This window comes from Dreissena polymorpha, chromosome 1 (assembly GCF_020536995.1).
Source record: "Dreissena polymorpha isolate Duluth1 chromosome 1, UMN_Dpol_1.0, whole genome shotgun sequence".
NCBI lineage: Eukaryota > Metazoa > Mollusca > Bivalvia > Myida > Dreissenidae > Dreissena > Dreissena polymorpha.
In genome coordinates, this window is record NC_068355.1 from 80,938,712 (window position 1) to 81,227,069 (window position 288,358).

The 288,358-nt window shown below is 35.1% G+C and overlaps 7 protein-coding genes and 1 long non-coding RNA gene across 31 annotated transcripts in view; 4 read left to right on the top strand and 4 right to left on the bottom strand.

Annotated features, from left to right (window-relative positions):
* The first annotated feature begins 10,377 nt into the window (after positions 1-10,377).
* LOC127837547 (paramyosin-like) lies at positions 10,378-20,319 on the top strand. Its single transcript, XM_052364738.1, has 10 exons — positions 10,378-10,455; positions 13,670-13,726; positions 14,051-14,221; positions 14,400-14,759; positions 15,678-18,293; positions 18,606-18,791; positions 18,907-19,105; positions 19,218-19,298; positions 19,481-19,579; positions 19,728-20,319. Exons 1-10 carry the CDS (start codon positions 10,388-10,390, stop codon positions 20,013-20,015), a joined length of 4,125 nt encoding a protein of 1,374 aa, XP_052220698.1. The 5' UTR covers positions 10,378-10,387; the 3' UTR covers positions 20,016-20,319.
* A 7,776-nt stretch (positions 20,320-28,095) lies between these two features.
* On the bottom strand, positions 28,096-109,364 carry LOC127837513 (uncharacterized). 8 transcript variants are annotated; one of them, XM_052364724.1, is made up of 33 exons: positions 109,049-109,364; positions 108,190-108,266; positions 98,839-98,896; positions 84,535-84,739; positions 79,344-79,624; positions 76,733-77,422; positions 76,325-76,452; positions 75,816-75,971; positions 75,140-75,348; positions 73,223-73,292; positions 70,250-70,927; positions 69,129-69,268; positions 68,425-68,511; positions 67,825-67,949; positions 67,270-67,363; positions 65,125-65,226; positions 64,605-64,739; positions 62,979-62,993; positions 61,229-61,309; positions 60,812-60,835; positions 59,237-59,386; positions 57,613-57,720; positions 56,966-57,137; positions 56,380-56,576; positions 55,522-55,596; positions 54,640-54,715; positions 53,935-54,018; positions 47,395-48,101; positions 46,831-46,908; positions 46,505-46,638; positions 35,894-36,042; positions 35,125-35,154; positions 30,624-30,771 (listed from the first exon to the last, which is right to left on the bottom strand). In XM_052364724.1, exons 1-32 carry the CDS (start codon positions 109,129-109,131, stop codon positions 35,132-35,134), a joined length of 5,391 nt encoding a protein of 1,796 aa, XP_052220684.1. In that variant the 5' UTR covers positions 109,132-109,364; the 3' UTR covers positions 30,624-30,771; positions 35,125-35,131. The 8 variants fall into 8 exon arrangements, with proteins under 8 accessions (XP_052220675.1, XP_052220627.1, XP_052220641.1 ...); XM_052364715.1 differs by lacking the exon at positions 35,125-35,154 and having other exon boundaries at positions 28,096-30,771; positions 47,395-47,690; XM_052364667.1 differs by lacking the exon at positions 35,125-35,154 and having other exon boundaries at positions 28,096-30,771.
* Positions 109,365-112,483: 3,119 nt separating this feature from the next.
* Positions 112,484-121,170, top strand: LOC127837554 (uncharacterized). Of its 2 annotated transcripts, XM_052364757.1 has the most exons (3): positions 112,484-112,889; positions 113,340-115,349; positions 120,732-121,170. In XM_052364757.1, the coding sequence occupies exons 1-3, from the start codon at positions 112,819-112,821 to the stop codon at positions 120,964-120,966; spliced, it is 2,316 nt and encodes a 771-aa protein (XP_052220717.1). In that variant the 5' UTR covers positions 112,484-112,818; the 3' UTR covers positions 120,967-121,170. The 2 variants fall into 2 exon arrangements, with proteins under 2 accessions (XP_052220717.1, XP_052220709.1); XM_052364749.1 differs by lacking the exon at positions 120,732-121,170 and having other exon boundaries at positions 112,489-112,889; positions 113,340-115,868.
* Positions 121,171-123,493: 2,323 nt separating this feature from the next.
* LOC127837566 (catenin delta-2-like) lies at positions 123,494-193,057 on the top strand. 8 transcript variants are annotated; one of them, XM_052364772.1, is made up of 26 exons: positions 123,494-123,828; positions 127,937-128,139; positions 128,437-128,508; positions 140,621-140,638; positions 143,590-143,720; positions 161,898-161,933; positions 169,637-169,802; positions 171,061-171,383; positions 176,937-177,221; positions 177,520-177,639; positions 177,985-178,075; positions 179,065-179,218; positions 179,569-179,715; positions 180,392-180,648; positions 181,232-181,348; positions 181,778-181,929; positions 182,233-182,474; positions 182,986-183,058; positions 184,606-184,762; positions 185,191-185,341; positions 186,195-186,327; positions 187,281-187,374; positions 188,572-188,666; positions 189,221-189,387; positions 190,177-190,310; positions 191,041-193,057. In XM_052364772.1, the coding sequence occupies exons 2-26, from the start codon at positions 128,029-128,031 to the stop codon at positions 191,173-191,175; spliced, it is 3,561 nt and encodes a 1,186-aa protein (XP_052220732.1). In that variant the 5' UTR covers positions 123,494-123,828; positions 127,937-128,028; the 3' UTR covers positions 191,176-193,057. The 8 variants fall into 8 exon arrangements, with proteins under 8 accessions (XP_052220732.1, XP_052220762.1, XP_052220773.1 ...); XM_052364802.1 differs by having other exon boundaries at positions 191,071-193,057; XM_052364813.1 differs by having other exon boundaries at positions 171,061-171,212.
* LOC127837591 (uncharacterized) lies at positions 134,913-136,256 on the bottom strand. Its single transcript, XR_008029343.1, has 3 exons — positions 135,982-136,256; positions 135,471-135,661; positions 134,913-135,134 (listed from the first exon to the last, which is right to left on the bottom strand). It is a non-coding gene; the product is annotated as an uncharacterized LOC127837591 (long non-coding RNA).
* A 2,032-nt stretch (positions 193,058-195,089) lies between the features above and the next one.
* On the top strand, positions 195,090-250,106 carry LOC127837597 (di-N-acetylchitobiase-like). 2 transcript variants are annotated; one of them, XM_052364858.1, is made up of 11 exons: positions 195,090-195,335; positions 220,356-220,512; positions 222,106-222,173; positions 225,235-225,379; positions 225,841-226,017; positions 228,807-228,907; positions 229,420-229,620; positions 230,935-231,025; positions 232,609-232,755; positions 237,510-237,682; positions 249,597-250,106. In XM_052364858.1, exons 1-10 carry the CDS (start codon positions 195,186-195,188, stop codon positions 237,674-237,676), a joined length of 1,404 nt encoding a protein of 467 aa, XP_052220818.1. In that variant the 5' UTR covers positions 195,090-195,185; the 3' UTR covers positions 237,677-237,682; positions 249,597-250,106. The 2 variants fall into 2 exon arrangements, with proteins under 2 accessions (XP_052220818.1, XP_052220817.1); XM_052364857.1 differs by lacking the exon at positions 249,597-250,106 and having other exon boundaries at positions 237,510-244,730.
* LOC127837617 (hsp70-binding protein 1-like) lies at positions 246,410-264,690 on the bottom strand. Of its 5 annotated transcripts, XM_052364878.1 has the most exons (8): positions 264,157-264,341; positions 262,705-262,867; positions 252,055-252,218; positions 251,605-251,770; positions 251,163-251,384; positions 249,589-249,744; positions 248,097-248,305; positions 246,410-247,378 (listed from the first exon to the last, which is right to left on the bottom strand). In XM_052364878.1, exons 3-8 carry the CDS (start codon positions 252,187-252,189, stop codon positions 247,301-247,303), a joined length of 966 nt encoding a protein of 321 aa, XP_052220838.1. In that variant the 5' UTR covers positions 252,190-252,218; positions 262,705-262,867; positions 264,157-264,341; the 3' UTR covers positions 246,410-247,300. The 5 variants fall into 5 exon arrangements, with proteins under 5 accessions (XP_052220838.1, XP_052220831.1, XP_052220827.1 ...); XM_052364871.1 differs by lacking the exon at positions 262,705-262,867 and having other exon boundaries at positions 264,265-264,567; XM_052364867.1 differs by lacking the exon at positions 262,705-262,867.
* Positions 264,691-265,884: 1,194 nt separating this feature from the next.
* The window catches only part of LOC127837647 (RNA-binding protein 1-like), a 29,917-nt gene continuing 7,443 nt past the window's right edge, over positions 265,885-288,358 (bottom strand). For 2 of the 4 annotated variants that reach the window (XM_052364910.1, XM_052364905.1), the window contains exons 2-6: positions 283,821-284,030; positions 283,143-283,262; positions 269,804-269,923; positions 269,203-269,345; positions 265,885-269,017 (exon numbers count right to left, since the gene is read on the bottom strand). In XM_052364910.1, the coding sequence (XP_052220870.1) occupies positions 269,240-269,345; positions 269,804-269,923; positions 283,143-283,262; positions 283,821-284,029 (555 nt within the window). In that variant the 5' untranslated portion in view covers position 284,030 and the 3' untranslated portion in view covers positions 265,885-269,017; positions 269,203-269,239. Of the gene's footprint in view, positions 269,018-269,202; positions 269,346-269,803; positions 269,924-275,815; positions 276,074-283,142; positions 283,263-283,820; positions 284,031-288,358 lie in introns of those variants that run through there. The other 2 variants (XM_052364914.1, XR_008029427.1) reach the window with 2 other exon arrangements.

Sequence of the window (288,358 nt, forward strand, 5' to 3'; positions counted from 1 at the left end):
AGTGTTCGCTTAACATCTTTAGAAGTACTTACTGAATGTTGAACAGTTTGGATCCTGATCAGACTGCTTTTTTGGAGCCAAAATGGTCGCAATCGCCCTAAGGTCCATTTTCCTGTTACGTGGCTCAATTTTTTCTCATGACTGATACAAATTATCATGATATAAAGCAGGTCTGTTGTATAAAACGTAGTTTTAGTGTGCATATTCTTCCCATGGATGAAAGTTAGAAAGTTTGCTGTTCAAGCTATTAAACAACGTCAAAAGTGTTAAAGTATTTTTTATTTAAGTCAAAGGCATGCTATATTTGCTATAAACATACATATGATATGCACTCAACAAAAGATTAACGATCACTATACTACACTAAACACATTGCTTGTTTCGTCTCTATTAAAGCAATATACTTGCAAAAGGTGCTTTTATCTATAAAAAGGTATATAAAAGTATGTTTACTATTATTATAAAAAGCGTCTACAACAGTGTAATGAGATATATAAAACACGTAAAGGTTAATGCAAGTATATAAAAGGTTAAATTGGCTGGGATTCAAAATTTTCAAAATAAAATCGGTTAAGACAGTTTTATTTTTATTTTTTGGTCGACTGCTCACTGTTCATGTTTTATTTTTATTTTTAATTATTCCCCCCGACTCAATTGTTTCGAAAAATTTCCCGTAAAACAAATAATAAAAAAAGGTTGGCCTTACATGCACCTATTGAAACCCAAGTGAAGTTGCTGGTTGCGAATCACGTTGGGCAATGTGGCGGGAAAAGTTGATGAAACAGGGGGTCGTCTTAAACGTCGTTTTAAATGTCAAAATTGTATTATTACGATATGTTTGTACGGTTTCGATGTTGAATGCTACACATTGTTCCAATTCTTATCAAATTGTCAATACAGGGTTAGAACATACGGCAAATTATTGATTTATTAACTAATAATTAAGTTATCTTGATTTACTGAGCATATTCAGATAAATTATTTTATAAATTCATGCAACTCAATTTATATTGCATCATTTTTATTTTCCGGAAATTGGCTCAATACCAAAATAAATTAACAAAACTGGTACAAATTGTCAAGATATTTCATCATTATTCAACTTTCAATCCATTTACATAATAAAGCAAAACCTATTTTAAACTAAATTACACAAATATACACTTGAAGAATAAAACGATTAAAAATATTGATAATGGAAATTATTATACAATGTAATCTTATATGATTTAATAAAGAATTTCAGTCATCCAAGAGTGGTACTTTCAAAGACAAGGTTGTGACCAGTAGTTTTTCTTCTGAGAAGACAACTCCTGCATCTAAACCTCTGCTGGACAAAACTCTGCGTTTCATTCAAACATTCCCTCTTAAGCAGTTCACGACTAATCGAGAGTACACAAATACACATTTAGACCTAGCTTGTCTCGTGTGGATCGCACCATTAGAATCCTTTCCTTAGGATCTTCATAATCAGGTTACTAATGAAAAAAGAAAACTTATGTTAAGTTATGTGGCAGGTTTACCTGTTGGCCATGTCACAAAGATGTGTAAGTACTTTTTTGTTACATAATGGTTAATGGTGGCAGATTTTTTTTCCGAAATTACTGGATACCCAGTGTCCAATTTTTCGCCATGGACAGCTTAAGATATGGAAGGTGTTGGATTTTTGTCTTGCCATGTGATTGTGTTTTCACAGACATAGAGATATTGATGTGTTCTTAAATAAACTTTAGACACTCTTGATTGATACCATGGAAGGCACATGCATGTTAATTGAGAAGGAACATTAATCGTTTCAATACTCTATTGTTACAGTTTATTTATCTATGCAGAATTAATGTCTATGCTCAACAACAGTGTGTAGCTTTCTTTAAAGTTTATATTTATTTAGTTTTATTGGATAACTAAAATCATATGCTTTTATTAAGTTTTTGTGTATTACACATATTGCTGTACACAGGAAAAAAATTATGGTCCTTATATTTTTTTAAAGATATTATTATATATATAATATATATAATATTTATTATATGTATAAGGACAAAACACTTTTTTTCGAGTACCTGTTATTGCTGTAAAACAACAGATTGTCAAGTGCCGAAAAGGTCTGATCGATGACGAGTAGGTTACGCGAGTTGTGTATAGTGTTATTTCTTAAACTTTGACCCAGTATTGGTAAAAAATATTTCAAGATATGTACATTTCCAGAAAGGAAATTCATTTCTGCATTGAAAAAGACCAAGCTCATGGAAATCGCTGCACAATTGATGAAGTTATTGCTGTTCAAAGTGATGCACACTGTTTTCGGGTCATTTTGAGTTGAATACCTTGTTATATATATATATTTTATAGTGTTGTTTTTTTTCAGAGAAGTTGATTTTTTTTTCAATTTGATGTTTTACTAATAAATATCATAGCCACACGCTAATCACCTGTGGAGAAATCCTCGCCGATGTACACCATGCAGAAACTTTATTTTGGAGACAGATTTTTTAATTCTCATTGTGAATAATATTTGTATTTGCAATAGCATTATTTTGTGAATAAAAATCTATTGATATCTTTTAGACATTGTGCATTGTTTTTTTGTATGTACCGGAAGTGATCCGTTACTGTCGTCCAAACTGTAGTATGGTGTTATGCATTTGCAAACAAGTTGTCACTTTTTCAAGAGAATGTTTGCAAAATCATGTATGTCATCATAAGCTTGTTTTCGGTAATTGAATGCTGCCATATTTTTTATGTAAACATATAACGATACAAAATCAAAGTACTTATTTTACGAAATGTATATTCAGATTGACAAAATTAATTGGAATTATATTTTGCGAATGGTTGCCCGAATATATTTTGTACAACAAAGATCACATTGTTTTATGGTGAATAATAATTGCTCATGTATAGAAAATGAAGAGATAAAAAGTAAAACATATTTTAATCATCAGCGTTCGATATAAACAAATATATTAAAATCGTCATAATAATTTGATTTTTTATGGATTTTACAGGTAACCACGACATGAATTGGTACGTATAAGTTACACTATCTTACCTATGTTGGAGTTTGTTGTTCACTCAATATAACATTTCAATTGATGCTTTTCATCTGAATCTCATATTTAATTTTTGCTACGTGAGTATTTTCATAGTTTGTTTCAATACCGGGAAAAACTAGAATGATATGACTTAAGAGGAAATTATTTTCAGTGATTTGTTGTGTATTTATTTGGCAGTTCACCCGTGCATCTACTTCCTCCGCGACATATATCATCGTATAGTAACACAGCTGTCCCGAGATGTCGAGATGTACATGACGATTGTATTCAACATCACAGAGGTCGTGAACGCATGGACAACCATCAAAACAGACCTGATCCCAGACTCCTTGATGGAAAATACCGACAAGAACTATTTCCACGACACGAAACGTAATAATGCTAAATTGCAATATAACTCCAACTTTCCATCGTCCCATACGCTTTCGCAATCGCGTGTTGTCACTCATGTATGTAGCGCCTAAAACAGTCATCTCTAATACGAAATATCTCTCCAAAATTTTGTGTGAGATTAATTAATGGTCACTATTGAAAAATACTTTAAATATCAGTTTCCAACCGCCGCATGTCTACTAAATTTTAAAATTTTCCTTTTTTTTTGTGGCTGAATAAAAAAAATAAGAATGCTTTAAGTCACGGAGCGAACTACCTTTAATTGCGTAGACTTATGCTGAAAATAAAGCTTCGTGTATGACGGGAAAGTGAGCGGTTTTACAGAAAATAGTACAAGTATTTAACGGTATAAAACGGCAAAAAATGCCTATTTCGGCATGGACGTCGCAATCTTGACTATCACATGATTACCCCCGCCCCCATTGTGATAACGCACGTTATTTTACTCTAAAATGGCTTACCGACAGACAAACGTGTCTTTGCGGACGACTTAGTCGCGTTTTGGGGCATCAGGCGCACACCTATGTAGTATGAGTAATAGTAGCAGTAGCAGAAGAAGTAGAAGTATTTGTTGTTGTTTTGTTTATTTGGTGTATACATATTTATTGCATGTACGTTTTCTTTATTTCAGAATTTACGAGACACATAGAAGTAATGAGGAATCGCAAAAAGAAATTAACCGCTTGCGGAAGAAAAATGAAGAATTGACAAGAGAGTAAGATATTCAAAATATTTTGCACAATATGTCTTTCAACTATCAACACACTTACAATAAAAATTACAATATTTTGTGAACGTATATTTAATATATGTTCGTGTCATATGTTTGAGGATTCATTACAAACATTACGACATGGAAGAAAAACATATTTTTTTTCGGAGAAAAGTTGAAGAAATAACAAAAGCGTAAGAGGAGCATACGATTTTCTACATATTAAAATTGCTCTCTTACATCATTCAATAGAAAGGAATTTCGTTGTATTGGATTCTTTTAAATGAAATGAATATTACATTGCAATATAATTGAATCGCAAGTGGGAACTTCTTCTCGTCCACAACATTATCGTATCGAAACGGAGCACATTGATTCAGGATGAACAAGCAAATTCGTTTAATTGGTATCCCTCAAAATAAAATGAAGTTATGTATAGGCGAAATTCCATTGATAGACGGTACAATTCTTGTAAAAAAGTGTTATTGTTTTATGCATTGCAAATCTACTCATTGATTTCTTTACACCCATAAAGTTTCATGTTGAAATTGTGTAGCGTATCTGAGATATGGCCCTGAAAAGTTCCATCATACAAAACCAACCAAGGGAAATAACAATCATTTAAGAAGGTGTAGGGATATGGTTCTTATATCAACACTATACATGGTGATAAAATGTGAATCTAAATTATCGTATTAAATCGTATTATATCGTATTACATAGTTACAAAGCAAGGTAAATCGTATGTTTTCAACATACTTCCATTTCGCTTTTTTTCGGATCGAATCAAGAAGAGGTTCAAATCTGAAAATATTGTAATGCTGATCGCCATATTTTAAAGGGGCCTTTTCACAGATTTTGACATTTTTTAACTTATTCATTAAGTGCTTTATATCGATAAATGTAAACATTAGATCGTAAAAGCTCCAGTAAAAAATCAAGAATAAAATTAAAAAAAGGAAAAGAACATTGCCCGGACCAGGTTTCGAACCAGTGACCCCTGCAGTCCTGCCAGAGTCCTGAAGTAAAAACGCTTTAGCCTACTGAGCTATTCCGCCGTGTACATATACATGATGTATTTTATACGTTATATAAGCAATCTTCGTAGTTTCACAAAATTTAACGACAAAAACAGAACTCTCCAAATTATTCAATCGTTTCGCGTTGCAACGCTTTATAATTTTAAGGTTTTAAAATCGTCAAAAGATGCATATAATGGCTATATTAGACCATGGTAAATGTTCAGTATTACTGTTTCCTCACAAATATCATAACTATAACGAAAATTTGCGAATCTGAAACAACTTTTTTCAATTTTGTCAATTTACCAAAGCGTGAAAAGATCCCTTTAAATATGTAGTGGCATTTATGTTAAAACTTACATTGGTAATCGAGTTAAAGTCTTGCCAATTTTATGCCTGTTATCCGTTCTCTTATCGAACCTTACCGATTTGGAGAAAAATCTCATCTTAAGCCAAAATTAAGCCGGCCCTTTTGATACTTACAGTAAGATATCATCATATGGTAGAAAAGTGAATTAAGGAAATAAATGAGGTCATATTGTAGTTAACAACCCGTACTATAAATATATAAGTACTTTAATGTGTCGTAGCTTCTATAGTACGACTATTAACTAACCTCAATGATCAGTACGACGTAAAACAAAGTCCGCGGAGGATTGGCGATTTTGTATTAACCCACGGTATAACAAAACTAAATCAAATTCAAGTTATTATTTACTTTCTTTGTTTAATGTAAAATATATAAAAAGCAATGTTTGCAGAATGTACTTCCACTTTCGGTTTTAACCGAGCTTCATCAAGTATAAGAACGCGTGAGGGCATTCGGTTTGAAAAACGCAGTGCAAACGCTTAGGTCGCAGTTGCGTCGAAAAATACATATGTAGAACGTAGTGTGAACTTAGTTAGATTGTTTTAATAGTAAGTTTAATGTGGGTTTTCTCTGAGCAATTCAACCATATATTCTTCTACTTGTTCGTTCAGGTTGCCTCTGACTATTTTGACTTCCCTGACAATAAGGCCAGTCTTTATTTTCGTCTAACACTGCTAGTACTTCCCTGAGCCTTTCTCAAGAGATAACTACGGTATCTTGACTTCTCCGCCCGATATCCTTGGACAAGAGCAAGATGATAAAACATTTCCAAACAATATTCATATTGTATTGTATTTTTTCTAGCATCAATCAGTCTTACGGATATTTTCGTTTACTCGAATGTAAGTAGGAGTACATTAATACTACTTTTGAATTTAACACTTATGAACTATTATAGTACATGACGATACTAACAAAACTTAACAGGACATATACAATTTATAGAAAATTGATCATATAGGCATTTTGCATTATATATGAGTCAGTCGTGCCGGCGAAATGTCAAGGTCACAAATGAAAGTCGAATTTTAGCTCGGCTTATCAGTTCAGCTCCGCATCGACTATAAACGTTAAAATGTTTAAAATGTTGATCCTATTGTGGTGATTTGCAGAAATCAGTCAAGTTGTCATAAGGTAAAGACACTATTTAAAGGTCAAATGCTTGAGCCTGCATTTTTCTTGTCCACTCCATATCCCATTTATTATTTACAACTGTGTATAAAAAAGTTAATCAAATGCGTAGGTAGTTAAGACAATTGGCAGCAGGTATGGGTTAGTCACGCCGTATCAAGGGCATCGTCACAAGTAAAGATCACTAATTTGAGTATCCATTCTCCATTCTCATATATCAGAACACAACAGAACAGAACTTTATTACGACTTGTACATGGTACATCGTCTGTCTTAGCCATGTTATATTATACATTTCAAAAAGGTCACGTGAAAAGAAAGTGAGTATACAATAATAATTAGTGTACATAATACATGACAGTGGTTGGAAACAATCTCATTGCTTAAACATATTATTGTGACAGGTGGCAATCGATTATCATGCTGTTTATATTTATGTAAAATAAACCAAACTGGAGAGTGGATTATCTTACTCATAATAAGTGGATGAATACGATAATAATACTAATAGATTTTAGTTTTTTTGTAAATGTCAACTATGGCAACACATTAAACAATCAGACACGTATATTTCACATCTGTATAAGAGTAGATATTAATTATTTCTTTGGTCGTCTAGAGAAATGTGAAAGATGGATAATTAAGTTGAGACGATATGGATCATTATAATAATTATAACACATATGCATTAAATGCGGAAACACAAGCAGACATTTAAATTTCACCTGATGTTGTTGAAGGTTCTGGTACTGTATTATGAGGATTATATACATAAAACAAACAAGAGACGTGTTTGTCACAAACACAATGCCCCCTTCTGCGCCGCTTTGAAGCCATATATTTGATCTTTGACCTTGAATGATGACCTTGACCTTTCACCACTCAAAATGTGCAGCTCAATGAGATACACATGCATGCCAAATGTCAAGTTGCTATCTTCAATATTGCAAAAGTTATGGGTAATGTTAAAGTTTTCGGACAGTCTGACGGGCGGATTGACGGAAAGTTCAACTGCTATATGCTACCCTAAGGGAGCATAACAAACAATCAGATAAACAAACACACAACCAAACCCGCGGAACATAACATTTCAGATGGTAGTCTAAACAACATTCAATATTGATTTCCTGATTATCAGAGCTTCTTTCACAAAAATAGATAACTTAATGAGAAAATCTTTATTACATGTGCTCATAAGGCTTAACAATTTAAATACTGATGGCCGTTTGAGATAATAAGATTTGATGTATTTTTTCCTAATATCTGTATAACATGGGCAGATTATAATAAAATGATATTCATCTTTAATATCACGTTAGTTACAGCAAATACAATACCTTTCTTCCCTATCTATGCGGTTATTACTAAACCTACCCGTTTGAATTCTTAATAAGTGACATGACATTCATAATCTACAGAAGTAAAATCTGAGTTTTTTGGGTAAGATATCTAAATATTTTTCACATAAAAATGATATTTTAAATTCTTTTTACAAAATTAAAACTGGACTTTCAAGTTTGTGTAATCAATATTTAACCAATATTAGACTGTTTAAAACAGTCTATAACTCTGCATTATGTGTCCAGATCTCCTGACGGGCCTCTTTGTGCTGTTACGTTCTTTTCCCTTACTTCCCAGATTTTTGGCATTATATCTTACATGGCTTACATAGCAACATATTATTCCAACGTTTTAAATGAAAAAATGTAATCGAAGGCGCTCGTTTATCACTAAAACACAATAATTTAATTCAATTTGTAAGAGAGCGCGAAAAAAACGACCATATATCATTTTGTAGGAATTTCAACACACGTTACTCACACGTTATAGTTAAATGAGAGAAAGTTCCGAGGGCATGAAAAGGTATTCCGCATGCTTAAGGTCACATTCACACTTCAGAGTTAAGGTATTCGACCCATCGTTCATTTCCAAATTATTTCGACCAATTGGTAACCGCTTGTATTTGTTCCGTTCGCGTTTGGAATAAGGCCTTAGTATCTATACAGATGTAAACAATATAAATCCATACCGTATGATCAAAAAATCAATTTAAATACATCTAAATAAAAAGATAAAATAAAATGTTAATTATTTCTTTTTTAATTACAACGCAAATATAAATTATGTGCGTAACACTTTCAAATATCGGTCAAAATCAAAACAAGTCATATGAAGCAAATGTTGTTGTTTTTCTAATTTTGGTTTTTGGCATTAAAATACTTTGAAAATTATATTGTCAATAACAATATTAAATACTGTTTATATACGAAAAAAGGACAACGAGCCCATTATTTCTCCAGCCAACTTTTACCACCGACTTTTACATTTTGTAAATTAATTTTGTTGTGAATATGTCTAATTTACTGTTCAAAAATATTTAATTATCGGCACTTTATTAATTACTAAAAAATATTTTGTTGATTAAGATGTCCATCTTTTAATTTTTCATTGTTAAGCTGCAAGGGTGTATTACAATTAACAAGCTATTTCTTGAAAACGGAATCTCCTAAAATATTCCCCCATAAGACCATGATGAGTGACCTTTACTAAAATATAATAATGCGTAAGATTTTCTATATTGAATAAGTTGGGTTGAATACCTTAATTTTTCGAAAATCAATTTGACGTCTCCTTCATGTTTCCACTTAAAACACACGATAACGGACGGCCAGCTGAAAAGTCAAGCTTATTTTTATTTAGCAGATTATAATGTTTCTTCTGTCTTTCTACTATGGCTTCAAACGATGGCGTTATGGTGATGCCATATTGATTTCTAGTAATACAATTCATGATAAATTAATAAAATTGTATGCTTTGTTCTGTTTTTGTTGTGGATTTTTTTTGTTATTGTCATCAGTGTTGTATTTGTTCCTATTGTAATTATTGTTGAATTTGGTGTTGTCTATGTGGTTTTTGTAGTTACAATATTTAATATATATTTTCTCAAACTTAATTGGTTCAGTAAGACTTATATATATTTATAAGTTTTATAAATTCAATACAAAATGACCACGAATCTAAGATTCTTTTGATAACATGACCAACCAATTTTCTTTTTATTTTATGCTCTTTTCCCCGTTTATTCACTTTGTAAAGAGTTTAACTTAAAAAATTCGCTGGAATAATATCGTCATTTCTTCGAAAAATGACGTCACTTCACAGTTATATAACTAGTGTAATAACACCCGTGTTATAAACAAAATTGAGCATTACGTTATTTCACTCCTGAAACGTAGGTCATGTTCTAAATAAATAAATATATATATATATATATATATATATATATATATATATATATATATATATATATATATATATATATATATATATATATATATATATATATTCGCTCTATATCTCTAATATTCTTAGCGGTAGTTGTTATTTTGTGATACCGCTATGAAATTTCGTAGCGAGTACAGTCGAGATATAGAGCGAATATTAATACGAAAAAACAGGAATATCTTTCTAGCAAATATGACGGGAAAGTGAGCGCCGCGTTTTGGGGGCACACGGACAAACGTGTCTTTGATGACGATTTACGCCGCGTTTTGGGGCATCGGGCGCACACCTATGTAGTATTATTAATAGTAGCAGTAGCAGAAGTAGTAAAAGTATTTGTTGTAGCCTTTTTTGTTTATATTTGGTGTATACATATATATTACATGTGCGTTTTCTTTATTTCAGAATTGACGAGCAACATATGACTGTTGAAAAATTGGAAAAAGAAAATGCCTTCTTGTGTAAGAAAAATGAAGAAATTACTAGAAAGTAAGATATTCTAACTATTTTACATGATTTAAATTTGTCTTTAGTATCAATATACTTACAATAGAAAGAACAATATTCTGTTTACGCATTTTTTATAATTGTTAGTGTCCTTTATTTTAGGATTCATGACAAACATGGCGAGATGGAAAAAGAAAATAACTGTTTACAGATGAAATTGGAAGAAATGACAAGAACGTAAGATACGATTTCACACATATTTAAATTTCTTTCTAACATCATTCAGATCTTTTTTATCACATGCTTTTAATGTCGTTGTATTAAATTCTTTTAATTAAAATAAATATTACATTGCAATACAATTTAATCACAAGTGGGAACTTCTTCGAGGTAACAATTGTATCGTATCGGAACGGAGCGAATTGATTCAGGATGAACAAGCAAGTTAGTTTAATTAGTATCCCCCGCAAAATAAATGTACCTACGTATGGGTGACAATCCTTGATAGAAGGTATAATCCTTGACAAAAATAATAAGTGTGGCATTATTGTTTTTTTACATTGCAAATCTACTCATTGATAACTATACACCCATGAAGTTTCATCTTGAAATATTGTAGCTTATATGAGATATACCCCTGAAAAGTTCCATCATACAAAAACAACCAAGGAAAATAACACTCATTTAAGAACGTGAATGGATATGGTTCGTATAAGTCTGAATTGTGTAAATATATATATTATTATTCCATTCGCGTTTGGAATAAGGCCTAAATATCTAAACAGATGTTCACAATATTAATCAATGCCGTATGACCAAAATATTAATTTAAATACATCTAAATAAAATGCAAAATATGTCTATGTTAATTACATCAGAAATATTAATTATGTGCCTAAGTCTTAGAAAAAAGTCCTAGTACGCGACAGACAAACAGCACGTTTCCTAGGCGCAGAGGTAAAGCGTTTGCTTTAATCACAAGTTTTCACAGTTTAAATACCGCGGAAGCAAATGTTGTTGTTTTTCTAATTTTGTTTCTTGGCATTATAATACTTTTAAAATTATATTGTCAATAAACTTTATAAAATACTGTTCATATACGAAAAAGGTCAACGAGCCCATTATTTCTCCAGTCAACTTTTACTACCGTCTTTTACATTTCGTAAATTAATTTGTAATTTGTAAATATGTCTAATTTACTGTTCAAAAATATGTAATTATTGGCATTTTATTAATAAGTATAAAAAAATTAACGAGTTCAGGAATTCGAATTTCCTGGACGAGTTAAAAAAATGGTACATGACAACGAGTGTCAGATCTTTTTTATCACATGCTTTTAAATGAGCAAATTAAATAAATATTTACGCAAACATAATGATAAATCCCGAGTGTTGTTTACATTTCGTGACGTCATATGACGTTGCAACGTCATTTCAGCAAAATAGCTAAATGCGATTGGTCAATAAACGAAAACTAAGCCAATGAAAACGCTTACTAATTGGCGAGCTTACTAACGAATTTCCTGGACGAGTTTAATCAAATAAGGTATGAAAGGACAACGAGTGTCAGATCTTTTTATGCCCTCGAAGGAGGGCATATAGTGATCGGACTGTCCGTCCGTCTGATCGTCCGTCTGTCCGTCACAATTTGCGTTGAGGTTTCGAAAAATGCTCATAACTTCTATGTCGCTTCAGATAGCAATTTCATATTTGGCTTGCATGTGTATATGGACAAGGCCTTTCCATACGCACACAAATTTTGACCCCTGTGACCTTGACCTTGAAATTAGGGTCCGCGTTTAGGTTTCGAAATCTGCGTTTAGGTTTCGAAAAAAGCTCATAACTTCTATCAAGCGTTTATATGGGGCATCAGCATCATATAGTGACAGCTCTTGTTATCACATGCTTTTAAATGAGCAAATTAAATTAATATTTACACAAACATAATGATAAATCCCCAATGCTGTTTACATTTCAACGTCATTTCAGCAAAATAACAAAATGCGATTGGTCAATCGAACGAAAATAAGCCAATGAAAACGCTAAAAAAGTATATTACACATGTGTAAGATAAAAATATGCTTAATGGTTATATTACATGGGAAACAGGGTATGGCATGTGATAAAATGCATTATAATAGCTAGCGAAATCAGGTATTAAACCATACAGTCTACAAATGTATTTAACAACCCTTGTATACTTATAATATTCATTCGTATATTTGAAATGTCAGCGTATATCCAAATCTTCAACAAATCAAGCCTGTTGTAATGTTTAATCCACTGCTTTATCAAAAGCGGAAGGTTATACAATACAAGATTGCACTGATCTTACATTATATGCGTTATAGTTAAAGATGCTTCAAAGAACTACATCATTTCATTGGGACCAAATTGGCAACTTCTTTTTTGAAATCTGAATTCTACACTTGCATATAATATATGTATATAGTCAAAGTCGCTTCTAGCTGTTTATAAAAAATAAAACGCTTAGATTAAATTTGCCGTAGCTTTCGACCTCTCGGTCTTCTTCAGCGGCATTTATTTGTCAAGCATATCATGTTTAGCGGAAGTGTCGTTATATTGTTGAACGTTACATTGCGCGCCAATTTTATAAGTCTTTTGTATTCAGTCCATATGGTTTGAACGTCCTCAGTTTGCGCTTCCAAAGTTGTTCAATGGTCTTCCGGTACTCGTCGGATCCATTAAATTTTTCTAGTCCCATGACCCGAAAGTCCGCGACGCTGCGGCCGTTTGTGTAAAAGTGCTCGGCAACCGGGCCATTGTGTCGAGTCCGTATCCGGGACAAGTTAAGGAGATGTCGTTGGAACAGGGTATCTCCCGTTTCCCATACGAATACAAAGGTATTACAACGTTCATATGGATATGGACTGAACACAAAAGACTAATAAAATTGGCGCGCAATGTAACGTTCAATAATATAACGTATAATGTATTAATTCTGAGATTAAAAACAAATATAATTGGAGACCAGTTGATTTGTGTAATTTTTATGTTTATATGTTAACGTCATCATTGTGAGTAGTATAGCGTAGTTCGCTGAAGCTTTGTCATTTCGCATTACTTCGTCATGACTTCCATACCCACTAAGCATTTATATCTGACTTTTTGTAAGTTGTTTCTATCAAATTTATTTGGTTTTTTTATCAACTCTACTATTATGTTTTAGTGAAGTGCAATTATGTTATAAGAAGCCATGTATAATTTATAAATTGAATATGATAATAAACCTGTAGGACCCCAACACGCTCAAAAATCGATCTTAAAGACGACAGTGACCGGCAATCCTATAGGTATGTAAATATTTTTCTCTCTGTTATTAGAAGACGTAGACTATCGAACACGATTTGTCCCATTTAACCGTGTTTAATAAAATGACGCCTGGCCTTTTATAAATGTATTATATGTATTCGAGAAGAACACACAATGAACAGTAAGTTAAAAAGACATTGATATACGTCGCATGTTCATGAAACGGCCTGAACAAATTCTACCCATTTTGTGTGTATTTAAGTAATTTTGCCATTGGACGATATTCTGAGCATTAAAATAACATGTACAAGTACAATTTTCACAATTTCAATGCATGATGTTTTGACTCTGAAACTTCTTTTTAGTGCGGAAAAGAAAACAAGTGTACAAGGAAAATGTAATTGCAAAATATTCAAACAAGAATATGTAAACGAGGCTCGCGTGGAGAAAAACAAAAGAATAGAAGCAGAAAACAGAGAATCTAAATTAAGAGCTCAATACAATTCTCTTCAAAAAGAACACGCCACATGTCCGAAGTAAGTAATTAAATTCAATTACATATTTATTGATATTTTTATCAGTAGTAGTAGTAGTTATAAAACTTAAACAAGTGGTGGGAGCTTATATATCATACTATTTGTGTATGTTTTTATTTATTTTTATTTATTTGATATTTATTTTTATTAACAAATTACGAAAAGAATACTATTTCAGAAAAACACCTCGAATAAGCAAATCGCCAAATGCGAAAACGAAGGAGTTGTCCTTGGAAAAAGGTAACAGTCCAGAATATCAACTGGAAATTAATAAAGTTAAACAGGAGTTGGCCGGAGAAAGGGCGAATATTTCAAAATATCAAATGGAAATTAAAAAAGTTAAAGATGAGTTGTCCAGAGAAAAGGCGAACAATTCAACAAATCGACTCGAAATTAATAAGGTTAAAGAGAAGTTGTTTAGTGAAACAGTGAACAGTAAAAAATATAAACTTGAGAATGAGAAGCTTTTAGAGTGGAAAGTACAATGCGAGAAACGCGAGACTCGACGTGCGAAGAAATACAACGCTATACTGGAAAAGTATGTATTAATACGTACAAGTTCCTTACTCGTTTCTTTTTTAATTTTCAATTATAGTTGTTCATAATGCAAAACATATATTCTCTTCTTTCTAAATCCTCGAATGGAGTTTGGAAAACAACACTATGATTAGATAACGTTGATAACGACACAACAAGCAGATTGTGGTAAATATAGGCTGCCATGTAAGTTTTACTAACTCGTTGTTTCATCAGTTTAATTCCGAGCAGAGTTGAAAAAGAAACAAATAAGAAGATTCATTAATCATTAATGAATACGAAATTGTTCAAAACGGTCAATCAAGAAACATAACATAATTGACTAAACGTGGATTTCGACGATTACCTCTTGCATACATTTAGTATTCGCATCCTCTTACACTGGTAAACATAGAATTTATGTTAATTTGTATCGTTGTCGATTGAGTTATTATAGCGTAAGGACAAATTCCATATTGCTTCTTTGCAATTCATCTGGTCGCCGTGGTGTAATGGATATGGTGCCCGCCTAACGACATGAATTTGATCCCTACCGTCGGAGCGTTCTTTAGATCTTCCCCAAAGACACCAAGTACTGGTTCTAGGGATCAGGAAATTGGCTCGAGAGCGTTTATATAAGCCTTAGGCTTTCGATGCAATCGAGCTAAAATAAATAGGCTTAAACTTATTCACCTGGCCCTTTAATAAAAGCTGTTTTAGACTCATGACATATGCATGGTAAATACATTCTTTAAGGTATAATGAATCTATATTTTTATTAGAAAAAAAAGTCAATATCAATTTGATATGACTCATGTTTGTATGCAATACTTATTCTTGACTTATGTCCTGAGTATATATGCCAATAAGCAATCCTTGCAGAAATAACGATTCGCCGATGTAATTAGACTTGTGCATCTTTATTTCTTTCTTTTTTCAGTGAAATGCAAAAGGATCTTACATGCTCAATGAAGGCTAAGACAACCGAGAAAGGTGAGACCGCACATTCCGGAAAAACAAGTTATAAGAAAATCATTGATCGATTAGAAATATTAAACACAACTAAAACAGAGGAGCTGCAAAAAAAGTCTCGTGAACTCAAGAAATCAGAAGCAAAAGCACAAATAATGCGTGATAAACTTTCTGAAGCAGAAAGCATGATACGTGAACTAAATGAGATCAACCAAACATTAGAGCATGAAAAATGTGAACTGCAGAAATATAGAGCAGATAACGTAAATAAACTAGAAGATTTGAAATTGAATTTTAACAATGCAAAAAAGAACCAAAAACTCGAGCAAATGGCTGGACTACAGCTGCAACATGAAAAATCTTTGGAATATGAAAAGAAACGTATGCAAGATGCCATCGTTGAATCGGTAGAACGTGAACGACAATTATTAGAAGAAAATAATATATTGCGTGACGAAAAACTAAGCGTGATTACGCGGATTGAACATATCGAATCCCAAAGAAAACAATGTCATGTTGAGCTCATCAATACTAAACACGAATTACAACGTGTGCAAGAAGAAGCGTGTACTCAAGTTGAACGTTTAACACGACAAATAAGTAGACTTGAGGAAACCGTAGCGAATTTACAAAGCGACAAGAAATCTACCTTTAAAGGCCATTTGAATGTTTCGCAAAAGTTACAAGAAGCCGAGGGACAGATAATTCAGCTTCAACAACGTTTAATGATCCTCCAGTCTAAGGACAATGACATAAATGCGAATTATGACACTAAATGTAATGATCTTCAAAACCTGCTAGACAACAAAACTAGTGAATTAAAAATCACAACAGAAAAATTGTCAAATTTGACGTTGCACTCAGACACTCTTAACAAACAAGTTAAGGAATTAACAGAATCGTTGACACTTCATCAACTAAATCAAACACAACTTCACAGAAAGTCTAAGGAAGAACTTGTACACGTGTATACAAATTTAAAACAAAACATGGTCGATGCTGAAGTTAGCATAAAAGAACATCTAGCACATGTGCAACAGAGTATGGAAAGTAAACAAAAGGAACTTTTAGATAAACTTAATCAAGCAGAGGCAAACGTTAATGAAGTGAAAGAGAGGCAACTATATTTGGGCAATGTAGAAAAAAGTTATAGAAAAATGCTTGAAGAGAAGGACACCACTCAACAGACGTATAAATCAAATCTTGAAGAAAAGATGCAACAAAACCATTTGCTCGAAGCGCAGAAAAAAGAATATGAAAACACCCTGAAGGGTGCTCAACAGCAGGTTCTTCGTCTGCAATATGAAGCCACGGAGCGTGAAGAACTGCTCAATAGTTTACAGAAAAATATTTTACACTTACAAGAGGCAAAAGAATCAGCCGATGAAGGAGAAGCGCAATTACAAAGACAACTAAAGGAAACGAATGCGCAGATGCAAAAATTGCAAGAACGTTTACTGAAGTGTCAGTCAAAAGACGCTGCGGAAACCGCAACATTGCAAACACAGGTGGATGATCTGAACGAGGAACTTAAAATTAAATTCGATGAATTAAATAATACTTTAATAGAATTGTCAAAGCAGAAAAATGAATCACAAATGCTCAAAGAACAGTTCAACAGAACAAACGATAAGTTGAAATTTCAAACAGAGGCTAGAAAAGAAGAAATGAAACATAAGAAGGATCTTGAATATTTTCAAAACAAGTTCCAAGAGGACGTAGATGCTGCATTAATGAGAGTAAGACAGAATTGTAGTGAATTACAAACCGATTTTGCCTTTAAAGAAAATGAATTGTTAGCTAAGATTAGCAATGCAGAAAGAAAAATTCAACATTTGGAAAATATAAGTAGTAATTATCATGCAACTCGACAAGAACTTGAAAAAACAAATCGAAAACACCAGGAACATTTAAAATCCTTAAGTGACAACGAGCGGTCAATACAACAATTACAGGCAGAAATATTTAAGATGACGAAAGACACCTCAAGATTACACGAACATATAAAAACATTAACAGTCAGAGTAGATATAACTTCTGAAGAAAATAAAAGCCTGCGACAACAACTAGAAACTGTTATAAACCAAGCTAAAATTAATTTAGTCGAAAAAGAGAGGCAGCTATCCGACGTGTTGATTCAAATTGAAGAACAGCGAAGAAAACACACAGAAGAAGTGAGGCAAATTCAAATCCAACACCAAAATAGCATTAAAATTACATCCGATGCAAACTTACGCGAACAAAAGGCGCTTGAAAACAAAACATTATTAGAGGGGAAAATTGAAATGTTAGAAAAAACGATTTTACAGATAAATGATGACCATAAGCATAAGCAACAAGAATTGAACACCCAGCTACAAAATGCACAGGCTTGTGAGTTAAATTTGACAACACGTTTAAAAAAACAAAGTCGTGAATTAGAACAGTTAAGCGTATTGAGAACAAATCAAGATTCAGAACGTAGAATTTTCGAAGAAACAATAGCTGAAAAAGAGCATCAACTGAAACAAGCCAATGAGCAACTTCAATATTTGATTAAAGAAACACAAAACCTGAAACAGGAGCTTCTTCAAACAAAATCGAAGTATGTAAACTAAGTTCTTTATTAATGTATGTATTTAGATGGGCTATGCCTATGGCAGGTGTATTGTACATACTAAATGATTGTATTATGACGTAAACATGAAATTTTATATTTATTGAGAATTTTGACATGTTTAAACCATTTAAATTGTGTTATAATATAAAATTAAAAATACATGGCGAACAATAAAGGCACTAACCATAGTCATCCGATCGTAATTTACTCTTGTAGTTATTGCCGGTTAACTGATACTAAACAATTTAAAAGAACATAATCACGGCGTGATACATCGAACTATGCGATATGTTGTAGATTGTTGGAGTCAGTTAAAAACAACGATGCTTCAGTCAAGACCCAAATTAAAACCCCGGAAGATGACACATTGTTACGTCAAGTAAATCAATTCAGATCAAAAGAAAAACAATTTGCCGCTGAGATAGACCAGTTACGTTTCAAATTAAAGGAAAGTCACAACGAATTGGAGGAAACTAAAACAAGGTTTGAACGATGTTCCATTTCCTTAGAGAAACGTTCCTTTTATAATATTTTATTGTTGTTGCATTTATGCTTTATCCGTATTTCGATTGTTTGTCAACTATATGAAATTTCTCAGACTGAGTAAACTGATGGGACAAAGGCTTACTGACAACAATCCAAACATCACAGATCTAAGTGATAAGAATCGTCCTACAAAACTTGCGGAACGATACTCCGAGCTGTACGACAACGAATGGACGGATGCTTTTGAAGATCTTAATTCAATATACAATGATGAGCAGAAAACTATTGCAATGCTGACAGTCATATTGACGGTAAGTACGTTTATCAAAATGTATTGTATTTCTTTAAATGTGATAAGGAATGCGTATGCTGAAAATAAGCCATAACAGTACGTCTACATTTCGTCCGTACATGTTTTTGCAGGAGGCAGCATCCTACTGCAGGCATGAAGCAGACGGACAAATGATCAATCTACGGAATGTTCTAACTCTTCAAACTTCTTCGGTGAGAGTGTGTTTTCTTTTTCAAAGTATACTTGGCACATTACTTGCTGAAGTGTTTAAGACACGTATACAATTCAGTATTTTTTTGTGAAAACTTCCCAAAATATTTTTTCATAAAAAACGTATCTTATAAATCACACTGAGCAAAATAACATGATATTGTTTTTTTAATCTTCTTTTCAGTCCTCATCGCGGGTACAAGACGTCCCAGATGTCATAAATAAACAGCTAAAGGATAGTCGAAAAACTATGTCAGAACAAGCTGGAAAGCATCTTGTAGAGGTATCTAGTATTTTATGTATGATTCCATAGTATTTCTAGCCAGGTAGTCGTCAAACCAAGAACAAGCAACATTTTAAACCATTGCATTTCAAAAAGAATATGAGATTTCGCGTCTAATCGTCAAATCAAATTAAAATTGTTTTTACAGACATACATGCAGCGTTTACGACAACAAACGTCCGCCCCAGCACGCGACGCCCTGCGCGTGGAGACGTTCTTGAGAGAGGCATTCACGTTGTGTTGGATGATGAGCATACAGGATCCACCTGTTATATTTGACCACCTTCTACAACATGGTGAGAAATTCAACACGGAATTATATCGGTCTTACACCAAGGCAGGTCCGCTGGTTGATTTTCCAGTGTGGCCAACAATGTTCCTGCACGAGGGCGGACCCGTACTGTACAAAGGGGTGGCCCAGGGTTGTAACAAATAAATGATCGCTGAAATAAGCACGGATAATAACATATATTTTGTGACCGTTTATAAGAGCGTCTTGGTTCTTGAATAAATTTTATTGCATTATTTTTGTAATCATGCGCAGGTTTACAGTGCGCAATTGTAAATGGTGTTTAAAATATATGGTGTATGCATTTTGTATCGCAATTAACGTTTAAATTGTAGTAACCAAAAATGATAAAATTCGTAAAATAATCTTTTTTTAACTGTAAACATTATTCATGTTAAATGTATGTGTTGTTAACTATGAAATAATGTTCAATTAGATATTTATTAGTTAAGATCCATTTCTTCGATTGGTGTACTTTACTAATTTAATGTGTGAACTGTTAAACAAACTATCCTGTACAAAATTTAGTTTTAAATTTGTTTAAAATCTAAGCATATTTCATTACTTATTTTAGTATCATTTTCGATAAAAAAAAGTATTGTAAGTTTGTTTAGGAGAATAGTTAGGTACTATCTTCCCTACAATCAAAAATCTATCAATAGATCTTTTCTATACTGTCGACCTGTTTGAAGCAGATTGTCTGTTGATTTTTTATGTTTTTAATTTCGCGAAGTTTACAATGGTCAGTGATCTGTCGGACATTAAAGGGTTTTAGTTTTTCTACATTGGTGAGGCTGCTTGGACGTTTACCGTTTGTACACGTTAAACTGTCTAATAGTAATGATTCATTGTTTATGTACATTTTTCTCATGTCATTAATTTGAATCGTGCATATGTTATCGTAATTATTCCCCAAACATTGTACCAGGTAGATTTGTACCTTAGCAAGTGGGTGGAGGTTTTGATATTCACGAATATAGACACGTTCTACCACAGGTGGTTAGCGTGTGGCTATGATATTAATTAGTGAAAACATCATTTTGAATGATAAATAAGCATATTATAACGAAAAATTGACTTTTCTGAAAATAAATATTTCACTATCAAATATATATATAACAAGGTATGCAACTCAAAATCATCCCAAAACGGGTTGCATCGCTTTGAACAGCCATATCTTCATCAATTGTGCAGCTATTTTCACGATCTCGGTCTTATTCAACGCAGAAATGAATTTCCTTTCTGGAAATGTATATGTCTTGCAATATTTTTACAAATGGTGGGTCAACTTTTAAGAAATAACACGATACACAACTCGCATGACCCAGTTGACAGTGACAGATATGGCTGTTCAAAGCGATGCACCCCGTTTTGGGCTGATTTTGAGTTGCATACCTTGTTATATATATATTTGATTGTGAAATAATTTTTTTTCAGAAAAGTTAATTTTTCGTTATAATATGATTATTTATCATTCAAAATGATGTTTTCACTAATTAATATCATAGCCACACGCTACCCACCTGTGCGTTCTACAAGCTTTTGTCGGTAACATTTTATTAGATATTTGCCTAGTGTTTACATGATTACCATAGAAACATGTATTTGATAATCTCAACATTTATTCTGTTAACACCTCATAGTTATACATTATAATATTTTTTTCGACAATATTACGTGTATTTAATCCTGAGTAAAACCAACTGAATCTCAATTTATTGGAACCGATGGGTTTATGCAACCAGATTGTAAAGGTTGCTTTATCATTTTTAAAATCAAGTGATTTTAATTATAGAGCAGGACACTCAATCGCACTTATAATGCAATACTTTATATGTTTGATTATTTTTTCTTTAAAAAATCTACATAATTCCTTGATATTTCATTCGCATCAATGGTCATTACGGTAATATCAATTTGAAGTTACACTATTAAACCATTCAAAAATGTTATTCGTGGAATTCTATGCATGTTTATAATCAAAGCGCTGAAGGCACTAAAGATGTTCGCTATTGCATAATTTAACACGCAATTCATTTTTGAAAATCAATCGCAAGTTTGAAATGAACACACGCCATTCAACTTTATAAAGTGTGTGTCATAGCGCACGGGTCGAGTTTTGTGTGCATTTTTTATCATCCTTATTATTTCATAGAAATAACTAAGACAAAATAAAAACAACATGCTTTTTGGAAGTTCTGAAAGCATAGAAAGTATGATGAAAATGGTAATGATAACTTAATATAAAGAAAATTTGCAGTCACCATCATATTAAAGGAATATTTTTTCTAATATCAAATGACTATCTCACCAAGAATATAAATTCATAATGAAAGTTCCGTGTACAAAACTTTTGATTTTTGACACCATATACAAATTCAAAATATACAACAATCTTCGTATCTTGTATATGGAGGAATAAAAGTATATAAACATTGCTGTTTATGCTTTACTTATTACCCGAGCAGTTCACACGGTGTCAACAACGCTAACATAAACATAGGTATAGAGCACTCGTGCGCTTTTAGGCATAGCTGTTTCAGTTTTCATCTTAGTGACTTTTACATAACGCCAACAGACACGCATGAATATTTTCGAATATTTAATAAGCTGATTCGAGATACAACCTCTGAAATTTTGCTACATCACTGCGTATGTGCTCAATTCAAAGGATGTAGCACTGTTCAGTGTAAGGAATTCCGGACTACTCTCTGTATGCTCAAACGACACAAATTGTGGCCCTGTTACAATTACGCGTTACAATCCATCTCGCAGAATTTCACTTTCGCCTCCAAGATGAGAAAACAATCATTAGCGAAATAGTATAGTGTCACGATAAGAGAAAATCGTTTAATTATCATACCACAATGTTTGCCGTACTTGGTCAGCACGTCTGGAAATCATTCCTTAATGTGTGGATAGGCTGTCATTATTAACAAGTTTGCTTTTTTCAATTCAATTTTGTATCAAAAAGCATTGTTCTTAAATGTGGCATTTTCAATTCGCAATGAGATTTGTAATGACCCTCGTCATGTGAAAATGGGTCTTATTCCATATGCGCCAATCATATAAATAGCCCACTCAGCTATCACTCCTTCTGGTAAGGAGAAACATAACATATTGAGTGATTTTAAAGCGAACAGCGTCGCCTATGGCCTGACTGCGCAAAAGCACATGTTGGGTTTAACAAACGCTTGCCGAAACGCATAAGACCCATTTTCGCATGACGGCGCTATTGACGTGTGATTTAAATGTGTCGAAAGAAAACTGCGTTTAAATCAAATATAAACATACAATATATTTCGATAGTGAAGAAAGATACTCATAACAAGGCATATGAGGACACATATGAAGTGCTCTCCCGTAGTATATTTTTTATTTTACTCACACTAATGTGTGGTTTGACAATGCTAACACACATTTCATGCGGTGAATATGCAGCTTACAAGTGAAAAACACAACGCAATAGTTAAACTTTTGTTTAATTGTATTTAATTATTTAGAAAAGTAAATTGCTAACTTTATTTCAAAGTCAGCGTATACGCCGACTACATTTTTAAAAGACATTTATTGTTATAAATATATTTAATATAATATATTAGGTTGTTTTCGGTTTTAGCGATTAAAAAGCATTTTCGAGGTTGCCTATAGTATGCCTGTAGTAATTCATGAACTCATATCCAACTGTCTATGTATTGAGAACTGTGAATATAAACAAGCTTAACCTTCTACTAACCTTCTGCTATTGCATTCGTATTATTATTATAAATTGTTATATTCGGGTTTAGCAATTATGAAACTTTTTTTTGTCTATCGTATCGCTGAAGTTATTGTTGAACTTATGTTCAACGTTTTATAAATTGAGAATATAAACAAAGACCTATAGATAATATGGGTCTTTGATATAAATAAGCGTCAACTTTTTCCCGAATCTCGCATTTTACGACCTGTACTACGTCATTGAGTTGTATGCGAGAGCGTAACCTATTGCGTTGTTATAACCCGTAAACTTTCCTTTGTTTATCGACAGACGCATCTATTAATAGCCTCATATATCATGAATGCCAAAACAACCGGGAAAAAGAACCACGTGACCAAATAGGACGCAAAACGCAAATACCATGCGACTACGACTTTTATTATGTAAGAAAGCTCCGCAATTCCTTTGAAGTCGGAGCCTTGTGATTGCTATTACTTAAATAATTGACCTCTAACTGAAGTAAGCAAAGGAAACGCAGCACCTAATTGACCCATTCCTTCTATGTGCGAAGGCAGATTGAATTTTACTAATGTATGGTTTGCCTATTATAACACACATTATAATGCGGTAAATATGCGACTAACAAGTAAAAAAAACACTATAAACAAGCGTAACCTTATACTACTGCGTTATTCTCACACGGACTCCCCTTTGTTTATCGCCAGCCTCAGATTTATGAATGAGCTGAGCGAAAATACTACGTCACGCACACGCAGCAGAAAGTGGACTATTTTAATCATTCATAAACAATCTCCTCCGCGACACGTACAAAACGATCATTGTTTATTGATTCTTTTCTATAAAACACCGTTCGAAAATATTGAATGTAACACGATATTAATATAATGTTGCCATTTGTGAATACACATAATTGGAGAACTCAAACCTCTTGCATAAATTATACAACTCTTTCTTGCGCGGATACGCAAGCGGGTATTGGGTTAATCATACCTAGTCGTATCGACCTGAATTTCACACTGAGCACTTCAGACGGGCGCTAAAGCGCCCATCTAAAAATCGCTGTAATCTGAGGTTACAAACCAAGCTGAACCATTAAAATCATTTCAAAATCAAATCTATAGATATCAACTATGATTCTCTGAGGGAAACAAGCATTGGTCCATAAAAGAGGTCACCGTTGTTTCTACGTAGATCAAAGTGTCCCAAGAAAAAAATCGATACAATAATGAGACTTCCTTTTACACTGCAACCACACCTATCTCAGACCATAATGGATGAATGTTTAAAAAATATATATAACTAGGAAATACTGTCAAAAAGAGTGTGAACATTTAGGTTTTGGAGCTAAGAAAACTTGACAAATTCTACGTAAGTTTGATCGATGGTAGTTTTTACTATATAAATATGCATCTTCGGCTAAGGAAAATAAAGTTACATATGTTTTTTATATTAAACTTTAGCTTGATAGCACATGTTTCTGATATTGTTTCATCATACACATATATTATTTGCCTCGCGGTTAACCTTAATGAATTAGTAATTTTGTAAACCATTTTTGTTTTTAGATTTTTAATTTAGTTTAAGCTCGTTAAATATGCTAGTCGACAGATACTACATGAAAACGGTTGAGCCTATGATTCTTTTTTTATCAAAATCATAAAATGTTTAATCAACAGATTATTCCATTCAGAAGTCAAATTATATGCCATCTTATAGATCAATTGATAGTTTTGCACGTAATTATATACTATAGTTTTACAGGTTTAACCCATTTCCGACTTGAATTAAAGCACTCTGGATCAGCAGACGATTTATTTCATAAATCAATCGTGATACATCGGCTATCTCGGATTCCTCCGTAAGATATTGATTATGAAATAAATCGTCTGCTGATCCAGAGTGGATCTTACGGAGGAATCCGAGATAGCCGATGTATCACGATTGGAATTAAAGATGTCTGGTATTAAGCATACTGTTATGCAGTTGTTATGTTCATCTTTGCGTGGGAGTGACATCGTGCGAACAGTTGACCTAGCTTAATTTCCACATCTAAAATAGAACAACCCAATTAACTGATAACTGGAGTTAATATAGATTACATATGAATAAAGATATTGAGAGAATTAAACAAACTTTCTGTATGTTTTAACAACTTTGTGTATGTATACAAAGAGTTATCGTATACATTTCTTGTATTATGACAAACAAAGACCTATAAAATACATAGGTCTTTGTGACAATAAATAAAGAAAATAATTATCTTTGTGATTTTGTACAAAAAGTATTTGTAACAGAGTTGTAAAAAATATACTTTTCTAAAATATGTGTATTTTTATTCTTTTGTGAAACTAACTTTCTCATGAATATAGCGTTTTATTATAAATGTTGATTAGCCAACTTCTGAATCATTTAGAATATGATGAAAAAGAATAAATGTAAAGAATGAGTACGTCAGAACAGGGACCTTTACAAATGTGTATAGGTCCCTGATCAGAAACAGACACTCTTAGTGCACTATGGTTGAGCAGACAAATTGAATTATATCTGAGATTATTTGCTTTTTATTCACAAACTGAACTGTATATCGACCTAGATTTTTGTGAGTACATGTAGATCAGAAGTAATTTAGATATCTTTGATGTCTTCATTTAAAGTCACTGAGGCATTTTCTTATTACTCTCCCCAATATCATCCCAATCAGCTGCAAAACACCATCATCATCAACAGCAACAACAAAGGGAACACTTCCTTATTTTATTTAGCATCATCAACAGCAACATTTTAATGCTATAACCACAAGTATTCCATGGTCTTCATTATTATAACCGGTATAACTATTATTGTATGGTCATAATCATCTTCACCGTAATCGTTTAAGTATCATGGTATGACCATTATGAGCATATAAAACACGAAAAACACGTCATCATGGTATGACCATTATGAGCGTTTAACTAATATTTCATTCCAGATATATCCACATCGAAACGAATCAGTATTGACCAATATAAATAAGTGTTCCGCAGTCGAAGACATATGCCCCCCCCCCCTCAAACAGGTCTTTGAACTAGTGATCCGAATTTCAATAGGGGTCATCAACTGTCCCAAGGCCAATGCACATGTGAAGTATCAAGCCAATTGGTCAATTCGTTGACTAGTTATTGAAAGGAGACAATTTTCACACTTATTGTGACAGTGACCTTGACCTTTGATCTAGTGACCCCAATTTCGATAGGGGTCATCTACTGCCCAAGGCCAATACACATATGAAGTATCAAGCCAATCTGTCAATTCATTGACAAGTTATTGATCGGAAACGATTTTCACACTTAGTATGATAGTGACCTTGACCTTTGACCTAGTGACCCCAATGTCAATGGGGTTCATCTACTGTCCAAGGCCAATGCACATGGGAAGTATCGAACCAATCCGTCGATTGGTTGACGAGTTATTGATCAGAAATGATTTTCACACTAGTGACCGTCACCTAGTGATTTTCACACTAGTGACCGTCACCTAGATGACATCAATAGGTGTCATCAAATGCCAAAGGCCAATGCACATGTGAAGTATCAAGCAAATCAGTCAATTTGCTGATTTATCGGAAACGAATTTCACACTTAGTGTGATAGTGACATTGACCTTTGACCTAGTGACCCCAATTTCAATAGGGGTCATCTAATGTCCAAGGCTGATTGCACATATGAAGTATCAAGCCAATTTGTTTATTGGTTGATGAGTTATTGATCAAAAATGATTTTAACACTTAGTGTGATAGTGACCTTGACCTTTGACCTAGTGACCCCAATTTAAATAGGGGCCATCTACTGTCCAAGGCAAATGCACATGTGAAGTATACCACTTCTTCTTCGAAGAGGGGCATAACAATCTGAAAAGGCTCCAATTGGCTTGTGTTATTGTGATGGTGATGACGATGAAGATATGACGATGATGAATTGTATTGTGATAATAAAAATGAAGATGATTATTTTTATAATGATATATAATGAAGTCGAATTATGACAATGACGATGATGACGACGATGCTGGTCATGATTGTTAAATTGTCTCAATGAGGATTTACTGGGCACAACCAAAATATAGGGTGTGTTACGCTGTAAATTTACCACTTAAACACTGTGGTGTTGTCAAAAGGGCAAACTACTTCTGTTGTGTAAACAACAAAATGCGTTGCTACAGTACACTTTGTTAACACAGCACACAACCTTAGGCCGTCAGCGCTTTGGTGTAGACATTTTGTATTTCATTCTTGGATTAAACATTGTATGTAACTGTATTTTGTGCAAAAAAGACATTGTGGTATTGGAAAAAGTACCTGTTGTGATTTGTTAAACACATGTTGCACACAAAGAGATGTAATTACAACTGTTTCAGGAGTGCTAGCAGCATTGTTCAGAAAATGACCATTTACATATCACGTAACAACTCAAGTCAGAAGTAAGTTTATGTCTTGTATTTGATCAAGATACAGATGAATACATGCGTACCAGTCAAATGATGTACATGGCGAAACAACTAATATATCCACATAAAACATTGTACAAAATCAATATTGACATAAATTTTATTAATAAAATCATATGTAAATATACTTTGAATGATACAAACAAGTTACATTACAATCTAAATATTAATGTAATAATATCATAACCTTAAATGTTAATAATCACACAGCTTGCATAGATATATTAAATACTTAAAAGATGTAAAAATGCACAACTTCCAATAATCCACCTACAGGTATGTCTACTACAAAAAGAAATGGCTATATATAGATGATATCTCAAAAAATGATGCTGATGTAAAGATGCTGTTGTTGGTGTAATCAATGATTCCCCTGCTCATGATGATGATCATGATTTTGTTCAACACATCACAGCTGTTTGAAACATAGATACAAAAAACACTAACTAGTCTGTTCACGATGATGAAAAAATGAAGATGTTTTTTTTATGATAGTGGTATAAAATGATGATTTAGAGAATGAAATAATAAAAACTTTTTACAACTTTCATTTAAAATGAAGAAAAAATATTATTTAACAGATCCATCAGTCAGATTCTGTGAGTCTACAGGACCAGCATTAATTCAACCGTGGCAACTACAAACAATGATATGTCATAAACTAATTAGAAAAATAGGCATGTGTATGCATTTGCTTAGCTTCTTATGAATTATACATTGTTTCCCCCGACATGTTTACGTGACATTTTTCTAAATAAGCCCAACATCTTTAAAAAAAACAATAACAATATTTTTTTAAAGATTATAAAAACAAAACAGACAAGTTTATAATTCTTATTAAAATGTAACAATTAAAATTGAAATAGAGTAATGAAGAAACTCTTATAAGCAAATGATTTTTGTTGGTTAGTTAGATATGTGAATGGACAGTAGCAAAACATTTTTACAATCGTTGTCATGTACAAGATATGTTTGTGAACACTGACCAATAAGCTAGATCCCACACATTGTATTGCTAGCCATGTATTGCACTATGTTCAAACCACATCACCCAATAACAAACACAGATGGATTGGGAATACATTATCTGGGTAATTTGACAGTTGAGTGTGAAATACATGTACCTTCAGAGCCTTCCCGTATTACATACAAAGTTTTCTTGTTTAACCCTCGATAATCATACAAATAATAACTATAATGCATTATTATAATATTAAAAGTGAGTTCTTAAAAAATATCTGTACGTTTTGCTTTTGATTTCAATGTAATAAAACAAGTATAGAACAATAACACAGAAATATATATTGAACTTAAATATAATAACAGTTATTTATTAAAAGAAATATCATGTTGATAGCATGTACACTTTACTTTGCATCTAATAAATTATAAAAGACTCACAAAACTATAGCTATTATATTAGTCAGCATTTCCTACTGTTCGTAAACAAATATTAAAAGGGAAATATTGCAAGGTTATAAAATAGAAAATATTTTGAAAATACCGGTATACAACTATGGAATGCATTGACAAAAAGCAAAAAAGTATACACTTAATTCAGCATCATACTGCAATAACAAAATCAAATGTGTCATGACCAAAATAAGCCATGTCATATGTGCCAAGCCTAGCTACAGATCATTCTGCTGAATTGCCCAGTCTGGTGAGGAGCTACGCTGTCAGGTATAGTCATGAACGTGGTCTCATAAGCGTACAGGTTTGCTCCTGACTGGTCTGGGCTGGAGATTCTCTGGTCACACATGTAGTAAGACCCAATTTTGCATGATGCAGGTCAAATTTTGCAAGACACATTTCATTTACAAAAGATTATGTTTCTTTATATGAATACAAATATTAATTACATTTACCCACCATATAAACGAAGGCTACTTTCTAGAATTTTCGAGTCAACTATATTATATGATATTAAAGAACTAAAATTAAAACATCACACAGCTAGCAATGCATTCATGTAAAATTGTGTACAGTTATAATGTCAGTCTAAGCACAACTAATTGTGACTTACTCTTAACTCTTAAATGAATTTTTTTTTTTACATGCCAACCTGACTAAGATATTTTAAAAGGTCATAAAAGTGTATCCAATTTCTTCTTAAAGAAATTTCCTTTTCTGGAAGCACATTTTCATAATAAAATGCATATTTTACAAAAACAGTATAATATTTTATAATCAACAATAAAATCCCAATCAAAACATATGAAATTGCATAATTAAAATAAAAAATTTCCACAAATAGCTGTTAAATTTTGAAGTTTGGCTGTTCAGAATATGAGGTAGAATTGTACATATCTGGATACCCACTGGAATTCCCTCCCATTGTGTATGAGTTATCCTCCTTGAAATAAGCTTTGCCTCTTAAATAAGAGTTGTCTCCTTTAGAATAAGAGTCCTCACTGTACTGGCCACTGTATTGTTCATCATCCACTGAAAAGTCTTCGTCCCCTTGATACCGCCCAGCTTGTGTGTAACCTTTTTCTTGTTGGTAATTCCTAGGGTTGTATCTATCTTGGAGGTCATTGCTGTTCTTTGGGCTTGTATATTTGCCAGTGTCAGAAGACAGGAAAGAGTTGTTGTTGCTATCTCCACCATGTTGTTCATCATCAGTCTCTGCATGATTAGCACTAACGTCCTCTTCTGGTTTGTTATTTGAGCCAGACCATGTCTTCCTTCTCTCAGCTGAAATTAGTCATTCAGAACTTAGAATCACACAGAATTAACAATTATGCATTCTAATCTGTCAATGTATCTGTTTCTGTTTAAATAACTAGCAAAGATTAGTACTGTACTGATGATTATGTTGGATTATAACCATAGTTATGTAACTGTTAGTTACTTTGAACTATCAAAGTTTGTAACTATTGTCTTAGAATCTTGAATAAATCTTCAAACATTGTAAATCATTATGTATCATTCTGAATAAACTAAAAACCTAGCTGGCTTTAAGCTCAATAGCACATTATCAATTGAGAAATATTATACTGTTGCTGTACTGAATTAATTTACTTCCAAAGAGGATTAAAGTTTGTATGTTTTTTTTTATAAACAATTGATAATACAGAATATCTTTAAAATACAACATGCAACAAGAGGGCCATGATGGCCCTGAATCGCTCACCTGACTCATTAAGATCAGATGAAAACTATGACCTCTATTGTCTACACAATGTTTTTCTATGATTTGACCTAGTGACCTAGTTCCTGACTCTAGATGACCCAAATACAATCCCAATCCAGATTTCATCAAGATAAACATTCTGACCATTGGATGAAAACTGTGACCTCTATTGTCAACACAAGGTTTTTCTATTTATTTGACCTAGATTTTTACCCCAGATGACCCAAATACAATCCCACCCAGATTTCATCAAGAATTCTGACCAAATTTCATAAAGGTTGGATGAAAACTGTGATCTCTAATGTCTACACAAGGTTTTTCTATTATTTGACCTAGTGACCTAGTTTTTGACCCCAGATGACCCAAATAAAATCCCAACCCAGATTTCATCAAGATAAACATTCTGACCAAATTTCATAAAGATTGGATGAAAACTGTGACCTCTATTGTTTACAGAAGGTTGTTCTATTATTTGACCTAGTGACCTTGTTTTTGACCCCAGATGACCCAAATACAATCCCAAACCGGATTTCATCAAGATAAACATTTTGACCAAATTTCATCAAGATTGGATGCAAACTGTGACCTCTACTGTCTACACAAACAAATTGTTGACGGACGGACGCACGGACACACGCAGGCACGCACAACGGACGCCGGACATCACACGATCACATAAGCTCACTGTGTCACTTCATGACAGGTGACCTTAAAATATGTGTCGGAGATAAACATGAACAGTTGTGGTTAAAATCCCATAGAAACAAGGGCTGTTTGTAAAACATGCATGCCCCCCTATATGGGCTATAAGTTGTAGTAGCAGCCATTGTGTGAATACGTTTTTTGTCACTGTGAATGGTGGTGGTGGTGGTGGTGGTGGTGTAGTAGTAGTAGTAGTAGTAGTAGTAGTAGTAGTAGTAGTAGTAGTAGTAGTAGTAGTAGTAGTAATAGTAGTTGTAGTAGTAGTAGTAGTAGTAGTAGTAGTAGTAGTAGTAGAAGTAGTAGTAGTAGTAGTAGTAGTAGTAGAAGTAGTAGTAGAAGTAGTAGTAGTAGTAGTAGTAGTAGTAGTAGTAGTGGTAGTAGTAGTAGTAGTAGTAGTGGTAAAAGTAGTAGTAGTAGTGGCAGTAGTAGTAGTAGAAGTAGTAATAGTAGACGTGGTGGTGGTGGTGGTGGTGGTGGTGGTGGTAGTAGTACTAGTAGTAGTAGTACTAGTAGTAGTAGTAGTAGTAGTAGTAGTAGTAGTAGTAGTAGTAGTAGTAGTAGTAGTAGTAGTAGTAGTAGTGGTAGTAGTAGTAGAAGTAGTAGTAGTAGTAGTAGAAGTAATATAGTAGTAGTAGTAGTAGTAGTAGTAGTAGTAGTAGTAGCAGGAGCAGTAGCAGTAGCAGTAGCAGCATTACAAGACCAATACTTAAGAATGATCAAATGGGAAAAGGTAACATAGCACCAGCAGTAAATATGGGGCTCATTTACAGGTCAGATTTGGAATCTCTGCTGTAAAATGAGATTTTGAATGAATTAAAGGGAGGCAAATCTGTAATAAAAAGAACATGCATAAACCGTAGTTGTTTCCCTTGTTTGAACCATGCTAAATCCTTACAAGTTTGGAAAGAATTGGATGAAAAATTTGGACTTTATTGCATAAACACCATTTTCTCAATTCAAGGGGAGGTAATTCTGTACTTCATGGACCAATAATGCTCATTTTTTGTAGGGTTTGTGTCCTCATTGATATAAAGACACTGTGCAAATTTGGAAAGGATCGGACAAAAAATGTGGAAGATTTTTGAAAGTTTTCACAAAATAGGCAAAAACGAATAAACATGCAAAGTTCAACGAGCTCCTGCGGCCATGTTTTTTGACGAATCAAATTTCTTTGAACAACTTTTTCAGGGGAGCCCTCAAAGGTCATCCCTGTGAAATTTTTTGAAAATCTGATGAGCGGTTTCTGACAAGAAGATTTTTTAAGGTTTTTACCATATATGGTCATGGCGGCCATCTTGGTTATGTGATCAAATTTTTTTAACAATTCTTTTGTCCCATGACCTAGGGATGCTCCACATGAAATTTAGTTGAAATTGGCTCAATGGTTTAGTAGAAGAAGATGTTTACAAATTTGTATACGGACGGACAGACGGACGGACGGACGCCGGACGCTGAGTGATCACAATAGCTCACCTCGAGCTATCGCTCAGGTGAGCTAAAAACACTACATATTTAGTCTTACCAAAAAAGGTAAGAATCATAGTTTTAAGCCATTTAAGCGATATGAATTCACAAATATAGTAAAGGAGTTAAAATGAAAAATTCTGTGAAAACATTTGTTGAAATTTTTAATTCAACTAACACAGCAATCTAGAAAAGAGAATGGTACGAAGAATTGTGTTAATATATTTGAAACAGAAGAGCAAGAGTTCACATTTTAATTAAGGTGACACAAAAACAATTGAAAGATATTTGTATACACTAGTAATTAATTGCATATGAAAATACATACAACATTTCAAAATCATTATTTTAACAAGATGTGTTTGTGAAACACAATGTCCCCCTATATGACGTTTGACCTTGTAGGATGACCTTGACCTTGTGAAGGATGACCTTGACCTTGACCTTTCACCAATCAAAATGTGCAGCTCTATGAGATTCACATGCATGCCAAATATCAAGTTGCTATCTTCAATATTGCAAAAGTATTCATAAAATAAGCGATTTCGGCCACATATATTTGAGCTCTGACCTTGAAGGATGACCTTGACCTTGACCTTTCACCACTCAAAATGTGCAGCTCCATGAGATGCACATCCATGCCAAATATCAAGTTGCTATCTTCAATTTTGCAAAAGTATTTATAAAATAAGCGATTTGGGCCACATATATTTGACCTCTTACCTTGAAGGTTGACCTTGACCTTTCACCACTCAAAATGTGCAGCTCCATGAGATACACATGCATGCCAAATATCAAGTTGCTATCTTCAATATTGCAAAAGTATTCATAAAATGAGCGATTTTGGTCACATATATTTGACCTCTGACCTTAAAGGATGACCTTGACCTTTTACCACTCAAAATGTGCAGCTTCATGAGATACACATGCATGCCAAATATGAAGTTGCTATCTTCAATGAAGCAAAAGTTATTGCAAAATGTTAAAGTTGGCGCAAACAGACAGACAGACCAATGGACCAACAGACCAACAGACAGACAGGGCAAAAACAATATGTCCCCCACTACTATAGTGGGGGACATAAAAATTTGATTGTTGTTACTAGAAATTAGGTTTAGTTTCAAAACCATAACACACTTCTTAGTGTTCACTGATAATGTGCATTAAACACTATTTCATCATTAGATGAAGTAAATTCTTATTCAGTGGCCAAATCAAACTCTACAAAATGAAGGTGCCATTAGCTGTTATACACCCAGTAATTAAGTATCACAAGATTCAACAACCGGCAACACTATAGTTACCTTTCCGTGCCAATCACCTCAAGGCAAACTAATAAAATGATTATTTTATTGTCTTAAACAGTAAAACCCCAACAGGTTTAAGCAACAAAACTGCATCAAATGAATCTCATGATTTTGCAGAAAAATAGTGTCAAACCAAAACAGTATTAAACCAAAATAATTATTTATATGAGGGTGTACATGTATATTGATAATTACAATTATGATGATGTTATAAATTAATAAGATATTCTTAGTGTGTGGATGAAGTTTTCGATATTATAAAGAAATTTTTTATGATGATTAGTTTTCGATATTATAAAGAAATTTTTTATGATGATTATGATGATGATGATTAGCAGATGAATACTCAAATTCTATGAAATGTAAGACTAGAAAAGAAAACACACAACCATATAGCAAGTTAGCAGAAATCTACCTAGCTAAAGTCAGTATGGTACATACTTTTACTTCACAATGGACATGTATCATTGCCTACAGTACAACATTCATATCTTGAAACATAAATAACTTACATCATAAAAGTAAAATTAAATATATGCATCTCATTCATTAACTTACATTACATGTGTCATAGAGGTACATACACATTCAAACACATTAATTAATTATCACTCCTGTATACATGAATGTATAATGAGTCCTAAATTCAACTGAGGACGTTTGGGTGTAATTTGCTCCAAGGTTTGACTCCAAGACTTCCTAAATAATAGCCATGGAAGTGCCAAAATAGGCATAATACAGGGAAATGTTGATATAGGACTGACATTAAACAAACCTTAAATGTATACTTAAAATTTTAAGTCTAAAAAGGTCAAGACTTGAAACGCTCACTGTAAAAACTTGCAACATCAGAACTGAGGAAGTTAAGACTTCAAGTTTTTAAAGTAACCCTGATTGCAAATGTGTGCTGCCAAAAAGTATTTATGTGAACAAACACGAACAACAGTTGAATACCACAGAATAATACAAACATGACAAACTGAAGAAATGTCAGTGCAGTAAATACCAGGCAATTCATCTAAAATCAGAACATTATTATAATACATTATTGAAGAATATATTATTTACATTTATTTGGAAATAGATTGACAAACAATTTTATACAAAATTGACTCAATAATAGATAACTTATAAATATACTAGTTCATCACAAAGAACCACATCAGATAACAATAAACATAGATATAAAGACTTTTTTTACAATGCATACCTGCGTACTGTCTGGACTTGCGTTTGACCTGCTCTGCGAGCTCCTGGTTGATGCCAAGGAGCAGTGCCCTTTGTTGTTTCTGCTGCTGGACCCGCTCGTGTACCTCGCCTGCCACCCGGCTCACGTCCGGCTGGGACAGGGAGTGAACGCTGAAAACAGACAGCGCTCAGGGTAAGGAGGAGAAGGGTTTTTTAATTTTCTACAGAATTTTTGTCAAGGCTGTCAGTTGACGTACATATACTTTTCTAGAGTCAGCTTGTTTACCCAGTACTAGTTGCACTTTACAGTATGACAGTCACTGACAAGTACACTACATGAAGACGTAGGGGGAGATTGGTCGTTAACATAATTTCATAACCTCAATCACCACAGAAGCTATGTAGCTGGGTCGGGTATAAGACAGCCTTACCACATGCTGGTTGAGAGATGGGGCCGGGTGCAAGACTGGCGCTAACAGAATGAGGCATGAAAGACAATTTCAGCAGACACAACTATATCACAGGTGTAAGGGAAATAAAACAAGGTCATCACATCGTCATTATATGGTTTTGTGCAAATCTGATGTATAAACTAAACATTTATGATAGATTCACGCAGGATAAATGCAGTTATGAAACAATGGCTTTCCCCAACCAAGCAAATTTATTGAAATGACAGCCGCTGCCAAATAAACATTGTTTATGGAACAGTGCAAATCCCATGATACAGTAGAATTATTCAGTGTATGGTCACAATTAATAGGTAATAATGAAGTGTAGGGTAATTGTTTTTATGAATTAGTTAAGAAAGTGCAGGGTTATGGTTCTTGTGCATGGCACATCTTCCCATTGATTTTGCACACCCATGAAGTTTCATGTTGAAATGTTGTATCATATCTGAAATATAGCCCTGAAAAGTTCCATCATACATAAACAACTAATGGCAATAACTTAAGAAAGTGAAGGGATACGGTTCTACAGTATGGCACTTGTCTTTATATCAATTCACCCATGAAATTTCATGTTGAAATCTTGCATGGTACCTGAGATATAGCCCTGAAAAAATTCATCATACACCAAAAAGGGCAATAACTCTTACTAACCCTTTACCACTTAAATATGTATTTTGACGCATTTGTAGTCCCTCAGAAAGTTGTATTTAATTAAAGACCTTTTTACTAATTCAAATTTTAAAGGCTTCACTTCCAACCCTTACATACTGATGAGCAGCAAACAGCATCAAACCTGAACAGACTGTGTGTTACTCACAGACTCGTCTGGTTGTTTGCTGTTTGCACATTGCCATTTTCACTTTGCTTCTGAGTGGGAAAGGGTTAAAGAAAGTGGTTATGGTTCTTGTGCATGGCACTTCTCCTTATTGATACACCTATGAAGTTTCATGTTGATATCTTATATAGTTTCTGAGATATAACCTTGAGACAGATGGACTGATGGACAGAAAGGACCAATTTTACATCCCTCGGCATTTGGCGGGGGAAAAAAGCACACAGGAACAGAAACATCTTTCCAATGTGAATAACACACAAATAACACTTATTTTCCTTGAAAAATTAACTTTCAGGATAGTGATTTAAAGTTGTGGAAAAGATGAAAGATCGGTGTAAAATATTAATTTATTGTTCTAGAGTTTCTACCTTAACTGCATTAAATAAATTTTGACTAATATTACTGCACATATTTCCATCAATACAATACCGGTATAACAACATTGTAATAAACATAATAAATAAAGAAACTAGTGTGGTTGAAAAGAAATAACAAGTGAAATTTATAAAATACCACATTGAATTGTAATGCATAAAAGAGCCTTACATTTAGTTAAAAAACAACATAGTCATAATGGCTGTTCAGCACTCACCCAAGTTCATTGTAAAATTGTTAAAGACTTGACCTGGTGCTCTAGATTTCACACCGCTTGACCACAATTAATTATTCATATTATCAAGATAAAAATTCTGACCAAATAACATAAAGATTGAGTGATAAATTCGGCTTCAACAGCGGTAACAATTCTTTTCTAAAATTTAACCAGGTGACCTCGTTTTTTATGGCATTGACGCAAAGTCAAACTCAGCCTAGGTATGAAAACACATTCAGATTGACTCATATATGTTTCCTCTAAAGAAGTTAAGGTTTTCAAAGATTTGAAATGGTGTTGGACACAAGTGACCAGATTCAAAGAGCCCAGATATTGTCAACATAAACATTAGAACATGCTTTATCAAGATTGAGTCATAAATGTGGCTTCTAGAGTGATAACAAGGTTTATATATTAATTAAGCTGGTGACCTAGCTTTTGGACCAGATATGAACTGGCCTCTATAAAATGAAGATAAATATTCCGACCCTTTTCATTATAATAGAGTCATTAGTAAGGCATCTAGAGTGATAACAAGGTTTTTTCCTGGTTACCTCTTTTTTTTAAGCAGGTGAATCAAAGATTCAAACAAGCCTAGATATTGTCAAGATTATTACATTCTGACCAAGTTACAACAAGATTGGACAAAACGTGTTACTCAAGCGAGGTAACAAGCTAAAGGTTGCTGATGCATGATACACGATAAATGATGCACAATGACAGACACCGGACACAGGCTGACCACAATAGCTCATCATGAGCACTTAGTGCACAGATTAGTTAAAAATGAAAAATAAATAAATATATAATGTTATCCATTTTAAAATAACAAAAAACACAAGCTAAAAAGCCTGATAGCTCTTAACTAGAGAGCCAACATTTGACACCATAATCCCTGCTTTTCCTAATTTGCATCAAAGTTAACAAGGTTATCAACATTAGTACCATGTCCATCTCATATCCAATACGGTCATGCAACTTTTAATTCTTCAATCATACAATAGACTGCCCCAGTTGGAAACAATTCTAGTGAATACATGTAGCCATATGTATATATAACTCTTTTTGATATAATATTTTCTTTTTACATCTTGCATATAAAAAGCTTGCTAACTGAAAGCCACACAATAACTGGTTAGTGAATGACACACCCACACATGTACATGAACTATGTCAACAACATGATTTTTGTTAACATTGAATCATCTGATGACAAGAATAAGTGATTTATGCACAGCAGACTGTGGTAAAAAACAGCTAATATGTTCAGTGATATTCTTACAATTACATTACCTAACAGCTGCTGATCAAACGCAATCAATATAATGTAGAACAGTAAAACAATATTTATATTTTATATATTGAAGTTGATGTTTTTGTATCACAAAACAACAGTTTCTGTATTTAATAAGAACTACAACGTTAAGCATTTATAACTACAACTTTAAGCATTTCCACAATAAAGCTGAATTTTGATCAAATAATCTGCTCTTGTAACCCATGTTTCATTCCCTGATCATTAAATATTGCAATCAACTCATAAATATTCGTGAACATACTAATTGTTCATTAACAGGTGGCCAATTGAAGTAATTGTATTGTGAAAATGTTAATAGCGCTGAATTTTATTCTTAAATAATGAAACAACGACATTTTTTGGTGCTAACAGTAACAGGGTGCAGGATCCCGTAACTTTGTGGGGTTCACAATATTACGTTAATTGTTGTAAACAAGCAAGGTTCTTCTTCAAATAACTTTTTTTTAAGTTAATTTTTTGTAAGAATTTCACCTAGCGCATAAGAGACAGTTTTTAATGCTGCTTATGGCAATGTGAAAAGCATCTAAATTACTGTATTTAATAAGCCTGTGTTCTTGGCCAAAATTATGTAACGCATTCATTTACATGGTTACGTTTCATGCAACGTGAAATTTTGGCACCGAATTCAGACCCATTCAATGATTTATTTTTTAATATTAAAGGGGCCTTTTCACAGATTTTGGCATATTTTGAAGTTTGTCATTACTGGTAAATGCTTTAAATTGATAAATGTAAACATTGGATCTAAGAAGCTCCAGTAAAAAATCAAGAATAAAATAAAGAAATAAAAAAAGTAAACCTCAGCAGGGCTCGAACCAGTGACCCCTGGAGTCCTGGAGTAAAAACCAATTAGACCGCTCAACCATCCTGCTGAATATGTATGACGGACATATTTTATACTTTATAATAGCAATCTTCGTAGTTTCACAAAATTATAATTTTCAGGTTTTTAAATCATCAAAAGATGAATCAAATGTATATTAGATCATGGTAAATGTTTAGTTTTTCTGTTTCCTCACAAATATCATAACTAAAACGAAAATTTGGGAATGTGAAACAACTTTTTTCATTTTTGTCAATTTGCCAAAGCGTGAAAAGGCCACTTTAAGATATGGTTCACAGTGCAAGAAAACCTGTCTTTTATGCAGAGATTTTTGCAACTGCTTTTCAATAACTTGAAATACAGTGCCATTTTAACAAAGATGAAATCGAAAACGCCTTAAAGTTTATGCAAATTAGGCATAATTTTCCATCCGTTCATACATCTATGTAATAAAATAAAAAAGGTATTAAATTCTTAATTGAAATATTTGTATTTTGCAACTCATGGTTTGAATTTTGTGTTAATGAATTTTAAATCTTCCCTGTCAATTTTATTTTTTAGTTGAATTATACACGATGATGTAATTAGAGCCAAAAAAACGTGTCATGCGCATAAACAAGATTGTAACTTGATCTTTGTATTAAGCAAGTTTAAAACCTTTTCTCATAAATATGTTTAACACTGAATACAAACAACAACCACCAATGTTACCTACATATACAAGCAAACTGACAGTGACCCTAGACACAGTGTGTTACATCCAATATATTGAAAACTGTTGTAAGATAGCATCTATAGGATTCATACATGCGATACATTTTCAGACCAATTCCGTGACATTGAGCTCAATTTTCCGGGACTTTTGCCGATTTTCCAGGGCATGTATGCATATAGCGATATATATAGACATATATGCATTTTTGATACGCATTTTTTTCACATCGTAAATTACTAAGTTCGAAAGACTATCCAAAATACACAAGATCTATTAACATCAAATTCAACATTACTTCTTCTGTTACTAGATACCAGCCACGTGTTTTTCATGGTAAAAAGAGCACCAAATTACCTTTGGTGTACATGTCACATATCTGCAGGAAACACGTGTGCGTATCCACGGCCGCATAAAAACTTTGTAGAGCATTTGTTACTATTTAAAGATGTGATGAAATAACGTCCAATCGGGGCAGGTTTTTTCCACTGAACACACGTAAATCTCCTGACATGATGTTCAATTTTTTATACAACACAAAATACACCCACACTTTCCATGCGACGTTCTACATGTCTGCATAATTTTCGCGCGCTTATTATTGAGAGAAAGGATAAAGCTCTGTTTATCTGATGCTAGAATTTGTTAATGTTGCATAAGCATTAACATTCAGAAGCGTGTTTCGGATTACAAATTGAATAATGCTCATTTTAGAATCAAACAAAATATTTACAGCACGTATACGGTATGAAAATTACGTCACTTGTTGTCTGCATGATCTTACTGCAGGTACACTGCTTACGAGTGTTGTTGCTCATTCAAAGAGTGCGCCAACAAACTGCCATAAAATCAGTATATTAAAGAAAATTAACAACCAAATTAAACAATGCCGCCTTTTCATTTTGACTGCGAACGTGAGACAATCAATATGATGACAGAACCCCTGTTAATTGATTGATTTTGACACGTAGCGTAGTCACCTTTTCGGGTAGGCATTGCCATAGAGACGCTGCTGATTAGTGGGAACACAGTGATTCGAGGTGCATTTAAGCCTTAGATAAGGTATATATGGATTTAGTAAAATCCGGGACATTTGACAGATTTTTGGGACTGCGGGACGCGTTCTTCATTTCAGGGACAATCCCGGACAATCTGGGACATATGGCATGTATGGTGTTTCCGATTACAAATTGAATAATGCTCATTTGAGAATCGAACAAAATATTAACAGTTGTGCGTTATTAATTCAACAAACTGCCATAAAATCACACGCTTATGAAAATTACGTCACTTGTCGTCTGCATGATCTTACTGCAGGTACACTGCTTACGAGTGTTGTCGCTCAATCATAGCATTCATTGCATGCGCCAATAAACTGCCATAAAATTGTTATATTAAAGACAATTAACAACCACAAACAATGCCGCCTTTTCAATTTGACTGCGAACGTGAGACAATCTATATGATGACAGGACCCCTGTTAATTTATCTACTTTGACACGTAGCTAGTCCCCTATTTGGGTAAGCATTGCCATAGAGACGCTGCAGATTAGTGGGAACACAGTGATTCGAGGTGCAGTTAAGCCTAAGATAAGGTATTAATGGATTTAGTAAAATCCGGGACATTTGACAGATTTCCGGGATTGCGGGACGTGTTCTTCCTTTCCGGGACAATCCCGGACAATCTGGGACATATGGCATGTATGATGATTTAAGATTGAAAGTAACAAGTCCTTTAATCATCAAGATCACCATTTCTTTTTGTTTTGGTAACACTCAGGCAGCAGTGGTCAGAATTTCCTAAGCCTAAAAGGTGTGTCAAAGTTATGTTGCGTATATCTTAGTAAAAAGCAAGCTTTAATGTACATGCTATAAATTAATGAGGGCTTCTGGATATGTCTTCAGTCTGTTTTACTTCCTCAATATATACTATATTTCATTTAATATTTTGGGCATTTTCTTCAACAGTGTTGTGTCAATTAATACATTAAAACAAATTAATATATATGGATTTATACAAATAGAACAAATATTGGTAATTTGAGTGAGAAAACACATGTTTATAGCTAAGGGGAGGGTAAAAGTTTGCTTAGTAAAAATAATGTGAAACAATTAACATACTTTGACAGATTTAGTAATACATGTTGCACACTGATTTATGAAGTATGATTATCAATTGAAATGTTTGTCTTACAATGTTCAACTTATTTGCTGATAAAAAAAACTTCTTTGATATGCGTAAAAAGATACTAGAAGTGGTTTAAATATCTTTTCACTGATAAAATATTGATGCAATATTGATTTTCTTTTTTGACTGATCCAGAGTATGCAAATAATTTGTATGTAAATATGCCTCCATATTAGTTTGTTTTCGGAGTTAAATTCTTATTGCCAATTACCAACAATGCAGTTATTGTTTTCAAAGAAATAAGATCTTGGAAATGTCATCAAAATGGCAACACAATTGAGAAGAAAGTTTTTGAGTAAATGTAAACATTTTAAATGATTTGCTTAAGTTGCTTGGCCTTAATATTTACCCATTTAAGCCTAGTGGACTCTCCCATCCTTTTAAATTGGATCAATTTATTGCCAAAATTAGGGATTTCTAGTATTCTTATTTCTAAATTTAGAATATTTCTTACAGAAAATCCTTTTAGCAAACAGCGCAGACCCTGATGAGACGCCGCATCATACGGCATCTCATCTGGGTCTACGCTGTTTGCCAAGGCCTTCTTTTCTAGACGCTAGGCATAAATGGGTTAAAAGAGATCAAGTGTGTTGTCTTTATAAATGTGATGTTAGACAAGTTAACATAGCATTTATTTTGTAATACCTGAAACGATTCTAGTTCTTTGAAGAGCATCTGTAAGTAGTTACGTGTTAATGTGTTACAAATTTTGCCTTCGTTTTTTTCGTTTTTAAATTACATTTAGAAGTTGTGAATGAACTTCCATAACAGCTCATCTCATACACACGTTCAAGGCATGCTACAATTGTTTTAAGGCAGCTTATTATGCTCAAGTTCCATTCATCTTATAGCATTACAGATATAATAACTATTTCTTCAGTAAAAATCTAAACTGGACATAACATCAGCAAGTGGTTAGTAATTGAAAATACATTAATCCAAACACCATCAAACAGCTTAAGCCAATCTGGCCATGATTAAAGCTCATTTACAAACTGTATTTTTTGCCTCATGGAAAGATTGGAGTTAATAGTTCATAACAAAACTGTACAGCCAAGAATGTATCATGTGTATAGAACAACACAGGCTGCAGTGAGAAGAGCTCATGTCTGTTTGCGTGTCACCCTTGACCCTGGTTACTATAGCAACAGAACAACACTTACCAATTGCTACACAGTATAGGAAAGGAAGATAAATATACATAAGTATTACATCTCACAAGTAATGTTTGTTGAATATATACACAAATGTTAGTGGATGGATCAACTGCCATAACAGCAATTGAAGAAACATGTAATTCACACTTACAGTTTGTAGGTTGTTACTGACATTCAAAAATTGTTACTTAGTTTTACACACCATCAATCATGACAACACTCTTTAAAAACATAGTACACATTTGTCAGAAGAATATGGTATTTTGGTTAGAATTAGCTATTTTATGAGAGAAAAGAATTACGGCCAGGCTTTAGATGACAGAATGATTAATCAGGGTGCAGAATCAACCAAGTTTTCAGGGGTTTAAGCACGGGTTGGACAGAATGTAATCACACCATTAAGAACTTTATTTTTGCAAATATCTCAAGTTATTGAAATACATTTGCAAAAATCTTTAGTGCATACAAGAATGTTTTTCTTGCAGTTTGTCCCGAAGTCTTAAGGTATAAGAACAAACCCTTGAATATTTCATGTTCTTTGAAACATAACCATGTAGCACAAATTGAACTTTGAGCAAGAACACAGGCTAATTAAATTTAGTTATTCTGATGTATTTCACATTGCCACAAGCAGTGTAACCTGTCTGTTATGCACTAGTTGAAATTCTTAAGAAAACTTGTTAAAAATGTTATTTGAAATAAAGCACTAAAACGTCGTGTTTAAACCCCACAGTCTGGTGATTCTGCACCCTGCTAATGATAGATGGTTCTTAAATGTAACGTTCAAACATGAAAAACTGTTTTTGCATAGTTAGTTGACAATTTGATGTAGCAACATAACACATTGTCCATTGTCTCTACCACAAGCCCTTCAATTAATCCCAACCATGCACATCTTGTCAGTTATCATCATCACACCAATCTGGATTAACAAACTTTTGATAATCATTTAAAGATGATTAATATTTTTTATTTTTAATTCCTTATCAGGCATCCACTCTTAGGGTAACAATGTTAACAACAACAACAATGAAGCTGTTTCCATGGGCACAAACAGCACGATGAATGATGCACCAACAAAACTGTGGCACGTATTATAACAATACTAGCATTCCAGACCATTCTACAACTGACATAACAATGCAAGCCAATCAATTAGAAACTGGACTCTAGTTATAAATACTCAATGATTAAAATAAAAGTCCTTGATGAATTGATTAACATGAAAAAAGGTTGGATTATTGGTTTTATTAAGTGAGAATTAATGTTACTTGAAAACAATAGTTGAGTCATCATTATTATTCAGAATCTAATATTTATATTGAAATAACAGACTGAAGCAAAGGTCTGACGGCAATGTTACATAGAGGTACAATGTACATGAGCCCAGTGTACAAACGATGAGCGTACTTCACGATGCACATTATGTTTACACGTCATATCAGATGGCATGCCTCACTTACCTTTAAGTGCGGATATTGGTAACGACTTCCAAGAAAAGGCAGGACAAGAGGCAAGTTAAACACAAAAGCATTCATGCTTTCAATGTGAATTAAATGTCATTTAAATTTTGAATGCTACAAATTATAACCAATCGAAGTTATCAAGTGTATTTCATTATAACCATACTAATGTAATTATTAGAGAAATGGCATTCAAATGTTTTCTTTAAAATATCACAAAACCTTCAGTATCGTATTTTGTTTTAATTATTATTTCATTATCCTTAAAATTTGATTACTGTTTGCATTATTATTATGAATATAGAAGCATTTTCTGTCAAAATTTTTTTTTGCTCAAACCCAAAAACTTAAGCCATGCTACCAAACATGTACACTAGATAAAAGACAACAAGCTAAATAACTAGAGAAATGCATTAAAATGAATTGCAACATACAGGTCAGAAAATAACAGAGCCTTAACCTGGACAAAAATTAGTCTTAATGCTTTTTTGTATTGTTTGTTCTGCCTTAACTCTTTCAGTGCTGGAACCAAATTTTGAAGGCCTTTGCAAACAGTTTGGATCCGGATGAGATGCCACAGAACATGGCGTCTCATCAGGATCCAAACAGTTTGCTATTCTGATAGTATTCTTTGAAAATACTCAAAGAAAATGCTAATTTTAGAAATTCAGCAGACGACATTTTAGCAGACTACAAATTTCCCAGCATGCAAATGGTTAAAGAATCATTAAAGCAGGAAGTTCTGTCCCTGATAAACCTGTTTGTAATGCAAAGGCTAATCTGGGACAGTTTACCCACACGCATTAAGTCCATTGTAACCGGATCAAGGCTTTAACAGAAGTTTTGGCCAGACAGGTAAGGGAACACTTCAGAAAGTTCAGAATGCAACCATTACATGCAGATCCAACAATCATGCTTGTTGGAAAGTATAAGGGACAAAAATCATAAAGATAATTGAAAAACTTAGGTAAATTGAGTATCTACATTTAGAATGCAACAATTTATAAATTGAGTATCTACATTTAGAATGCAACAATTTATTGTTTTCTGTTTATTTATTTTTAAATAATGGTTTACATGTTTTTATTCCTACCTCTGTTGTGTTAAAATCCTTTTGATTTTGTCAGCTTTCTCGCGACGTTTTACTTTCTCTTCTTCTGTTACGCTTTCATCGTCTGAGTCTGGAATGTATCGCTCCGGGATTTCTACCTTTGCCGGACGAAACAACTGAAAAAGAACCAAGGTGAATGAAAAAGGCAGTAAAAAGACATTTATCAATTAACTAACAAATGTACTAAATGAAATTTCTTATTGGCAAGAGTTAATAAAACCCAATGTCAACATTACAAAATGCCACATAATCTGTAATAATGTGCATGGCAGACTGGATTTCAGAAAGTTACAGTTATCGGTACATACGACTTCTCTGTCGATTGTTCGCTCATCAAACATGTCAGCCTTTGTGGTGGAGCTTTTCACAATGTCTGGCACGTCCAGCTGATGAAAGCACACAGGTATGTGGTGAACACCAAACATTAAACTCAACTTAACTCCCAAAAGCAGGACATTATAGCAAGAAAGAATTGTATCTGATATAAGACAAAATAAGTATATGCATTTCCTTCACACTTAGCGTTCAGTTGCCTGATATAAAGATCTGGCAAGAGCTGTTACTGTATCAAATAATGTATTCTTTAATGGATATTAAAACTTACTGACCCTTAATTCATTACCAACTGATGTTGTTAGTAAGTCTTTTTGTTTATAAAGAGTCCTTTTAGTTTCCAAACAAATTTGTAAACTGGAACTTGTTATACTCAGCATCAATGTCATAATGTGCTTGTCAAATAATCTAGTTAATTCACTTTTAGAAACCACTGTATAATTAATCTCTATTCAATCAACTTGTTATAACAAGTAAAAAATGTGCAAATATTTTGCCAGAATTTCAAGACAAAATACAAACACTTATTTTTGACTCACCGATGTGATCAGGTCCCCAGCCTGGCTGTGAAGTTTCGGTGAATGAGGCGAGCTCTTTTCCAACTTAACAGGCTCTGAACTTGAAATTGTCATGTAACGCATCTTGTTCAAGGCTCGGTTATTCTTGCCTTTCTTCAATATTGTGGGCACAGGACGCTCATAGTTTCTGTTTGTTGGAGACTTTCCCAGAATGTCAGCAAAGTTCTGATGACTGACCTCTGCTGTGATGTACTTGCTAGATTCTCTAACTGGGGGAGGAGGCGGAGTTTTGTTGGAAGGCTGTGTTCTCATTGACTCTGTTGGTTGATAAGTGTCATTTGATTTGCTTAAGTCAGCATTTACACCACCATTTTGTAAACTGGGCTGTGATTGGTTATTCTGAATATTAATGCTTTGTAAGGGTGCGTCTGTTTGGTCAAGATTGGAACTTACACTGCGGTACTGTGGTAAGGAGGATACATTGTTTACACTGCTAAATGGAGTGGGTTTACTATTGAGAGTAAAAGGTTTGGGTGTGATTAGGTGCAGGTTAGATCTTCGACGCTGTTTTCCGACAGGTTCCACTTCACTGGTTACAACTGCAGGTGCCCACGGCGGCTGGGGCTGTGTGGGAGATGAGGCCATCTGGTGGGGTAGGTTTTCGTAGACATGAGATTCAGAGTGGGTATATTCTGAAGGGACAACACCGACATGAAGCGGGGGTGGATCTAGAAACAAAGTGGTAGATCAGGAATAAATAGGACTAAATATACAGAAATGGTTACATAGAACACTCACTGAGGTGCATTTTCTTTTAATTATATATGAACTCATTCTATAAAGTGAAGTGTAAAGTTACATATAATGTAATGCTATAGAAAGCCCATAAACACTCAAAATCAACGAATAGTTTGTAAACTTAAAAAAAAATCAAGTTAATACATATCAATGTTCCTTATAGCATTAGCCAAAATGTCAACCCTAGATGTGGTCTGGTAACACAGATTTAACAAGATACAAAATGCTATGTTTTTGAGTATTTACCGGTAAGTTACTTGAAGAAAATCTAAACAATTTGAAAAAGAAAGGGAAAATAAAAGGAAAATTAATGACACCTCAGTACAGTGTATACACATGCATGAAAGTTTGTCGTCTGCTACAGGATCTAGTCCCAATAACCATGTAACATTTAGTCTAAAGTTTTACACTGTGATCTGCTGCTTTAACAAAAATACATGTATAATATTTGAATTTCCAGATACTGATTTTGTCACATATGCTTAAAAGATATCTGGCTGTATAAGATGAACAGCAAACCAAGTTTTCATCAGTATTTTGCTTTCTAATGTATTTTGGATCATAGAAATATACAGGTTATTGGAAGTTTGTAATGAACTTTGTAACAGACATTCCTGATATAGATATATATTCAATAATACAGGAACATGATACAACATTTTGTGCAAATTATTAACTAGCATCTACTTTCTACTTATTTATAAATTAATATGAGTCCCGTTCTGAGAAAACTAGGCATAATGCATGTGCGTAAAGTGTCGTCCCAGATCAGCCTGTGCAGCCCGCACGGGCTTATCAGGGACGACACTTTCCGCCATAATTGGGTTTTTGCTAAGAAGAGACTTCATTTTAACGAAAAATGTCATGAACTCGGAAAGTGTTGTCCCTGATTAGTTTTTTCAGAACACCACTAATATAATAAAATACACAGAAATAAAATTGCAATCAGAGGAAATGGCACATCAGAAAAGTGTCAACAACAATAATGATGTTTAACCTAAAAGAACTTTTAAAATGTAATAAGTTGATGTCAGTTTTGACAGAAATAAGAAAATTATAACAGAATATTGATTTTCTTATAAATAAATGTTAACTTATCTGTTTAAAGTTCACACAAAATAAAGCTCCACAACAAAAGTTTACATTTTATTTTCATCTTTGGTAACAAATTTAACACATAATGTTCTGTTTAATGAAACTGATACAAAGATGAAAGGTTAAATAATCTAATATACATTTGCATTTATGTTATTGCATTAAATGGAATATTGTATAATGTTGTCAATAGCAATAAGTAGACAATAACTTGAAGTATACTGGAACAACTGTCACAGAATACTGACATTAACATTTTCCTATCAAATGCAAGGGGCATCTATATCCAGAAAATATTAGTGAATTATTTAAATGAAATAGAAAATAAAGTAGAAGAGTCAGTTCAGATGACAAATACAACCATAATGGATCATTTCAAGCAGTTGCAATTTTTTTTGATTTATTGATTAAAATGCCAAAATTTAAGGCAATATAACTCTGCCAAGAACATACACACAAAAAACGCTTGCACTTCAGCCCATTATAGATAAAATGCCCCGCCCCTTGGAAGCCATTTTTTTCAAGCAAACACAATTATTTTCGAACTCATCCAAGATATCATTGAGAACAATCTTCTGACCAAATTTCATGAAGATTGGACAATAAATGTGGCCTCTAGAGTGTTAACAAGGTTTTACTATAGCCATATATAGCCATATGAGGAAAAATGCCCCGCCCCTGGTGGCCATGTTTTTAAAGCAACCAGAACCATTTTCAAACTCATCCAAGATATCATTGGGACAAATCTTCTGACCAAGTTTCATGATGATCGGAAAATAAATGTGACCTCTAGAGTGTTAACAAGGTTTTACTATAGCCATATAAGGAAAATAACCCCACACCTGTGGTGGCCATGTCTTTCAACCAACCGGCATCATTTTTGAACTCGTCCAAGATATTATTGGGATGAATTTTCTGACCGAGTTTCATGAAGATCGGACTATAAATGTGGCCTTTAGAGTGTTAACAAGATTTTACTAAAGCCTTAAATAGCCATATAAGGAAAAATGCCCCGCAACTTGGCGGCCATGTTATTCAAGCAAACGTAACCATTTTCAAACTCATCCAAGATATCATTAAGACAAATCTTCTGACCAAATTTCATCAAGATTGGACAATAAATGTGGCCTCTAGAGTGTTAACAAAGTTTTACTATAGCCATATAAGGAAAAATGCCCCGCCCCCTGGCGGCCATGTTTTTCAACCAACCAGCATCATTTTCGAACTCGTCCAAGATATTATTGGGATGGATCTTCTGACCAAGTTTCATTAAGATTGAACAATAAATGTGGCCTCTAGAGTGTTAACAAGATTTTATTTAAGCCATATATAGCCATATAAGGAAAAATGCCCCGCCCCCCTGGCAGCCATGTTTTTCAAGCAAAGGTTACCATTTTTGAACTCATCAAAGATATCAGTGCGACAAATCTTTTGAGCAAAGTTCATGAAGATCGGAAAATAAATGTGGCCTCTAGAATGTTAACAAGGTTTTACTAAAGCCATATAAGGAAAAATGCCCCGTCCCCTGGCGGCCATGTTTTTCAACCAACCGGCATCATTTTCGAACTCGTCCAAGATATTATTCGGATAAATCTTCTGACCAAGTTTCATAAAGATCAGACAATAAATGTGGCCTCTAGAGTGTTAACAAGATTTTACTATAGCCATCTATAGCCATATTATGAAAAATGCCCCGCCCCTTGGCAGCCATGTTTTTCAAGCAAAGGTTACCATTTTTTAACTCATCAAAGATATCAGTGGGACAAATCTTTTGAGCAAGTTTCATGAAGATCGGAAAATAAATGCGGCCTCTAGAATGTTAACAAGGTTTTACTATAGCCATATAAGGAAAATTGCCCCGCCCCCTGGCGGCCATGTTTTTCAACCAACCGGCACATTTTCGAACTCGTCCAAGATATTATTGAGATGAATAATCTGACCAAGTTTCATGAAGATCAGACAATAAATGTGGCCTCTAGAGTGTTAACAAGATTTTACTATAGCCATCTAAAGCCATATAATGAAAAATGCCCCTCCCCTTGGCAGCCATGTTTTTTAAGCAAACGTAACCATTTTCGAACTCATCCAAGATATCATTAAAACCAATCTTCTGACCAAATTTCATGAAGATTGGACAATAAATGTGGCCTCTAGAGAGTGAACAAGGCAAATGTTGACGTCGCACAACGGACAACGCACGACGGACAACAGACAAAAGCTCACCAAGAGCACGTTGCGCTCAGGTGAGCTAAAAAACAGTGTTTGCTACTTCATATTGATCACACTCAAGACAAAAAGTTGATTTATTAAATCAATTGCTTAATTTCAAGGGCATGTAACTCAAAAAAGAATACCAAAACATACATGCAAATGACATCTTACATTTGTATATCTATACATAGTATAAACAACATTATATTGTGTTGTTATGATTTATGGTAGAGATCTACCAAAATAAGCAATACTTAATCAAAATTTATTGCATTTAACCTCAGTGCGTAACCTTGACCCAAGAGACCTGCGTCTTACTTGTGATATACAGCCAGATAAAGGAGAGCAATTGTAGAAAGTTAGTATAGAATCCCTTAATGCATACTGAAGAAATCGAAACATAACAAATAATTTAGCAAATATGTGATCTTTGACCTCAAAGTGTGACCTTGACCATGCCTCTAGGGTTATGGGTTTTGCAGAGTCGGATGTCTGTGACTCATATGTTATCAGGTATTCAGCACAAGACAGAAAAATACTTGATGAAAAGGGCCATAAATGTGCTATTGACAAATGGTCTGAATTGCAACTATTATTGACTTGTATCATTTGTCATCAATATATACACTCATGCCAAGTTTTAATCAAATCTGCAGAAGCAGTTCCAAGATGAGATCTGGCTCTGGACACAAAAGTGTTCTTATTTTCAAATCAGAGCCATAACTCTATTATTTGAAAATCAAAAGTGACATCATTTAATGTGCATCATTCTTTAATCCATATATACACTCATAATATCAAGTTTCAATGAAAGTAACCAAAGCAGTTCCGAGATCGCTCCAGACTAAACTAGAGCTTTGTCACATACGTGACGTATACCTTCACGTGCCGCATTGACACAGACTATTTTGCATGCTGTCTTCACAAAACAAGAGAATCTAATTTATGGCGATTTTTTAAAATTATTATGCCATTATCATTTATAGCCATTTTGACCTTTGAACTCTTGAATTCTTTCACATGACACACTATCCAATGACTGTGAACAAAATTAATGTACAGAGTCATTTTAAAATCTCACAATGAATGACATAGTTATGGCCCAGACAAGATCATTTATTACCATTTTTTACCTTTGAACTAAAAGTGTGACCTTGACCTTGGACATATCGACGTAATTCTTTCGCGCAACACACCGTCCAATGATGGTGAACAAAAGAGCCAAATGATTTTAAAATCTCAATAAACGACATAGTTATGGCCCGGACAAGCTCATTGATGGCTATTTTTGACCTTTGAACTCAAAGTGTGCCCTTGACCTTGGAGATATCGAAGTAATTCTTTCACGCCACACACCATCCAATGATGGTGAACAAATGTGCCAAATGATTTTAAATCTCACAATGAACAACATAGTTATGGCCCGGACAAGCTCATTTATGGCCATTTTTGACCTTTAAACTTTAAGTGTGACCTTGACTTTGGAGATATCTACGTAATTCTTTCGCACACCACATCATCCAATTATGGTGAACAAATGTGCCAAATGATTTCAAAATTTTACAATGAACGACATAGTTATGGCCCGGACAAGCTCATTTATGATCGTTGAACTCAAAGTGTGACCTTGACCTTGGAGATATCGACGTAATTCTTTCGCGCGACACACCGTCCAAAAATTGTGAACACATTTGCCAAATGATTTTAAAATCTCACAATAAATGACAAAGTTATGGCCCGGACAAGCATTTGACCTTTGAACTCCAGGTGTGACCTTGACCTTTGAGATATCGACGTACTTTTTTCACACGACACACCGTCCCATGATGGTGAACAAATTTATCAAGTCATTTTAAAATCTAACAATAAATGACATAGTTATGGTTGGGACAAACTTTCAGTTAAAAACACACTAAGTGACCCCATGACCTAGTTTTTGACCCGGCATGACCCATATTCAAACCTGACCTAGACATCATCTAGATACAACTTCTGACAAAGTTTGGTGAAGATCGGATGAAATTTCTGGACAGACCAACAGACGGACCGACAGACCGACAAAGTGACATCTGTATAGCCCCCATTACCAATGGAAATGGGGGTATAAAAAGTTTTCCAGATGGATGGGAGGACAGATGGACAGACTACTCAAAAACAATATCCCTCCTCCTATGGGGGATTTTAAGAAGGAAAATACTGTTAATGCTACACAGACCTTTGAAAGCTGGTAATAAATGCTGAATAACTTAAGTACAGCACACGTTATAACACATTCATACACAGATGAGTACTCGGATATTTCTGAGGCTATGTAGAATACCTAGAGCTAAACCATGATTTCTAGAAAAGAAAACAAAACAGCATGGTTAAACCAGCCACACAGTTGAATTCCTTAAATATTGATAATTACAATTATAGATTTAAGCTTTGAATCAAAATTCTGAATTAAAATTTTACCATCTTCCTTTTTTTTCCTTGCATCTGCATGTCGTTTTACATCTCTGACCGTCTGCTGTTTAGGCATGTTTTTTGGCAAAAGACCTGGATTTAAAAAGTGAGATTGCATTTTCATGATCATAAGTTTTATTGTGATTGTTGACTTTAACATTCAACATACAGGTGTTTCATTACCATGTTAAAATCTTAGACATACAAGATATTTGTTGAATTCAGTGTAAGATAAGATCATAGAAAAAAGTTCATTTTTCTCTGATCATTCCTAAATGAAAACTGATAATGTACAGAAACCAACAAATATCCTCATGTCATCAATTTTAGTATTTTCACAAGTGGCCACGCCAGGAATGAAAGACTCGTATTATATGACTACCCTCATAACAATCAGAGCCTCTGGCGTAATTCTATTCGCTAAATACCAGTGTTAAAAAAACAACACTTTCCTGTTGGAAAACCAGCTAGAATATTTAGCTTGTAAGGATGAGTGAATTTTCTTTGCCCAAAGAACTCTTGATCATCATTTAATGACCCATAAAGATAGATAAATAAGATTTTTAAATTCAACTTTTCTGTATAATTTTGTCTGTATACATTTGCGGGAAAAAAAGGAGTGACCATTAAAAAAAGAGACTATCACAATTCCTCAGCTGTCATGACAAGACACAGTATTTAAAATCTCTTCAAAGATAGGTAAATTTAACTCACCAAAGAAGCGTTTGGTGTTGTCTTCAGCATCCCCAATGTCCCACTGATTGGGCAAGCCATCTGTCCCATCATCAGCCTACAAGGGTCAAACAACAAAGATTGCATTTTTGAGCCGCAGTCCGAGAAAACTGGGCATAATGCATGGTATTTTTGTTTCAAGGAAGTCCCTCCTTACCGAAAAGTAAGTTTAGGCGGAAAGTGTCGTCCCTGATTAGCCTGTGCGGACTGCACAGGCTAATCTGGGATGACACTTTACGCACATGCATTAAGCGCTGTTTTCTCAGAACACGACTCTTTTGTTTTCGTGTATGTGCTATATGTCTCATACTGGATCAGCTAATTCAGTCAGCACAGGCCTATCAGGAAGACATTTTCACATTTTACTTTAATATCTTTCCAGGAAGTTAAATTTAATTTAAGACCTTTCTTACTAGATAAAAATTGTAAAGGCTTCATTGCCAACCCTACGATACTGATGAGCAGCAAACAGTATAAAACCTGAACAGACTGCGAGCTACTGGGGCACTCAGAAATTGGTGCTATGTTGAAACTTGTGTGAACCTCTGAAGCATATACAGGTGGACAGATAATATGTGAATAAAATAGTTATTTTAGATCGGTATTAAGATTTATATTTTTATTCTGCCCATACTATTATCGTGGTGGAAAAAAGAAAAGAGTGTGCTGCTCTGTTCTTCGGTTGCCTTCAATCTTTTCTGTATTAAAAGCACAGTAAAATGAATGGAATGAACACGAAATTATCATACATTGCTCAACCAAATAAGCTAGCAGGCTAAACCATTACCTAAAATTAAATGACCGTGTGTTAACAAAGAGTTTCTACAAGTAAATTGCTAAGCATGACTGATGATGAAATGTCACCTGTATATGATTTGCTGACGCTGGTTTTTGGAATGTGGAGGCAGCAGAGGTGGCATGAAGTGGCTTCTCAGAGTCCTGAAAGAAACATTTGACAATGCTGCAAAATTCAAAAACCTATTGAAAACCGAAAGAAACAATTCAGCTCCAAAAAGGATTTTGTTATTAAAATTCTCCTTCAGACAAAATCAAACATAGCATTAATTTACCAAAATTGAGTAGTAGGAACAAAATTATTTCTTCTGTGGTAGAAACAAGTACCATCATTGTTAATATCAAACGCCCCTAAAGCATCATTCTGACACACAAGCATGATCTTGATCTTAAAAGTTAGATAAAACAGACACGTTTTATTTATTTTGTGAAAACAGAAATCTCAGTCAATCATACACTTGTAGTTATCTTTTGCACAAGAAATTTAAACAAAGGGCAATTACTCCATAAACTCTCCAATATAGGGTTATGGTTCTTGTACTCTGCACATCCTCTCAAAGTCTTCTATTATTAAAAGAAGTTTTATTTGAATCCCTGTATTAACCTCCTTTTTTAATCAATGATCTGCACCATAATATAACACAATGTACCTGTGTTCCGCACAAGGAAAATACCAACTTGCAGGGTAATAACTATCAAACAACTGAAGAGAGCCATTATATTTCTTGCACTGCACACTAACACACACCGTACTTTGTAAATAAGTAAATAAAACTCATCTTATAAGCATCAATAATATTATTGTACTTTAATTATAGAGTGCAAAATAAACATTAACACAGGTTTTGCTTGGAAATATTAGGTGGACAAGCGAAGGTTTTTTACTTCTTAACGGAGTAAAAACCCTAAACCTTGGTGCAGACATACCACAGGCTTGAACAAGCTGTTGCCACTGGCGGGGGGACTCCTATCAGACACAGGCTGATAGTGGGGGAACGAGGCAAGGAGTGCTGACACGTGACCCAGGTTCTTACACTCGCCCGAATCTAGGTCAGTCTCGTAATACGTGGAACCAATCTGAGCCAGTCTCCCATCAGCCTTGTCAGATGATTTATCACCTGGAGCTGCAAAACATGCTAGGCATGTAGGGTTCAATTGATGGCATCTCAAACTCTTGAATTCCAGGCATCAACATAAGATTATGTGTAACTTGCCATTAAAAATGCAATATGCCTTAGAGGTTCTAGCTATCCTTACAGACAGATATACCTCGTCCCTTTTAACAATATAACATTTTTCAATAAGTTCAATACAAGTACTACAATATAGAATTAGTACTTCTTCTTAGTCTTGTTATTAAGATAATAAAGAAAAAGTGGTTAAGTGTATGGATATTTGTTCTAAGAGACGACACACACATTCTTTTATATATATATATAAGAAACCACTTAAAGCATTATTGTGTATGAATACTTGAATCAAACATTATTTCACACAACACTACCATGCTTACATATAACATTTGGTGATGAACCATTTGGTTGGCCATCCCCTGGTTTGGGCCTCTTCAGGGTGCTGATCATCTCCTGTAGGCGGGCCCCTTCCTCTGAAAGACCTTCCATAATGTCCTTAACCTTGGCAAGGTCACGCTCCATCTTCATCTTTGTGCGCAGAGATTCACTCGACTGGACAAAAATGCAAGGTTCATTCATTCAATTATTATTAATTATACAGATTATTGAAAAGATTTATGTTATTACCACATCTTATATTATAATTAGGGATGGGAAATTCCCATCCCTAATAATAATATATATGTTTATATATCTTTACTGTAAAGTGAATGAAGCAGCAAATAGCTGATGAACTCCAAGAATAACAGCATTACATGTGCTTTGTAACCAAATTTATAATGAAAAATATAACTGGTTAAAAATGTGTGGGCATATGCTCGATAAGTATTTGAATTAGTGTTTGCCCTAGAACCAAAAATGCAAAATGCGCTCATATTTACAAGCAATCTTAGTCCCAATTCAAATTATTTTATTTTTTCAATTTAAGTGATCAACTGCCCATACACAATACAACAAATATATCATTCACACAAATATTAACTGATTATACATGACCCCCAACTAGGTAATCATTAACCTTTCTTACCAGTGCAGGTGCACTCTTGCTGCGTGAGACGTTGCCATACACCTGAGATTGCAGCAGCGCCACCTCATGTTCCAGTCGGTTGTTCTCTGCTGTAGTCTCCTCCAACTCCTGCAAGAAATGACATGATATTTTACTATATTTTTCCTTTAGGAAAATAGGCTGCATTTCATGATCCTTTTCTACCTGGAATCACATGGTTATCAAGGTCATTTGAAAATTGAGAATACTGAAATGTTTTGACAAAGGGATTAAAATGTATTAATGCATAATTTAAAAAAGTCATAATAGTTTATTTGAGTCTTATATTGTGCCTCATATATCCTGACAGTCTCATATCATATGTGGCTGAAATTAGAAAAATTATGGCAATTAGCAAAAGTATCTTATCTACTGATAAGGCATATTATCCGACAAATAAGGTATCTTCCCAAAAAATGCAAGGTTTCACTATCATTAACTATATTTCTAAAAAAAACACAAAGCGTTTTTATGATCATTTACTACACTTTAAAATATTTTTTTTCATCATGGTCATATATATTTCTAAAGAAAAGGCAGCATTCTGTAATCATTGAAATTTATAATCCGCAAAGAATAGATAGCATTGCATGATCATTTACTCTATTAAAAAAGAATGGGCAGTATTTGATGATCATTTACATAATCCCTGTTTACAAAAAAACTTACACATTCCTTAAAACAAGGACCATAAAACATTATCTAGTCAATATTAATGTTAAACCGACTGTCAATTAACTGGTTTAATTATAATTGAATTGCCTTAGAAATGATCATGAAAGTATACATTCAGTATACCAAATTAAAACCAACTTTCATTGAAGGAAATGAAATTCTATGGGACTTTATCAACTATTGTATTTCTGATGAAGTGAAACCACTCCTCCATGTAAGCCTTTATCATTATCTAAGACCCATTGACCCCCAGGACAGCACATATATGCAGCGAGGCCCTGGCTGAGGACCCATTGACCCCGAGGACAGCACATATATGCAGCGAGGCCCCGGATGAGGACCCATTGACCCCCAGGACAGCACATATATGCAGCGAGGCCCCCGCTGAGGACCCATTGACCCCCAGGACAGCACATATATGCAGCGAGGCCCCGGCTGAGGACCCATTGACCCCCAGGACAGCACATATATGCAGCGAGGCCCCTGCTGAGGACCCATTGACCCCCAGGACAGCACATATATGCAGCGAGGCCCCGGCTGAGGACCCCTTGACCCACAGGACAGCACATATATGCAGAAAGGCCCCTGCTGAGGACCCATTGACCCACAGGACAGCACATATATGCAGGAAGGCCCCTGCTGAGGACCCATTGACCCACAGGACAGCACATATATGCAGGAAGGCCCCTGCTGAGGACCCATTGACCCCCAGGACAGCACATATATGCAGCGAGGCCCCCGCTGAGGACCCATTGACCCCAAGGACCGCACATAATGCAGCGAGGCCAACGCTGAGGACCCATTGACCCACAGGACAGCACATATATGCAGCGAGGCCCCCGTTGACCCCCAGGACAGCACATATATGCAGCAAGTCCCCTGCTGGTACCCCCAGGACAGCACATATATGCAGCGAGTCCCTGGCTGATACCTTTGAAGCATCAGCAAGCTGCTGTAGGACCCGTGAGAGCTCACGCTCGATGGTCTTCTGCTGCTGTACCAGGATGTCAAGCTCACGCGGGTTGGTTACATGCTGGTCCTGCTTCTTGAGGAGCCCACCCAATGCCTTCTCTAGCATCTCCTGTCATACACACAGTAGAACAGAACATGAATAGTGTACATAACATCTTCTGCCAGACAAAGAACATAACACAAATAGTGTATACCACATCCCCTGCCAGAACATGAAAAGTTTGACTCACATCTCCTGCCAGACACAGAACAGAACATGAATAGTGTACATTGCATCCCTGCAAGACACAGAATAAAACATTAAACAGTGTTGACCACATCTACTGAAGGACAGAGAACATAACATAAAGATGAAAATTGTGACTCACATCTCATGCAGGGCACAGAACATGAACATGAATAGTATACCTCACATCTCCATCAACACACAGAACAGAACATGAATAGTGTAACTCACATCTCCTGCAGGACGCAGAAAAGATCATGAATTGTGTAACTCACATCCAATTCCAGAAACAGAACAGGACATGAACAGTGTATAACACATCTCCTGCATGACACAGAACATAACATGAATTTTGTAACTCACATCCCCTTCCAGACGCAGAACAAAACATAAACATGAATAGTGTATAACAAATCTCCTGCCAGAAACATGGGGGCACATAACAATACATAATTCTGGTAATGCTTCTATTGTCCATCAGAACTCCCTACCTATTGAATATTTATTGGTTGGAGTTCATACAGATAGAATACATTCTTTTGACATTATACAACATTATTTTGTATATAAATATATCCTTTAAATATCTTTCAACAAAAATCAAGGCACAGGTGAATTTGTCATTCTCACTAAACAATATAAGTTGAAATTAAGTCTCAGATAAACTATTTTCTTTGCCTTGCAGCCAATACCAATTAATCACAAAAGATCACACAACCACAACATAGACATACAATAATGATTCGTTGGGAATTTTGGTTTTACAACAATGCATGCACTGTGTTACACAATTCATAATCATCTGCAATGGTTATAGTTTTTTACATGTTCATGTATGATGTTTATCTAAATTTCTTTAAAAAATTAATACAACAATTGGTCACAGTGGCACATCCAAGGCTACATACAGATATTCAGTGAACATCTTAGAAAATCAGACATTTATTTTACATGAATTTTGATACTCCACAAATGTATCATGCCTTTGCTACAAATCGTCAATATGAATTGTCTGTGCATACTCTCTTCACACATCTCCTCTGATTAATTAGGGAAGGTTTTATATAGGGTGCACATGAATTATACAAGTAAAGGCAGCATTTAAAAGGCAAGGGGATGCTGTAATTTAAAAACAAACTTAAATTTCCATAATGCAGCAGTGAATTTTGTTCTGGTTATTGGCACATATTAGTTTGTCTGACAAAATTGGCATTAGGGCCACAGTATGCTTTTTTACAGGATGCATTTAGTCAACTAAACTTGTCATTGGAGCAAGCTAGGTGGTGAACCAGTCAAAAAATGTCAAACCTTTTTTTCAGCTAGACTGGCAACCTGGAAATTAGAATGCCATAATACTCATACAAGTATAAGAATATAGAAATTTTGTAGATACATTTTCATGTTAACTTGTATAACTAACCCTTAATAAGTGTCCCTTCAAAACTCTTTGTTAAATAACTCTATGATGGCAGCAGATCATAACAACATAAAATACTGCGCTTCACAGTTACAAGCCGTCTCTTTACCTGCACCTACAAACATGTCTGAAATATATTTCACACAAAGTATTCAAGAATCATACCATGTACATATGCTCACACCAGATGCTAAAAGGCCCAAGATTTTACATGTATAACTCAATATATGGGGGTGATGGCCATATGGCAGAGTATCCTCTAACAAAACAGTTAAACACACATATCTGGTAACCCTAAAGTGCCCTACCCTGTCTTCCTTCAGACCGGTCACCTGGAAGGCCTGCTCCTGCAGCACCCGGTCCAGACTGTTCAGCTTCTCACGCTTCTCCTGCAATAAAAATTACATGCAATCATATAATATGAGTCGTGTTCTGAGAAAACTGGGCATAATGCATGTGCGTAAAGTGTCGTCCCAGATTAGCCTGTGCAGTCCCCACAGGCTAATCAGGGTCGACACTTTCCATTCATTTGACATTTTTCGTTTAAATGAAGTCTCTTCTTAGCAAAATCCAATTAAGGCAGAAAGAGTCGTCCCTGATAAGCCTTGCGGACTGCACAGGCTAACCTGGGACGACACTTTATGCACATGCATTATGCACAGTTTTCTCAGAACGCGACTTTTATAGTCTCATTTAAAATGTAGTAAATACAGTAGTATGCAATTTTCATATTGCAAGCAATAAACGAATACACTTCCATGCCATGATTTATACAGTGTTGTACAATATATATTGCATGCAATGAAATATAATATGCTCTCATATAAACATACTTTAAAGTATATAGGATTCTGCAATGAACATTAAAAGCCATGAAATAATAATTAATAATATACTGTCATCATATTATAGAGTGTTCTGCAATAAATATTTCATGAATATCATATCAGAGGAAATAATATATTCTGTATCATTAAAAACAAATACATGTTACCTTTTGCATATTGGCTTTCATTGTTTCATTTCAATTACTACTTCAATATCAATAAATATGTAATTTCCAAACGAGTTTTATGATGTGTAAGAAGTTTATTTGTAAAGGACCTCTAGTTATTGTATTAGCAGTTCAAGCATTGTTTTTAGCAGTTAATTGAATACTAATCAAACGAAATCAGATGTTGAGTATTTAGTCTTATCTGGCAAGGTAAAGTAACAATCAATTTATGTATATTACATCAATATAAAATTTCTTTTGAAAAATCAACGACATACATACTGCATTCTAAACAAGATACCTATATCTAATAGTTCCAACAATATACATGTAAGTGTTAACTTATCTCTGCATAAAACTGCCTAAAAACTTTTAAAATGTTAGAAATTCAAGAAATTATTAAAACATAAGATTTGAAGCAAAAAACACTGACCCTTACTCCAATAAAAAGGAGCATTGGTTTTCCAGTTAATTAGGACAGACTTCTACTTTAGAATTACAAGTTTTTTAATAATCAGCACACACTCCATAGTAATGCAAGTTAAACAAATACATGGAAGAAAAAACAACAAGAGTTAAAAAATCCACATGAAGTTGAAAGCAATAAACCGTGAAAATGAAAGCAAATTCTTAGATGACCTTAAAGACAAAAACAAACATGACCTGCAGTGGTTTTTTTCACCATTTTTGGTATGAGGCCAGGTCCTTTTGGATTGGGAAAATTCGGGGCATTTTGAGTAAAATTGGGAAATTAGTGTCATTGCTGTTTTGATAAAAAATGCTTCAAATTTCAGAAAACATTGTTTTAAGTTTTATATTAACTAAGGTTGAACTTCTACAGCTGGATGGGAGGTGAACAAAATGTTGAGATGTAAAAAAAATAAAAAAAATTGTTTTTTAAATCTTCGATTGGGACATTTTAGTTCCCATTTGGGAATTATTTTTTATTTTCCTATTCACGAACAATATTATACTACTCAACCCCTGCACCACAAACAAAACAGTAGTTAGGAGACAGAAAGCTCTTTGTCAGCATGTACTACTGCTGCTGTGGTCATACCCACCTCCAGTTCCTTGTGCTGCAAGTGACCAAACACAGTAACCATCTCACACCTCACACAGTCAACAACATTTAACAATTGATGAAATTGTCATACTTCCCAAAAGCCTAGACACTACAATATGAACCGTCCTTTGTGAAAAGGAGGTTTAAAGCATATACATAAAGTGTTGTCCGAGATTAGCCTGTGCAGTCAGCACAGGCTTATCAGGGACAACACTTTCCACCTAAACTGGATTATTGCTAAGAAAAGACTTTCTGTAAACAATAAACACCATTAAATTGAAATGAGTTGTCCCTCATTAGCGTTTGCGGACTACACAGGCTAATCTGGGACAACACTTTCCGCACATGCATTAAACCCCTTTTTCACAGAGCACTGCTCATATTATTGTTCAATACACATCTTACATTTGACTACAATTAAACAATCCGATGTGACAACATTTCCTGTATTCAACATCACTTCAATATTACTGTGGGGTCAAACATCCTATATCTAATACAATTATACTAAACTGTGGATGAAACACTTTTTATATCTAACTGCCCTTCACAAAAGGTATGATATAACACTTCACTTCGTTAACTATGTTTCAATAAGTTTTGGGGTAACACTTTCCATACAAAGCCATTTTTAAAACTTTTGGGGCAGCACTTAACATATGTGACACAAAAGTTTGCTGCATTGCGCTGTACTGCAACAACAAAGTGACAGCTTACAGAACACCCATGACAAATTATTTTTATGAAACCTAACAAACAATACCAAACAAAAATTGAAAATGCAAAGAAGGAAATGTGATAATGTACAAGGCTTAATTGTGCGAACCTCTGAACACAATATACATGTAGAAGTGTCTGGATTCTCACCTTCAAACGGGCAGAGTAAGAACCCTGGGTAACATGGTAACATGGGTCACACATTTAACTTTGTACAATCAATTGTGTCGTGTTCTGAGAAAACTGGGCATAATTCATGTACATAAAGTGTTGTCCCAAATTAGCCTGTGCAGTCCACACAGGCTAATCAGGGACAACACTTTCAACTTAAACTAGATTTTTTGTAAAAAGGGACTTCCTTTAAATACCTTTAAAGCGAAAAGTGTTGTCCCTGATTAGCCTGTGCAGAATGCACAGGCTAATCTGGGACGACTATTTACACACATGCATTTTGCCCAATTTTCACAGAACAAGACACAATTCTAATGCTCATCAACAACTTATGTTAAATGTTTGTAATTTATATATTTCCAAACATTTTCCACCAACTGAGGTAATAAACACAAGCATATAGTGTGTGTACATGATGAATATGATCTGTTCAGTACTCTCTATGCCACTAATTCCATGACAAATACATATTTACTAAGATCAAATTTGCTTAAAGTAACTGTATTATTTGATCCATATCATGCATACACTGGGAGCAGATCTAAATACATAATATTTAATTAAGCTCAACCCACAATTTGATCTTTAACCACATATTAGTATATAGTTAATCATGCACATCCCACCTCATTAAAACACAAACATTAAATTCTTCTCCTTTCCCCTTCCAGTGTAATCTTAACAAATCCATTCCTCCATGCCCACTTGCACCAGACTTGAACCCTAGCCAACTTACATGCAGGTCAGCCTGCTCCTGGGTAAGCTGCCTCACATCCTCCTCTATCTCCTGCACTATCTGCTCCTCTTGACGGCGCCGAGAGAACTCCAGCATCTTCTTGGGTGGAGAATACTGCTCTGGGGACAGCAAGTGCTGTAATGTAGAAGTCGTACTTCTCTTACACTGATAATGACTTTCTGAACAAATTAAGAGTTAAATACAGCTCATACACCAAATAAGGCCTTAAATTATGCTTCTACACCAATAAAGGCCTTTAATTATGCTTCTACAACAATAAAGGTCTACAAATAAAGGCCTTAAATTATGCTTCTACACTTATAAAGGCTATTAATAATGCTAACCCAATAAAGGTATTTAATAATTATGTTGCACATATTAAGTTCTTAAATAATGCTCTTACACCAATAAAGATCTCGTGTAATTCTTACAACAATTAAAGCAGTAATAATGCTCCTACACCAACAATGATATTGGTTATTAACATCAGTGACATCAAGTTCCCATAGTACCCCCATACCTTCCTGTACTCTGTGGCCAGCATTAGGTTGTCGCCTCCGTACAGACTGCCCATGGTAACCATGTTACAGACAAGATTTACCAGCGGCTTGTACACCTCCAGCTACAAATTCAGGGAAATTACATCATCATTCAGAACAATGACTGTATAATAAGATCGTTTTACTTAAGTTATTCATTTCAATAATATTTAAAACAAGAATATCAGTGAAACTGATGGAAGCTCCCCGATGATGCACTTTGTCAATATATGTGTTAATAACCACCTAAAAAATCTAATATTAGCCTCTGTGACCTTGACCCCAATGACCTCAAATATCATCAAAAGGTAGAGGTCCATGCATGGTACCTACATGCCAAATATGAAAGAGATTGGTAAAGAATTGAATGTGCTATGAGAAACTGTAACAAAAGTGTGACGGAAAAATCTATTATTAGCCTCGCTGACCTTGACCTTCACCCCAAACCTCATCAAAAAGTAGAGGTTCATGCAAGGTATGTTCATGAAAAACATGAAACAAAAATCAGTAAAGTATTAAAGGTGCTATGAGAAACTGTAACAAAAGTGTGACGGAAAAATCTATTATTAGCCGCTGTGACCTTTACCTCGACCCCAGTGACTGCAAACCTCATCAAAAGATAGAGGTCAATGCAAGGTACCTACATGCCAAATATGAAAGCGATTGGTAAAGTATTGAAGGCGCTATGAGAAACTGTAGCAAAAGTGTGACAGAAGGAAGTCTATTATTAGCCTCTGTGACCTTGACCTTAACCCCAGTGACCTCAACCTCATCAAAAGGTAGAGGTCCATGCAAGGTACCTACATGCCAAATCTGAAAGCGATTGGTAAAGTATTGAAGGTGCTATGAGAAACGGTAGCAAAAGTGTGACGGAAGGAAGTAAGGAAGTAAGTAAGGAAGGACAAACTGGCAACTATGTGCAGAAATTTTATTTCGGGGAGCATAAAAACCTTTGACAAATCATTCATTTGAGTTATAAATAATCCAAATAAAAATCTGTACAGTTACTGTGAAAAGAAGTTAAATTCCTGGTAAGGAAATATATAATATGAAATTTATAATTATATAAATTACTTCCCTTGAAAATAATTGTCTCTAACAAATCTCTATTTTTAGTAGCAAATAATTAAAAGCCACTCTCTATTTTTAGTAGCAAATAATTAAAAGCCACTCTCTATTTTTAGTAGCAAATAATTAAAAGCCACTCTCTATTTTTTAGAAGCAAATAATTAAAAGCCACTACCGTGACTGTAGATTCACCCCTCAATGTGCAGCTCCATGAGATACACATGCATGCCAAATATCAAGTTGCTATGTTCAATATTGAATAATTATCTCCCTTTAAAGCTTATTACTTCCCTTTGATTTGTATTTTTGACCTTAGACCTTGAAGGATGACCTTGACCTTGACCTTTTACCACGATTTGTTTGTCACAAACACAATGCAGCCTCAAAAAACTTTGATTTATTTAAAACAAATATATAAGGTCAGATAATTATGTCCATTTAAAGCTTATCACTTCCCTTAGATTTGTTTTTTTGATCCCTAGACCTGAAAGGATGATGTTCACCTTGAAATTTTACCACTCAAAATGTGCAGCTCCATGAAATACACATCCATGCCAAATATCAAGCTGTTATCTTCAATATTTAATAAGTAATGGCCAATGTTAAAGTTTTTTTCGAACGGACAGACAGACTGACATACTGACAGTTCAACTGCTATATGCCACCCTACCGGGGGCATAAAAATTTCCCTAAATACACAAACACACTAAGGTTATATAATTGGTAGTAGTATCCAAAAAGATCATTATAAAAAATCTTCTTCTTAAAATCAGTTTATCCCTTAGGAACCATTTTAACAATTTTATTACATAAATATAATACTGGTTAAAATATGTCACAAAAGTTCAAATACATTTACTGATAAAAACAGAGAAAACTTAATATGAAATATGCTTGTCAGAATTTCTAACAGCTTTAGAAGCTTGCAAAGGTTAATTAATATGGACCTGGAAATAAGATGTCTCTTTGTTGATAAATCCTCAATTTAAGGTCCGAATCCCACAAAACGTGTAACACTGTACCCTATCCACCAAACAAAACCTCCCACTGCCACTTACCCGTTTCTCAACATCCTCCACTTTGTGTTTCATGTCCATGTACTTCCGGTGCTGGATCTCCTTCTCAGGGTCAATGGGACGACCTTCATTTTGCCTGCAAGATCATTAAGGATTCATTCAGTCTTACATTTCATCATTTAAGTGTTATTTCCATTCATCACGATTTAAAAATTTCAAAGCTACATTCATTACTGAGTATCCGTAAAGCCTCGATACATTGTCTGCAAATCAAACAATATGATCTACCGGTAGTCTTTCGGAAAATTGGGCTCAATTCATGATGTGAAAATAAACATTTAAATATACTAACCTGGAAGTTTGGTAAGAACATAGCAGGCATACTCAATTTCATAAAGAGCTGTCATCAGATATAGTGTTTTACAGAAACTGAAGAAAAAATGTTTGCCAAATGTTTGTTTTTTTACAGATTTAATACTCTGTTCTGTATTGTTGTTGGTGGGATGTCTATACGGTAAGATCCATTTATAAAGTAGTGCTTTCAGTGTGGAGGATGTTTCACTTTTTAAAGTGTGGTGCTAAGTGAGAAGCTCTTACAGTTTTCTATAGAAGAACTCCGCGGGCCGGTTTTGCTCGATGGTCTTGCGTATGCCGTCCCGCTGCTCGTGGAGGTCGGCTTTGTCTCGACGCAGCTGAATCAGCAGCAGCACCAGCTCATCATGCTAAAGGGGCAACATTGAATTATGGTACAATTAACCCATTTATGCTTAGGGTCTAGAAAAAAGGCCTTGGCAAACAGCGCAAACCCAGATGACACGCCGCATGATGCGGCGTCGCATCTGGGTCTGCGCTGTTTGCTTAAAGAAATTTCTGTAAGAAATATTCTAAATATAGAAATAAATATACTAGACATCCCTAATTTTGGAAATAAATTGATCCAATTTAGAAGGATGGGAGAGTCAACTAGGCATAAATGGGTTAATGTTACTCTACAAGATATCAACTCTTTATAATATTTGATCCAAACTTGTCATTTAAGATGCAATATATCTATATTAGTAAGTGCACTTCTTATGTTATCTGAAAATCTGCCATCTAAACATGTCATGTTCTTGACTAAAGCATTTTACACAATTATCTGTAGAGAACTTCATTACAAGTCTGCTGCAATAATGAACAATTACAGCGTGCACTCACTGTCTTGCCCAGCAGGTCTGTGGCAGAAATGCTCATACGTAGTCGAGGCCCATTCAAGGGGAACACACGCTTTGGAAGGTCAGTCTCCTGCATAACAATACATCTAATTCTTAGTCATATGAAGGACGGAAAAAATGGGATTGACACAACAATTAAAACTAATGAATTTGAATTTGAAAAGTGGACATAGTACTTCTGCGTGTTTTTTTTCACCATTTTTGGAATAAGGCATGGTCCCTTTAGATTGGTGAAACATTACATCATTTTGACTAAAATTTGGAAATTAATGAAGTTGATTTCATGCTTACAAATATTTTAAAATTTATAATAAAAGTGATGTAAACATGATATTTTCTAAGGTTCAACTTATAGAGCTGGTTTGGTGATAAATGACATATTTAGAATTATTTAAAAACAAAATCTTTTTTGGATACCTTCAACTGGGAATGTTTAGGTCCCATTTGGGAAAATATATACTTGAACGAAAAAACAACACTGTTCTTTAACTTGCAATTAATAAATTACAGTAATAAATTGTATTTTGCCCAGACAATTTTATTTTTGAGTCATGATTAAATATTTTGTGCAAGTTGAATTGATTAATCTTTTTTACAATGAAAATGCTATTGAATTCTACAGAGCTTAAACCATGGCATAAAGTTTCAAAGTTTGACATTAATCAAAGTATTGCACTGCTTTCTTACAATAACTTGTGAATCTGGCATGTCTGGTTCCTCCTTCACAGTGTGTATGGGCCCGGCACCCTGTCCCGACCTCATACCTTCACTGCGACCTTGAAAACCTTTTTGCTGACCTTGACCTTTGCGTTGATTAGGCGCAAACTCTGAAATATTCAATACAGTTAACTTATTTGCATAACAATCTTTTGACATACATTTCTTCTCAACACTTCTTCTCTCAAAGCTTTAATACTATACTTTATTTACCATTATGATATCACTGACACTAATTAAAAATAAATAACATTTTTTTTAATTATCTAAATTATCAGAGAAAGAACATCTATATTGCTTTGCAAAACATTACATGAAATATAAAATATTTTTTGTTGCTGTTCTGACCTATTCTATTTATGTTCAAGAAAGTCTCTCTTGTGTCCAATGTGAAAAACATATTAGAAACTATCAAATATCAGAAACACAATTGTTCAATCTGTTTGTGAATTCATTTTGTGTTTTATGTTATCCCTTATCTGTATTTTATATTTTCGTTCATGTAACACATTAGGGCATGCAAGCATGCTATATTGAAGCAACATTAAAGATCTAAATACTACATTTCACTACATTTATATAACATTCTATAGGACTAAAAATGTTTCTAATGAAGGGGATAGTGTAAGGAAAAAATATGACTATGAATTTAAGCTAGAAATCTTAAATGAAAAGCTAAATGCATCATAATGTACAAGTAATACCAAGGCAGATATTGGATACAAAGGTGCAGTTTTCTAACAGTGAGGAATCTAATATTTTTTTTTAAAAGAACTGTTAAAAGTTAATGTATTGATAAAGGAAAAATATTAACAGTAACGTCAAAATCTCACTTCCTAAATCTCTAACTACTACCATTAGTAAATTATCGGTATTTAAAACAGTTTAATGTTTAAATGTGGCAAAATATGAAAAATGTTAAACATAAACTTCTTGATTACACCAAGCATGTTAGATGGCTACAGAAAAAGAAATTCAAACAGGAACTGGTTGAACTGGGAACACATCTCTGAGTGCCGTTGATTGCAAGAGGGATATATGAGGCTAGAAAACGCAGAAATCTAGAAGTGTAGAGAGCAAAAAGATGATACCTTGTTTCCATGGCAACTCATTTTGAGACGGCTGGATGCTTGATTGACCTCTGTCATAGCGATCAGAGTTCTTCAAAGGCCTGCTGTACTCCGGGGCACCTAGGTCACTACTAGGGATCCTCTGTAGGGAACTGCTCCCTGACGAAGAGAGGGGCCGGAAAGCAGACTTCCTATCCATAGTGTCAGTGGTATCATGCCCGTTTACTTGGCTACTGTCTGAAGGCCTGCTGCTGGGGGCAAGGTCTATGTAACTGTTAATGACAGCGTTCCTGTCTGGGACCACAATGGACAGAGGCTGTTGCTCGTGGTACAAGGCAGGCATTGACTGAACATGCTCAGGCAAGCTTCTCAGACGGAAATCCTTCTCTCCTGTCACCCCTGTGAGAGGTTTAGATGGCATCGTGTTTGACCGTACATCAATATCAGACATGAATCGGGTCTTCTCTTTCTGAGGATAAGCACCTTTTGTGTTGTATTTCCCCAGTCCGTAGAATTCATTGATCTTGTCATTACGTTCATCTTCGTTTGTGAGAGTGGTATCACTGTCATTTAAGTTGCTTGATAGGGTAGAAGTGTTCACATTGTAGTTCTGGTCATATTGGTCAGATGGCTTCAGATAGGAGTTGTTGGGGTCGTATAGTTGATTTGGTTCTTGTGACCTATACATACTTGCTATGTCTACAACAAAAACACACAGCAAACAGTAACAAGTTGCCAGTCTGTAAAGTGACCTGCATCTTTAAATAAAATCTAGCTACAATCAGAACCAACACAGTCTAGCCTACCATACATATTATTTTTATCACTTCTAGGTTGACTTAAACTATTTCCAGCAAGTAAAAGATTAAAGAAGTAGAATAAGCAAAGCTAACATTTGATAATTTTAATGAACAAGAGCTGTCAGAGGACAGCGCGCTCGACTATTCGAGTGCTTGACAGTATAACAAAAGCCATCATGGGGAAATTGTTCATATTCAATAATATATAGACGATCTTTCAAAAAAAAAAAAATAATAATTGTTTTTGTTTTTTTTGGGGGGGGGGGGGTTGAAAGGGGGTATAATGTGGGTGTGGTCATTTATTAGACAATGTTTCAAAAATAAAAAAAGTAAAAAATAAAAAATAATTTTTTTTGGGGGGGGGTGAGAGGGGGGTATAATGTGGGGTGTGGTAATTTTTTTGAATGATGTTTAAAAAAAAAATTCTGGGTAGGGGCGTGGGGTATTGTTTCGGTGGAACCTATTGTGGTATTCAGGTAAGTGTTGTTTTGTCAAAGTAATAATAAAATGTGATCATAAATAAAGAAGTTATGGCAATTTAAGCAAAATGTTCAATTATCTAAGTGTAAAAGGGGCCATAATTATGTCAAAATGCTTGATACAGTGGTCTGCTCTTGTTGGTAAACAAGTATGCAACATATAAAAGCAATATGTCAAAGGATATAGGAAATATTTGGGGTAATACGCAAAGTTTTACATAGATTTATCAATAATATGCATATTCTAAGAATAAAAGGGGCAATAATTATAACAAAATGCTTGATAGAGTTGTCTGCTTTTGTTTATAGGTTGGGGTGATGTTGGTAAACAAGTATGCAAAATATGAAAGCAATATGTCAAGGGACATTGAAAATAGTTGGGGTAGTACGCAAACTTTAACATTTGCTGCATATTCTAAGTGGGAAAGGGGCCATAATTATGACAAAATGCTTGATAGAGTTTTCTTCTCTTGTTTATATGTTGGGGTCATGTTGGTAAACAAGTATGCAAAATATGAAAGCAATATATCAAGGGACATTGAAAATAGTTGGGGTAGTACGCAAACTTTAACATTTGCTGCATATTCTAAGTGGAAAAGGGGCCATAATTATGACAAAATGCTTGATAGAGTTGTCTGCTATTGTTTATAGGTTGGGGTCATGTTGGTAAACAAGAATGCAAAATATGAAAGGAATATGTCAAGGGACAAAGAAAATATTTGGGGTAGTACGAAAACTTTAACATTTGCACGCTAACGCAGACGCTAACACTAACGCTAACGGTAACACTAACGCAGACGGTCACGCCGACACCAGGGTGAGTAGGATAGCTCTACTATATATATTTCATATATAATAGTCGAGCTGAAAATGAAAAAAAGTTTGTAATTACTTTCTGTGTCTTTTTTATTTAAACACTTCACAGACTGCCAAAGACAGACTTACAAACCAAACATCCACAAGCAAGTGTTACCAGGACATGGACACCGTGTTAACGTTATAGATACTGCAAACCTAAGGAGTGCATTGCATCTGTAGACTAGTGTGCATTCACATTCAAAGGAACAAGGATTTAGTGACAAGCATTTATTGGATATATTTGAGTGTCACATTTATGCATTGTATTAATATACAAATTAAGGAACAATAACTTGAAGAGTAATTTGTAGTTAAAACAATGCTTGAATGAATTTATTGCTGTCAGGGTGGGAAATGTTAAAGCCAATTTTAGCATGTGCAGAGAAAATATATTATTACTAGAAACTTATAATTGATACACCCATAAATATTTATCAGTATTAATGATAAAACATATTGGCTGAACATTTTTTTGAGGATGTATTTGTCGTATTTTTCTCTGTTTTATTTTTGGTTACAAATTCTGCAACATATATCTCACAAACACAAAACAGCATGTACTTGGTTGAAGAACAGCCCATGCATTTTTAGAGACATACCTACTAACACAAGGTGAGTATCACGGGGGATCTTTATACAGATAACTGGCATGAAATTATATGTATTCATTTTTATAATCCTCAAGGTGGTCATTAGTGGTAAGTAATTTAACAATGGCAAGATGTGTTTGTTTCAGCAACATTTTCCTTCCATAAAAAATGCAGATTTGTTTACAAATAAACCATTTCAATTAGTTTTGAACTCATGATTATGAACCGCAACCTTCTACAAAAACAATGCCCTTCTGTCCAACTAACCTGGTTGCTGGGGTAACAAAGGTTTCTGTGACCTTTGTGACCTCTGAGACGTCTGTGACCTTGGGCTGTCCTGAAAGGTGACATAAACATATATTATATTTCTTGCACAATTCGTAAGGTATAGATTATGTTAAGGCCAAATAACACAGTGAAGTGCAGTTTTTATAAAGATAACAAAAATTATGTAAGCTTTGAAGTGACATGGCTTATAATAGATTCATAAAAAAATACATTAGCATTATTTATTAAAAGCATACTAAAACAAGGGATGTGTTCGTCAGAAACACAATGCCCCCTATTGCGCCGCTTTGAAATAAAAATAATTTATTTTTTGACCTTTGACCTTGAAGGATAACCTTGACCTTGAACTTCCACCACTCAAAATGTGCAGCTTCATGAGAACGCTGCTTTAAAATAAAATTAATGTTTATTTTATTTTTTTTACCTTTGACCTTGAAGGATGACCTTGACTTTGAACTACCACCATTAAAAATGTGCAGCTTCATGAGATACACATGCATGCAAAATATCAAGTTGCTTTCTTCAATATTGCAAAAGTTATGACCAACGTTAAAGTTTTTTTCGGACGGACGGACAGACTGACATACTGACGGACAGTTCAACTGTAGGGCTGCAACGGGTACCCGAAATATCCAATGATATCGGATCCAACTTCAGATTCGCGGGTACGGATCCACCCCTTAAAATTTCGGTTCCGCATATTTATTTTCATAGTTGTATGTAACCTAGCGCTGTTTTCATAAGTATTGTTATTTTAATACAGACTGGTTCTGTTTAAAAGATAAATCATACGTGTAATAGTGGATATTTATTGACAAGTGACAGTCAAATAGCAGATCATTCGAGATCCTTTATTGTCATTACACATTTCGTAATGAGTCCCGAGAGCAAAACTAATTCGAAATCATGGAGGATCTACACATTACAAATGCAATTTATAATGGCAATAAGTAAGTTTTCAATCCTTATTGTCTTTCTGAGTTGTATTAAAAACAACGGTAGTGGATCCAGTGCGGCTAGAAGTTGATTCAGGTAAATTTTGCATAATTTCGCGACCTGTCAAATTGTAATCCTGCAAAATGTATTGTCTTGAAAGTCATATACTAAGTTTAAATGCAATCTTGTAATGCAAGGAACCTCAGTGCCCAGTGAGAGAATCTTCTCCACAGCAGGGGACTCTGTCAGTGCTCATAGGGCTTGCCTGGACCCGGGCAATGTTGATATGTTAATTTTTGTGAAAACAAACATCAAACTTATGAACAGTGAAAAGTGTATTTTAACAAGCAAACTATTAAGTGAATAAGCGTTAAGGTTTCGTTTTATTTGGACATCGCTACAATGTTAAACGAGAAATGTGTTATGTTTTTTGTTAATAAATGTTTAATGTTTTTTTGTCAAATTATACTTCTAAAACAATAATTACTTTAATTTAGACAGAAAATTCTAATTTTCTCTTATCTGAGGGATCCGAAAAACTGCAAGAAACCATATTTGGATTCGGATTCGGATCCGAACAAATTTTTTGGATTCGTTGCAGCCCTATTCAACTGCTGTATGCCACCCTACCGGGGGCATAAAAACTACAAAAACAATAAGGAAAGAAAATCCTTTTTTAGAACTTAAAATATATCACTAATGTCATTGTTCATAAATGCATATTCTTATTATTGTAATCTAATAAGCAACACAGTATAAATCGTATTTAAAGATCAACAGTAAAATAGCTTAATATAGTACTTGACAAAGAAAATGCATGACTTGTAAAACAAAAAATCATGATTATTGTTAAATAATACACCAAAGAGCTAAATTTCTTGAAACTCACAAAACCTAATGAAATAATAAATAAAACAGCAGTGAATAACTCGTCAGACAGCTTAGAAAACCAAATCATACCCCTGGCTGTGGAAATTTTGGCAGTGCCTCCCTGTCGGGTGTGGGATAGTTGAAGAATGAAGGCTGCTTCATGCGCAGTTCAAGGTTCCGTTCAGCCATGATCATCTCACGCTGGGTGTTGGGGGAGTGGGTCTTGGCAATGTCCTCGACCAGCCTTGGGCGCATCTCTGCTGGCAGAGGAGGGCGAGACGGCAGATCTGGGGGCAGGTCTTAAAGAAAAACTGGATGCTGTATTGGACTTTTAAATAGGAAAAACATGGTCACCATGTCTCCAAGACTAATCTGAATAGTTTGAAGTGGAGTGGCTTGTTCACAGTAAATAGCCTTCTCAGAAAGTAAAATATTAAAATAACAGACAACAGATTTGTAGTTAATCAATAAAAAATATTTTAATGATTTGTTTGGATTCGTCATCTCCAGAAAAATTGAGACGGCTTTTTAATTTTTTCACTTTACGCCCAAGACATTTTTTGTTAATTTTTCAATACAAGTGGTATAAGAGATTTTAATATAAAAGGAATCTTTCTCTCAAGTAACCAAAATGATTTTCAACTCGTCATGTAAAATATCTATCCAAACAAATTTGAGTTCAGCTAGCAAAAAGCTCAAAGCATTATAACTGAAATATTATTCCATCATAATGACTTAAAATAGACCATTGTCTCGCAAGCCCTACCTCTAACTTGTGACTGGTCATACACGTTGACATAGGTGTGTGGCACGTCCACATAGAGGTCTGGGCGCTGCAGCTGGCTAGGGGACAGTTGGTTAGGGACTGCCTGTCGGGGCTCAATCCTCTCTCCAGTGCCAGGGTCCTCCGACAGTTGCTGGTCTGGAAAGGGATACCACACTATTATCAACATACGTATATCCTTCACTTGATTCATATTCACATCAGTTTAGAATATACAAAAGATATTCATGAGGTCAGACATCCTCTTCTCTTCCACAACAATTTTTTTTCAAATAGATTTAATTTCTATGTGCTTTGCTCAGTATACAAAACACTCAATGAAAAATTCAACAATGGCCACATCTCTACAAAGAGCTTATTACATAATAAGCAAATGTGCTCGAAATGTAATAGCTTCATCCAAACACATAAGAAACATTATGTGTGCAAAATGCTTTCAGGAACAGCCTTGTAAGTTTCTTATAGAGTATTATAGCATGACTATCTCTTACATTTTTTATCCCGTATGCGTGAGAGGCTAGCATAGTCGCCGCCCCCCGACCGGGACCTTTCATGAACAGGCTCCAAGGGAGGTTCCTGAGGCAGGGGCCGGTTACTGTTTTTGTACGGGTCCATTTTCCTGAAATATACACTTATAACTTACAAAAGATTTTCCCATATCACATTCCAAAAAACTTTATAATGGTAATGATAAATGAATATACTGAATTGAGCTAAAAAAATCAGTAAATTTCAAATGATGTATGAACATTAATGAAATTGAAGTTCTTAAAAATCTTTAAAATATGGATGTTGAAACAAATATGATAACAAAACATAATATACACACAAACGAAAAATATATATGCATATGTAATTACTGGTACATTTAAAATTGAAATATTGTGAACATGAAGTACCTAACATCGTTTCTGTGCGGTGTCATCATCATATAGGGATTCTTTTCTTCCCTCTGTGCTGGCTGACGCACAGTATTCTGACCTCTGTTCGACTGTGGTTGCCGAGGTGAGGAATGACTGTATGGGATATCCTGACCTTCAGCAACCCGTGGCCTTGGATCTCTAGGCAAGGAGTTGTAACCCTGACTCTGCTGTGATCCCATACTCCTCATGCTGGTGTCCAACTGATTAGACCTTGGATTCCTTGGCAGAGTATTAGAAAAATGTTGATTTGATCTTTGACTCGACATTGACTTTTGATCTTCAGGCATAATTTGACCTTGACTTTGATTTGACCGCTGTGATCCCCTCGTTTTGTCCATTCTGTCTGATGGATACCTAGGGTCGAACTGCTGATTTGGCGACATGGGGTTCTGGGGTTGTCTTGAGTATGTGCCAAATTCCGCTGCTGATCGAGTATCGTGACCTTGACCCCTGTAAGGATCACTGAAATTTTGAACGTTTTCCCTCGCCTGCAAAGGTTGGCGGTCATTGAAGCTCCTGTTATGCTCTGATCCCGGTGACCTGGGGTCTGGTCTGCTCCCTGAGAAGGGGTACTGTTGCATATCTGGGGGTGATATGCCCGCTGTGTCTACATTATCGTCCCAACTCATGATAGGAGACTTAGGAATTAACTTTGGCAGCCCAGACCTGGAATATACACCATATTTAAATACAAGAGAAAATACACTGTTAAAAACAAGAGCTGTCACCATAGGATGACTTAGACCCCCTATAAACGCTTGATAGAAGTTATGAGCTTTTTTCGAAACCTAAACGCAGATTTCGAAACCCAAACGCAGACCCTTAGTTTAAGGTCAAGGTCACAGGGGTCAAAATTTGTGTGCATATGGAAAGTCCTTGTCCATATACACATGCATGCCAAATATGAAATTGCAATCTGAAGCGACATAGAAGTTATGAGCATTTTCGAAACATAAACGCAAAGTGTGACGGACAGACAGACGGACGGACAGTCCGATCACTATATGCCCTCCTTCGGGGGCATTAAAATAAAACATTATAAATGATTTAATCATGTGTTTCTTATGATTTTTTATGATTTATTTTGCATGTACACGCACATCATAAAAAAAACAAAAAGGTATTTAAAGAATGTGTGGACTTCAAACTTGAAAAATAACAAATGCTTTGCATTGACTGTTTGAAGATGGTGAGCCCAGTTTTAATGTTTGTGCATTTTTTGTGTACTTGTGGGCCTAGTCTTAATACATTTGTTTTGTGCCTCACTGTTTGGCTATTGGTTCCTGTCTTTGTGTCTCACTGTTTGCCTATTGGTTCCTGGCCATACATACAGGATTACATGGTATAGGAAGGTTTCTTTCCTGCTGATGCAGCTGAAGTTTCACTTTGTGTCTTTATTGTATATATGTATAAGCATAGATAATACAACATGTAAAATGTTTGGTGTTGTTCTCACAAATTCTTTTACTCATCTATGCCTAGCATCAAGAAAAAAAGGCCTTGGCAAACAGCCTTGACCCAGATGAGACGCCACATGATGCGGTGTCTCATCTGGGTCTGCGCTGTTTGCTTTAAGAAATTTCTGTAAGAAATATTTTTAATATAGAATAAATAGACAAGGGACAAAATTGTCACAAAACCAGGTTTTCATTGTGAAAAAAAATCTGATTAAGGGAGACAACTCAAACTAAACTTTTGAAATGAACAAACAAAATTAACCCCCTTTGTAAGTTTGTTTCAAAATAAATCTATTTTAAGTTGTGGTGACCTTGACATTGGAGATATTAACGTGATTCTTTCGTGCGACACACCGTCCCATGATGGTGAACAAATGTGCCAAATAATTGTAAAATCTCACAATGAATGACATAGTTATGGCCCAGACAAGCTCATTTATTGCCAATTTTGACCTTTGAACTCAAAGTGTGACCTTGACCTTGGAGATATCGACGTAATTATTTCGCGCGACACACCATCCAATGATGGTGAACAAATGTGCCAAATGATTTTAAAATATGACAATGAACGACATAGTTATGGCCCGGACAAATTTGTTCCGCCTGCCCGCCATCCAGCCAGCCAGCCCGCCCGCATTCGCCAATCTAATAACCAGTTTTTTCCTTCGGAAAACCTGGTTAATAAATATACTTGACATCCCTAATTTTGGAAATAAATTAATCCAATTTAGAAGCATGGGAGTGTCAACTAGGCATAAATGGGTTAAGTAGTTAGATTGCCAGGCGTTTCAGTGGCCCAAAAAAAATTGTCGCCACTTTTTCGCGGCATGAAAACTGTCTCTTTAATAAGCTTTATTTGTATGTAAATAAAAAAAATCAACTTGATAAACAACACAGAATATAATATATTAATGTTGTTAACATCAATGTATTAAACAGTTTGCTGCATAAATGTTTCAAAATGTATTATTTAACCAAGAATCACACCAATGTACATCATTTGAAAGAAAATGAAATATTAAACACCAGAAAAATAGCATCTCACTTCAAATTGTTTAACAGTAAGTTATATTTTGTCATTTGGACATGGCCTTCTCAACTGAAAACCAAACAAACAAACCAATCCCTACCCGGGTGCACGCTGCACAAGGGCTGCCATACGCAGTGCCTCCACCCACTTATCCATCTCTGGCTGATTCTCTGCAGCAAAATAGAACGTCTTCATGTTCTCATGCTCGGCCTTGAAGGCAAACTTCTTGTTCGCGTCGTGGGGCTTGCACGGGCTGATGCTGTAGCTGGGCAAGAGGATAGACCCAATGCAGTTGCCCTCCATTTCATCCTTGTAGAAAAACAGGCCGAAATCAGCCAGCACACACCATTTCTTCTTCCAGAGTTTCAGACCTCCGCTGTCCTGAAAGGTGTAAGACTACTTTTTACACAAAATCTCAAAGAAACATTCTTCAATGTTTTAACATGACAGGTACAAGAGTTTAAGAAATTGTGGCATGCCAATCATTAAACATATATTGATGTAATATAACAGGTTATTATACATAAACATAAAAGAACATCAGAATGATTTTTAAACATTATTCAAAATGTGTATGTGTATACTAAAATATAAATAAACATAACAATTTTCTGCTGCTTATATTGATAAAAAAATGTCAGCAAAATCCCCAGTCTTTGCACCATGCTCTGTCTCAAGGAGTTATTTAAAGGGATCTTTTCACGGTATGGTAAAATGACAAAATTGAAAAAAGTTGTTTCACATTCGCAAATTTGCGGTTTAGTTATGATATTTGTGAGGAAACAGTATTACTGAACATTTTCCATGGTCTAATATAGCCATTATATGCATCTTTTGACGATTTAAAAACCTAAAAATTTTAAAGCGTTGCAACGCGAAACGATTGAATAATTTGGAGAGTTCTGTTGTTGTCGTTTACATTTGCGAAACTACGAAGATTGCTTTCATTACGTATAAAATACGCATAGGATGTATGTTTGGCAGGATAGCTCAGTTGGCTAATGCGTTTTTACTTCAGGATTCCGGGAGTCACTGGTTCGAGCCCTGATGCGGGCTACTTTTTTTCCCTTTTTTAACTGTTATTTTTTATTTTTTACTGGAGCTTTTAAAATTTAATATATACATTTATTAATATAAAGCATTTAATGACAAACTTCAAAACATGCCAAAATCTGTGAAAAGGCCCCTTTAAGTTACAGGAAAGAGCTGAATGCTGGCATACCGTATGGGGTCACAATCAGCAACACTGACATAATGTAAAAGCTGTCACATGTATAAAATCAGAAAAATGAACATTGAAATCCTTCAAAAGCCATCTGAAAATTGATGACCCAACCAATCTTGACAGCTTTTGTTGTGTACGTCTTGTTTCCCTTGCAATAGATACAGGACAGCGAAAAAAACAAATACATGTAGCTGGGTCAGGTTACACTCACTCAGACCATGTTCAGTCATTGTTGTTCCATGTATGCAAGTGTAGACATTAAAAAACTGAAGAAACACTAGTTAACTTTGCAAGACTGGTTTACTAAATAAACCTAATATCAGTTTGCCAACTGATTTCAATTAACAATTCTATCTCATAAGCACAATATTTGACTGAAGATAGAGATTTATAACAATTGCAACATAAGAGGATAATTAAGTAAAGAAACAATCTAATTGAATCTGACACAAACACAAAGAAGATGCAGGCAGCAAATAAGAGCTTTAAATGCAATATATATTAATGAGCCATGGTCAGGGAATACTGGACTTAATTCATGTGCATAAAGTATTGTCCCAGATAAGCCTGTGGAATCTGCACAGGCTAATGCGTGAGGATACTTTCCTTTTTTTATGGAATTAATTTTTTTACGAAGTCTATTCGTAACAAAAATCCAGTTTTGGCAAAACATAGGTCATGCCTGCTATAATAGCCTGTGTGGACAGCACCAGAAATCAGGGACAAAACTTGATGAACTTTTCCCAAACAAGGTTCATAATCTTAGACCCGAACTACATAGTGGATAAACTTTACCACCTTGTGACTGGGAGGTCCAGGGTAACATCTGCAAGCGCTCTCACAATCTATCTCACGGAAACTTAGAACTGGTTCTACCCAGTAAATGGTCATGAGTCTATGCTTTTGAAGCTATTAACAAATGTTTAAATTGAATACATAAAATCTACCATGATTCCATTATTGGTACTTTGAATTTCACTTCAATAGGTTCATTTTTATAGAATCACTAGTAAATATTTGATGACGGACTAGCAAAAAGCATCCCACAGTACAACAATTTCAAAACAATCTGTTGACAACTTTGCAACATGATAAATGACAGTCAAACACAACGAATTGCATTTAGTAAACAACATAATGTATGCGTTTATTTACGCCCTTCATATAATGCAAGCAGTTTTCATAAATTATGTCAGTCATAACATACTCAAGTTCATGAAACCACCACTCTGTCTTGCACAACTCCATACTTGACACAAAGTATACTCAGCCACTGATTTACTTGTATTTTAACACACACAATCATTTTTTTTACTTGATTGACTTTCTTTTATTTGATTTAAAAAGATTTACCTTATAATGAACTAACAAATATGAAACATGAACTTAAACTCATATCATATCTCATACATTACATAATCCTTTCAGCACATAAATCTCACTGCATTTTTAATAAATATAATTGTCATCAGTTTTTGAACTTGTGAAAACAGAAATTAATATTTTGATCTCAATATGACAGCCTGACTCAGCAACTTGGTCACATGAAAGGCAAATATAACCATTCAGCAGGATGGCATTTTATTCACTTGGCATTCAAACAGCAATATAGTATGAGAGCACACACACAATTCCAGGTAGTCAACATCATGAGAGACAATAACAACAAAAACAAGAGTTTGCAATCTTATTATGGACAGATACAATTGAGCTTTCCTGACTGGCTTAAAGTATACAAGCTTTCTATTCTTTGATTATACATTTGTTTATTGAATATATAAAAATAATTGTATTTTATAATAATACCAAAATAAACGCAAAATTAGATATATTGATCGAGTTCAAGTCTTCCTATTTCTCATAAATCTTGTTATTGCCAAACTATTACAATCATTATCTATTTTAAATGATCCAAATTGATATTGCCTTTTAATAAAGTAAACACCGCATTTAAAACATATTTAAAGGACTAATTTCATATTCAAAGAGTTAAAGTGCCTCTTAGAATGTACTCTCACTTACATTAACATCAAGATTTCCACTTTCATAGATGTGTAAGTAATGATAATGTTTATGAATATAGAAAGTTATTCAGTTAATATCATAGTATGTGTACTTAATAATGAACAAGTAAAGCATTCAGCAGCCATTCATGTATGAGAAGAATTTAGAGATGAAATCAAATTTTAAGGGCCCAACAAACAATTAAAAAAAAGAAAGATGTTATTTCAAAGTGACATGGCTGATCTTTATTCAGGCTAATTTAGAAAAGCATAGAATTGTTTAACAACTTAGAAGAAAAGTGAAAAGGGCTATGTACAAACAGCATAAAACCAGAACAGCCTGCGAGTAACTCGCAGTCTGTTCAGGTTTTATGCTGTTTGCTGCTCATCAGTATCTTAAGTTTGGAAATGAAACCTTAAAACTTGAATCTAGTAACAAAAGTCTTAAATCGAATATAACTTTGTAATGCACCACACATGCATGAAAATACATATCTAAGTGGTAACGGGTTAAGACAGTGCAAATTGATCTATAGCTTATATTACTAGGACATTGTGTTTTTAAATTTAAGTATTTGTTAAAACGTTCATTTTACAGTTAAACAAGAGCTTGTCACAGTAGTGCCAAATCCCCGCCGAAATGTGTTTGCTTGTATGACAACATTTGTTTTAGAGAGTAGAATAATACTTGTAAAACAAATAAAGGGAGATAATTTTAAAAAATATGGCTGAAAGAGTTATGGTTCATGTTCACTGCAATTCTCCTAGTTGCCATCTGTTTATATTTCTAGTTTCAAGTAAATCCCTTCAGTAGATTTAGAGTTATGCTCCGGACAAAAATTTACTTTGTTATTAAAAAAAGGGAGATAATTCAAAAACTAAGGTAGATAGAGTTATGGTTCTTAGTCACTGCACTTCTCCTACTTGTCATCTGTATATATTTTAAGTATCAAGTAAATCCCTTTAGTAGATTTTGAGTTATGCTCCGGACAAAAATTTATTTTGAAATTATATAAAAGGGGAGATAATTCAAAAACTAAGGAATATAAGAGTTAGGGTTCTTAACACTGCACTTCTCCTACTTGCCATTTGTTTATATTTTAAGTTTCAAATAAATCCCTTCCGTAGATTTAGAGAAATGCTCTGGACAAAAATTTACTTTAAAATTATATAAAAGGGGAGATAATTCAATAACTAAGTTAGATAGAGTTATGGTTCTTGGTCACTGCACTTCTCCTAGTTGCCATCTGTTTAAATTCTAAGTTTAAAGTAAATCCATTGAATAGATTTGGAGTTATGCTCCGGACAAAGTTTCGGACAGACGGACGGGACCAATTACTATATCCCCTCAGAAAAAAATTTGGCGGGGATAAAAAAAATAGAACAACACAAAAACAATAGGTTTATCATTTAAACAACAAATAATTCTAAACACATTTCATGTACCATTTAATCATTTCAAGGGTTGATACTACTGGATAGCTTGTCAATTTACTTACCTGATACTTGCGAGTTATGTGAAGAACATGCTTGAAATGTGTTGTATCAGTATTGTTTGTGCACTTGTTGCAAATGACAAACACTGCAGTAAGTTAATAGGATGTTTTTTTTCAATGTATACTTAACCAAATGTCACTTAACTCCACAATGAAAACTTGCGATTTGACAATAACAGTACTTTGCTATAGAATGTGTTTAATGTTGGTGAGCTATGTTTCATAAAATTATATCAAGCAGTTTCAACTTTTTCTAAACACAAACCCCGAATATGCATAATACGGCACACAATCAATTGAATCTACTAATACATGTACTTAAGAGCTTTGTAATCAAAAGACACTACACAGCAATTTTCACCTATTTTCAGGAGTGAACTTATTTTAGAGAAAAATATTCATAGTTTCGGGGAAAAGATATCACTTAGAAATGAGAAATCCTGAGCTAAAATTAGTAAAAAGGCCAACAAATTTCATGATAAGAAAATATGTCTCTCATAACATGACTCTTAGTATCAACAAAACTACAACAAAAAAGCTGCATGCCATGTCACCATGGATACATACCTGTTTGTGGAGCCATCCACGCAGTATGACTTTGGAGTTCTCCTCTCGTGAAGCAGTCGGGGCCTTGATGGGCTTGGTCTTGCCGCTTCCCTTGCGCCCGGGCGTACTGAGGGACTGCGGGCTCAGGGGCGCTTCTCTAGCAGGGCCGTCCATCACTGAGTGACCAGTCACTGGGTGTTCAAATGTGGTGCAGTGACGATTGTGGCTGGAAATGAAACAGATAATGATAGGATTGGCCAATGACCAGTCACTGGATGCTAAAACGTGGTGCAGTGACGATTGTGGCTGGAAGTGACATAGATAATGATAGGATTGGCCAATGACCAGTCACTGGGTGCTCAAATGGGTGCAGTGACGATTGTGGCTGGAAGTGACATAGATAATGATAGGATTGGCCAATGACCAGTCACTGGGTGCTCAAACGTGGTGCAGTGACGATTGTGGCTGGAAGTGACATAGAAAATGATAGGATTGGCCAATGACCAGTCACTGGATGCTCAAACGTGGTGCAGTGACGATTGTGGCTGGAAGTGACATAGATAATGATAGGAATGGCCAATGACCAGTCACTGGGTGCTCAAACGTGGTGCATTGACGATTGTGGCTGGAATTCACACAGATAATTCAGGATTGGCCTGTAGAAACTTGTAAATTAAGGTTTACATAATTTGTAATCTTATGTCTAGTGGTTTACAAAAACTATTGAATTATCACAGGGCTTTCACTACGATTAAAATTTCTCAAGATGCATGACTTTTGAGCTAAAATTTCAATAGCTTTTTTTTCATTTCAACCCTTATTACATATTTCCCTATTATTACATAAAAAACATATCAGCTGAAAATTTTTCTATTTACTAACATGGTGAACAGACACTTTAAAGGATACTGGTGAAAACTATATGTAAAGTTTTATAATCATTATTTTGTTGTAAAAAAAAAACACCTGATAAGAAAATCAATGTTAGAATAGGTCTCTTATGATACTTTTCCCAAGTCGTAAACAAATTGACATGTTTTGAAAGTTCCATATGATTTTTAATTTAGAAAATAATTAAGCGGAATTAATGATACATACTTTCACAAGTAAATAACACAAGTTAGAAGCATAAATAAATTCTTATAAATATAAAGCATCTTTTGTGTGTTTTTATGAATCAATATTGTTTGCGTGTTGTGTTACCCTAAGTGAACAATGACAACCTCCCTTATCAGTTAGATTGGTTACACCATAACAATTTCCATAACTTAAAATTCACCCCTACAAGATTATAATCACACAGGCTTTGTTAGTCAATTTAACAAATAAACCGTATCCCTCCCACAGTACAACCTGTAATTAAAGTTATTAAGAACAAGCAATATTTAAAGCACATGATATATATATACACACACAAAACATTAGTCTCCAACAAAGTCCATGTTGTTGGAGTAAGAACAGCATCTCCAGAAGTTTATAACACGCATATTCATTGTATGGCCCTCTATACTCTTACTGAATTTCATCAACATAACTTAAGTACTTTTTAAGATATTACACGGACCAGATTTCCAAGAAGGTGATACCTACAGAAAGCACTCAAATAGTGTGCATAATTCACACATGGCCCTCTATCCACATACAAATATACCAAGTTCAATCAACTTTTACTTTATCACTTGTTGCATTATCCAAATTGTAATTTAAAATTATAATTGAAACCATAGCAACTACCGTAGGTTTTACTCGTATAGTGGGCTCCCGTGTATGCGCGCAGGCTGTTTTTTAAATGCAAAATTGGAGAAAAAAATATTTAAAGACAATAAAACCACCAAATCGGACCAAAAATGGCCGCCATTTTACTATTGCACAATCCAGTTATCCGGGGCATTGGAAAGCTTAATTAAGCATTCAAAATAGGAAGCGTCATTATGATCAGGAGCATGGGTTGCATAGCACTATACTTTTCTGACAATTTTGTAATTTTCTAGCAAAAGATTAACAGTCCACGTGCATTTCGTGAAAAACGTGAGAAAATAAGAATTAGTGTACACTGTGAGATTTTTCCTCGGGGAAAGCATGGGCATTAAATTTGAATGTCGCATGGGAGACAAGTATACATGTACAGTTGTTGAGGTATGCGGGCGTAGCACTATATTTTGACAATTTTAACGAATGTTTGAAATTCCACTGTTGAACGTTCAATATTTATACACACAAAATGCGATTGCATATTTTCACGTTCTCAAGTGTCAATTAGTGTCTCAAATGTCAATTAGCGTCTTAACAAGTCGTGGCACATATTACTCAATAACATCTGCCAATTTATTACGAAGTGCAAAATGACCCCCTTTCACACCTACCGTTACCAGCAAAAAAGACCTCGTTCACACCTTCCCTTGCCTGCTCTCCGGAATGTCGACAACAGTCCCCATCAAAATTCATCAATAAAGAAGTGTAAAAACAAAAACAAAGAAATGTCCGCAAGTTTATTCAAACAAATTTATTTTTGACCAAAACTTCTTCTACCGCGTTCATATCTACCAGTAGCGACTTCTTGTTGTAGAGACAATGGCCCCTTAGTCTGAACGATTATAGGGTGGTAGTTTTCTGGAAAAATAAATGGCGGCCATTTTGATTATTTACGATTACAGACATATTTTTACCAATTTAGCAGCCAGGATAGAATTGTATCAATGTATAGTGCGCACCAGCTTTTTAATTTGAATTTCGGAAGTAAAACGCTATACAAGGAAACCTACGGTATAATATGAGTCTAAAAGAAATGAAGTAACCTTCATTTTCGCAATATTGCCCTCCAGACACATATTGAGTTTTATCAATCTATAAAAAGGTCATTTTAACTTAAGTTATCATAGAAATTTAGAATCACCCTTTAGAGCCAACAATGCATGTTGTATCATGCCTTTTCTGAGATTTCATAAAAACATAACAAGAGTGCCAAACTGTCACAAGATACGCCCGTTTGAAGGTTTTGGACAACTTTACCATGACCCATATTTGAACTTGACCTACATATCATCTAGACACAACTTCTGACCAAATTTGGTGAAAATCAGATGAAAACTACTTCAATTAGAGAGCAGACACCATGCTAAATGCTTGAAATGCACTAAGTGACCTTGTGATCTATTTTTTGACCCGACATGACCCATATTTGAACTTGACCTAGATATTGTCTAGACACAACTTCTGACCAAATTTGGTGAAGATCGGATAAAAACTACTTCAATTAGAGAGCGGACACCATGCTAAATGCTTGAAATGGTTTAAGTGACCCTGTGACCTAGTTTTTGACCGGGCATGACCCATATTCGAACTTGACCTAAATATTGTCTAGATACAACTTCTGACCAAGTTTGGCAATTATCGGATGAAAACTACTTCTATTAGAAAGCGGACACCATGCTAAATGCTTGAAATGCAATAAGTGACCCCGTGACCTAGTTTTGACCCGGCATGACCCATATTCGAACCTGACCTAGATATTGTCAAAATACAACTTCTGACCAAGTTTGGTGAAGATCAAATGAAAACTACTTCAATTAGAGAGCGGACACCATGCTAAATGCTTGAAATGCACTAAGTGACCCTGTGACCTAGTTTTTGGCCCAGCATGACCCATATTCGAACTTGACCTAGATATTGTCTAGATACAACTTCTGACCAAGTTTGGTGAAGATCAAAACTATTTGAATTAGAGAGCGGAAACTGCTGTGGACGCCGCCCGCCCGCCCACCTGCCTGCCGCCAAGGTGAAACTATAATACGTCCTGTTTTTTTAAAACAGGCGTATAAAAATTGGCATGCATTCTTACTTACAAAGGCTAAAGGCAGAATCAAGAAGCTAATACACAACTAAACTGTTTTAATTTTAATGAGACCCCATAATCATATTTTAACACTTAACCAAGACGCATATGCTGTTCCGGATATGTTTATGGTCATTTCTTACATTTTCATGATTTTATGCCTGCATAAAGAATGCAAATACTTGTACAGGTTTATTAAAATGTCAACAAATTCAAAGATAAAACTTTCAGTTCAAATATTTACCTTGTTCAAAGCCCAGATAAATAGGCTGGCACAAAACTATGTTGTACAAAACAATTGTTCTAATGTAAAAGTGTTGATATTAAATACTTGATCTGCACTGGTAACAAACAACATTAATGGGCAGTTTTTACATAAGAGAAGATTTTATGTGATTCCATTGTATCACCCCCAACAAAAAATATTTTTTTAGATTAGATTATGTCTGCTTAAATTTGTTTGTGTGTTATTTTTTGCAATTTGTATCAGTGCTCTCATTGTGATGCTGGTATTGTTTTGTGTAACAGATATGTTGTTTATACATTTAATAATTAAGGAACGTATTCATACATGCATGAAAACAAACAGATGATACATTAAGGATAGGGAAATTTTAGGTTGTTCTTATAATAATCATGGTAACCATAGTAACATATTGATAGAAAATGTTCCTATTTTTGCCTGTGAGTTTATATAGATCCTCATTTGCATCATTTTTGTGACATAGTTCAATAATTATTGTTTGTGGGTTGTGCATGCATTCCTTATGTCAAATTAGTTTCAAAAACGTCATAGCATTGTTTTTGTGAATCAAAAAAGAAATCCGCAAATAATACAGTTAAAATCAACTCAGCACTGCAAGGATAATATTTGCATAAAGTTTGAATAATAAGTCATTCGGCATATTTAAGTTTCATATTCACACATGCCTCATAAAAATAACCAGAACAAAACAAACAGAAAAATGTTTGTATTTAAATTAGGTTTGAAAAGGGAATGAAATGGTACACTTCTCTTTCAATGTTAACACCTTTACACAATTGAGTTGCACACCCTCTGCCTCCATTGATATTCAAGCTGAGAGTAATTTGCTACTGCTATCAAAAGAAAACTGTTGTTCAGGTATTTTCCCACAGAAGAGACTTCACATACCGTGAAGTTCCCATGAAAGTATTTCAATATGACCAATTTGATTGAAGGTTAGCATTTATTTGGGATCCACCTTTTGTAGAAACAGTTTGTGAAACATGCACATCCACCCTCTTACCAAACATTAAAATCAACTAGTGTCTGACAACAATCAGCACATGATTATTATACCATTTTCATTGCATTTAGTTCTTGAATCTATGTAAAATTCAGAAACAACTTGACTAGTCAGGGAAGTAAAAATGTCAAAGTGTTAAATTTTGAAACTTAATTTATTGTTTGACTCCCATCATTTTTAATCAAATACTTTATCCCCACTACTCAGCACTTGTTATTAACCCTTTCAGTGCGGGAACCGAATTTTAAAGGCCTTTGCAAACAGTTTGGATCCAGATGAGATGCCACAAAACGTGGCGTCTCATCTGGATCCAAACTGTTTGCTATTCTGATAGTATTCTTTGAAAAAAAATGAAGAAAATGCTTATTTTACAAATTCAGCAAACGACATTTTAGCAGACGACAAATTTCCCAGCATGCAAAGGGTTAAAGATATAACAAAGAATTAGTTAAGTAACTGATTGGGATTGAATAAAATGCTTTTGAGTTAGCAAACTTCAAATAAAAACTAATTCTTAATGTGACAAAGTAAAATCAAATTTCAATAGCGACAATGCAATTTGGATTACGTTTTTAACTTGTATATGACACAGCACTGAAACTTATAATAATCAGCACTTACCATAAATAATTAGAACAAATATCAAAGATATTGAACTTCCACTTATCGATTCTTTATAATTAAATCAATATTATTTCCTCAAAGTCTTTTTTAACACAAACAACCATCTCAATTCTCTAGGTCTTCTTCACACAACTTCAACTACTTCAATGAAATAGACTCTGTTCAATACATATCCAGTCTGCATGCAGAATAAATTATTGCCCAACTTGTAAATATTGCACATCTTTACATTCAACTTGGAATTTTGTCAACAGCAAATCTTATTGAAAATTAATTTAAAGATATTCAGTTTAACCATGTGACGTATTTTATGAATGGCCATTTAACAAGACCCAAACGCTGATAATTGATTTATGAGGCACCACATTCTATCCAGCTATTGTTTTCTGATATTGTCACACGCAAAAAAATGAATACTAATAAAGTTCATCTATTACATTTTAAAAGCCATTCCTTGATCAAGTTTCTTAGTTCAGCACTCAACACATTGATTTAATTGCTTTAACATTTTAAATATGGTAAAACTTGTAATAACTATAAAAATAAAAATAATAATCATCATCACCATAATCCACTACATTAACAATGATTTACAATGTTTACTGTTACAAAATTACTACTCCCGCATAACATTACACATCTTAAATACTTCAGTGCATTTCTAATTCCCAGCTCAAAATAAAATTGTATGAAGAGTGGAATTTGGCTAATTTTAATAGTTATTTCAACTTAATTGGCTCAATTCCATACGACCCGCCAGATGGGAAATTGCTCCCGTTCCCAACAGGATTATAATGTCTTTTATACGTTGGAATAACAAATAAAATACCAAACTAATCTTCTAAAATAATAATAAAGACAACCAACATCATGGTCAAATTGGCCTAATTAGAAAATAATTCTACAATTTCAAAATGAATGAAGACAGTATAATAGGTGCACTATTTCCACCTTTAAACCTTCTTAAAAATTATAACACTATAATACCTTTGAAAATGCACTTTCCTTAATTGAATGCCCAAGTTGGACTTTTTAAAAGACTAAATGAACGTCATACCATCACTTAAGACACCTTTATAGACTAATGTAATGTTTTCTTCATTATTGCATACAACAATATAACATTATTTAAGCATACTAAAATTATTATACAATATTAATTATTTTAATCTATACACTATCAAAAGTAAATGCAAATACACATTTCACAGCTACTTAGTTCTTATGTAATATTTATGTCTACCTTAAACTGTGTATAATTTAAGCATTCAACTATAGCCATTACAGCAAATTTCATTACTTGATTATCTTCAAAACCAATCAGTGTGAACTTCAATGAAAATAACCCTGGGCTACAGACAGGTGTGTTCAATATTTCACAACAACAATTGTCCAATGACAAATAACCTTATCATCATAATAAGTGCTAATAATGAAAGAGCAACATCCAAAGGGTTCACCATAAACATCATCACAATCAACAGTTGACAACAGTCCAGCTGCTTGGCTGAGTAGCAAATTTCAGTACAAGCACTTTTTAACCCACAGTAAATACAAACTAATTTGCTACATTGAGTGAGTCTATACATCACAACTTGAAAAAGGTCTCATTACAGATGTCCCCCTCCCTCCCCACATTCCAATTTTACTCTGCTTATATCACAAACAAAATGATTTTGGCTTAATTTGACTTTTGACAATAAAGCTTGACCTTGACCTTGAGGTTATGAGACAGGTGATAAATAAGGCACTCGAGACTGTTATAACCCATACAGGCTGTTTTATGGCAAAATTTGACCTTAAACATGTGAGTGTCACCTTGACCTCTATGGTGAATAACAAAGATACAAGACTAACCAGTTGTTTTGTTTCTAAATTTGATCTTTGAACTATAACAGTGACCTTGGCATTTTAGGTAGGGAGACAAAAAAAAATTGCTACACATCAGCTTATGACGGATTGCATGTGTGCCTAGTAATGTTTAAATTTACAAATATAGGGCAAAGTTATGGCTAAGATAGGCCTCTAAGTGTGTCCTTCACCTAAGAAGTAGGGAGACAGGAGTTACACAAAATACACTGTCTTATGATGGTTTATTTTTCAAGGTCAATCAATAATTGGCAAAAAGATGGCTGAGACAAGAATATGCAATATATTGTTCAGCCAAATTTTACCTTTGACTTCTAAGAGCAACCTTGACCTCTGAGGTAGGGAGACTGGCCATAAGTTGTCTTATGATGGTTGACAGTTGATGAAATGTGGCAAATTATTTGAATATCCTAAAACATATTGAAGTGTTTTGGCTGTGACAAGAAATTGTGCACACACAGGCAAACAGTTGTATAGAATGTCAGTGCTACTGCCATGCTACCTGCTAGGAAGCGAAGCACACAAATTGTTATGTTTTGTTTTTTAAAGATCTGTCTAATCTTTCCCTCTCTATCTCTCAGAGGTGGCGAAATCTCAAAAAAACTATACTTGACCACGGACAACCATTTAGGAAATATAACTTGCCCGTTGCTGAACTACACTTGTCCGTTAATGTTTATATAAATTATAAACGCATTTATTGATTAATGTTAAATAATGTGGAATATATCAAAATGAGTATGATTTGCTTGTTTTGTTTATAATTGTATTTCAATGGTACATTCATTATAGCAGTATATTATAAACAATATAAAGACTTTCTCAAACTTTAAATCTTGCGAAGCTAGTGTTATTAAAACATGTGCTGAACATAAGTACATTGTAATCTTAACAAATTAAACTAGTCCAATATGTGGACCTCATCAGACTGAGGCTCCGCTACTGGTAGCAATTTGATTATATAAACTGGTTACCATTGAAAATCGGTTAGCCAAGTTTCTTGAAAAGTTCTGGTGCGTTTACTTAGATCATATTTTTTATCATAATTTTTCTTAGTTTTTTGGGAGGTGGGCTGCCCAAAGCTTCGGATTTCTGCTCCGTTGTTGAAGATTAAAATCTTTACCATTAAAGTCGTCTTAAATAACAAGGTAGACCGTGTTTTTATTATCTTAGATTGATACTTTTTATTTCCGTCTGATTGTAAAAATAAAGAAACCAGTTTGTACACTGTCTAACAGTCGGGCCGAATGTTGAAAATGCGGCATGCTCCCGGTCTCATATAGAATAAGGGAGATCACTGCGCAGGAAAGTGCACTTATTTTAGCTTGATTGCTCCGCAAATAGCACTGACAATGTAATCGCATGTCAACATCCGGTTTTGTAAAACTTAATTACGGCTTTAATACAATGTATTTTTGTATACCTGGACGCGACTTTTAAAAAACTTGTTGTCCACGGACAACTTAATTGAAAAAAGTCAGTTGCCCAGACAAGCAAATGTACGACTCGGGCAACTTGATTTCGCCACCCCTGTCTTTTGTGAAGCATTTTATTTTAATCAAGAAAAAAATCTACCAAAATTAGCAGGCTTCTTTTTTAATCTATCTAAACATGTCTCAAATCTGGTATAATCAATAGTGAATTAACATCCATGGAACATTATTGAACATAAACATTAAGGTTTCATGACAGAAAACATGCACATTACAGTATTTTTTTCAAAACTTATTAACTTATTATGTACAAATGTACCATTGAATAATAGTTTTGTAAACAAAAACATTGAAGTTCCAATTGTTCCAACTTCCAAGTGCATGACAGAAGCAGACAAATATACATATTGTATTTATACACGTTGGGCCAGTTTGTCAAACAGAAACAGAAACAATTCCAACAAGGGCAGTTTGTAAAACATGCATGCCCCCCATATGTGCTGTCAGTTGTAGTGGCAGCCATTGTGTGAATACCTTTTGTGTCAGTGAGACCTTGACCTTTGACTTAGTGACCTGAAAATCAAAAGGGGTCATCTGCCAGTCATGATCAATATACCTTTGGCGTGCATCATCCTCTTATCCATATATATACTCATACAAAGTTTTAATTAAATCCGCCAAAGCATTTCCAAGATATGGCTCCAGACACAAAAAAGCATTTTTTCAAGATACAAAGGGCCATTATCTCCATTATTAACAGATGGTGTACAATGCCATTTGGCGTTCATCATCTTCTTATCTATATATATATACTCATACCAAGTTTCAGTGAAATCCGCCGAAGCACTTCCAAGTTATCATCCGGAAACCATTTTACTGTTTCAAGTCACTGTGACCTTGACCTTTGACCTAGTGACCTGAAAATCAATAGGGGTCATCTGCCAGTCATTATCAATGTACCTATGAAGTTTCATGATCCTAGGTGTAAGCGTTCTTGAGTTATCATCTGGCAACCATTTTACTGTTTCAAGTCACTGTGACCTTAACCTTTGACCTAGTGACCTGAAAATCAATAGGGGTCATTTGCCAGTCATGATCAATGTACCTATGAAGTTTTATGATCCTATACTTAAGCGTTCTTGAGTAATCATCCGGAAACCGTTTTACTGTTTCCAGTCACTGTGACCTTGACCTTTGACCTAGTGACCTGAAAATCGTTAGGGGTCATCTGCCAGTCATGATCAATGTACCTATGAAGTTTCATGATCCTAGGCCTAAGCGTTCTTGAGTTATCATCCGGAAACCATCTGGTGGACGGACGGACCGACCGACGGACTGACATGTGCAAAACAATATACCCCCTCTTCTTCGAAGGGGGGAATAAATATCAGACATGTATTAACTGTATATCAGCTTTAAAACAGTCTGCAACACTGTTTAAAGCTCTTTAATTGATGTCCCATGGCTGGAATGCCTCACATTGCAGGCTCATTCATATTTCTGATCAGATTGTGACAAAAGTCGACCCATTTTGTTCTGGTAGTTAAGTTTTTGTTGATAAAATCTATGAAACACAAGTTGGCCACATAATGAATTATGTACTGTTTCAAACTGTGTACCAGGCACAATTGAATTTAAACCATATTGTCCTATATTGACATTCCACAAAGAGACACATGCAAGACTCCTTGCTTATTGTTTCTCTTCTCCTATCTCTTTACTCATTGATTTATCTTTTGTTTGAAATCGCATCTGATTACAGGCTTTCAAAGTACCTCACTGGGTGAGTTTTCTGGGACATGTCAACGCAATTGTCAATAGTTATTTAGGGTAGAATAAACTTGAAAAACTGTAGCATGTAATACTCTGCATTTTAACTATGACAAATATCTCCTGCATCACATTGATAAAGAGATGTATTCATTCAGATTGGCATGGGAAGTCAGAGAGTTGGAGATAAATATCATAAATATATAGTCGGTCGTTATAAAAACTTTTGTTTTCTGAGTTCAGTCTTCTATGTCCCTCAAGACATCAGAATTTAACCTTTAACCACTTAGATACGTATTTTGACGCATCTGAAGTCCAATACAAAGTTAAATTTAATTAAATACCTTTCTTACTAAATTGAAGTTTTTAAGGCTTCACTTCCAACCCTTAGATACTGATGAGCAGCAAACAGCATAAAACCTGAACAGACTGCGAGTTACTCGCAGGCTTTTCTGGTTTTATGCTGTTTGCACATAGCCATTTTCACTTTGCTTCTAAGTGTGAAAGGGTTAAATATGTTTTGATGAAATGGATTTTTGATCGTTACTTCATGTTCAGGTGAGCTAAAACGATAAATACAACCAGTCAAACTGATATAAGACAATTGTTGAAAGACTGCTGTTAAATCCATGATTGATCTCTTTTTCCAACGTCACATAATAAATTCAATTAGACCTAAATCCCTATTCTTATATCGAATGCATGTTGGAATATGTCTTGACATCTTCACACAAAACTTAATTTAATATCGCAAGTAATTAAGATTCTATTTTTATAATGTTCCTGTCTTATTTAAATGCGGCTGCATGCAACATTGACTCCTGAAATGAAACTCCACAAATGAGTCAAAAGAAACATGTCAGGGGAAAGCAAGGCTGAAAGCATACATGTACATTGACAAGCATCGGAACTGGATTATATGCTTGTTTGTTAGTTAGATTTTTTTTTTGCTGTTTCAATGCAGAGTTACATACTGATATTCCAGTAACTGACTTATTTACTGCCCTACTCAAATCAAAGGTAGAGTGAGAATGGCCACAGAAATAATTTAACCCTTTGCATGCTGGGAAATTTGTCGTCTGCTAAAATGTGGTCAGCTGAATTTCTAAAATGCGCATTTTCTTCGATTTAAAAAAAAAATGCTATCAGAATAGTAAACAGTTTGGATCCCGATGAGACGCCACATTCTGTGGCGTCTCATCTGGATCCAAACTGTTTGCAAAGGCCTTCAAAATTTGGTTCCAGCACTGGAAGAGTTAATTAATGACCAGTCCCACACAAGTTATGTTGGCAGACCTAGAATCAAACTTGCGATGTGTTGTACAGCGCTCTACCTAATGATTAGGTAGAGCGCTGTACAACACAAGTAATGAGCTAGCCGGCCCTGTTCCACCCTAGATCAGTCTGATCCAAGACATCACATCCAACATACAGTGGGTGTTTTATTAGAACAGGCATCTAAGCAACTGAATACACCATTGTTGTCCCAGATCTGCCTATGGATCCATACATAAAAGCTTGGTTTTTCTTTGACATTCTTTACATAATTGGCAGGAATTTATAATTAATATTTTGATAATTAATTAAATGTGAATTTGCTGCTAATCCAGCAGGAGAGTAATATTTTAATCAGCATAAGATACTTAATGCATAACTTATGGTAATGTTTTAACATCATCCTCATCCTCATCATCATCATCATCATCATCATCACCACCACCACCACCACCACCATCATCATCATCATCACCATCATCATCATCATTATCACCAAGCAGTTGTACTTTTTAAAATTACACTTTAAAACTCAATATTATACAAACAAGAACAAACTTAAAAGTTGCCAAAGACAAAAAACGTGATTTACCTTTAAGTCTTGAAAAGACGCCAGAAAACATGTGTTTATTGCAAAAGAACACATAAAACATAAGATCTAGTTGTCACGAAACATTTTCACTTTACATGTAAAGGATGTTCCATTGAGATGAATGTTTTAAATGCCAAGCAATGAATTCCTCATGAACCAAGTCTCGATACTATTTGATGTTCAGATACATCCATTGTTTGGAAACAATCGTCTTTCATATACAGCAGTGTCCCAAACCATAACATTTAACTTAACTATTCCTCAAAGCATAGTAAACACATTCACTTGCTTTGTAATATATGGCAGTTTAAGTAGTTATCAGGAATTTATTACTTTTTAAATATTGATACTTAAAGGGGCTTTCTAATTTCTATGCCCAGGATGTAAAGTAAATGGAATATTTAATAATTATTTCTGCACATACTGATCTAATATGTCACGCTAATCTTAATTCTTATTTTCATACAACAAATTGACCTTAACTTTTTTTATACTAAATGCTGCTTTCCTTAACTTTGAAAATTGGTAAAATGTCACTATAAGATATCGTAAATAGTGTTCTTCAGTGTACATCCCTTTAAAGTAGCACCCACACTTTCATATGTGAAGTAATCCCACTTTAATACTTCCAATCTCTGTCATTTGTTGAACAAGAGCATCGATGATTTGTCCTCCAAATATGTTAGTAATTTATCTATCTATGGACACTTGAACCTCTGATAATTTTGTATTCTCCATATGGTAAACATTGTAGATGATAAGCCTGATCTCAATGTATTGTGACCAATTTTATTAAACCTGACTGTTATCTAGGAATGTGTCAACACTACAATTCTGAATATCTATAATAAAATATACTTTTCCAGTAAATGTTTTGGTTCTTAAAGTAGGACCACCTGATTAAAAGAATGCTAATGAGAGGCTGATCTGAAGCTACTTTGGCCGTTTATGGCATAAGACCCATTTTCTCATAACACGGCTTAATTATAATGATTATAAAGATTTAACCCTTTACCCCTTAGGTTATGTATTTTGACGCATTTGAAGTTCTTTACAAAGTTGCATTCAATTAAATACCTTTATTTTATGCTTTCCGATGGTTTATAGAGAAATATCAGTGAATTAAGACTGATAATTTCACTGTTTCAAACAGTGAAAATTAACAGTGAAAATTATCAATAATTTTTACTGTTTACTGTAAAATGACGTCATTTTTTTTACAAAATGACGTCATTATCCCAGCGAAATTCTTAAGTTAAACACTTAAAAATTTATATAAACCGTGAAAAAAAAACAACATAAAATATAAAGAAAATTTGTTGAATTCGGTGGAATGATATTTTCTATGATCACGAGTAAATAAAACTCAAAAATCCACCGAATCCAACAAATATCCTCTATTTCTTACTAAATTGAAGTTATAAAGGCTTCATTTCCAACCCTTAGTTACTGATTAACAGCAAACAGCATAAAACCTGAACTGACTACGAGTTACTCGGTTTAATGCTTGTTTACACATAGCCATTTTTACTTTGCTTCTTATGGGGGAAAGTGTTAAACATATGAGAAAGTACAACAAACATTTTATACAGCGTTCAATATGTGGTACAATGTGGCCAAGGGCCATGGGGAGGGGGTAGATATCTCAGTGCGTTTACTCACTCTATGAAGTAGATTGTGCCGTTAATGGTCAGTGCCCTCTCCCAGCCAGCAGGTAGCTCTGTAATGGTAAGCAAGAAATAATCACTATGTAATAGTCCTGTTACAAGAACAGTGATTTAGTTTTGATGTGGCACACCAAAATTGTTTTGTTAGTAAAAACATGGTGTTAAAGGCTCTATAAAGGTGAAGATACGTAATTATTTACAGATTTTTAAATATTTTTTTCATATTTTATTTATAAAGGTAATAAAAAAACAATATATATATGCTATTGGACATAATAATAAAAAAAATGAGCAATACAACTTGTTTTGAGCTCAAAATAAAGTGTCCTCCAAGTCAATTGTGTTTACAAACAATCAGTTTATTTACATCGCTGTTTACTCGCGAAAGAGAAAGTGAAAGTGACTCAGGTCACCAAAAATATAATGATGACTTTTAACGTTTTCCGGTATCACTCACAAAGTAGGTCTCTTCTAAATGGTTAAAACATTCTAATAATGATCTAATAAGTTACTTTCTGCTGGTAAAAAGTTGTTGTAAAATAGAATTAAAATTGAATTTTCTTTCGGCTATTTTTAGCATATGTCAACGCTCTGAGGCTACACATCACGTTAGTTGCAAAAATGTAAACATTTCTTCCTATTATGAAACGGGTTTATCTTCCATAATTCTTGACAATTTTGTACCTAAGCTGTGTTATTAGCAGTTTTTATGCAAGAGTAACTGAAATCCGGTAAAAATTAGACCAGTTGATATGCAGTTGATAATAGGATTTGTGACCTTTATAGAGCCTTTAACAAGACAGAATAATGAATCAACATTTAAATGTTTGTTTTTTTCTGCATTTATCAAACTTTCAAACAAAGTGGCCACTTCATAATTTTTCCAAACAAAATTTTGAAAAGTTTTACAATTAAATTAGGAAGATATCTGTACATAAGTAAATATTTTTAATGCAAAAATAATTTGACAATACCTAATACAAAACTCCCTTTTCCTGATACAGGTGTTTTGGGTGTAACCAAAAAACTAAATTATTTTACTCCATTATAAACTTAAAATAAACATCTTAAATTAAAAACACATCATTTCTGCGAGAAATTTTTTAAATAATGATTGTCCAAACAATCCATGAAAGGTCAGTTTAAATATTTTTGAAAACCTAAATGCTTTGCCATAGCTGAAAAGTACAGCAGACTTCTACTGTGATCTAATTTATAATCATACTGGGGCATATCATAATCTACACAGATCGTATTGCCAACAAACAGTCCTGGTCGCCACATTGCCATTTAATTAATTAAATGCTTAACAAGACAAAGTTTAATACACTAGGACAATGTAAAGACAAAATTTGATAAACAGATGAAATAATCAGCAAGGGCAAACCTACACATTACTAGTTGCAAGTAATACCATGTCAAAAACACTACAGCCATCAATAATAAATCAACTGAACAAAACACTATTGTATCTGATGAAGAAATGTGTAACAGGTACAATGGTTTAATGTTCAACATGAAAAATGGTAACATGACTGCATTAAAGGTGGTTAATTTACCATAATGTGCAGTCATATAACACGACAACAAAGATAGATAATTATAACTTAACCAATATAAGCAATCTTGCTTTGTTGGTGACAATAAACTGATCAACATAAAAATAACACTTAAAGGAATGTAACTTAACCTGTACAACATAATTATATGAGAACAACAAAAAACACGTCTGTTTACACTAAATGTGTGCATTTGACCATTTATGTAAACACTTATATTCAAATCTTATTACTCTAACAAAAAGTTCAATTCTTTTACTCAAAATGTGAATCAAGTTGATGTGCAAATTGGGAAAGAGTGTTATATTTAATATGCATAGGTAAGAGAGATAATAAGCACCTGCATATTTGTATAAGTTTATTGAAGAATAAATATTGATAAAATAATTATTGTCAGTTCTTGTCATTGACATTCTTAAATAAATCCTTCTCAATCTGCACAACAAGAAAACCTTTACCACAAATATTTTAAACATTAAGGTCAATATATATTGATAATTACTATTCAAAATTATACTTAATTATGTCATTATTTACTTTCTATGAATGAACTTGGCGCGACAAACTATAAAGCCGATTTGTGGATTATTATTAATAACTCTCACCCTGTGAAATCTAACACACCTTGGATTTTACTTCTAAGTTCTTTGGCACTCCTTGACGCAATTAAGCACCTAACACAATTACAGCCAGTAGCCGGATTCAGATCATTGCTGTATAAACTTGGTGTTTGTCTCAACTTTTTACTAGCACAAAACATATAATTTTGTAAACACATGCTTCTCGCTTCTTTTGACAAATTTTACAGATGATTATGACTGTCATCATATTACCGCATTATAAAGGGCATTTTGAAGGGTATCAGACATGAAACATTAGTTTGCACCTTAAAAATGAATTGTATTTAGTTCGAGGCTAGTTTTCTTTCAAATTAAACATTATGCCAAATAAAATCCTATCTGTGAGAATTGAATAAAATTGTATCCTAAAACAATAAATGAGACATAATTTATGTTATTAAATAATAGCTTTGAAAGACCCCACCACAACTACTGGAGACCTCTACCTCAACTACATGAACATTTCTTGATGGGTCAATTCTACCTTACACCATGTGCTGTTAGGTGCCTCATTGATCAGAAGAAATAAAGCCTGCAGAAGTCTCAGTCTGAGAATGCTTTTACCAGAACAGAGCAAACAGAATGGCAACCACTGAGACTTGACAGGTCAGACCGCTTGTCTGACACTGATCACTATAAAGCTTCTTGCTGTGTTGCACTTAATCCATGAAAATAATCACTCAGCGCCGGGCTGTGAACATCTATTGGCCCGTTCACTCTATAAGATGTATTGGTATTGTGAAAGCCATTTCTTAATAAGTCAATATATAATCAATATATATTTGCTAACAGCGGGGAAACTTGAATGAGAAAGATCAATGCACAAACAAATGAGCCTTGTTCTGGGAAACCTTACCTTATAAGTCTTGTTCTGAGAAAACTGGGCATAATGCACAGGCTAATCAGGGACCACACTTTCCGCTTGTATGACATTTAAAGTCTCTTCTTAGCAAAAATCCAATTTAGGCACAAAATGTCGTCCCTGATTAGCCTGTGTGGACTGCACAGGCTAATCTGGGACGACACTTTATGCACATGCATTATGCCCAGTTTTCTCAGAACACGGCCCTTGTAATTCTGTGTTAAGTGTCATCTGCAAAGGTCAACCAGAAACAACACTTTTTGCATGGACTGTATTTTCTGAAAAATCCATACAAGTGAAAAGCATTGTCCCTGCATAGCCTGTGTAGACTGCACTGCGGCTTATCTGTGATGATACTTTATGCAAATGCAATAAGCTCGGTTTTCCAAAACAGCAGCTCAAATTTTTGTGGAAATTGATTTATTAGTTTCAATAATCTTAAATTTTACAGCATCATTAATGTCATTCGTTAAAATGTACCACAAAGATAAACTCAATCATAAACATAAAACAACTTGTACCTGTATAGCAATTAAAGTCACTGAAATCTAGTCTTCCCGATAAATGCCCCAACAACTGACAAATAAAGAATTCACATTAATACTTCTTAAAATATTGGATACTCTGACCATCCATTTATTGCTCTGCCCCCAACCTTACTTGTACTATTATTGTAAATCTATAATTTATACTGGGCTTCTATGACCATTGATGTAATTATGTGAGAAATGTTCAATCTAACAACTTTGCTTTACTTATGTCAGCCTGGGGTTAAATTATGTCAATTGCCATTACTGGTGTGCATTGCTCTTCCATGACAAGTTATTATGGTTGTCTTGTGGGAGTTGTCTCACTTTGCAAGTGAATGTCATGATCAACCTACAAGACTACAATCTCTTTTCGCATACACAACCTGCCAAAATTATTTCGCTAAATTGCTTAAATACATAATTCAAAACAGATGCAATAAATGATGTTTTTCTTAAGATAGGTGCACAAAAGTATCTTCTTAGGAACAGAGTCATAAAGCTGCCTGTTTTTGTTGAACATGTTTCTAACATTTTGTGTTTTACACATGGTACAAAGAGACATGTTATTTTTTAATCAACATTTTGATAACATTTCAAAAAAAGTTGATGAGAAACAGAATTCACAAGCCCAAGTTGAAAGAAAGCAAGCCCCAACATAAATCACTGTATACTTTTTGGGTAAGGAAAGTTAAAGAGGTGTATATGGTGAGTGTGGACACTAAAGATACAACATTTGTATACTTCATCATTGATTTTTTCAAGGGGCCTTTTCACCTTTGGGTTAATTGACAAAATTGAAAAAAGTTGTTTCAGATTCACAAATTTTCGTTTTAGTTATGATATTTGTGAGGAAACAGTAATACTGAACATTTACCATGCTCTAAAATAGCCATTATATGCATTGTTTGACGATTTAAAAATCTGAAAAGTATAAAGCGTTGCAACGCGAAACAAATTAATAATTTGGAGAGTTCTGTTGTTGTCGTTATATTTTGTGAAACTGCGATAATTGCTTATAAAAAGTATAAAATACATCTGTCATTATATCAGGAAGGATGGCCGAGTGGTCTAAGTGGTAGACTTTATACTCTAGGGGTCAGTGGTTCAAGCCCTGCTGAGGGTTACCTTTTTTAAATTTTATTCTTGATTTTTTACTGGAGCTTTTAAGATCCAATGTTTACATTTATCAATATAAGCATTTACCGTAAATCTACGAATATAATACACACTTTTTTACCCACCGATTTTTTCTTCAAGTAAGGGGTGCGTATAATATATGAGTTTAGAGCAGAACAAAAATTTTCCTGTGCAAATTTTCAACTTAATCGCTGTTATTCACTTTGCGGCAGCCATTTTGAACTACACCATTACATCAAAGGGGTGCAACAGGGCTTGCACTGTCGTTCGCAATTTGAGTCATTTGCGAAAATATTGAGAATTTGGCTCAATAAAAATCTTATTTGTGAAAATGCGAAAATCTAGTAAAATTTCATTGAAAACATCCCCCATTTATATCGGACTGGTTTTCTATATTTGTCTCTTTGTTTTAATGAAAGTGTTCGCAATTCGAACAGTAAATGAAACCCGGTCTGTACCCGATTATGAGACACCGCTTGACATTATTGTTATTGAAGTGCGCATGGTAGCTGGCCGATCAACATTGAGCTCGCTTACACATGAAATGACGTTGTCGAATGAAACGTGAAAGGAGGAGCTATCGGATAATATTGGGTCATCCATGCGCAGACACTGCATACTTTGAATACACAGTTAATATCGTCGTCTGCCTACAAAATAGAGACTGGACGCTAAGTCGTATAAAGAGATAAGCAAATGAAAAAAACAACAACTGACAATACCCGTAAATAAATATTTCTTAGCTGACCACTATTTATCTTTCTACCACATATTTACCATATCTGAAGTAAAGAGTGGTAATTAAATAATTAGTTTTATGATGCTAATTGAGTCTATTACACCGGTCTGTCGATTGCCGAATTAAATTGAAAGGTGATAATTAATTAATTTGTTTTTTACTCCCAAACTAGCCTTGATGACAGCAGCGTATTTTAATTAAAGAGATCATGAAAAACACGAGCGGTTTAATTGTATTTTAAGTTATATTAAAGTATCGAGTTTGTAACTCGAAAAAAGAAAAAGTAATTCATCTAGACAACTATAACAAGGGACAAAATGGTCACAAAACCAGGTTTTCATTGTGAAAAAAAAATCTGATAAAGGGAGAAAACTCAAACTGAACTTTTGAAATGAACAAACAAAATTAACCCCCTTTGTAAGTTTTTTTTTTTTAAATCTATTTTTAGTCGTGGCGACCTTGACATTGGAGATATTGACTTGATTCTTTCGTGCGACACACCGTCCCATGATGGTGAACAAATGTGCCAAATGATTTTAAAATCTCACAATGAATGACATAGTTATGGCCAGGACAAGCTCATTTATGGCCATTTTTGACCATTGAACTCAAAGTGTGACCTTGACCTTTCAGATATCGACGTAATAATTTTGCGCGACACACCGTCCAATGATGGTGAACAAATGTGCCAAATGATTTTAAAATCTGACAATGAACGACATAGTTATGGGCCGGACAAGCTTGTTCCGCCCGCCCGCCAGCCAGCCAGCCCGCATTCGCCAATCTAATAACCAGTTTTTACCTTCGGAAAACCTGGTTAAAAACGGAAGTAACCATTTTGTCTTCTTATTACTTTATTATTATTAAAATTATTATCGTCCCGTATATTGTCATATTGAATTAAATGTGAAAACAAAAAACAACGTCTCTGCTTCTTTCTTTTTTAATCATGACTGCTTGACCTGGATCAAGGGGCCAGAATGTTATCAGTAACAATCAGTGGTAATATAAACAATAGACAGAGATATTTATTATGCAACTGTCATAACAACAGCACTATTACACATCCCGATCAATATACCGGGGTAACAGATAGTTGACAACACCAAATTGATTTGCTATTTTCACAACACAATAATATATATACACATTTTTTCAGAAATGGCCGATTTCGGACACTGATTTTTTAGTGCGTATTTTACTCGGATTTTCAATTTTTACCGATAAATTTTGACCAAACTTTGGGGTGCGTATTATGCACGAGGGCGTATTATATTTGTGGATTTACAGTAATGACAATCTTCAAAACATGCCAAAATATGTGAAAAGGCCCCTTTAATGTATGCAACAAAAAAGAAACAAGAAAATCAATTAAGTATAAAATGATCAAATTGACAGAATGGAGACAATCAAAGCTAAGAAGACATTTCGACAACAGAGTTGAGGTAAAAAAACAACATTTAGGAGGTCAAACAAATATGTGTTTAGATAGATCAAGGCCTTTAGAAAAGTCACCACTGTATAGCACAGGATAAATAACTTAAAACAGACTAAAAGTGTTCAGAAAATAAGAACTCATTTTACTAAAAACTAATGCAACACCTAGATAAAAACCTTGAGAAAAGATAGTGTAGTCCAACAAATGCAAAGATGTAGCTAGTTCAAACATGTTTAGAGAAAAAAGAACTTTAAACAAACAAACACTGAAGTTTGATCAAACAATGTGCAACAGTCAAAAAACGCTCCATATCACCCCACGGACACTTTCTAGTACGCTGCCAAGACTTACTTGTCAGACGCGACATTCTGACCTCAAGGACAGAAAGGTCATGGGGCATGTCCTCATCACAGTCATCTTGACCTTCATCTTCCGGAAACAAAATGTCCTTTGGCTGAATATCATAATAACTTAACTCCCTTGACTGCCTCTGCCCCATGTTGGCAATTTGCCAGAAACTAAATTCCCTTCAACAACCCAGGCATAATGTTGGCTTAATACAAGAAACTGAATTTAATTTAACCCCCTTTTGTTCAATGTTGGTGCATTGTAAATACTTAAAATCACAGAAAATACTTAATATCTACTTAGTAAAAAATATCCAACAATTTTATGTTTTTCACTTATATTAATTGATGCAAATTTAAACTCTATAACTAGATCTATCAAAATGCATGCCATATAGAAAACTGTAATAACGCACAAAATGTTCTGTTCTAAGCAATGCAAATTCTCTGAAATTGCATGATAATAACAACAAAACATAATCCACAGAAGAAGGCTGTAACAAAAGCTTGTCTGTTTATGTTATGTTTCCACTACTCAAGTTCAGACCCACACCTCTTTTCTGGTTAGTATTATCAGTCCTGCCTCTTGATTGTAAGGAGTACCTGTGATAAAGTCAAATAGTCTAACAGTTACCTTTTTGGGACCAAAACAATCTTTTTAACCCTTACAATGCGGGAACCGAATTTTAAAGGCCTTTGCAAACAGTTTGGATCCTGATGAGACGCCACAGAACATGGCGTCTCATCAGGATCCAAACTGTTTGCTTTTCTGATAGTATTCTTTGAAAAAAATAGAAGAAAATGCTAATTTAAGAAATTCAGCAGACGACATTTTAGCAGACGACAAATTTCACAGCATGCAAAGGGTTAAAGGGGCAATCTGACCCAACTTGGAACACAGGATCAAGATTCTAAGCTTGTAAGTGACAGTTGTTTTCACAAAAATCTTACAACATTTTTCAATTTCAACCTGTTTAGATGTAATATAAAAGTGTTTTGAACTATTCTGCCCTTGCCATACCGGGGTAGTAAGGGGGGTAGTAAGCGGGGAAGTGAGGGAAAATTTATCCTAATTTAACGAAAATTTATTACCTCATATCTGGCTATCAGTGTAACTGAATATTGAAAACTTGAAAAGTATCTACTAACTGATAATGACTTTAGCAAGCTTTTGTGATAGAAATTAAACCTGATGACCCGACAATTAAAGGTTCACTTAAAATATATGGCCCCACACTGATAAATACAGAGTGAACATTCTTCTATCTGCATCTGAAAGGTGCAGATTGCAGCCTGCACCAGATTATACAGTGAGTGGGATACACCACAATTTCACAGTAAACAGATGCTGATCAGTTTATGTGTGCCCCTGGCTCTTTACAACTATGGTGCAAGCAGGTGTACATTTTATTCTGATAAAATTCTCACAGATGTGTTCATGCATTGTTAGTCTAATCTTAACCAACTTGTGTCACGATTCTCTTTTCTCGCTGGCAATGATTTCTACAAGTGTCCACTACACAAACATTATGTACCGGTAGTGGCTACAAAAAGGCTGGTATATCCATGTATAAATCCCTGCAAAGTATTCAGAATATGGCGTTTGCAGATGTGACAGGAGCTGATGCTTATGCCAAATTTATTGTTTGTACTTCAGCTCACATCATAAGTTATTACCTTAACCTCCATGCAAATGGATTTTATGAATATGTCATTCATGTTGAACCAGTCTCAAACAAATGTTAATCTTCTATGTTGTTAGTTTCACGGTAAGTTACAGAAATCAAACGTATTGTTTAATAACTTCATACATTATCAGCCTCCTTTACCTACACTGGCTAAGGTGAGAATGCTGGGTCAAATTAACAAAACAGCCATAAATATAAGAGGTCATTCCATTGCGATATCACTACACTGTACATGAAACTCCCACTTTTGAAAATAAGAAAAAAAAAACAGAACTTTATTAAAAGGAGACATTTAAACACATTAAAACTACATAACTTTAACACTTATGAAGATCGTCTCCAAACTCCAAAAACATAACACATCATCTTCTACACTGGGTCACCTCCATCAGAGGTTCAATAAGGACCCTTATTCCTGCCCCTTACCTGCTGTGGTTGAGTACCCAGTCTGCACTGGCTCCCCTGTCACTGGATGCAACCATGTGGTCTGCTGCGTACTATCACTGAAACAATAAACCACCATTTTATCAACTTGTGAAGAATATAACATACACAGTTCATCGTTATAATTGATACTGTTGTATTCTGCTATAGAATAGCCTTTGCGCACAACAATTTAATTTGTTCCTACTCCTATAAATATATGGTTGATATACGTCTAATTATTTGGACTAATTTGTTCCCAACAAACTTACATATGAAAGTCAGTTGACCAAAGCAAATTAGAACCTGCTGTAAAATGACATAAGGTCGTTGACACTTAATTGAGGCAATAAGACTTTGTACCAAATTATTTTTGATTATTTTTATCAATTTCATGATATTGATATCCTGGTTAATCAAGACAATGAAATGTATATTTATAGAACTTAGAAGGGACTTCGATCAGGCTTAAGCATTACATATAACAATATTTCTATATTTTTTAACTTCGAGCCCTAGTTATTGCTGCAAAATGCTGCAAAAGATTATATAGTAAATTAATTAACCCTGTGTTCATCTAAAATCTTACTTCAAATCACATAGTTACTTCGATGTGCAATAAATACATTTATTACTCAATATTATAACAATTCAATCAATGTTAATTAAACGTTAGTTCTAGTTTTATATACCTAACACTCTTAAATGAGGCGTTATCTCAACACTTAAGTGTGTGAGCAGCTTTAACCATTAGTTTTTCAACTTGTAGAAATTATATACACCTGTTGCGTATCTCTTTATTTAAAACTTTGAAAACTTTCGGAAAAGCTCATACAGTAAAACTAAGAACTGTAATACTTACTCGATAAAGAAAATACGACCATCCTCTGTGACACCATAACTCCAATTAAGGGGAAGTCTTTCACCTAAAAGTTTGGCAGCCATTTTCACGAATTAATCCAAACTTGTCAACAATAATGTCCCATGCGACATGATTCAAAATTTCGACAATATGAACTCCTTTAAGTTTTTGAATGGCTTAAATCCGGCGAACAAAATAGTTTTTGAAACAAATACCAATATTTTACCACCTTTCTGTTATATCCATGTATTTAAAGTTCAATTTATACGGACCCGTTACGCTTCACCTGCGCGAGGAAATGTACAGGTAGATTTTAGCCGACACACTGTGTAATTATAGGCTGTTTCAATAAATAGTTTTACACATTATTGCCATTTGTCGTTGCATAGTCCGTTTCTTCTAATTTTGTTTAAGGGCGTAGTCACCGGTTTATAACAATACAATGAAAAGCAGGAAGGAACTATTATTTGTTCAAAATGTTTCTCGCGAATATATCGATGATTTAATATACCGGTATATGATGGAAGACTTATATGAGATTTAGAATAAGAAGAATGCAATAGATTGTGAGTTTTAATTAATAAAATTATAATTACAAATTTTACCTATAGGGCCATTAGTTGAAAGGTCATAGAATACATTGATTATACTTATAATCTAGTTCACAGATATTAAATACTTAAAAGTTACTTATTACAAGCATGATTTTCATCGTTTTGTGACTTTTACTATCTACGTAACATTCCAAAGAGGGCTGCTATAAAGTATACTTCCTATTTTATCTTTGTATAAAAACGAATTAAGCTCCACACTTTCGTCGCAAACAGGTAGTCTGGTACTTGCGAATCCATGCACCTCGTTAAAGACATTCGAGCGACAAACATGCTGACGAAAAAGTTGTCTATGAAACACCACCAGAGATTAAAAATCGCACATTTTGCAACATGATTTTCTCTAAAAACTATAATGAAAAACTTTTCGATCACATCTATCAAACCAAGCGGAAAATATTCTATAAAGTTGTACACCAGACATCGATTCAAGCATACAAATGTCATATCAAGATCTAACCACAGCACCAGATTACTTTCTTTCACAACATATAGTTTGCTACATGCACAGCTTCTTTCCCCGCAGAACCCGACTAACCCCAGTCAATCTATACCCATCAAACGCCACTTTCTTACCATATATCGCTTACTTACAAGTATGTTTTTCTCGCGCACAGTCCTTTAAAAAAAAAATCGGTGTTTGTGGGGGGGGGGACAAAATTAAGACATACACGTGCACAATGCCCGAACAAAATGAATTCACTGTTACAATAACAACATTTAGCGATAAATTAATGTATTATTGGATTAAGCATTACATAAATTGCGGATCAAATATTAAATTCGCTTATCGTTGCAGAAGCATCAGTCTGAGTGAACATAAATAGACTTGGTGTGAAATGTTTATCTATTTATACATAATAGGTTATTAATGGATAATATAAGTAATAATGGTCCTTTTGTTTTAACTCCGTCATGGCCGGTCCCAAGCCCGGATGAGAAAGTAGGAGGGTTGGGCGTTAGACTAGCACCCTGACCACGCTAAATTATCACCGCTACAGAAAGCCACACCACAACAAATACTACGGATCAACGGTATTGACCAGGGAGAGAGCAAAGACGCAAAACATATGCAGAAAAATCGTCTCTCTGCAAAGAATGTCTTACGGATACAGTATGGATTATGAAAATAATATACGACAATGGAAGAGCTACACAGGTGACATGAGAGAGTGACAGAGACGCTTTTGCTGTGCTGAAACCGATTTGGAACAGCAGGACCATTTAGCTACAAACTAAACTTTATATGTTTAATTCGAATGTAAATGCCGTTCTGTTTTATGGATCAGACACCTGAAGGCATACACAGAATCTGGACAGACAGTTAAAGGTAATCAACAACTTTTATTTACGACAAATCCTGCAAATACGATGGCAAAATCAAATATCCGACCAGAAGCTGTATTGTTCAATGCACACAATCAGGCACCAAACACTTATGCAATAAGGCAGAGGAAATGGAAGTGGATCGGACATACGCTGAGAAGAAACCAGCACAATATAACAAGGAACGCATTGGATTGGAACGCTTCAGGAACAAGGAGAAAAGGTCGTCCAGTTCTCACACGGAGCTGAACCCTTCACGCTGAACTCCAAAAAGGAAAATTGTCGCGAAGAGAAGCCAAACATGTGGCCGATCGGGACCGATGGTGTGCTGTGGAGGCGGCATTATGTCCCAGGTGGAGAAAAGAGGATTAAGTAACTCACCATGCTTAATATTTTCATGCACAGCTTTATTTGGAACTTTTCCTTTAAAGGGACCTTTTTACATATTTCGGCATGTTTAGAAGTTTATCATTAAATGCTTTAAATTAATAAACGTAAACATTGGAACTATATAGTTCAAGTATTAAACAAAAATAAAATTAAAGAAAAGAACGAAAAAAGGAATCCACACCTGGACTCGAACCACATGCCCTTGGAGTAAAAGTCTAGTGCTCAAACCACTCGACCATTCGTGCTCCCGAACCATAACATGTATTTTTATTTCTCATATATAATCCTCGAAGTGTCGCCTAATATAGCGATAACAGCAGAACTTTCTAAATTATACAATTGTTTCACGTTTGTCATTCTTTATAATTTTTAGGTTTTTTAATCGTCAAAGGATACATTTAATGGATATATTAGAGCATGGTAAATGTTCAGTATACTGTTTCCTAGCTAAATAAAACATAGCTACAACGGACATTTGCAAATCTGAATTATTTTTTAGTTTTTTTTTAATTTATCAGAATGTGAAAAGGTCCCTTATTGTATCAAAAATTTATCTTCTTAAATTTGTTGTGGAGTTTGGAGTTATATCTATAAAACACATTCATCCGCATTGCTTGCTTCGGTATGCCCTCAATGTAAATTTAACTATATGAATGAATGATAGTATGATAATAAATATTTTGACTACTGTTTGACGATAAAAAAATGGTAAAAAAGACACTACGAAAACGAGAAATATCTTGTTAACCAAACGTTAATATTCATCTGTTCACCATAAATAACGAGCATTTTGTATGTTAAATGTTAAAATCCTTAATCAGTGACAAGTTTACGGTTTCATTCATGTTCTATACCAGCATCAAAGATGCAGTTTGATTATTTCACCACAAAAAAAAACAACGGAAAAACCCAGTGGTGTAAAAATAACAACGTATATAATCATATCAGACCCGACAAATGACTGTCGCATTCCCATCTAACCACGACTTCGCCTAGCCTTTTTCCAATATCACATAATATTTAGGCATTGAGTTCTCCTATTTCATTCATTTATTTATACTAGCCCCTCAGGCCTCATCGAGCGAATAACTTTCTATTTTAACTCCGTACAACATGTAAACGGTAACAATGTGTAACTTTGTAAACAATAAGACAATAACGATTATACGTCATCTTCAAGTACATGTATATGGTTCTATTCGCGGAAATGGCTCGCGATTATGAAAGTGGTTTAAGCTCTTAGTGTTATAATATAATTAATATCGCTGGATTAGACCATATTGATTGTACATGTAAATACAATTGGAATAAAAACACCGGTGTTTACATAACATGAGCAATGCTGATAACTGACCAAGTTCCATTTAGTCTTAAAAGCAACATTAAAAGGTTAATCTTTAAGTGTGTGTTTTTTCTAAAACGTGTTGCTGATGGAGAAAATGGATGTTTCGAGAACGTAAGACTAAGTCGCTGAAACATAGACTGGGGAAACCCGTTTTAAACGTCATCGGAAGGTAATAGATACCGTTCGTAACGTTGTATTTTAGTAAAAGTGGACATACAATGACCATGCTATAGAAACTGTTAATGATTTTAATTATTTAGGCGTTGTATTTCATTATACAAGTAGCTCTTTTAATCAAGAACATTTAATTGGCAAAGCTCTTACAACATTGAATGCATTAATTGTTTTGTAAATGTCATTATTTTGATTTAAAGCCAAACATTCTTTATCAGCTAGTTGATACATCCGTTGGTTCCAGTTAAGTTTATTCATTAATTTTAATATACATGTAACTGAAATTTTAACGTGTGTAATAAATATGAAGCGTATGTGTTTGTATCATAAAATGATATTTTGGTTATTTTCACTAACAATTTCTCTGCTGAAACATTAAAATGATGAAAAAATCACCTGCAACAAAGACAGTTACACATGCAGTGGTTTCTTTTTGTACTTTCAGAATCTATACAGCTCCGGAAATGGAACAATTTCACAAATCTGTTCTAAAGAAAAATCATATTACGTTGGTGTCTGATATTGACCTTACTTTAAGCTCTGTGCTTGATAGTCTACGAGAAGATGGACTTATCAGTTCAAACGAGGAAGATGCCATCATGGCAGAGAAAACAAAAAGGAATCAGAATTCAAAATTGTTGTACATACTAAAGAAAAGAGACCCGACCACCGGTCCGTATGACAACTTCAAGAACGCTTTAAAGAAGGACTACGGTTTTCTCGTAGAAAAGCTAGAAACAACTGAAAAACAAGTCAGTAGCTCGGCAGCCGAATTGCATAGATCAGAAAAATGCACACATTGTGAACTGATGAAAAGAATAATTCCTTCAGATGTGACGCATCTTTTGTATGAAAATGGGGTGCTTACCGATGATGAATTAGAGGAACTAAACAATGATGCAATTCCTAGGTTGTCTCGTGTAAATCGCCTTTTTGATCTTCTCAGATCAAAAAATAATGCCGAAGAAGTGGCAACTCACTTAGAAAGTAGTTTACGGGTTAAATATAAGTCCTTGATTCATGATGACGAAGGAGCGAATATGAGCAAATACGTGAAATGCCGATGTACGAGATCGACGACGCCGATTGAAAAAGATGAGCAAAACAATAAGGAATCGTGTAGTGGTACAAGTCAAATTATTAATGATTTAAATAAAGACTACAATTCAAACATAATTAAGTCCATTTCATCACTGGAAAATAATATTCCGGCTTTGGGTCATGGAAACGAGTTGCTTTCTCTGGACAGTAATGAATTTCAATCTTCTCTTGATAGACCATGTGGAGCAACTCCACAAGAGCACGATGAGAACAGTTTAAATAGTAATCAACACAATAAGCCTACAAGACCTCGATGGATTACACCAAACGTTGTTAGCTACTGTCAAAAAAGAAGAAATGAATGTTTAATTAACAACACTCCAAATTTGGAAACACGTGTTATGTATAACACGTTCGACAACTGTTTGAACAAATATGATGGTTCACATAAAAATATCTGTATCGATGAATACGTTCAACATAGTATCTACTTACCGAGTTCTGCATTCGTAGGACATTATACGTTGCCCCATATGCAAACATGTTATGACAATCGTGACTCAGAAATTACGCGTCCCCATGCAAACACTAGACGACGCGATGAGAAGAGAAAATGTGTAAGAAAAAGATACCGTGCGCACGTGAATGCTCGTTCGGATGCAACAAAAGGTTACGATGATGTTGATGGAAACCCTGAAGAAGATGATAAAAGCCAAACGCCAGGACTTGGTGCTTTAATTGAAACACGCCCAAAGGATCATGATAGCGACCTTATGCTAGTCAAAAGTGTAAAAAGAGCCTTACCTAACAACAGAAAATTGATGAGGAAGTGTTCGCGTTTGTGGGATCAGTTGTTTTTCCTTCGTGAGAAGGGTGATTGGACAACACATTCTCTTATAACCAAAAAGGCGTTCGAAAAATTTAGTGACAGTCCCGATTTAAAAGTAATGTTGTACAGAAGTGAAATGTGCATTTCTACGTTCTATAAGAGTGATCATGCGAAGGCTTTGGAGATGTTTGATAAGGCATTGGAATGCCTTCCAATGACTGAGATGCCTAACTGGCATCTGACGCGAATACTGCCGTTAAAAGTGGAGCTATGCACACGAGCAAATAAGATGGACGAGGCGTCGAGTCTGCTAGATGACGCTAAACAGGCAATGGTAGCCTTAAGACCGTGTCTTTCAACTGGTGCAGTTTATTTCTTTGAGGCCATGTATCTTAGTAATATTTTACAGTGCACCAGGAGAGACACTAAATCTGCGGACGGTATTTCGCAGAAAGTGAAGACATGTTTTCTGACTGCAATTGAGCACTACGATCAGGAGGAAGTGTTTTCAGTCAAATCGTTTTTAAATCAAGTGTATTTATTCCTGGCTTTGTTTTCTCTTGGTGTAGATTGTAAAAAGATAAGGTACATGCACATTCACGAGGACATTAAACCAGAAGACATACATCTGGCAGAACACTATCTTAGTTTGTTTGAAAACAACTGCTGGAGAGCTTCAACCATTTGGTCTAGAATGTTGTTTTACATTGGTCGTGGGGAGCAACACAAACAAATACATAACTTTGAACGGAGTTTGGACTATTTTAAACAGGCGAAGCTATGTGCAGAAAATGGCAGCTTTGTTGAGCATATTGAATTCATAACGAACAATATTCAAAAGGTAGATGAGCGTCTGTGCGAGCAGCTGAGACTGGAGGCATTGAAGGAGCAGTCTCAAACAGTGAAGGACATTTTGAAGAAGGCTTTGGACAGTACCAGTGAATCGGGTTCATGCGCTGAGGATTAGTTGCTTTTGATATGCTTGAAACTGTTTGTATGAGTCTAAAATGTAGCGTACATTATTGTTGCTAAATTTTAAATGATGTATAAGCATGGTACATTTTATGGAAGTCTTTGTGTGCATTAAAATTCAATTGCATTGTCCTTTAAGTTTGTTTTCTTTTCAGTGTGATGGACAGTAGAACATTACAACAGGTCACTTAGTTTGGTTGGTAGAATTTAGAAGTTGCAGCAGTAAGAGTAGTAAAACGCGTATGGTTTTTATTCAGTAACAGCTTTCAGTTGGGCAAAGTATAAACGTCTCCCTGTCCGTCAGTGCGTCCGTCTGTCTATGCGAAGTGCCTAGTCCCATTTATAACTTTTCCTAATATTTATTGATTTAAGAAAACCTGCCCCTAATTAACCACCAGCATAAGAAGACTGTTTGCGTGTAATAAGAAGGTAACACTTAAAGGTCAAAATTGGTCATTAAATGACATCATGTCTCAATCATAACTTTGTTATGTATTGTTAGATTTTAAATTTACTTAGCAAAACAATGTTAACCATCACTAGACGAAATACTGCGTGTATACCAATCCCCATCATCAAAGAGGAAAGTGACCGGGTACACTTAGATGTGAAAAGTTACATTTGGACGTAAAACAGCTGTAAATTCCTTTCACACGCATAACTTTGAAAGGATGTTGAAAATAATTGGGAACAAATACAGCCCATCGTATGACGACGTATCTCGTGAATTATTTGTCTTCATATCTGTACTTAGCATTTTCAGATCATTGGTCATTTGTATTCCATAAGACAGCTTAAGGACTGTTACTATGTCATTCACTTTCCTATTTTTCAATAACTTGCCATTACAATCCACCATCAGGAGACGACATATCGTGCATAAAACATGCCTCTACCTCATCGGTCTGGTCAAGGCCACACATAGTAACCCCTATCGAATGAAGTCAAAGGTTAAGGACACACTAAGACCTCACAAGTCGAATTTTGCCGTATTGAGCTTCTTGTGACATAAGCAGAGTTTTTAAAGACAAAAGTGGATTGTGGGGGCATTCGTGTCCAAAATGTACATGTCTTATTTATAAATAAAACGGTGATTACATTGTTTATATTCAGTTTAACTTGTTTGGAGTGGGAACTTTTCAGTGACTTTTAAATTAAGCCGACATTCGGATGTTATAAAGTCACATTGGCTCTTAACACACTTATATGCACTTAAAAATCTATTTAATCGAGTGACAACGTGGCCTTGATAAACAAGTCATGAGACATGTGACAATGCGAAGTACCGGCGTCAGCTATACACCCACTTATGTTTGCTCTCCTTCAGATTGTGTTTTCACTTCAATTAACCAAAGATTTATAGATGTATGTTTACAGGTCTTTCAATTAACACATGTTATGCTGCACAATTATATTTGCTATTAAAGGGACCTTTTCACGTTTTTGTAAATCGTAAATAAAAAAAATGTTTCAGATTCGAAAATTTTCGTAGTAATTATAATATTTATGAGAAAATAGTTATACTCAACATTTACCATGCTCTAAAAGATCCATTATAATATGCATTTATTGACGATTTTAAAATCTGAACATAATAAGCCTTGCAACGCGAAACGATTGAATAACTGGATAGTTCTGTTGTTCTCATTATATTTTGTGACACTACGATGATTACTTATATCAATTATCAAATACATTACCCATTGTATGAGCATGGATGGCCGAGTGGTCTAAACATTAGACAGGCCGGGTTTCCATGTCTCTGCGTCCGCGTTCCGTGTCCGTGTGTCCGTGTCCGCGAAAAAACGAACTGGTTGAAATTTGTTGGAGCTATTCCATGTATCCACGTTCCGCGTCCGCATATTTCGTCCGCGTATTGCGTACTCAGTACACGGACGGCAGTCAACATGAAAGGTCGACTTTCAAGCATAGATATTAGTGAAAAAATAATAAATTTAGTAAGGGATCACCTGAAATATACAACCAACGTTTGAAGGAATATAACAAGGGACAAAATTGTCTCAAAACCAGGTTTTCATTGTGAGAAAAAATCTGATAAAGGGAGACAACTCAAACTGAACTTTTGAAATGAACAAAGTTAACCCCCTTTGTAAGTTTGTTTTAAAATAAATCTATTTTTAGTCGTGGCGACCTTGACATTGGAGATATTGACGTGATTCTTTCGTGCGACACACCGTCCCATGATGGTGAACAAATGTACCAAATGATTTTAAAATCTCATAATGAATGACATAGTTATAGCCCAGACAAGCTCATTTATGGCTATTTTTTACCTTTGAACTCAAAGTGTGACCTTGACCTTGGAGATATTGACGTAATTTTTTCGCGCGACACACCGTCTAATGATGGTTAACAAATGTGCCAAATGATTTTAATATCTCACAATGAACGACAAAGTTATGGCCCGGACAAGCTTGTTCCGCCAGCCCGCCAGCCAGCCAGCCAGCCCGCCAGCCAGCCAGCCAGCTCGCCCGCATTCGCCAATCTAATAACCAGTTTTTTCCTTCGGAAAACCTGGTCAAAAACAAAGACATTGCATCAAACATCTGACAAAGCGTAGCCAAACAAACGTCAATTGATGGCGTTTCAGGAAAGTGAGAATAGTAATATGCGATTATATCGTCGGCATATTGTACACTCCATAATCGCTTTTCAAAAGACACAGTATATATTTCAAACAAGATATAACGCTAAAAGAAGTCGCTATTTATGTTCTTTTTTTGTCTTTGTGAGTTCACATATAAGTTTTGAAGTCTGTCTAATACCAATAAATCAGTTTTGTTTATAACTATAAGGTTTTTTAAATCTAAATAAATAAATTAGTTTGACGGTTTCTTATGATGGCACGTGCCCAGTACCTTTGTCTGCGTTTTCGTCTACTAACATGCAGTACTGCCGCAGCAGTCATCATAAAAAAATGTGTGCTCTTCTAATAACGACATCCTAATCCAAGTACCACCACGTTTGGAATGAGCTTTTTACACGGGAAGGCTAATAAAATAAGCGGATGCATGGAATAGATACTCCGTGTCCGTTTACGGAACGCGGACACGGATGCATGGAAACCCGACCTAAGACTTTTACTCCAAGGTTCAGTGGTTCGAGCCCAATTTCTTTTAATTTTATTCTTGTTTTTTTTTTACTGGAGCTTGTATATTCAATGTTTACATTTATCAATATAAAGCATTAAAAGATAAACTTCAATATCTGCCAAAATCCATTAACAGGTCCTTTTAATTCTAAGCACCAAATAATATATCAAAAGAATCGAACTTAAATATCGTCTATAACTAATTGGCATATATATACATGTGTTTGTGGAATTATTTTATTATGTAATAATTGCAATGAAATACATCTAAAGTCATAAAACTGCTACCTTCTTCGTTTTTTATTTTTTTTTGACACAGTTACTTTTAACTTAAATGGCACGATGGTAATAGCCTCCAATGCAACACAAAATATATATTACGCGTGGACGAGTTGATTTGCTCGGTATCTTTATTTGTATGATAGTTTTTGAATGTATAAGAAGAAATATCTTTAAAAAGAATATTCGGCGAATATCCTAACTTTGCAAAAAAGTAAAAAAAAACTTTTCTAAATAATTAAATTGAAAACAAATCTCTTATTGTTGATGCTGTGTTTTTTCACGTGTTAGTCGCATATCCTTCTCATGAAATGTATGATAATAAGTGGACGTATATTCAAAATGACAATAGTATTCGTGGATAAAAATTATACTTAGGAATATCACATTATTGTGCATTTCTTCACATGGCTTATTTTGAATTTATTTCTTCACCATCAAATATATATATGTGAATATTTGATTTACACACAGTTTTCTTTCGACGCATTTAAATCACTCGTTCAGAGCCGCGTCAAGAGAAAATTGGTCTTATGACGTTTCGGCCAGCGTAGCTTAAGCGTAGACTGAATTGTGCTGTCTGGTCAGGAGCAACGATGTTCCGCTATACAACATCACGCAATATTTCTGGTCTCATAATGTACCTCCTGACTAGACTGCGAGATGTGCAGACTGGCCTATAGCTACCCTGGTCGTATGTGGCATAAGACCCATTTTTGCATGGCGTACATGTTATGACAATCGTGACTCAGAAATTGCGCGTCCCCATGCAAACACTAGACGACGCGATGAGAAGAGAAAATTTGTAAGAAAAAGATCCCGTGCGCACGTAAATGGTCGTTCTGATGCAACTAAATGTTACGATGATGTTGATAGAAACCCTGAAGAAGATGATAAAAGCCAAAAGTCAGGACTTGGTGCTTCAATTGAAACACACCCAAAGGATCATGAAAGCGACCTTATCTAGTCAAAAGTGTAAATAGAGCCTTATCTAACAACAGAAAATTGATGAGGAAGTGTTCGCGTTTGTGGGATCAGTTGTTTTTCCTTCGTGAGAAGGGTGATTGGACAGCACATGCTCTTATAACCAAAAAGGCGTTCGAAAAATTTAGTGACAGTCCCGATTTAAAAGTCATGTTTTACAGAAGTGAAATGTGCTTTTCTACGTTCTATAAGAGTGATCATGCGACGAAGGCTTTGGAGATGTTTAATAAGGCATTGGGATGCCTTCCAATGACTGAGATGACTAACTGGCATCTGACGCGAATACTGCCGTTAAAGGTGGCGCTATGCACACGAGCAAATAAGAGGGACAAGGCGTCGAGTCTGCTAGATTACGCTAAACAGGCAATGGTAGCTTTAAGATCGTGTCTTTCAACTGGTGCAGTTTATTTCTTTGAGGCCATGTATCTTAGTAATATTTTACAGTGCACCAGGAGAGACACTACATCTGCTGACGGTATTTCACAGAAAGTAAAGACATGTTTTCTGACTGCAATTGAGCAGTTAGATCAGGAGGAAGTGTTTTCAGTCAAATCGTTTTTAAATCAAGTGTATTTATTCCTGGCTTTGTTTTCTCTTGGTGTAGACTGTAAGAAGATAAGGTACATGCACATTCACGAGGACGTTAAACCAGAAGACATACATCTGGCAGAACACTATCTTAGTTTGTTTGAAAACAACTGCTGGAGAGATTCAACCATTTGGTCTAGAATGTTGTTTTACATTGGTCGTGGGGAGCAGCACAAACAAATAACTTTGAACGGAGTTTGGACTATTTCAAACAGGCGAATATATGTGCAGAAAATGGCAGCTTTGTTGAGCATATTGAATTCATAACGAACAATATTCAAAAGGTAGATGAGCGTCTGTGCGAGCAGCTGAGACTGGAGGCATTGAAGGAGCAGTCTCAAACAGTGAGAAAAAGGCTTTGGACAGTACCAGTGAGTCGGGTTCATGCGCTGAGAATTAGTGGCTTTTGATATGCTTAAAACTGTTTGTATGAGTCTAAAATGTAGCGTACATTATTGTTGCTAAATTTTAAATGATGTTTAAGCATGGTACATTGTATGGAAGTCTTTGTGTACATTAAAATTCAATTGTATTGTCCTTTAATTTGTTTTCGTTTCAGTGTGATGGACAGTCGAACATTACAACAGGTCACTCTTTAGTTTGGTTCACAGATGGTTAGCGTGTGGCTATGATATTAATTAGTGAAAACATCATTTTGCAAGATAAATAATCATATTATAACGAAAAATTAACTTTTATGAAAAAAAATACTATCAAATATATATATAACAAGGTATGCAACTCAAAATCACCCCAAAACAGGGTGCATCGCTTTGAACAGCCATATCTTCATCAAGTGTGCATCGATTTTAACGATCTCGGTCTTATTCAACGCAGAAATGAATTTCCTTTCTGGAACTGTTTATGTCTTGCAATATTTTTACAAATGCTGGATCAACTTTTAAGAAGTAACACGATACCAAACTCGCATGACCCAGTTGACAATGATCATGCAGTCTTTAAGACTGAAATCTTTACGGAGTAAAGGGCATCTTCCCTACAAAGTTCATGTACCTCGATACCATAATTCAATAAAACGTATGAAAAAACATTATTACCGTTCTTGTCGTTACATTATGCATCAAGACTAACTGTCCAGCACCGTTTGAAACCTTTGTTTACATACATTTCAACTAACTGACATTTCAAACACACGAGTGATTTCATTGGTCCAATGCGGAAGTGTGTCTTTACAACTGGAGATTTCATTCATAAAGACTGCATGATCATTGTCAACTGGGTCATGCGAGTTGTGTATCGTGTTATTTCTTAAAAGTTGAACTACTTGCATAAACCCCAAATCGTTCGTGGTTGTTACAGACAAAATCTGGCCTGTGTACTTTTCGTCCTGAATTGAGAGACATTTATGGAGCTTAGTCTCGCCAGTATTTTGGCAAAACATGATTGACTAAAATCTAGTGATTTTTTCCAGGCCGTTTTAGCGTGGCGCGGCGCCATGCCCTTTTTGTAGCGCCACGCTGCCCCCTTTCAAAGCCATTTAGCGCCACGCTGCCCTTTTCAAAGGCCACCGCCCTGCCCTTTCATGATTATACCAATATACATGACATACAACTGGCTTCCATGTGCCCTTATTGATAACATCTTAATTGCCGCTTGACCAAATTTCTAATCCGACTGAATCTGAGTATGGCCCCAATGCAGCGAAGATTCCCGCGGTTGTGAATTAGTCATGGGAAGCGGACAACGACAACGAGCGAGGCATGGTACTGTAATGCGCATGGGGGGGGGGGTAGAGGGTTAGGGTAAGGGTTAGGGTCATAGTCATGCGTGAATAACCCCGTATCAATATCAATCGCTAAAGTAATTGGCTTGTTGTAACACGCACACTAATCGGCCCGTAATGTGTACTCCTCCACGATAAAATCATGGACAGTTAATCCGGAGACTTGTAATGAAAACCTCGATGTTATCCTCCTGGAATTTGTGCATTGAATGCATAATTCAGTTATATCAAAACATTTATTTTAACGCGTAATTACATTTTTGCAAAAAAGTTGTATCTTGATATTTTTCGTCTTTAAGATATTTAATTATTTAAACAATGACTGTAACGTATAATAATTAAACAAAAAGCGAATCGAGAATAAGGCGGACATATACGATTTTACGTTGCTATAAGAACAGTCCAGGGCCGTATCCAGGCAATTTTGCCTGGGGGCCCAAACGGGGAGAATGCGGGAGGGGTTGCCCCCCCCCCCTCCCCCGAATAGATTTTTTATATTAGGCACTGTTCAAGGTGAATTTGAACGCGGATAAAAACCTTATTTTGTGCGATAAATTTATGATGTATAACAAGTAAATCAGCACCCCTCTGAAGTCTAAAGCTTTAAGCATTGGTGTGAAATTCACACACATGTCTAAAGCTTTAGGTTTCAGAAATGTATGATGTTTTATGAAGAAGGAAAAGCAACCTTTAAAAATAAAATAAAAACTTTATTAGGAAATGTAGCATAAAGTTTTAAAGTAAATTGATAATAAAATGTTTATCAACTACAACACAGTTTTCACAGAAATGTATCATAAAGTATGATTCAAGAGAAGGTTTGAATTCAAAGAGAAAATACTATTATGGTTATATATCAGCCACTGACGTATTACACTAGCCATCGATAGATGAAGCATTGAGCACAACGGGTAATTGATAGATCGGGGATGTGTGTAAAAGATGTTAAGAAAATATAGCCTAGGGGTTGACAGCGAAGGTACTGATGAAAACTATGGTACATGAAATGTGTGTGACTGTGCCCTCTGTGTGCTTTGACGGGTAGTTACCTCCCTTTCTTTACCTGTGAAAATTGAATCAAATGGAAGCAAATATTTTAATGGAATGTCAAGCTGTATTCAACGTTGCTTTCTTGAAATACACTTTTATTTATTCCGATACTTATAACAATACTTTTTAAATCTAGATTAACATATAACAATATCATTGATTCTTTCAATATATAAATCCACGTGTTCTTATATACCTAGGCTTGGGAGGAATTTTGTTTATGGAACAGCCGTTTTCGGCGGATGTTGTGGTTTGACAAAGAGTTGGACTTCAAATTTAATTGGAATTATTCAATTTTTGCATTCAGGTAAACGCACAAAGGATACCAATTTTCGGTAAGAATAGCTATATGACAGTACATTGGTTCGTGGAAGCTGAACAAGTTTGTAAATGGTATTGAAAAAATAATCACGAACCAAAACAAATGTTTGAAATCTTCAACTAACAATGAATTAGCTAAAGAAACTTCAGCGTACAGTTTATATAGTATTGACAGACCTGTACGCTGAAGCTAACCCCGTATCGAAAGTCAACCAGAGTCGTAACATATTTATGTCACGCTATAAATCAAAGAAAGCTTATTTTCTTGGATACATTTCTACATATATTAGTGAATGAATATAAATTACTGCATCGATGAATGTTTTAAGGTTCAGATGTTTCAAATGCATCTTACATTAGATGAAAATAACTCTCATCAGTCTGAAATTCACAATTTTGACGCCATTGTTGCTTTGTCACGTGACGAGTTTTCATTTGGATACTTTCGGATAAACCGTGACATTTTATGCTGAAATTGTAAACATTACTTTCGTTTTCTGAAATCTATTATTTGTGATTAACAACTTACGTCTGGTGGATTATAAGACTGATTTCATTGTGAATCAGGTAGTTTTATATAATATTTACTTTGACTTTGTATTGACACTACAATTTGTTTACAAAATAAGCCAGAATAATTAAAATACCGGGAAATGTCATTCTGAATTTGAAAACACTTGAGCACATGGTTTGTTACTAAAAATAGAAATAACGTCATATGACCGTGTAATCTCGGGAGATTCGCATTTCAAGAAAGTCTGTCACATCGCTGTTTTTCTCGATATGTATGAGCAGAATAGATACATTTTAAATGTTTAAGATAGTTTTTTGTGAAAGAGTATATCAGTTAAATGTGAAAAATGTCAATCTTTCCAATCAAGTGGTTGATTTAGGCCAACAACTGCATTTAAAAGCTGTTTTGGACCGGTCTTTGTTAACTGTCAACTTTTCGGGAATTTCTGGTTGACTTTCCTAATGGGGTTGGTCCATAACTATAAAGTCGCGCCAGTCAAAAATCATAAAAAGCGACATTTAAAGTTATGGAAGCCAGAACTAACAATGAATGATCATGATGTTTCCATAATTGCAATTGGGTTTTCATTGTAAGGTTTTGTTAAAATGAATATATTTCTGCATTCAATGGGAGACTATATATATATATATATATATGTAAAACTCCGCAGTGTTTTTCATATCAATTATAAACCAATATTTACTAAAAATTATAAGGGAATTATCCTCCCAATTACCTTGAGTCGAGCGGTAAATGAAACAAATGAAAGAATTTCTGAGTTAATTCAAACAATGCAGCAATAAACTGTGTACCTTCAAAGCTTTATTTTATTCCCATTAAATCATGTCAAAATAATTTATTTACACCGTGCGTAACCACAAAAAGCCAAAAGTTCCAATCACACCCGCAAATTTTATCATACGCGCGTTGTTTACCTTGAGTCAAGACGTCAAATCTGAAAAGCGAGAGTCCTCGATTGCAATAGGCATGCTGTCAACAAAACTTTAAAAATTCCATTCCATTAACAAATTTATAGAAACTTAATGATTGACCACCCATCCCCCCATAGTTGAAACGAAGTTTTGGGGGGAAGATCGCGGTGGTGTAGAGGATGAGGTGTCCGCCTAGCGATCGGGAGTTCATGGGTTCGCTCCCCAATCGGGGAGCATTCTCATTATCTCCAGCATAGACACCTAGTACTGGTTCTTCCCAGGAAACAGACTCGATAATGTCCCTCTGCCTATAATGCTCTAAAGGGCGCTTGGCAGTATATATAGATAGATAGATAGTATATAGAGGAGTGAGCTTGTCTGTGTGTCGGTCCGTTTTAAGTGTCCGCTCTCTAATTCAAGTTGTTTTCATCCAATCTTCACCAAACTTGGTCAGATGTTGTATCTAGATGTTGTCTAGGTCAAGTTCGAATATTCGTCATACCAGGTCAAAAACTAGGTCACTTAGTTCGTTCAAACATTGAGCATGGTGTCCTCTCTAATTCAAGTAGTTTTCATCCGAGCTTCACCAAACTTGGTCAGAAGTTGCATCTAGATGATCTTAAGGCCCTGTTCGAACATGAGCCACGCCAGATCACAAACAAGGTCACGGGGTCACTTTATACGTTTTACACATTCATAATGGTGGCCGCTCTCTAATTCAAGTAGTTTTTATCTGATCTTCACCACATTTGGTCAGAGGTTGTACTTGGTGATGTGTGGGTCAAGTTCAAACATGTGCCATGCTGGGTCAAAAACTAGGTCACGGTGTCACTTAGTGTGTTTTAAACATTGAGCATGGTGTCTGCTGTTTTTTGTGAAGACAACATGCAAAATATTCTGTGTCACTGCAGCATGTGGAGGTATTCGTCACGTCTGTGACAAAGCTCTAGTTTATTTTTTTTTAATTTACAAAACAAGTATCTGTTTTATGGGTCGATCTTCTTTTGAGCAACATTGACGCAAAAAAGTGCTCAAGAATTGCAAACAAAAAACAATGTTTGCAATTTTTTCAAATGAATTTTCTGCATATATGCTACTATTTAAAGATTTGGTAAAATTATCATCCAATCAGGACAGGGTTTTCCCACTGAACGTGTGTATATCCTCATGTCACCTATTTTCACGATGTGAGCGCACAGATTTCCATCCAACATTTTCTGAGAATTTTGAAAAAGTAAAATAATTTTCTTTAAAATAAATCAAATACATGAAAGTGTTGTGTTTACAATAGCGCAGTGGTCTGCAATTTATGTGCAAGTTTAATGAAAAAAATGCATGGAATAGGCTACTTTCACAAAATATAAAAATCTGTCATAAATTAAAAGATGGTAACTGCATGTTTAACATTAATTTATAAACAGTCCACAGTGGACACCACTATATACTTACTTTATGTACATCTATTCTTGGATTGTAATATTTTCCCCCCAGTGTGCACCATTACCACAAATATATACATGAAATAAGTATTGTGCACAGTAGTCGATTTGTGTCAAGAGTAACTGTATTTTTCTGATTGTTCACACCATAATTTTCTGTATAACTTTTGTAATAGTACTTAGTCATAAAACACATTTAATCAATATGTATCATTAATGTGTGGTATACATTGTATTTATAATTTCAATATGATAAAATCATGAAACACTGTCTGTTATTTTTATTGCCTGCCAAAGTGGAGGTTTATATCAGGGTTCTCAATAAGAGCCGGCCGCCGGCCAAATTGGCCGTTTGAAATAAGATTTTGGCTGGAAAATTTGCAATTGACTTTTCAAAATTTGCGTGTCTTTTCAGTAATTTTGCTCCTTTTTGCTATTAAGCAAAGACGTTGCTTGATTATCTCCCTTAACGCATTACAACAACAACAACAATGGAAAGGTGCAAATTAGAATCGGTCAAAAAGCAGTAAAATATTTTGACGTTCTTTTCATCACATAATGAGTTTTTGTTTCTGATTGCTTGTGTTTTTTGTGTTAATGCAAAGTTTTTGTTGTTGTGAAAGTTTGTAACGTTTCAAACTAGAAATGTCACGCAAAATGTGCATGGTAGACTGACGATCAGGCCTTTTCCGCCCATTCCTGTAGGGCCGAATTTCGTCCCCATTCCCAATCCAAAATCGAAGTTTTTCCTAATCAGAATAAAATGTCCCAATTAAAACCTAATTGTGCAAAAAACACATCAAAATTGTAAAAAGTGACCCAAAAAATCGAGCGGAATTACGTATCAGAAAGTCATATTTATCCAAATAATGATTGTTGGAAACTAACGTTTGTTAGTTAAAAAAGCTAAAATTCACAATATGCACAAAAAATGCTAAAATTTAAGTGCATGGTTGACCATTAAAATAGCCATAAAATGGCCCAAAATGCAGGAAACCAAGTGCTCGATTTCAAAATTTTCAGGGGGAGCATGCCCCCGGACCCCCCTAGAAGGCCTGTTGGTTTCACATTTTCGCCTGTTGGCTCAAAAGTTATTGAGAACCCTGTATATTATTGGTGTTGTCCATCCATCAGTCTGTCTTTATGTCACACACAATTTATTTGTGAGGGGATATTATTTCAACAAATTTGCTTGTTGTATATAAATGTTTTAGTTAGTATACATATTTAATTGCAGTTATCAACAGAGGCCACCAGAAATCATTCCTAACTAGTGAAAATCCTGGAATATTATACTCTCTTGGAAACTATGAAGTGAACTTTTGGAATATGCCAACGGGTGTGTCTTCTAGGGGCTATGATGATGCATATGGAACACCTCAAGGATTTGATGTCAACCATAATAAGAAAGATAGCATTCTAAAGTCAGTAAGAGAACAGGTGGGTGGCTAGCGACTCTCGGGCAACTGTGCAAGGCCTGATGTAGCAATGTACTTGTAGGATCACTGATTCCATGTAATAGTTGTCTTGTATGTATATATCAAATAAAATATACAGAATAAAATTCAACAGTATGTAACAATGGTCATTCTTAAAATGGAATTAAATCAGAAATTTGTGTACTAATTTGTTTACCGTCGCTGGTAGAAGAACAAGTCTGAAGTCATAATTGCAAGATTTTTTGAGATTGAAGTCTGGCCCCTGTAGATTGAGTCTTACACTTGTACCTGTTTGTAGGAAGCCCAGTTTGAGCGTTTGACTCGGGAACTTGAGGAGGAAAGAGCCAGAGTCTCTCACAAAGTCCAGCAGGTCAGTAGAAAAGTTTCTTACAGTAGAGAAGTTACTTGGTCTCAGAACAAGACTTTTGTTATTGAGCAGTGTTGTGGCCATCATAGCTCCAGATGCACCTTTGCATTCTGATGGTTTGATCAAGAGCTACCCTGTCTGTCTTCGGGTCATGCTAGGTTTCGTGGTCTTATGAGCAGACATTTTAACTCGTGCTTTATTGATTTAAAGGGATATCTTGAGCTACAATGTTTGCATATGTCATATAGACATAGTATTGCATGTTAAAACATTATAGCTTTGTCTGAGAATAAATACAGGAATGAAGTAACTCCAGATTCATTTATAGAAGAGATATTTTTGTTAATGTCCGCCAGTCAGTCTTTTATTTAATCCTTTATCACTGAGAAACGCATTTTGACGCATGTGTATTCCCTTAGAAAGTTACGTTTAATTAAAGGCCTTTCTTACTAGATTAAAGTTTTAAAAGCTTAATTTCCAACTCTCAGACACTGATGAGTAGAAAACAGCATAAGACCTGAACAGACTGCGAGTTACTCGCAGCCTGTTCTGGTTTTATGCTGTTTGCACTTGGCCATTTTCACCTTGTTTCTGAGTGGGAAAGGGTTAAGGCAATTGATCAATTGTCTATACAAATTTATAAAAAAAATAGGGCAGACAGGACCCTCGATTTGCACTTTTTACTGCCGAATATCGGCAGCTTCCCCCATGAAAAAAGTATACTTTTTCTTCTATTTCAGCTTAAAATTTCCCCCTCCAAAAAAAGAGAATTTTTTTTTTTAATTTTATACCTATGCTGCCAGCTGGTATTGTGCTAAAAACCTTTTATTAAATGTATATTTATTTACATTACATTAAAATAAAGCAATTTTAAGTGTTGAATGGTTGGTGAAAAGATCTTCTGAAATTCCCCTTTTCGCTTTAAACGACATGAAATTCCCCCTTCTAAGAGCCTCAGCCCCAATCCCCCTAAGTGTAGCAAGGGCCCTGGCAGAACAAACATCACAACCTGGTACATACAAATAATACCGCACTTAAAAGTAGAACATAGATCCATAGATTTCAGGAGGAGATCAAATATGAACATAAGACAGATTATTTTATAAAATCATATGAGCCGTGTTCTGAGAAAACTGGGCTTAATGCATGTGAGTAAAGTGTCGTCCCTGACAGGCTAATCAGGCACGACACTTTCCGCTTTTATGATATTTTTAGTTTCAAGGAAGTCCCTCCTTACAGAAAATCATGTGTAGGTGTAAAGTGTCGTCCCTGATTAGCCTGTGTAGACTGCACAGGCTAATCTGGGATGACACTTTACGCACATGCATTAAGTCCAGTTTTCTCAGAACATGGCCCATATAATTATTTATGAATACTGGCTAATCCCAAGCTCCAAAAGTGATTCTTGCTGAAAGCAAGCATACACTTTATCAGTGTATTTTACCTGTGGCAGCCATCTACTTGCAGTTATATTTCAATTTTCTGGCCACTCTTGAGACATAAATTCAATGCTTATCCCTTGTATAAATATTCTGTTTTACACAAGACATTGTGTCTGCTTTCAATGATCAATACATACATTAATAAAGGGTATGCACATTTTCTCTAGATCACATTATCATTTGATTAATGTGTCTTGTTGGATAACATTTCTGCTTAGAAAGCAAATTGTTATTTATTTCCACAGCAATGATCTAAAAGCAAAATGCAATTCTAGAATGTTAAAATGAAGGTTTCATATGTAATGGACAACACTAAATAAGCAATAAATCTGGTTGGGTTTGCTCTTTGTTCTTTAAAGGGGCCTTTTCACAGATTTTGGCATTTTTTTAAACTTATTCATTAAATGCTTTATATTGATAAATGTAAACATTGGATCATAAAAGCTCCAGTAAAAAATCAAGAAAAAAATTTAAAAAAGGAAAAGAACATTGCCCGGAGCAGGTTTCGAACCAGTGACCCCTGGAGTCCTGCCAGAGTCTTGAAGTAAAAACGCTTTAGCCTACTGAGCTATTCCTCCGAGTACACACTCTTGACGTATTTTATACCGTATATAAGCAATCTTCGTAGTTTCACAAAATTTAACGACAAAAACAGAACTCTCCAAATTATTCAATCGTTTCGCGTTGCAACGCTTTATAACTTTTAGGTTTTAAAATCGTCAAAAGATGCATGTAATGGCTATATTAGAGCATGGTTAATGTTCAGTATTACTGTTTCCTCACAAATATCATAACTAAAACGAAAACTTACGAATCTGAAACAACTTTTTTCAATTTTGTCAATTTACCAAAGCGTGAAAAGATCCCTTTAATATAAGCAGGTTTAATATATTTAAGATGCACTTTTATAACGCTGCACACACTTGAAACAAAATGCATGTTTACAGTTTAACTTTAAGTACATGACTTCAAAGCTGTGTAAAATAAAACCTGGAAATTCTGTGCTGAATAAAACATACGGTACCTACAGGAATGTCCACAGAATATCTCACCAGTCATATGTATAAGTGATGAAACAACCAGAATAAATATTTAGTGCACTTTCTTGAAAGGTTTCTTGAATGATGGAGAGAAGTTCTCACCAGAATTTATGTAACTGTTTATGCTGTTGGTGTGGTAATAATCATGGACTTTTTATGTATTTCAAGAATACTGACACATTTCAAAAGGTTGCAATTTAAAGAATGCCTTAAGGTTCATGTTATTGTTAATTTTCATTCATCCCAATGCCATGAAATACTCAATACTATAAGATTAGTGCCTCAGAGTTTTTAGTATAGATAGATCCTGCTGATAGAGTAACATATTATATTGGCTATTCTTCACATTGTGGTGTTCTTTAAACATGCTATTTGACATTATTCAATTGTTACATTTTATGTTACAAACATGAAAATGCTGTTTATTGAATTGTATCCATTCAGGTAATTGAATTTTGTTCATAACAACCATTAGGCAATAGTTCTTAACATTTCAACTTGTTTTGTGTTTGGTCTCTCATTGGTGTCAGTTCATGCATGCATTACATGTGTGTATGTGCAATTGGCATGTGAGTTGCTTTGACGATGTTTCTTGTGCGCTGTGACTGTTATTTCAATGAAATTCGTGTAGTGATTGCTTTATACTGTATATTAAATAGCATAGGATTTGTAAACAGTAAATATAAAGGTTCCATTAGATGCCTGTTTAATAAATATGTTTGCTATGAAGCAGTGTTTCAGTTTGCAAATTGCAAATATTTTGACTAGGGCTGTCACGATACGCCATGAGCGTACCGCGGTATATCGTGGTACGGTAACACTGTATCGCGGTACGTACCGCGATATTTTACAGAATATGTATCTGTGAAGAAAACAGCAGAATAACAAGTTTTACAAACTTTATTAAACTCGATAATCAGAAAACACTGGTATCATAGTTTGACTAGAAACTGTAAAAGAAACTGTAATAAACTTGATAGAAGTAGTCATTGTTATTGTTATTGTTATTCGCGTCTTTATCTAAAATGTCCGCCATGTTGTCTACAATAGCTGTGACTACAATCTGTGTAAATCGAACGCTTCAAGGGCATGTTTAAAATGCGGAGTCAGCAGGCCCAGTATTGAAAATCCGCAGCGTTCTCACTCTTCCTCGACTTATTCATAATCTTAAGATAACATGATTCGGAAGTGGCATGCTTTGAACGATCGATATACTAAAGAAAGAAAATAAAAAATAGAGTAAACATCTTTTGGATAATTATGAATTTATTTGCAAAGGAAATCTGTCCCAAATTCCAAAAAAGGTACGGACCCATACATCGCCGTATTTTAAACGTGAAAGTTAAACATCTACCAGTGGAAGCGCTTGCTTGACCTGGATATTAACGGATTATTTATTTAGCCATTTTGAATCGCTTCTACAGTTTTCAAAACGATATCTATATCAAAATAATTATGTAATGTATTTATATCTGTGCTAATATAATAATATTAAAAAAACCGGTGCGGCAACGCCGTACCGCGGTGCGATTTTTTTTCACGACATGCACCGCGATATACCGGTATACCGGTGAATCGTGACAGCCCTAATTTTGACTGAAAGTGTTGTATAGAAGTTGATATTTTGATAAAGTTTTTATAGCTGGATCAAGTTTAATAAGAGGACATTCTGGCCAGCAAAGTTGATAGAGCGTGGTCCGTTTAGTTGACAGTCAAGTCTAGTTTAAGTAATTCGGACAGCGAATTGTGGTTAGTGGGTGGAGATGTTGAGAAAAAGTAGCAAGACCTCCAGTATGGCGAGCATACACAAGATCCAGGAGTCCCTGCTAGATCATCAGATAGAGCAGCTGACCAACAGGCTCTACCAGGAAGAATACAGCCTCTTGAAGTCAGGCCAGCTCAGCCAGGAGCATCAACGCCTCAAGTCAGGGCATGTCAACCATGGGTTTGTCCACATGAAGTCAGGGCAGGTGAACCAGGGGTCAATCCAGGCTCAGGGCAACTGGGGGAACTACAGTGTTTTGAGAAGGGAACAAGACAAGGTAGTGTGCTGGTCTGTGGATTGGGTAGATCATGTTGTGGGAGGTGTCAGCAGTGATTTAATGTATGGTGGTTCACCTTTGTGATTGTTTGAATGGACTGTTGTTGCTTAAATTGGTGTATTACTAACATCATCAAAAATATAATCAATATGAAATAAATTAATTATAAAATTAAAATCTACATGAAGAATAGGAAGTCAGAACATAGGTGTGAGGACATTCAGAGCCATACCAAACCTGGCATTCCTTGGTAGCCAGATGCAAACTGGCTAGGCTTATCATACAGCACAATATCAGGTGTAATCATCTCCATGTCAACAGGTAACACTCAAGTAATTAAGATAGTGGTTTCTTTAGCATTCTCTTTGTTTTCAATGAATATTTGAGTACTTCTTTTGTTTTTCGTTTGGATATTAAGGCTACAGGAAGATATATCTGGTGTACATGTATCAGTTTTTGTGCTAGAAGAACATTCAAGCTGACTCAGAGTCATACCTGTCAGAGCTGAAGTCTGTAATGATGAAGAGTTTACAGTTTCTTAATGGAGCATCTGATATAATTACTGGAAGCAACTGCAGCAGAGCTTTTAGTGTTTATATAATCCTTAAGTGATAATGCGTTTCTCTTATTTTTAAGTAAACCATGATGTAAAAAATAAAAATTTATGCAAGAACAAAATGTTCAAACAATTGCATGTATCTGTTGATAAAAATTACTTTTGCATGAATCCTAATAGGGTACTGTACTGAACAATGTGTTTAGCGTATAACCCTTGTCAAAAAAGTGAGCAATATCCGGTTATAACCCAGTTTAAAACTGGGTTTAACCCTGCGGTATTGGCACCGAGCTAAAAGCGAGTCTTTTAAACACACTTTTTGCTTACCTACTTGGTTTTATCTGAGTTAAATCTTGGTTTAACTCGCTTAAAGCCAACATAGTGGGTTTTTTAACCGTCTTAAGTGGGTTTAAAGTGAGTTTTCTTCAGCTGTGTTTAAATCTGTGGTATTTGCACTGTGCTAAAAGCGGGTTTTTTTAGACACGCTTTTAGCTTACCGACTGGGTTTTTTAGCTTACCGACTTGGTTTTTTAGCTTACCGACTTGGTTTTTCTGAGTTAAATCTTGGTTTAACTCGCTTTAAACCAACATAGTGGGTTTTTTAACCATCTTAAGTGGGTTTAAAGTGAGTATGATTTTCTACAAGTTGGTTTTTGAGGTTTTTTAAACATGCTTAGACCAACTTCTGTCTGTGGAGTTGGTTTTAAGTGGGTAAATAGTGTGTTTTAAATGTGAGCTATAAGCAGGCTTAACACGGTTTTTAAGTGAGCGAAAAATTAGCTGAAAGCAAGCCTTTCTTAGTTTTTTTCACAGTGAAAACATGCTTTAAACTCGCTTTAAACCTAGTTATTAACAGTATTTTATCTGTGAAGAAAACATATGTGGGTTTGGGTAAGTTGGTTTTTTGTGGGTTTTAACAGTGAGTTTTTTTAAGAAAGTAGGTTTTTTGTGAGCCTTTTGTGGGATTTTGCAGTGTGAAACAAAATAATTTTGGACTGATATGTTCTAGAAAAAATGGCTTTTGTAAAGCAATTACAACAATTCATTATAAGCCCCGTGTGGTTTAACGGAAAAAAAAGACAATGTGTACCATATTATGTTTATATGACAAAAATAGTAAACCGCAAAATAATACAAACATATTATTTTTACAGTAGGTTATACAATAATAGACATTTATGTAAGATTTTATAGCAAAAGGTTAACCGCAGTGGAACACTGCGGGGGGGGGGTTAGACGGCAGCTGCTGCAGAGACCTGGATCTCAGCTGCTGGAGGTACCCGAACCGCAGCGGAATGTCAGGAACCTGAATTTCAGCATATGGAGGGACCTTGACGGCATACGGTGGTGGGACCTGCACAGCAGCCACTGGAAAGACCCGCTAGGGGACCTGGACGGCAGCCAGTGCAGGGACCTAGACCTGATCTTGGCGGGTGGGGGGACCTGGAAAGCAGGTGCTGGAGCGACATGTACCATTGATGCTACTTGTGTCCTTCTCTTCTTGAGGATCTCTTTCGCCAGTTGATCTGCATCTCTTTCGCCAGTTGATCTGCAAAGGATTAATACCAAAACACTTTCAAAAGGGCAAGGCATTCTTCAAACATGTTAATTGGTTATGTTTTCGTTCCACTTAACTATGAAATATTGCTGTTATGGTAATCTTGTTGCTTTCATAATAATACATTTAAGTTATTTGCTTGTTGTTTTTGTTTGTTTATTTTTGAAATTTTAATCCCGTGATCACATGTGACTTAGCACTTTTCATCAATTATTAAAAGAAATTGCGTTTGGTAGAAAATGCAGTTTGAAAATGTACCAAGATGCGTGGCCTCATTTGACTGTGTGGACTAGTTGCATTTTAAATGCAATAACCTGTATAGTTTACCTCTCAACAAATCCAGCTTTCTTGGTAAAGGACAGGGCGAGGTTTCCCCACTCTTGTTCCCCTCAAGTTTGCCAGCTCGTGCAGGGTAAAAAGCAGGTATAAAAGTCCATACATCAGGCAGGCGATAGTGCACATTCTTTCCAAAGGATCTTCCCATCAATGTAAATTTTGCCTCGTGGAAAGAGTTTAACCTTCAAAATTAAAATATATAAGTTCTAATTAAGTATGAGGGAAAGGAATCCGTTCAGTAATACCAGAAATAGCTATAAATAAAATTTAAGATGACAATAACCATGAAACACAACCAAAATTATTCACTGTACACAATATTTACATTTTTTCATGTGTAAGTTTATCTATTTTTGCTTCAAATTGTGTTGTTTTTCCTTTAAATTGCAATACAATAACTTACCCATTTACATTTCCCAGTGACAATACATAAATATGATAATGATCATAATTAATTCAATAAACTTAATAAAAAAAGGGATGAATAAAAGACAATACAAACCTGTTAAAACTGTTCTTCAGTATTCCAAAAAAACAACAGGCAGTTCAACCTCCTTTCCAACCAGCTTATTGTTGATTTCCACATTGTACTTGTAAAAAACACATTGTTTTCATCACACAAGACATTTTACACTATCATCATAAGTCTTTCACTTCTTTATATTAATGTTGCTGAATTAAATTTAGCTCAATATTCATTATTGCTGACACCAGGGATGTAATAATGTCTATTATACATCCCTGCTGACACCAGCTTGTTTTTCAAAAGTTGTTGTTTTCAAAAACATAACTCCTTGTGCAATAGCCAATCAAAAGCCTTATACCTCATTCCACACAGCCTTATCTCCAAGCAAACACCATCAGTAGCCTTATCTGTACAAGTTATCAACCCCTAGATAATCAGTACCCTGTTTAGCTCTGAATGCCTGACAGATTGTTATCTGTTTATTGTTAGTGGTGTGAAATAAGGGTGTTTTTAGGTATTGTCTTGTTATTTTGATGACAGTTGATGTAACACAGGTCATGTTTGGCATTTTATTATTTTATTGCAAATTAAGAAAATGGATATGATGGTATCATATGAAAATATTAAAATCTTGCATAACTTATATACAAAAATAAATAGATCATTTCCAAAATAATGTTTCCAATACCATAATTATTTAAATATGCAGATTTAACAAGTAAATACTTTTTTAACAAATATAAACAATCGTATAAGATTATTTTAAAATTTTAAAAAATAAAATAATTTTAAGACATAAAACAATCATAAGATATTGCTTATAATAAAAACAAACATAAAGAAAAAAATCAAAGTGAAACACAAACTCTTTCATGTATTATGTATAAAACTAAGCTTGACCATTGTTATAGTTTTTGTCAGTGATACTTGTTGTCCATCTGTGAACCTGTGATGTTCTGAAAGAGCCATTTTCATCCAATATTCCCTAAAAATTATGGGGAGCACACAAATGTACAATAGGAACAATGGCAAACAAGCTGTAAAAAAAAGCCCCTTTACAATTGATTTGTATTATTTATGGCTATAAACATCAAACAAAGACCTAGTTGAAGAATTATTGTTTCATTGATGAGTTATATTAATAAACAAAAGACCAACTTATTGAAAAGTGTGTTAAAGTGAGTCTTTAAGCCTCGTTGCAGCTCTCAACTTATTTACAAAAAGACCAATTTAAACTCGCTTAAACCCACTTCTGTTTAAAAAAAGACCAACTTCTGTTGTAAAAGACTCGCTTATAAAACAAAAAGACACACTTAAACACACATAAACCAACTCATAAATAAAAAGGCTCACTTTTGACACACAAAAAACCGACTTCTTACAGAAAAAAACTCGCTTAAACACACATCTTCTTAAAATAACCAACTTTAAACTCAGTTAAGCACAGTTTAGCGCACATAAAACTCGCTTTTAATATCAAAAACCAACTTCTGCTAAGAAAAACTCAGAAAAAACATAGTTTTATGTTGGTTTAAGTGTGTTTTGGTATGAAAGTGGGTTATTTTTTGACAAGGGAAGTGCAACATTTGCGTGTCAATATTACATTCTTCTCTGCAACTGTATGAGAAATTTAGGTTACATTTAGTTTTAACCCATTTATGCCTAGCGTCTAGAAATAAGGCCTTGGCAAAAAGCGCAGACCCAGATGAGACGCCGCATGATGCGGCATCTCATCTGGGTCTGCACTGTTTGCTTAAAGGAATTTCTGTAAGAAATATTATAATTATATATGGTTTTTCTTTTGTATTATCATTTTGGTTGCAAAAATGTACAAACACTCAATAAGCTCTTTTTGCACCAACTGCATGGTTGATCTGTTAATAGAAATACTCAAACTTCTAGAAATAATCAAATTCCTTGGAGCAAAACTTCAAATAAAGGCCAGTTCAAGACCTGTTACCACCGATCATCAACATAAAAGGAAACTGATTTGCAGGGATCTGCATTGGTTATTGACTGCAGTCTGATTTTAGCACTAAAGTATATATGTTTAGGATTTTCATTGTTACTGTATCTTTAGACTTGTTGAAGTGAGTTCTTTATTTGTTATCTCTCATGGTGATTATTGCTGAACCAGCAAAATAAACGTAATATAATAAAAAAAGGCTTTGAACACTCAGAAATATATATTCAACCAAAATAGGTGGCTATCTTTTGTTTTATTATTCTTTTTCATTGCCACTGTGACTTGTTAAAGTTGTGTGTAATATAAATACTGATGTTACAGAATGGATAAGTAGTGCCAGACAGATTCAAAATGTTTAGTTTCCCCCCTGGGCTATTGGGGCAAATAATTGATAGCCCAACATTTTTTGACATTAACAGCATACTTGCTTATTTTCTTGAAAATGCTGTTTCACTAACTTGTATTAATTATGTAAACAGAAGAAACATATCTTATATCGATAAAATATAGACACATACTGTCATACTAATAGAAAGTGTGTTATTCAGATAAAATAATGTGTAGGATGGTAAAAATGGTATGGTTATAGATGAGTCATATGAACAACAAATAATAATAATACAAATAAGATAAACACATTAATGTCTGGAGTAGTTACATGTAGTAGTCACTTGTTCATATCAGTGATATCAAAGTCATCATGTGACCTGCAACTTGTGTGCTTAGAGCACCAGACTGAAAGTCATCTTAACATTCTTGGTGACTCTTCATTTTACTTTGTACACGAGGTCCAGAAGAATTAACTACAAAACTGTTAATATGCAATTCTTGATTTCAATCTCTCCTGGCAAGAAAGCATAGTTACTGACCTTAACAGTTAATACCGGTAGTCTCTCCATCAATCCCTACATTAATTATTTTATTGTAGATCAGATTTTGTTAAGAAGTTGCTTTTATGGGGCCATTTTAAATAACATTGTCCCTTTCACATGACATTGTCTTCTAGCTGATCATAATTCATGCATAGGTAACATGATATTTTATCCTTTGTTTTGTTATTTTATCCTTTGTTTTGTTGTGGAGATTGTTAATTGTTGGCTCAGGGACAGACATATAATGATGCATCTTGATTTCGATGTTCATGACTGGCTATACTCATAAACAGTATTGATAACCAGATCTGTTTAAAGGTACCAAACCCTATTTGGAATCATGATTACAAGGAAAAAAATAAATAATGGGGTGCAAACCTAGGACCTCTAGAAGCAAAGTCTACTCCCTATCACAACACCTTGCAGGCCTTTGTTCTCTGTACTTTAAAGATTGTGCTGATAATATTTTTGCGATATTATCAATGCATGTATTTGAAAATATTTTAAATTGTTTTGAAAATTGACTGTTAAACATGTGAATGTATAACGCTTTAAACAAGCTGTCGTTCCAGCAGTGGAATCGTTGCCTCACTTTAATAAATAGCATTCGAACCTGAAATGTATAAAGGTCAGTTCATAGTCAGTAACCAAATCATTATATAGATGCTATTGCGCTAACTATGTGAACTTGCTGTTTATTTTTATCAGAAAGATATTAAATGTACATGTAGATATTCTGCGATATTATTATGGTATGTCAATCAAAAAATGATTTGCGTGTGATGCAGCTAGGAACTGTTCAGAAAAAGGTGTTGGCTATCTTTGATCTCATAGATATAACTTTTGACTGTTCATCAAGATCAATCACAATCAACACCATAGATCTTTAAAAAAAAATAATCTTGTTTGAAACTATGACAAATGGTATGTAAAATTGCATTATTCCTAACTATGCGGAAGCGCCACTTAACTTTGTGATATCACTGGCTCTCTGGATCGCGATTGCGATAAATAGGTATCACAATATAACTTGTCAGGTCATTCATGCATACATATGTTTTCATTTGTTTGGTAATCTCAAAACACATTATTTGCCTACTTTATTGCATGTGTTATATCCATTTGTTAGAAATTGGTGTAAAAGTATTATTCAATGTTAGAATTTTTAAATGCGTATTATTACATTTGTAATCCGAAAAGAATTGCCGGGTTTTATTGTTCACTTATAGCTAACAAACTCTTATCACAAATAAACATATCTCAAATCTATATTTGTAATCAAGTCTTAATTAATTCATTATTTCTATCAAGACTATAACAAAATAAAGACGGTAAACTTTATAACATATTTACAGTCTGTGTTAAAAAAATGAAAATAATATTTATGTTGATACCAGACAGCATAATAAATGTTTTGGTAAAATAAACCATGAGCTGTCAGACTCCATGTATCTAGTGTTTGAATCTCTTTCCCCTTAGGGTCATAGCTGTCGAATGTAATAATAGTTCATGGATGTCTTATGTCTAACCATCAGGTGAAGGAGTGACCAATTAACTGTGTCTCTGATCAAAATACATATTACACAAACTCTGTGATCTAATACGAATAGTTTTAATATATTTTGGATATTTAGTTATTTAGAATACTACTACATAGATTATCTACAAGTTGTCAGTTAATTTCTTTAATATTTGGTTTCTCAATGTGATTTTGTTGTACAAGGAATTTATATTGTGTTTGGGATAAAAAATATGTATAATATGTGTGACTCACTGGATACATGTAACAATGGATTGATAACAAAGGAATAGTAATCTGTTGAATACATTTTTACAGAACCCAGCCGTGTCTACAGTAAGTGAATAAATGTTTGTGTGGATATATATTAGTCATTTGGGCTAAAGTAGTCTCATATTATCTAGATGTAAATCTAATGTAGATTGATTAATATATAGTTGTCTTAATGGTTAAATCCTGTTTTGGGTGGCTTATTTATAACTTTTACCCACTCTTGACAACACATTCCTGTTTTCAGTGCAATAGTATTGTAATGATATAAACATATATGTTCAGCAGGTGTCTGTAAAAGCTGTATTCCATTCGCGCCACCTAATTATGGTAGGCCTTTAACTTAATAGATAAACCATAATTAGTTGCCAATGGAACACTACTATTACGGACACCCTGTCATTTTAAAGCCTCACACAATTGCTTTGGTTTACAAAAGTTCTAAAAATGAATATGGTTAATCCATAGTACTCTATCAACACATTGATCTTACATTTTAATCATTTATGATCATTGAGGTATATTATGCTGTCAATTACTGAGCCAGCCAGATTCAGTTCAGAATCAGATAGCTCACACATGTGCCATGACCCTGGTACTAAATGAGCCTTGCTTTGGAAAAACCAGGTTAAAGGGGCCTTTTCACAGATTTTGACATCTTGTAAGGTTTGTCATTAAATGCTTTATATTGATAAATGTAAACATTGGATCTTAAAAGCTCTAGTAAAAAATCAAGAATTAAATTTAAAAAAGGAAAAAAAAGTAGCCGGTACCAGGGCTCAAACCAGTGACCCCCGGAGTCTTGGAATTAGTCTGAAGTAAAAACGTATTAGCCCTCTCGGCTATTTCGCCGGGTATTAACAGTTTAAGTATTTATACCTTATATAAGCAATCTTCGTACTTTTGTAAATTTAAACGACAACAACAGAGCTCTCCAAATTATTCAATCGTTTCGCGATGCAACGCGTTATAATTTTTAGGTTTTCAAATCGTCAAAAGATACATATAATGGCTATATTGAACTATGGTAAATGTTCAGTAATACTGTTTCCTCACAAATATCATAACTAAAACGAAAATTTGCGAATCTGAAACAACTTTTTTCAATTTTGTCAATTTACCAAACCGTGAAAAGATCCCTTTTAATGCAAGTGCGTTAAATGTCCCAGATTAGCCAATGCTGTTCAAACAGGCTAGCCTGTGACTACAACTTCTGCCAAGACTGCTTTTACGTTCAGTAAAGACTTTCTTTAAACGCTTTAATTCCCTAAAAGTGTTACATGTTATTGTCATCCTTTACACGCTGCACTGGGACCACACTATACACACATGCAAGGAGCTCGGTCTTTCCAACCACAGCCTCACAAATAGTGTTACATACATTGTCCACATCTTTCTATAACCTTGTATGCCAAAGTACAAGAAACATAACATTTCTATTTAGTTGTAGAAGAGTTGATACTATTTAATATGAATCTTTCATAAGATCAGACACATCACCCAAACCACATTGTGTACTATTGATTAAGGTGTTTCCATAAGTCATGCAACATGCCTCTTATGCATTGTTCAGTAAACCAAAATAATTCCTGCCATGTACTTCCATGTACAACTGTGCAAATATATCCTATGTATTGTGTTACAGTCATTTGTCTGACTCACAACTGTTCTTTTGGTGTTAAACAAGTTTGACCTCTCTTTGTGTCCTAACCATTAGAGCATATCATTGTGTACACCAAAACAATACAGCCACATTCTTCTGCAGTCTGCTGAACAACTTTCCCTGCTTTTGACATTTTATATGCATCTTTGCTTACATGTACATGTAGTACATTCAGCTTTTTGTATGTTTAATTTACAAATATGTGAAATGTTAAGTTTATTTTGCATAATTGTTTGCATAATGTATTACAGTTTTCTAAGTCCAATGTGTTGTCTAAGTATAGGTAGTCCATATCAATTACAAAACATTTTTTTTATACTTTCAGAATGCTCATGAACAGAATTGTTTATTTCCTTTCCTATCTTGTTAGAAACCTATCTTTAATGAATAGCTGCAGAGTTATGTCTAAAATCTGAGTGATGGTTTATTAGTGTTAATAGTTTTCCTATGATGCCCCTCTTTAAAAACAAAAACGGTCGCACCGTTTGCCAGTAAATCTATACGTCTGTATAAGTACAAAATGTATATGAATATCCAGCAGAAATGTATGACTAAACAATATTTTTGCCATATATTGATAGATGATACAATTTCTTGGCACAATTATAATTTAACCATCATAAGACAATGCTTATTGTGTGACACTAGTCCTTCTCCATAAAATTTGAGTAGCCAGTTATATTTTCAAATTAGCCAGCGACTAGAAATTAAAACGGAAATATTTTTTGTAACCGGTGAAATCACCAGCTGCCGGTGTTTCTGGAGAACACTATTGCAACTCAAAACTGAACTAAAGCCATCAAATAGCTTGTCATTAGAAGATTTTAGTCACAAAAGTGGAATGTGGAGGCATCTTTGCCTTGTGTGCACATGCCGTGTTTGCATTTTAATTAAGTTTTACCTGATTATTTTATCTGCCTTTCTTCACAACTAATGTTATGTCAAGTAGGTTAATTTGCAATTTCCCTTCAACTTCTAATGTATAATTGTAACAGCATCTTTAAATACTGGTTTGAATGTGGAAACTTGTCTCTTAGTTACGAATAAGAAACTGATGATATTGGAAAATTGAGTTTCATTACTTGTTTACTATTTAGTCTCTTTCATTCAATAAATATGGTAAATTTATTAATTGAACATTAGTTTAACAAAGTCAAAGATGCTAAAAATCGTATGTACACACTGCTTTCATAATACCCATAATTATGATTTATCATCTCTCTGTTTGTTTCCACTGTGCATTATGATTCATCATCTTTCTGTTTGTTTCCATCGTGCATTATGACACTAACCCCAAACCCTATTTCTCCGCCTTTTGTTGTATTTCACCTGTTTTGCTTTTCTTCATTTCCAGTATAGGATAGGTTCGGAGACCGAAAGCATGAATAGTATAAGTAGTACTGATGATACTTTTCAATGGGGAGGACCCCAGGACGACTCGCTCCGTTTTGGAGACGAGTCACACGGTCTCATGGACTCCTGCTTGTGAGTATCTACTCGGAGCGTTTACAACTAATACCCATGTAATCTCGTGCTGCCTAACAAGCAAAAACTAGTTAGCTCCCATGTGCTTCAGAATGGTAATGAATCCATGTGGTTACGGGACCTCAATGCATCTTGTGTTATTGCTTGAAATATGTTGTGTTTTCGCTTGTAATCTTGTGTTGTATATTTGCATGTTTACTTGCTTTGCTTTGTCATGTGTTTCAGTTTCACAATTTATGTTTATTTATCATGGTTTTCATGTTTTGCTGCTTGATGAAAAATGCATATCAATTTCAAAAATATGCTTTGATTCTCAAATGGATTAATATTATTCCTTCAATTTTCTTTATAAGGACTTCATTTTGTTGTGCCATCCTCCTTGTTTGCTGAAGTAGTCTTCATGAATCTCCTTTCACTATATAAAGTTGACCAATATTAAATACTTATAATGCTGAATAGTAATTGAATGCCTTCATTAATTCTACGTAATTATGTTCTGTTATTTTCGGCCATTATGTAATCATATCTAGATAGTTATGGTCTCTTAGCACTCCTACATTAATTTCTGCATAGATTAGGAATTCCTGACCTGTGGTTTCAGGTTATTGTTTACTTAGTTCGACCTCTATTGTAAGGCAGAATTTGAATGGTTGATTAACACCTCGGTATTTTGATTGGGTGATTACTGCATATTTGTATAAACTTAATGAGTTGTGAATACAAGAAATTATTTAATAAGTATTCCTCTCGAGAAAATGTAAATTGAAACTCCGTAAAGACTTGTAAACCTCTGTAGCAGCATTCTGTTTGTTTTGTTGTGAGTTATTTGGATTAACAATTAAAGAAGACAGGTTATTGTAGCTAGTAAATTCCATCATGTGGATATTAAATTCTGGATTGTTTGATATTGGAGTACTTTCAATCATGGTGGTTTGAACCTTATCGTGCCAAAATGGGTCTAATGCCATATGCAGCAAGTAAAGCTCCAGACCAGCCTGTGTATTTACAAAGTCTGGTACCCTGTCTTCAAATGAGACCATGAAAACTTGCATTACTTTATAGCAGACAGAAACTTTGGACCTGACTGTATAAATGTCACTTGTATATTTAAATAGAAATTATATAATAAAAGTTAAGAACGTTTTTTTTTTTTAATAAATTAAGAATGTCTGGAAACATAGGTATTTGCCTATTCCATTATAATATTGAAAACTTTTTTTTGTTTTTAGTTTGATCTGTTATGTTTACTTAAACCAGGATTAACCTATTTATGCCTAGTGGACTCTCCCATCCTTCTAAATTGGATCAATTTATTTCCAAAATTAGGGATGTCTAGTTTATTTATTTCTATATTTAGAATATTTCTTACAGAAATTCCTTTAAGCAAACTGCGCAGACCCAGATGAGACGCCGCTTCATGCGGCGTCTCTTCTGGGTCCACGCTGTTTGCCAAGGCCTTTTTTCTAGACGCTAGACATGAATGGGATAAGCAAGATATATTTGCCTGTTGTTTGAATGCAAATGATGAAAATGCCATTCTTTTGTATGGTTCTATATGTCATTCATGTGACCCAGTTGCTCAAGTATTCATATAGCATTAGCTGTGTCATATGAGAATGGTTCGTATGCCATTATTTTGCCACCAGTGTAGCTCCAGGTCAGCCTTTGCATGAGCGCTGTCCTTAGTAAAATCACTCAAGCTTTTGTGGTCTTAAAAGTGCACATGGTAGCTGCCAACCAGACTGCACAAATGGAGAAGATCTTTGCTGGCTGCCTATAGAACGATACCCTTTTTGAATGATGCAGCTCAAATTCTAGCGGAATGTGAAAGGATTGCCCTGACTTTTTAGTTCTATTTTAGACACAGTCACAGCTCAATGATCTGAAGTAGTCACCTACTTGCTCTCAGCGGCAGTTTGATTACCTGTGTTTGACATGTTTAAAGTTAACCGAGCATTACTGTCTGTGTTATTGGTGTTACAAGCCGGTTTTATTTAGGAGTTTATAGTAGATCTATCGTATATTGTGAACACTGGATGAATATTTATATAAACTAAAAAAAGTTAAGTCACTTACGAGTTTTACAATTGGATTAACTGCTTCCGAGTGGATTTATATGCCATGGTAAGGATTGAGACACACATTTATGTTATCTTGAAGGTAGACACAGCTTTGCAAAGAGGTACTTCATGTTTTGTTTCATTGTTAATATTGACACACATTCCAAATGTTAGTAATAAACCCAGCAGAGATCCACTCAGTCCTGTGTTTAGTTAGCCATTCAGGTGTACCAATTATGTTTTATGATGATCTGTCAGCAAGCAGAATATTTGAGTATGATTCAATGCTTATTTATTTATCTTAAGGACATTTAGGTTGGGACATAACCTCATATGGGAAATAAGGATAGGTTATACAGATATCCATTTGTTGGTGAAGAAACCCATTTTAAATCAATCTGTTATGCCAGTAAATCAAAAACAATTAAAACTATAGAAAACAATATAAAATTAAAAAGTATGAGTCAATGTATTACAATATAAGTTTAAAAAGTATGAGTCAATGTTTTCTCTTTAATTGTTGATGTATTTATTACAGTGGTAATGCAAAGCAATGGTTATGAGGAAATTTTGTTCAATAATTTACCTATTGTGTAAGCGGTGTGAAGAGTTCTTAAACATGGTTAGTATTGCACTATTCATGTGGAAATAATGTTTTAGTGAGTCATTATTCAGTATTTGCAATTGCATCCGTAAGCCCTGTCTCAGGTAGGAGAATATTTAAATGTATGTGCTTCAATTAGATGCTTATTGATGTAAACATCTACTTCTCGCATCAGTGATCATAAGGTGATAAAAATCATACAAATATTGAAAGCTTTCTCAAACTGATATGATCCTGCTTTGGAAATGTCAACCAATTACCCCTCTGCAACTTGTATTGGTAAACTGTTAACCCTTTGCATGCTGGGAAATTTGTCGTCTGCCGAATTTCTAAAATTAACATTATCTTTGTTTTTTTTCAAAGAATACTATCAGAATAGCAAACAGTTTGGATCCTGATGAGACGCCACGTTCTGTGGTGTCTCATCTGGATCCAAACTGTTTACAACGGCCTTTAAAATTCGGTTCCAACGCTGAAAGGGTTAAACAAAGTAAAGGTTTCAACTTTAAATTTGTTTTGTGAAACAAAAAGATAAGAATTTATTTCCTTAGAAGTGTTTCTTAACACGCCCATGAGTTTGTTGCATCATTCCTTGTTGGATTCTTTTTCTCCAGAAACTATACAATGTAGCAGTAAAAGTAGTGGCTTGGTAAATGATTAAAAATTAGACAACAAGTAATAGCTTATCTTCAACCTAACATAAGCCTTGCAATCCAGAGACATTGTATGTTATATCAAATGGTGCATTTCTTATGTTGAATGATGTATTATTTCTGGGCTTCATCAGTCACCCAGAATAAATAGCTGCATTTTGTTAACCCTTTAAGCGCTGGAACCGAATTTTGAAGGCTTTTGCAAACAGTTTGGATCCAGATGAGACGCCACAGAACATGGCGTCTCATCAGGATCCAAACTGTTTGCTATTCTGATAGTATTCTTTGATTTTTTTTGAAGAAAATGCTAATTTTAGAGATTCAGCAGACGACATTTTAGCAGACGACAAATTACCCAGCATGCAAAGGGTTAACAACTTTCCCTTTGGGTTTCTTGTTTCTGTTCTTTGTGAGCAGGTTCACATTAAGTGGTTTTCTTTCTGTTTGCTTATTCAATGCTGTATGAGTCATTTGACTTCAAATTTATGAGGTATTTAACATTACATTGTAATAAGGCATGCAGATAAAACTGAGGATGATTTCATGCTTTCTGGTGTAATATAAATCATTTAAATGAAAGAAGAGAAATGTTATATACAATATTTTTGTTCCTCAGAAGTCGTTAAATAAGATTCATTAATTAGTACATTATTGTTGTAAAAAATAAGGTTTATGCTTATGATGTGCATTCAGTTCTTTATTCTTTATTTGTTAAATCAGTGATAAAAATCTTAATTAGGGTGGGTTTTAGAGCCTAGTTATATATTCTGTATGTTAAAATAAATAAACTACATTCTAAACAAATTAGTAGGTAAAGAATTAAATCTGGGTATATAATTTTGTACATGATAGTTCAGTGAAATTATTTTTGTTAAAGCTTTTTTGTTCTGAGAGATAATTGATGATTTACAGCCATTTACTTGATAAAGATATGAGCTATAAGATTTTTGTATGGACTAATGCAAATGTTAAAACCATAAATTCTTGTGTGTATTTACAGCCTCTAATGGTGTGAAATTATACTCCCTATTAAATACAAGAAATAAAATAGTCATATATGGCCACATTACTGTCAATAAAATATTGATAACAATTGCATAGATTTGTTGCCATTTCTCAGGTTGACCTATGTTATCAACCGATTGTAAATGGTTTATAGCTCCGCAACACCTTTGGCTTAATTTTCTTCATGTTAACCTTACTTGTCACAGATCAACACAGGTCTTCGATGTCAGCTGACAGCTTTTGTCTTGCTGTACATGTTGTTCATTATTAGCTTGACAAGTTATACGCTTTTTATTTCCATTTATAGCAAGACAAGTGTTGTGAATTTGAAACTTTATTTATTCTGATGGTCCCAAAACTGTTCAAATAATGCCTTTCAGGCTGCATCTCTTGTGCCATGATGGGCTTGGCAGAGGTCAAAGTTAGCCAAGCCAAAAAGTCCTCCACAGGTTTATGTTGAATGGGGCTGTTGAAGACTGTCATAATTACAAAGGGAAGCTTTTACATTTGGTCATTCCCTGAGCTTACATCATTCTGTCCGCTTTCTTTTTTTAAAGAATTGTGTTAATTTTTGTTGCTTCGACTTTCCCTTTTCGTTCGAAGCATCCATTTTTCCCGGAATCGGCAATTCATTTTCTAAATTGGTCTTTCAAGTCGCATAGCCACCGTAAAGGGAAGTTACTCATATCTACTTTTTTAGCCAATCAAAATCGTGTTTCTTGGGAAATAAGTTTATAGTGGCTATGTCAATAATGCCATAACTCCGCCCATCTTATTAAATGAAAATTCCGTACTGGTCGATGCGATAATGTTGTATCATAACATCTATAGGTCATAACACGGCACGTTTCAGTGATTCAGTTATAACGTAAATCGCCGATTAACCCAAATGTTCGAAAAAGTCTGGTGTCAGTGAAAAGCGTGACAAATTAAGACATTACATCATTAGCCATGTGGATTATAGACCTAAGCGGTCGTCATTATCCCCTGGGGCCTTTACGGTAATTGTTACCTGTGTTATCTTATTGATGTTTCTGGCGATTTATACGGCCTGAAAACAGGCATTTAGACTGTGCATTTGAAAAGCGTAGGGTCTAATTTTTTCAATCGCCAATTTCATGACAATCTTATTTTTAATCGCCAGCCAGGAATTGCAATCGCCAATGGCGATTTCGGCAATCGGTAACGCTAACGTAGATAATATACAGTCCAACCCCTCTTAAGCAGCCAGTCAAGGGAAACGGCCAAATTGGCTGCTTAAGCGGGTTGGCCTCTTAAGAGGGGGTTGGGTCATAGGGAGTCTGGAGTTGATGAGTGCATGGCAAACTGTTCAATTTTTGTATAAACAAAATGGTAAATATGTGTTCATATACTAAACAATGTATAGACTTAATAATTGTATTTCTTCCTTTCTAAAATCAGCTATAAAACAAAATTTTCATACAAAAAAATATTATTCATCTTTCTAATCATCATCAATATCATCATCAGAATCAAGTCAATGAAAAAGAATCATTCTCATGATTCATTGTTTACACAATGCGCGTTGTATGGTCCCAATGCACTTAAGATGGGAACAGTTGTGAATCAGTTATGCGTGAATAACTCCCGTGTCACTATCAATCGATAATTTAATTGGTTTATTGCAGTTTTATGTCTTTGTAATACCTACCGCACAAATTGGTCCCGACAGTGATCTCCTCCACGATAAAATCTTCGCCAGTTACTTAAGAGACTGATTATAGCAACTGGGTGTAATCCTCCTGGCAATTGTGCTTTTCATGCATAAATTATAAAAACATTTTTTCGCCGCGTAAAGGGTTTTATCAAAATTAATATATTGAAATAATTGTAAATATAAAAACAAATATTAATGCTTTGTTTAATTCCCAAATGAGAATACCGTAATCATTTGTAATCCGAAACACACTCCCGATTGTTTTATGTTAACGAGATGTTTACAAATTCTAGCATAAAAAAGTCCATATATATTTCCTTTGTCCCGACAAAAGCGCGCGAAAATTATGCACCAATGTACAATGTCACGTAAAAAGCGTGAGTGTATTGATTTTTTTATAAAAATATTGTAGCACAGAGAACATGTAGATCAGTTGATTTCGGCTAAAAGTTTCATTGTTCTTTTTAACTTTTAATTGGCCGATAATTGTCATAATGTGTGCTTGAAATAGTATGATTCAACAACTACAAATAATATATTATAAATTAATTATCTCTTTTCCAGTAAAAATAGGTGATATTCGCACATGCGGAAACAAAAAGATCAAACGGTCGCAAATTGCTTTTAACCCGATATCCCGATAATCCGCCAATATTTAATTGCAATTTGCAAACTGGCTGTCAAAATGTTTATCACACAACACGCTTCAGTACTACAGAGCCTAAACCGCAGACTGGAAGTAAGTATGGATTTTATCGCCATTGCGTTGGAGTAATTTTGCCAATGTACATGACTGACTTACTCGCGCGAGACCACTCATATGGGGGAAATTTAACATTTGGGATGCAAAATAGCTGGCCGCTGGCCGGTGAAACGGGGTTACCGCATAAGAGGGGTGCATTATATAGTGTTTATCGACGGTCGCGGCACACACCGGCCGCCTACACGAGGCGACCGGCGATGAGGGGTGACCGGAAGTAGGGGTTGGACTGTAAAACTATGCAGCATCCATATTGGCTGAACATAATTATATTTTCAACTTGTTCTGCTCCAATATATGTTCATGTAGTTATTGCCTTTTTATGCCCCTGTATCGAAAGATCGGGGGTATATTGTTTTTGGCCTGTCTGTCTGTCATAGTATGTGTCTGTCTGTCTGTCTGTCTGTCTGTCTGTCTGTCTGTCTGTCTGTCTGTCTGTCTGTCTGTCTGACTGTGTGTCTGTCTGTCTGTGTCTGTCTGTCTGTCTGTCTGTCTGTCTGTCTGTCTGTCTGTCTGTCTGTCTGTCTGTCTGTCACAAACTTTAACCTTGGTTAAACGTTTGCAATAACTTTTGTAATATTGAAGATATCAACTTGATATTTGGCATGCATGTGTATCTCATGGAGCTGTACATTTCGAGTGGTGAAAGGTCAAGGTCATCCTTCAAGGTCAAAGGTTAAACAAAATCAAAGCGGCGCATTAGGGGGCATTGTGTTTCTGACAAACACATCTCTTGTTAATAATAATGTGACATTTTCTGATGAATTTTATGTTACTGTATCATATAATAGGAACTTTAGATCTGAACATTATGAAACTTGTTAAGCGATATCCCTAAATGGTGGAGCTGAGCATATTGTTCACATCTTGTTAGTTTTGTAGAAAGTTATTGCCCCTTAAGCAATAATTCATTAATAAAAATTAGACCATAAAGGGACAAATTGAGGAGCATCCGTGAGTTTCACTTATATTATTTATATTTTATTTATTATTTACCTGTTTCTTGGCCAAGTGCTATTATTCTTAATGTCATGAACATATATAATCAAACTCATGTTAGAATAAAGGTCATCTCTAATCCTTATAAACTGATATCTTCTTGTTATGAGTATGTCGTACACATATATTTCTAGTGTTCAATAAACTAGCATGAAAGACAGCACCATTCAGATTTTAGTGACTTAAGAATATTTGTTCATAGGGTGTGAAAGGTCTATGAAGTGAAACATACCAGAAAGCATTTAAGGATCACTGAAGAGAAATGGCTAGTATCAATTATTGATGTTTTTTAATTATTGCTCATAGCTACTAGTATTGGTAATTATTGAAGTTTCACACTCCAAAAACATCAGAGCTATGTGTACTACTTACATGCAGGTAATTAAAATATTGATTGCAAATAAAGACCACCTGTATTTAGTCCATGAAAAAATGACACTATTAATAAAGCAAAGCTCTTTAATTGTGAAAATGCTTACCGGGGTAATCAGTGTAGTTAATAAGATTGCAGATGTAAGAAGTTTAGCTGCTGGGTAGATTGATTTTGTTGTCTATTTTTGATTTTCATTGTACTGATTTTACAGTGCCAGCCAAGTTGCATGAAACTTGTATATAATTTTGCATAATTATTAGATATTATTTATAATTATAATGTTCTTAAATCAAGCTACCTGTAGTATGGTAGTTTGCAGTCTTTTAACTTGGTGGATGCATAATTTTTAATCATACAAAAAGTTCTCATGCATAAAGGAAGATATCATTATCAAAATCTTGTGTTGACATTCCTTTTAAATTGTTCTTTTATTTTAAATGCTCCGCTATTCTTTTAACAGCCTGCATATTTAAACTGTTCTTTCAAAGGACTGAAAGGTCTAAAAACATTAAATAAAGCTTAAGCAAATAACAGATGACAAGCAAGATAAAGAAATCCGTAAACTGCCGCTTGCTTCAAAATATCTCTTATTATTGATTTTGTACTTATAACTTGATTACTGGTCTATAGGTTTGCCTACTGGTTTACACAAAACTCCAGCATGTGGTATAATAAGTTGGTTTGGAAAATAGCGCAATAAAAGTTTGCAGATATTGAATATTGAAAGTTGCACAGCTGAATAGAACTGTGGATTTGAGGGATAAAGTGTTTTTGTCCTGTTATCGGTAAACAGCCAATTATCTGAGTTTGTGGGTATACCTTTATTTGACAGGGTGAAAGAATGCAGAGTTTTGTCTGACCTACTACATGTAGACATTCAGGATAAGACAGAGTGGGAATGTTTTATCAATGTAGAAATGTGTCTTTGAGTTTGTGTCAACCAGTTTTGTAAACAGACCCAGTTTGTTCTTCTTTAGATTGTTTTTTGCTGAGTTGTATATGTGGATGTAAATAAAGTGACTATATTGACTGTACACTATTATTAAGTGCAAAGGAATTAAGTGGTTTTGCCTTCTAAAAATGGTAAGCAAATTAATGATGTACCTAATTGTTGATGTTTGATTGTCGAATGTTTTTCTCAGTAGCTTAGACTTTGTAGTATTTTACCATGTGTTTATTTTGTGAAAGATATTCTGCTCAAAATGATTGTTGATGCTATGAGAATATATTGTTTGACATTTTCATATTACTTGGAATGTAAGACATTTGAAAGGTGAAATATCATAAAGAAATACTCAGTAGGTAACACTGTCAGCTGAACATCTATATTGCTTAAATTTGATCAATTGAGTAGTCAGTTTGCAATGGCCTATGAAAGTTATTTATCGAAGTCTATCTTGTGTTGCCTAAATATTGTCAGTTCAATGGCAAGATTGCTGAGTGAGTCAGGCAGTACATGAGGATGTCTCTGATAAAAGAGGCTTGTTGTGTACACATATTATCACAACAAACTGCTCTGTTTACCCATACATAGATAACTAGCTGTTGACCACAGCCAGGTAGGTCATGGGTCACCTCGCTGTCCACAGTCACTGTGGATTGTCCCTGAAGCCATGGACAGAACTTTGGGGTCTCTCTGTGATTCAATGCACTTCCCTGGGTTGGTTGCATACTATTGGTAAGGCCAGAGTTTTTTAATTAAAAGATTTTCAGATTTTTTTCCAAAACATGTCCAGTAGGAGGACGGAAAAAAAAAAAGAAAAAAGATGGTGACCAAAAATGCACTATGCTAAAAATGTTATAGTATGAAGTTCTTTGTATATTTCATGACCAAAATAATAAATGTCAATGAAATTTATTATGTTCTAAACATTCTCATACAAATCTTTAGCAATAAACACATTTATTAAAGGACCTGCATTTCATTCATACGAATATAATTATAGTTGCATAATTTTCTTTTATCTGAAACAGTTTCTGTTACAAATGAAAATGCACAAACACGCAAATATGTCTTTTGCAAGTAATTCCTTTTAAGACAAAATGAACATCTGAATTAAAAAAAACTCTGGCAAAGTCAATCTTCAAATTAAAAAAATCTTAATCTGTCGTCCAATCCCCCATGTCACTGCCTAGGCACTTTAATATTCCTCTATTAAAACAACATCTTTTATATGTAATTCAAAAATGAAACACGCCAAGTGTTGCTCAAGTATTAAAAGAAAATACAAACCAAAATCTATTAGTTACAAAATTAACAAGATTAAGCTTGTGATGGTTTAATATTTAAAATTGTAAAACACAAAGCTGTACAAGTTTCCCACTACAATCTTATAGCAAAGAGGAATTATGTAGAGATAGAATAACACATTTTTAATACATTGCACCTTGAAAAATGTGGCTACAGTATGTCCTTCAATGTTACATTTTGATGAAAAACAGATCTTTTAAAAGTCACTATAAAAGTCACATGTACCACCTTGCCAAGACTATCAAAACAGATTTGTATTTTATCAATTATAAAGCAATTAACCCTTTGCATGCTTGGAAATTTGTGGTCTGCTAAAATGGCGTCTGCTGAATTGCTACAATTTATTAGCATTTTCTTTGATTTTTTTCAAAGAATACTATCAGAATAGCAAACAGTTTTGATCCTGATAAGACGCCACGTTCTGTGGCGTCTCATCTGGATCCAAACTGTTTGCAAAGGCCTTCAAAATTCGGTTCTCACACTGAAAGGGTTAATATAAAAAATAAATAAAATCATTATTTTTGGTCAGCCTGCTAATTGCAATGACAGGTTTGCCAAATAATGAATATATTGCATATATTAAATTGTAAAATTTCTTAAATAATTTACAAATGGTTTACCTGGCAGATGGAAGGTAGCAGTAATTCCTCCTCATAGCCATTAGGACATCAAATGCATTTTCTTTTATAATACTACGATCCTGTGGGGTTTGGTACTTTAAAATAGCATGTATGCATTTCAATTCGCTCTCGACCAAAACATTCACTGGCATAGATGGGTCACACTTAACCTTATCTGTGTCAATCATTGTCTTAGACGCTTCAAGTGAAGCGATTTCGTCGTGTTCATTAACATGTTTGCGCACAACATCGCCAATTGATTGGTCACTAGTGGCTTTGATAAATTGTTTTGTGGTTTTAGCATCCTGGTAAATAATAAGTCCAAACCAGTATAAAGTCATCGTGGTCTCGCCACCATTTTGCATGTTTTCAGTAAAAATGATCGATGTTACAGAAGCGCTTATGATACATTTACACGCGATATCCTTAAACGCTTTAAATAAATTACTTCTCTAAAACCCGACACGCGTTTTGTGTCTAAAACCCGGCTTTTGGCACCCGAAAAAAAAATCCGAGATTGAAATTATATAATTTTTTTTTTTTTGGTTTCGTCAAAAATAAGAGTCGGCGGGTCCGAAAATCTATTTATTAAAAAACTCTGGCCTAATGGGTTAAAATATGGCATTGCTACTCCCTCCTTAAGTTGAGTGTTCAGTGAACATTTCTTGTACCAACCAACTGTTTATTAGATGCAAGAGTTTTAAGGTCACGAGGTAAATGCTAAGAATGTAGAATGGATTACTATGCCCCTGATATTCAATTTCATGTGGCACAGTGGTTTATAAATGTCTAAGCACTTTTAGAAAAAAATAAAAATATGATTTCCCTGTGAGATGGTGATATCAGTGCACACTCAAGGTTTTCTTGCCAAATGGTGCTGTGCTTCAATGGTGATGTCCTCTTTCTGGACCTTGCTGGCCTGCTATAACAACCTTTTGGAGACCACACTTTTCTATCAGAACATTATGCAAAACTTCATTTCAGCATGCTTATGGCATGTCATATGCTCTTTGTATAATCTCAAGGCATCTACTGGCCTGTATGTCACATTATCAATGCTTGTCACCTTGCTGAGTGAACCTCTGCATTCTGTGTTTTTCGTTTATGATAAGAATTACCCAGAGTTAGCAGGCCAGCCCTTGTGTGTATGGGGTTTTATGTAATGTTATGATATAATGTTTTCATTTATAATTATTGTAAAGTGCTTGTTGTGTTGTGTGGAAGAAGTTGACAAAAGTTAAATTGCATTTTCTGACATTTACAATTGTCAAAAGTACTAATGTAAACATTGCTACCAGGAGGAAAGTAGGGGAGATATGACTTCAGTGAAATGCCTCTTGATGCATTTTGACTTATCACTGAAATGACTTCTATATTCTCCTTTATTTGTAGCATTTGAAATCAGGTTAGATAAAACTGTCAGCGCTGATTTGATTGTGCAAAGATGAAAAATACTGATGTAAGACAGGGTTCATAAAAAACTTAAAGATTTTTATGAAAATGTGTAAACAGTTTTTATTGGGACATTCATATAACATTTTTATAATTTTGGTGGTCTAGTTCAAAATGTAAATAAAGATAGCATGATAAGAGCCACTACATGCAAAAATTGGTCTTACACCATATACGCCCAGTGTAGCTCCAGATCAACATGCACATTAGTGCTTTAACCCTTTGCATGCTGGGAAATTTGTCATCTGCTATAATGTCGTCTGCTGAATTGTTAAAATTAGCATTTTCTTCAATTTTTTTCAAAGAATGCTATCAGAATAGCAAACACTTTGGATCCGGATGAGACGCCACGCTTTGTGGCGTCTCATCTGGATCCAAACTGTTTGCACAGGCCTTCAAAATTCGGTTCCCGCGCTGAAAAGGTTAAAGTCCTGCAAAGTTTTGTGATGTTATATGCGGACATGGTCTTTACTGACCAGTTTGAGCCAATGTGCAGGCAGGTATAGAGATATACTTGCGTTTTATGGTATAAAACCCATTTTTGCAGAAATTTTCTTTAAGGAATGTAACTCGCATTATATTACCTGCCGGGCAATACATTCCTCTATCAGTGTTTTTGTCTCTGGGTATTCAAACGTCTCATTGCAAGAGCTATCTTCATAGAATGAGATTTACATGCTTGTGTAATCATGCTGAAAGATCAGCTACATCAATATGACAACCATGCCCTCTTGATGGCAAACAGATAAAGTGTGTTTCCTAACTGTAGCAAATTGAATTAAATGTCCAAATATCTTACCTTTCAGTATCACATTTTGTAATAGCATTTATGTTAGGGGGGTTTGTTGTAAACCTCAGAGATGTTAAAGGTTCACATAAGCATGCTTTACAGAAAATTAATAATAAAACTAAAGGTTCAATTTTTTGTAGCACAAAGTTTGTATTATCAATTATAAAAATAAATCTGTCTGTTGGCAAATCTGGTCTGGTCATTACCATGAAATGTGACATGCGTGTGAAGAAGATCACTGCCAATGATGATGTCCTGCATATAACTGGGACATGCGTGTGAAGAAGATCACTGCCAATGATGATGTCCTGCATATAACTGGGACATGCGTGTGAAGAAGATCACTGCCAATGATGATGTCCTGCATATAACTGGGACATGCGTGTGAAGAAGATCACTGCCAATGATGATGTCCTGCATATAACTGGGACATGCATGTGAAGAAGATCACTGCCAATGATCATGTCCTGCATATAATGTGATATATGAGCCACATTATGTGACAACCTGGCTTGATGCATGCGCATTATGTGTTCTCCCAAATCAGCCTTTGCAGTCTGCACAGGCTAATCAGGGACTTCACTTTCCGCATTTATAGAATTTATATTTTAAGGCCACAACAAATTGATGATTTGTTCTACTGATTTTTGCTTCCCAAAAATGGAGCAAGCGAGCGAAATTAAAATAAATTAATTTTTATTCTATTTTTTTTTAAATCACAGGCGAGCGAAAAGCGAAAAATAAAAAACACATTATGTATTGTCAATGTAAATTGATATATTTTGCCAAACAATTGCATGATATCTGCAAAATACCAGTACAAGATCATTTAGAAGTAATAATTGAGTTTAAGCCCTTATCAAATGTTTGTAAAAATATATAAAAACAGTCTCTAATAGCTGTTCTGCTTACTCACACCAGGTAGTTATTACTTAAATTTAACATTGTACATGTAGGTTTCATTATCAAAGTTATATAAGAAGCTTAGTTTTCTGTCAATGATGGTTTAATAACATGACACAATAAATAATACAATAAATATCAAGCATAAGCAGTGATTTTTCTTTGCGTCATATTTTACAGCATGTGCCTTTTTTATTGGGGATAACGTGCGATAAACCATGAAATTGAGAATATTGAATCATTATTATTATTATTATAGATAACAGTATACCAATTGTTAATAAGTTCATGTTTAACTGCTTTCTAAAATGTATATTATAAAGTGCTAGGGCATTAAACTGCTGTATGATAAACTCAATAAACCAATTGAGTTTATTAAAAAAAAATGACTTATTTTTTTGGAAATTTTGGCGAGACTTTTTAAAGAAAAAAAGTTACTTTTGGAGAAACAGCTTTATTACAATTTTCAATTTGGACACAGCCTATACGAGTCTGTAATTTGGGGCAAAAACACTGATACGAAATATCTCAAATTTGTATTAGTTCTAAATATCATAGGTTATGGTATTATACAATACTAAATGCATTACTTTCGTTATTTTAGCACAGTTAAAATTAGAAATGAGAAGTTTAAGTTTTGTAAAGTAAAAAAAACATAACTTCCTTATGAAAGAAAAATAAGAAATGAGTAGTTAAAGTTTTGTATTTTAATATAAAAAAGTCAATCAAATGCCAGTAGAGTTGTTAAGGTCCAGAAAGTTTCTTCACTTTCTCACTTATGTTAAATTCATGTTTTAGGGGCATAATGTACACCTTACACTTAGCCATCAACAGTTTGAACTAGTAGATAGGTGGCTCGTACAATTTATATTATACTCGACATTTTTTCGTCCAGTTCAACACTCCTTCGCATGTTAATTTTTAATATTTTAACTTAATCAATACCAACAAGTTTATTTGCAGATTTTTACCAATCGAACGCATAACGGCGACATTTCACATCCTGATGTAGATCCGGTTGAAATGATAAAATAACTCAAATCATCTTTGATGCAATGACTCATTGCCACGGGAAAAAATTAACATTTCCATTTGTGTCTTTTGCCGACATGACAAGACAGACGAACACTGCCATTTGTTTTAACCATAAACCAATCTAATAACGCAAAGTGTTATAACACTCTAAGCCTATGTCGTAAAATACGTAGGCTAAATACAACTAAATCATTTAATAAATAGGTGCGCAGCAAATTTTTTGCTGCAGGCGCAAAATAAAAATAAAAATATTTTTATTCAGTTTTAAGATTTTTAGGTGCTGCGAATCCATCGAACATTTAATCAATTTGTTGTGGCCTAAAGGAAATTTCTCCTAAATGAAAATCCAGTTTAAGCAGAAAATTTCGTCCTTGATAAGCCTTTGTTGACTGCACAGGCAAGTTTGGGAAAACTTCAAGGTGGCTGTGGTGTAATAATTATGGTGTCAGCCTAGCGACTGGGAGGTCACGGTTTTGATCCCTGCTGTGGGAGCATTCTCAAGATCTCCCTCCAAGACACCAGTTACTGGTTCTAGGCCCATGAAACGGACTCGCGATCATTTTTATAAGCCTCAGGCTTTTGATGCAATAGTGCTTAAATAAATAGGTTTAAACTATAGTTACATTCATGCATTAAGCCTATTTTCCAAAAGTGCATCCCCTATAGTATATCGTTTCCTTATGTTATATGATAGTCATGTCAGACAGATTATTTTATGCATTGATCTGAATATTCCTTTTATGCCATGACATACCGAACATGTTTAATGTAGTAATTTAATTCAATGGGTTATGGTTGAGTTATAGTGATAAAGTAATTTATGTTTTGACAATTTGATCACCAAAATGCTTTAAAATCGGGGCATATTATATAATTATGTGCTATTACAATTCTGTCTTAGTTTCGACAAGAGTAGAGACACATATCTTAAGTGCTTAATGGTTTGTAAAACACACTCTTTGATTTTTTCATACTGACAAACCTGGTTTATTTATATTCTGTTAAACACTATGTAGCTTTAGTAATTAAATAAACATTCCAAAACATTCCAAAATCCATTGGTTTGTTAAGGTTTCAAAATTAAGAACATGTTTACTTGGGATCTCAACATAATTATATTTCATTTTGTTTGGGGATGACAATCCCTTGTTCATGACTTACACATTGTGACAAGAAGAACTTCTTTAGTTTTCTTATAATTGTCCTTTTATACACTGTCACATGCGGTGGCTTTAAACTTGCAACTTGCCATAGACAAAAATAATCTTTTTAAGAAAGCAGGATGCTTGAGTGATTGGGGGGTGATTGCTTCACTGAGTTAGTTTTGGTGAAAATTGTGTGGGAAAAACATGATCCCCATTGAAATGATGCATAAAGTAGACATTTGAAAAATGAATTATCTTCAATGCAGGTCTGATGGAGGTGGGTGTTGTAGATGTGTAGTATTCATTTTGAAGCTGTAATGTTCCTTGTTAATAAAATATTCAATACTTATTTATAAAGTTGAACAAAAACAATATTTGTTTATCCTCTATAATCATCATGAAGTGTTAACATCATTGTATGCCTTACTTGTCACACATTTGTTAAATCCTCCCAAATATCTTGGTACATCAGTGTGTGAAACTTGAAAGTCATTTGCAAGTTAACCCATTTATGCCTAGTGGACTCTCCCATCCTTTTAAATTGGATCAATTTATTTTTTTAAAATTAGGAATGTCTATTATATTTATTTCTATATATATTTAGAATTATTTCTTAAAGAAATTCCTTTAAGCAAACAGCGCAAACCTTGATGAGACGCCAAATAATGCGGCGTCTCATCTGGGTCTATGCTGTTTGCCAAGGCCTTTTTTTCTAGACGCTAGGCATAAATGGGTTAAGTATTTGTAATCAAATGACTGTCTTATTTTATAAATAATAACATAAATAGGATCCAAATATTTCTCTGGACAGATGACTTTCACAAGGTAGATTATTGCCAAATTATCTTGCTCATCAAGAAGTGTTAAAAGTGATCATCACAATCTTGAACCAACGTATGAATATGACCAAGAATTTGAAATGAAATCAATTCAAAACCTTTGTATGTTTCCATCAATCAACTATTGTTTGATTCAGTGATATTTATAACACGCAGATATGCACAGACTTACCGAGATTTCCCCCTAAAGCGTTAATGTCTTGTGTTCATGCAGGAGTTTTCTGCTGTACACCAGAAATGGTGTGGTACTTTTTATACTAGTATTTGATAAAAATCAAAGTTTTATGTGTTTTGAAAGAAAAAAAGAGTAAAAAGATTGTATAAAGTGGCTTTAACTGATTTAGGCATCTCTACTAAACTATGTGATCTGTTCACCATTTCTTGTTTTGTTTGAAGCTAAAAAGAATCTTTGCTTTTCAAATCTTATGCAGATGTATTTGATGCAGTTTCATATTAAATAAAAGTCTGAAGGAGAGGAAGTGTGGAAACCATCAATTTACATTCAGTTCAATTAGAAGAGCTATTTTCAGGTGAAAACGAGTTTGTTTATGAAATCTCATTATCATCAGTATGCTTTGATTATTACATGCATTACACTGCATTTCTCTGAGCTTTCTAAACTTGTATAAAGTAGCAACACTTGCTGATGAGTTAATATAAGTGGGTGGGGAGGAAAAAAGAGGATCAAGATATAATGGCTGTAAACATAAACAAGATTTGAAATATGTCGCCTTGAGAGTGTCAGATGATTCCAGTTTAAAATTTCGAGTTTCCCCTTTTCAGGATCCTTTTCAGGGATGTTATAAGTCTGACAAGCCTGGTGTCATGATTTTTTGCAAAAGAGAGCCAACTGTATCGATTGGACTGCTATAAATATAATTACGACCTGTATTGGTCACCCAAATAAAGGGATTGATGACAGTTTACAAATTTGAAAAATTCCACTCTTTTCTCCCTTTTTGTGTGGTTAAAACCACCACTGGTAATGCTATCTTATTGTTTCTTTGCAGACACGAGCTCCAGAGCCGGGGTACTATGCACTTTGGGTAAGTCTTCTTTTATAGGTAGCTAATGTGGAAGTCAAAACCAGGCACAAATCGAGGGGTAAGGGCCAGAACGTGATAAGTGCACTTTTCACACTTTTGGGAAAATCAAAAATAAGGTTTTGAGTATTAATATATTTTATTTGAAATAAGATAGGTATATGATAAATTGATTATATGCTAGCAAATACTCATAAGATAATACACTAAAATTTAGAATAAGCAGGGTTAAATACAAAATGGTGTTTTAAAGAAAAATGTACTTATATCTTATTGGCATGAAACTAGTCTGTCGAGCCATTTAGTGTATAAACGCAATAAGTGCACTTGTTTACAAATGCACCTGAACTTATGTCTGATTATCTGTGTTTATATAGTTTTAAGTGCACTTACTGAAAACTATCAAAAAACACTTTGCACATGTGCATGCTATAGAAAATGGTTTAAGTGTACTAAGAATAAGAATTTCACTGAATTGTATACTGGGTAAACACTAAAAATGTCACAAGTAACATTTTTTGTCAAACAAAACTTTCATATAGTCCTCTCTGTAAATATTGTTTATGAAGAGACCTCTGTCACTATACATTTTACTGTTTCTTTTGTACCAATTTAACTGTCTACTGATTTCAACTGTCCACTGAATACAACACCTATGCATGTATTGTAACAAAACTCAATCAAGCTGATCCTTACTCTGGGTCGGAGTCTCTATCACTTTCCAGTGCGTCAGGATCTGGTAAGCAGTCTCTCACATTTTTGTCATCTGGTATGTCTTCGTAGTATTTGTGATACTCCGAGGGTATTGTTCCATTTCTACACAAAGAAATTAAATCTTTCTTTTTAGCAGTTGCTATTGGCAGTTTCTCAGTATACAGTCGTGGTAGCTTTGAACTGAGAGAAATACCTTTTCGTGACTGTTTGATTTTTATGCACTGGAATTTCTCGTCAAAGTCATGCTTGACATAAATATTGCTTATGTCTGCTTTTCGAAATTGGAGCCACTTAACTTTCATCCATTGAATTCTTCTTCCTTCAAGATCAATGATATTTTGTGGAAATACAGACTTTGCCAGACACTTTAAATTATGGAAGTCAAAGTGTTTCATAGGCACAACTGTATAGGATTTTTTCTTCCGAGCCAATCTAACGATTGTGTCCCATTCGCTTGGAACAAAGACTGAAGTACGCCTCTTAGCATTTTCTACTGCTGCATGCACCGAATCACTCTCCATCTGAGTGTGTCCTGTTTCTTGAAATTTTTGATCGATTGTTTCTAAACTAGGACTTTTACTGATGGCTTGTAGCAAAGCTAATGAAATGAACCTGTTTCGATTCTGTCCTGAACAACAATCTGAGTAAAGGCACAGATGTTTTGTTGTCACTGGCAATGACTGTATGTAAGTCTGTATGCAAGTTCCTATCTCACACGATCCCCTGTTGCCTTCGGTTTCATTCCACAGGTAGCAAGTCACACTTGCATCTGCCAAAGAATAGAACGACAAATTGAAACAACCGCTTATAGTAGACTTGACTGACAAGTCAACACGGAACTGGCAACACCGCTTCCAAGTCAAAAGTAGCAACACAGTATGATTTATCTTCTTTGGATTTAGTTTTGTCGTTTTATTTCTCAGCTCTTGCTTTTAACTTTCTTTTAATGTGCTCTTCGTAGTCCTGTTTGATGGTTTCTGTTAATTCACCATCTGTCTCTTTCTGGTGGTATACGACACATGTTTGACATTGATCTTTTTTAGGTACATGAAATGAATAATTATATTCCTCACAGAATACTGTTCTGTACTTTGATGCACTGACAGCTTTCTTTTTATCTGCTACACACTTCTCTTTATATAACCTATACATCTATGTGATATTAAGATCACTTCCAAGAAATTTTCTCCTTGTGTCTTGCCTTGTATAGTGGGCCTCAACCGTAGGGAAAGATTCAATATGCTGTCTAACCTGGTTAATCACTGCTTCTGGGGTCTTATTGTGTGGTGTATGTTTCCCTCTTTTGTCAAATGCAGCAAATATTCCAGTGGATGAGGACTTCAAAGCCGTTTCTACCACCCTATTGCCAATATTTAATGTTCTAAGAAAAAAATCTTTACAGACTCGCTTATTGTCAAGGTAGAAGCTTCTTGAACACACACGTCTCTTCTTTGCACTTGAACGAACTCTCTCAGGAGTGTTTTCCTTCACATTGGAACATAAAAAGTCCTTTTGGCGTTCGTAGGATCCAATATTCCAGTAGTTTTGAAAAACTGCATCTCTTTGCTCATGTGTGAAGATTTTTCTACATTTATATCTGCAGTTGCAACGAGCATCTAATAGCCGCTTTGCTTCAACAGTCTTCCCTTTTGTATTTGTGTACTGTAGTCCAAGCATGCGTCGTTTCTTTCTAATATTTTTCTTCCACTTTTCTGGCTGTGCCTTGCGTTTTCTTTTCAGTGTAAATTTTGCATTATTTCTGCAAATATATTTTAATAATTATCTAATCGTAAATTAAGAATATTTTAATATCAATCTGTAATAACAAACTTTATTCATTTCGAAGAAAATGATAGGCTCTAATAACATGATTTACATAATTTACATTTACTATACAAAATAATGAAGTAAAAACTACTAAATAATTGAAGAACTAAATCCACTACTCACCTATTATTTAATACATTGCCTTCCTTACTTGATGAAAACATAAGCTTTTATGTTCACATTCCATTCCAGGTACAAGACAAAACATCTGCTATCTTGTTTAATTGTTTAAAATGATACTTAGGTGTTTTCAGTTAATTAGGTAAAGGCACTTGAAACATTATCACACTGCAAGTGTTGCCTTACATATTAATCTAAACAGGCATAAGTGTACTTATTACATTACGCCTCTGAAAAATCCTTGTATGTTTATTTTCTATTTATATACAAGTGCACTTATATCATTTTGGTTCCTACTTTCTGTCTCATTTTCATTTATTTTTTTCCAGCCAGATTGTATCAAGTGCATTTACTACAGTCTGGTTCTATCAGGAATGGATATATAACGTTCTGGCATAATACAAAACTACTCCATAACACTTAGTGCAATGGAGTTCTATACAATAATTATGTTAAATGACTGAATATAAGCCTGGTTTTGAGTGCAAAAGATGCGGCAGTAAATATTACATATTTCTTTTGCAAAACCCGATTTTCCTTCAAAACTGCACTTATCACGTTCTGGCCCTTACCCCTCGAAATACACTGAGGCTTCTATTTGATCATTCCCTTTGGTCATTTAACCCTTTACCCCTTATAGATGCACTTTAATGTGTTTCTAGTCTCTAAGAAAATCTTATTTAATTTATAATCTTCTTTACTAGATTCAAGTTTTAAAGGCTTCATTTCCAACCTTAAGATACTAATGAGCAGCAAACAGCATAAAACCTGAACAGACTGCGAGTCACTTCCAGGCTCTTCTGGTTTTATGCTGGTTGCAAAAGCCATTTTCACTTTGCTTCTGAAGGGGAAATGGTAAAGCTGGTTGTTCTGTTAAATGTATTAGATGTATTACATAAACGGCACCAAGTCAATAGAAAAACTAACACAAAACTATCTATTTCAAAAATCAAACCAACTCTCACCCTACCTAAACCCTGGACACGAAATTTGTCATGTGAGATGTCTGTGGCATTTTGTAGTTCTTAAGTTCAGTCCCCCAAAACTTTTCTTTAAGGTACAAACAGAAACATATAAATTGAATAGCAGTTCAGATAAGGAGCTAGCTCTTGTTGATGTTTATGTTGTTGACATTTCGTGAGGAATCTCTCTGAACAGAACAATTATATCAGTTGTATTCACATTCAAATAATTTTTTCGTTGGTTTACCTTGAGGGTTCTCTAACACAAGAATTTGTGATGAATCAGTGCTTTATAAGATGTTAAATTAATCAGCATGACATTTTCAAGGCTTGTTTAAGTTTACTGATATGAGAGAAATACATTGTGATTCATAATGAAAATATGCAAAGATACATTCCTGTTACGTTATGGTATTATGTCATTACACCATCATTGCTTTAATTTTATCTCTATTTTGAAATTGTGTTTGAAAGACATAAATAATAGTTACCATATTTTACACAGATTTTGATTTTTACTGGTGTAGATTCAACTGATTATAATAAAATCTGCTCAACTGAAAATATATTTAAAAAAACGTGTGATACAAATACATGTAGCTAATATCTAAGTGTTTTAACACATCATGTATGTGTTAATTTTAACAATGAAATGTGCCATCATGGGCTTCAAAAATCAAACAGATCACCAGAACATGGATTGTGTACATGTCCTGTTGAAACAAAACCAAACTTAATGAAATGTTCACACATTAAATTAACATAAAGTTTTTCTATTTAAAAACTGTATAACTCTCTCTATAACAACACCATCAATTAAAGTACCTTTGTTTGCCATTACCTTCTTACCCAACAAAATTGACCCTACTTGAAATATTTTTTTATAATGAAAAGACCCCTAATTTTTGTTCTTAATAAGTTTTGAGAGAGTTGAATATACTTTTATTTTATGAGCAAGGCTGTTTTCGGAGAAAACCCGAGGTATTGTCATAGCCTTTTCGTCGCCCGCCGTCTGCCGTCCGACGTCCTCCGGTGTCGTGATAAAACCTTTACATTGGCTCTAAAATCAAAGTGCTTCCACCTACAACTTTGAAACTTCATATGTAGATGCACCTTGATAAGTTCTAAACGCCACACCCATTTTGGGTCACTAGGTCAAGCGTGGCACCCGTTATGCGGTGCTCTTGTTGTCATCATGATCCTTCGGTAAATTGGTTAAACAAATAAACTACATAGAAATATATAGTCACATATATAAAAAATTATCCTTAAATTATGGCAAAGTTTTACATACAATTTTGCTTTACAGAAATAATATGCCTACCCATTACAATCCTCACTTGGTAGACAAATGAAAACAAAACATTTGGACCGTGCTCTCAGCTCTGTGAAAAAGGGGTTTAATGCATGTGCTTAAGTGTCGTCCTTGATTAGCCTGTGAAATCCACTTATCAGGGACGACACTTTCCACTTTTATGATATTTCCATGTCCCCGGATCGAACGATCAGGGGTATATTGTTTTTGGCCTGTCTGTCATTCATTCATTCATTCATTCATTGTGTGAGATCCAAAACTTCAACCAAAACTTTAACCTTCGTTAAAGTTTGATCATAACTTTTTGAAAATTGAAGATAGCAACTTGATATTTGCATGCATGTGTATCTCATAAAGCTGCACATTTTGAGTGGTGAAAGGTCAAGGTCATCCTTCAAGGTCAAACGTCAAAAAATACAATCCAATGGAAGTAATAAGGGAGATAATTTGTAAACCGTCAAATGATATATTGAAATTTTTATTTCAAAGCGGCGCAATAGGGGGCATTGCGTTTCCGACAAACACATTTCTTGTTGTTTACAGAAAGTCTCTTCAAAGCAAAAATCAAGCTTAGGCGAAAAAGTGTTATCCCTGATTAGCCTGTGCAGAATGCACATGCATTAGCCCCCCTTTTATTAGAGATTAATTCAATGTGTACATGTAGCTTACATGATTGTCAGCAACTATTTGCAATCTTTCTTGAGCTGAAAGATGTGTATATTTTCCTAGTTTAATTGCTTTTCCAAATAGTGCTTATTTGCTTTTAAGAAAAAAAATCCCTGTAAATAGAAAATGAGATGGATGTCATGCAAACTTCTTTCAGTAGAAAATTAAAACCTGCAAGCTACATGTAGGTGTTAAAATGAATGATAATTACTTCATTGGGAAGATTTGCTTTAGGTTTTGTATAATGAGTAAAATTTCAAAGCATGAAATAAGGTGTGCTATTGAAAATCTTTGAAAATCAGGCCCTTCAATTTCAATATGTACTAGAAAAAAGAACTTTAATGTGCAAATATAATTGAATTCAGCTTGTAGCTAACTACAGGGATGCTTCTACAAGTTTCTGTGCAAGAAATGAGCATAGCTACACCCAGCAAACAATTCTAGTGGGGTAAACTGGAATCATCCGGTTGGTTTGTTGGTTGGTCGGTCCTTCTGTCATGCTGCACATGTGTGCTATATGTAGTGAACTAGTCTTCGTTTCTTTTGGGATCAACATTAAACTTTATAGATATGATGTTCATAAATGTTGAGATATTTTTTGCACAGATGTGTACTTTTCGGTTAGGCAAAATGTGAATACTTACGTCATGATTGTCAATTGACATTGAGTCGAGATCTGAGAAAACTGGGCATAATGCCTGTGCTTAAAGTGTTGTCCCAGATTAGTGCGCACAGGCTTATTAGGGACGACACTTTCCACCTAAACTTGATTTTCAGTAAGGACGGACTTCCTTGCAACTAAAAATACCATAAAAGCGGAAAGTGTCGTCCCTGATTAGCCTGTGCGAACTGCACAGGCTAATTTGGGACGACACTTTATGCACATGCATTTTGACCAGTTTTCACAGAACAAGACATCATTGTGTATTTTTGTTGTGAACTTTTTATGCCCCCCTTCGAAGAAGAGGGGGTATATTGCTTTGCTCATGTTGGTCGGTCGGTCCGTCCACCAGGTGGTTGTCAGACGATAACTCAAGAACGCTTGGGCCTAGGATCATGAAACTTCATAGGTACATTGATCATGACTCGCAGATGACCCCTATTGATTTTGAGGTCACTAGGTCAAAGGTCAAGGTCACGGTGACCAGAAAAAGTAAAATGGTTTTTGAATGATAACTCAAGAACGCATACGCCTAGGATCATGAAACTTCATGGGTAGATTGATCATGACTTGCAGATGACCCCTATTGATTTTGAGGTCACAAGGTCAAAGGTCAAGGTCACGGTGACCCGAAATAGTAAAATGATTTTTGAATGATAACTCAAGAACGCTTTTGCCTAGGATCATGACACTTCATGGGTACATTGATCGTGACCCGCAGATGACCCCTTTTGATTTTCAGGTCACTAGGTCAAAGGTCAAGGTCACAGTGACATAATTCGTATTCACACAATGGCTGCCACTACAACGGACAGCCCATATGGGGGGCATGCATGTTTTACAAACAGCCCTTGTCTCTCTGTTTTTTGTGTATCAACATGCAACTGTATATGTTGTTAATACTATACAGAATAGCAAGATGTTATTTTAGTGTATGTTGTGATATTCTTTGCTGAGTTATGAAATATTGTATTAGATATTGAGTAATTGATCCTTTTATCAACACCCCTTTACGCAATTGATATTCTTTGCTTCCTGTCAAGTCAACTACACTCTTAAATTTGGTAACAATTAATTAATTGTATTCTATGTCCAGAATGACCCTGGATTTGTTTCGTTTGTGTGTTTGTTGTGTATGTGTGTGTCTATTGTTCTACTTTGTTTTGTGCTTAGTTGGTAGAAAATTGGTTGCTTGTCCTAAATCATGGACCAATACGGTATACTAAGGTTTCTCTCATGCTGGTGCAGTTGAAGGTTCACTTTATGTATAATTGTTATTTGAGAGTATGCTCTGCAGGGTTGGGAAGTAGTTTATTATCTGTGTATATTGTTGCTGACAAACAAGTGATATCATTTACCAACTGAATGAAATCTATCCCAAATCATCATGAAACCCAACCTAATTCCACATGATCTTCATAAATTGTTTGTGTGTTTGCAGTGAGGACAACATGAACTACATGCCAGAGGACCACTATGGTGGCCGAGGGGGCCCATACAGCGGGGACTACAACTCGTACAATGGAGGACCACACCACGACACTTCCATGCACTCATCTCATCACTCCCTGCAGAGCAACAACAGCAACCGCAACCCACGCATCCAGGTCAGTTCACCATGCAACACGGTCAGTAACCCACAAAACCAGGTTAGTTATCCATGCAACCAGGTCTGTTATCCATGCAACCAGGTCAGTAACCCACAAAACCAGGTCAGTTATCAATGCAACCAGGTCAGTTATCCATGAAACCAGGTCAGTAATCCACAAAACCAGGTCAGTTATCAATGCAACCAGGTCTGTTATCCATACAACCAGGTCAGTAACCCACAAAACCAGGTCAGTTATCAATGCAACCAGGTCTGTTATCCATGCAACCAGGTCAGTAACCCACAAAACCAGGTCAGTTATCAATGCAACCAGGTCAGTTATCCATGCAACCAGGTCAGTAACCCACAAAACCAGGTCAGTTATCAATGCAACCAGGTCTGTTATCCATACAACCAGGTCAGTAACCGTAGGTACCAATGGGTGGTGTAGAAAACAAAGCTAACAAACTGTCACAAAATTAAACACTTATGGCAATTACTTCACTTGTCGTCTGCATGATGTAACTGCAGGTATTGGACTGCCTACGAGTGCTGTCGCTAAAGCAAAATGTGCGCTCTCATTGGCCAATTAGATTTTCCAATACATCAACGCTCCACCTTTAGGCAGGCTTAAGTTGACAAACTATCACAATATTCGGCGAAGTCTATATTTCTTTGATCTTAAGAAGGGCTAGGTTCAGAAAAATACACTTATCGCTAAATTTCAAGTGCACCGCTGAATATGATTTTGAAATTCAAGAGCCCCGGCAAGGTATCATTAAATGGCCTGTGGACAGCACTGAGCCAGGTCAAACACCCACACAACCATGTCAGGAAAACAGGAAACCAGATCAGTAAAACCATGCAATCAGCTCTGTTAACCATGCTTCATGTTAAGTTACCCACTCAACCAGTCAGTAACCCATCAAACCAGATCAGTAATCCACACATGAAGGTCAGTATCTCACACAACCATGTCAGTAACCCAGGCAACCAGGTAAGTTACCCATGTAACCTGGTTAGTAACTTGCAAATTTATAACTTCAGAATATGAATATAATTGCATTGTCTCTACCAGTTTGTATAAATTACATTGTATGTGTGGTTGTGTTTAATATCGAAGAAAGTTTTAATAAAGCATCATTGTTCCATGTATGTTGTTTTAAGCATCGATAAATGAATTCATTTTTGGAGATATCTTCGAACATGCATCATGTTATTGCTTAACCCAGCTTAACTTTTGTATTGATAAGTTATGCCAGTGCTTTGTGTTCCAGCTGAAGCAGAGTAATCAGAATCTGGGCAGCCGTACGTCCCTGCCCCAAGACCAGCACAACGACAACTATGCACCGTATTCTGGCCTCCAGCGCAACGTCCACCCTGACTCCCCTGTCAATGGTTCCCAGCGTGGACCCCCCACACCCACCAGGTTTAACCCAAACTATTACGATGGTTACGGGGATAATTACCGTAATAGCCCTGTACCATCGGAGCCTCACACGCCGCGGGGTTATGGTGGTAGCTTGGATCCCTACGACGCAAATCCCATGCAGCAGTTTCATCCGCCAGATAGTTCCTTCCACAATGACTCATTCTCTAGGTAGACCTTGTTGTTCATATCAAGTTAGGTCCCCTTTTTTCAGAGCCACTGTAGGGTTTATGTATTTAATTATAGGATTATTGATTAATCAGTGATCTAAATTAGCACAAGCCTACAATCCTTGCACTGGTCAGTTTTGAATCATGTTTGCTCAGGTTCTCCATCTAATATATGTTTGACTTTAAATCATTTTTAGCTCACCTGAGCACAACGTGCTCATGGTTTGCTTTTGTGATCGCCTTGTGTCCGTCGTCCGTCGTGTGACATCAACACAGCCTTGTTCACTCTCTAGAGGCCACATTTATTGTCCAATCTTCATGAAATTTGGTCAGAAGATTGGTTTCAATAATATCTTGGATGAGTTCGAAAATGGTGACGTTTGCTTGAAAAACATGGCTGCCAAGGGGCGGGGCATTTTTCCTTATATGGCTATAGCAAAATCTTGTTAACACTCTAGAGGCCACATTTATTGTCCGATCCTCATAAAACTTGGTCAGAAGATTCATCCCAATAATATCTTGGATGAGTTCGAAAATGATGTCAGTTGGTTGAAAAACATGGCGGCCAGGGGGCGGGGCATTTTTCCTAATATGGCTATAGTAAAACCTTGTTAACACTCTAGAGGCCACATTCATTTTCCGATCTTCATGAAACTTGCTCAGAAGATTTGTCCCACTGATATCTTGGATGAGTTCAGAAATGGTAACCTTTGCTTGAAAAACATGGCTGCCAAGGGGCGGGGCATTTTTCCTTATATGGCTATACATGGCTATAGTAAAATCTTGTAAACACTCTAGAGGCCACATTTATTGTCCAATTTTCATGAAACTTGGTCAGAGGATTCATCCCAATAATATCTTGGACGAGTTTGAAAATGATGCCGGTTGGTTGAAAAACATGGCCGCCAGGGGGCGGGGCATTTTTCCTTATATGGCTATAGTAAAACCTTGTTAACACTCTAGAGGCCACATTTATTGTCTAATCTTGATGAAATTTGGTCATAAGATTTGTCTTAATGATATCTTAGATGGGTTCGAAAATGGTTATGTTTGCTTGAAAAACATGGCCACCAAGGGGCGGGGCATTTTTCTTTATATGGCTATATAACTTATAAGGCTATAGTAAAATCTTGTCAACACTCTAGAGGCCACATTTATAGTCCGATATTCATGAAACTCGGTCAGAAGATTCATCCCAATAATATCTTGGAAGAGTTCAAAAATGATGCCGGTTGGTTGAAAAACATGGCCACCACGGGGCGGGGCTATTTTCCTTATATGGCTATAGTAAAACCTTGTTAACACTCTAGAGGTCACATTTATTTTCCAATCATCATGAAACTTGGTCAGAAGATTTGTTCCAATGATATCTTGGATGAGTTCGAAAATGGTTTTGATTGCTTTAAAAACATGGCCACCAGGGGTGGGGCATTTTTCCTTATATGGCTATATTTGGCTATAGTAAAACCTTGTTAACACTCTAGAGGCCACATTTATTGTCCAATCTTCATCAAATTTGGTCTGAAGATTGGTCTCAATGATATCTTGGATGAGTTTGAAAATAATTATGTTTGCTTGAAAAAAATGGCTTCCAAGGGGCAGGGCATTTTTCCTTATATGGCTATAGTTAAATCTTGTTAACACTCTAGAGGCCACATTTACTGTCCGATCTTCATGAAACTTGGTAAGAAGAATCATCCCGATAATATCTTGGACGCGTTCAAAAATGATGACAGTTGGTTGAAAAAACATGGCTGCCAGGGGGCGGGGCATTTTTCCTTATATGGTCCGATATTCATGAAACTCGGTCAGAAGATTGCTCCAAATAATATATTGGAAGAGTTCAAAAATGATGCCGGTTGGTTGAAAAACATGGCCACCACGGGGCGTGGCTATTTTCCTTATATGGCTATAGTAAAACCGTGTTAACACTCTAGAGGCCACATTTATTTTCCGATCTTCGTGAAACTTGGTCAGAAGATTTATCCCAATAATATCTTGTTATCTCAGGTGAGCGACTTTGGGCCTTTCAGGCCCTCTTGTTTGGTCATAGGCATTTATGTAAGAATTAATGCTTGCTTAGTTGATCTGATTTTAATTACTGTAATGTGCTTAAGAATATGGATTTTATTTTTTTATTTGTTTTGTGGTTTTGTTTACTCCGCCAAAATTTTTGGGGGGTTGCACATAGTCGCCGCTTCGTCTGTCCGTCCATGTGTCCGTCTGTCTGTGCACAATTTTTGTCCGGGCTATTTCTCAGCAATTAATGACCGGAATTCAATTAAACTTTATAGGAAGCTTCACTACCAAGAGAGCTACCCTACCCTATCAGCCGGTACTGGTTGGATGATTTTTCACAGAGTTATGGCTCTTTGAAATTTTCCATTAACTGTATGTATAGTGCAATTCTTGTCCCCCCCAACTACTATATGTTTCCTTTTATCTGAACATATAGTGCAATATTGTGACAAAAAGAACTTTGGGGAGCATCACCTGTCTCCGACAGTTTCTTGTTTCCATGGGTACACAAATGTTAGAAAAGGAAAGATTTACATAATATAGAAGCATTATGCGAAAGGGTTCTTATGCTATATGAGTTTGCGCAGGCTGGTCAGGAGTTTTTCTGTTTGCTATAAAGTCACTTAATGTTTTGTCATCTTGTTACCTGACAGAGTATCTCACTGGCCACATAAGGCATCAAATCCATTGTCGCACGCTGCTCATATGACTTTCTACTTATTAATGATGCAGCAGATGTGACCAACACACTTAATTCTCTAAATATCCTGGGCATCAAATTATTATTTAATAAAAAGGTCTTGTGTTTTTATGTGCCCCACTATAGTAGTGGGGGACATATTGTTTTTGCCCTGTCTGTTAGTTGGTTGGTCTGTTGGTTGGTTGGTTGATTTGCGCCAACTTTAACATTTGCAATAACTTTTGCAATATTGAAGATAGTAACTTGATATTTGGCATGCATATGTATCTCACTGAGCTGCACATTTTGAATGATGAAAGGTCAAGGTCATCCTTCAAGGTCAAAGGTCAAATATATGGGTCAAAATCGCTCATTTAATGTACACTTTTGCAGTATTTCAATATTCAAGATAGCAACTTGATATTTGGCATGCATGTGTATCTCATAGAGCTGCACAATTTGAGTGTTGAAAGGTCAAGGTCAAGGTCATCCTTCAAGGTCAGATGTCAAATATATGTGGCCAAAATCGCTCATTTTATGAGTACTTTTGCAATATTGAAGATAGCAACTTGATATTTGGCATGCATGTGTATCTTATGGAGCTGCACATTTTGAGTGGTGAAAGGTCAAGGTCAGAGGTCAAATATATGTGGCCCAAATCGCTAATTTTATGAATACTTTTGCAATATTGAAGATAGCAACTTGATATTTGGCATGCATGTGTATCTCATGGAGCTGCACATTTTTAGTGATGAACGGTCAAGGTCATCCTTCAAGGTCAAATTCATGGGTCAAAATTGCTCATGTAATGTCACTTCTGCAATATTGAAGCTAGCAATTTTTTATTTGAAATGCATGTGTATCTCATGGAGCTGCACATTTTAAGTGGTGAAGGGTCAAGGTCATCCTACAAGGTCAAACGTCATATAGGGGGACATTGTGTTTCACAAACACATCTTGTTATTTCTTGTTATTTAATTTTCCTTTATATGACATAATTAAGATTAATAATTCATATGATTGCCTTCATTTACATAACATTTTATTATTATGATGTGTAAATGTAAACCCTACAGTGGTCTATAATCATATTTGATGACACCAAATGGCTGCACGGCATGATATTTAACCAAACTGCCTGTGTGAATGTTTATATTTTGAGCATTTTAAATAGTTATGTTTGAACTAATTGCAATGTACAATGGTAATACATGTAATGAATGCTCATTTTGACCATTTTCCCTTGTTTGTTAATATCAAAATGACTAGTTAGGAATCGTGTGATATGCTTTGTCCCATGAAGACTGTTGGATAACTGTTGGATTGCGTCGTGGTAAGGGATCTGGTTGATTGTGTTTTCATCGTGAATGCTGCCATTCTACCCATCATTCTGGTGCATTTAGTTATCAGCTAGTTTTCAGCTTCTTGATCAATCATGCATGGAGTGACTTGCATATTTCAAAGTGTGTTTTTAAGTGGTGGGCTGTTTCCATCATAATAAAACTACTTCTTTGGTGTAACTGCTCCATTCTTACATACTTTTAATGATTTCTATTTATTTGTAATGGTATATTGACTGATTTTAACCCTCATAATGTAATCCGTAAAGAATATTCTGACTGGTTTTTTAACTTTCATTTTTGTGGATTTTATTATTTAAACTTTATTTTGAAACATGCATTATCGACTGAACAATTAAATAGTCCACTACAGTGTGGTACACTTGCATGTCAATTCATTGAGATGCATGGAAGGAAGGCAAGAGGGTTGTATGCATGCATTTTTTAATTGTTTAACGTTAAAAAAAGCTACATTTCATAGTGAAGAGAGAGCATGTCTTTTATTTATAGAATTGCTTGATTGATGCAGTATGTAATAGTGAAATAAAAAATGATTTGCATGAAAAGATGTCTAAACCAGTTTTTATATGAATTGTAACTTGGCTTGTATCATTTAAAAACTGCTTCTAACTGAAGTTTTGGTGTTGCTACACTCTGGGATTTGTGAACAACTGCACATTTTCTGGTAACAAATGATATAATTTGTAAAACATACACTTTTTTTAAATATGCATTATTTTTGTAAAATACTGAGATGCATGAAGAAACTCCATTGTGGAAATTTTTGTAACTATGTTTGGTGCTAGATTTTCATATTTGACCAATTTGTATCAGTTGAATTTTTTTATGGACACTAGTATCCCCTACATCTCACATCCAAATGTTTATAAAAGAACTTGCAATATTGGAACCTGTAGTAAACAAATACCCCTCTTTTCAGTCCCTCTGATTATATTGTATGTTTACATATATGAGAAAGTAGATACAATGTTTCCCTGATTTTATGATTATTATTAACATTCTTGAGTTGAAACAGTTATGAACATGATGAATGCTAGGAGGATCACTGAACTAGTTGCTATTTACATTCATATTAAGTGTTAGTTGCTTAGCGCATATAAGGTTGAGCTTTGGTAATACTGCATGGCCAAAAGGTTGTGGTATTTTGGGTTTTAAATTTTATAACAAATGTGGTAGATGTTTATATAATGTCTTTTTTATCTATACTGTTTAATATCTCTAGGTGATAGATGCATTTTGAAGTTGTTTGAGATAGTTAAGTAGTTGTTTATATTTTTCTCTCCTGTTAATTGATTTGTATAAAGTTTCTAAAAGCTTAATGGTTTACCAAATTGACTTTTAATACAAATAAAAAGTTTGTGTTTTTTTAATGTCAAAAGGTTGCATCCTCTTACAATAATGCAGATAAGTCTTGCAATTTAAAGCATATGCTGTAATACTTATAAATAAGTAGTGTTGTAAGGTTATTAAATGCAGACAGTTTCAACCTCAACAGAGCTCCTGCCCCCACAGACAGATATGGAGCCCCCCAAGTGGAGGACAGTTTTTACAGACAGTCTCCCATGCTGGAAAGAGGCTACAGAGATGACCCAAGGAGCAAGTACATGGACAGCCCCCGGGGTGGGGCCCAGCCTCAATACCCTGGGGATGATCGGTACAATGACAACAGTTTCCAAGGCCAGCCGGACAGTTTTCACGGTCCCCCTGATGACTATCATGATCAGCCGGACAGCTTCCAGGGCCGGCCAAACTATTCAGGATCTCAGCACATGATTGACAGGTGAGCTCAATTTGTGACCACTTGATTGGTTGGTTGCTATGCTGTGAAATGTGTTATGAGATCAGAGATTGGACATTTTTTAAGGGTAAATCATTTTGTAATTGTTAATGAAAATCAACTTGCATTGGTGGCATGAATCATATTGAAAAACAAAAGATGTATTCAATTCTGAATGCAAGCCATTTTCAAAGCAATGTTTGTAGTTCTTCTTGACCATTCTACTGACCAAAATACATTTTAAAATACGCAGTTTTCAAATGGCAATCCTTACCTATATTAACTTGTTTGTGTGTGCCAGGTATGGTGAGCCGGTAGACAGTAGAGGGCCCCCACCTGATGACAGTCGTTACCAGGAGGAAGACTCGTACAGGGAACCCCAGGATGACAGCTTTCGGGGACCCGTACCTCAGAATGACAGGTAGAAAAATATTGGGGTCAAATATTACAAGTATTGTTTTTTTTTCAATGTTCATGTTTTTCTCGGGTGTTTTTTTTTTATATTGGGTAATGAGAGTTTAATATTTATTTGGAATGTTCATGGTAAGGGAATGAATATTGGGTAAACTCTGTTTAAGGTTGTAACTGCATGTCTTGTCAATTACATATTGTATTTAATATTGAATATTGTGTACACTGCACATTTTGCACGAATGTAAAAAAGAATAACCAACATTTAAATGGTCTTTTCTAACTTCATGGGGGAACATTTTTAATCGTTTGGAAACAAATAAGCCTATGAGCTGATTTCTGTGTGACATTTCAGGCACAGAGACTACGATGACGACCAGCCAACCAATCAGAGCTTCCTACGGGATCCCCATGGCAACTATGGAGACCCTTACTACCCAGAAGATGTGGGTTTGCTGAAATAGTACCGGGTTGTAAATCTGTCCAAAGAACAATATTATTATATTGTTAAAATTGATTTAATAGTATGAAATATGTTGATGACTTGGTTATTTTGATGTTTTGTTCATTCTCATGGTGAGCTTTTGTGATCGCCTTTTGTCCGTTGTCTGTCTAGCGACGTCAACATTTGCCTTGTTCACTCTCTAAAGGCCACATTTATTGTCAAATCTTCATGAAATTTGGTCAGAAGATTGGTTTCAATGATATCTTGGATGAGTTCGAAAATGGTGACGTTTGCTTGAAAAACATGGCTGCCAAGGGGCGGGGCATTTTTTCCTTATATGGCTATAGCAAAATCTAGAATCTAAACACTCTAGAGGCCACATTTATTTTCCAATCTTCATGAAACTTGCTCAGAAGATTTGTCCCACTGATATCTTGGATGAGTTCAGAAATGGTAACATTTGCTTGAAAAACATGGCTGCCAAGGGGCGGGGCATTTTTCCTTATATGGCTATATATGACTATAGTAAAATCTTGTTAACACTCTAGAGGCCACATTTATTGTCCAATCTTCATGAAACTTGGTCAGAAGATTCATCCCAATTATATCTTGGAGGAGTTTGAAAATTATGCCGGTTGGTTGAAAAACATGGCCGCCAGGTGGCGGGGCATTTTTCCTTATATGGCTATACTTAAACCTTGTTAACACTCTAAGCCACATTTATTTTCCGATCTTCGTGAAACTTGGTCGGAAGATTTATCCCAATAATATCTTGTTATCTCAGGTGAGCGACTTTGGGCTTTTCAGGCCCTCTTGTGTTATGTTTCTCTCATTTTGTAGATGCCTCTGTTATTGTGTTGTTTCTCCAATTCTGTTTTTGCCTCTATTACTGTGATGTTTCCCCAAATTTTCTCCTATGTTTCCCAATTGCAAAAAAGTAAAAAAAAAAGGCTGTTTCCCAGTCAATTATGACGTTTTGCCTATCCCCAGGAAAACCGTCGTCATGAAGGCCTGCCCCAGGTCCAGGACGACCCGTTTGCAGACGACCCGTTCCGCCAGAAGCAGCGTTCTCTGCTCCATTTACAGCAACTAGAGGATCCCTACCCCCGGGGACACTCCCCAGCGGCTGGCAGCGAACGCATGAGTATGGGTAGTTGCATAGAAATTTTATCTCAATTTAGATTATAAAAGAAAAGTCAGATATCTTTTATTTACTGAGTGTTTAGCACTTATTTCTTTAAAATTGTCTGATTTGTTTGTCATTGGCAAATTTGTGTACCGGGTGTATGTTAAGCAAAATCTTATGATGAAAAATGGTGTTTTTTTTTTTTGATGAAGTGATATACTGTTGATCTTTGAATAATATTTTACCACTTAGCTGTATTTAAGCTAGACTACATTGTATACTTTCCATCAAAATGTGATTTAGAAAAGGTAAGAATAAACAAGTATGTTGACCACTGTGATGTAAATGTTCATGTTCTACTACATCAGGTCCAGGCAGTCTTCACAGCCTTCATGATCGTCCCCCGCAGTATGACGGGCGGGAGGGCCCAGTCCGCTACGTGGAGGACGACCCTCACCACCCAGATGACAATTACCCGGAGGACAGATCTCACACACCTTCTGGGAATGAGGATTGTAAGTGCTGCAGTGTATTCTGTATGAGATTGGACTTAAATTTAAATAAGTTTTATTTCTCTCCCTTTCTATGCAAAACTAGATTAACAAATAGTTCTTAACTTTGATGGGTTTTATGACAATCAAAATTTAGGTGAACTTAATAATGGGAGGAGGGTGTCTTCCTCCACTGAGTTGGTTCCAAAACACACCTGTGTTCTTTTTTGTCATAAACTATACTGTCAACAAAATTGGGCTTTAACATTATTAATTTTGGCAGCTAAAGTGGATATTTTTGATAAATGGTTCTCAGTTCTAACAGAAAGAAATATGTTGGTATGCAGATGGAGTAGATTGTGTTCAGCATCACACTGCAGTTTGAAGTTGGCATTTTTGTGTGAAATGTGCTTTAAATGTCTATATACATGTATACAAACTTGACATAACATGTGTACAGCTGTGGTAATGTCAGAGCATCTGGGCATCACTTAGATGAGGAATTTAAAACTTAAAAAAAAGCTTTTTATTTTAATAGGATAAGATCTAAAGATATTTTACATTTGGAGCTTTTGTGATAATTGACCTATTTTTGAGATTAATTTAACATCATGTTAAGTCATTAAGATCTCTCTGACAAGATTTCTTCAAAGAGAAAGATTTTAATGACATTTGTATACTTTACGCTGTTTTGTGGCAGCAATGCGGTGGCGGTCACCTGACCTCCAGGAGGTGATAGACTTTCTGAGTCATCCTAGCGATGCCATCAAGGCCAACGCTGCTGCATACCTTACCCACCTCAGCTACATGGACGACAACATCAAGCAGAAGATACGAGGTCTGAACGGCATTCCTCTACTTGTGGACATGCTGAACAGCGACTTTCCTGAGGTGCATAAGAACGCCTGCGGGGCGTTGAAGAACATGTCCTATGGGCGACACAATGATGAGAACAAGGTAGGCTGGGCTTGTGTGGTTGTATTGCTGTACTTGAAATAATGTAATGAATATGGCTTTAGCTGGGTCAGCTACCTGAGTTGGTAGAAGGCTAGGCTCACATGTTCAAATGCCCTGGTGGCCCACATATTTTGTGTATGCATTGGTCATTCATTATTTGAATAATTATTAAACATAAATGATGTTGTCAGTTGCTGGCATAAATATGTGCATTTGATACTTGTTAATCATGTTTACCCAGGAAGAGTTTTAAGTAGGTTGTGTTACTGCCTTGATATAACTGAACAATTCAAACAAACACAAATTCAATGTGCATTTAGTGTATTGAATTCTTATCCAATAAGCTTACTGGAGATGAATGTGCATGTGAGTTGGTTAAAATGTCCAAGCCTTGGGTCTCAATTGAGGTTTATCTCTAGTTTATATATCATATTAAGATTCTGTTTTAAAAAGTATGAACTGAAATAATTTTGTTTTTAATTTTATACACAGAAATAAGCAAGTGACATTTGTTTATAATGATCAGTTAAACTACTTTCAAGTGGGCTATTGGTTCAATACTCATCTTCTTGTGCAATTTAAGCGTTCTATCCGTAATGCGGGTGGTATCCCGGCGTTGGTACGGTTGCTAAGGAAGACCCAGGATGAGGATACCCGGGACCTGGCTACAGGCGTGCTCTGGAACCTCTCCTCATGTGATGTATGTGCTGCATTGGAGCCTTGCTCTTAAAACACGGGGTGTAATGCATTTTATGGGATTTTTTCGTTCTCAGCGAAAATCCAGTTGAGGCGGAAAGTGTTGTGCCTGATTAGCCTGTGTGGCAAGCATGTATTAAACCCACTTTTAACAGACTGAGGCTTATTTGTACAATTATTTAATTGCTTTCATTTTTGCATTTATTATATGGTGTGACAGACAGTCATCATTCTTAACAGTTAAATTTTGGGGTAGGTTGGAAATACTAATTTCACTAGTAGTGTTTGTGAAGGAAATAAATAATATTCAACCATTTAAGATACGAATGCATCATATTTTATTAAGGTTATTATGGAAACATTATTTATTGAACAGTCTGGGGCCATTTTGTAAAGTGCAAGTGGTACATGTATGATTTCTTACTGCTGGCAGGATTTGAAGAAAGCCATTATAGATGATGCGCTGGCAGTGCTGGTGAACAGCGTGGTGATACCGCAGTCTGGGTGGGAGAAACGGGGTCTGCCTCCAGTACACAACCAGGACTCCTGGACCACAACCTTCCGCAATGCAACCGGAGTTTTACGGTATGGCGTGTAGTCTTGTTGTATTATGCTGTCTGAAGTCTGTAGTGTTACTGTATGACTACTTGTAATTTGGCTTGACGTCTGGAGTTTTATGGTGCAGCATTTAATCTGGAGTCGTGCAGAACAGCTTGTAGTCCCTAGTAGGGCTTGTAATGGCGCTTGTAATAGGTTGTATAACAGTTGTATTTCTTATCACAGACATATTTCAAATGTTTGCATCAAATTTTATTTCCAATTTTGTTGAAATGCTGTACTTTTGGAGATACACTTTCAGTTGTTTGAGATCCCTGTCATATATTGTAGGAACGTGAGTTCAGCAGGTGAAGAAGCCAGGAAGAGACTGCGAGAGTGTAACGGACTTGTGGACTCATTAATTCACACGCTAAAGATAGCAATTGATCAAAATAATGTGGACAATAAACCAGTCACAAACTGTGTATGCACGTTGCGGAATTTGGCATTCCGAATTCAGGAAGTTGCTGATCCAGACTTTTATAAGAAGCGTGACGCAACTCTGCGGAGACAGAAGAAACAGGAGAAAGGAGGTAATCAATTTGGGTTTGAAACTGATTATATTAAAAATGGAGTAAAATGCATAGAGTGAGTACATTTTGACCCATAAAAAGCACAGATAAATCTCTGTGTTTTAACAATATTTTTTTTATCTTATCCTTTTAAGAGCCAAACTGATTTATGAAGAAAAAAGAAATAACTGCTATTCTTGTCTCAAACTTCCTAGGCTTCCCTGTATAATGAGTATACTTCAGTCTGTCTTCAAATACTGGCTGCACACCTATCTAGGCTTGCCTGTATAATAGTTATCTTTTAGCTGTCTTTAAATACGGGCCTTACACTTATCTAGGCTTGCCTGTATAATCGGTACACTTCAGGCTGCCCTTAAATACCGGCCTAACGCATAATTAGGCTTGCCTTATAATGAGTAATCTTCAGGCTTTGTTTAAATTCTGGCCTCAGACTTATCTAGGCTTGCCTGTATAATGAGTAATCTTCAGGCTGTCTTTAAAACTGGCCTCAGACTTATGCTTCTACATACAGGGACAACTGGCTGTTTTGGTGGTGGCAATAAAAAGAAAACGGGACCAAATAAAGGACAAACTATAGAAGATGAGTATGTATATTTCATGATTTTGTGATTATATAATATATTATCTGCAAAAGCAAAATATATTTGTTAATTAAATAAACATTAATGTGAAGATTATTGCCATCAACATAAGCAACTTTAAATGGTTGCAACAAATTGGTGTGCAATAATGCATGTGTACAATTCAGTTTACTGTTAATTTTTTGCTAATTGACGAGATCTGAAGAAGGCCATTGCATAAATACTACAGATTGCAACAAATAGCTCAATATGTGTTCACATCTTTGGTTATTAAAGTATTCAAATATTTGATTGTCTGGTATTCAATACATGTGAACAAGATTTGAATGTTTATGATGCTTTCTTACTATCAAAAATATATACTTATAAAAACATGCAACAATATTGATAAATTTACAGCATCAAGTGTTATTATTTATCCAAGAAAGAAAAGACAAACAAACAGACCTTCATCACGAACTTTCATCCATATGGCTCTTAAATTCTTCAGCAGTTCTCTTAAATTACTCTCATAAAAAATTGCAGCCTTTCGATGCTCAGGTATAACAGAGATGCAAGACAAATTGTTTATTTGTTGGCAGTTTCAAAATTTTAAGAACTATAGTTGGCGAATATCCTGTTTGATTGAACTTAACCCTTTGCATGCTGGGAAATTTGTCGTCTGCTAAAATGTCGACTGCTGAATTTATAAAATTAGCATTTTCTTCGATTTTTTTCAAAGAATATCATCAGAATAGCAAACAGTTTGGATCCTGATGAGTCGCCACGTTTTGTGGCGTCTCATCTGGATCCAAACTGTTTGCAAAGGCCTTCAAAATTCGGTTCTCGCACTGAAAGGGTTAATTGTGTATTATGTGCTTGATAATAACCTGCAGTTGACAATTTCATCTCAGGCTTTAATATTAGTTACATCAAAGTGTTAACACATCAGTATGGTGAAAGGGTGATTTTGACACCTATACTGTATACTTGAGATCCATAAGCCCCACAGAGCGTTGGTCATTAGAGACAAATAGTTGCATCCCTAATTTATACATAGTGGCTTAACTTGACATAAAATATCAAAATAATTTTTTGAAAAAAAGTACAAGAATCTTTGATTTTAATAATAAAATGTTTAAATTAAAATTAAAATCAGGGTAAACAAAAACTTGACATGTGTAGCCAGAAACCTAGAACCACTTGTATTTTACTATAGCTTTGTGAAATGTTCTTGACTTGGAACTGAAGTACAGTTGCTTCTTGTACAAGTAAACATTAGGACAAACATATGTGTCTTGTTCTGATAAAACTGGACTTAATTCATGTGCGTAAAGTGTCGTCCCAGATTAGCCTGTGCAGTCCGCACAGGCTAATCAGGGACGACACTTTCCGCTTTAATGGTATTTTTAGTTTCAAGGAAGTCCCTCCTTACCGAAAATCAAGTTTAGGCGGAAAGTGTCGTCCCTGATTAGCCTGTGCGGACTGCACAGGCTAATCTGGGACGACACTTTACGCACATGAATTAAGCCCAATTTTCTCAGAACAAGACACATATAATTTTGTAACAGAACTCAGCCTCAGCTACCCCAGACGGCTCAAGTGTTCCGGGCACTATGGGGTGTGGATGCTGTACGCTACTTCCTGCAGCTTCTCACTGGATCCAATCCCACAATGCTCGAGGCTTCCTGTGGGGCCATACAGAACCTAGCAGCATGTGACTGGAAGGTTAGAGTCTCAAGAGTTTGGTTGTTTCAGTCCTTTAATAAAGATTAATACTAGACAGTGCGAATTACAAAAATAGTTTTTGGCCTTTAATAATATATACCAATATGTGTGTTGAATTATATACATATATTATACCTCACATCATAATGCTTCTTTGCATGTATTAATATACAAGGTAAGTTATAATAACCCTCAATGTGAAGTAAAGGGGGCGATACTGGAATCTATATGAATATCAGTCTGCCCGTGGGTCTTTGTGTCCATAAGAGTTTGTGAAATGTGAAAGGCCAACCCTGTTTTGTGTAATACAGTAAGTTAAATGCATATATCAATTGTCCACTACAGGAAGTTAAATGCAGGTATGAGCCTGTTTTGTTGTTTATGTTGATTTGATGAATGTTAAAGTCCCAATTTATTTTTTCCCTCAGTTTGCAATAGAGATTCGGGCGCTGGTGCGCAAGGAGAAGGGGCTGCCTAGCCTGGTGGACCTGCTCACGTTTGAGGAGGAGAGAGTGGTCGGGGCTGCAGCCACCGCCCTCAGGAACCTCTCCATTGATGAACGCAACAAGGAACTTGTCGGTAAGGGATACATCGCTAATCTACATGACTTTATTGTAAAGGGTCTCATTAAATCTTTACTCTGTCCAATTTCTGGTCATTCATGAAGGACAGAATGCTGAAGTCTCCATCAAAATGATCTTTTAAGATTTTTTTATAGACATTATAGATCATTTACTGAAACATTTACTCTGATTATCTGAAATAACAATTTTGGCTGTAACTATGATATTTATCTTTCAATTATCACAAATCAAGCTTTAAATCAATATGAAAACAGTAAGCCTAACGAGATGTGTCCGCAGTTTGGAAAAATGACAATTACATTTTTTGTTAAATGTTTAAAGTATATGTTCATTTTTTTATAATGATCAATCAAAATAAGCAAAATTATTAAGAATTTGTCTCACATTTTATTGATAATTTAGCAAAACTGTATTACCGACATATGGTTTATAATATTATTCACATTTGATAGCCTGCAATGTATAGTGGTAGTGTAAAGGCTTTTGCTTCTAGAGATCCCAGGTTTGAACCCTAGGGATAGCAGAGTTTTAATTTATCATATTCCTTGTAATTTATATTATTTAAAACTATTCAAAATATAACAGTCCAGTAAATGTATTATATTTTTCCACAAAAAAAAACACACTTTTTTTCCTTCCATACAAATGCAGATACCTTGTAAAGACATTTCTCTTTTAAAGTTGACTATTGTATCAGATTCTTCACATGATTAAAGGAACATTCAGAATACACTTTGATATTGGCAGTATATAATTCATCCTTTGCATCTTGCTACATAATAACTCATTGTGTGGTGTTATTGGCCTTATTCCTTCATCGCCAACCCCTTACTGTTGTCCTTTCTCAGGCAAGTATGCCATGAAGCAGCTGGTGAGCAACATTCCCCAGGACGGTCGACCCCGGGAGACTTCGGACGAAACAGTGGCAGCGGTTCTCGCATGCTGTGAAGAGGTCATACAGCATAACCAGGACTTTGCGAAGTACGGCAGTCATTGAAATTAGTACTTGACCTAGCAAGCATACATTTATATGTTGTTATTTAAACACTTGAATTTTTGTGTTATTACTTAAAACCAAGAAAATGTTGTACGACGCCGTATCTGAGCAGGCCATATTCACAATTTTACAGTCCCTGTCTTATGCTTGTTTTGATAACTGCAATGGGCGCACAATTTTATGTTTAAAAATGTCAGAAATTGTCTTTTGTTAGTTAGTAATTTTAAAATTCCAATCAGGTATATCAAAAGAGGTCCTTAGAAGAACTTAATGATATAGATTGTTAAAAATTGATTGCTTTGTTTGCTACATTTGATTGTGTTCAACTCATATATTGAACAATAAATTAAGGAGTATTCAAATCTGGTCCTTAAAGTACTATTTTGTTCATGTGAATTTAAGAACTTGATACCAGAAATTTTCTGGTGTTTTGTTCTGCAGATGTTCATTTCATGAACTAGGTTGACAAATAAATTAGCTTAGATATGTCTATTTAATTTCAGTCACTTCATTAACATTTAAAGATGTTGCTTTATTGTAGTGATTAAATGGGGAATCAATTGCAGAATTGTAATGTGTATGCCCCCGGATCGTAAGATCGGGGGCATATTGCTTTTGGCCTGTCTGTCTGTCTTTCATTCATTGTTTGTGTCTCAAAACTTTTACCTTGGTTAAAGTTTTGCAATAACTTTTGCATTATTGAAGATAGCAACTTGATATTTGGCATGCATGTGTATCTCATGGAGCTGCACATTTTTAGTGGTAAAAGGTCAAGGTCATCCTTCAAGGTCAAAAGTCAAATATATTGCTTCAAAGCGACACAATAGGGGGCATTGTGTTTCTGACAAACACATCTCTTGTTTGTTATTATTACAATGCAATATAAAATCTGTGAAATGCTCTACTGTTTGTGTGAAATGCTCTACTGTTTGTCCAGGTCGTTTGTGAATGAGCGAGGTGTCCCAAGACTGATGTCTATAGTGAAACACCAGGAGCAGTTCAATCCAAGGTGCTGCAAGTTTGCCCTAGCTGTAAGTGCTACAAAAGGCCATTAGCTCTACTACCCTCTCAAAATATGCTTCAGATACTTTCATACATAGTTGAATAATTCAATATAAAATAAACTAGCAATTGTACGAAAGGTTACAAATGGACTCAACTGTAGAATATTAACGGGATAAAATGTTTCATGCTGCATTGGTCTGTCTGTTTGTTCATCAGTCTGTCCATTTATACGAGGTTTACATTAAAATGATGTGTTTTGTCTCACATTAATTATGCTTTCTTCAAAGCTTTCTTCAAAGCTTTGATACTTACATAGATGTTGTTAATGAACACTCTACTTAAGCCCATCAACAGAAATCATTTTAACCTTGACCTATGGACTTAATTCTAAAGGTTGAGTAGAATGAATTTCTTAATTGAACATAAAATGCTTCCTACAAAGCTTTTGTAATTACATAGTTGTTATCTATAAATGCTCTTAAAACACTCAAGATCATCTGACCTGATTTTGACATTAACATTGACCGTACTTTGGACAAGAACATATTGATTCTGACAAAGCTTCCAAATGCAAAATATTGGGCGGGGGGGGGGGGGAAGTTGTGGATAATGGATTTAATCAATTGTTTTTATATGTTAACCCTTTGCATGCTGGGAAATTTGTCGTCTGCTAAAATGTCGTCTGCAGAATTTCTAAAATTAGCATTTTCTTCGATTTTTTTCAAAGAATACTATCAGAATAGCAAACAGTTTGGATCCAGATGAGACGCCACGTTTTGTGGCGTCTCATCTGGATCCAAACTGTTTGCAAAGGCCTTTAAATTCGGTTCCCGCACTGAAAGGGTTAACATTGACTTATTCATTTAATCATTATGTAACAAGTACTGCCTCACATGTTTACTTTAGGGGTAAAAAAAAGAAGTGTGTTTCCACTGATTTCTTCATTAAAATAAGAAAGGTTGTTCACTTGTGTTGTTGTTTTTCAATACACATGTTTATTTATCCCTTTCAATTAGGATATTTAGTGACAGAGAGTCACCGAAGTCTTCCAAATCTACATTTTGTCTTAAAATTAAATTGTGTGTTTGTAACAAAACACATTTTCCAATTAATTTAACAGTACTGATTGAATAAAACAACATTTAGACTGGCCTATTTTCTCTAGAATATTCAAGATGTCCTGTTCTTACCTGTATACTGATATTCATGCACTGTGTGCTCAGGTGGCCAAGACCTTGTGGGGCTTCAAGGTGCTGCACTCAGACTTCAACCAGAATGGATACACACAGAAGGACTTCTGCCCTCCCCAAGCGGCCAGGTAAGACCACAAGTCACTGGGAAAATACACTAAGTTTATTGACATAAACCAGGGCTTCTTACAAGGCTCAGTGGATGGAAATCTAGCCTTTAATTAAATGGATGGAAAATAGCACATGAAAACCAAACTGAAAATGAATAGGGAATGATGTTTCAAGGAGTAAGTTTCCTTTTTGGTGAGAAGTCAATTTGTTTTAAGAAATGTGCATAGAGAATGCAGCCTATATTTGTCCATTGGCTGTAGAAGATAAAAAGCCCTATACGTATACTAATTTGTTTTTTGAAAAATGTAAACAAATAATAATGTAATAAGGTTTATTTGCTTTCAACTTTTGATGCAGTGTAAACAGAATATCATACAAAAACAAAATGTAGTATTCTTTTATGGTCCATATAAGCACATAATACCATTGCATATAATATAGAAATTTTGAGAAAGAACATAACGCGTATTTGTCACCTTGAATTGAAATATTAAAAGGTAAGAAATTATAAGTCGTTTAAAATAAAACTCTTAGATTTAAGGTTTGTTAAATGATAGGTTGTGTTGTTCAGGTCCCAACCGCAGAGCAATTACAGCACGTTACGACAGAACCAAGGCTATGACGACACAACAATGCGTTCTCGTCATGGCAACGGGAATGGTTACCCTAGTAACCACATGACAGGAAGCAATCCCCGCTTGGTACAGGGCCACAGCAATCCTGCACTGGACCAACATGGTAATGACATGCTGTACAAGGAACTGATTCAATGCTTGTACATTATAATGACCTGTTGATTTTGTTCCTCTCTCTGGAAATTATTCATAATTTTGTAAATCAGATCTATGTTCATTCTGCCAAATTACTGATTTTAATATCTAGTTTACTGCATTTCCAATATTGCAAAATCATGTTTATTTGTGGGAATTAAATTAACTAAAAATGACAACTATGTGTACATGTAAATTTGTGTATTTCTGATCTGATTTTATTTTTTATTGGACTTCGCTTCAATCACTCGCCAATTTTTTTGTAACACATGTCTGCAATGTATCGAGGAGGGTCGAGTAAAGAAGAGGTTTAATCACATTGAAAACTAGTTGCTTGTTATGGCAAAACGATATTGAAACAGCTTTACTTTACTTGAGTTACAATATATGTCAAGTGTCAGCTAAGTACTTTGAGTATTGCTTTCTCAGTTGTGAAGTAACACTAATGCAAGAAGTTTAATATCTAAATTGCAAAAGAAAATGCTGTCTTTTGTTAAGTGCTTTGATTAATAATGCCTTTTGTGCATAAGGTAATTAAGTCTTCAGAATTCCAGATAGGTCTTCTCATAAAATAAGAAAAAAAACGTCAAATTAATAATAAATAAGTATTTTGCAGTTAGTAAATATTGCTAAGTTAGTATTCATATGCTGCTCAAATAGATATAGACTCAAAAAAGTTGGTCATCTTAAGTTTTGGTTAGTTGACAGCAAGGTTCAATTCAGCCTTTAGTCTGATGTTTATGATTATGTGTTGTAGATATGTATGGCAGTAGGCAGGGGATACCAATGGTGGACATCCCAGCCCAGCCCGCTGGATATGCCCCCATAGATGACCCTGTCCACACAAAACCCAGGAACAAACTGCCTGCTGGAGCTGTACCTCTATTCCCAGTAAGAACATACATCCAGTGGCCTTAATCACATTAATGTGAGACACACATACATGCAGTGGCCTTAATCACATTAATGTGAGACACACATACATCCAGTGGCCTTAATCATATTAATGTGAGACACACATGCAGTGGCCTTAATCACATTAATGTGAGACACACATACATCCAGTGGCCTTAATCATATTAATGTGAGACACACACACATGCAGTGGCCTTAATCACATTAATGTGAGACACACACACACATGCAGTGGCCTTAATCACATTAATGTGAGACACACACACATGCAGTGGCCTTAATCACATTAATGTGAGACACACATGCAGTGGCCTTAATCACATTAATGTGAGACACAATAACACTGCTTTTGAATGTGCATGTTTCCACAAACTTGAAGACTCTGAATGACGGAGCCTGTTGAAGTGTTTTTAATGTTGCTTCAGTTAAATATTTAATGATTTAATAAAGGCCACACAATTATTGAGTAATGCAATCATAATTATCATCCATAATTGAAGCACTTTACTACGCAGATATCTGGGATTAAGTTGGAGAAGTTGTATATGCCTAACATCTCTGAATCATATACAGCACTGTCAGGTTAAATCACGGATTTGTTTCTTGTATAGAGTTGTAACGTCTATTACTATGAATTAATTAATTTGGTATATGACTCGATGCTGATTTGTGAGGCCTGACTGTGATGCAGAGCTTGTGCTTGTAGGTTGATAACACAGAGCCTGTCTATGCCCAGGTCCAGAAGAACCGTAACCACGGTGATGAGAGGGCAGAGCACGGAGGCCCTGGTCAGATGATGCTGTCAGCTGACAACCCAGACGGGGTCGACTCCTGGGTCTAGCAAGGGCAGGGACCCTGGTCTGGTGCATATGTAAGAGACACAACTGTGATTCATCAACTGGGAAAGACTGCCTGAAATGGATGGGAAAGAGTGTCTGAAATCAATTGGAAAGGGTGTCTGAAATCGATAATAAAGAGTAGCTGAAATGTATGCAACAATAGTCTTAAAATTGTTTCTGGTTTGGTGACAAAGGCATAGAACATGGTGAATTGTCAATCATTTTTAAAGATACAGAAACAGTTTTTGAAATAATCTTCGTGGCAATCAGCAACATTTGTGAAGACATACGCAATAGCTCTGACTAATGTAAGCTTAATACATAAATAATCTTTGATTGTTAGGTTGGCAATGTTTTGGAGGTTTGACTGTTCTCTTGACCATTTCTTAAGAGCACTCCATCATAGTTGGCCAAGGACCTGATTTCACATGGGTGAATCAGCAAGGACCCTGCAACTGTTTGACAAATATAGATCTGAACTAAGTGTTGAGTGTTGATGACTGCAAGGATGTGCATGTAGGCCTAAACCGGACTAGCAAGCACACGGCTTGTAAGCTGCGTTCACTTGTGTCTGCTGACTTTTAAGTATTTGAACAAACATTCCAAAACCCACACTTTGTGGTTACACTGTAACATAATTATGTGTAATAATGAATATATATAAGCTACTAAATAAATATTTGTGTCTTTACCTGTATATGTGTATTGGCAAAGTGAGCAACAAAGTTCATTCTTTTAAGGATGTGTTGAGTTGTGTCTTGCAAACATGGGTGTTTTTATGCTAGCCAAGCTCCATTCCAGCTTGCCCTATTGCACAGTCTGGTCAGAAGCTCCACTGTCCGCTATAAAATAACACAAATGTTTCATGGTCTTAATAGCAGACAGGGGAGGTCAAGACCAGGCTTTTAGCATGCTGAGGTTTTAATGGAGCTACGCTGGCGGCATATTGCATAAGACCCAGTCGGCTCACTTGAAGTCATGCAAAGTTGTTATGTAAGACAAGGTTGTGAGCACTGATATTGTGTGAGGAAAACATATCAGCTTTGTTTCGGTTGATATATCTTTGGTTGTGCAAAAGATAAATGTAATCATGCATTCTGAATACTGTTTTAACGCAACTGTTATGTTAAATTGCTTATTTTAGCAAACTGACTTGCTTGAATAGTAGTTATCTGTGCTGGGCATAATAGATGCACAATGAAATTACTCATTTTTGTATCACATTAGTATGCTAATTTTATCACTAACTTCAAATTTAAAGATTCTTTTTGTAAAATCAAGTGCAGAAAATGTATGTGCATTTTTACCTGATGCAGTAACAGCACTTTTTACCATAAATGGTTGATGTATTTGTTCTGTGTCACATTCCAGGTGAATTAATATATTTTTTTATTAAACACTCCATTTTTTTTATTGAAAAGTGTTTTTGTCAACGACATAAAGATTGTCTAAATGATTAAAAAAAAATAATGTACATTTGTATCTGAAATGTCCAAAGATTATTTCTTGTTATGCATATATGCACATAATGTCACTTTCAAACCTTTGAATATCTTTACTTAAGATATATTGTAAATATTCTAAAAACATTGATGTATAATTATCAAAAATCAAAAGTCATGTTTACGTAGTGCATCAAGTAAATCGTTGTAAATCAGATTATGCTCGTATGATTTAGTGATTCATAGATAACCATTATTTGGTGTTTGTATATTTTTTTATGTAAATGCTTAATATAAGAATTTTTCTAATACAACATAATATATATATTTTCCCTCTGTATTTATCATGCTGTTATAAGAATAATAATATGTTTGTACATGTGAATCAATTTGTCCATAAAAAAATAATGTTTTTAAAGTAATAAAAGAGGGAGGCATCAAACAGGTCAGTTGTTTTTCTTCACACTGCTTGGTCATAGACAGTTGCAGGGGTTAACGTAAGAAATTGACACTCACTTGCCCGGGGGGCAAGTTACTTTGAACATCTACTTGCCCTCATTAAAAACTGGTTGCCCTATTTTGAAGTCAATTTTTTATTGTCATTTGATCTTTAAAGCATTGATCCACATGCATTATTATGCTAGATTTAATTTCAGCTATATTGAATGTATCAAAAATAAAATAATAATCGTTTTTATAATATAAAGTTGTCAACAACACAAAATCTGGACAGTTTTATTTCATTGAATAGTCACGATTGAATACTATACATATAAAGAGTTTATTACTATTCAAATTTTAAAACGGTATACTTGTCACTATATCTATACAAGTTATGGCATAGATTAAAAGGGGGGAGGGCTTAAAATAGTACTGTGAAAATGATTGTTCAGAGTTTGAAAATCATGTTGATGTCTTTGATGAAGAATTTCTCACTATTTTAAACTGTTTCTTTATTATTAAAAATAGAAAAGATCAGCAGCTGCTGGACGCTACCGTCCGCCATGTTGAAAAGTCTGCAGAGTAGAACCTGCTTTGAGCATTTAGATTGGCTTATACAACGCAAGCGCCCAATCAAATCTCGTTTTACTTGATAAAAAATATATTGACCCAAAGAAAATAAATAGATACAAGGGAAAACGCAAAAAAATACCGCAATTATGCTAATACAAAACGGACTTGCCCGGCGGACTATCTACTTTGGAAACTGACTGATAACATAATAACAGACCGGCGTTGCACCTGGTCTTCCGAGAATGCTACTCATTAAAGGAGCTGTACAAATAAGGAGACAAGTAGTTATGCTGCAAATGTTCAAGTTGTTAAAATTTAATTTAAGATATATTAAGTGTTTTATTTAGTTTATACACTCCACTTAAAGTCCCAATTTTAACAGATAAATGTGAAAATAATTGCTGGTGCATTGAAAAAATCAGTGATTATTCTCTAGGGAAATTGCTAGTCTGCTTTAACAAATTGATTAATCAGTATACATGTAGGTTTATCAAGATAACAAAAATTGATAGAATAGAACAAAATAATGTAATGTTTGTCAATGTAAGTATCAGTTTTCCTTATAATAATAATTGTAAGTTTTCTGCACATTAACATACAGTATTGTGCTTATTAGGAGTACACAAGAACTACAACTAGAATGTTAACTTAACAACGTACGGTAATTGTTCCATTTCTTTTAGAATTTTCTTTTAAATTTAGTAGGGAAGAACAGGCGATTATTGGTACCTAGTACTGCATTTAGTTGCCATAAGAGATTTCACGCATTGGTATCATGTTTTGATCAATTTTCATCCATAAAAACATTAACATCACCATTATATCGCTTTGTTGAAAATTCGAAGCATGCGTTTTTTTCTGAAGGAAGAGAAAGATTGCTATTGATTTTTTTATCACATTTCGCCTTGAGTTCAGTACCATGAAATATATTTAATTAAAGTACTAAGTAATAGTTTCTCCTATTATTGCAAAGCATAAAAATATTTTGTATAGATACAATACCATTCTTAACATCGATTAATGATCAGCTTTAAAATCCACATTATTTGATTTATCATTTATCAAATTACAAAAGTTGATATAAACTTTTTTCGAAGTTAATGAATTACAAGTATATTAATATTGTCATTTCTACGTTTCTCAAAATACACAGTTATATTTCGGTCCTACTAAATGCTGCTAAGACGTGTGTGTGCTGCGTGGGTGTTCGTGTGTGTGCGTGTGTGTGCTGAGCACTTTATTTGAAGTCGATCCTCACGGTGGGAGCGTTCTTTAAATTTACCCCAAAAGACACCAAGTACTGGTTCTACCTAGGTTCCAAGGATTCCTTGTATAGTCAGAGTGCGTCAAATCTCCAGAGGACCCGTGTACTTAAAAGGAGAAAAAAGAAAATATATAGTGTAATGTTATTGCTGGTTTGTAACCTATAGCGGATTTTACAAAATAAATAATCAACGTTGTACCCGGATGTGGAGTTTACCTGTTGTTTCTCACCTGAGAAATCGATTGCATTTGTCTACCGCTGTTAATTAGAGGGCCTTACGCATGCCTTTATCATGTCATTGAATATGACGTTTATTTTCAAAAATCTATTAGCAATCTTAATCTTGGAGATTGTTTTTGGCGACGATCCGCCGTGTGTATGTCCAGGCGAGAGTACGTTGTGTAAACAGTTTCCTTACCACCAGGGGGATGACAAAAAACAGGTGAGTCTGCATCAAATATGTTATTGCAAAAGTTACCATTCGGTATTGCGAAATGAACTTGAAACATATGCGGACATGTGAAACAACAACTTATTTCGTGGAATAAATAAGTAAAGATCTTGTTTGTTGTATTAATTACAGTCGGTCGGGTAGTTCGGATCACTAGCGTAAATAATGGTGTTAATATTTTTAAAAGAAAGCAATTGCGTTCAAAATACTTGGATTGTTGAGGCAAAATATATCATCTTTCAGGCCATATTAATTTATCAATACTTACCAATACATTTCTGATGACAATTTGAACTTATTCACTTGCATAAAGTCGGCTAGTTCTGAATCAAGTGCGGTAATTTCGGATCACTCGGACTATAGGGGAGATGTAGGTCAGGGATCATCTCAAAACTTATTTTGACTGTCAACAATTATTTTGACTGTCTAAACAAATGATGCATGTATTAAATAAAACATCAGATAGGTTCGTTTGTTTCAGTTTAATAACTGTCTGACAATTTAAAAACATTATAGGGTATGTGTCTGTACACAGGAGAATAAAGCTGTTGGAAAGTATTTATGTTTGATTTGAAATGGATTCCTCTGTATTATTGGTTATATAAAACAAACACAAATACTCAATACAAGCACGGAGTGTATATTGACAGGAGATGAATCGAGTATTTGACCCTTACTGTAGTAAATTCAATCTTATGCAAAAACTATTCATCCGATTTTATTGGTTTATACGTTATCTTGTTGCTTATTAATTCCTCTTTCAAAAAAATATAACTTTTAGTATATTCCCGTTGTTATTAATGGATTTATAGCGAGTTAAACACAAGAAATACACATTTTATGTTTTACCACCGCGCGTTTTAACGTGTTGTGGCTATCGATCTTTTACGATTAGCGTACAGCGAAGCGCCGAGGTTATACGTTTTGATGTACCCACTCACGTCTTTTGTTAAATTATAGTTTCATTTCTCGGCCGATTTTGACAAATTATATATCATTAGAAAGCTTACGTTACGTAGTAAACAGATATATCAATATATATTAAGTTTTTCTTCTGATTTCGACAGCCCGGCGAGCTATAACTTTAACTTTTGCAAATATCAAACCGTTTTGGAGTTTTAGAATCTAGATTTACGGTTGACATGTTCGTACTTAATACCAATTTGTAGCGTTTATATTTGGAGTTCAGTTTTGAAAATTACATCTTGCTTAGGAGAATAGAATTCTGTATACGATAGAAAAAAAAATTGTTTAAAAACGAAAGTAATTAAGGAATGAAGGCGGGAAAATGTAGCGCGCGTTCCTAACGCACTGAACTGATGCTACGGTGTTGGCGATTATGCTTTTGTTTAGAAACCGGCCATTGAATTTCTTTTGCCATCTTATTATATTTTTTATGGAATATTTTGTAGTATTTTGTTCACGAAACATATCAATAAAGCTTATTATAAATGAATCTTAATAAATTAACGATTTCAGCTCTTGTTTATAACACAGAAAGGGTGTAAAATTTATGATGAAACAGCGTATATAGCGGACCCTCTCGATATTATTCGGCTTTGCATGCATACTTGAAATAAAATGGGTGTCAAAAACATTCATCGTTTGCTGTTTATTATCAACAAGGTAATTATGTATAATTATTTGGAATGTTATTTACCTTAAATTATCAATTTATTAAAGATTCTTGAAAATCACGGTCTGTGTTACGCGGGTCATTTCGTATTTTGACATCAGGGCATCATGTCCAACTATCGAAAATCAGATTTTTTTTCACCGGGACGATGACGGCTTGGATTTAGACAGGCAGACAGATAGTTTATTCAGACTTAAACAACAGTACATCGTCTTCAACTCAAATATATAAATTATTTTTAGACGAATTGTTAGGTGATTACACATATAGCAGTGATGATTCTGAGAATGTTGCCATTTTTCTTATCCGTGTAATCTAGAGTCCATGGTTTGAGCATTTTTATCGCGGTGTTCAAAAAAAGATATCTCAATAATCTTGTTTATTGATAGATCTGTGGTTTTATTGCCCCTGTGTTCAGCAAAAACCAATTATCTCGTTATGATCAGATACTGTGCCGACCAATACTAAATAACACTATGGTGTCATACGCCACAGCAGGGACCTATACTTGTATATTGGTCCCTAACCACAGGTGGCAATGTCTGGTCAGATTACACTTTTTATGATATACCTCTATGTCTTCTCGTGGTATTAGTGGTCATTTCTTGGAGTAATGTAACGCCAAATACTCAATTTTGCGTTTATAAGATATGTAGCGTATTGAAAACATTTATAGTCATCTGCCCATACAGATTGCCATAAACTAAATACTGTATAGATGTCAGCCAGCTAAATCACAATAATTATAAGTGCTTAATACATATACATGTACATTTTAAACATTTAAAAAATCTAATACTTAACATTTAACGTATTTAGCGGGTACCGATAAAAAAACTCCGTCATTTCGTAGTCCTATAAAGAGTGTATGGTAGTGTACGGAACAACATAATTAAAAACAGCATTCTCATTTGACCACAACGGGGTTAAATAATCTTTCCGAAAAATACAAATAATACAGAGTTTTAATTTAGAATTCTATATATTTATAACTCTGTTAACTTATAAAGATATTTCAATATACATGCATAGACAGTTGACCGTGATTTTCAAGAATCTTTAAATAATTTCAATTAATTGATAATTTATGGTTAATAACCTTTCATATAATTTTACATAATTACCTTTTTGATAATAAACCACAAACGATGAATGTTTTGACACCCATTATATATGAAGTATGCAAAGCCGAAAAATATCAAGAGGGTCCGCTATACATTTGTATACGCTGTTTCATCATAAAATTAACACCCTTTCTGTGTTATAATCAAGAGCTGAAATCGTAAATTTATTAAGCTTCATTAATACTTAGCTTTATGGATATGTCTCTAGAACAAAATATTTCAATATATTTCATAAAAAATATAATAATCATGGCAAAGGAAATTCAATGGCCGGTATCTAAACAAAAGCATAATCGCCAAGACCGTAGCATCAGTTCAGTGCGTTAGGAACGCGCGCTACATTTTCCCGCCTTCATTCCTTAATTACTTTCGTTTTTAAACAATTTTTTTTTCTATCGTAAACAGAATTCTATTCTCCTAAGCAAGATGTTAGTTTTAAAACTGAACTCCAAATATAAACGCTACAAATCGGTATTAAGTACGAACAAGTCAACCGTAAATCTAGATTCTAAAACTCCAAAACGGTATGTTATTTGCAAAAGTTAAAGTTATAACTCGCCGGGCTGCCAAAATCAGAAGAAAAACTTAATATATATTGATATATCTGAAAACTACGTTACGTAAGCTTTCTAATGATATATAATTTGTCAAAATCGGCCTAGAAATGAAACTAAAATTTAACAAAATACGTGAGTGGGTACATCAAATTTATAACCTCGGCGCTTCGATAAAAGATCGATAGTTACAACACGGTCACGTGACTTAGACACAACAAGATATTTGGCGTAACGGTCCCGTTTCTTATCCGTGTAATCTAGAATCCGTGATACAAGCAATTTCTTGATAAACTCAAGATACCTTATTGGGAAATAACATAATATGATAACATTTAACAACAATAGAATCACAATAATGTACAAACTGTATGAAAATATGACATATATGCTTATGACTAGAACATTTTATGTATGACTAGAAAATATTTTTATAACTAAGGTCCTAAAAATACAGAACTTTATATAAATGTTTTTATAACAAGAGATGTGTTTGTCAGGAACACAATGCCCCCTATTGCGCCGCTTTGATTTTTTTATCATTTGGCGGGTACAGATAAATATCTCCCTTTAAAGCTTATTACTTCCTTGGATTAGCTTTTTTGACCTTTGACCTTGAACAATGACCTTTCACCACTCAAAATGTGCAGCTCCATGAGATACACATGCATGCCAAATATCAAGTTTCTATCTTAAATATTGCAAAAGTTATCAAAAAACTTTAACTAAGGTTAAAGTTTTGGGACAGAATGACAGACAGGCCAAAAACTATATGCCCCGATCATTCGATTAGGGGGCATAAAAATGACAACTGAACATAAACAAGTACCTCTGGAATGCATTTGCTAATAATAGGATCACAATAATGTAAAAATTTTATAAAAGCATCCATAAAAAGAATAACATAAACCAGTGCCTCTGGAATAAATTTGTTAAAGAAATGGAATACAATACTAGATATCAAGTTACTTTTTGGTAAATAACATAGTATGATAACATGTAACAATAATAGGATCACAATTATGTAAAAATAATGTAATAAAAGTATCCAAAAAAACACAACATAAACCAGTACCTCTGGGATAAAAATGGTTAAGAAATGTAAGACAATACTAGATATCAAGTTAAGTTTTTGGTAAATAACATATTATGGCAACATTTAACAATAATAAGATCACAATAATGTAAAAATATATAAAAGTATCCGCTTCAGCCTCTTTGTCAATGACTGTGCAGAGCACTCGTGCTTTTTAGGACCCATCAGTCCAACTTGACAATTATCTGAAATGCAAAACCACAGCATAAATACACATTAAAAAAATAGGATAAATATTTAAAATATTACCAATCTCTTTCCAGCTCAAGTAACATCTTACCATTATTTATAATTAAATTTGTCTATAGTACAGTTTTTAGCACACTGCTGGTTTTTATTACTCCGCTATTATACCTTTAAATGTTTTAACTTATTACTAAACACATAAACATACAAACAAACCAAGATGCATTCGACAAATGCTTACTGTATGTGTTAGCCTTGACCTTGTGACTTAGACCTAATGCCTCATAACTGGTTTGCATAATAGATCTCAATCAGATGCAAGAACATGTAAAGTTTGCAGAACCAGGTCCATAAAGTTTCATTTTATGAGCAAGGTTAAAGTTTTAGTGCAGAAAGACAGACAGAATAAACAAAATTCAATCTTATTCTCTGTATTTCTCGACATTGAAGTCATAAAATAGTATTATAATTAAATAATTCCAATGAAACATTATTAGCTCACCTGAGCGATAGCTCGAGGTGAGCTATTGTGATCACTCAGCGTCCGGCGTCCGTCCGTCCGTATACAAATTTGTAAACATCTTCTTCTACTAAACCATTGAGCCAATTTCAACTAAATTTCATGTGGAGCATCCCTAGGTCATGGGACAAAAGAATTGTTAAAAAAAATTTGATCACATAACCAAGATGGCCGTCATGACCATATATGGTAAAAACCTTAAAAAATCTTCTTGTCAGAAACCGCTCATCAGATTTTCAAAAAATTTCACAGGGATGACCTTTGAGGGCTCCCCTGAAAAAGTTGTTCAAAGAAATTTGATTCGTCAAAAAACATGGCCGCAGGAGCTCGTTGAACTTTGCATGTTTATTCGTTTTTGCCTATTTTGTGAAAACTTTCAAAAATCTTCCACATTTTTTGTCCAATCCTTTCCAAATTTGCACAGTGTCTTTATATCAATGAGGACACCTACAAAAAATGAGCATTATTGGTCCATGAAGTACAGAATTACCTCTCCTTGAATTGAGAAAATGGTGTTTATGCAAGTCCAAATTTTTCATCCAATTCTTTCCAAACTTGTATCAAATTTATGAGAAACTAGGCACTTTTCCTTATATAATATATATAGAGCAAAGTCGGGTAATTTCGACACCTTAAGAGTAAAATTTGATTTAGTCCTGATGTGTCGAAATTACCCTCCAAGTGCCCAAACTAAATGAAAAACACCGTTTTGACTTGTTGATATTTGCTCACGAACGTTATTATCGTTGCCGGCATAATTCAAAACTTCAAGCGATTTAACTAAATGCGGCGGAGTGTAATTTCGACAGTAAGCGGCTAATTTCGACAGTCAGCGGCTAATTTCGACACTTGTCTTTGTATTAATTTTCAACAACTGTTTTAATCAGTTATTTACATTGTATGTCTCAATTAATAGAATTTCACGATCTCTTTAATGTCTAGTGTTAATTAGGCTCGATTGTTCATTGTCGGCTCGGGTACTGCTAACATTTACCCCGGGTACATTGAAGTATACTTACATGTACCCCGGGTACGGTAAATATACTAAAACGTACCCGGTCGAAATTAGACTGTACCCGAGTTTTATTCCCGCCCTAAATCAGATGTCGTAAAACGCGCTACCGATTACCGTTATTACGAAACAAACTTCTGTTATTTGTTTTTATAAACTGCATCAACATGCTTTTTGAGTATGGGTTCCGATAATATAGAGGCAATTTAACAGAAAATTGACATAAATATGAACATAATTAATCTAAAAAAAATAGCCGACGACGACCGATTTAGCGTAAAAATTCCCGGGTAGATTTTAGTATATTTACCGTACCCGGGGTACATGTAAGTATACTTAAGCGTACCCGGGGTATATGTAAATAGTACCCGAGCCGAAAATGACCAATCGATTGTTAACAAGGTTGTGGTGGTTTAGTGGATGTGATGTCCGCCTAGCGATCAGGAGAGAGTGTTTTAATAAGTCGTAGGCTTTCCATGCAGTGGAGCTTTAATAAATAGGATTATACTAAACTAGTGGTAATTTGCAAATCAGAGAATTATAAATAAATTGCATTTAGAGTTCGTATTGTGCTCCCACTTGACTCAATATATAGTACAGACACCGTGTACTTAAACAAACGCCACTCGCCGCAATGTTCATCTCACTGTTAGCTTACCAATATGAACCCCGCGATAGGTGTTCAGATCAAATGTCGCGGGGGCCGTTTGCCATAGACTAACACCGCGAATCACCGCGGACCCATAATATCTACCGCGGTGATCATCGTGTTCGCTAAATATAATTGAACATAAACGTATTGAATTGATCCCTTTAATTTAAGAGTGATAATAAATAAATAAATTCTATTTTAATGTACATGCTGGTCGAAAGGATGTGATAAGTATTTAAAATATATTGGCGACAATAAAACGCCTCCGATACATATGTGTCAACTGTATCTATCGAATACATGCAACTTCTCCCTTCTTTAATTATCCATTTCTCGATAATCCCATATACGCCCGATTTCCGTTTTTAAAGCAAATTATCTGAGGGAAATATAGACGATAAGAGTGCTCAAGAATGCCATAAACATAAACGTTCGCAATTTTCGAAAGTATCAAATGAATTTCGGCATATGATTCTATTTAAAGGTTTGATGAAATACGTGTAAGCCCCCAAACAATACAGTTGTATAACAACATGCGAAAATCATCTTACACGGTTTGCACGCGCCGGGTACAGCTATTTTCGGTAAGCAACTTCTAGATAAAATAAATGAATTTCTTTGTCCTGATAAAAAGCGCGCGAAAATTGGCGTGGGTGTATTTATTTGTAAATACAAATTTCGTAGCGGGTACAACATTGTGATCATTTGATTTCCATTAAAAGTTTCGTTGTGAATTTCAACTTAAGTTGAAATATCTCGCGATATATTTGGCATTGCCATTAAGAGTTAATAGTATTGATCATCTAAACGCTTTATTTACGTTTCCGACGTTATGTACTGTACAAATTTAAGTGCATACGTGTGCACATACTTATAACATCTACATGTAGTACACATGTATATGATTTTCTTTTGTACATGTACATTTAAAACGCGTGAATGACCCTCGCAGACAGGTGTTTACGGTGGTTGCGCAGCATCCGAGGTGATCACAGGTGATCCAATTAACGATATAATTAAGTAAAAAAAATACATTTTCATTAATCAATAACCTTCACAATCTTTAAATAGCTCTAATTTTATACAATCTGCTTGAAACGATATAGAGAGAGCTAAATATAATATTCAATAAGCTGCGTCAATTATTTAAAGAGTAATTCTATTCAACGAATCTATCTTTCCATATGCGCTGGGAATGCTTGAAACCATTTGGAGTGTCGGAATTACCCACCATCGTATAAAATCGGAGGATAATTTCGACACCCCACAAATCATAGTTTAAGAAACGATTTGCACTATTCAAACACAAATACAGGTCAAGTGAAACAAATTTTATACTAGAACTTGTACAAATACCAGAAATACAGCGAAATCCTGAAGGGACGTAATTGACAATTATGTAACCTCCCTTAGCGAAGCTCATAACGCTATAAAAATTCTCTAAGTAATACAATGTACGTATTTTAAATGACTCACTTACATGCAATTAGCAAGACGTTTGATAGAGAGATGTTATCTGGTGACGTCACAACACCAACTACGTCACATTTTACAACGAAATCATACGGGATGATGATGATTTAAGACTGGTCTGATAAATACTGTGAAAAGTGTCGAAATTAGACGACTGTCGGAATTACCCGACATTGCGCTATATATATATATATATATATATATTAACAAAAACTTTTGTGGTAGCTAGAGCATTAAAATATGACTAACACAGTATTTAAACAAGAATAAACTGTTTTGAGATTTTCCCCAATCAGCTGATCCGCAACTGACATGTACACAAGGTGCAATTTCCATGCTTTTATTTCCATAAATCATAAACATATACTAAAATCACTCACAGGAATTTAAAAATAATAATAAATTAACAAATTCATACCAAATGTACAAGCATTTACCAAGGAAATGTGCTTCTAAGTCGTCTTTTAATTGTTGACGTGTGTTATAGATAGATGGTGCGATGTTAAAATGACACGACTGTGATAGTTACCAAAGTGTGATTTTCAATGAAAACACCGTTGAAATAAGAAGCAAAACTGTGTTATTGCTTGAAATTGATCACATTTTCCAAAAATCACAGTTATATTGATATGGCAATATCTTTTAGACTAATATTTTAATTAAATCAAAGAGTTGATTCGGAATTACCCGAGATCCGGAACTACCCGATCGACTGTATTGAACTTTCAGCTAATTGCCACTCATCAGTTATTAACTTGTTGTTTTTTCTGAATCACTTAAATTTCAGACGACGCTTGTGCGCCGTTAAAAATCAATAATCGTCTCGGAGACATTGAGTTGCTGATTTGCACTTCGCAATTTTCTTACTCATTCAGCCGTTTTGTCCTCAGTATTTTGCGGCTCGATTTTTTTTACGCATTTTTTTTTCAAAATAAAAAACGTTCTAGCTGGACGATTTTCGATGGGCAGGCGGGGATGAGAATCTAGGAATTTATTTTCTATGCTTAAAGCTCGATTGGTCAATGTCGGCTCGGGTACTACTTAAACGTACCCTGGGTACTCTTAAGTATTCTTAAACAGGGCTATAGATAACTTTTGGGTAAATTGGGTAATTCACCCCCTGTTTTTGACATAATAGGGTTTTTGTAAATTCAATAGAGTTTTTGAAAAAAAAACACCCCCTACTTTTAAGCTTAATTGGATTTTTCGACCCCGGTTGTTTAACTCAATTGGGTTATTTAGGGAGTGACATATGAGCCCGCTTTTTTCCGTCCAGCACTTTTTGGTTACATCATAAATAGCTTGATGTCTAACATTTTGTATTTTTTAAGCTGGTGTGTTTACCACCAAATTTTAGTTCAGTGTTGAGTTTGTTGAAAGTCCTACGATTTAATAAATTAAAAAAAATATATGTTAAGGCATTTTGCAAAAACAGACAATTTATATTGGCTAATAGTCAATTATGTAACAGATTGGATACCACTTAGCAAACATGATTTGTATACGAAATTAAAAAATATTATCGTTGAAATAAACGGCATTGATTCGTCATCACTGCGTTACGACCTCATCGTTGTTCGTATAAAAATATTTGTAGACGCTACACAAGTTATGTAAAAAACAGTTTGAGATCTGCATTCAAGACATAACATATTGGACACGAACTGTTACGTCACCATTCATAAAAAATAATGATTGTCTGACTGAAAATTGTATAGGTTTGTGCCTTTAAGTTTAAGTTTCAAGAAATAACCTTTATTGATAATATTGAAATACAGATGAGTAGCCCATTGGGCAAGTTTTTTTGGTAGAGTGATGGAAACAGGAACTCATGGGCAATATAAAAGGTATACCTTTTTTGTCCAGAATCCACATGTATTTGTTTCAAATTTTTGTACTTACAGGGTAGAACTTGGTAGTTTTATGATATTTAATCAACAAGTTTTATGTTAATCTCAAATATGGCCACAAATTGTTTTCAAATACATTCATGAAATTTATATTTTATATGTTTTTTCGGGATGTAACTTAAAAGTGCTGGACAGAAAAACCAGGCTCATATATAATATAATAAAAATCTACTAAGGTTATTTTATTATTTATACGAATGGAATTCAAAAAGGCTCCTGTACATAACAACACAAAATTACTTAATTTCTGATCAAAGCTCATTCATTTTTGCGCTGAATGAGACCGAGTTCTTAAAATTCGCTGCACAATTGATAAGTTATGGCTTTTCAAACCGATGCACCCCGTTTTCTGGTCATTTTGAGTTGAATACCTTGAAAATGAAAGTAGAAATCGGACAAGTCTACAAATAATTACAATAATACCCCAAAGATTGATAATCGCTGGAAAGACTGCCTTATTTTCTTCATAGGATGTAAAATAAAATATCCTGAACATTTTTGTACTGATAATAACCAGTTTAAAAAATACGCCCAGGTGTTCGTAAGAATTGCGTTTCGTGTCGCAAGTTTTTTTTGGGGGAATTACATTATTGTCCCCTACTGGTTTCACCGGAGGGGACTTATGGTTTGTGCTCTGTGAGTCTGTCTGCCTGTCACACTTTTCTGGATCCTGCGATAACTTCAAAAGTTCTTCATATTTTTTTTTCATGAAACTTGAAACATGGATAGATGGCAATATGGAGATTATGCACGTCATTTCGTTTTGTTTCTACGTCAAGAATTCTGGTTGCTATGGCAACAAATAGACTAGAAATACTGCTGAAAATGGTGGTTTTCTGGATCCTGCGATAAATTTAAAAGTTCTGAATATTTTTTCAAGAAACTTGAAACATGGTTAGATGGCAATATGGAAATTATGCAAGTCATTTTATTTTGTTCCTACGTCAAAAATTCTGATTGCTATGGCAAGAAATAAAAAAATTCTGACAATGGGTGAATTTCTGAAAATGGTGGAGCCGGTAGGGGACAATGTCCGTAATATATTGCTTGGCAATAGTCTTGTTAAATTTTTATTTTCGTTTCTGTACGCTTTATTTTGAATTAAATTACGTTTTTGGTTATTTTAATTGTGTAATAACGCAAATACGCTTGTTATGTATAGCCTTGCTTAAATGTACCCCCGGTACTCTTTAAGGGATCTTTTCACGCTTTGGTAAATTGACAAAATTGAAAAAAGTTGTTTCAGATTCGCAAATTTTCGTTTTAGTTATGATAATTGTGAGGAAACAGTAATACTGAACATTTACCATGGTCTAATTAATATAGCCATTATATGCATCTTTTGACGATTTTAAAACCTAAAATTTATAAAGCGTTGCAACGCGAAACGATTGAATAATTTGGAGAGTTCTGTTTTTGTCGTTAAATTTTGTGAAACTACGAAGATTGCTTATATAAGGTATAAAATACGTCTAGTACGTGTACTAGGCGGAATAGCTCAGTAGGCTAGAGCGTTTTTACTTCAGGACTCTGGCAGGACTCCAGGGGTCACTGGTTAGAAACCTGTTCCGGGCAATGTTCTTTTCCTTTTTTAAATTTTATTCTTGATTTTTTACTGGAGCTTTTACGGTCCAATGTTTACATTTATCGATATAAAGCATTTAATGAATAAGTTAAAAAATGCCAAAATCTGTGAAAAGGCCCCTTTAAGTATACTTGTTGTACTACGAATACTGAAAATTTACCAACAACTTTAACAAGTACCCAGCCAATTTAGCACCCGACCAATTTAGACTGTACCCGAGTTTTATTCCTGCCAAAAATCTAATAGTGTAAAACGCAATAGGAAATACAAAACAGAATTCACTTGGAAAAAACCTGCCTTAACATCCGTTTTGTAGTATGAGTTACGATAATATAGAGGTCATTGTACACAATTTTGACATAAATATGACCATAATTATTTTGGAAAAAAAGTCCACAACGACCAATTTAGCATAAGAATATCCAGGTACGATTTAGTATATTTACCCCGGGTATATTTAAGTACACTGAAGAGTACTGGGGGTACATTTAAGTAGTACCTGAGCTGACAATGACCAAATGAGCATAATTAATTAAACCATGTTGGCATTGAGATATTGTGAAGAATAAAGACAAATATATTTGTCTAATGCAAAAAAGAAGAAAGTCTGGCGTGTCAAATAATGCATGCATATGCAACAACTTACCCCTAAAAACTAATTCCAATACAATCAGAATGATAAGTATTTTTCATTTATTTACATTTATTAAAACATCGTTGTTGTTGTTGATTGGATATTTATGTGCCTGGCTCTGTCAGTGTAATTCACTGCTAAGCCAGGTTCAAGAGCGATGGCTACTTTCGTTTTCAAGTAAATCAAATTTAGAGTTAAAACAGTTGTTGCAAAGAAAATATAACATTTTGGAATTAGTTTTTAGGGGAAAGTGGTTGCATATGCATGCATTATTTGACACGCTTCGTTGTTTTAAAGGAATAGGACACGAGCTATCGATTAAGGGGCAAAAATTCAAAAATATTGTTTGAAAGTCTGTCAAAGATATATGCGGATTGACATACGGACTGGAAATATTGCTTGGTTATCGACCGACTGTGAGTTAACGGCTGGACAGATTTTTTTGAAGTGGACTTTTTTTGAAAGGTTGTCCAATTTGCCATAGGAGGATCATTGGATGCTTTTGATTAAAGCAACTTTTGTCATTTTTTGCGGCCTGCGAAGACAGGTCTATGACAGTTAATGACCTTGTTATGATTCCAATATCAGAGGGTGGGGATTTTTTTATATGGCTCTTTGTCAATTTTTTTCTCATTAAACATGATTTTATATATTTATTTGAATATATTGGGCTCCTAAAAATAACATATAAAAAATACTATCCTCGGTACGTTACTTCCACCTGTGGTCTGTCATTGTGTGTGTGTGTGTCCCAAAACTTTAACCAAAACTTTAACCTTGCTCATAACTTTTGTAATATTGAAGATAGCAACTTGATTTTTGGCATGCATGTGTACATGTATCTCATAGACCTGCACATTTTAAGTGGTGAAAGGTCAAGGTCAAGATCATCCTTCAAGGTCAAAGGTCAATTTTTTTTAATGCAAAGTGGCGCAGTAGGGGACAATCTGTTTCTGTCAAACACATCTCTTGTTGTTAAATTTATTTTAAAAAGAATATAGCCTCTTTTCCTGTTTTTATTTTGGCCACAACTTATTTTCAATAAAGAGTAAAATTGACTTTTTTACTGAATGAAAGGTTGTTTAACACTTTTAGACATTTAATTAAATGTAAGGAACACAACTGCAAATAAAAATATTCTGAACTTTTTTGTTTACCATTTTTATTTTCTATATAGCTTGAATGCAGCATAGCATTGAATGTTCTGAAAGATTAATGTCTCAACTTACTTGATTGGATAATTTTAGACACTAAATCCAATCAGAAAAGAGCTTTTTAACGTAATTTTAGACCCACATAAGTGACGGCTAAAACACGGTATTGGTGCTCATAGTAGTCTCACTCACCTAAAAAATTGTAGATACAACATTTCCTTGGTGTTATTTTTAAAGCTCAAGGTATCCCCTACTCAAATCAAGTTAAATTGTATTTGATCATGCATGCATTATTTTTTTATCTAACATTTTCATCCTATGGTATAATACAAGTTACAGACACTACACTAGTCATATAACATGCAAGAAAAACATAGCAGAACTTCAAATCTTCAGATATTTTCACTTTAACATCAACTAAAGGTTATAAACTGTTGAAATAAAGCAAAAAAACAAAAGTGATTACTATCTTAACAAAAAAAAATCAAAGCATTAATTAATCAGGTATCAGACCAAAAGAGAACCAAGCAAGACACTTTTCTATAACTTTTATTATAGACCCACAAGATAGCTAATTAGGCATTTGTCTGAAACCAGGAAGTATATTAAAACAAAATAAATCAAAACAATTGGTTTGAAAAAGCATAAGTTTTCATAACAGGTAGAATTGCATGCTCATAAGTTTGGTTACAGACACTACCAAATATATAATTCCAAAAACAGTTGCAGAATGGCATAAAGCAATAAAAAATGCACTATAAAAGCAAGTTTACATAAAAACAGTGACTTGAACATTATATCAAATGATTTTTGATCTGTTAGAATTTTAGTTAAAACACATTTTTTGTGTACATGATCTGAGTTGGTTGCAGACACTACACATGGGGTAACAATAGCTGTCCAGGAGACGGGTAGCTTGACAATTCTCAGTGCTGGGCACATACAAGTCAAAGAAGACTAATCTGACATTATGAGTTTGGCATCTCATATGAATTGGCAAACCTGTATAGAGTTTCAAATTAATATAATCTAGAATTTCATTATGCAGCAATAAGCATTACCAAATAATGTGCGGAAAACTTTCCAAACATTTCAGTGTAAAAAAAAATGTAATTTTGCAAGCAGCAAATCAGTGATGTATTTATAACCCTTTGTTACTCTAGCTATCAAGATAATCACAGAGAAGTTTAAGCTTTAAGTAATGTTTGCACTGAATTTGAATTTGCGAAGTCAACTTTCAATAATATCTCTGGATCTTGTGCGCTATAAACAAGATGACATCTATTGATTCCTGTAAACAGTCATCTCTTCCAGGCCAAATTTGCTTAACTTTCAAAATAAATGTATTTCAATCTGATTTCTGTTCCAAAGCAAACACTAAAATGTCCTTTGATTCCATTCTTTTGCTCTAGCCTAGCAGCTACGAAGGCATCATAGTTGTATTTTAGCTTCTCATATTTTCGTTTGTTCTCCCAATGCTTAACCTTCATGCAGCCAAACCTAGTCTTATTTTTTATTTTATGCTTTCCGGTGGTTTATAGAGAAATATCAGTGAATTAAAACTGATCATTTCACTGTTTCAAACAGTGAAAATTATCAGTGAAAATTATCGATAATTTTCACTGTTTCCTGTGAATTGACGTCATTGTTTTACTCTTTAAAAATGTATATAAACTGTAAAAAAAAAAAAAAAAGAAAATTTGTTGGATTTGGTGGAATATCGATTTTAATTCACTAGTGATCATAGAAAAAATATATTTTCACTCGTGAAAATATTATTTTATATGATCACTTGTGAATTAAAATCGATAATCCACCGAATCCAACAAATATCCTCTATATCTTTTCTTTTTTGCTTGATTTATCTTTGCTTCCTGAAACAAGAACGGAAACAAAATTCATTTTCCTTTCTTCAAAGTTTCTGCTACTAATTAAAGTATAAGAATGTAAATTTATATACATGTAGTGTAAAGCATACAGTGCGCATGTCTTCATTGATCCATTCATAAGCAAAGGAAATGATTAAATGCAGCCATTTGGATCAAAGTAAACAACAGAAGTTACTTCAGACATGGTTAAAACTCATCACTTTAGCTTTAAAAATGATTTCATATGCTCTTTGATAGCATGAACATTAATTAGTTAAATGTGTAGGCATTGTAGAGTCTTTAACCATATGACCATCAAAACAAACTGTTTGATATTGTGTCTGATCGCAGTAAATTCTCAAATGGTTTTGTTTGGATTTACTGTTCTCATGATATTTAATGCAAAAAACTATGTTTCCAATTGCATATTCTAGGAGATAATTGAAAAAATGCCAGTTTATAGAAAGCTACACTATGAAGACAATTAATTATCCCCACGCTTTTTGAAAAAAAGGTGGGGATATTGTGGTTATCTCCGCCGTCCGTCCGTCCGTCCGTCTGTCCGTCCGTCCTGGCCACTATCTCCTCCTACACTAAAAGCACTAGAACCATGAAACTTACACACATGGTAGCTATGAGCATATGTGCGACCCTGCACTATTTGGAATTTTGATCTGACCCCTGGGTCAAAAGTTATAGCGGTTGGGGTGGGGCCGCGTCAGAAATTATCACTCATTTTTTTAGGTTATTTTACATTTACTTCTTTATTTCTACACCGATTCACTTCAAATTGATACTGGACCTCTCTTATGACAATACGGTCAATCTCAACCATGCATGGCCCCATTCCCAACCCTGGGGCGCCCCGCCCACATAGGCCACACCCACCAAAAATTTCCATTTACTATAATTTTTTCATTTCTACACGGATTCACTTCAAATTGATACTGAACTTTTGTTATGACATTAGGGTCAATCTCAACAATGCATGGCCCCAATCCCAACCCTGGGGCGCCCGCCCTCATAGGCCACACCCACCAAAAAATTCCATTTACTATAATTTTTTCATTTCTACACGGATTCACTTCAAATTGATACTGAACTTCTCTTATGACATTAGGGTCAATCTCAACTATGCATGGCCCCATAACCAACCCTGGGGCCCCGCCCACATAGACCACACCCACCCAAAATTGCCTTTACTATAATTTCTTCATTTCTACACCGATTCACTTCAAATTGATATTGAACTTCTCTTAAGACAATACAGTCAATCTCAACTATGCATGGCCCCATTATCAACCCTGGGGCGCCCCGCCCACATAGACCACACCCACCCAAAATTGCCTTTTACTATAATTTCTTCATTTCTACACCGATTCACTTCAAATTGATACTGAACCTCTCTTATGACAATACGGTCAATCTCAACTATGCATGGCCCCATTACCAACCCTGGGGCCCCGCCCACATAGACCACACCCACCCAAAATTGCCTATTACTATAATTTCTTCTTTTCTACACCGATTCACTTCAAATTGATACTGAACTTCTCTTATGACAATATGGTCAATCTCAGCTATGCATGGCCCCATTACCAACCCTGGGGCACACCTAGGTCAAACATTCGGCGTGGGGATACGCGTCGGCCTCTGCCGCGCCATTTCTAGTTTACATTATTATGATAAATATTTCAAATTTCAGACAGAAAACGTCTCAATAATGCACCTTAGACATCAGCAATGTAATACAAAATACAATTTTGTTTAATTTTACTCACATATAACAAAAAAGATTTAAAGCTTACAGAAGGAAGTTAGTGGTTGCAGACACTACGAATTTTAGCGTATCATAATCAAAATGGTAGATACATACCTGAGTCATTACAAGAGGTTTGCTCTTGTCTTCTCTCCATATTAAAGGGTTGTATCATCGTAAAGAACACAGACATACTTAGATAAATCATTTAAGAAAAAGAAAATCAGGTTATATTGTTCCTAAATAAATTGTTCATAAAATAATTCCACAAGAATGCTTACAATATTTCATCCCAAGAGGTCTTGCTTTACCTTTTTTTGCTCATTAATCTATTGCACAATGTATGATGTAACATTCCAACATAAAAGATGGAAGTTTCTCATGAGTAAAACAAAATATTTATGAGAAATAGAACAGGGATTTTTTTTCCTTCATTTTTTTACACATTTTTGTAGTGTCTGTAACTTTTTTTATTGAGTTGCTGTTTTTTAATGGTACAATACAGCACCACCAATTTTGGCCAACTTGGACATCACATGGATACACATGAGCCAATGTAGGATTTATACTTTTCCATAATGAAACAACTAAATTATTGCCATATAAACTTGTAAAGGTTACAGACACTACAAAATTTAGAACTGGAAAGTTTGACAAAGAACAAGCTCTCATTCGAATATCTTTGCTAGGATTGTGATTGAAATGGTTTAACTACTTATTATAATATACAGTCGAGTTCTAGATGTCAATAAAAGTTATAATTAATGTCATTTTGTACACAATGTTGGCATATAACAACAGATTAGTGTTTGAATTTCAGTGTTGAAACAAAACTTCTACTGACGGTATTTTGCTTATAAAATCCATAATATTTTACCGATTTCTTTAATTCAAGAAGCAACATTTGCAGGATAAAATTCTGAATAAAACAAGACCAATAAATGCACAATTTCAGTATGATATTTCGAGAATTCTCTATTTTATATTCAATCTTTTTTCGAGTGAGACTGCATAACGCTCAAAAATGGCCATTTTTAGCTCATCTATTTTTTGAAGAAAAAAAAAGAGCTATTGTAATCACCTTGGCGTCGGCTTCGGCGTTGGCGTCCGGTTAAGTTTTGCGTTTAGGTCCACTTTTCTCAGAAAGTATCAATGCTATTGCATTCAAACTTGGTACACTTACTTACTATCATGAGAGGACTGGGCAGGCAAAGTTAGATAACTCTGGCGTGCATTTTGACAGAATTATGTGCCCTTTTTATACTTAGAAAATAGAAAATTTTGGTTAAGTTTTGCGTTAAGGTCCACTTTTCTCAGAAAGTATCAATTCTATAGCATTCAAACTTGGTACACTTACTTACTATCATGAGGGGACTGGGCAGGCAAAGTTAGATAACTCTGGGGTGCATTTTGACAGAATTATGTGCCCTTTTTATACTTAGAAAATTGAAAATTTTGGTTACCGGTAAGTTTTGTGTTTAGGTCTATTTTATTACGTAAGTATCAAAGCTATTGCTTTCATACTTGCAACACTTATTAACTATCATAAGGGGACTGTGCAGGCAAAGTAATGTAACTCTGACTGGCATTTGGACTGAATTATGGGCCCTTTATACTTAGAAAATTGAACATTTGGTTAAGTTTTGTGTTTTGGTCCACTTTACCCATAAAGTATCATAGATATTGCTTTCATACTTGGAACACTCGCAAACTATTATAAGGGTACAGTAAAAGGACAAGTTGCATAACTCTGGTTGTCATTTTTACGGAATTATGGCCCTTTTTTGACTTAGAAACTTTGAATATATGGTAAAATTTTGTGTTTCGATCCACTTTGCTTCTAAAGTATGAAGGCTATTGCTTTCAAACTTCAAGTACTTTCATGCTATCATTTATTTATGATTAGATTTGATTGATACTTTGACAAAACTACTCTTACCTGACATACCACAATAGACACCACCCAAACCATCCCCCGTGCCTCCCCCCCCCTCTATTTTTTATTTTTTTTTATTTTTAAGATCATCTCACGAATGACCACCACACCCTCACACTATACCCCCCCACCCCACCCCCCTCAATTTTTTTTGGAAACAGTTAAAAAACACAAATATTTATTTTTATTTTTGAAATACCGTCCAACCATCGCACCCAAGAATCCCCTCCCCCCCCCACCCCCACCCCCCCATCCCCCCCTCCACCCCCCGAAAAAAATAATATATTTTTTTGCATTTTTTCCGCATTTTTGGAAGATAATGTAATAAATGTCCACACCCCCACACTATACACCCCTCTTCACTCCACCCCTCCCTCCTTTGTGATTAAAATTGAGAGTCCCTTCACCTTAAAAAAGAAAATAGATGAGCGGTCTGCACCAGCAAGGCGGTGCTCTTGTATAAAATTGATATAAACATACCAGTAAGTGTGACCAACAAATCTTTTTCTGATATGCAGATAGAGCATGGGATTACATATCAGGACAGTTAGTTAAAAGTCAATTTTGCTAAATATGCATACATAGTTTGGGCTTTGTAACTCTAGGTTGGAGATATTTTCAGCTTTAGGTTGACATACACTATATATGCATGTACTGCAGACATTCAACATTATATATATATCTGTGTTCATGATACAGCACTCAGCATAGGTCCAAATATTAGAAATGTGTGGCTGCTCCCTCAGTTGAAATTAGGGATTATTGAGGTTATGCGCATGCGCAATTAATTTCCTTCTATATTATATAAGTTGATACCAAAACCAACCATTTGCAATGTATTTTACAAATCCTAGGCAGCATGCACTCAACAATGTGTGCTAAGTATCAAACTGACTGCATGTAACCCTAAAAACAGGAGTTCCGGTTTGGGGTTATGTGACCTTGAGGCCATTTAAGGGAGAAGTGGTTGCTGGTTGTCTTTTAATAAACTATTAATTTGCTTTATAACCCTCATTACGCTTATCCCATCATAACTCACAAACAACTCATATTCCAAAGTTAGATTAACTTTATTTATCATTCAAATTGATGTTTTCACTAATTAATATCATAGCCACACGCTAAGCACCTGTGATTTTAAAGCAAGAGATTTATTTCTTTTTCAACTCTGTGTGTGTTTTTTGCCAGCCTGTTAAGACTTAAAAAACAATGTATGCGTGCGTGACTCGCAAACATTAAAATCTGGTAATAAAATTGAGTTTCTGGGTTTTCATCTTTTAGTTCTTCTTGAACCATTTTAATTTTTCTTGGTTGCTTATTAGTAGTTTGGATATAGTGGTAGGGGGGTAATGTAAAACTAAGAAAGGATTGAAAATGGATGGAAAAAAACAGTGATTTTTTCAAAATACCAATCAAACTGATATAAAAAATATATACTTTAAACATTGAAAACAAGAATGATATTATTAAATTGTTGTTTTCTGTTACATTACGTACATAAAAATATAATTATACAAAAGTATGTGAAATGTTGAGAAGTTTAAAACCTAAAAACCCACTGATTATGATGAAGCTGGAGGTTGTCGTGAGATATTTCAATCCATTGACTGCAGGTTTGTATGTTTATGTATTTACAATTTAATGTACCATATCCAACGCACACTATTTTTAGCTCACCTGAGCACAACATGCTCATGGTGAGCTTTTGTGATCGCCTTTTGTCCGTCATCCATCGTGCGGCGTCAACATTTTGCCTTGTGAACACTCAAAAGGCCACATTTATTGACCGATCTTCATTAAACTTGGTCAGTACATTTGTCCCATTGATACCTCGACTGAGTTCGAAACTGGGTCATGCTGGGTAAAAAACTATGTCACTAGGTCAAAAAAAAGAAAATCCTTGTGAACACTGTAGAAGTCACATTTGATGCCCAATCTTCATGTAACTTTGTCAAAATGTTTGTCTAAATGATATGTTGGTTGAGTTCAAAAATGGTTCCGGTCAGTTAAAAAACATGGCCACCAGGGGGCATGGCAGTATTCCTTATATGGCTATAGAGAAACCTTGTGAACACTCTAGAAGTCACAATTTTTGCCCAATCATCATGAAACTTGGTCAAAACATTGGTTTCATTGATATCTCGGACGAGTTCAAAAATGGTCCAGATCGGTGAAAAAACATGGCCGCCAGGGGGCGAGGTAGTTTTCTCTATATTTCCTTATATGGCTAAAGTAAAACCTTGTTAACACTCTAGCCACATTTATTTTCCGATCTTCATGAAACTTGCTTAGAAGATTTGTCCCAATGATATCTTGGATGAGTTAAAAATGGTAACCTTTGCTTGAAAAACATGGCTGCCAAGGGGCGGGGCATTTTTCCTTATATGGCTATATATGGCTATAGTAAAATCTTGTTAACACTCTAGAGGCCACATTTATTGTCCAGTCTTCATGAAACTTGGTCAGAAGATTCATCCCATTAATATCTTGGACGAGTTCGAAAATGATGCCGGTTGGTTGAAAAACATGGTCGCCAAGGGGCGGGTCATTTTTCCTTATATGGCTTTAGTAAAACCTTGTTAACACTCTAGAGGCCACATTTATTGTCCAATCTTCATGAAATTTGGTCAGAAGATTTGTCTTATTGATATCTTGGATGGTTTCATTTTTGGTTACGTTTGCTTGAAAAACATGGCTGCTAAGGGGCGGGGCATTTTTCCTTATATGTCTATATATGGCTATAGTAAAATCTTAATTTTGTTAACACTCTAGAGGCCACATTTATAGTCCGATCTTTATGAAACTCAGTCAGAAGATTCATCCCAATAATATCTTGGAGGAGTTAAAAAATGATGCCCGTTGGTTGAAAAACATGGCCACCACGGGGTGGGGCATTTTTCCTTTTATTGCTATAGTAAAACCTTGTTAACACTCTAGAGGTCACATTTATTTTCCGATAATTATGAAACTTGGTCAGAAGATTTGTCCCAATGATATCTTGGATGAGTTCGAAAATGGTTTTGGTTGCTTTAAAAACATGGTCATCAGGGGGCGGGGCATGTTTCCTTATATGGCTATTTATTGCTATAGTAAAACCTTGTTGACACTCTAGAGGCCACATTTATTGTCCAATCTTCATGAAATTTGGTCAGAAGATTGGTCTCAATGATATCTTGGATGAGTTTGAAAATAATTGTGTTTGCTTGAAAAACATGGCTTCCAAGGGGCGGGGCATTTTTCCTTACATGGCTATAGTAAAATCTTGTTATCACTCTAGAGGCCACATTTACTGTCCGATCTTCATGAAACTTGGTCAGGAGATTCATCCGATAATATCTTAGACGAGTTCAAAAATGATGCCAGTTGGTTGAAAAACATGGCTGCCAGGGGGTGGGGCATTTTTCCTTATATGGCTATAGTAAAACCTTGTTAACACTCTAGAGGCCACATTTATTTTCCGATCTTCATGAAACTTGGTCAGAAGATTAGTCCCAATAATATCTTGTTATCTCAGGTGAGCAACTTTGGGCCTTTCATTTTATTTTTCATTTATGTATTTACTGTAGTTCAACCTCAACATTATTTCAGGCTAGTAACTCCAGGGTTATTGCATTTTTAAGGTAACCATTGAGTTTTCCCCACATTTCTATAGATGTACACCGATCTTACAAACTGTTTGTACAAGAAATTATTTGAAAAAGATTAAATTAATCCTAAAACTTTTCTGAATACATGTACTACCAATCCTTTCAACAAATATTGCTAAAACTTAATCCCACAATTGCTCACCAATTTTATTTACCGTTGTGTTACATTATTGAAAGAGCAGTTTGTGAAATGAAAACCATAAAATGCCATACAATTACATGTATATGTTTTTGGCGTTCATTATCAAATATATATCTTCATCATTTCAACTAAAATGTAATACAGCTAAAATGTACATAATGAATATCAGCTATTATTAGTAGCCTTGAGATGTCTCTGGAGGTGCTGGATGTTAGTCAGTGGCTGGTTGTTAGTCAGTGGCTGATTGTTAGTCAGTGGCCTTCACCAATCCTACATGAGTGGCTAATTTGGGATAATTGTTTCACATATATGGCATCATTTCTTTCAACTTGTAAAGCATTTGCTTAATATATTAGCGTCAAGTATTGCTTGACTTTTATATTGTTTTCCCTTATAATAACGAATCATTTTTTAGTTTAAATTAGGGACGCAAGAGGATAAAAAAATAAACTGTTAACCTTTTTCCGTAACCAGTTATTAACTGGTTAATTGGAAAACATTAAGTAGTAGACATGTTTAAGTATATGTTAAACATGTGTAATTTCTGGTTAATGTACTCAATAGAAACGGAAGTAACTTGAGATCGCTAGCTTTGATAACATCAGTTTCTTAAAGTGATATTATGGGCATCTAACAGTATATAGGTGTCTATCGCAACCGTTGTTTATTTTTGGTGTTTTCATTTCATATACACTTATATTTGTTAATGCAACATCAACGTACTAAAACAATATCCCGGAAAGAGAAAAATAATCCATTTGAATATCAACCGTACTTTCGTTTTGACAACTGACGAAAGAAATGATTTGATGTATGATGCGAGTCTAAATGCAGTTTTCATGCAGATTTGTTCATACGACACAAAGACTCAATTTTGTTTTACGGATCATTTTGGCTTAGAGGACTGGGTGAGTCATGTAAAATATCGAAAAAAATAACAAAATTTTAACCAACTGGTAGCAAGATAAGTTGTAGATAATTGGTCAGTTACCACATTTTAATTAATTCTTTTGACCTGTTAATTCTTTTCTTTTCAGCTCAATTCAGCATTGAAAAATGCCCATAATATCACTTAAAAAAAAACGTTTAATAACAATTAATTTAAATAATTATTTCGTAAATGAATGCTTTATTTTATATCAAATTTTACCTGCATAAAAGCTTTTAAGTTAAAAGTTATAAGAACTACACAATGTTCTTCGCGTGACATTAATATATTTTTGGTTAGGCTGCTTATATTACGTTTGTGTCTTGTCGATCACAATAATGTTGAGTTTCTTTGGTCATCCTGTTGTAATTTTTATGCTCCCGAAGGGTGGCATATAGTTTTTTAACTGTCCATCAGTCCGTCCGTCTGTCAGTCAGTCTGTCTGTCTGTCCGAAAACTTTAACATTGGTAATAACTTTTGCATTATTGAAGATAGCAACTTGATATTTGGCATGCATGTGTATCTCATGGAGCTGCACATTTTGAGTGGTGAAAGGTCAAGTTCATCCTTCAAGGTCAAAAGTCAAATATATGGCTTCTAAGCGGCGCAGAAGGGGGCATTGTGTTTTTGATAAACGCATCTCTTGTTTTTAACTAAAATTAAATTAATATAAACAAATGTTTTTAAATAATTGTTAAATTAGTGCAACACAAACCCACAGTTCAAGCAAATCAGCGAACAAACATGCAGAACATGCACACAACAACAGTGTTCATTTGGTTAAGAAAATGAATTTGTCAATTAGCTTGTAGCTGATGTGATTGCGAACGTGGCAACAAAATGAACTTTAAAAAAAAACAAAACGCTCCCATGGACTAGTTTAAATATTATTTGAGAATATGTGATCCTCAGTTCCCTGCCTTACTCATCATGTATGCAAATGAAGTTTTTTTGAGGTAATAATAATTTATATAAAAAAAGCTTACATGACCCTAAGGAATGCAGTTAGTAATTGCAATGACAGCATCCTACAGTCCTCTCCCAACCCCCCACCAGTCATCTTCCCAGCCCTGCATTTTGAGGTCGAAGTTTCATGTAATGAAAGAGGACATTAAGGCTAAGTGTAGAGTATAAAAACCACAACACTCTTTTCGTGATCTGCATAGTTATTTCCCTTGTTTGCTTCTCTTCCAGGTGATAGTGATATCCAACAGCTCCCTGGATCACCAGGTGGTCAAGAACTGGCGATGGGACTCCCTGACTCACATCTTGGATCACGGGCCGTGGGACAACAACAGTGACCATGTCATGTGTGAGACACACAGGAACAATCATCAGTATGGTTTCTATGGTAATACATTAACTGATTTGCTTTAACAGTAAGTAGTGTCAGTTCAAGGCAAAACTATTTCTTGGCTGTAAACTTTTGTAAAAAAATAGGTGGTGCATTTTATAGTTGCTTTAAGTCTTAACTTTTATTAACATAATTTAACTTTTTGAAGTTTTACATCAAATGAAGTTTATCTATGTAAGCATTAGCAGCAAAGCATTGTTTAATGTTTTAGTTAATTTTTATACGCCCGTATAAAATACGGGACGTATTATGTGAAACCCCTTGGCGGGCGTGCGGGCGGCGGGCCGGCGGCGGGCGGAAGGCATCACTTTGTCCGGACTCTAATTCAAATTGTATTCATCCGATCTTCACCAAACTTGGTCAGCAGTTGCATCTAGTTGATATCTAGGCCAAGTTCGAATATGGGTCATGCCGGGTCAAAAACTAGGTCATAGGGTCAATAAGTGCATTTTCAAAGGGGCCACTTTGTCCGGACTCTATTTCAAATTGTATTCATCCGATCTTCACCAAACTTGGTCAGCAGTTGCATCTAGTTGATATATAGGCCAAGTTCGAATATGGGTCATGCCGGGTCAAAAACTAGGTCATAGGGTCAATTAGTGCATTTTCAACGGCGCCACTTTGTCCGGACTCTAATTCAAATTGTATTCATCCGATCTTCACCAAACTTGGTCAGTAGTTGCATCTAGTTGATATCTAGGTCAAGTCCGAATATGGGTCATGCTGGGTCAAAAACTAGGTCAAAGGGTCAATTAGTGCATTTTACTTTGTCCGGACTCTAATTCAAATTGTATAAATCTTATCTTCACCAAACTTGGTCAGTAGTATCATCTCCAATGGCACACGAATCGGGCGTATATTGCTCCGTCATGCGGCGCTCTTGTTCTGTTTCAAGTGCTTAATAAATATATAAATATCAAAAGATGCTTCTCAAATAAAATCAACTTTCAAGTTAACACATCTCTTCTGAAGGGCCGTCCATCTTTGTCCAAATGATTGAAGAAAACACACTGTTTTATTTGTTTGTTTTCTTTTGTGCAACAAGGCTGGGTATGACAGGTATCCACATGTTTGAAGAGTCGTCTGTCTTACCTGCTTGATGTTTTAGCTCGCCTAATCACAAAGCTAATTAGGAGTTTTTAGAATATAATGTCTGTTGTTTGTTAGTGTGTGCATGCATGCAGAAAGTTTTTCTTTTAACAACTTATTATATTAAACATGTATACAGATTATGCAGAGGTTGAATATATGGCATATAACATTGTATGGTGGTCCTTTACCAAGTTTGTTCAAATCATGTTTCACTATAGTTTTACTACAATGTAATGTTCAACTCACTCAAGTTTCAGTTTTCAGCCTGTCCCATTAAAAGAGTGCAGATTTCAAATGAGTTGTGTCTTAATCTTTGGTTATACAGTTTAAGCAGTCACTCAGTCACTATTGTTTTGTAATAAGAAGACATATGTATGATATATCAGTTCTGCATTTGAAGTGAAGGTAAATTCTCTGCTTGTGTGCATCATACAATTACATATTTTCAGTGTATGATATGAGTCATGCTGTCACCTGTGGCTACTTCCTGTTTTTCAGTGGAGTTTCCTGCAGGGTACAATGCTAGTGACTTGGCCATTCAAACATTCATTAACACCACCAGGAACGTAAGTACCATGCTCAGCTGAGCAACTGACCTCTCTCTCTTATATACAATGTATGAAAAAGGAATTATTTATTGTAAGCAGATGTCTATCAAAATGTCTTTGCATTGGAAGATAAATAGTTTTTTAGCTCGACTATAATATATGAAATATATGTAGTGGAGCTATCTTACTCACGTCGGCGTTCCCGTTAGCGTTCGCGTGCAAATGTTAAAGTTTGCGTTCTACCCCAAATATTTCCTATGTCCTTTGACATGTTGCTTTTATATTTTGCATACTTCTTTACCAACATGACCCCAATCTATAAACAATAGCAGACAACTGTATCAAGCATTTTGACAGAATTATGGCCCCTTTTATACATAGAATATGCATATTATTGATAAATCTATGTTAAAGTTTGCATACTACCCCAAATATTTCCTATGTCCCTGAACATATTGCTTTCATATTTTGCATACTTCTTTACCAACATGACCCCAACCTATAAACAAGAGCAGACAACTGTATCAAGCATTTTGTAAGAATTATGGCCCTTTTTTCACTTAGAATATGCATATTATTGATAAATCTATGTTAAAGTTTGCGTACCACCTCAAATATTTTTACTGTCTCTTGACATATTGCTTTCATATTTTGTAAACTTCTTTACCAACATGACCCCAATCTATAAACAAGAGCAGACAACTGTTCAAAGCAATTTGTAAGAATTATGGCCCTTTTTAGCTGGACTATTATATATGAAATATATATAGTGGGGCTATCCTACTCACCCCAGCTTCGGCGTTCCCGTTAGCGTGCAAATGTTAAAGTTTGCGTACTACCCCCAAATATTTCCTATGTCCTTTGACATATTGCTTTTATATTTTGCATACTTCTTGACCAGCATGACCCCAATCTATAAACAAGAGCAGACGACTGTTTCAAGCATTTTGACAGAATTATTGCCCCTTTTATGCATATGCATATTATTGATAAATCTATGTTAAAGTTTGCGTACAACCCCAATTATTTCCTATGTCCTTTGACATATTGCTTTTATATTTTGCATACTTCTTTACCAACATGATCCCAATCTATAAACAAGAGCAGACAACTGTATCAAGCATTTTGACAGAATTATGGCCCCTTTTATACTTAGATAATTGAACATTTTGCTTAAATTGCCATAACTTCTTTATCTATGATCACATTTGATTCATACTTTGACAAAACAACACTTATCTGACATACCACAATGCACTCCACCCAAACCATCCCCCATGCCCCACCCCAGAATCTGCCCCCCCCCCCCCACCCTCAAAAAAAATATATATTTTTTTCCTTATTTATGAAAAATCATCTATTAAATGACCACACACCCACATTATACCCCCCCCCCCCCCCTCCATGATGGCTTACGTTAAAACTGTCAAGCACTCGAATAGTCGAGCGCGCTGTCCTCTGACAGCTCTTGTTCCATTCATTTACAATATGCATATTACTTTAGTTACATTGCCATAACTTATTTATTTATGATCAGATTTTATTAATACTTGACAAAACAACACTTACCTGAATACCACAATGGATTCCATCCAAACAATACCCCACACCCCAACCCAGAATCCCTGCCCCCCCCCATTTTTTTTTTCCTTTTTTTATTTTTGAAAATCATCTAATAAATGACCACACCCCACATTATTTTTGAAGGACCGTCCAAACTTCCCACCCAAACTATTGCTATCAAACTTGAAATAAAATCTATTTAGTTTGTTTTATGTCTTTACAAATGTTCAATAGGTTGTGGAAAATATACCTGAACTATTACCTTGACCTTATTGAATAATTTGAACAATTACCCCATGATGGCTTACGTTATACTGTCAAGCACTCGAATAGTCGAATGCGCTGTCCTCTGACAGCTCTTGTTAAATATTTCAGTATTAAATCCATTTTATCAAATTTGAAAAGAAAAAAGTAATTATTTACAAAAACACATAAAATTACAGGAGGGATTAGCCCATAGTATTATTATTATTTATATTTTTTATGTATGGTATAATAAAAACAAGGAGTGCAACTTCATTTGCTATAAAACTACACTATCTTTACTGTAAACAATGTAACTCGAACAATTTTTAACCAATCATTTACACACCGGTTGTTTTCGAAAGCTAATATTTTTTCGGGTTGATTTGTTGTTCAGGTAGGTTAACTGGTGAACCACTTGCTTTCCTTGGTAAAATACACAAATACTACATGGTTCTCTCCTGACCCCCCCCCCCCCACCTTACACGCACAAACACCCTATTATTTATGTGGGATGTGCATTTAGGCTTGTCCTAAACCTGTCCTGAAACTACCTTGCCATCTGTACAAGGTTAATATATTTTATCATAACAATACATGGTTAATTTCAACCCAACCACACTAAGGATGTGGCGTAATTTAGAAGTTTGACTACAAATCGTTACAATGCTGTGTCCAATTCCATATTGGGGCATCAGATTATGTGTTTTTACAAAACAGAAAATTCGCCCCTTGCCTTTTAGGGCTCAAATAATTATTGTGGACTCTACAGAAGCTCACTTTATCAGTAACAACATTTCATTTCATTGACTTTACATTCCTCTCCAGTCAAAGTTGATTTTTGTTGACCTTTTTTACTATTTCATCATTTTATTAGATCGGCTATTTTCAGAGAAAACATGAGGCTTTGTCATAGCCAGCTCGTTGTGTCGTGTTGACCGCCGTCCGTCTTCATGCTTAAACCTTAACATTTTGTTAACCTTTTGAACATTTGTTCTAAAATGAAAGTGCTTCCACCTACAACATTGAAACTTCATATGTAGCTGCACCTTGATGAGTTGTACACGCCACACCCATTTTTGGGTCACTAGGTCAAAGATCAAGGTCACTGATCTGTGAAGAAAAAAATTCTGACAAGCTTTCATTATATTCAAAACTGCGCCCGCAGCGGAGCGTTGGGGCTCATTATGTGGTGCTCTTGTTTCATTGACTTGCAAAGCTCCTACACATTTTCCTGTCAGTATTAATAGAGTGTTGCCTACATGTATTTCAGAGAACACACCACCAATTTGTAGATTTTGTGGGTGTTGACTTGCTGAGATTGCTGGGACAGTGTGGCAACTCGGACCAGCATATTGATGACATTATAAACGTGACAGACACTGCCTTCAAAGCCCTCAAGGATGGGCTTAATATCGAGGGTAAGAGGCCTACAACAGAAATTGTTCTATCAAAAGTACCAGTTTTTTTGTCGCATCATATGTTTAACCAATAAAATTTACACAAATTTAACACAAGAGTGTTTTATTTTTCAAATACTTAGCATAGCTTAAAACGAACACACAAAATGCATAATGACACAAGTTTGGTAAATATACTGAATAACTTGTAAGTGTAACAAGTAAGTCCCAAGATAACAAACTACATTAAAAACTTATTGTTAGTATTTGATAATTCAAATAATTTGCAGATGCCAAACCTATTAGACAAATATTCAGACAAAATGTTTGATACAAAAGGACAAATGAAAAGCTAAGAATCATGTCAGGTAATAATACACCAACCTAACACTTGTCTGCAATTCAGACGTTTGGTAGTGTCCAAATTAATAGTTGCTCCAAATACTGCCCACATTATCTCACCCATGGCCTATATGTGCAGATCTACTGTGTGATGCCTTGGGAGCCACCGTGTTTGAAGACGCCCACTTGTGGGATCACACCCCACCTGGGCAAGATCTGCGATGGCATGATGCTCTACCCAGAGAGTTATGTCAACTACTGTGAGGACTCCTGCATTGCTAAAGCCACTGTGCAGGCCAGCAAACTATACTATGGTGAGGAAAATGTTGTTGTTTTTCCAGGTGATAAACTTTTTTAGCTCAGCTGAGGACTAAAGGGCGAGCTTCTATTTTCACCTTTTGTCTTTCAGATGTTGATAATTGTATAATGGGATGAGAAACTTTTTATAACGGACACTTAAATGTACTTAGTTGAACTTTAAAACATTTTTTTATCCAAAAACTGTTTTACTTTCCACATTAAGGATGAACAATTTTACAATTATCATTTGTGGGGAACTCTGTAATGTTTGTATTTTTTCCAATCCTGGCAACAATAATGGCATTCGGTCATTTATACTCCATGTGTGTACTTTGCATTTGGGTCAGTATTTTACATTGTTTAGTTAATGACACATTAATTTACTCTGTAGTTTTTTCACATTAACCCTTTAGGCCACGACTTTTTTTTTTATTGGTTTACAAAAATTATTTTGAAAATGGTCCATCGGGCGGTCGAAAAAAAAAAAAAAAAAAAAAAACATCATTGGAAAAATAAGTTAATACTAATAACATCAGAACAAAGACATCATATCTTTTATAACCTTAACACAGAGACGAAAAATCAAATTATGCAATGAAACACATCTATATCTTCAAATGAAATGAGTCACCTAAAAGCACCTTTTGTAACATCAGGCAATTTTAAACACTCCATTAAATGACATGCGTTCTTCTCCCATTAAAACGAAAAACTGCGCTTCATTTCCGTAATTCGATGCGCACCATTACGCAATGCGATGCCCGTTGCATAAATCTTATATAAGATAAACTACTCATACACAAAGTATGTGTTTGCTCTTATTGGACTTATGACATCGTCCATGAAAAAAAATCGAGGTAGATCGATCCCCGCGTCGTCGCGGTAAAGTTGTTGTTGTCATGAAAACTCGTTGATTTACAAAGCAAAACGTCTTATTTGAACTGACGCGAATTAATACAATCATATTTGTCAACTTGGCTTTTGCTTTATTTTGATAATTTAATCCAAAGTTTAATGTTAGCAAGTGTTTTTACTGGAATTGTAAACAAGGAGCCAGTTAAAGTCTTACGAAAATGTGCAGTCTGTGTGAATTGACAGTTTGACGTCATCAAAGGAAAGCCGCTTGCTGTCTGAAGCAATAAAGCGACAAATTTCGCGCCGACAAAATTGGCTTCCTTTGTCTAGCAATCAACATGCCGAACCAATCGTGCGTTTGTTTCTCAATTGCAATCCTCCAATTTAATTATAATTATAGCACGTGCATAGCTCCGCCTTCGAATCTTTTGCAGAGAACGGAGGCGGAGTTTAACGGTTAATTGAGCTAGTATTTTACGCAAGTTGAGTTCCGATTTGCCGAAATTACTCGGCCCTAAGCATTAAAACGACAAATACATTTATCAATGAATTTCCGAGATATACCGATTTGTTCCGATTTCCAAACTTTCTGTACAGTTCCTATAAACTATGGCGGACGTGTTTACAAAATTCCTAAACACATATATCGTAAATAATGGCAGTGTTTTATTGGATTATTTATACTAATTATCAAATTGCAAGGTAATACTTTTTTATCTACTATAATATCGGGTTTGTTTAATATAATAAACATGTTAAACAATATAGTTGCGTCACAGACTCGGAAATAAATTTTGATGCGGTCGACATTTTACTGACGCTAATTTTCCTATTGTCTGTAATTAAATAATTTTTGAGAAGTGCCCATAAAAGGACTGGTCGTACTGTGTTACATTGAAAAATATCCCGATCTCTGTAATATATGTAAACCAATCGTTGATTGTACTTACTTGATTTTATTCGCAACCGTACTCAAACCGGATCGTTTTTTTTCTCGTTTCGCTCGTTTTTCAGTGCGGTCGGGAATAATATATATATAAAAAAGACGATTTTCCGATTTTATTTTTTTTTCCCATTTTCCAAAAATTAGGGTCGGCGGTTTTGTAAACCAAGAAATATAAAAGTCGTGGCCTTACCACTTAGATAGGTATTTTGACGCTTTTGTGTACTCTTAGAATGTTACATATTATTAAAGACCTTTCCTACTAGATTCAAGCATTAAAGGCTTCATTTCCAACCCTTAGATACTGAGAGCAGAAGACTGCATAAAACCTGAACAGACTGCCAGTGACCCGCAGGCTGTTACCGTTTTATGCTGTTTGCACATAGCCATTTTCGCTTTTCTTCTGAGTGGGAAAGGGTTAAAGCCAGTTTTCCTTACCATTACAATCAATCTTCATTAAGAATAGGAAAACTGGTTTTTCTTTCTGATTTATAACCATGGTTGTTTTTAGTAATTCACAATCATATTTTATTTCTGACTTATTTTTTAAAAGATTTGTCGAGAGTTCTTTGTCCTTTTAATAATCTTAATTTTCAGTATTATGTATTTGCAAAGACATCGGCAAAGAAATAACAAATACATTTTCAAAGACCAATGTTGATTGAAAAATTGCAAATTGAGAGACATAACCATCACCCATTACATAATTGCTACTTGTGCATTATGCATATAATTATGCATTTTTTTCATAAATTCATGCACACCTCAGACATGACCCTTGCCCTTGGGTCAATCAGATCTGTGAACCGTAGAAAAATGACATTCTTATTTAAATACGTCTTGAACTCAGGAGGTCCTCTGTAATATAACTGTACAAACATGTATGTTGTACATAAAGAAATTTAATGGTATTGCACCTTAAAATTTAAGAATGCTGGTGGTGGTTTTTGTCATTAAGACAACATAATCCTTTGTCAGCCTTATAATGTTGTGATATTATTTCAGGCCTGACCGAGTATGAAGCATATGGATTTCCAGCAGAGAAAATCTTGATGGGCATCCCATGGTATGGTTACAACTACACCTGTGAATCATTCTCACCCTCAGTAAGTGTGGAGCCCAGATGATGATTAAGACATTTGAGTCGCGTTCTGAGGAAACTGGGCATAATGCATGTGCGCAAAGTGTCGTCCCAGATTAGCCTGTGCGGACTGCACAGGCTTATCTGGACGACACTTTACGCACATGATTTAAGCCCAGTTTTCTCAGAACACGACTCATTTAATCTACATTAAATGTGCCATGCTTATTCATATAGCCCTTAGCCTGGCAACAGTTCAGTAAATACTGTGACATTTCCTTCATCTCTTTGGTCCGCGCTTCTTTGTTCCTTAAAAACCTGAAGCTGCAATTCATGATATGCCTTTTCTTTAAGATTTTGATTTATTTATTTGTAATAAGTTATTTTTTAACCTTGAACTATTTTGAAAACTATCAAACATATAATCATCTATTTCAAACAGACATTTTTAATCACTTGAGTTTTCATTTATTTGATATTGAGATAATTGCACATCATCTGTTCGTACTATGTCAACCAGTATCCTCCTGTTGCTAGGATACCCACCCAGTCTGCAGACTGAAGATGAAGCCCTCTGACCCCAAGAACTCTTCCAGCCCCCTAGTGTGTGACCTTGAGGGGTCACGAACCAAGATACGGCTTGGGGCCATTGAAGGAAACAAGATGGACATAGTTGTCTCTGATGGCTTGTTCAATAGAGGGGACCAGGCTCCATACTTTGTGTACAATGCAACTGATGTTAGTTATTAACTTGTTCTTCATCATTCATTTTTTTTTAATTTATTTTCAAGACGTGTTATTTAATGAAATAATTATATATATGTGTTATCTTTTTGGCATCAACTTGCCATTAAAGTGTATGTTAAATTCCAGAATACAGGCTTTTACCTACTGTGAAATCTTTAAGTAAATGCTAGTACCGAAGCTTTCTTTGTGAAAGAGTCAATGTTTTTAAGCAGTGTCATTTTTTTAGTCTGTGATGATGATATGTGTTATACCTTGTTTTGGGTACATAGTTTATTTATGTGTGGGATAAAAAATAAACAAATCTGCTTACACTGTATGTGCATCATAAGATATGGAGTATCCAACAAGTGGTCATTGGGCAGGGTTTTACATTCATGTCAAATTTTAGGGGTCCCTAGGACTATAGTTAATAATTTTTAAGGGTCCTGTCAAATAAAAATTGGAGTCCCAATATAACTTAGCGTTAGTGATATAATAGTAGTATAGCACCCTGTCATTCACACGTGCATGGTCCTTTATTCTTGCCTCATGGCAAGTATTGTTTGCTTGTTTTTGCTGTGAGCATTTTTTCAGTCCCACAGGAACCTTGCACTTGTTTGGCTGATTCGGCATCTTTTAAACTCGTTTGAAAGAATGCTCGTAGGTCACCTTAATTTGACATGTTTGTAGATGAAAAAGAGAATATTTAAATGCATTCCATTTGAGTTACAAGCAGCGAATGTATGCTAAATATGCTGGCTGTGTCAAAGTCAATTAGTTAAAAGTATAGTAATCAATTATTTACGTAAACAATAGCCGAGATTTAAAAAACACCTATTAAATTAAAAATTGTATTTATTTTTATAGTATAATCTTGCTTGCCAGATAAGAAGCTATAGTAACCTCAGTAAGATTTTCTTTCATAGCAACACAAATAGCTCACATTTACGCAATGCAATCTTAATTCGGGACTTTGCACCTAGAACAGCATGTGCGCGATAACACGATTGGTCCATAAATTGACAAGCGAGACAACTCGTACATCCTTCTAGAAAATTATGTACTGCAGTTGTCTTTCATAGTTTCTTGTTGATATTACGAGAACCAATAAATCAAAATGATTGTGCATCCCATGGGACGCAAATTAACAAACATGACGTTTCCTTACTGGCATTTTATGCGTATTTGACGCAGAATATCGCGTCCCGTAAAACCCTGGTCATTGGGTTAAGTTAGATCTTTCTGCAAGATTTAAAATTATTGTCATTTATGGAAGAAACTTTTATATTTGTTGCTTTCCTTGTTTGACCTTGCTCCTTGTTGCAGAAGTCAAACACCACTTACTACATGGCCTGGTATGAGGACATTGCCAGCTTGTTCTTCAAATATCAGTTGGCTGTCAGCATGAAACTGAAAGGTAAATATCAACCAGTCAAGCTCAATTGGTCATTGTCAACCTGAAATCGGCCACAAGTCACCGGGGGTCGACTAGAAGCCAATTCTTGTCACCCTAGGGTGACTTAAAACTGACGCTAGTCACCCCTGGTTGACATGAAGCCAACTGAAGTCACCCGGGGGTGACATGATGCTGAATCTAGTCACCCGGGGATGACTTCAAGCCAATTCCAGTCACCCTCAAAATCAGCATAAAGTTGCCCTAGGAAACAATTTTACTTCTTTAACAAACAAATTCATATGTGAGGGAATTTGTATAAAAACACTCCATAAACGTAAGTAGAGCTAAATGTCTAAAAAAAACTAAATTAATTAATTGCGAGAGTCAGCCAAAATAGCCTATATTAGATACCTGGGTGCCGTTTGATAAAAAAATACACGGATGACTAGAAGCCAATTCTTGTCAACGAGCACTAGTAAATAGTAAGAAACTTGAAGCTATGTAGAATGTAAATATTAACCATTGAATAGTATGAAATTCAATTATAAATTTTGACCAGTCACCAGTACGAAATTCAAATGCAAATTTTGACCAGTCACCAGTATGAAATTCAAATGTAAATATTGACTAGTCCCCAGTATGAAATTCAAATGTAAATGTTGACCAGTCACCATTATGAAATTCAAATGTAAATATGTACCAGTCACCAGTACGAAATTCAAATGTTAATATTTCCCAGTCACTAGTATGAAACTCCAATGTAAATTTTACACAATCACTATTAAATTCAAATTTGCCAGGTCAATGTTGCCAAATTATCAGAATTAGACTCGGATGTGCAGGATTATGTGACTTTTGGGTTCCACTTTTTAACTTTAATGCTGCTTATGGCAATGTAAAATACATCAGAATTACTTTATTTAATGAGCATGTGTTCTTGTGCAGAAAACTGTACACAGTTATCATTCACACAACGTGAAATTTTGTCACCGATTTCAGAAGTATTCACGGAATTATTTTTATACCTTAAGATATCGGCACAAACTGCAAGACAAACTGTCTTTTATGCACTATAGATTTTAGCAAATGTATTTCAATAACTTGAGATATTTGTAAAAATTAAGTTCTTTACGTTGTGCTTACATTCTGTCCAGCCTGTGTGTAAATCTTGCCCGTGTCACTAGTATGGCACTTACATCTTTCTTGGGAATTTTGGTGCCAATTAGCTTAAGGTCAAGGACACTGATACAATGTTTGTCATTGGTTGGTTGATTGGTTTTCACACTGCAGATTTGTATGTCATGAATTAGTCTGTCAGTTATCTGTGTATCTGCATGAAACTTATTGGAAATGTTGGTTAAACTTTTAAAAGTATGTTATTGTCGTACTTGTGGTGGTTTTGGATTTAGAGTTATGTGACCTTTGTCTAAGGCATTTTCAGATACTACATCATGTCTTAATTGTTTACTTTATGTTGGGGACTGTTCTCTCAATTTACTATGTATCAACACGAACTATTGATACTTTCCATATAAGTCAGCTGTATGCAATATATGTCCAGTATATGTACATTGTAAGACAGTGTGCTCTCCCACTGTGTTAAGGGGCTGTGGTGTTTTCGGGGGATGATCTGACCTACACTGATCTGGGTGAGGATGTGAGCGGGTTTGACACCAAGATGTGGGGCTGGATCCTGCACTTCTTGCTGCAGTCCCCTGATGCTGTGAAGAATGAGGAAAAAAACTATGCAGGTAATCAACATGGGCAATATAGTTTAACATTTTTATGCCCCCAAAGGAGGGCATATAGTGATCGCACTGTCCGTCTGTCCATCCGTCTGTCCGTCACACTTTGCGTTTAGGTTTCGAAACATGCTAATAACTTCTATGTTGCTTCAGATGTAACATTCATATTTGGTATGCATTTGTATATGGACAAGGCCTTTCCATACGCACACAAATTTTGACCCCTTTGACCTTGAACTTAGGGTCCGCATTTAGGTTTCGAAAAATGCGTTTAAGTTTTGAAAAATGCTCATAACTTCTATCAAAGCGTTTATTGGGGGCATATCCCTTCTCGAAAAAGTGCACTAAATGCGCATTTAATGCGCATTAAATGCACATTAAATGCGCATTTAATGCGCATGTTATTGGCACCGTATTTTTTGCTTAACAAGTGCATTTTAATCTGTTAAAAAAAAACACTTTTTACTAGTGTGTTTATACATTTAAGTGTATTTTTTTTCCACGAAATAATACACTTAAGTGCGTTTATTATGATAATAAGTGCGCTTAAGTTTATTTTTAAGTGCATTTATACACTTGAGTGTATTTTAAGACATACAAATAATACACTTCATGGTCAAAGTAAATTTTTTAAAGCGCATTAATACACTTGAGTGCATTTCCAGTCATTCAAATAATACACATTACAGAATTAAAAGCAAATTATTTAAGCGCATTAATACACTTGAGTGCATTTCCAGTCATACAAATAATACACTTCATTGAGTATTCAAAGTGAATTTTTGTAAGCGCATTAATACACTTGAGTGCATTTCCACTGATACAAATAATACACCTTACAAAATTGAAAGTGAATTTTTTTAAGCGCATTAATACACTTGAGTGCATTCCCGGTCATACAAATAATACACCTTACAATATTAAAAGTGAATTTTTAAGCGCATTAATACACTGGAGTGCATTTTCAGTCATACAAATGATACACTTTTTGAAGTGTTGGAAGTGAATTTTTTAAGCGCATTATACGCTCAAGTGTACTTTTCATCACTTCAAATTAATATGCTTAAAAATTAACCAAATTTAAAAAAAATTCCCAGCATTTTGAAGTCAGCATTCATTCTTTAAATGAAAGGTTAGTGTAAACACATACATAAAAAACAAAAAGTACAATTCAATAGATAAATACACACTTTTATTAGAATGTTAAACCTTAAAAAACAAAAACAAATGTTACATAAAAGAGAGGATTCAAATGGGCTATTGCCTATCTGGAATTAACAATTGAAAATATCAAGCTCATACCAGTGATTTTTCTCCCCCCTGATTATTGGTAACTGATTAACAGCCAAATACAGGTGGTTTCCACTTCAAAAATATTAAAGATTTCCCCTCCTTAAGCTGAAATGTTTTCCCTATCATTTACTAGATTTTTATATATTACATTAATTCCTTTTTAATATGGACAAAAGCAGTACATTTAATTCAATCATATTCTGGATCCTAATATAATGATAAATGAACAGTATTCATGAAATTTATATAAATCTATACCTTATTTTTAAGATCTTACTTTTTTTGTTCATTATTGCGCTAAAACATGCCCTTCTGAGAGCCAGTACGTACAGGTTGTTTTGAATTTCCAAAGAAAATCACTGCATACATGCTGACAATATTTAGCAGCTTAGCCCCTGTCACTATATTTGTTGTTATACACTGTTCCTTACAAAGAATGCATTCATAAACAACCCTTTATAGAGCACTTCACCAGCTGATCAGGTCTGAATACTACTGTCATGGTCTGCGAGGCGCTTCTCGTGCATGATCTCATATGAGATCAGGTCCTGAAAGATATTTTATAATGTAAGTGTTAAATATTGCTGTTATGGTAATCTTGTTCAACAGTTGCTATAAATATCATAAATTTAAATCAAAACAAGTTTGTTGGCTTGTTGTTTTTGTTTGTTTATTTTTGCAATTTTAATCTCGTGATCACATGTGACTTAACGCTTTTCATAAATAATTTAAAGAAATTACGTTTGATAGAAAATACTGTTAATAAATGTACTAATATATGTGGTCTCCTTTGGCTGTGTGGACTGGTCGGAAGTGTGACTTCTTTGAATTGCAATAACCTTTATTATATAGTTTTACCTCTCAACAAATCCATCTTTTCTTGGTCAAGGACAAGCTACAGGGCACGGTTTCCCACTCCTGTTCCCCTCAAGTTGGCCTGGTATACATGTCCATACATCAGGTAGTCCCCTTTTTGCTCCCTTTTTTGGCAGGCGATGATGCACATTCTGTCCAATTGATCTTCCGATCAATGTAAATTTCACCTTGGGGTTTAACCTTCAAATATAAAATATTAAAGTTCTGATTAAATATGGGGGAAAGAAATCTGTTCAATGACAAGAAATAGGTATAAATAAATTTTAAGATGACAATAACCATAAAATACAGCCATAATAATTCAAATGGTGTTTTTTTCCTTAAAATTGCATTACATTTACTCATCCAGTTACATTTCCCAGTGACAATACATAAATATGATAATGATCATAATTAATTTAATTAAAAAGAGATGCAGAAATGAAAATACAAACCTGTTACAGCTGTTCTTCAGCATTCCAAAAAAACAAAAACGGCAGTTGTTGATCACTTTAACCACCCACTTTGAATCTTCTTTTCAACAAACTTATTGTTGATTAACACATTGTAGTAAATACACATTGTTTTCATCACACAATAGTTCATGTGCTGAAAGAATTTCAAGACATTTGACACTAGAATTAATGTTGCTGAATTATACCTAAAAATTTAGCTCAATTTAAGTTGCTGAAACCAAATTGTTTACAAAAATAACTGCCTGTGCTCCAAATAACTTGCTGTGCTCCAACCAATCAAAAGTGGTTTGTTTTCAAATAGATGGTCCCAGAACCAATCAAAATTCTATAAACACCCCTTTGTTTTGGCTAGATGGAGCACTGATAGGGATTAGTGTTTATGATGCTAATTGATCTCTTATCTGATCCTGATCTTATCTGATATTTATTGAATAATACACAGCACACTTAGCATATTATATTTAATTGTGAATATTTCAATATAACATACTGAATGGTGTTAGGAAATAAATATAATATTATAAATGTTATTTAAATTGTCTTTTAAAATGTATGTTAATAGTCAATGTGGTAGACATTAATTGAATTGGGGTTAAATATCAGTGTAAGAAAGTTCAAATACTTGTTTTTTATGTTGTGAAGATATAATTGATACTGGCAAGACCACATAATTTTTTTGACACTTTCAATATTTTTAATTATTTACCCACAGCCTGATTTAGTTGTACTTTTCCCTTTAAAAGCTGCTCTACTGATTCACATATTTTATGAGCAGACAAATTGTAATAATATAGAGGATATTTGTTGGATCCGGTGGATTATCGATTTTAATTCACGAGTGATCATAGAAAATAATATTTTCACGAGTGGCGCAGCCACGAGTGAAAATATATGTTTTCTATGATCACGAGTGAATTAAAGTCGATAATCCACCGAATCCAACAAATTTTCTTTTTATTTAATGCATTTTTCACAGTTTATATACAATGTTCAAGAGTTTAACTAACGAATTTTGCTGGTATAATGACGTCATTTCGTAAAAAAAATGACGTCATTTCACAGTAAACAATGAAAATTATCGATAATTCTCACTGATAATTTTCACTGTTTGAAACAGTGAAATTATCAGTTTTAATTCACTGATATTTCTCTATAAACCACCGGAAAGCATTAAATAAAAGACCATAAACATTATGTGAAGATAAAAAAGAACAGTACAGTACAATTCTCCTATTAAACACTATATCTCTGTCCTTTAACTTCAGTTATTTGCTATAGTGTTGCTCTTTTTTATGAAGATGCACTAAAACTACACTTGTACAGAAAGAATTTTTTTTTTTGCAAATCAGAAGATACACTAATATGCACAAAAAATGCACTTCATTGAAAAAATGCACTTATTGCATAAAAAGATGCACTTTGTCTACAGAAGATACACTTAAAGTACAGTAAAATACACTAAAAGATAATGAAAATACAGAAAAAATGCACTTTAGTGCACTTAATTGTGAAAAAAATGCAGAAAAAATACACTTTTCGGTAAAAATGCAGAAAAAATACACTTTTTAAAGCGTATTTTGTTAAAAAGTGTATTTTATTTTGAGAAGGGATGTCATCCTATGAAATGCATGGGTGTAAAGTGTCGTCCGATATTAGCCTGAGCAGTCCGCACAGGCTAATCAGGGACGACACTTTCCTCTTAAACTAGATTTTCGGTAAGAAGAGACTTCCTTTAAACAAAAAATACCATTAAAGTGGAAAGTGTTTTCCCTAATTAGATGTGCGGACTGCACAGGCTAATCTGGGACGACACTTTACGCACATGCATTTTGCCAAATTTTCACAGAACAAGACACAATTTAAAATTTTGTAGAACAAGTAACTGATTAAGTCCCATAGCTATCCTCTATCTCACCAAACTTAAAGCAGTTAGGGCAGTTGTAAGTTACTACTAGCATACATGTATGCCTGTCCTAAAGGTTGTGTTTACTGACCTTGCCTTTATGACATCTGATCAACATAGTGCAACCAACAAATCTGATACTCATGCGCCTTGAGCAATATTCTGTTTTTTCTTGCATTTGTTGTATTTAAAAACATAGTAATTATCTCTACAATTTACATCTGTTTCTTCAGGAATGATGGCTGGCATTGGTATAGCGCTGTTCCTTGTGGGTGCTGTCCTGGGTATTATACTAACGTGTATAGCCCTGCGCCGTAGCAAACAGCCCCTCAGACGCCCCTTTAGCCGTGACCCCGCAGAAGTTGATGATTACCATGATGATGATAATCAACAATTATAGAGCTAGGTTTCAAATTTATATAAATTCATAATATTCAGTTATTTTTACTCAAGGGCATATTGTTGTTCAAGAGATAAAATAAAAAATGATGACTAGTAAGCAGATTCAAATAATAAAATCTGTAATTATAGCCTCTGTTATGTAGAAAAGGGGGGTATATTTCGATGGCTATGAACGTTTGTCTGGAAGCGTTCTACACTTTTCAACATAAAAACATTAAAAAGCTTTGAGGCATGTCTGTGTGCAGACAAAACTTTTCTGGAGTAATTCTTCATTTTTTGAGGTACAAAATTCAATATTGCAGGCATTAATTTGTAAAATTTTATGTTCTCCGGAGCACATTGAAATCTAAAAGAGGTATCAATATGAAACTTTTTTGGTAGGGAAATCTCATACCGGAGATGCAAGTACCAAATAGCTTCATTAATTGGGAATTAAGCACGTCTTGCAGACTATTGGAGTATTGGATGTATCACATTAACATATCACATGTGGGTAGGTCTTAATTATGGAAAGGGAAGTGTGTAAGAACAATAACTCCAGCTTTCATTTGCAGTTATTGCCATCGTTAATGTTTATACTGCAATTTTCTCAACGCAAAAATTAACTATAATGAGATACATTGTATTAAGATTGAATTTTATAGGTAGGATGCTTTCATTTTTTGGCCTGTGCCCATGCAGGGGGTATTTTAGGCATGACAGTGACAGTTGAGTTGATACTAATTTGATGTTTTATTTTTGTTCTTTATTATTGTTGTTGTGTTGTTTTTTTCCAAGATAAAGTATATATATAATTAAGTAAAGCTTTTTGATACTTTTCATATTTTTTATGTATTGCAGTTTTTTTATCACAATAGTGCACTAGTGCTTCTGAAAGAAGATCTGGTCTTTTTTGTGTGTTATTAAAGAAAACTTTGTTTGGGATGAACATGAAATTTGTCGACCCATAAGTAGTTATTTCCAAAAAAAAAAAAAAAATACCGTTACAGATATAAGCTTTGCCCGGTACCTGTCTAAAATTGGTCTTTTTGTGATGACAGGTTTTCTAGGAACAATATTTGTTTAACATGTTTTTATTAACATCATGTACCTTGTTTGGCATTATTGCAAAATCTATCACTTTTTTCGCTGAGTTATTTGTATTAAGGAATAAATCTTGCCATTTCTGATCTTTGAAATTTGTAAGGTAGTATTTTGTATTGGAAGCCTTTAAAACTTTAATCTTGTAAGAAAGGTCTTTAATTCAATTTAATTTTTGAAAACCCTACAAACAAAAGCATATCGGCCGTGCTCTGTGAAAAAGCGGTTAAATGCATGTACATGAAGTGTTGTCCCAGATTTGCCTGTAAAGTCTCCGTAGTTCGCATTAGCAAATTTGAGATGACACTTACTGCCTATGCAGGAATTTGGGATTACACTTACTGCCTGCAGGATTTTCTTTGAGGCTTCCTCTGTACAAGAAATCCACAAAAATGCAACGTGTCTGATAAGACAATGCAGACTGCACAGGCTACTGTTTGAAGATACTTTATGCATAAAGCCCAGTTTTCCCAGAGCTTTGCCCATATGAGTCGCGTTCTGAGAAAACTGGGCTTAATGCATGTGCATAAAGAATTGTCCCAGATTAGCCTGTGCAGTCCGCACAGGCTGATCAGGTACGACACATTCCGCCTAAATTGGATTTGTGCTTAGAGGAGACTTCATTTAAATGAAAAATATCATAAAAGCTGAAAGTGTTGTCCCTGATTAGCCTGTGGGGATTGCACAGGCTAATCTGAGACGACACTTTACGCACATGCATTTTGCAAAGTTTTCTCAGAACGAGGCCCATTTGTTTGAGACATGTTTCCAAGTGGACACAATTCATGCTCTGATCTGTAGCCAGTGTGATCATCTTGGACAATATCATAATAATGGTTGTGGCAAAAAGGAATATGTGTAATGGTGCTCATTGAACATGTGATGTAAAGGCAGCACAACACCTGTATTTTTGTAGTACAAAGATTAAAATAAACATTACTTACTGGAGTTTTAAATCAAATGTAAAATGTCATATTATTTTAATGGCTGCTTTTATTCCGTGGGTCATTAAAATAATCCTGACATTAAGTGTGAACAATTTTCAAATTACCAAAAATAATGTTATATGTGTGTTAAACATTATCTCATTTTTTAATATAAGGTTTTAGAATTTAAATGTAATATATAAAAGTTTCAACAGACATCTGTGGTAACAATTTTTTACTTTTTGACTTAAATAATGTCATGCACACTTGTATTACAAAGAAACATTATATCATCTTCAAGAGGCCTTACTATGAAAAATAGTCACAGTGAGCAAGGCGTTATATTGCGACATGTATATGTATTTTGCTTGAGCTTTTTAATGTTATTTGTTGGTATGTCATGGTGTAAGATGTGTTTTAGCTGCTCAAGTCATCTATAAGGTGTTCAATGGTTTTTTTGTTCTGGTTCAGATTATCTTGTACAGTACTATTAAATTCTTTACCTTGATGTCTAGGTCGTCTTATAAGCATGGGTTATCGTGACCGCTCTTGTGAAAATTTTAGTTAATTGTCTCTTTTCTCAATAACTTAGGTAAAAACTTATGTAATAATATTATGATTTCCATTCAACAACTTGGTTTAAATTTCTTTCCATTCCAGTTTGCCAAGTTCAACAAAGATTTTAAATGTTTGATAGATTTTGCAGACATTGTATTTTCACTACGGCTATTCCAGTATTTGAAAGATCTTTGGCTGAATGAATTAAATCTTACATAAGTATTACACTTTGCTGGTTTAAACTTCAAATAATGTCATTTTAGATCATAAGGGCTCAGAACAAATAATTTATTCCACTGAAGGTCTTCATATTCATGCACTGCCTTGTAGATCTGGATCATATCTGCTCTATTGCATCTGTATTCCAAGGTGACCAGGCCTAGTTTCCTCAATCTTTGTCCATGTACTAGTTTGGTAGCCCTTCTCTGGAGATCTTCAATTTCCGTCTGTCTTCAAATAAGGCAACCACACACACAAGCCATACTGCAAAATTGGTCTTATCAATGACTTGTAAAGTGGTAAAAACGTGCATATCCTTGTATTCAAATGACCTCTATAATTCCCTGTAATTCCTGTGTAGAAATTTAGATATTGGTCAAACATCACCCCAAATTTTCTCCTGTGAGACAGCTTCCACTTGACTATAATTACCATCCTTGACTTTCATGGAGTAGGTGAAATCAATTTTTTTGCCTATATGTAGAACTTTACCTTTCTTTGCATTAAAAGCCAGCTCTCCATCCTCACGCCACACACAAAGATTATCTAAATCTTGCTGTAACTTCTTGTAATGTTCAATTGTTGATTCTTTCGAGTATATCTTGGTGTCATCTGCGAAAATCTTAAATAGCCAAGTAACGGCCTCTAGTAATTCATTGATGTAGCAAAGGAAGAGAACCTGTCCAAGAACACTACCCTGTGGTACTCCGAACCAATAAGCAGAACCAATACATACAAACTGGGTACTGTGTGACAAAAAGTCCTTAATCCAGATAAATAGAGCTCCTTGTATTCCCAACTTACTTAATTTGTGAAGCAGATAATCATCAGAATCGGAATTGAAGGCCTTAGCAAAGTCTAAGTAAATCACATATTACAGGAATCCTCTCGTCTAATGCTACTGTAGTGTCCACTCATCGAATATTTCAAGTAGTTGTACAACACAGAACGTCTTGCTCTAAATCCTTATTGTGCATCATTAAACAGGCGGCTTTCATTCATGTACTAGTATTTCATTTCTTTGTCTCTGATTAACTTTTCACATAATTTGCAATTGAAGCCAGACTCGCTGGACAATAATTTGCTGGTATGTTCTTATTACCATTTTTAAAAATTGGTAAAATTTTTTTGGCCTCAATCAGAACTTTGGGGTGGACATTATCTGGACCAGGTGATTTATCCAGGTTTAAGATACTAAGAGCCTTAAACACTTCCTTCCTTGGCACTGTAGTTTCATCCAGCAGCTCTTTTGTTTGCCAATTATTTGCCAGCATACAGTGTACTTCTAATGGGCAGTTGTAATGTCATTGGTTTGATCATTTAAGAGATAACTCGTTGTCTGAACCCACATTATATATTTTGTTTTCACTTCATAATATCCTGTGGGGGAACTAGCTGGAAATCTTTTGTTTTAATAGCTCATTACCAATAATCTTACATGTCAACATAAATATCCTTCTAATGAAGTCTGTGAAGCATTGATCATAACAGTTAAAATGACGAAGGAAGCACCGTCTTTATTGAAACTAGCAACCGTTAAATAAGTGAACATTGGCCTTTAAGACGGTCATGTAAAGACATAACAGTTAAACCCAGTAAGTTTCATTTTTTACTTCATAGAAAAATGCTTGAGTGTTATACGTATTCATGTATATTTAAGGATAATGAATGTTGTATTTTATGTATTACAACTAGTTAGTGACGATTTTTACATTTTTCATACGTGCATGCAATATTTGAGTATATGTTTATATAATATAATATGATTTAATTTGAAATTTTGTTCAAGCAACTGTATAGTGAGTGAAATGCAAATAGTAAAATGTATTGTTGCCGTATGACATTGTTATCAAATTTGTTCATTGTCTTGTATGGTTCAGTGTCATGGCAACGTTCAGCAGAATATCTGCTGGGTAGTTAGACAAATCAAACAAGAGGGCCTGAAAGGCCGAAAGTCGCTCACCTGAGATAAAAAGAAATGACCTGTTCTTTGCAGCCCAAGATATCAATAGAACAAATGTTCTAACCAAGTTTCATGAAGAATGAACAACAAATGGCCCCATGGCGGAAATGTTTTTCAACAGACTGGAACCATTTTTGAACTCGTCCAAGATATTATTGGGACAAATCTTCTGACAAAGTTTCATGAAGATCCAACAATAAATGTGGCCTCACAACGGAAGACAGACAATTGACAAAAGGTGATCACAAAAGTTCACCATGAGCAAAAAATATTATGCTCATAAAGATTGTTACCATGTGTGAAGATCAGCAAGTGTCATTCAGATTGAACTAAAAATGTGACAAAAAGTATTCACAATGTTACAATACTGCCCCGCCCCCTGGCGGCCATGTTTTTCAAGGGACCGGAACCATTTTTGAACTCAACCAACATATCATTTAGACAAACATTTTGACAAAGTTACATGAAGATTGGGCATCAAATGTGACTTCTACAGTGTTCACAAGGTTTTACTTTTTTTTGACCTAGTGACCTAGTTTTTGACCCAGCATGACCCAGTTTCCAACTCGGTCAGAACATTTGTCCCATTGATACCTCGACTAAATTTCATGAAGATCAGACAATAAATGTGGCCTCTGGCGTGTTCACAAGGCAAATGTTGACACCGCACAACGGACAAAAGGCATTCAGAAAAGCTCACCATGAGCACGTTGTGCTCAGGCGAGCTAAAAATATTGAAAATGTCGTTTGGAGTCTGCCACATTTGAGGTGGAAAACCAGGCTTCATGCATGTGCATAATATATTGTCCCACATTCGCCAATGCAGTTTACACAGGCTTATCAGTGACTTTACTTTTAAATTTGATTACATTTTTCAATTCAAGAACGTCTCTTTGTCATTTTGTTTACAATAGAATATATTATGTATGTTTCTGTGTCCAAATGTGTTTTTCTGGCATCATGCAGTGTCAGTGACACATTTCTAGTTTTTGTATTGTTATCATATTACTTGTTATCTTTTTGTGCTTGTTTTTTTTTCTCACAGATGTTTTATGCCTAACACCATGAGTGTCTTCTGAGTGTTTTCATTTACCTGCTCACAAAATGTTTAATGAATGTGTTAAAAGAATCTCCGGTTTGTCTAGTTTTCTGTGGAAAAATATATTTAATTAATAAGTTCTGCCTTTTCCTTTGTGTTGTTTTGGTTTGTTTGACTAGACTATGGTCAAGAGTGATTATTTTATGTTAATGTAATGTTGTTGTTTCTTTTAAGTTTATATATCACTGGTCTTATTTGTTTTAAAATCATTAGGTTTGTCAGCGTCTTTCTTTTCTTATTAATAAAGAATTTTCTTTAGTATGGTGTATTCTTGAATGAAATTATTGTTAAAAAACTTGGAATGCATTTGCAACAAAAAGGGCAACCAAATATCCAGGATCAAAAAACATGGTTTGCATTTAAACCAATCATTTGTGAAAAATTGCTTAAGGGCATACTTTGATAAATTGCCTATTTTTGACGGACACAACTATTTTCTGGTATCTAACCTCAAATGGTGAACAATTCCAGTTCTCTGTAAATGGTTAAAAAATAATAATGCAAAAGACTTGCTATGTTTAACAATATATAACATGACCTGTGTTTCATCGCAACTGGTATCTGTAAAACCAAAGCATGTTTCACATGATGCATGTTACATCTGTAAAGAAATAGTATGTGAATTACATAATACGAAATTAGTTTGTCAAATGTTTTATTTTCATATCTATAATTGATAGCATGTGTCACGTCATACAGAATTAATCACTAAAATGTTTTATTTAAATACATATAAACGCGTAAAAGCTAACATGTAAATACTTAAAATTTGTATCTTTTAATTAGATTTATTTTTTTTATATTGACTTATTTTATGTATATAACAGTAATCAAAGAACATTGTCTTTGCATATTATTCTCAATAATTATTACAGAAATCCAATTGTTTCTGCCGATTATATTCAAGTTTGATAGCATTTGTATGACCCTCAAGAGAGACATGAAGTTTCTGCTCTGTCTGTTCACAATTTTTGTTTCTTACTGCAACTTGCACTCCCAACAGATTTTCCTTTCTAGCTCTATATTAGAATTGTATTTGTAGAAGCCTTGTATCACTGATTGCCTTCTGAAGCTATTATTTCTACTAACAGAAATTTGCATTTATTTTTCTGAGACATTCCATTTATTGTACCCTTTTATATTTGGTATGTTTCTATTGCTATTATGGTTATATATATGTGCCGTATAAATATCAGAAATCATCAAACTTGTTGTAATTTTTTGTGAAAGAAGCTATTGATAGATACAACAAGTCTTTACATGAACTAATGTTATGATAATTACAAACATTTAGATGTTGCAGAGGTCTGACAATTTCATAGAAAGGATTCCACTTCATCCATTACTGAAACATATGTTCTTTTTAGATGTGGAACGTCATATTCTTAGCTCTGTACAGTTGAATTTTTTTAAGCATTTTTTGTTATCAGGCTTGTTAAGCCCATTTTTATGCTCCCCCCAAATTTTTTGTCGTCCATGTGTGTGTCCGTCCGTCCACAATTTTTGTCTGGGCTATTTCTCAGCAATTAATGACCGGAATTTAATTTAACTTTATGGGAAGCTTCACTACCAACAGGAGATGTGCATATTATCAGCCGGTTCTGGTCGGATGATTTTTCACAGAGTTATGGCCCTTTGAAATTTTCCATTAACTGAACGTATAGTGCAATTCTTGTCCGGGCTACTTCTCAGCAACTATTGACCGGAATTCAATGAAACTTAATGGGAAGCTTCACTACCAAGAGGACATGTGCATATTATCAGCGGGTTCTAGTCAGATGATTTTTCACAGAGTTATGGCCCTTTGAAAGTTTTAAGTTGCTAAACCATCCATCATTTTTTTTGTCCGAAGTTATGCCCCTCAAGACTTTTCCTTTTATCTGAATTTTATAGTGCAATATTGTAACAAAAAAAAACCTTGGGGAGCATCACCCGTCTCTGACGGTTTCTTGTTTTTAAATAACTTGAACGACACACTAAAAATTTGGGACGTATATTTGTACTTTTGTACATGTTTTTTTTTTTGGGGGGGGGGGGGTGGTTTGGGTGGAGTCTATTGTGGTATGTCAGGCAAGTGTTATTTTGTCAAAGTATGCATCAAATCTGATCCTAAATAAAGAAATTGTGGCAATTTAAGAAAAATTCATTTATTTGACCTTTGAATGACCTTGAATCTCAAGGTAAAATAAATAATTTTGCTTAAATTGCCAGGTACAGTACCCTCCTGATAGTAAGAAAGTATTTGAAGTTTGAAAAGCCTTGATACTTTAGAAGTGAAGTGCATCTTAACACAAAATTTAATAAAATTGTGTAAGTTACTAAGTCAAAAAAGGGCCACAATTCTGTCAAAATGCCAACCAAAGTTATGAAACTTGTCCCTTACAGTCCCATTATGATAGTTAGCCAGTGTTCCAAGTCTGAAAGCAATAGCTTTGATACTTAAGGAGTAAAATGGACCAAAACACAAAACGTAAGCAAATTTTGATTTTCCAAGTATAAAAGGGGCCATAATTCTGTCAAAATGCCAGTCAGAGTGACATGACTTTGCCTGCACAGTCCCCTTATGATAGTTAGTAAGTGTTGCAAGCATGAAAGCAAAAGATTTGATACTTTAGGAATAAAGTGGACCTAAACACAAAACTTTGAATTTTCTAAGTATAAAAAGGGGCTTAACTCTAAAAATAATGCTGACAGAGTTATGCACCTTGATCTACATAATTGTCTTGTTGCCATAAAGAAGTATTCTAAGTTTGAGTTAATGATCTTTGATAGTGTTTAAGTTATTCGACTTTATAAAAAACTTTAACGCCTACGCTGGGGCAAGTAGTATAGCTCTCATTTTTCTTCGAAAAGTCGAGCTAAAAATGAATACAACAGCTCAATTAAAGCCACTCATTGAACATCCTGTATGCAATATAACAGCAAAATATGTTTTTATTTATATGCTGATTGGTCACAATCATATACAGTGCCAGTCAATGCTGTCCAGCTACAGACATCAGCAAGGCACTGATGAGATGTTCTGCTTTCAAATACATACTCTATTGGTAGAACATAAATATCCTCAACAAATTGCTCTCTTTTTATGTCCCCCACTATAGTAGTGGGGGACATATTGTTTTTTCCCTGTCTGTTGGTTGGTTGGTTGGTCTGTGTGTCTGTCTGTTTGCGCCAACTTTAACATTTTGCAATAACTTTTGCTATATTGAAGATAGCAACTTCATATTTGGCATGCATGTGTATCTCATGAAGCTGCACATTTTGAGTTGTGAAAGGTCAAGGTCATCCTTCAAGGTCAGAGGTCAAATATATGTGGCCCAAATCGCTTATTTTATGAATACTTTTGCGATAGAAGATAGCAACTTGATATTTGGCATGCATGTGTATCTCATGGAGCTGCACATTTTGAGTGGTGAAAGGTCAAGGTAATCCTTCAAGGTCAAATATATGGGTCAAAATTGCGCATGTAATGTCACTTTTGCAATATTGAAGCTAGCAATTTTATATTTGAAATGTGTGTGTATCTCAAGGAGCTGCACATTTCGAGTGATGAAGGGTCAAGGTCAAGGTCATCCTACAAGGTCAAATATCAAATAGGGGGACATTGTGTTTCACAAACACATCTTGTTATAAGTTTGAAGATATAATCACATGTTATGACACACAAGCCATCAGAGCTACAGAGCGAGGGCATCTTAATAGCAGTAATTCAACACTACATGCCAAGAAACCACACAAGATATTTTCATGCCAGTCATTCCTCCTGTCTTTGGTGTGCTATCTAGCTACATCAGACTCCACACTGTTATCACACTTCACCAAGGGAAGTAACTCCTGAACATATTGATACTCTTCCTGAAACAGAAAACATTCAATGTGTCATGTTACCTGAGGCCATAACTTGATGTCACAAAACATCAACTATTAAGAAATAAATTTCTCAGCTTGTCAACGATGATAAGGAGTTATGATGCCAAAGTATCACAGACAGTGAATAATGGTGCAGTACATAGGAATTGAAATAAAGCAAACTAGCTTTTTATCTTTTTGTGTCCCCTACCGGTTTCACTGGTGGGGACTTACGGTTTGTGCTCTGTGTGTCTGTGAGTCCGTCCGCCACACTTTTCTGGATCCTGCGATAACTTTAAAAGTTCTTCATATTTTTTCATGAAACTTAAAACATGGACAGATGGCAATATGGAGATTATGCACGTCATTTCATTTTGTTCCTACGTCAAGAATTCTGGTTGCTTTGGCAACAAATAGACTAGAAATACTGCTGAAATTGGTGGGTTCTGCACACTTTTCTGGATCCTGCGATAACTTTAAAAGTTCTATATATTTTTTTTATGAAACTTGAAACATGGATAGATGGCAATATGGACATTATGCACGTCATTTCATTTTCTTCCTACGTCAAAAATTTTAGTTGCTATGGCAACAAATATATAAAAAAACAATGTGACAATGGTGGAGCTGGTAGGAGACATATATTGCTTGGCAATAGTCTTGTTGAAATAAGGGCTGTAATTTTGTTAATAATATCATGGCATTGCAGATACTTGAAACTCACCTGAAACTCTTCAATGCCCTTTAGGTCGCGTAGTTTCTGTTCTAGAAGAGTGACAAGATTGAGTTCAGCCTTCTGGCACTCGCGAAGACTGCGTGGGTGATTACGTATGACTGTGAGAATGGCAGAGAGTACGTGCTCATGGAACAGAGAATGTTCTTCAGACAGGTGGCCCACCAACTGGTCAATCATACCCATGTCACACAGAATATCTAAAACATACATGTGCCATTAAAAATGTATGGGCCATGCTCTGTAAAAAAGGGGTTTAATGCATGGGTGTAAAAACCCAGAACAAGGTATCACAGACTCTCTTCACAGGCTGATCAGAGACAACACTTTCCCCCTAAACTGGATTTTTGCTAAGAAGAGACTCGTGAAAAGAAAGATATCAGAAAAGTGGAAAGTGTCGTCCCTGATTAGCTTGTGCAGACCGCACAGGCTAATCTCGGATGACACTTTGCGGACATTAAACCCCTTTCCACAGAGCACGGCTAATATACATTTATGTATATACCATAATTAACCATGAATAATACAGTTTTTACCCCAAATTTCAATTCAAGATGTTGATGTGTAATATATTGATACAGATATCCTCTAGAAACAAATTTTCAAAATTCTCTATTGAGCAATCACAAATATTCAATCATAATAGAGGTCATGTTTGTTTTCCAAAAATGCAAAACCCGATTATCTTGCAGATGTAACTGCTGTTGTCGACATAACAAATAGCTGGTAATGTTTTGCATGGGTAGGTTGCACCAGTTAGGCAGTGGTTGAGTAGTTTAAAAATCTAAAGTGAGGGACACTTGAACATGTGAAAGTATGTTATGGCATATAATATTATGATAGATGTATAATTGTTGAATATTTTTTAACATTCAACATCAAATAATTATCTTGTCAACACTGCAACCAAAGTAAAGGTTCATATCAAGCCCATCTTTAAAAATGTCTCTATTGGTTAATATCAAGCCCACGTTTGCACATCTTTTATTATTGACACCTATTAAACCCACCTTTACATCTGTCAAAATTGGTTAATACTGGTACAAACAAGCAAATTCATTGAATTGATATCCCCCGCCCTTATACTTCTGGACACAAGATATGGCCCCGGATACAAAAAAAGCATTAAAAAAAAAACAATGGGCCATAACTCCGTTATTATTCGATGTTGTAAAATGCCATTTGGCGTGCATCATCCTCATACCAAATTTCAATGAAATCTGCCAAAGCACTTCCAAGATATGGCTCCGGACATAAAAGTGCCGGACGGAAAGACGGACGGACGGACAAGGCCAAAACAATATCCCTCTGCCTATGGCGGGGGATAATAAAGCATACCTTTACATCTGTCATTATGGGTACATTTCAAGCCCTCCTTTACATCTGTCATTATTGGTACCCATAAAGCCTGTACCCACCTTTACGCCCGTTATTCTATATCTGTACCCACCTTTACATCTGTTATTCTACCATCTATACCCACCTTTACAGGTGTTGTTGTCTGTAAATATGGAGCTGAGCATGAAGGCAGACTTGATCTTCAGTTTCTCCACGTCAGCCTGCATGGCCCTCATCACCACAGAGAAGCCGTCCTGGGAGATGAACTGGTCCAGAGCATCCTGGCTGTCACGTGTCAAGCCTGCAACAGGGACAAGTGTTTTTATTTTTTATTTTAGGAAATGTGACTGGAGTCTTTTGGATTGGAAAAACATTCACGTCATTGTGTTGTTTTGACTAAATTTGGAGGACAAACACCTGCTAGAGTGCATTAGCACAAAGAAATAGAAGTCAATAAAGTATTTTTGAGGAACAGTTTGGATCTTGAAATGTGACTGGACCTTTGATCTTGAAACCTTGTTCTATTGTTCTATTACAGTAGACTCTGTGAATACCAGATTCTACGAATACCGGAAATCTCCCAATTCCGAACCGTCATGCCAATCCCCTTCTATTTCTTTGTTAAAAAATGTTGAATAAACCGAACTCTCTCAACACTGGAAACTGAACGGATATCTCCTTGAATCTTGTCATTTCCAACGTAAAATATATTGAGTACACCGGACGGTCCAAATTCTCAAGATGCCCGAGGTGTGTAAATTACAATATCAAGTCAGCACAGCGCGTTCAATATCACACATTCCGCTCGCGAAATTATCGATAAAAGGATTAAAATACCATAAAGGTGTCAAGTCATTACCGCGCTATTGAAGTCCGTTTAAGTAATGTAAAACAAACTGTGAATGTATATTATAGACGTGCGGTAACAGCAAAAAAGTGATTGACGTGATCGTTTTATTAAGCCAATGATTAACAATTTAATTACAAAATTAATGCATGCCGTTGCGACGATCACTTTCTTCTGATCTTCTCGGGTAGTTTTTAAAGATCTTATAGCCATGTTTAAAACGCTTAAATGGTTGTTTGTTTGTTTGTCAGATAAAACTTTGAGAAATATGACCGTTAAATATCCATCCATCTGTCTGCAAATTCATTCATTGCTTTTTCATAATTTTAACCACTTCAGTATTATTAATCTAAAATCTACAAGTTTTCTCAAGTCTAAAAGAGATTGATCTAGGACTTTTTCAAGAAATCGTGAAATTAGTGCATATGTAGGTTTTGACAAGACTTGGTGAGATTATGAATGTCTTGAAAATATGAAGCTGCTTTTGTGTGTTTGTATGTTTTGTGAAATGTGTTATGACTTGAATAATGAATTGTTTGTCCACAACAATCGTATTTGTGTCATAATTCGTCATGGTACATGCAAATGGTTTGTTTCATTCTTATATGGCTTTGTACAAAATGCATACAATGTATATTTCGGCAATATTCCTACTCTTGGTAAACCGGAACTCTCTGAAAACCGGACGATCAGGCCGGTCCCCAGACCGTCCGGTTTACAGAGAGTCCACTGTATTTACTATTTTTACAACTTCTGAGAAGAGTTAAAAAATCTATCCATGGTGGATATAGCACGCTCCACAAAAGTGTGATAAACCATTGCCATGGTGTGATAAACCATAACACAAAAGGTATACGCAACAGTTTACTTACAAGAGATTGCATAGAGAGCCTTGGTCCTTACAGTGGGATCGGTGTCAGTGTCCAACATGGCTAGGAGAGTGGGTAAGAGTCCAGCCTGCAGCACGGCAGCCTGGCAGTACGGGTTGTTCTGCGTTAGGGTCGCTATGAGGTTCAGGCACTGCCAGCGCAACTCTGGCTCAACATGCTCCAGACACAAGAGGAATATGGTGAACCCTCCAATCTTATGAAAATCTGCAAAGTTAAAGTTGTTTACATGACAGTTTTGTGAGTCAATATATTATGTTAACAAAAGATTTCTGATCTAAAGAAAGACAATTTTGAATTTGTTGAAACAATAACTTTTTACATCAATGTATTTGAAATCAACAGGTTAACTTCTGAGAAGATCAACTCAAGCAGATACTTTTGAAACACTCAACACATTCGAATACTTTCAGAATACATAACTCACCCATTGCAAAATCGATGCTATCACACCAGTTTATGAGAGACTCTAGAGCCTCTATCTTGTCATCAGCATCACTGTCGTTGTCCTGGATGATAGAGATGCTCTTTCTCATCTCCTCTACATGGCTCACGCTCATTGAATTGAGGGCTTCGTGCAGCCACGCCTTGCGCTGTAAAAATATTAGCAACCATTATTATTACAGTGTCTGTTTCTTTCTCAAATAAAAATCCTACATAATAATAACACTGGTAGATGTGTTTCTTAAAATGTTGAAGCTAATAATAAAATCAAGCTTTTGATAGAATGTGTCCTCACCCTTGTTTAATATTTTTAAGCAACATTACAATACCATTATTATAATAACATTAAAGGGAATTTTAAATAGTTTAAACATAATTTTTCAAAGATATGTCATCTTAATGACATACAGATCTATAAAATATGTGTATATACCTCTGGATCCATTGGTTGGAAGACTACATCTTCCTTCTTCTCTGTGTCAGCAGTCTGTGCACAAAACTTCAAGAGCCCTTTCATATCCTTTGGAAGCCTCTGTGAACGGTTGTCGTTTGGGTCTTCACTTGCCATTGCTTAAGAAGTCTATGTGGCCTAAAATACTAATATAAATTTTTAATTAAAAAAGCAATTCTTTTTCAGAAAATGCATCAGATTAAAGAATCTAATTCTAAAGATGAAAATTGCAATATCTTATTTCACTCCCGCTGAACTACGTTACAATGAGAGGTGCGTCTGTACGACAGCGCGATACAGCGTCATAACTACAACGGTTACGGCGTCTTTCCACAGTTTGTTGACGATACGGGAATTTGTTAAAATAAATGGTAAATAACGGTTATCTTAAATAGTTTTTGTATGTGTAAGCCAACGTTTATTTAGATACGGATATTGTGTTCCTTTTTCATAGCCTGCCATGTAATTTATTCCTATCTTATCAATAAAATGGAAGTTATACAGACCTGTATAGACAACTCATAAAATCCTTGAATATAATTCAAAGTCTGACGTTAAACAGAAGAAAATGCAAACAAACGTAAGAAAGAAAGAATATTGAATCAATCTTATCAAGATCTGTCTCAAAATTAACTGTATGTAAGTGTAACGAGATAAATTTTGATTAATTAAAATGTTACGGCGTCTTACAGATAGTGTTACAGTACATTTACTACACCATGTTTAAGGTTACGGTATAGTATCGACAGGAACTATGGGTTTCGGTAAATATCAAGTTCGGTAAATTGTATTTATATAGTAAATATTGTGGAGGTTTCGGTAAAATGGATCTTTATAGAGGTATACCTACAATCAGGTGTTAATGACACCTATTATTGGCTTTCATCAGGGGCATATATTTGCAAGCCGGCGATTATTTTTTATTGACTAATTAATGCAATGCCTACAGTTAAGAAGTTAGGGGCATGAATGAGCTGCCACTGAAACTTTAATTGGATACGACCTTTAGCGCCTCGGACCCGAACGTAATATGAAGGTGCACATTGGCGAATTAAAGCAGCATGCGCATGGTACAAAATAAAAATAAATGACAATATTCACAATAAGCGTCTGTTTTATTTAAAAGCGCATTATTTAAAGAGAATTCAGAAATAAAGACTTAGAACCTTTACACGAGTTTATTCATTTGTTTTGGCCATCCAAAGCTGGTACAACAACAACAACATACAAAGATTTAAGAACATGTTAATAGTGTGTAATATGTGGGATGAAAAGGCCGTGTTACGTTACTGACTATATGATTATGTCTTAAGGACTCGACTATAGTCAGAGGTCGGGAGGTCTCCATGGCCGAGAGTAAGCCGGGCTGAGCAACAAGAGTTCCCTCTTAATAAAATGCATATATATCAATTTGGCTAGCAACTGTTAATAGTGGGTAACGCAACAACCCAAGAAAACGCAACGCAACACGCAATGCAACACGCAAAATCCGGGTCGCCAAGTACTGTGGGCGAGTCCCGGGCCACCAGAATGACGCAATGCAACTCGCCCCACGCAATTGGGGTGACGGACAACAGTCAGTGTAGCAAAGTTGAGACACAACATGTGTCGTGCATTAACACCGACTCATATGCAATATAACCCACAGAATTATATATATAATTACATTATAGTTTATTATTTTCTGCCCAACTGCCTAACCGTAACTCCCTGTTGATTGGCGACACAGAGGAGCCGGTGAGACAAGCCCAATGAAAAATGAAGCCTATAGTGAAACCCTTGATGTTTTTTGCCCAACTGTGGTTCCCTCAAACCACCGTGATAAACGACCGAATTGTAAGAGGGTGCACAGGTCCCAATGTGAGTACTAGTATACATTAACAGCTCAGTGAAAGTATATTACTGTACCCAGCCCGACTGACTCTCGGCCAATGTAAATTTTCCCTCCCCAAAAAACAAAACACGACAAGTAAGCCATAAATTGTTGAGACGCGTACAAATAAACACACTTAAGAAATACAATTTAAAAGTAATGAATGCTTCGCAGTTCCTCAAGATTACGAACGTTTAAGTTATTAACACTTTTAAGTGAGGCAAGTACCGGAAGAACCTGACATAGGAATTAACTGGTTTAGAGTGAATAACAAATTGTCACGAATCACACTTAGAAAATACAATGTAAAGTAATGAATGCTTCGCAGTTCATCAAGATTAGGAACATTTGGCATATGCCATGTGAAAATAATGAATGTTTCGCAGTTCATCAAGATTACGAACGTTTAGGTTATTAACACTTTTAGGCGAGGCAAGTACTGGAAGAACCCGACATTGGAATTAACTGGTTTAGAGTAAATAACAAATTGTAACAAAAGTCCACCACAAATCCAACAAGTTTTTTGTAATAGTTCAAACACAGTGGAATGTCTGGTCCCATAAGGCCAAGAGCGTTTCCTCGATATAGAGAATGTTCGAAATATGTGAAGGCTGTATAAGGTTAAGAACGCGGATGATGACTGTTATTCTATTCATCGAACACCGAGGCATGAACAGGACCGTGTTGAAAGCCCTTGCAAAGGCTGCTTGACAGGTAGACTGGTAACAATGTTGTAGCAGAGTAGACGTTCTTGGTATGGTTTGGCCACACATATGGAGGACCTTTTCGCTCGTTGGGTGAGGTGGAACTTGTTATGAAGCCTCGGTACGTCACCGCTGCTTGGAACAGACCAGTATTCCAAGCGGTATGTCTGGGTTCTGTAACAACAAAACTAGAGCAGTAATCAGTTTATGGTGTTAACATACAATTGACATAAACCAACCCTAAATTGCATAATAAGTTTCAGTATGCGAGGAGTTGTGTTAACGTATGCCGGAACAGTATAACATAAAACTACAAAAAATGCAACAGGAAGTCACAAGGATTGTTCATCATGAACATTAAAATTGTCTTATTTGTATATGTCTGCATTTGTATGTCTTAAGCAAATACAAGATAACACAGGCAGATCAAAGTAAGTTTATTAAATACGAGGCACAATAGGAGCAAGCTGGGTGGGCTGGGCGGGAATTTCAAACCAAGAAAATGTGTCTGTCTGCAAATGTTCGTTACCGGATGAAGTAATCAGACTGGACTTTAGACAATGAAAACCGAGGGTTCCGAATGTGAACAAATAGACGACGAAACAGCTGAATTGCATAAATAATACAATTTATTCTTAAAGGAATAAATTGCTTTATTTAAAGAGAATTCAGAAATAAAGACTTAGAACCTTTACACGAGTTTATTCATTTGTTTTGGCCATCCAAAGCTGGTACAACAACAACAACATACAAAGATTTAAGAACATGTTAATAGTGTGTAATATGTGGGATGAAAAGGCCGTGTTACGTTACTGACTATATGATTATGTCTTAAGGACTCGACTATAGTCAGAGGTCGGGAGGTCTCCATGGCCGAGAGTAAGCCGGGCTGAGCAACAAGAGTTCCCTCTTAATAAAATGCATATATATCAATTTGGCTAGCAACTGTTAATAGTGGGTAACGCAACAACCCAAGAAAACGCAACGCAACACGCAATGCAACACGCAAAATCCGGGTCGCCAAGTACTGTGGGCGAGTCCCGGGCCACCAGAATGACGCAATGCAACTCGCCCCACGCAATTGGGGTGACGGACAACAGTCAGTGTAGCAAAGTTGAGACACAACATGTGTCGTGCATTAACACCGACTCATATGCAATATAACCCACAGAATTATATATATAATTACATTATAGTTTATTATTTTCTGCCCAACTGCCTAACCGTAACTCCCTGTTGATTGGCGACACAGAGGAGCCGGTGAGACAAGCCCAATGAAAAATGAAGCCTATAGTGAAACCCTTGATGTTTTTTGCCCAACTGTGGTTCCCTCAAACCACCGTGATAAACGACCGATTGTAAGAGGGTGCACAGGTCCCAATGTGAGTACTAGTATACATTAACAGCTCAGTGAAAGTATATTACTGTACCCAGCCCGACTGACTCTCGGCCAATGTATATTTTCCGCCACAAAATTGGTGAAAGCAATTTCCCCAGAAATTTACATTCCTTGCAACAGATTTCTCTTTACAACTTCAATGAGACCATCAAGATAAAAATGGAGCCCCAGAGTATTTAGGTGCACACCATCCGGGCGGAAAAAACCCTGCTCGTCGGCGGAGATGTCCGGCCGCCAGTAGTCCGACTTGCCTGTGGACGACACCTCCACACGACCGAAGCGATTGACTCTCCTCATCTTGCGCATGTCCTGTAGATCCCAGCTACCCCGGTTCAGGATGTCGGTCCATATGAGGATTGTCTCAGGCCAGGCATCCCGGAGGTAGCGGATTTCAGCACGCATGATGTCTAAGAGGTCCTTAAGGGGAACCTTGATGTCATTTCCACCCAGATGGATGACAGCAACCTTAGGGGTGTTGTTAAATAACACTGCCATTTCAATTTCCTTGCGCAAATCCCCCCAGCCTGCTCCCCTGCAACAATGCCAAGCAACTTGCTGTTCGAGCCTTGGTACATTTCCCGTCAAATAGAGTTGGGAGGCCCAGTATGGAATGGAATCGCCTATTACCCACACATCTAAAAGGAATAAACCATAATGGTACACAAATTATCACAAACGAATATATGGGTGTGTTATTTTCTAACGGATGTAAGATTTGTAGGCAGTAGACTTCCAGCGGCCCAATTCCATAATGGCCTCTGTTGTGACACCCTGTGTTGCTAAGTCTGTTGCCCTGCCAATGCGGAAACTATGTGTTCTGAAATGTGAGCTGGAAAACTCTGTTAAGTAAAGGCACTTCTGAAGTACAGCATTGAATTGGTACCTTGTCACAGCTTTTCCATCTGCATGACAAAAGAAAGGACCCGACACTGCAGGGCGACGTGCCAAAAAACGTTGAATTGCTTCTAGCGGGCAAGGTGGGGAAGGTTCACATGGAATTTTGACCTGTATGGGCAAGCCATGTTGATTAGTTTTAAAAACATTAAGGGTGATAATAAGCTTCCGGGCACTTGTGTCGACCTTTATTGCTGGATACTGTATTCCAGAGTTTGGTGACAATGGGTTAGTCGCCACTAATTCGCTCACTCGGAATAACCCAAAGTATGCCACGCTGAACAGAGCTTGAAACAGAGTTGACTCATAAATGTTATAACATGCGTTGGGGGCTGCTTGGCAAATAGCCTTTAAGATAGGCCTTGTAATGGGATCCCTTGGGTCGGGGACTTTATTTCTGGACCTATGACAGCCCTCCAGCGTTTTCTTAACAATAAACATATCGAATAGGCACTGGCCGCCTTTTATTTTTTGTAAGTAGTTTACACCAGCAATATATGTACTTATCGTGCTAGGTGCAAGACCGGATTCAAAGCAAAAGGTAATGAACAAAATGACGACCTTGTCTGTTACTGGCCAGATCAAGGGGAAATTATATGTTGTTCTGAACTGATCAAAAGCCTTTAAACTAGTGATGTATGTTGCCCGAGTGTTCACGGAAGTGCCTGCCACTGTAAGTACTGCTGCTCTTTGGTGAAGATATCCCAAAGAAAACTGGGAACGTTGTCCGGTATGTCTGCTGCTTCTGGCGCCAGAGCCCTGAACCGTGTCATCTGAAAACGAGAAAGTGCATCGCAAATGTCATTGCTAGCACCTGGAACATGTGAGGCCTTAATGAGGATATTCTTTTGTAGGCATCTCATGGTTAATATGCGTACCAGTGTCATCACAGGTTCTGACTTGGCTGAAAGTTTGTTCAGAATGTGGACAACAGCAATGTTATCACAATTAAATCTAATTTTCTTATTACAGAGATCATCACCCCATACAAACATAGCAACCACAATGGGAAACAATTCTAAAACTGTAATGTCCAGGAGTAGGCCCTCTTCCAGCCAGGCTGGCGGCCAGGCCCCTTGGCACCATCTCCCATGAAAGAAGGCACCAAAGCCCAGGCCTATGGCACCTGCACTGTCTGAGTAAAGTTGGGATTCCTCATTTGAGATCCAAAACCGGTCGTGAAAAACAGAAATGCCATTGTGGTATTTGAAAAACTGGAGCCACATCATTAAATCTTTGCGTATTTCTTTTGTTAATCTGCAATGGTGATGGGGTTTTGTTAGCCCGCAGGTTTTGTCGATCAAGCGTCGACAAAAAGGCCTTCCTAATGGGATGGCACGGCAACAAAAGTTCAAAGAGCCAATAAGAGACTGTATTTCTTTAAGGGTTGCCTTTTGTTTTGACACGAGGGCTTCTATTTTCTCTCTAACTTGTTGTAGTTTAGGTTTGGGGATGCGTATTTCCATTTTGTTGGTGTCCAGGATCAAACCCAAGAATGTCAGGATAGTGGTGGGGCCATCGGTCTTTTCCTCAGCGACTGGAACGCCCAAGTTTGATGTTACCGACCGGAAAGTGGCCATGTTTTCTAAGCAAGAGGTATATGATGTGTTCGCCCCTAGAAAATCATCTAGGTATTGTATTAGATCCCCTGAGGTGAAATTTTGTTTTATGCAAAACTTTAGGAATTTAGCAAAACGTTCAAATATAGCACAGCTAATAGAAGCGCCAAAAACTAAAGCTTTATCAAAGTAGAACAGATTATTAACTGAGAAGCCCAACAAATGAAAATCTGTAGGACTGATGGGTATCAAGCGAAATGCTGATTCTAAATCCATTTTAAATAGGTAACAATTCTGGCCAAACTGCTGGATCGTGTCCACCGCTGCATCAAACTCGGTGTAATGAACTGAAGTAAAGATTGGATCAATGAAATCGTTTATCGATCTTCCCTCCGGAAATGACAAATGGTGAATGAGTCTGAATTTACCTGGAGTTGATTTTGGAACCAGGCCAAGGGGGCTTACAATTAGGTTTTTAAATGGCTTATGCGTAAATGGGCCAGCTACCCGACCCGCCGAGATCTCATGATTAATCTTATCCAGCAACAGTATGGGTTGTTCAATTGCTGATTTGAGGTTTTTTGAGTCACGCCCCGTCCTAGGACCCGTGTAATGTAATGAGAACCCATTCTTAAAGCCGTCAATTAAGAACTCTGATTCAGATTGATTATAGTTGTTACAAAGTTTTTTGAGGACCTCAATATTTATAGGAGAGTGTGCTAGTGAGTAAAGGTTATTAGAAGTGGAAACAGTTTTAATGTCTGTTTGGTCGACTGGCGAAGCCTCTGCCACGGCCTCGAAAGGAGTTGTTAGGACGTCCTTGGGTTGAGCTGAAATGTGGTGGCCGGGTTTTCCATGATTGTGCTCCAAAAGCTTGTCTTTGGGCTTGTGAGTGGATGGGGCAGTTCATCTCTGCGTGTGACGCACCACAACTGGAGCAGTGGTGGGCAAACTTACAATTTGGCCAGGAGCATCTGCCTTTGTTATAATCATTACAAGTGTATCTCGGGTTTGCATTTGATGTGTGAGCGGCATTTTCCCTCAACGAGATGCAGCGCCACCACAGGTCATTGTTGATGCAGCCCCAAGACGCCGGGGTCTGAGCTTGGCGGAGACGGAACTGTTCGTCGTACGTCCTCCATGCTGAACCGCCTTGGCGGACTGCACATTCACGGATTGTGTACGCATAGTGAAGTAACTCCGATGTTTTATCAGGATGAGCCTTCAAGTAGATGGATGAAAAAATTAAAAAGGCATCGGTCCACTTTTCAATGGACATGATCTTGTCTTTGCACTCAGACTGTTTGGTTTCTAATTTGCCTTCTGAATTGATGATCAGATAACCCCCTGAGCAAAGGGCATTCAGCTCAATTCCTCCTTTTAGAAGGATTGCCAAGTTAATATACTCTCCACGAATTATTTGTTGTTAAATTTGAATTGGTACGTGGATGGCTAGATCGTCGTTTGAAAGGCGGACTTGCTGCAATGCAGCGGTGTTTGAAATAGCAGGACTGCCGATTAGGGGTTGTTGCATGAAAGGTGTGTTTGGTACGACAGACTGTGTAATGGATGGACGTTCAGGGTGATCAAATGGTGGTAAAGTGTTTCCCACCGAGCCACACCCAGCCGTGTTAATATCTCGCACAATGCCAGACTGAGCAATAATGTGTTCGAAATCGATTACATTGCGATTATTACCCGATTCCCCCGAATCTGTGGGTCCATCGATGGGTGGTAATGCCTCCTGCGCCCAGCGTTTCCTACCATGACCTCTGCCCGACATGGTTTACGATTACAAGCGATTCAATTTCAAACCAAGAAAATGTGTCTGTCTGCAAATGTTCGTTACCGGATGAAGTAATCAGACTGGACTTTAGACAATGAAAACCGAGGGTTCCGAATGTGAACAAATAGACGACGAAACAGCTGAATTGCATAAATAATACAATTTATTCTTAAAGGAATAAATTGCTTTAACACACATCTTAAAATGTCCTTCTAGTAATTACAGTAAATCCTGTACTAAGCCTCCAATGAAAAAAATAAAAATGTGCCATTCCAGATAGCTAAATGATAATATGTGGTGAAATGAATACATTGAGAATATTTGCTTGTTTGCAGTGAGATAAAAGAATATATCATCATCGGTAAGGGAGATAATTCGTATTTTCATGAGCGCGTAGCGCGAGTGAAAGTGTTGAAATTATCTCCATTACTTGTGATGATATTATCGAATATGTTACGGTAAGCAAATAAGTATTATATTTATTATATGCTATCTTATTTTGTGTATATCAATATTTGACAATTTAAAGAGTTATTTCAACAAAACGTGTTTTGAGCGCCAAACTGATGACGTACGTCATTTGTAGCAATGACATAAAAGGATATAGTTCACGGGTATTTTGGGATTTTGATTACCTAGCATATAACGAATAATTTTATTAATAATGTGCTAGGCAGTGAAATCCCAAAAATATCCGTTAAATATATCCTTATAACTCACGGCTGTTAATGAAGTCATCAATTCCGCGCGTGTATCTACGTCATATTGCACACGCGCAAAATGAATTTCGTTGAAACGCATCAAATGGCCAAAAATGAATAAGGTTAAATAAAGATAGCATTTAAGAAGTAGAACATGTGTTTGTTTGCCGCATATCTTATATATCTTATATCTCACGGCAAAAAAACTAATAGTATCAATTAGTCAGAAGGACACATTAAAGGGTACACCATGATACTTGATTAAAATAAAAACGATTTGAAACACATGGATCACCTGATTCAACATCGCTAGTTTAAATAAAGCAATTCATAAAAGAAAACAATTAACCCAATCAGCACTATTGACGCCTTGATACGTCTTTTGCAAATAAAGTATTTCCAAATCAGGCAGCTCCTTTAGGAGCTGCTTGATCAGGATGTACTTTATTTGCCTATGCGTTACCAAAGAAAAAGCATTTGACTAATGCCAAACCAAAAGTGAACATATTAAAGTGAAGTGAACATATCAAACAGTGTCAGTGAAAGTGCTCTTAAGTATTCAAGGAAAACAGGTCAAACTTGAAAGTGCACTGGCCTATAGTTACTTAGGCGTATTTACAAGCCTTTTTATGGCGTGTCATGGAAGGCCTCCACGAGTACGATTTCCCGCACGGGCATGTATACAGTTTGTCTCCGTGTTTCCCTTGTACATGATCCAGCAGTTCAGCCCTTGAATTAAGAACTACCCCACAAAAGTCACATTGTGTTCCTTTTTGGTACTCTGCTGTTGGCAAGTCTGCAAGTGTCGCCTTAAGCACGACTTGTAGCCAAATGATGTTCCACATTTACATGAAAACGGTTTCGAACCTATATGTTTGTTCATATGCACTTTCGTGGTATTTCTTTCCACATGTTGCACAAATGAACTTACACACATTGGCATGTTTCTCATCACGATGTCTCTTTAAAGCAGCGCGATTATTGAACCTCTGGCTACAAGATTCACACAAAAATGGGGTTTCTCCGTGAACAACTCTAACATGAGTCCGTAGATCATATGAGGAGGCGTAAGTTTTACCACACGTGGGACACTCTTCCTTCTTCTTCTGGTGGACGGAACGCTTATGGCGGTAAAGATTGCCCCTAGAGTTTGTATTATATGGACAGCTGGGGCATGAGAACAGATCTACCTTCTGTTTTGTGGCAATAGGCGTCGATGTACACGGTCCAGATGTTCCCTCAGGCACATCGTTGTTGTTCCAATCAATGACGACCTCAATACTAACGTCCAAAATGCTATTATCGTGGAACGAAATCTCCATGTTTGTAAATTTGCCTTCCTGCAGGCGCTGTAACGTTGCAAAGAAGACACCGTAACCTGTTTTAGTCGTAAGAGAAGATACCGTAACATGTACGCGGAGTTGACATGCTACAACTATTTTGCAAAATCCGATAGAAATCACCAGTAATACTATTCACATGGGCGTCACATGTGTGTAAAAGAGTGAACTTGATACAAACCATTGAAAATAATTATCGTGACAGAAACTGCAAGCCAGAAACAACGAATTAATTAGATTTTCTATGTTTTGAGCTTGAAATTCTTTTTTTTTATCATGATTTCACGCTAGAAAATGTATCGATAGCTTCGGTAGCGAGTAAAGAAACATCAATAAATAAAAATTAATTATGTGTACGTTTAAACAAAGAATTTACCTGTTTAAACGCGTGTGTATGTCTATAACTGTCAAGACGCTGTAACCGTTGTAGTTATGACGCTGTATCGCGTTTTCGTACAGACGCACCTCTCATTGTAACGTAGATCAGCGGGAGTGTATTTACTTTTCTGACTCATGTGTTCAGGTGGGCAAGAAACAAGCTTAAAACCAAGTTTATAGGTTTATTTTCACGAGTTATTTTTACACCATATTTTTGGTCAAAATAAGAAATACAAGACGTTTATCAAGATTTAGAGAGAAACTAAGCACAATAATAAACAAATTTAATATATTGGCGACACAAAAACTGCCAGAGACTGAGAGAGATATTCTCCAATAATCTACAATTAAAGTAGTTCTGGTTACCATAACTTAAAATGTCGCTTTTTATGATTTTTGACTGGCGTGACTTTATAGTTATGGACCAACCCCATTAGGAAAGTCAACCAGAAATTCCCAAAAAGTTGACAGTTAACAAAGACCGGTCCAAAACAGCTTTTAAATGCAGTTATTGGCCCAAATCAACCACTTGATCGGAAAGATTGACATTTTTCACATTTAACTGATATATTTTTTCACAAAATACTATCTCAAACTTTTAAAATTTATCTATTCTGCTCTTACATATATGAGAAAAACAGGGATGTGACAGACTTACTTGAAATGCGAATCTCCCGAGATTTCACAGTCATAGGACGTTATTTCTATTTTTAGTAACATACCATGTGCTTAAGTGTTTTCAAATTCAGAATGACATTTCCCGGTATTTCAGATTATTCTGGCTTGTTTTGTAAACAAATTGTAGTGTAAATACAAACTCCAAGTAAATATTATTTAAAACTACCTGATAAACACTGAAATCAGTCTTATAATCCACCAGACGTAAGTTGTTAATCACAAATAATAGATTTTAGAAAACGAAAGTAATGTTTACAATTTCAGCATAAAATGTCAAGGTCAATGCGAAAGTATCCAAATGAAAACTCGTCACGTGACAAAGCGACAATGGCGTTAAAATTGTGAATTTCTGACTGATGAGAGCTATTTTCATCTATTGTTAGATGCATTTGAACCTTAAAATAATCACCGATGCAGTACTTTATATTCATTCACCAATATATGTAGAAATGTATCCAAGAAAATGAGCTTTCTTTGAATTATAGCGGGACAAAAATATGTTACGAATCTGGGTGACATTCGATACGGGGATGGCTTCAGTGTACAGGTATGTCAATACTATATAAACTGTACGCTGAAGTTTCTTTAGCTAAAATTAAAGCATTATTGTAAACCTCTTTTATAATGCAATATTTTCAATGATACATATTTTAACAGACTACACTTTTTGAAAAAAATCTTATTTCCAACAAGTATCACTGTAAATAGGCAAAAAATTAAACAAAAGTTATTTTAATTTCGGATAATCTTTTCGGACGTTATAATTAATTACCTATTTTGACAAAATATCAGTCAGTCCTCGATGTTCAACACAACCGTGCTTGTTTCATCATATATTTAACAACCTTTCTTTTCGCAAACTTCAGTTTACTGCACTTACTTTTTATGATATAAACGAATGTTCACGAAACACTTTCACAACACATCCCGAACTTTCTAGACATAAAATAATTGTGAAATAAAAATCGCAAAATTGTTACAGGTTACAATATACTAAATCATTTTGGTGTTCAATGCTATACCCTCTAAAAAATGGAACGTCATTTATTTGAAGACACAATTCTCTGTATGTGCACTTGCCATGACTTTATTTTTGAATATTTCTGTGTGCATGTGGTAGGGAAAACATTGTTGTATACTACAAATTCAGTGTTTTGCTTATAGGTTGGAGACTACATGAGATTTTGACAGATGGCGGGAAACCCTCATCAACTGGATATCAGCCGGTAAAAAGGTGGCCTTAAAACAGTGACCGTTGATTCGCGTCGAGTTCTTTCTTACATACTGCATGACCTATCTTTTTTATTGTTTAAATCCATTCGGTTTGGCATTCTCTTTAAGAAAAGGTATGGGTATGGGGGTGTCTATGCGCAAAAGTTTGACTTTATTTTTCGTTGAAGTTGTTGATTTTGTTAAGGAAATCTTTTGGTATATTGTGACCTACAGGTTATAATATACTCAATAGTTTCCCTTCATAATTTAATGTAAAAGCTACAACTTTAAGCGAAAATAAATGCAAAATTTTGCAGATAGAGACCCAATAACCAAACGTTTTCGTAAAGGCCATTCTAAGCGGAATCGATTTATGCAATAAAAAAGATATGTCATGTTCAAACCAAGAAAGAACTGTTTCTGCGACTGTTTTTGCAACTTTTTTCCGGCAGTTTCTTAGTGCATTGCGTTACTATAGTTTCTAAGTTTATCATATTCTTATGGCACATTGATGTTTCATATATTCCGCCTGCTGGTCAATTATAAGGACCCGGATTGTGCATCACTTCACCCTTATTAAGTTATCAGACACACGAAAGTTGGGACGAATTAGTGCTATAATTTCCAGCTATAATTTATTACTGGAAGATGTCCTTAGCGCCACCTTGGAAAAAGCATTGGTTCATTTATTGATTCATCGCAACAGGTGGCCCCCGTGATTAACGGCCGTGGGCGGGTGTATCCGGAGGAATACCAACCTGGACAGTATGGTGACCACCAACCAAAATCGCATGCTTTAGGTAACGTGATTTAAACAAGGCCGCCTAGTTGAGAAGCACAAGTACCAACCCATGCCCTCATAGGGCAACTGATTGCCACTTACAAGCAGCAATTGAGTTTGCATCTAGTGAAAAAAAAAGCCAAATAGCAGAGTAATTCTTATCTGGTAACATTGGCTTTTGTTAACATTAGTGTTCCATCAAAGAATTGTACTTTGCAAAACTTACTTGCATGAGTGGAGCAATTTCATCATTACTGGTAACATCAAATTTTTACAGTCAGGTTTATCATAGTCTCAGCAGACAAGTCTCCACAAATCAAAAACTGTCAACAACTTCACAACTAATAAAATGAATGTGGCTCTTTCTGGAGAATATTTGAAAAGCACCCTTATTGTTTAGCTATGCAAACATGATAACAGAGCCATTCCTAAAAGTAAGAAAGCTTATTGGTGTGGCAAAACAGACTCCCGTTTTCAGATTTTACATTCTATAACAATAACAAGACATTTAACTTTGTACATTTATTTACTTAAAACATAATCTGCATATGCAATAGTTTTTCAATTTCTTGATATTAAGCATCATCTATTGATACTTCCGGTACATGTACACATGACAAAACTTGAACAAACTTGGACCACTTAACAAATTATGGATTACAGATTCAGGTCCAATTTAAAGTGTTTATCTGACATCAGTCAAACAAACTTACCTCTGTTAATTACATCTCAATCACATTTTCAGCTATTTTTAATTGGTTATAAATAGAAACTTTAATTGAACAATCTTTAATAAAAAATATAGACAAGACAAGCATTATAAGAAATATTATTGGCAAGTTTTGCAACATGTTAATACCTATGTACATATAGATACATTGAACAGTTTCTGATAAATTATATCAAATTTCTGAACTAACACACCTTCAAGTAAAATGATTCAAAAATTCTTCTTTTAAAAGAATTTTGACAATCAATGAAAAGATATCTGTCAAGGAGCGAAAAATCCCACAGTTGAGTTTTCAATATTTATCATACAAGTTTCTTAAAATACAATATATACAAATACACATTTAAAAGTAGATGATATCAAGAACATCATAATACCAGGAAACATATTAAGATCATCATAAGAAACTCATATCCACTGTTAATCTATATTAAATTAAATTCATATTGTGGTTTAAAAACAAAATGACATTAAAATATGTACTATAAAACCATTAACATTTGTTTAGACAATCTTTTGTGGCTTATCCATATATGACCATTTCATGGGCACTAAAATTAGTGATTTTGATTTCATTAAAAAATATCAAACACGTATTATGGACTTTTGTCACTAATTACCATTAAAATACAGCACTACAGGACTTCTATGATTATCAATCTTTCAAATACACAAAAAACACATATGTATAATGCAAACATGGAATGCAACATAGGGAGACACTGTTAGCAAAATTACCAGTAAACTGTGAATCCCAATTCACAGATAAAACAATAACCGAATGTTAAAAAAAAGCCATTTACCAATTCATTGCAATTATAAACAAACTGTCATAAACTCAACATTATTACCGTCTCCGTATGTAAGCTCCAAGACAAAGCCAGTCAAACTGCACAAGGTTCATTGATATTTTCAAGAATTCTCTTCCTCATGATTGGAAAAAAAACATTCAGGTAAAGAACTAATAAGCAGTAGACTGACCCCAATCATTAGTAGGAATTGATACTAGTAATAATGAAGAATTTACCAGACATTTTGGCCAGTTTCATGTGGGGACTTTCACATTGTTTTTACACTGTTTATACATACCAATTATCTAATGTCCAAATATCAGTTTATACAGAACTAAAATGACCCTGAAATGGGAACTCTGAAAAATGGAAACTGTTCACTAAGTGTTACATTGTTACTTGCACAAATGAATTTTTTATTGAATATACTGTATTATTGGCCAAGAAGCTAAATCATATATGTAATTTTCTTGAAATCTGCACTTTGGAGTGTTAAGCAGACAAGACATAAGAATGACGCACCTTCAAGCAAATAATATAATAATGCACTTATTTTTTGGGCACTTCAGTTATGTTTCGTTTCAACCAAAAAAATCAAAAAAAAATTCATGTCCAACAAATAATAGTGGTTTTACAGTGCCTTACAATTTTTGTACTGAATGCAAACATCTTTCATTCATCATATTACAAAATTTCAGTTAACAGCAAGTTAATAGTCATCTAAATTGTACAACAAAAATACATAATAACATGTGTCTGTTCTAAACCAGTTTACATAACACAGGCTACAGACACAAGAACTCCTGTCTAAACCAGTTTACATAACACAGGCTACAGACACAAGAACTCCTGTCCATACTAAGCATTAATATGCTGTTGCTGCTAAATGCATTTACTGAATGAGCAAACAAATTGTCATAGTAATATATGTATGGTGTTACTGAAATGAAATAAATCTGGCTTTGACACAGTTCAGAACAAGAGCTCAGCTGTTGGAGACATATGCCACCCCCCCACAAGGCTTTGAACTAGTGACCCAAATTTCAATAGGGGTCATCTACTGTCCAAGGCTAATGCATATGTGAAGTATCAAGCCAATTGGTCAATTTGTTGACGAGTTATTTATAGGAAACGATTTTCACACTTATTGTGATGGTGACATTGACCTAGTGACCCCATGGTCATTACTGTCCAAGACAAATGCACATGGGAAGTATAAAGCCAATCGGCCAATTTATTGCGACTTATAGATTGGAAACAATTTGCACACTTGTGACAGTGACCTTTGACCTAGTGACCCCAATTTATGTAGGGGTCATCTACTGTCCAAGACCAATGCACATGTGAAGTATCAAGCCAATCGGTCCATTCTTTTGAAGAGTTATTGATCAGAAACAATTTCCACACTTATTGTGACAGTAACCTTGACCTTTGACCTAGTGACCCCAACTTCAATAGGGGTCATCCACTGTGCAAGGCCAATGCTTATGTGAAATATCAAGAAAACCGGTCAATTTGTTGATAGACTGACAGACCAACATCCAGCAAAACAATATACCCCCTCATCTTGGAAGTGGGGCATAATAAAACAGTAAAAATTAATCAAAGTCAATGCCTTGAAATGTCTGATCTTAATAACACAAACATGCATTCATACACTTGAAAGAACATACATTCAGGATAATAGTTGCTTTACAAGTTTCATATGTTCCAGAGTATATCAAAAAGAATAATGCATTTTATCTAATTTATCACTTTCCTGAGAGATCAACACTGTAATTGCTGAAAATGAACCAAAAAGTGTGTATATTAAAGCTGTCCTGTTGTACATTATTTACATTTTCATATATGATGACTATGCTACAAAAAAGTAATTTTCTCTATTTTAATATAAGACAAGAAAACAATGTGAAGGACCAACATGGAAATAAGAGAAGAAGAATATACAATACACTTAAGATGATCATTATGGTTGTGGTGTTACTATGAATAATTAAACACAAAGGATATTATATTATGTCCAGCTGCTGTCTATCCATTTATATGCTGACCCACAGCTTAAATTGTTGCCAAAGTCTGCATGCAGCTACACAAATACTGCCATTCGTTTCTGAACACACTGAAATAAAATTGTTCAAATGAAATAAGCTACACACAGAAATAAGCTACACAATGAAATAAGCTACACATACACTAACATTCATTACCTGTAAAACAGCAAAACGATGGAAAAACCAATACCGGTATTTAAAACAAGATGCAAATTAAATGGTTTAAGGTATTGCATCAGCGAGATGCCCATACCAAAACGTCATCTCAAACTACCACTTCTCCACATGTTTTAATCGTCCTTGTCAGCGTATGGTGAGCGAGATCGGGATCGAGACTTCCCGTTCCTGGCAACAGGCGAAGCGTCTCTTGGAGAGTCAGACCTGCGGGTACGATCCCTGGAACGATAGCCCAGTCACAGTAACACATGTCATAGCTAATACCACAAGTACAATGCTCTCAAAATAAAACTCTTTGAAAGTTAACGACTTAACATTTCACAATTTACATAAGTTTTCGACTAAAATTTTCACAATTTGAAGTAATGACTAATTTTTATCACAAGTATGGACTGTTGGTTAATCTTTTTTTCATAAATTGAGGGGGGCCTAGGTAATAAATATGGGGAAAAAAAGTTCTGCCCATTGATTCTGATCACACGTCACCTAGACATCAGTGTTCACAAACTGTTTTAAACTAATTTATCTTGATGAAGAATTTAAGCATAAACGGGTTTATTATTTTCTGTTTTACAAATACAAAGTGCGGGCTCCCCGCCAAAGTCCTCAATTTTAGATCTATCAACATAAATTGTAAAGATAATGTGACATTGTTATTGGTTAGCAAGGCTGCATACCTGCTGGTTGACCTCCTTGGTCGTTTAGGGGAAGGAGATCGTCGCCGTAGTGATGGGGACACTGACCGTCGTCTCACAGATGGTGAGGGGGAACGCTGTCGGCCTAATGGTGATCTTGACCTAAAAAATACAAGGTGTTAAAAACATACTTTAGGCCCCCACAAGAAAACAGGCTTAAAGCCTTTACAAAACCTAAATTCCATCAATAGACAAATATTACACAAAATTAACTCACAATACAGTATAAAACAAGTGATGTATTTGTCAGAAACACAATACCCCCTACTGCGCTGCTTTGAAGCCGTATATTTGACCCTGACCTTTAAGCATGACCTTGACTTTTCACCACTCAAAATGTGCAGCTCCATGAGATACACATGCATGCCAAATATCAAGTTGCTATCGTCAATATTGCAAAAGTTATGGGCAATGTTAAAGTTTTCGGACAAACTGACTGACGGAGAAGTTCAACTGCTATATGCCACCCTACCGGGGGAATAAAAATCTACTTCAAACATGGAGACCTTAGGCCCAAATACGTTCACCTGACACCCAAATAAACTAAATTATTCTTTTTTTAAATAAAAAGGAACCATTTTCTATATTTCACCAGAATGTAATGAAATAATAATCTAAATTTGTTTTATTAAGATTGAGCAAACAACAGTTGCTAATGGTGTTCACAAGGTTTTATTACAGCCTATAATTATTTATTCCCCGCAGACAGCCGTATTTTTAAACAGACCAGATCCATCTTTCAGCTATGACCAGATATGATTTGAACACAAGAAACCGTCGGAGACAGGTGATGCTCCCCAAAGGTTTATTTTGTCACAATATTGCACTATAAATTCAGATGAAAGGAACGTCTTGAGGGCACATTAGTTGGGGGGACAATAATTTTTTTCTAGAAAATTTCAAAGGGCCATAACTTTGTAAAAAATCATCCGACCAGAACCCGCTGATGATATGCACATTGTTTCTTGGTAGTGAAGCTTCCCATAAAGTTTCATTGAATTCCGGTCATTAGTTGCTGAGAAATAGCCTGGACAAGAATTGCACTATATGTACAGTAAATGGAAAATTTCAAAGGGCCATAACTCTGTGAAAAATCATCCGACCAGAACGTGCTGATAATATGCACATCTCTTCTTGGTAGTGAAGCTTCCCATAAAAAGTTTCATTGAATTCCGGTCATTAGTTGCTGAGAAATAGCCCAGACAAAAATTGTGCACGGACGGACACACAGACGGACGGACAGACGAAGCGGCGACTATATGCTCATTTTGGGGAGCATAAAATTGCTCAGAGCAAGTTTCATTAATATCAGGCAACAAAATTAATGATACCTCTTCAGTTTTCACATGGTTTCAACTATATAAGGGAACTCTCCCACACTGTGGCAGCCATTTTCATTTTACCAAGCACATGTTCAAACTGGGCCAAGATATCATTAGACAATAGATGTGTTTGTCAGAAACACAATGCCCCCTATTGCGCCGCTTTGAAATAAACTTTCAATATATCATTTGGCAGGTTTAGAAATTATCTCCCTTTTAAAGCTTATTACTTCCCTTGGATTGTATTTTATGACTTTTGACCTTGAAGGATGACCTTGACCTTTTACCACTCAAAATGTGCAGCTTCATGAGATACACATGCATTAAATATCAAGTTGTTATATTCAATATTGAAAAAGTTATGGCCAATGGTAAAGTTTTCGGACAGACACACAGAAAGACAGACAAACGGACTGACAGTTCAACTGCTATATGCCACCCTATCGGAGGCATAAAAACAGTTTCTTCACAAGTTTCGTGAGCATTGAAAAACTAGAAAAGTATCGCATACACTTATCCCCCTACAATGCATGTTTTTCACAGACAATTTTATATGTTAGACAGCTGACTTGAAGACAAAGGCAAAATCTGGTTGCAGTCAAATTCCTTGTGAAACAAACATCTCTACATTAGGCAGTGAAAGTATCAGCAAATCTGCCAAACAGTGACAGTAGTTGGACATTCTCAATTTCGGAACAATACATTCTATAATGGAAAGAGACAAGGGGCCATAATTCTGCCAAAACTCTTAACAGCAAAATTCCTTTCTTAAAGATCATCTACCCATAATTAAGGTCATTCAACTGTGAAAACCAGTCACATTTAAGGAAAACTATATCCTAATATAGATCAGGCAAGCAATTCGGCCTCTACAATGCTCACAATAAAGGTAAATGTTGACAATTTACAAAGAACTACAAATAACAGACTAAAAGTCAAGAGACCACCAAGCCCACCCTGAGCAGGTGATGCTCAGGTGAGCTAAATATGCTATACTTAAGGATTGCAAAGTGTTACAAGGGTAAATGGGTTATAAGAAATGGTCAATGAGATAAGTCTGTGTACATGCCTTGCCCAAACTATGCATGTATCTAAAGAGCATCTTTAATAATGTGTCTTGTTCTGAGAAAACTGGGCATAATGCATGTGTGTAAAGTGTCATCCCAGATTAGCCTGTGCCACAGGATTAATAATGATTACTAACTTTTTGAAATCTTGAAATTTTTGAAATGGCTAGAGATCATTCAATTTGTTGGTAACAAACAATAGAAATCCTTCAAAGCAAATATAATTCTTCATTTAACTATTTTCCATTTATATAATCACATGAACAACTGCCAGTGTGTCTTTTTGTAAAAATGGCAAACAGTTTAGCATAATCATGACATGTACACTAATAAATATAAACTTATCATCAGTTGGAATTTTGGGACATGACATTTAGTTTAGTATGGACTAACACACAAACTATGTACACAGATATCTGTAATATAAATAGCCAGATAGAAATACCTGAAACAAATAAAACTTATGTTCACCAGCCTGTAGGCTCACATCTACTTAACAATACTTAACAATGTTTATTGCTAACTTTAAGCAGCCTGCATGGTCATATCTACATAACAATACATGTGCATATATTCATATTAAGGCAAATATGCAGTGGCAAGTAATTATAAAAAAGTTTTTGTTTGCATTTAATTTATTTGTCAATAAACTCATTTAGGTTTAAAAATTCCGCAAAACAAAAATGTAACAAGAGGGCCATGATTGCCCTGAATCGCTCACCTGACTAACCAAATACAATCCCAACCCAGATTTCATCAAGATAAATATTCTGACCAAATTTCATAATGATTGGATGAAAACTGTGATCTCTATTGTCTACACAAGGTTTTTCTATTATTTGACCTAGTGACCTAGTTTAAGACCCCAAGTGACCCAAATACAATCCCAACCCATATTTCATCAATATAAACATTCTGATAAAAGTTTATAAAGATTGGATGAAAACTGTGGCCTCTATTGTCTACACAAGGGGTTTCTATTATTTGACCTCGTGACCTAGTCTTTGACCCCAGATGACCCAAATACAATCCCAACCCAGATTTCATCAAGATAAACATTCTGACCAAATTTCATCAAGATTGGATGAAAACTGTGACCTCTACCAGGGCTATAGATAACAAGCGTATGTGCGTTATTACGCAATTAAAATAACCAAAAACGTAATTAAATTCAAAATCAAGCGTACAAAAACGCAAATATAAATTTAATAACGTAATTCCCGTAAAAAACCTTGCGTCACGAAACGCAATTCAAACACCGGGCGTATTTTTTAAGACTGGTTATTTCCCATACAAAAATGTACCGAATAGTTTATATGCTGTCCTATGAAGAAAAGAAGGCAGTCCTTCCAGCGGTTATCAACCTTTGGGGTAAATTACTGTAATTATTCGTAGACCCATCCGATTTCTACTTTCATTTTCTTAAAATATCAAAATGGCCACTCGTGGCCGTAGAAAGAGAATCGTCACACAAACAAACATCAAAGACAGGTAATTACGCCAGAATATTGGGGAAACTGAAAGCTTCTGTGCTGCTTTGCTGAACGATCTGTTGAAAGATGTGATCATTTCTCGCGAGAATTTAGTTCGCCCGTTATTATCGGAGATTTTGAATGAGGTTGTTAAACCCAAAAAAACACGTTATGGGTAGTGTAAGTGAAAAAACTTTAAAAAAGTGGCGAAACAAACACCCGTGGCTGGTGATTGATATGGAAAGTGGAGTCATAAAATGTACATTATGCACAAACATGAAAGTAAATTAAAACTAACTAATGTTGCTATATTTATTTTTCACATGCACATGATAATATAGTAATCTTAGTAGATTTTTATTATATTATATATGTCATTCCCTAAATTACCCAATTGAGTTTAAAAAAAAACGGGGGTGAAAAAACCCAATTAAGCTCAACAGTAGGGGGTTAAATTTTTTGCTAAAATCTATTGAATTTACAAAAACCCTATTGTTGTCAAAACAGGGGGTGAAAAACCCAATTACCCAAAAAATTATCTATAGCCCTGTCTACTGTCTACACAAACCAATTGTTGACAGTTTCTATTATTTGACATAGTGACCTAGTTAGTGACCTAGTTTTTGACCTCAGATGACCCTCAAAACAATCCCAACCCAGACTTTATCAAGATAAACATTCTGACCAAATTTCATAAAGATTGGATAAAAAATGCGACCTCTATTGTCTTTGCAAGGTTTTTCTATTTTTTGACCTAGTTTTTGACCTAGTGACCTAGATTTTGACCTAGTGACCTAGTTTTTTTTACCTTAAATGACCCAAAAACAATCCCAACCCAGATTTCATCAAGATAAACATTCTGACTAAATTTCATAAAGATTGGATAAAAACTATGACCTCTACTGTCTACACAAAGTTTTTCTATTATTTGACCTAGTTTTTGACCTAGTCCCCTTGTTTTTGACCCCAGATGACTCAAAAACAATCCCAACCCAGATTTTATCAAGATAAACATTCTGACCAAATTTCATAAAGATTGGATGAAAACTGTGACCTCTACTGTCTACACAAGCAAATTGTTGACGGTTTTTCTATTATTTGACCTCGTGACCTAGTTTTTGACCCCAGATGACCCAAATACAATCCCAACCCAGATTTCATCAAGATAAACATTCTGACCAAATTTCATAAAGATTGGATGAAAACTGCGACCTCTATTGTCTACACAAGGTTTTTCTATGATTTGACCTAGTATTTGACCGAGTGACCTAGTTTTTAACCCCAGATGACCCAAATACAATTCCAACCTAGATTTCATCAAGATAATCATTCTGACCAAATTTCATAAAGATTGGATGAAAACTGTGACCTCTACTGTCTACACAAGGTTTTCTATTATTTGACCTAGTTTTTGACCTAGTGACCTAGTTTTTGACCCCAGATGACCCAAATACAATCCAAACCCAGATTTCATCAAAATAAACATTCTTACCAAATTTCATAAAGATTGGATGAAAACTGTGACCTCTAATGTCTACACAAGGTTTTTCTATTATTTGACCTAGTGTTTGACCTAGTGACCTAGCTTTTGACCCCAGATGACCCAAATACAATCCCAACCCAGATTTTATCAAAATAAACATTTTGACCAAATTTCATAAAGATTGAATGAAAACTGCGACCTCCATTGTCTACACAAGGTTTTTCTATTATTTGACCTAGTTTTTTACCTAGTGATCCAGTTTTTGACCTCAGATGACCCAAATACAATCCCAACCCAGATTTCATCAATATAAACATTCTGACCAAATTTCATAAAGATTGGATGAAAACTGTGACCTCTACTGTCTACACAAACAAATTGTTGACGGACACACGCAAGCACACATGCACATACGGACGCCAGACATCACACGGTCACATAAGCTCACCATGTCACTTTGTGACAGGTGAGCTAAAAAGAATCAAAGACAATCTTATAAACATTTATGGGAGTAATATTATATTAATAACAAGAACAGTTATGAGAAAGCACAAGCCTTAACAATTGACACTAAAAAAAATGCTATTATTAACTAGAATTTTGAAACATGTTAGTTCACCTTTACAAACACTCCATATGCTACATATTACCATCGTAAGAAGATCTTTTGGTTGTTTTAAAGTTGGTTTATAAGTTGAAATTTGTTACAGTTGAAAAGTTGTTTAATGTTGAGTTGTTGAGGTCAAGGTTGTAGCTATGGTGACACAGGCGTTGCTAAGCGCTGCTGCAGAAGTGAGCCAATCAGATGAGAGAGTTTGAGGGCGAGTCGTTGATTGGGGTTGTGATATCGACAAGGGGAAACAAATGTTGTCTGTAGAAACAGGTGCCCTAGTGGAGTGGGCTCGTTCCTGACATAAATATACACAAAAGTTATTGAAGTGAAACACTCAATTTATGCTATCACTGCATCACTACTGCAACAAAAATTGCTACTAGTAAGTTTGAATAAGAGGGCCATAATTGCTTTAAGCACTCACCCGAGTTCAGGGACATCTATCATTGAAGAGTCTATTTTTGACCCCACGTTACCTAGGGTCAACCATGCCCTTCATATTGTCAATATAAACATTCTTACCAAGTTCTGGGACATAATGTGGCCTCTGTAGTGGTAATAATTGTCTAACGATTTTACCTGGTGACCCAGCTTAGGGACCCACCGTACACAAATTCAAACTAGACCTAGATATTGTCAAGTCAACACTCTAACCATCAAGCTTGAGACATTAATGTTATTATGAAAGTGTTAAAAATTCAGTATAAAGCTGGGTTCCCATTGCCGATCAGATCAACTCGAACAAGCCCGAGCAAGCTGTCGGGTTCTGGTCAGGTTCGGTCAGCATGTGTGGTCGGGGGCAGTCAGGGAGGTAATGGATTGAGAAGAGCTCTGGAAGTGGTCGTGTATTAGTCGTGTAGAAGATCGAGTTGATCGTGAAGCAATTGTATGGCGATCGGATTAACATCTTTTACACGATCTGTACCCGATCGGCTCGACCTCTACCCAAGTTATTTTAGATGGCAACACGATCCACTCGACCTCTATTCGTTTGTGTGTACAGATTCACAAGACTGCTACCCGACGGCTACTCAACCGTACATGATCACTTCCCGATTGCTATTCGACCATTCACAAGCTCATGTCACTAAATCAAAACTCAGGTGTAAAACGTCGTGCTTGTCTCTCATAACCTTCTTAGAATCGGACTGTAGTACGAAACACTATGTCCCCCTCAATATATTTGACCTTTGACCTTGAAGGATGACCTAGAACTTTCACCATTCAAAATGTGCTGCTTCATGAGATACACATGCATGCCAAATATCAAGTTGCTATCTTCAATATGGCAAAAGTTATGGCAAATATTAAAGTTTGACGCAAACAAACAAACCAACAAACAAGGCAAAAACAATATGTCCCACAGTATAGACTAGGGGACATATTAATGCACACGAAACAAAGCAGACACCAGAAATAGTGTGATCACAAAAGCTCACCTCGAGCATTTGTAAGGCAAGAAAAAAATGAATAACAATATGTACAGTGAAAACCCTCTTTACGACCAACTCGGTATTCCGACCAACTCGCTAAGTCGACCACCATTTTTCAGTCCCGATTGTTTTCTTCTCTATTTCAATGGTCGTTACACTCACTAATCCGACCAACCCGCTAATCCGCTATTACGACCACTTTAATCAGTACCAATAATCGATATTGTTCTTAATTGACACCCGCCAAAGGACCAGTAATTTTCACACCTTACTTAATCTGGTGTTGTGGTACTATCGGGCTTGTGTACGAAGCCATTGTGACCCAATTAACCTCAATTAACGACAACGGTTTTTGGCATCGATTTGCGACACAGGTGTTAGATTTTCGGCACTTGTTATTATTTTTAACCCTTGATTGACAATTAGCTATTATTATCGAGTCTTTGATGGGTAAATTGGTAGTTGTTTGGTACATACTTTAAAGATTAAATACGGCGAATAATTTAACAGTTAGGATATTTGAGTAACATGATTTTGTTCGTGATGGATATAAAAACCGACCTTTATACCATATCGTTATTCAAAATGGATAAGCGTAAACAGAAAGAGTTGTGTTTAAAAGAAAAAATTGATTTGATCAAAGCGAGTGATGGGAGATCTCAACGGCAGTTGGCCGATTTATTCGGCATTGGAAAGACTCAGGTTCAAGCTATTCTAAAAAGAAAAGCTGAATTTTTAGACGGCTATGAACAGAACCAAGGCAACGAGAGAAAAAGGCTGTGTACCAGATCACCGGTTGATAACATAAACACTCTCATGTGGGAGTGGTTTAAGACAGCCAGGTCACAGGGTATTCCACTCTCCGGTCCCATGCTTCAAGAAAAAGCCTTGTTCTATGCGTCAGAACTGGGGGTAACAGACTTCAAGGCATCCAATGGGTGGCTTGGCCGTTTTCGCGAGAGACATAACATTAACTTCGCGGCAGTGTGTGGTGAAAGTAACAGTGTGAATCAGGTGACTGTGGATGACTGGGTGGAACGACTTCCAACCATACTTGCTGGTTACGATCTCTGTGATGTGTTCAACATGGACGAAACAGGGTTATTCTTTAGAGCCCTCCCAGACAAATCTCTCTCCATCAAAGGTGAAGATTGTAAAGGTGGAAAGCGTTCCAAAGAGAGACTTACAGTGGCTCTATGTTGTAACGCTGTTGGTGATTTTGAAAAGCCGCTTATGATTGGTAAGGCGGCAACCCCTAGGTGTTTCAGAAACACCGACGTATCACGACTTCCAGTGATGTGGCGTCACAACAAGAAGGCGTGGATGACAAGAGCCCTCTTTACAGAGTGGGTTCAGCTCTTCAACCAACGAATGCGCCGGGCCAGGAGAAATGTCCTTCTCCTCCTGGATAACGCGCCGTCACATCCTCCAGACCTACAACTTACCAACGTCAAAATTGTGTTCCTTCCAGCGAACACAACATCCAAGCTTCAACCTCTAGACCAGGGTATCATCCAAAACATGAAGCAGTTGTACCGAAAAAGACTTCTCCGTTCAGTGCTATCGAAGATTGACAAAGAAAGCATGAGTGCTGTGGAGTTGTCTAAGTGCGTGTCTGTGCTTGATGCTGTGCAATGGGTTCACTCATCAGTCAATGAAATCAAAAGAGAAACCGTCTCCGGTTGTTTCAAGAAGTCTGGTGTGCACTTTGACGACAGTGACAACCTTCCCCTCTCTGAGCTATCCGACAACATGTCTCTCTCAGAATTGAGGGACATGCTACGAACAGCCCAGACAGATTTGAAACTTGAAAACGCAATGTCCGCAGAGGAGTTTGAGGCCATTGACAGCAACATCCCTGTTCATTCAGACCTGAGTGAAAATTGGGAGAAAGAACTTATGGAAACTGTGTTGAAGCCTGTGAGTGTGACTGATCCCCAGATTGTTCAAGATGAAAAAGAAGAACTACAGCCCGAGCAAACTGAACTGAAAATTAATTCCTATCAAGATGCTTTGCATTGGTTAGCACAAATAAGACTTTTCTGTTACAGCAAAGATATGGCAACTGAAGCATTTGAATGTGGTAGACTGCAGGAAAGTCTAGAAAATCAGGCTGTGAAAGTAAAAAGCTCTGCTAAGAATCGACTCATTCTTCAAGTAAACATCAATGATCATGTGCATGTACATGTATTTTCACTTCTTGTATGAAAAGCTTTGTACAATGTATAAATGTATAAATACAATGTATCAACTGATGACTGTTATATTGTATGCAAAAAGATTAAAGTTCATTGAATATTTATGTTGTTGTAATTATATGTACAATGTATCAACTGATGACTGTTATATTGTATGCAAAAAGATTAAAGTTCATTGAATATTTATGTTGTTGTAATTATATGTCCATCAAATTCATGAAATCTCATAATTAAGACCACCTCGCTATTAAGACCACTTTTCAAAAGTCCCACAAGTGGTCTTAATAGCATGGTTTCACTGTACATATTAAAGAGGTCACTAAATATTTCTTAACTATATAATGTGTTCATCTAACACAAGTGTAGCAAGAACCTCTCACAATCACTAGTATTGCTCAATATTTCCAACAACAGTTTTGCAGGAAGATATGACAAAAATACAAACACGATGGCCTTGTTTCTGAAGTGTCCGGAAAATCATGTCTAATTTGCATTTACACTGAAGGCGTTTCAGCACAAATGAGACAGTATTTTCCATCAAGTTTAAAAACAATTTTAGTGCAGAAAAAATGTTTTTCAATTTAACCTTTTGACCAAGTTTATGACAAAAAGGTCTCTGTTTTGAGCTGGGCCATCACAAAAGTTCAACGTGCCCAGGTTAGCCAAAAAGTAGGCAGAACATGCTCAAAGGACTTTTTAACCCATTTATGCCTAGTAAACTCTCCCATCCTTCTAAAGTGGATCAATTTATTTCCAAAATTGGGGATGTCTGGTATATTTATTTCTATATTTATAATATTTCTTACAGAAATTCCTTTAAGCAAACAGCATAGACCCTGATGAGACACCGCATCATGCGGTGTCTCATCTGGGTCTATGCTGTTTGCCAAGGCTTTTTTTCTAGATGCTAGGCATAAATGGGTTAATTTTATTTGCGAAAATGTCTTCAAAGATGCAAAATGGCCTTTCTAAAAACTAAATGACATAGTTTTTGCAATTTTACATAACATAATTATACTTTTGTTGTTGTTTGTTTCCAATTAAGTAATTATGCATAGACTAAATAGTTACTTTTTAAATGATTGACACGCATACAGAGGGGGGGGGGGGTAATCACATGATAGTCAAGATGGCAACGTTAATGCCAAGACAGATATTTTTCACCGTTTTATACCCTTAACTACTTTATTTTTATTTTTAAATGACGCTCTTTCCAGCCATATTAGTAAACATGTGATTAGTGTTTATTTCCTAATAAAATTTGATTAATATCTCCGCTTAGGTCATCCCGCTTAGAAATTTTGCAGCGAGTAAAGTCGAGATAAAGAGCGAATATAAAAACGAAATAAACTCTAGTAACTTTCTTATTGATATGGCTGGAAAATAAGAAGCATTTAAACAATAAATACAAATTATTAAGGGTAGAAAACAGGCGAAAAATACCTGCCTCGGAAAGAACGTCGCAATCTTGACTATCACGTGATTACCCCTTCTGGCATAGATGCAGGAGTTATGCACATTGAGCTCTGAGCTTATACCTGATGAGATTAAAATTATGTGACGTTATAATGGGAACAGCTCAACAATAACCCCATCAAAAATACATATGGCTAAACAATATCTACTAACAAAATATCGCGTAGCTGTAACTTCACTCAGGTATACAAACCATGCCAACTCAGGACTTGAGACTTTATATGTAATAAATGGGTGCAACAATATTAAATTGTACTGGCAATGACATTATTACATTGCCCCAACCGACATAATAAAATCTGCTCATAAGAGTCGCGTTCTGAGAAAACTCGGCATAATGCATGTGCGTAAAGTGTCCAATTTAAGAGGAAAGTGTCGTCCCTGATTAGCTTGTGCGGACTGCACAGGCTGATCTGGGACAACACTATACGCACATGTATTATGCCCAGTTTTCTCAGAACGCGACTCATAAAATTTCCCAAACCAGATTACTATAAAACACATAGGCCTTCTGTAGATTGGACAGCATGAAGAGATAACTCCTTTCTGCCATTATAATGCTTTAAGAGAATCCTGAAAGTGCTGTTTCTATAAAACACAAAATTGTAGACAAAATGTCTATTGCATATTTTACTAAATTAAAGATTAAGTTGACAGGTTTGCAACAGCTGAGAAACTGTTATCACATGACACTTATCAGGAGCACATATTTGATGAACAACTTAAGGAGACCTTAAAGGATTTCAACGCAAAATCAAGCAAAGAAAATTGTGACCAATACTGAGGAAGCAATCAGAAAATTTGACCATCCCAAAGCCTAGCTTTAAATGAAATTTATTAAATATAGCAACAAACAACGCTCATTTGAGAAGACTTCAAGACAATATAATATTCCAGCCAAGCAAGTTCTAGCTGAACAATAGTCAAATGTATTATAACACTTTCTTTGTTGTGAAATACTGAGGATGGTTATTGTAAATGTATTGCTAGGTTTAGTCTTCATCAAGCCAAATCACAGCAAATGGGCAAAGTTTATTTTTCTTGATTCACAAGTGAAATGCTTGAGAAAACTGTCCCGGTAGCATTATGAAATCATGGATTAAATATACGTAAGCTTTGGAAGATTCAATTATTTTAACCAATAGCTATCATATACAACATTAATTCTATTTACCTATTTTATACAAGGCCACTGAAACAAAAGCCTTTTCTCAAACATATCAGCAGTCCCTTGCCAATTAAATGTGGTCAGAAAAGACCAGAATCTCCATTAGTTTTAAAAACAAAGCTTAAGTTCTTTTAACTTGCGTTATGATCCAGAAATTAGTTTTAGCATAATTATCCTATAATGGCCCTCTTACCACATTCAATGTTTTATCAACCTCACTAAAGATCATTTTGAGTTATCACCGGATCCACTTTAGCATGGACAGGCAGAGACACAGATGACCGCCTCCAGTCCTATCCAGTCTCAAGGGGACTAACAACATGTGCATGTACTACCAATGGAATCTATTTTGGTGTTTTAGTTTATAATAATAATTTTTTTATCATGGCTTATCCTATGCCAGATTTCCAAGTATTTACTTTCATGTCATAGACATTCAAATGTATAGGTACAGCATGCGAATGTACAACTTCCATTACATACAATGTAACGAATTAGACTTGCAACATGCTAGTCTACCCAGCAACCATGTTTACCAGGCTTTGAGATAATATTATATTATTTTACACATTTTATCTGAAATCTGATTGTTATAAAATGTAACATTTCAATGTATTACATAAAGCTGAAATTGCAAAAGCAACAGTAAGTAAAAAAATATGCTCAACTTTTCATCCGAAAGCCATAAATACCCGATAGTTTAAGCACTACTAACAAGTTACTAATATAAATAACACACGACTATTTGTACACGATGGGCCGTCCATGACAAATAAATTTTGATAAAAATAAATAGGCAGAGCAAAATTAATGTTAGGTGTACATACATGTAAGTAAAATAAAACAATCTGCATGTACTTCATCTAAATTCAACAAAGTTAATTTTACAGAAAACATGAATGCAAAGAAAACATGCACATATGCTATTGAAAATATTCCTCACTTTCAACACATGTCAATAAAAAAGAAAGCATTACAACTGACATATATTCAAGTCACCATAGGCCAGGAAGAAAACATCACCGGTATAGTGTCTGGAGTACAAGGAAAAGTTGAAGGAGATAGCCTCTCCACCTGGGCGATACATACCTGGATCTGCGCCTTTCCCTGTCCCCATTCCTAGGGCCTCTACGGGGTGGGGGGCCACCTCTGCCCCAGCGAGACTTTCCACTGGACATTTCTACTCTTGCCCTACGCCCATTTATACGCCTGAAAATGTAACATTGTGCTTTTTACTTGTGTATGTCCATGAAATCTTAATAAATCCTGTATACATATCTAACAATATACTGCTTATATTATTTACATGAATATTATATGTTTTTTGTCCTCAGACTGTTTGTTTTTTTTATTTGTAATTTAAATGTATTTTCTCTGTATTCCAGTATTAAATCTCAATTTCTACTTCAAAATTTCGACATGGTCACAGAAGCTCAACAAGAGCATGTCAAGTGTTTTTTTCCACCGTTTTGGGAATGGGGCCAGGTCCCTTTGGAATGGACAAATTTGAGGCGTTTTGACTGAAGTTGGGAAAGTAGCACTATTGTTGTTTTGCTAAAAAATTGAGAATACAAGTGTTTTCAGTATTATATTTCCTAAGGTTGAACTTAAATGGATGGAAGTTATGATGATGAGAACATTAGAATGTAGTAAATTTGCCCTTTAAAACATATTGTATATCTACTCCAACTAAACAATCGGGGAATTTTTTATTAAAGACAAGGCAATTTCCTGTTATAAGCCAATAAAGTGAACTTGGTAACCTACGCTCCATCAAGAGCATCCACAGCGTCTTGAGCATCTCGGTGGTCTTCAAACTCTACAAAGGCAAACCCAGGTGGATTGCGAGCCACCCAGACATTCTTCAGTGGTCCATACTCAGAGAATAAATCTTCAAGTTCTTGCTTGGCTGCCCCATAGCCAATCTCACCAACATACACCTTACAGTCCAGATTCCAGTCCCTGGGCGCTGACATGCTGCAATACAATACAGGATTACCAATCATGTACGTTTAATGTATAGTTCCACAATGAAGCCCGTATTATTGAAAGCAAAAAACAATTTAATTTCACACCAGTATTAAACAGTGAAAATGAGCATGCCCTGTATAAAATGCTTTACAGAAGGGTTAATTTAAGCGACTGCACAAAACAGCTATTTGGAACCTTAAATGCATGGGTGAAAGTAGGAAATTCCCAAAATACTAAAAACAAGGGACAAAATTGTCACAAAACCAGGTTTTCATTGTGAAAAAAAAATCTGATAAAGGGAGAAAACTCAAACTGAACTTTTGAAATGAACAAACAAAATTAACCCCCTTTGTAAGTTTGTTTTAAAAAAAAATCTATTTTTAGTCGTGGCGACCTTGACATTGGAGATATTGACATGATTCTTTCGTGCGACACACCGTCCCATGATGGTAAACAAATGTGCCAAATGATTTTAAAATCTCAATGAATGACATAGTTATGGCCAGGACAAGCTCATTTATGGCCATTTTTGACCTTTGAACTCAAAGTGTGACCTTGACCTTGGAGATATCGACGTAATTATTTCGCGCGACACACCGTCCAATGATGGTGAACAAACGTGCCAAATGATTTTAAAATCTGACAATGAACGACATAGTTATGGCCCGGACAAGCTTGTTCCGACCGCCCGCCAGCATTCGCCAATCTAATAACCAGTTTTTTCCTTCGGAAAACCTGGTTAATAAAATCTGGGGGCCTGGGGCCGATAGGGCCCCCGGTGGGTCCAGGGCAGGGCAAGCTCCTGCATTTTAGCTTATTTGAAACAAAGAAATCACTTCTCCTTAGCTTAAAGACACCTGAATTTTTAAGTGATTCAAAACAGAAAAAACATTTGTTTTTATATCTTATCTAGTTATTTACTAATGATTTGAATTACATGTCTGGTAATTTTTCACATGCGTAACGTCCTCGGCGTGAGACTTGAACACCTTTTTCCCATTTGATTGGTACTTGATCGTTTTGAAACAGATATCACAATATCATATGCGCTACCCGGAATGATGTTTTGTTTGTTTGTTAAACCAATCTCATCGACAAAGGAATCGTAAATTATAGGCAGATTTCGTCAGAATATTCTTATGAGGTGACGCCATGCTGCCTTCTACATGCGCGGAGGGTCTTACGGAGACATTTTATTTCGGGCGAATAGTGCCCAGAGGGGTAGAACGATTCGCGAGGCTATAGAAAATGAAAGAGCAAAACCCCCAGGGGGATAGACTTATAGAGAAGCAATGGCCGAATCGAATCTATAATTAGATATGGGTTAACAGAACAGTGGGAAACCAATTTATCACGTCTGGAATCGAGCGTATTTTGTTTATTTTGTTTTTCGGCATTGATGGACACATGGCCTACCCCCCCACCCCCCTCAACAAAATCTCATCGGATTTACATGATTCACGAAAACGACCTCTAAGAAGCCAAAAAATACGGAATTCCGTAATAATACGGAAAACTTTCACCCATATAAATGTGATTGAAGATGCTGAACTCATTCATGTACTTTTAAATCCCAATTTATTTTCCCAATTTCTTGAAAATGCTGAAAAAAACTCAATTTCAAAGCCACGGGCTATCTTTTCAAAAAGCTGAAAAAAAGCCCTGACTTATGCTGGAAACTTGCACAAAACTGATCAAACGACGATAAACATCATAAGTAAAGATGTCAGGTATAGAGACCAGATCTGATCAGATTATCTAAAAAATATTTATGAATGTTTCACTTTTTGAAACTTCAAATTTTTAAGTGGCCTTTTCACGCTTTGGTAAATTGACAAAATTAAAAAAAATATTTCAGATTCGCAAATTTTAATTGTAGTTATGATATTTGTGAGGAAACAGTAAAATCCTTGTTGCCTATCTATTCGGTCATTTTCTTAATGACGCAATAAACTGTAAATCCACGTTTCCTCACGTGTCCAAATTCTGAACAAGGCTGTATCTGAGATTCGTGTCAACAAGAAATCTATACAGAAGACGGCTATGGAGTTCAGTATTCCATACCAGACGCTTCAGTGCCTTCCCCAGGCCATTTAAGCGCCCCTTGCCGGGGCGCTTGAATTTCGAAATCAGAGTCCCCGGGGCGCTTGAAATGTTCCGATCAGTGTATTCTTCAGTAAAAGAAAGTGGAGATTGTCCAAAAAAATCAAGGTTTCCCTATCAGTGTATCAATATTCCCTGTTTTAAAAGAGCACTCGGTACCTACTTTCACAAGTAATCGCTATAAACACCACATGGGGTAATGGATAATCCACTGATAAGAGAATAGCATGACGCGCGTATCGATTATTCTAACATTACACGGTCATTTAAATGCTGACAAGGATGTATCTGGTAACTTTCCAGTCGTCAAACTGTGAAGTTCATCGTCCAATCGGTTACGCGAATGCTTATGGGGGCGGGGTTAACTATCGACCATTATTTTTGATTGACGTCGGGCATGAAATAAGAGTTTATCGCAGCTTGATTAGCAAATAGTTGTACCATTTGAGTAATATAAAACCGGTAATTAGTACAGTGCACAACATTAAAGACGGTTTCGGGCATCATCATCACACCTTTTTACTGTAAACAAGTGTTACCTATGACTCATAATTAATACGAGAAATTAATTGCAAGTGGTAAACAATTAATTATTATAGCGGTTACAATTATGTGACAACAATTTATTTAATTCCAGAACATGTATATTTCAACATGTCCATTTATAGAACTGATTCACCTCGTTTTTTTTACATTTATTCGACACGTAATGCGCTTTAACAAATTTTCGTTGAATTAATTACGCACACTTGTAAATGTTTCGTCCGATAATCGATAGTTAGAAGACTGATGATGGCAACCGGCCGTGATCCTCGTGGACAACGTGAATTTCATGCATAATTCCGTCAAAACATTTATTCGACTCGTAAAGTGTGTAAACAAATTATCGTTGAATTTATTACGCAACGGTTTATATTTGTTGAAATCTCAAATGGGAATAATTAAATTTGTAATCCGAAACCCATTACCGTAAGTCGATGTTAACGCGTTTTTAATCCGAAACACACTTCCGAATGTAAATGTTACCGCAACGTTAAATATTTTTGCTTCAAATAAGCAGTGCAAATTTATTTTGTGTCGAATCTTTTTCTCAATTAAAAAGAGCGCGAATTATGCAGCATGTACAACGTCGCGTCTATTGCATACAAATGACGTGTATTGAGCGTTTTAACAAGCACACAACAGGTCAGGGGATTGACGCATATTCAGAGGCAATATTTCATCAAATCTATAAATAGTCACTTAAAAAATGGCAAGGTTTGTGTTAAAGAAATAACTGAAAGCTCGTAAATATTTACCAGAAAGAGATTGATAAAAACGGAATAAACGGGATTATCGGGTAATAAATAGAAACTTGAAAAATAGTAAGTATACAGTAATAGAGTCGGTTGAAACGGAGTCGGGTTTCATCGGCCGAAAAATGGCAGAATGTTATAGAAAATCATTAATTAGTAACACATTGAGAATTTTTCAAACTCGCGCTGCATACAATTAGTAATTCACGCAAGTCTAAAAAACAAAACAATCAAACAACAAAGTAAATAATATTTGTTTATTTTATGATATATTTGTGGGTTTTAATTTATTTTCAAGTATTATTCATGCAATAAAAATAATTATCAAATTAACAAAATTTCTAACAATTGCGTATTTAATCATTTGCCCTAACAATTGCAAACAATTGCAAACATATTACGTTCGTAATATCAATGCACAAGCAAAATTGATCGTATCAGTCATCTTAATTGTATTGCTTGACAGGTATTTAAAACTAATAGGCAGATATTTCGAAAGTGTTTAGTTTTATTACCTAGATTATGCAAATTTTACGCCCATTGTTTATCAACAATAGGTAACGCCTACTTTTATAAAATTAGCCAATCGCGTGATAGAGTGATAGACTCCGAAGCGCAGATCGATATCACGTGTCAAGAAGAAAGTCATTTGCGGATAATTGCATGCGGTCGCTCTTTGCTCCCGTTGTTGTTGGCCCCTTATAAATAAGGTGTCATCGGCATTGGGGGTCGTCTGAATAAACGTGTTTATGTAACAATTGACCGTTGCAATCTGGTAACTTACTTCAGAGGATACCCTAATTGCCAATTATGTCTTAATCGACAATTAACAACATGGAACAAAGATGATCAGGTGATACAAACTTGTCAAGTAGCATTTGTAATCGGCAGCTTGTTTAACATTTGACAATTTCAAACTGAGAATTGATTTTGCTT

Bases quoted from the DNA above. Each gene is read 5' to 3' on its own strand.
- LOC127837513 (XM_052364667.1), bottom strand. From the start codon at position 109,131: ATGGCTGCCAAACTTTTAGGTGAAAGACTTCCCCTTAATTGGAGTTAT. The intron at 73,293-75,139 runs GTATGATTTGGT...GTCACCTTTCAG, and splicing joins CAAAATTTCCACAGCCAGGG to GACAGCCCAAGGTCACAGAC. The intron at 57,138-57,612 runs GTAAGAAAGGTT...ATTTTTGTCCAG, and splicing joins GCAAGAGTGCACCTGCACTG to TCGAGTGAATCTCTGCGCAC.
- LOC127837597 (XM_052364858.1), top strand. From the start codon at position 195,186: ATGTCATTGAATATGACGTTTATTTTCAAAAATCTATTAGCAATCTTA. The intron at 228,908-229,419 runs GTAAGTGTGGAG...TCCTGTTGCTAG, and splicing joins GTGAATCATTCTCACCCTCA to GATACCCACCCAGTCTGCAG. The intron at 229,621-230,934 runs GTTAGTTATTAA...TCCTTGTTGCAG, and splicing joins TTGTGTACAATGCAACTGAT to AAGTCAAACACCACTTACTA.
- LOC127837566 (XM_052364772.1), top strand. From the start codon at position 128,029: ATGCCAACGGGTGTGTCTTCTAGGGGCTATGATGATGCATATGGAACA. The intron at 182,475-182,985 runs GTAATCAATTTG...TTCTACATACAG, and splicing joins GAAGAAACAGGAGAAAGGAG to GGACAACTGGCTGTTTTGGT. The intron at 187,375-188,571 runs GTAAGTGCTACA...CTGTGTGCTCAG, and splicing joins GCTGCAAGTTTGCCCTAGCT to GTGGCCAAGACCTTGTGGGG.
- LOC127837547 (XM_052364738.1), top strand. From the start codon at position 10,388: ATGACTGTTGAAAAATTGGAAAAAGAAAATGCCTTCTTGTGTAAGAAA. The intron at 10,456-13,669 runs GTAAGATATTCT...ATAAACCTGTAG, and splicing joins AATGAAGAAATTACTAGAAA to GACCCCAACACGCTCAAAAA. The intron at 19,106-19,217 runs GTAAGTACGTTT...ATGTTTTTGCAG, and splicing joins TGCTGACAGTCATATTGACG to GAGGCAGCATCCTACTGCAG.
- LOC127837617 (XM_052364859.1), bottom strand. From the start codon at position 258,777: ATGGATTTAGAATCAGCATTTCGCTTGATACCCATCAGTCCTACAGAT.
- LOC127837554 (XM_052364749.1), top strand. From the start codon at position 112,819: ATGTTTCGAGAACGTAAGACTAAGTCGCTGAAACATAGACTGGGGAAA. The intron at 112,890-113,339 runs GTAATAGATACC...TTGTACTTTCAG, and splicing joins GTTTTAAACGTCATCGGAAG to AATCTATACAGCTCCGGAAA.